General features: G+C 40.6%; 3 protein-coding genes and 1 non-coding gene across 9 annotated transcripts; 2 read left to right on the top strand and 2 right to left on the bottom strand.

The window, feature by feature from the left end:
- Positions 1-62,249: 62,249 nt before the first annotated feature.
- On the top strand, positions 62,250-215,463 carry Ppp2r3a (protein phosphatase 2 regulatory subunit B''alpha). Of its 6 annotated transcripts, none has more exons than XM_041677106.1 (15): positions 62,250-62,404; positions 100,818-103,250; positions 124,837-125,103; positions 137,161-137,264; positions 146,822-146,924; positions 156,439-156,513; positions 165,277-165,363; positions 176,873-177,029; positions 179,557-179,605; positions 180,497-180,586; positions 184,480-184,655; positions 185,334-185,452; positions 186,712-186,818; positions 201,382-201,440; positions 214,724-215,463. In XM_041677106.1, exons 2-15 carry the CDS (start codon positions 101,259-101,261, stop codon positions 214,810-214,812), a joined length of 3,474 nt encoding a protein of 1,157 aa, XP_041533040.1. In that variant the 5' UTR covers positions 62,250-62,404; positions 100,818-101,258; the 3' UTR covers positions 214,813-215,463. The 6 variants fall into 6 exon arrangements, with proteins under 6 accessions (XP_041533040.1, XP_041533043.1, XP_041533042.1 ...); XM_041677109.1 differs by having other exon boundaries at positions 201,382-201,533; positions 214,724-214,827; XM_041677108.1 differs by lacking the exon at positions 214,724-215,463 and adding an exon at positions 202,293-204,020 and having other exon boundaries at positions 201,382-201,533.
- LOC121464595 lies at positions 94,204-94,339 on the bottom strand. The gene has a single exon (XR_005976538.1). It is a non-coding gene; the product is annotated as a small nucleolar RNA SNORA24 (small nucleolar RNA).
- Positions 123,532-123,810, top strand: LOC121464276 (prothymosin alpha-like). Its single transcript, XM_041677113.1, has one exon. It carries the CDS (start codon positions 123,532-123,534, stop codon positions 123,808-123,810), a length of 279 nt encoding a protein of 92 aa, XP_041533047.1.
- Msl2 (MSL complex subunit 2) lies at positions 204,707-233,000 on the bottom strand. The gene is made up of 2 exons (XM_041677112.1): positions 231,696-233,000; positions 204,707-208,543 (listed from the first exon to the last, which is right to left on the bottom strand). The coding sequence occupies exons 1-2, from the start codon at positions 231,835-231,837 to the stop codon at positions 206,952-206,954; spliced, it is 1,734 nt and encodes a 577-aa protein (XP_041533046.1). The 5' UTR covers positions 231,838-233,000; the 3' UTR covers positions 204,707-206,951.
- Between the last annotated feature and the right edge of the window lie 38,774 nt (positions 233,001-271,774).

Consider the following 271,774-nt stretch of genomic DNA (forward strand, 5'->3'; position numbering starts at 1 on the left):
ACACAGTGTGAATGTGTTGACCCTAAGGAAACATTTCCCAGACAATTACACCTAAATGATGCTGGCCTTTCCTTAATCAGTCCATTCTTTAGCTCCAGCTGGCCATACACCACAGTCTTCACACAATGGCCCAGTAGAGTCTTTGCTTCCCTCTGAAACTTCATAAGCCAGGCATCCATCATCTGCATTGCTTTCAACACTCTTATCTTCTACACTTTTGTATAATAGCCCACTGAGCTCTCAACATTCAAGGGATGGCTTTTCTAGACCAAAGTTCAAAGTCCTTCCACAGTCCTCCAAAAAACAACATGTCATGTCTGTCCCAGCAATACTTCACTATCCTGGTACCAACTTGTGTCTTAGTTTGGGTTGTTATTGCTATGATGAACCACCATGACCGAAAGCAAATTGAGGAGGAGCAGGTTTACACTTTCACATCCATAGTCCATCATGGAAGGAAGTCAGGACAGGAACTCAAACAGGGAAGGGACCTGAAGACGAGAACTAATACAGAGACCATGGAGGGGTGCTGCTTACTGGCTTGCTCAGCCTGTTTTCTTATAGAACCTAGGACCACCAGATCAGAGATGGCCCCACCCAAAATGGGCTGGGCCCACTCACATCTGCTACTAATTAAGAAAATGCTCCACAGGCTTGCCTACAACCCAATCTCATGGAGGCATTTTCTCAGTTGAGGTTCCCTCCTCCCAGATGACTCTAGCCTATGTCAAGTTGACATAAAATTGGGTGGTACAGTAAGTTATTGAGTGGTGGAATATGGCAAGTGAAACTAAAGGATCAGAATTTTTAATTTTATTTCATTTTTAATTAATTTTAATTGGCTACATGTGGCAGCTGGGCAGCCCAGGTCTGGGGAGACAGACAATCCCAGTACAAGCAGGATCTTTAGCAAGGCCCTTGTTTCTCTCTGCCTTTAGATCCACCCTCTAACATCTCCACATTCCGGCTCCACATCTGAGTTCCTCTTGTCTCCCACATGCCAGGTGTCACACGATTGAAACCCTAATGAAGTCAAAGACCAGATTCAGTGTCACACCCTAAAAACATGCCACCCAGCATCCAAAAAGATGATTTCAAAAGAGCCTCTGAGTTCCTTCTTACACATGTCAAAACACCTCCGGGCTGCCTTGGGTCATGCATCCTGAGGGCCATGGCACTCAAATAAGAAATTCTCTTTCTTCTCCCATCACTTTCCTTCTACCCCACAGCCTCTCTGACACCTCTCATCCAAGCAGCCTGGAAAACTTTTCACATCACCGGATGCTGAGTCTCTCGTCCTTCCTCCTTCTCCCTCCCCTTTCACTTCCCCATCTTTCTAACACCCTCAGCCTCTGGTTTCTGAGCCTCGCTGTGTAGAGAAGAATCAGAAACAAAGTCCAAACAGTCTCTAGATGGTGGAAAGTGACAGCTGTGATTTGTATAGACTTACTCACCTCTTACCCCAAAATATATAAGGGTTCCCACTGTTCATTGTCTCCTCTCCCAGCCTCTGCTTCTCCTTCATTTCTTTCTACAATAATTTCATAGTGAGGACCTTGGATCAGTACTGTACCACCAAGGAGCTCATCCCAAATGCAAATCTATACTCTCTGGGCAAAAGGCCCAGGAAAGGGTTGCAATGGACACTCCTAGATGGATGCTTATTAAATTAAATGTTAGGGATCACTGATCTAACAGAGCTACTGCTGTCTTGTGCTTCTGGGGGTGCTGTGCTGCCAACTTGATTGGACCCATCTACATCTTCTAGGAGGTCAGGAAGTTGGGATTGAGTAACAGGAGATGTTCTAGACAACGAGAAGTCAACATTCACACTTTGTTCTAAGAACATTGGCTGGGCCAGTGTTTCACAAACTCCATGTCAGTCGTGACTTCTAAGGAAAACCAGAGTTCGGGACACCAGGCTGACTTCACCAGAGACACTGGGTGCTCTAGACTAAGGGAAGAGAGTATGCTTGGGAACCAGTAGCCACAAGATTCCCCTTTTCATCATAGAAAAAGGAAGTGAGATCTTTCCATACTAGCGAACATTGGGTCTGTCTTACTCGCACTTCCACTTTGAAAGGCCAGAGTCACTGGTTAAATTTCGGCCACAACCTCCTGACAGTCTTGTCTGCCGCCCTACAAACATAGTAGAGGGCTACAGTTTCTAGTTCACACTGTAAACTGCCTAAGGGCTTTCTCCCCTGCCGCTGTGAACTCAGAAGAGGAAGAATTTTGGTGTTGTGACAGAAAGCCACACCCAAACCGTTTTTCAGCTTCCAAACTCCAAGATCTCAGGTCTATCTATATTCCATTACTTCATCCTGCTCCATGTTAGTGCTAGTCTGGCCTTCCCTTCTCTTAGCAAAAGACTTGCTGACCAGGACAATTAGAGTGAGATTTCAAAATAACACGAAGTCCAATATCCTGAAATCGCCCTGTATTGCTCTGTTCCTTTGCTCTCTAGCAGACTGACTGTTGGACTACTCATCCCAGTAAAACACAGACAAGAGCGCACTTCCTGCCCAATGCACCCAGCCTGGAAACTGCATCTGTGATCCGCATTATGACATGGCCATTCCAGGGATTCAAGGCAGCCTTGCCCAGAAAAAGTTCACCCTAACTACAATCAGTATTGAAGATTCTCAAGTGGAAGCGACCCCCTTTGTGTCTTCCAGGCAGCCCGTCCTTAAATCATTTACAACACATTGTGTTTATATTACTATTCAGATCCAGTGGTTCTGTCTTCCGTATGATTTCTTCCATCATTCATGAGCATGCACAAGTATGCTTCTTACATCCTCAAATATGCAAAAGCTTTTGCACACATCATTATAGAAGAACCTTTTAGTTTGAGTACTTAGGAGTTACAAGCTTATAAAGTTAGTTTTTATGTAGGTTAGATTAAGTTTATTAGTTCTATTGTTAAAAGGTGCTACATTATTTACTAAAGCACAGTGTACTTCATCAATGACATACCATTAAATTCTATAGTGTATGTAGTGATCAAATTCTAACAATTCTGTGTGTTATTTATATCATTTGAAGTTATGTTATTAGATGCTTTTAAGTTTAGAAACAATTTCTTACCAAGGAAATTTTTTATCATTACAGTGTCCCTGTATTGGTATGTTTTTCTCAAGTCTACTTTGGTTAGAATGTTTTCTAGCATGCTTTTAATTTCTCAACTATTTCTTTTATTTTTGAGATTATAATTACTTCAGTTCCCCTTTCCCTTTCCTCCTTCCAAACCCTCCCATATAACCATCCTTGCTCTTTAAAATCAATGATCTCTTTTTTCATTAATTATTGTTACACTCATACTCATACAAGTATATATTCCTAAATATAAGCTGTTCACTCTGTATAATGTTACTTGTATATATGTTTTCAGTGCTAACCATTCTGTATTGGATAACCAACTGGTGTACTCTTCCCTACGGAAGAGTATTTCTCCCACTGTTGGTGTTCTTTACTTCTTTGTATGGAGTTGAGATCTCAAGGACTTTCCCTTGTCCATGAAGCATGTCTATGGTTGTTATTGCTCACTCATGTGTGGGTAGTCATGTTGGTGAGACTTTATGAGTATAGCTTCTAACACTCCTAGGAGACACAGTCTCACAACAAACTCCATGATCCTCTGACTTAGTCTTTCCATTCCTTCTTCCAAAATGTTCCCTGAGCCTTGGATACAAGAGTTTTTATAGATTTATCCATTGGGACTGGACTCTACAGCACTACATTTTGATTGATTTTGGTCTTCATTTGCTGCAAAGAGAAGTCCCTTGATGAAGGGTGGAGACTACACTTATCTGTAAGTATAAGGACAAATATTTAGAATGTAGTTAGGGATTATGCTGGCTTAGTAAACTTGTGAGTTTTCACCCACGACTTTACTAGCCTTGGATAGTTGGCTAGGTTTCCAGCACCAGGTATGATTTCCCTCCTGTTGAGAGTCGTAAGTTCAGAGAGCTGTCGGTTATTGGCAAGGAACGCAAGCCACTATTGCACCCTTACGACTATCATGCCACACTGGTTATTGTTGTGGTTCATAGGCATCATAGCTGGGTAGGACTGTTGCTTCCCTCCCTCCTTCGGAAGCTTGCGTGGTAATTTCTGATACCTGGATCTCTGGAGCCTTTGTCTGAAGTGCATGGTATCTTCAGCAAGAGAAACTTACCTTCCACCTCTGGGGAAGAGCCAAGGACAATAGCAATAGTTTGTAACATTTGGGGAGTCTCTTGGGCAACCCTGGCCAACAACTCAAAAGAGGGCTTCTCAATGGAGAGTTGGGGTTTCTCTTAGGTGATCTTTAGCTCTTGGAAAGATCACTGTCAGCCCAGAGGGGAAACCTTCATTTAAACTGCACATGTATATTTATACACTGACTTATGTGGGTTTGAGATATTTTTAGGTTGACAATAAATAGTATGGATCCTTATTAATTTTTTAGACACTCTTACTGTTATTTTACCCTCCTCTTTCCTATTTCTCTATCTCTCTCCCCGACAAATTAGAGCCTCCTCCATTTTTCCCACTTCCCCCTTGAGATCACTCCCTACCATTCCCTTTTAAAAAATACTTCCTTGAGCTCTCCTATTTGCATTTTCATTTATCTATTAATGATAACTCATCCAACATTCTTTTGCCTACAAGTATTTTTATTTTCCCTCATTATTTATTTTTAATTCACCTGGACCAAGAATTCAAAATTACTATTTGTAGACAAAAGTTTCTGTCCCACCTAATCACACAGCCATTCAATCCCAAATAAACACATGGAGGCTTATATGAATTATAAACTCCTTGGCCTATTACTCAGTCACATTACTAACTAGCTCTTCTGACTTAAATTCACCCATAATTCTTGTCTATGCTTAACTTGGTACCTTTTCTCAGTAAGGCATTTTCATCTTGCTTCCTCTGTATCTGGCTGGTGACTGACTCTCTGCCTTTTCTCTTCCCAGAATTTTCCTAGTCTGGTTCCCCCGCCAGTACTTCCTGCCTGGCTACTGACTAGTCGGCATTTTATTAAGCCAATATGAGTGACAAATCTTTACAGTGTACAAGAATATTATCCTACAGCATTACCCCCTTTTTCTTTTCAAAACAAAAACCCTGAATCTAATATTCTTTGTTTAGTTTTTTCTGACCATTATACATAACAACTTGTAACCTACACTCTAAACAAAGACAAACATCCATAATCCATTATTTTGAAAATGTGGGCATAGTTTTCTATGCTGCTTCCTGATGATTAGGGCTGCTGGAAATCTTATGGGGACCCAAAAAAAATTTTAGGATATGGTCAAGTCCTGACCGTGAGCTTGATCATCTCAGCCAATAGTCTTGAAACTGTTCTGGATGTAGAACTCAGAGGAAACTACAACAAATTTTTAGTGTATTTTCAGCATTCCTATTATGATAAAATATACATAAGATAAAATTTGTCATTTAGGCCATTCTTAATGCACAATTCAACAGCACTAAATGCATTTGAAACATTATATACCTCTCTGTCTGTTTCCAAAATTTTTCACTATTACAAACAGAAATTCTGTATCTATTGAATAACTACCCCAACTTATCCCTATTTGCTGATCATCTGCATTCTACCATCTGCCTCTATAAGTTGGCTTAATCTTGGAATCTCGTGTAGATGGAACTGTATGTAAGATAGGTAGATAGATAGATAGATAGATAGAAGATAGATAGATAGATAGATAGATAGATAGATAGATAGATAGAGTATGTTCTCCATGGCTGCTGTGGTAGTTTAAAAGAAAATGGCCCCCAAAGGGAGTGACACTATTAGGAGGTATGGCCTTGTTGGAGTACGTATGAGATTATTGGAGGAATGAGATTATGGGGGAAGTGTGTCACTGTAGAAGCAGGCTTTGAGGTCTCATATATGCTCAAGCCATGCCCAGTAAGTCAGACCACTTCCTGTTGCCTATGAGTCAAGATGAAAAAAATCTCAGTTCCTTCTGTAGCACCATGTCTGCCTGAATGCTGCTTTGCTTCCTGCCATGATGATAATGGACTAAATCTCTGAACTATAAGCGAGCCACCACAATTAAATGTTTTCCTTTATAAGAGTTGTTATGGTCATGGTGTCTCTTCACAGCCATAAAAGCCCTACAAGAGTTTCTTTTATGATACTGTTTTCTCTTTAGCATTTTGCATTGTTGTGTGTCTAGGAATAAATTTTCCTTTTTCTTTATTCTGCTCACCTTGTGCTTCCTAAATCAAAGGGCTTCTTTCTTTCAACACCAGAAAATTCTCAGCCATTACATCTTCAAATATTGTTTTTTTACAAACTATTTTCCATTTTAGCCTTTGGATATCTCTTTTTTTCTCCTACCATCATCTATCACTCTCTGTGTGAATCTTAAGTTCTTTTTCATGTTTCCTCTGTTTTCTCCGTGGCAGTGTTGAGTTTATTGATTTTTCTCTTATCTGCTGACTAATTTGATGTTTAGATCATCCATTAGATTGCTAGTTTCATTAACTACACTTGTTGTGATTCCTATAAAATATACGTGTTTCTGTTTTCTGCGTCTATCTTCCTAATAGTGTTTCATAAATTTCTCACATTCTTACTGGTTTTTTATATAGTTGCTGGAAATGATTCAACAGATACTGCAGGAGCCTAGAGTATATCAGTAAATGTAGGTAAGATACAACTTCTATGTCAGGAAGAATGAGGAAATGAGGAAAAAAACATAGTATGTAAAATAGAACACAACAGGTATAGAATAGATAGTTGGTTGATGTAGTGTGGGACGACTTAGAGGGGAATCTGACTAAGCACAAGTAGGTCATACTAAGTTTTCAAGTGTTTATGGAGACTGGACTGGGTCTTAATCAGGAAGTCTTAGCCAGGTGGGCAGACAATGGGCAGACAGGATGAACACAGACTGGGGGAAATGCATGTATAGAAATTAGCAGAAATCAATTGGGTTCCTGTGGCTGAAGCTTGATGTTCTAAGCTGGATTGGGGGATACAGAGAGTCAGTGGGCAGCAGTGTGAGACCCAGGAAGCCCCGGGGAAACCCAGATAGTGTCAGGCATACAGTAAGGAACTAGCATAAGAGAGGGGACACAGAAGATCGTGTGTCCCACTGACACTGAAAAAAGCACCACTGATGCTTCTTGCTGAGCCAAGTCATCTGTAACAGAGGCATCTCTGTGCTCCAGCAAGAAACACAAATGCCGGCCAGACTCAGAGCATTCAGAGAAAGACAGAGAATGCAAATGTCAGCTCTGGTCTGGACATTAAGAAAATATTGAACCCTGGCTGTCAACTTTTCCAGGACCTGGCCTTTGGGATGCTCATAGTAGTTGAAACTCCAAATCTCTGCCCATTACCCTATTAAAATTGATACCAATGAGCCGGGCGGTGGTGGCGCATGCCTTTAATCCCAGCACTCGGGAAGCAGAGGCAGGCGGATCTCTGTGAGTTCGAGGCCAGCCTGGTCTACAAGAGCTAGTTCCAGGACAGGAACCAAAAGCTACGGAGAAACCCTGTCTCGAAAAATAAAAAAAAAAAAAAATTGATACCAATGCACAGTGAGGAAAGAGAATGTCAGAGGACCACTGCAACCTGACTGAGGTAGGGGTAGTAGAATCCTAAAGAGTTAGCTGTCAGTGGATCCTAAAGAAACCATTTACTTTCCCAAAGACTGACCAAGAGCAGGGCACTCTGAGGTACGACCTAGACTTTGTGACACTTTCTAGAGTCTAAGCGTCTACAACAGTTGGTCTTGATTGTCAACTTGACTAGATTAAGAGACATCTAGGACTGGTGAAATGGACCTGTGTGTCTGTAGGGAATTTCCAGTGAGGACTGATATGCAGTATATGGGATAAGAGTAACATCCTAAGTATTTATGGTCCCTACCAATAGACCGTTGCAAAATATTCCTTCACACTGTGTGAAGATATGTTACTACTATTGGTTTAATAAAGATCTGGATGACCAATAGATAAATAGGAAGAGGCTTGGCAGGACTTCTGAGGACAGAGAGGTCTCACGGGAAGAAAAAAAAAGGGGGAGGAATTGCCAGCAGGATGCAGAGGGAGCAAGACACGCAGAAGGAGAGGTAAAAGCATGAGTCACATAGCAACATGCAGATGAACAGAAACGGGACAAGCCTAAGCTATAGGCCGGGCTTTCATAATTAATAATAATTCTCCATGTTATTTTTTGTGACCTGGCGGCCCAAAGAAAAATCTGCATACAGGCTGCCCTAGTAGAAAAATAAGTAGGAGGAAGGCACTCAGCTCATGCCTGCATCCGTTACTGATGCCCTCCGCTGGCAGAGTCCAGTTTCTTCATGCTTTCAATCCGGACTCCATACAAGTGACTTTCCAGAGAACTTCCAGGCTTACAGTGCTAGACTTGGGTTGCTGAGGCACCCTGCTTGCTTGAGAGAGAGCCTGGCCCTCTGAGCACGGGCATCACCCAGCTTCTAGTGTGTAAGCCAGTCCAGTGAGATCCCTCTACACACATTCTGTTGGTTCTGTTTCTCCAAAGAACAACACAACAAGCTGAGGGAATTGTAGGGGGGAAATTGGTTCCATACCCATTGCTTAAGAGATAAAACTACATGATCTTCCATGCCTGGATCTCAAAGGTAATCTTAACCCAGTTACCTTGCTGGACTCCATTCTGGGAGCTTTTACATGCCTTAGGCACTATAGCTGCACATATTCCAATGAGGAGGTTATTTTTCCTAGTCCTACTTAACAAATGAGGAAACAAGATCACAGACAGGTTAAGTAACTTCCCTCACGCCCTTACAGGAAATGACTGACAGAATTCCAGGCAAGGCAGTCACCTTAACAACTTGCACTTTGTGTGTGTGTATGTGTGTGTGTGAGTGCCCACACACAATATTAAACTGAGGACCTCACACATACTAGGCAATCACTTTACCACTGGACTGCAAACCCAGCTCCCCTTTTACAATATAGTTAAAGACAGAGTCTCACTAAGTTGTCCACACTACCCTTCAGCTCATTCCATAGCTCAGGTAAGTCTTGACTCTACCACCTTTCTGCCTCTGCCTCTGCCTCCCAAGCAGCTGAGATTACAAGCCTGCACACCAGGCTCAGCTCTCAGTCTATACTCAACCTCTATGCTCTGCTGCCTCCCAACAGTTCAGAAATGCTACTATAGACACATATGTTCCAGAAGGCACCTCTCCCTGTCTACAGAACTCCACCCAACCCCCTACACACACACACACACACACACACACACACACACACACAATCTTATGCTGTACAAAGCCAAGAGGAGCCAACCCAATCCTGCCCATGGATTCTCTGGAAAACTGTTCCTCCTGCTGCCACCCAATATGTCCAAACCTATAGCAACCTAGTCATTCATTCACCTAAGAAGATAGAAAACTACACTGGAGGGAGAACTATTGGATTCCAGTGCTCGTTATATACTTGCAGCAGTTCATAAACGAAGCCTGATTTGCTAGGCTTGGCGATATGGTGAAAGGCCACATCCTAAATGGATGTGTGCCTGTTTACCTTCTCTTCACCAAGACGTCAACTTCAGACTGCTTCCCTCTGCTCTGTCCATCTCTGTGACCTACTTCCTCTTCCTTCTGTCCTCTCTCCTCCTCCCCGTTTCTCCCCTTTTCCATTGTCCTTCCACTTGTAGATTTTTCTCATGAGAGAAGACCACTACATTGCCTCACATGTAGTGAGAAGGGGGAGGCATCAAATCTGGAATCCAACTCCCCAGATTGAAATGTCAACTCTTTAAGCTTCACTACCTCTCCTGGAAGATGGAGATAATATGATGCTTTGTCTTCCGAGTTCATAAATATTTACTGACTAGCTAGGGTGTGCTGAGCACAGTGCTAGTGAACACTAATGACTATATGCCAACAATTGCACGGCGCTGTCTCTGCATATGGTGTGAGCATCTGCCCTTTCCCAGAGGGGGCTGTGAGCCCTGCAATGAAATAGCGAGCACAGGAGTATAGAGCGAGCATATTGCTTGTACTTTCACCTCGTTGTCTCTTCTCTTTCTCTCACTCCATCTCCTTCCCTTCTTTGTTTTCATTTATTTGTTTGTTCATTTGTTTGAGTTTATTTTGGTTGGTTTTTGTGCCCCGAATTCTGGATTTTATTCAAGATACTTACATAACCAGAAAATGTTCCAGTAAATATTAAGGAGGGTAGGATCAACTTGGAAAATATGGAATAGATGAAACTTTAAGAAATTTTTAAAATAAATATTTAGGGCCTGCAGAATGGCTCAGTGGGTAAAGGCACTTGCTGCCAGGCTTGGCAACTAGTGTTTGAACCCATATGGTACAGGAACAGAACTGATTCTGACCTCCATGTGAGACTCATATTAACATCTACACACACAAACACACACAAATAAATAAACATTTATTTGACATCTGTTGAGCATCCATCACTAACAAATGCTACTCTAGGCACCGGGGATAATGTGACAAAAAGACACATCCCTACCTTCCAGGAGCTCACATCAGAAGAGGAGACAGCTTCCAGCACAGTGTGGAGCCGTAAAGCCTTGACGGGGAAGGACTATGTCAGGAGCAGCAGATAGGAGAAGCTCTGAAGTCAACCTCAGGAGTCAGAGCAAGCTTTGAAGAAAGGACAAGGTCTGGGACAAATAGAAGTCACCCCACAGACACCTACCCATCCTCCACCCCCATTGTAGTGGAGAAGAATCCATATCACCTGTAGTGGTTTGAGTGTGAAATGCCCCTATCTGGCCCCCAGCTGGGAGGTGGTTCTGGAAGGTTGTGGAAACTTTAGGAAGTAGAGGCCTTACTGGAAGCAGGTCACTCAGGGCAGGCCTGGAGATTTGGGAGCCTAGCTCCACTTCCTATCTGCTCTCCACTTCTTGGCCAGCTCCTACCCCTGCTGCCGTGCCTTCTCCACCACGGCGGTCTGTACACTTTCTTAAGCCGTTTTGGTTTTGGTTTTTGTCAGAGAATGAGAAACACTTTTAAAAGTCCCTCATAGCAACAGCATAAGATCAGCCACGAGGCACTAAAAGACTTTAGAGAAATATAGAGACATTATTTTAAACAGCCCAAATGCTGGTGTTCTGAAGATGGGGGTGGCAGGCGGAGAGCCAGGGAGGAAGAATACAAGATGCACCGGATGGCGACGGTGTGATGAGAATGCACAAAGCAAGGAAGAGGTCTTGAAGCATCAGAGAGAGAGACTGAAGATCATTATAGGAGTTGATAAGAAATAGTCACTCAGTCGCCCGCTGGGAGCGTGGGGAAGACCCAGCAATACGAATCAAAAGCCTTAAAAATGCATGTCTCCTTTGGATGCTCACCTTACTAGACCTGGATGGAGGTGGGTGGTCCTTGGACTTCCCACTGGGCAGGGAACCCTGATAGCTCTATGGGCTGACAAGGGAGGGGAACTTGATTGGGAGAAGGGGAGGGAAATGGGAGGAGGTGGCGGGGAAGAGACAGAAATCTTTAATAAATAAATAAGCAAGAAAAAAAATGCATGTCTCCTTAACCTCATAACTCGACCTTTGGAAATTGAGCCTACGTGGAGACTTTTCATCCAAGGGTATCTACAAGACATTATTTTCAAGCGGCAAAAGCTGGAAAGAAGTCAAATTCCAACGGTGAGATCATAGCTAAATGCAACAGACTAAAGAGTGCAGAGCCAATTAGGGACATTCCTTCAAACGGCATTTAATGGTGGGGAAAGGTCCCTGATAGAATTTGGAGTGTAAAGGATAGAGCACAAATGCATTTCCGGTGGGATTCACTTTATAGTACAAATGCGTCTGTGCATATGAATGTGCGTATGTGCGCCCAGAAGAAAGACTGGAAGGGAAAAACCACCAAAATCTCAGTGGTGGCAGAATTATAAGCAGTTGTTTTACTCCTGAAGCTCCTCTCCACAGTCTAAATTTATAATAAACAGTCTGCTCCAAATCTATAGTAAACATTGTCAAAGAAAACGTTGACAGGCTGTTTCTAAGAAATTGGGTCAAAGTTGGCTTTTTATTAATTATTATTATTATTATTCATGCTTTCCAAAATACTTCACCAAATTCTGTTCTCTGACTAGGTGTTTCAAAAAAACAAAAAAAAAAATTAAAAGCCTGTTTTACTAGCAACCCAAAATGTCTCAGGAGCAAACTGTGTTTTTAATGCATTAGTGACAGTCAGCTGCAGAGAACAGGTGTCAAGTAGACAGAGCATGGCCTGGCTTCCCCTCCCCCCCAATCCCAGGAGCAGTTGAGCTCCTGCCACCTTTGCTCTTTGCCCTTCCACCTTTGCTCTTACCTGCATCTACCTCTGAGAATGAGAAGTCAGTATGACTGCCCATCTCATTCTGCAATCTTCCATTTGACTCTCTTATGCACTTTCTCTGTACCCTAGCACTAGAGAGTTTGGGGCTAGCACAGGCAAGGCCAGTCCATTACACTTACCAAAACACTCCTGGAGTGCTGGGAGAGAAGAGCCCCCAAGGAGGCATCTGCTAGGCCAGTGAAATGCTGGACAACTAACAGAGGTGCTTGACACCAAGCCTGACAACTTGAGTTCAAATCCCAGCACCCCAAGGTGGAAGGAGAGGACTGACAGCTGCAAAATGCCCTCTGACCTTCGTGTGCACACCTTGGCACATGTGTACAAAGATACAGGAGAGAGAGAAGAAGAGAGAGACAGAGAGGGTGGGAGGAGGGCAGGAGGCAGGAAGAGGGGAATTCTTTCTAAAATAAGGGTTCAAACCCCCACGTGTAAAGGTCTTTTACCTCCTCACTGTTCTGTGGGGTTGTTTCAGAGCCTTCTCTTCTCTATGTTGGGATCTATGAAGTCTGAAAAGCATTCTTGTGCAGAGAGACCGAAGCAACACAAAGACAGCGTTTATCATTTGCAAATATCACACTGACTTTGCCACACTGCAGGCACACACCTTCCATCTCTCCTTGTTCCAAGAAGAAAAAAAAAACCCACACTTTTGCTTGTCTTTAGCCTTTGGTGTTCCACAAGCTCCAGCTTGTTCCGAGCTTCAGCCTTACTGACACTTCTTGCGTTGTCTCAGGCCCCAAGCAGCCATTCGTCCTGGTGTTTTTCTCGCTGTTAAGTAGGTCTTGTTTGCTACCGGGATTCTGCACCACACTGTATAGAGCCGAAAAGCCGCACACCCTTTCTAACCCAGTTCCTGACGGCTTCCATAAGGACATCCCTGTTTCCATATTTCTCCTATGCCCTCCTTGATACCTGACTTGATTGTTTTGTTAGATCAATTTCTCCCCAACTCTTCACATTTTGGGGTGGAATCTTTCAGTTAGGTAGGCGGTTTCCTGCCAAACAGGTCTTCCCAGATTGACTGCAAAGCCCAGGCAAATCGCTGCCAGAAGTGCTGGTATCAATTGCCACAATCTAGAATCTTTGCTACCTAACAGCAGGTGGAGCCAGCACTTCCATTTTCATTCCTCATTATTCTTTACAAATGGCAGCCCTGAAAATGGAGTGTGGCTTGTTGGTGGCCCCCTGCCCATCTCGTCTCTTAACCTTTCTGGTCTTTCATTTGGGCCTCCAGAGCCAGTGAAGATTTTCTCTGGGGGTTCTGCTGCCCCTAGCTAGCTCTGCCTTTTTCATATGCAAATCTAAAGGGTGAGCATTGATCAAAAGTCCTGACACATTCTGGTAGAAGCGAGCCACATCTTGCTTGCCTGCTTGTTCCTGCGATGCTACAGTCCTGTTCTCTGCATCAGGCTACTGGAGTTCTCCAGAAGGGAGTTGGTCACCAGCCTCAGTGACTCACCTCTGCCTCACTGGGTGGGACAGCCTTGCTGGCTCCTGCCAGGGCTGACAGCAACTGGCCAAGCTTCAGGAAAGTGGCTTAGTGTAGAGTGTCATGGCAGATGCAGGTCGTCCTACCAGGCCCATGGGAGAGATGACTCTCCTCTCCTAGCTATCCTTTGGTTGGGAGTCACTACTTTCCTCTCCGGACTCTTAAGGTGCTAGGGATGTGTTCACCTACTCTGCTCACCTGTCTCTGTTCCTTGGTTTCTTCCCTATACTGGAAGCAACACACTTAGATGTCCTGGCCTTATATCTGTGTGTGCCTGTAGCTTTAGGAGTAGAAAGTCAGTTACTGCTTGCTCTTTTAAATTTAAGTCCCTCCCATGGAGAAGTTGCACCAACCCTCCCTTCACATATCATCGGGTTTCTTGAGTCACATGACCATCCAGTATCCAACCCATGACAAGGGGAATCAGCATCTCCTTGGACTTATCAGGCTCAACCCTGGACAGAGGTTCTCAGTTCCTTGAAGAAGTAGGCTGTGGGCAAGAGATGGTGAGATGAATGCCCACATAAAAGTGGCACATTTGAGAAAGAGCAAGGCAGCAAACCAGATGCACTAGGAAAACAATCCATTGTGTGAGGCTAGAGTAAAGCAAACTTTCTAGCACTTACTCTGATGTTCAGTGAAGAAGGACAAAGGAATGGAGAAAAGCCAGGAGGCAGACACCAAATATTCTTTAATATAAGTCCTCTGGTGAGAACACACACACACACACACACACACACACACCATTTTTGAATAAATTCAACTCAACCCATTAGTGGAACTCTGTGTGACTGACTCCTCAATGTACCGGGCGCTGGGCCCTACTCATTGTATCCCACCCTTACCCCCAGACATGTCTATCAGAGATCTCAGGTCACCCCTAAGGGACACTGCCTGTAGAGAGGTGCCTTCTGTGTCCTCAAGTAAAAATGCTTATTAGGCTAATGTGGCAGATAAAGAACGTACTTTTCAAGTATAATAGCATTGGTGTAATTATTAATAGATTGGTTGGGCTCACTAAGCATTTGGAGGGTTGCGTGAGACAAAATTCCACAGGTTTGAGATTTAAAATGAATGTTGGGAATCAAGATGTTATGACCCAGTAACACTCTTAAGAAACAATAAAATAAACTGAATGCTGAAAGCAAAATTTGGTCCTTCAAGTCTGGAGGTGTACAAGGCAATAATTTTTTATGACTGAAAAGTTCCACTATGTATATTATTGCATTTTATTTAGCCATTCCTCTAATGACAGATACTCAAGTTGGATCCAAAACTGTTCTGTGGTGGTGGTAGTTGGTTGGTTGGTTGTTTTGGGTTTTTTTTTTTTAATTGATTAGATTTTTAAAAATACCAATCCAAATTCCCCCTCCCTCCCCTCCTCCCAGTCCCTCCACAATTCTCCCACCCCACTCCCCTCCAATCCTCAGAGAGGGTAAGACACATTGCTTTGTGGAAGGTCCAAGGCCCTCCCTACTATATCTAGACTGAGCAAGGTACACATCCAAAGAGAATAGGATCCCAAAAAGCCAGTACATGCAGTAGGGATAAATTCTGGTGCCACTGCCAAGGCAATAATTTTTATAAAAACTCCTGAAAAAATAGTAAAATGTACACGTGCATCCAATGCGACAGACCTTCTTTCTAAAAATAAGACGGGATGACTATGACATCCCTGGGAGCAGGACGGGACCCTTTGGTCATATTTGAGATTTAAATTCCCAGGTGCAGAAGCTGAAGAACATAACAACAGAGACGGTTAGCATTGCCAGGCAGTGCAGCAGACAAGCAGATGCGTGAAATGACTTTGCACGCTGCCCCTTCCCATAAATACACTCTATACAGCATTTGGAAAGGCTTCCCTAATATTTAAAATACTGTAGTTTCTAAAGAGTGTATCTGTGTTTGATGACGTATGTTAACCATTTAACAAACATTTCCTAAGTATCTACTTTGTCCCAGGACCTGCCTTGGTATCTGCTTAAATCTCCTATATAAATATGAATCAATAAATATTTGAGAACCATCTGAGGCAAGAATGTGTTTTTCTTCCCACACACACTCTCTAAATAATGTTCATACCAGGGTCTTATGATTAGCTTTGTCTGTTTCTTTGCTTGTTTAAAAAAAATGGATATCAGTAGGTTTCTAAATTTTGAATTTTCAGAAAAATTATAGCTTTTACAGACCTTAAGACAACCATCAGGGCTTCTGCAAAATGGTCAAATAAATTTAACTAGAAAAAGAAAATGGCTATTTTAATCAAATATCCTTAGTTATTATAAAGAGAAAATATAATATAAAATTATCTGTCACTTTTACTTATAAAAATGATTATGACAATGTTCGGTTATCTCTTGATTGATATGATAAACTGGTGTTTTATTAACATATTACATGTGTTAAGAATTTCTCTGCAAACAATGTAAGCCTGTTCCCACATGCTATCTGATCTATGCTTACAAATAAGCTTTGCTAAATTTCACTCTGCTTGGAAGCCTTTAATAAACTGTATTTTTTATCTTAAAGTTTAATCAGTTTGAATTATTTGCAGTTATAACTGTGTTGAGTGATTTGGTGGCCATAAATTGAGCAAGGTTAGCTCTGAGTGAAACTGTTCTATGACGGATCTCATTGTTCAGTCACGTGAATAAGACAGGCGGAGATTATACACAGTGAGCAGAACTGTTTATCTTTGCCAGTACACAATGACCACTTCTCTCTGAACACAGAAAACCTATAAAAAAATGTCATTCTCTGAATGACTGTGGGTGCAGCTGTACAATCTTTTGCTATGTCAATCTAAGTAAATTAACGTGGATTATTTAACAGTGGGATTTAAAGAGATCCAATCAGAATAAAATTGTGCTTTGGGGTGAACTAACAGATTCCATTGCAGTGGCTATGCCTTTAATTGTAGCTCTGGGAGTAACCGTAGCTCTGGGAGTGCACAGTTGTTGTCTGGGAATGCAGTGTAGCAGAATCTGAAAACCTGGTGGAATAGTCTTCCTGCGACACCTTTGGAGAAGGGGAAATTGCAGTCTGCTGGAGGGTGTGTTTGGATTACTCATGGAAGTAAGGGGATCCAAGAAAATAGATTGGATATAAAGGTCTGTGGACTTCCTGCCACATACTGTCTTGGCTTTGTGTGGCCAAGCATTCAGCCCAGGTTCCAGGAAATATACATAGGTAATCAATCCATCCAACACACCCATTCCCAGTGACCGTAGACCAGTGATTCTCAACCTTCCTAATGCGGAGACCCTTTAATACAGTTCCTCAGGTTGTGGTGAACCCCTAACCATAAAATTATTTCATTGCTATTTTATAACTGTAATTTTGTTACTGTTATGAATCATAATGCAAATATCTGGTATGCAGGATATCTGATATGCAACCCCAAATGGGTTGCAACCCATAAGTTGATAACTGCTGCCCTAGACTCAACTGAACGATACATTAAGGTAGCTTTTAGATTGCAGATAACTTTCATTTTGCTCTTTCCTCCTTAGCTTGTGTGTTTCCTTCCCTCCACAGTAGTGGTTCTCAACCTTCCTAATGCTGCTGCAACCCTTTAATACAGTTCCTTGTTGGGGGAGAGGGGGACTGCTTGTTGGTTCCCAACTGCTCATCCCCGAAATAGACACACAGAAACTATATTATTTAAAACACTGCTTTGCCTATTAGCTCTAACTTTTTACATTTTAATTTAACCCATTTCTAGTAATCTGTATAATGCCACATGACTGTGGCTTACCGGATAAAGTTCCATCTGGCTCCAGCAGGGCCACATGGCTTCTCTCTCATCTCTGCTTCATTTCTCCCTGCATTCAGTTTAGTTTTCCCCGCCTACCTAAGTTCTGTCCTGCTATAGGTCCAAAGCAGTTTCAATGGTAACCACAGCATACAGAAGGGCATCCCCTTTTCTGTTTAAATAAAAAAGGAAGATTTTTAACTTTAACATAGTAAAATTACATATAACAAAACAGTTAACAAGTAAGAATTATAGTTACAGTATTTATATCTACTTTATCTTTTATCATAAATAAGGAAAACTATAACTAACCATTCTTCAATTCCATCAAAGACTCCAGAAAGATATAATATTACCTAAGTAAACAGGAAGTGCATTATAAACAACTTCCAAAACTCTAGAATTGACAGAGACATCTTGCTGCCTGGATAGTCACCCAAAATTCTTCTGTATCATTGGGGCATCCATCTTCAGCCTACTGGCCCATAGTATCCAACAGACTTTTCCATGAAGCAGGAAATTTCAAAGACAGTGCCAGGTAAGAGCAGTTTCTTGCCCAAATGTCTAACAAACTTCATGAGGAGCCTTTTCAATACCCATCATCTTCTTGAAGTAATTGGTGCTGCCAGGAGCAGATGTGTCTCATTGTCATGAAAAGTCCTAAGTTCTTAAAACATTTCGAATGCCATATTCTGTAGTCTTTAAAAGGTTTGAAGAATGCCTATCTAACTGAAATATATCTAGAAAACCTAACATGACTACACACTTGACTATTATAGTTGATTATCTATTAACCTATATTTTTAAATTATGCATAACATTTTCAAATGAGCTGGACAAACACAATACCTTAATCAAGAACAGAAATATACATATAACAAAACTGACCTTAAATTTGTATAATAAACCAAAATCCATAACAATGCAAATCTCTATAGCATATCCCCCTTTAAATATAAACAAATATTTATAAACAACATTTCAGAATTTAGGTGTAGTTCTCTAGACTACTTCCTGATGGTTGGGGCACTGTTAATCAGATCTTTCATGGTGTATCCTGTGTGCTAGGTTCATCTCAGTCAGTAGTTGGGCGAAGTAATTTTTTGAGGGGTATTCAAGGGGCATCCCACATCAGTTCCTCATGTTGTAGGGACCCCCAATCATGAAATTATTTTTGTTACTACTTCATAACTGTAATTTTGCTACTGTTACAAATTGTAATATATCTGTGTTTTCTGATGGTCTTAGGTCAGCCCTGTGAAAGTGTCATTCCACCCCAAAGGGGTCATGACCCATAGGTTGAGAACCACTGTTCCACGTCCTTCAAAACATGATATGTAATGTCCCATTCCTCTGATCCTTTATAATTCATTTGAAAAGATAACCTTTCTTATCCATGTTCTGTCTGGTTGTTGAGTATAACAGAACAAAGTAAAGATTCTGACTTTGGATTTGAATTCCAGTACATCTCACTTAATCTTGAGCAAATTGCCTTCTGAATTGCCCTACTGGCAATGTGATGATGATGATGATGATGATGATGATGATGATGATGATGATGATGATGATATTCAGCAATAATATTGTTGTAAGGGAGCTCCATCCTCCAACAACCCTGCTTCACACTCCTATCCCAGCATCATGTCCCTCTGGCCCAGTGCTCAGCAAAGACTCCCAGTTGGTGCTCATCTCTGATATTTGTTGATGCTCATACTTTCCTGCATAGGGTTTTCTATGTAAAAAAAAAAACAAACAAACAAAACTAAATAAATGTGTGATAGACTCCATAGTGAGAAAGTTTTGTCAAAGCATAAAAGAATTGTAAGAAACAAAAAGGAATTACCATATAAATATAGACTCTAATAATATTCATATTCTAGCTGTCTTTATTGCTTGCCTATGAACCTGGCTGCTGTCCTCTCCTAGAATTCACAGGACTGTGCTAAACTTAGATGGAAAGGCAATCCTAGACGATGTCGATACCTTTATTAGGAAAATGAATTTCTTCTCAGACGTTCCAGCAAATTTCTGCCCACTTGGCATTGCCCAAAATTTTCACAAACACAACTGTCCTTCACTGCAATACAGAGTAAGATGCACAAGGAGGAAGGGGAGAGGAAGTGCGTCAACGGGAATGAAAGATGACCGGTAACTTCCCAGCCTCTAAAATGGAAGTGGTGGGAAGAAGGTAAGAACAGATGTTGAGAGAGAGAGCCTACGGTAGAATCTGCCACAAAGTCTCCATTTGTGAGCAGCAAGACTAGTTACCAATGTTGCTGTGGGGTCCAGGCAACAGTGAGTTTCACTAAGAAAGCCACTGCCTGCCCTGACTTGCAGGTAGCCAAGCAGCTTTACTATCTAAGGACTCCAAACAACTGCTGAGGGGGAAAAATTGAGGGTTAAGGTTAATTGCCAATTTAGCAAAATATAGAAAACACAGGGAGACAGGTCCCTGGGTATGTCTATGGACGGTTATAGTGATTAGGTTCTCTGAGATGGGAAGACATGCCTACTATAGGTAATACCTCTTTTTAGGCTGTGATTCTGGACTGTATCAAAAAGGGGATGTGAACTGAACAGAAGATTCATGCTCTCTGCTGTCTTGTTGTTGATGTCATGTGACTAGCTGCTTTAGGCTCCTGTCACCTTCACCTTCCTGCCATGATGGACCCTCTTGAACTATGAACCAGAGGAACCCTTTCTCCCTCAGGTTGCTTTAGCCATGGTACTCTGTCACGGCAACAGAATCAGCGAAGCCAGAGAAGGCCTGTGCCTTGCAGGTCAGAGGAGAGCCACCATAGCCGTGGTCCTGAGGAGGGCTTCTCTCAGTGCCCATACGTTTTATATATCTTTGTGCAGATGCTCTTGGTTGCCAGGTCCCTTTCTTCATAGCTAACAAAAACCGTAGTTTAATTCTGGCAGCCACATTCCCATGGGTGCATCGCCTTTGGGCAAAGCTCTCTGGACAAGGGATTAGTCTAGAGGAGGGAGACGTGATTCAGCCTTGGTGAGTAAGATGCACAAGGAGGAAGGGGAGAGGAAGTGCGTCAACGGGAATGAAAAGGCTTCTGCTGGATAAAAGCAGCCTTGTGAGAAGAAAGCGTTTTTGTTCTGGACCCACTTTCTTACCTTGGACGCCGGTAGGTGTGGATGCTGTGGTTGGAGTTATGGTTCTTTGGACTTGAATCAAGGTGATATAGCCCAAGGGCAAAAAGCAATTTCTTCCCAAGTGATTGGCGCCTCTGATGCCATGGCAGAGTGGAAATAGAAGGAGATTAAGCCCTTGATGATTATGTCGAGTGAGTCAAAGCGTCACACCTGGGACTGCCTCCCTCTGGACTACGGCTGTGAGATGATCAGTTGCCCTGACTTTTTAAACACGGTGGGTGGAGTTGTTTGATACTTGCTACCGAAAGCATTTCTAACTGCTAGTCCATAAAAATCAGGCCAGAGGTCGGGGGTGGTGGCACATACCTATAACTCCAGCCAAGAAATGTGGGAAAGGGGAGGATCTGGAGTTCAAGAGCAGCCTTGGCTACAGAATGAGTTTGAAGACAGCATGGACTACCGTGACATTGTTTCATAGATGAAGGAGGAAGAGAAAGAAAACAGAAAAGGATGGGGAAACAGATCAGGTGTTGAAACATTTGCCTTTGCAAACATGAAGACCTGAGTATGAGCCTAGACTAGAACCCAGGAAGAATGTCAGGCATGACAGCACATTTTCTTTCTCTCTCTCTTTCTTTCTTTCTCTCTCTCTCTCTTTCTCTCTCTCTCTCTCTCTTTCTCCCTCCCTCCCTCCCTCCCTCTTTTCCTCTCTCCCTCCCTTCCTTCCTTTCTTTCTTTTTTTTCTTAGACAGGGTTTCTCTGTCTAGTCCTGGCTGCTCTGGAACTCGCTTAGTAGACCAGACTGACCTCAAAGCCACAGAGATCTGCCTGCCTCTGCCTCTGCACGGATTAAAGGTATATGCCATCACAGCACGTTCTTGTAACCCCAATGCTAGGAGACGAGACAAAAAGACCCCTGGGGCTTGATGGCAGGACAGTCTTACCCGGTTGATAGACTTGGTGAGCTCTGGATCTATGAGAGAGTCTGTGTAAAAGGATGTGGATAGCAATTCTGACGTCCTCTGGCCTTCACACACAAGTATGCATGCAAACTCACATATATGTAGACTCACACAAACACACACATTATTTTTAATATCAGAGCAGAGCAATGTTAGCTGGCTTATTCTTGAATAAAAACCTGGAAGGTAGATGTCAATAAAATGAATGAACTAGCAAAGCTTGCATATTAGTAGAAAGGCAACCACTTCGACACCACCAGGCAGAGACTTGGAGACAAAGTTATACAAAGTAATTTGAGACGTTACATTTATATCATACATTCTTCCTTCGTAGGAAGATGATGTATTTCTCTGTTATTTAAATATTTTTCGTCCCTAAATTACTATTTATGAAGACTTATTCACATGTATGAGTGTTTTTGCCTACATATGTGTCTGTACGTTGTGCGCATACCCAGCACCTGCAGAGACCCGAAGAAGGTCATAGATCTCCTGGAGCTGGAGTTATGGGTAATTGTGGATCACAGTGCGGTGCTGGGAACAAACCTGGTTCTTCTTCAAGAGCAGCAAGTGCTGTTAACCTCTGTGCCCTCTCCGGCCCCACTTACTATTCAAACAACAATATAAGCTCTATTTAGTTCTTGTTAAATTTGTTCTTCAGTATTTCATGCTTGGCGCTATTGTCTCTTTCAAGATGGCAGGGTCCCAACAGATCTGTCTTCTTTTCATTCCACGATATCCTAAAAAATACACTTCAACCCTCCTGCCCCCAACTCCAATTTCAAACTGCTCCTTCTCCACTCTGGGCCAACAGCAACCACACTTAACCTCCCAGGTTCACAGGCCTTTGCTTGGACTGGTTTTTGGAGGTCACCCAACCTTTCTGAACAAAAAAAAAAAGGTAACATTTGGAAGCTAGCAAGCTTGAGGTTAAAACATGTCATGTCAGCAATCGCTAAACAACAGTACATCAGATTAGGTCAAGAATTTGTGAGATGTTTGTGCCAAGTGAAATGTCAAAGCATAAAGTGTGTGAACGGGGGGGGGGGGGACGCCTCTGTGTCAGTCAAAATGTCATTCTGTCCTGCAGCAAGTAATTTATTCCTTTCTGTCTTTATCGTTCTTCTTGTTTCACGTGTACTAATGTTGCCTCTGAATAATTGAAATTAATAGTGGCATTATCGGTGGCTTAGGGTAAAAACCAAAGAGCTAATTTAAAATCACTCAGTCAATTTGAACTCATTTTGAAAATGGAAATTGTTAACCCAGCCTTAAAAATAAGCCATTACCTGATTGTCCAAGGCGTTTTCTACCACTGCAATTATTCGTCTGTTCATTTTTGTAATATGTATAGAAAAGACGGGAAGGAATGGACACATTTTTCAAATGCTGTACCCAAGGAAATTAGAAACATTATGGAAGAGTCAAGCCTAGGCTTGATGGATCCAGACAGCCCTCAATAAGCGGCATTCCAATGGCTCTTGGAGTTAATTATGAAGCAAAGCTCCATAATGGTCATTCCCCCCTTTCCCACTGGTTTTTATTTCAAAGCTGACAGCACTTTCCAGAAAAATGGCTCCTCTCCACACCACGTGCTTTCTCTGACAACAGCTTTCTGTTGCATAGGCACAGCTTAAAATGGGGGAACGGGTCCTGTTCTTGATGCTACAGTTGCCTGGTTAATAAACTGAAAACTTTCTTTATAGACATCAGGGCAATGGCTGGGGTAAGGCTAGCTGGACCCCAGAGCACAACATTTAAGGAAGTACTTGCGCTGGGGGGTGGCCCAGAAGCTGCACAAACCCTAAAGGTTGGTGTTTCCATAAACGCTGCATGTCCAGCATCTCACTGGCTCCATTCTTGTCCTTGCCAGTCATTCCTGATACCAGTAGAATTGGAATTGGAAAGTAGGAACACCTCTATGAATCTGCCCCTAAACTGGCTTCCTAGCCAATTATACTAATACCAATATCAGAACTTTTACAATAAAGATTTCTCTATTTGCTATGATAAATTCTAATGGCTCAGAATGGGGTCGACAGGGTAAAAGAATCACATGGGAAACCCTGTTCTGGTTTGGGATTCAATTTTTCATTTGAAACTTCACTTCATCAATACAGAGAGGGCTGGACTGAGGAAAATTGAACAAGAGAATCACAATAATCTAGAATCCTAACTTACTAAAACTATTATAGCTATTTTCCAGTGGTGATGTCTTTCTCATCAGGCTTAAGGATATTCTTCTCAGTGTCAGAACACATATGACAGAGTCCAAACCAGACTATTCCTGTGTATCCACCACTTAACAATATAAACTGTGCTCCTACTGTGTTCTCAGCAAAGCCTGTGGGATCCTTCAAGAGAATTCTAGGGGTCAGGACATGGCTTGGCGTGCAAAACGCTTGTAGCACAAGCCTGCACTAGTTGGGTCCCTAGACCCATTTAAGAGCAGTGGACATCTGTAGTCCTCCCACTGGGGTACAGATGTAAGTTTCTGTCCTGCCCGGTTCCACAGTCGTTCAATCCCCCCCCCCCCCCAAAAAAAAAAACCACACAAAGGTTTATATTAGTTATAAACTGTTTGGCCTATTAGCTCAGTTTTATTATTAACTAGCTTTTCAAACTTAAATTAATCCATAATTCTTGTCTATGTTTAGCCACACAGCTTGGTATCTTTTATCAGTAAGGCATTCTCATTCGGCTTCCTCTACATCTGACTGGTGACTACGTCTCTACCTTTCCTCTTCCCAGAATTCTCCTGGTTTGGTTGCTCCACCTATATTTCCTGCCTGGCTACTGGCCAATCAGCATTTTATTAAACAAATCTTTACAGTGTACAAGAGCATTATCCCACAATGTAGGGGTCGGGGGTAAAAACAGGTAGATCCTAGGGGCTTGATGGCTAGCCGGTCTAGAATGAACTCCAGATTCAGTGAGAGATCCTGTAACATAAATCATATAAGGTAGAGGACAGGCAAGAAGACTTTGTGGGTAAAGATTCATGCTGCCAAGACCGACAGCCTGAGTTCAATCCCCGGGACCCACAAGGAGAGAATCAGCTTCTCTTGAAGTTGTCCTCTGATTTCCACATACCTGCACACAAACATGTGCATGCATTCCTTATACATGCATACACATACAGTAATAATAAAAGTAAATAAATGCTTAACTTAAATTTTTTAAAAATAAAGCAAGTCATAGAGAAAGACAACCAGTATTGACCTCTGCCTGATGATATGTGGCATATATGTGCACATGAACCACCCCTCAGCCTCACAGAGGTGAGAACACCCGCACACACACATATATCCAAAAAATAAAATAAAAAAGAAAGAAAAGAAAAAGGATTCTAATGTCAACACTTTACATCACTTGTGCAGCAACCATCCAGCTCAGGCCACTTTTTCATACCTGTATAAATGAAACTTGTCTCTCTGCTTCTGCTCTTGACTCCCTGAAGTAGGTTCTTCAGCCAGCTGTCAGACTGACTTTCCTGAGATATAAAGTCAGGACATGGTGTGCCTCTGCTCAAAACCCACTTCTGATTTCCTACATGTCAGAAAAAACAATCTCAAACCCATCCTTTGGGTGCTAAGGCTATGTGAGCACACCCCCACACCTCATTTACAGTATTTCTTCCTTCTCTTTCCTCCCTCCCCACCCTCCTCTAAATGTATGGTCTCTTTTTTTTTCCCGCCAATTGTAGACACAGGAGCTGGGGAACAGAGCACATCCTGAGGCTGAGCTAAGATGGCCTTACAGTTCACCCACCACAGTGTGTCCACCAGTGAGGGAAGGTGGGTGGACAGGGGAGGAGAGCTTTGGGGGAATTCCCTGCTGGTTACTTCTATTTTCTTCAGCAACATATTGGACCAAAAGTCTTGGTGGAAATCTTAAGGGACACCTAGGGAACCCGGTGTTCTGGGGATGGTTTGGGTAAAGGTGAGATGTCTTGCAGGTGGTCAAGGGTGTTCAAGAGAAGAGTAATGTCAAGCATTCTTATTGAAATGACTACATTAGAGGCTCAACAGTAGGAATGGTGAGTGTGTGAGAATGGAGACAAAACTACACAAGAGGCCAGGAAGGGTTAGGCTTAGATGGTCTTTTTCAATGTAATATAGTTGTGGTTAATGGCTTTAATTAATGGTTACTGAGTGCCTCCTGGATATCACAAAGCCTCTATAGTAACTTCAAGGATTGGGCTCAGCACTTAAGAGCACTTGCTGAGTTTCATTTCAAGAACCTACTTCAGGTAGCCTCACCTATAAACTATAACTCCAGCTCCAGGAAGATCCAGGAAGCTTCCTAAGATACCCTCTGTCTCTGTCTCTCTCTCTCCCTCCCTCCCTCCCCACATTCATAATTAAAAATAAAATAAATCTTTAAAAAAAAAATAACCTCACTAGGAGGTGATGGGGCATGCCTTTAATCCCAGCACTTGAGAGGCAAAGGTAGGCAGAGCCCTATGAGTTCGAGGCCAGCTTAGTCTACAGAGTGAGTTCCAGGGAAGGCTCCAAAGCCACACAGAGAAACCCTGTCTCAAAAACAAACAAAAAAATCAAAATCAATCAATCAATAATCATCTCAACAATTGGAGACTGTCTTATTTCATCTCCATCACATATGACAAAAGGGTGGGTCTCAGAGCTGAAGGTTAGTAATCCATCAGTAATGGATGCAGGATTCAAACTCAAGTCTCATGGTCCCACAACTAGGCTCTTTCCCTGGGCCTGTAACCATTCTTTTCAGCTGACTCACCTTCAAGTTTTCACCCATGACAGAGTTTGTGTGGCTTACCCAGGAATTCTTAAGTTTCAATTTTCATTGTTTGAGCCTGAGACAGAGTCTCATTCTGTGGCCAAAGGCTACACTCCCCTGGGGAATAGGCCTCTTCTGGGCTAATGTCCCTTTGCAGGACGAGATCAACACAACGTGGCAATTCCAGCAGCCTCTGTTGGCTTTGTACGCTCCAGGGGGTAACCTTACTGACCTGCTCTAGCAGCTAGCTTTGCCTTGCTATTGCAGATTTCCTTGAGAAATCCTATAGTCCAGACTAGAGAACTTATTGGTCATTCACCATGTTGTAACTCTTTTTCCATTTAGTAAAAAAGCAAGACCTAATACCAGCGCCTTGTTTTTCCCAGCATGCTCTACTCTAAGACCAGAGCTTTCTATCTCCAAGAGATGATTTATACAAGTGCCACAAGAAGAAAATAGAGACATAAACTTTTCCGTAGGACTAGTGGGATGGCTCAGCAAGTGAAAACTCTGTCCACCAATGCTGACAAACCTCAGTTCAATCCTCAAGAATCACATGACAGAATGGGAGATCTGGGCAGTCTCCTGACCTTCACATGCATGGTGTACTAGAGCGCACATACTCATACATGTGCGCACACACATACATAAGCACGTTCACACATCAATCATTTCCACCAAAAGTCAAAAGCCATGCATGTCTCTTTGGACCTGGAAGAATTTGCATGCTTTCTGCTTTGTAATGACTACTAGAGAGGAAAGGAATCTTCGATGCCCCAGTTGAGGAAAGAACAATGCAAGTGGGTATCATCACCGGCTCTTATTCTAGGCCGAGGTCATCACTGGCTCTTATCCTAGGCCGAGGTCATCACTGGCTCTTATCCTAGGCCAAGGTCATCACTGACTCTCATCCTAGGCCGAGGTCATCACTGACTATATCATCCTAGGCCAATTTTCTCCATCAGAACATTCTGCCATAAGTTCTAAACCTGTGCCTCCCGATTCAGTAGCCACTAGCCAATATGAATATTAAGCAACTAAAATGTAGCTAACACAACTAAAGGACAAAATTTCAAATGTATTCATTTTCATTTTAAGCCAGACGTGGCTACTGGCTATCACATTAGACTGTGCAGACCTAAATGGTAAAACAGAAGCCTGCATCACTCATCTCTTTGACTAGAGTTACCAAATGTGCCCACAAGTCATTATCATAAAGACCCTTGCCTGGTCAGCTCTTCTTTGTGTGTGCGTGGAGACCAGAGATTGACCCTGTCTTCCTCTAAGACTTCTCCACCTGTTTGTTTGAGACAGGATCTCTCACTGAACCTGGAGCTCACCAATTCAGCTAGGCCAGCTTGTCAGAAAGCCCCAGAAATCCTTCTGCCCCCTCCACCCCACCCCTGCACTGGGGTCACCAGCACTCACAGCACACCACATAAATGGTGTTTGGAAACGCTACAGTCAGGACCTTGGGCCTGCACTAAGTCATCTCCCCAGTCCTGTCAGGCCCTCTTAAGGAAGAAGGAAAGGAAACAGTGAAGGCTTGGAATGTAGCTCAGTTGGTAGAATGTTTGCCTAGCTGGCAGGAAGCCCTTGGATTGGGGGGAGTGTCCAGACGTGGAGGCACTTCCTGTAATCCTAGTACTTGGGAGGTAAAGGCAGGAGGATCAGGAGTTCAACCTCAACCTTGGTCATATGCCAGCCTGGATTGCATGAAACCCTGTCCCAGAAGAGAAAGAGGAGGTCTCCACTGTCTTTAGATAAAAGATAGAACGTCTTTGGAGTCATGTCCGATAATTTTGACACACTCTCACCGACTATGAAGACTACACCAGCTCATATTTACCATCTTACCGTTTCTGTAAATCAGAAGTCTAAATACAGTGTAGCTCACCTGACTTCTCTACTTACAGTCTCACGAGGCCCAGGCCAAACTGTCCACTGGGCTGTGTTTCCTGGAGACTCTGAGGTAGGATTTACTTCCCAGTTCCTTGCTATTGCAATCTTTCTCTGGTCCTCACAGCCTCGGAGCTCACGACTTTGCATGTGCCCTTCTCGTCTCTGATGTCCTCCGCAGCTAGAAAAATACTCTGCTTTAAGGGCTCAAGTAATTACATCGGACCCACTCAGAATCCATTTTAAGGTCAATTGATTAGTAACCTTAATTACATTTGCAAAGTCTCTTTCGCCCATTAGCATAATATAATTACCGGAGTAAAAGTCATGAGCCAAAATTCTGTCTATCATAACCCTTAGTCAAGAAGGAGAAGCAAGGCTGTAACCAGTAATTTTTGTGGCCTGACAAGAAAATAAAATGACTGTATTTGAAAGTAATTTTCAGAACTCTGTTTTCCATGTTCCAAAGTCCTGAGTCATGTGTCTCACTTCAACAAGAAATGGGTCTCTAAAAGGATGCTCAGGTTTCAGGCTGCTCTCCTTGGACCTTACTCTTCACAAGGGTTCTCAGCAAAAGGCTTCCCCCCCCACCCCCACCCCCTTGGAGAGCCTTTGCCATCACAGGGGACCCAACTAGCAAATCTGGCACTGTTCTGGTTTAGCCAGCACTGGGTTAGATATTAAGTCCTGATAAGGCAACCTAGCCTGGAGGCCATTAATTAATGAACAAACCTTGTGTGCAAACGGAACTACTCAGCTCCAGTTAGCAAATTCCAAGAAGAAAATGAAGTGGATGGAAAAATACTTCCTTCTAATGAGGTGAAAAGAAAAACCGAGTTTTCAAGGCCTAAACAAAGGGCTGCCTGTGTCTGCCGTCCTCCTATGAGAAACGAGGACGATAATGTTGAGGCGTGTGTTCCAAGAAAGACTGGAGAGAGGACCCGTTGTTACCTGAAAGAGATTAAAAGAAGCTGATTCACTTTCCAGGAATAAGCGGTACGGGTGGTCTGGGAATTTGTCGTGAGAAGAGTCGTCTCACAAGGACATGGTGTTTTAAGGACCCTGTTTTTTCTTTCTTTTTTTTTTTAAAAAAAAGTGTTTTCTTTCTCTCTCCTCTAGCTGAACTTTGTGCCTAAAGGGAAGAAGGTCAAGGGGAAGAAGGGGCCCCAGTCCCAACTCTGCTTCCCTGCCGTCTTGAAAAAACAGGAGGCCAAAAAGGCAGTGAATCCTTTGAGAAAAGGTCTAAGAACGTTGACGTTGGGCAGGAAATCCAGTCCAAAAGAAATCTCACACACTTTGTCAAATGGCCTGGTTACATTAGCAGCGGCAAAGGGCCTTCCCCTGTAAGCGGCTCAAAGTACCTCCTGCCATTAATCAGTTCACTCAGGCCCCGGACCGGGAAACTGGACCCGGCTGCTAAGCCTGCCCGCAAGTACAGGCCAGAGATGAAGCAGAAAAAGCAAAGGCTGCCTGGCACACGCTGAGGAAACCGGAGCCAATACAATCAACACCTTGGTGGGGAACAAGAAGGCTCAGCTGGTGGTGATTGCCCACGGTGTAGACCACATTGAGTTGGTGGTCTTCCTGCCTACCCTGTGTCGGAAGATGGGGGAAGGCCAGGCTGGGGCGGCTGGTCCGCAGAAAGACGTGCCCCACTGCTGCCTTCAGGCAGGTTGACTGGGAAGACAAGGGTGCCCTGGCTGCGCTGGTCGAAGCTGTTTGGACCAATTACGACAGATAAGAAGAGATCCTCAGCCTCTAGGGAGACAGTGTTCTGGGTCCTAAATTTGTGGCTCTCATTGCCAGGCTGAGAAAGACAAAGGCGGAAGAACTTGCCCCTAAACTGGGTTAAATGTGCACACTGCTAAGTTTTCTGTGCATAAATATAAATTACAAAATTGAGAAGTAAAGAAAACTTTCTTCTACTCAGCTCACTTGGGGCGGGGGGGGGGGGGGAACTACCTTGTTTAGGAAAATATCTTAAAAAGTTAGGTAAGGAAGAGGTTAAGTTCTGAGACAAGTAACTAAACTACTTTGAAAAATGGGGCGGGGAGCGGGGGAGGTCCTAGAGAGATGGTTCAGTGCTTCGGACCATTTGCTGTTCTTCCAGAGGATCCCAGTTCTGTTTCCAGCACCCATATCATACAGCTCACAGCCACCTGTAATGCCAGTTCCAGGTGATCCAACGTCCTCCCCGGCTTCTGGGAGCCCCTGCACGTACAGAGAGACACACACAGAGATATACATAAATTAAAATAAATTTTAAAGAAGCAAGATAAGTAGGTGAACATGCTGATACATGGATGTCCAGAGTTCAGGCAAATTCAAGAATAGTCTGAGCTAGTGAGTCCATACATTTAAAAAAAAAGGGGGGGGGGTGGGAGGAACATCAGCAGTCAGTGATCTACAACATGTCGCTAACTGTTATGAGCAGCAATTTAGGAAGAAACCAAAAAGGAACCAAGTTCCATGGGTGCACATGGGGTGGAAGAGAAGTCATGGAAAGCTGAAGATCAGAGCAGGGGTAACCAGGAAGACCGGCATCTCATAGTACTGTGCATAAACCTGGGGACGGCACCGTATTTCCTCCAGGGTGGGGCTTACGCCAACCTTGGCATTTGCTATGGCGGCCAGGCAACCGCTGCCTTCTGCTGAGTGCCCCACTCGCTGATCCAGCATCGCAGCAACCGTGCTGCTTTTCACAGCGTAATCTTTGTCACAGTTTATGTGACTTAATTTGTCCCAATTTTTTCCAGAATGCATTCATAATTTTTCCCACTGTGGACCGAGTTCGAAGATTGGGTGATGGGCCTCTCACCCAGCACAGCCTTGGGTGAGGTGTACTCATCTTGGCAGTCCACAGCAGGTATCTTAGAGAAGCTTTATCAGCAGTCACGAGCCTTGTGGTTTGGAGCTGATGTACACACCCCCAAATACTCGTAAGCTGAAAGCCTGGCCTTCCGCTAGCAGAACCAATCAATGCAGTTCACAAAAGGCCTGAGGTGTGTGCGTTTCTCTTCTCCTTAATTCAGGTTTAATGATTCTAGTTTCCTTATTTGAAGCTGGCTCATGGTAAAGCACACTAAGCAACCTGATAGCTGTGTCCTGAGCAGAGGCCTCTTGTTGCTGACCAGATCATAACGTGGGCAGCACCTAGCTTCGGGCACTACCCAGCACTCTCTCTGTATCCCTTATGCCAGCAGCCCAGAATCCTAAACTACTTAATATCTCTTTACCTACCTCTCTGCCTCGGCATTCTTTGCCTCCTCCCTAAGTGCTGGTCCCTCTGGAAGCCTGCCTTTTTCTCTAACCCACCCCTGTCTCCCCTTAACACATCTTCCTATTCTTATAACCCTCTGCTGGCACTCTGAAGTCCTCAACCTTTGTAAACTCCCTTCCTTTTATACCATAAAACTCTTCCATGGGTTCCTTTCTGCTCTGCCTTAAGCTCAACAGCATCTCAATGAAGAAAACTGCCTTTCCAGGGATGCACTTCATGCATCCTCAAGCATCATGGGAATATCTAGGGCATATTTACATTCTGATTCCCATCCTCAGTGTCCAAAGTCGTATTCTTCATTCATTCCAAGACTTTCTACTGTTCCAGCTGCTGTTTTAGCCAAGGCTCCCACCACCCTCTCTCCGCCCCTCCTCCAGTCATTCCTGTGGTTTAATCCTGAATGTGACCATTACCCAGAACTGTGTCACCACTGCCAACTTAAACTCTAAAAGTCTACCAACAACTGCTACCAGTTCTTTCTCTCTCTCTCTCTCTCTCTCTCTCTCTCTCTCTCTCTCTTTTAAAGAAATCAAACAAAGTTATGATTGGTGGTGAAAACCCAGGATCCACCTACTTGAGAGACTGAGACAGGATGCTCATACATAGTTCAAGACAGACTGAGTTCTATCGTAAGTTCTAGGCCAGTCTGAGTAATTTAATGAGACCTTATCTTTGTGGGAGCCTAGGCAGTTTGGATGCTCACCTTACTAGACCTGGATGGAGGTGGGTGGTCCTTGGACTTTCCACAGGGCAGGGAACCCTGATTGCTCTTTGGGCTGATGAGGGAGGGGGACTTGATTGAAGGAGGGGGAGGGAAATGGGAGGCGGTGGCGGGGAAGAGACAGAAATCTTTAATAAATAAATAAATTAATAAAAAAATCTTTAATGTTTTTAAAGAGCTGAGAATGTTACCCAGTGGCAGAACACTTGCCTAGACTACATAAATTTAATCCGTACTAACAAAAAGAAAAGAAGGAAGAGAAGTGGAGGAGAAAGAAAGAAAAGAAGCTGGAGCGATAACTTAATTGGTACAGTGCTTGTCATGCAAGTGTGAGTAACTAAGCTTAATCCCGATGCCCACACAAAGTCTGGGTGTGGTGACAGAAGAGTAGCACGTACACACAATCTCAGTGCCTGGGAAAGGAGGACACGAGAATCCCGGGACCTCACTGGCCAGTTGGCCTAGCCAAGTCAGTGAGAGACTGAAGGAGTAACACCCAAGATTGGCTTCTGGCTTGCGCATACACATGGTGGAGGGGAAGTGCAAACACACAGACACAAAAGAAAGCAAACAAACTCTGACCTAGTTCTGAGCGCTAATCTATGAGTATTCAATTTGCATCCACCTCTCATTACCTTCCCCGCCTCGCCTACTTAGACCTTACTTATTAAGTCAGTATGTTAACACTAATGTCTATCAATCCAGTTAAAGACAGCAACACTTGAGAATATGAAAGTTCATCTATAAGTGAAATACTAAAAACAGCAAATATTGTCCTACAAAAAGGAAACAGTAAGAGCACTATTACTGATATTGATATTATCCATATAATCTTAAGATTTTTCTACCAAACTCTGACTAATATTTAATGACAACTAAGTCTGAACAAAAGTATGCCGACTGCCTATAGATCAACTCTGCTTTTATTTAAAGAGCTAAAGATGTCTATTACCTTCTAGTTGGATTTGGACCACTGGAATATATATCTTAGTGCCAAACTATCCAAAGCCACTTCCATCCAATATTCTCACCAAACTACATGTCCTCATCTGCTTTCTATTATTGGGATGATAACACTGAGCAAAAGCAGCTTGGGGAGGAAAGGGTTTATTTCATCTTACAGACTACAGTCCACCATGAGGGAAGTCAGGCCAGAAACTAGAGGCAGGAACTGAAGCAGAGGCCACAGAGGAAGGATACTTACTGGTTTGCTTCCAGGCTCATGGTCAGCTACCTTTCTTCGACAACTCATGCACAAAGATGTCACTGTCCACAGTGAGCTGGGCTTTCCTACATCAATTAGAGATTTAAAAAAAAATGCCCACATGCAAACGGGCTAATCTGATGGAAGCAGTTTCTTAACTGAGGTTTCCTCTTCCTAAGCACGTCAAGTTGACAGCTAAGATTAGCCATTGCACGGTACCCAATACTTCAGCTCTCCATAGGAAACTCTGGCCACCGTCAAGTGCGCTTTGCTCTTGGGATAGCAGCCACCATTCTCTCCTTCCTTCTTCTTTTCCTCTTCCTCCTCCCCATAAACCATGACTCTTCGAAGTTGAGGTCCAGAATCTTATAAAAGATAAAATTCTTACTCGTGATGGTGATGCACTCCTGCAGTCCCTGAAGCAGGGAGATAATAAATTCGGGGCCATCCTGGACTACATTGTGAGTAACAGGCTAGCTCGGACTACACTGTGAGTAACAGGCTAGCTCGGACTACATAGAAAAACTCCCCTACTCCTCCCCCCAAAAAGAAAAAAAAAGACAACTGTCAGAAGTTTTCATTCAGCAAGAGTTAAGGAAATGGTTGCTAGGAAACTGTAAAACAAAACAAAACAGTAATGTAGGGTTAAAAATATTCCAGATAAGAAATGGTGAATCCAGAAGGGGATCAACATTAGAAGACAGAGATCTGAGGCAAATGCAACATCCTCAGCCCAGTTTTGAGGACCACAGTTAAAGCCCACTTACAGAAATGGGTCAGAAGAGGGAGGGAGTGTGAGACAGAAGACATTCACTAAGGTACAGCAATAGAGGAGCTTAAGTCAAGACTCAGGAAGCAAGACTGGTAGCATAGCAATGTGTAAGGCAGGCCCCTCCGCAAGGCTTTCCTCACCTCATCCACCAGGCCATCTGGGATGTCTGAGAGCTGGGCAACTGGCATGAGAAGCCGGGAGAGGGATTTGCTTACTCTCCGTTGGAGGGTGGCCATGGTGAACCTGGCACCTCGACTGGCAGTCAGAAAACAGTCAGGAATTTGTACCTAAATCCCACGGGTTTGTGGAACCGAAACCATAGATCTGCCGATCTTTCCTGGAAGAGGGTGTCACTAATGGGATCAGCTTTGACGGCATGTTCTGGCTAAAGCCACAAGTATATGTTTCACTAGTTGATAATTTAATGGAAACTTGGTATATGCTACATTCAGGGTTAGGTCCAGAGGAGTCAACAACATATATGAGCAAGATGAAAATATTAACACATAGATATCTATGGCCTCTGCCCCCCTTTGTAAACACCCCCAAACTCTGAAGGAAGTTTCTGCCTGTATATTCCACATCCGGAGCTTTGCTATGCTGATGAGGAAAATGAACTAAACAGAGCACTGTAAGAAATGGAAGAGGATCATCTAATAAAGACGGGAGCCAGAGAGGAGAGGGGAGGAGGGAGAGATGATGGACGACGAGCAAGAGAGTAAATGAAGCTGGCGTAGGGATGTGAGGAAATTAGGAGCGGATGGGTCGATAAAGGACCTCAGCAGACAGAGAGAGAAAGATGGCTCAGCGGTTAAGAGCATGGGCTGCTCTTCCAGAGGACCAATGTTCAGTTCCCAGCACCCACATGGCAACTCACAACTGTCTTTAATTCCATTTCCAAGGGTCATCTGGTCACTACGGACACTAGGGCATGCAGGGCATGCATGTGGTACACACACAACATGCACACAAAGCGTCCATGCACTTTAAAAAAAATAGTAAATTTAGCATTCTCTCTCTCTCTCTCTCTCTCTCTCTCTCTCTCTCTCTGTCTCTGTGTGTGTGTGTGTGTGTGTGTGTGTGTGTGTGTGTGTGCGAGAGAGAGAGAGAGAGAGAGAGAGAGAGAGAGAGAGAGAAATCATAATTTCTGCCCATGGTCTCCTGGAGAGACTTTGCAACTGGGATCATGTGTCACTCTTGGATGCCACATAATAAAGCTGGCCACAAGGTGGCCCAACGTTTGAGGGATTATAAAATAAGACATGATCCCTCCAGATGCCCAGAGTCAGATAGAGTAAATAGACTTTTGACATGAAATAACATCATAAAATGCTTTAAGCGCTGTGGGGTGTAGAGGACACGGGTGGCAAATGAGAGATCACGCCCTGATTTGTCCCTAGTCAGGCAAAAGCCAGGTGCTCTCAACAACGAGGTCAGAGGAGGTTAGGAGGGGGCTATTTAACCCCTGAGCTAATTTACAGGGAGCCCTGAACAGGAAGAAGCAGAAAACCCAGTTTCTCTTCTCCAAAGAGTCAAATTTTTACCACCTCTAATTCCCACCTGGACGTCAGGCAACAGTCCACCAGGCCTACCGGAGCTTCCTGATCATTTGGTGAGGGAACATTAACTAACTGTGTAGGGCGTCACTGCCTTTCTACCCCAACATTGCCTAAACAAAGGAAAATGTGTGTAGACTGAGCGTGTCAGTGTAAGAGAACACCGCGCTGGATCGTGTAAGCACAGAAAGAGAAAACGATGAATGCTAAATGAAGCCTGAAATTATATAAGTGAAATGCTAAGTCAGCCCCAGAGCCCTGCAAGATTACAGCTGCGGTTTGCGTTGAGTTTGCTACCCCCAGGCACAGGGAGGACCTAGAGTTTCCAAGCCCGGCTGAAGCAATCGCTTTGCTAGTGTGTGCCAGCCAAGTGACTCACTCCCAAACCTGTTTAATATGAAACAGCATTAGGAGACTGGATATAGCCTCAGGGAGATCAGCTGGTAACCAGCTCAGATTATAGCTGCAATCCCTCAAATGTAGCCACTTACAACGCTTCTCTCCACATGTCTTCAGAAACGAACCGCACTGCGTCCAGGAAAGGGACTGTCCTTGAAGTCCACAGAACAGACTGTGGGCTCCCATTCGACAGCAATTTTTATAGAACTTAGATCTCAGCTTTGCCAGGAAATTGAGACAGTCACTTTGCTCATAAAGTAGGGCAACACCTCCCCTCCCTAGCCCTTGAGGTAGTGTTGGGGACTGAGTGAAAGGGATGAGAAAAATGAGAGAGTGTTGCATGCTAGGTATCCTATTACCCATCAGCGCTGTAAATCTCTGTTTACACTTTATTGGGTTTAGAGGGGATTTCTTTACATGCAGGAATGAGGAAATCAACACAACAACATTTTGCTTCATACTTTAATAACAGCATGGGAAGAGCCAATTCAGCGGCTTATTGCAGACCTTAGTCATCCCAAGCAATAAACTGCAGTCCTCTCAACGAGGCGACATCTCCCTCCTCTGTGTTTTCTGGATCTATTAATTAGACCATGGCTGTTGTTTCCAGCCAGTGCTTTGAAGACAGTGCTGTTTGGGAAGCGTATGCAGGGCTATTCCTCCCAGATGCAGTTGTAAACAAAAACAAACCGGAGGATTCTTCTTCTTCCTTCCACTTTTCTTTCTTCTGTTTATTCCTCCCTCCCTTCTGGGTGTATGTATCTATTTATTCTCTATATCCCAGAGGAGTTAGAGTGAAGTAAGGGTGACTTTTGCTTCAAGTAAAATAATCTTAGCAGACCACAAAAAAAAAAAAAAAAAGAAAAGAGAATCCTCAGACACCAACAAAAATATTTTTAAATGGCTGCAAAATCTCATGATGAACAAAATATCAACAGTCCACCTAATAGTGATGTCATGCAGAAACATATTAAAGATCAAAGCAAAAGGAAAAGTTGGCAATCCTACTCCTGCCTGTATTTAAAATGGCGGTGTTTTGTTCACCATGGACTTTTGGGTTCACTTTGTATATCATAAGTAGCATCTTTTTTCTTTCTTATCATCTGATATTATAGCTTGCTGTGGTATTGGCGGTGCCTTGAACTTGGTTAAGTGCTGTGCGTGGGGTGTGAGCCAAGCATGGCTCCCAGGAGCAAACCATCAACTTGACACTGAAGAAAGAAACTGAAGACACTAGAAGATGGAAACACCTCCCGTGATTATGAATTGACGGAATTAATAGTGTGAAAATGGTTACATTGTGGAAATTATAGAATCGATGTAATCACTATCAAATTTCCAATAGCATTCTTCATAGGCGTAGTAGAAAGGCAGCCCAAAAATCCCCATGGAAGTACAAAAGATCCCAAATAGCCAAAATACTCTTAAGAAGAAAGATGATGGAAGAATGAAAAAAAAATTTGATTATACTTCTAATTATACTATCAGGATATAGTAACTATACTACAGAAGCATAATAACAAAAACTGTATGGTGCTGGCCCAAATGCACATGAAGGCCAATGGAATAGAATAGGAGCTGAAAAGAGGCCCTAATAGTTGAAAGCACCTACTGCTCTTGCAGAGGACACAAGTTCAGCTCCCAGCACTCACATCCAACAGCTCACAAGTGCCTGGAACTCCAGCTACAGGGGACCTGATGCCTTCCTGCCCCATCGGTCACCTACATTCAGGTGCACATGACCCACATGTACACACAGAGAGAAAACAAATAATTGGAAAATAAATCTTTAAAAAAAACAAAAATAAACTCACACAACTACAATCACCTAATTTTGACTCCCTCTCTCTTTCTCTCTCCTTCTTTTTTTTAGACAAGGTCTCCTGAAGTTCTTGATGTCAAACTTGTAGCCAATAATGACCTTGAATTTTTCATCCCTCTACTCCCAAGTGTTGAGATTATAGACTTGCACTACCATACCTGGCTTTTATGGGTGCAGGGAATAGAACCCAGGACTTCACACATGCCAGACAAAAACACTACCAACTGAGCTCCAAACCTAACACTTTGTTCATCCTTTAGGTTATTTTGAGTCACAGTCTTGGTCTATCAACGCATAATCCCCCAAAGCACTTTTACAATTTTACATCTTCATTTAGTGGGAAATCTGCCCTTCATCATCTCAGGCTTGGAGTCCTTCACAAGAAAGGGAGTGTAAGCCTCTGCTCTCTGTTCCCCCTTAGGGTCTTCCCTTTCCACTCATTACCTGCTGTTTTGATAACTATCAAAAAGTGAGGGGTTAGCAGGGAAAGGGCAAAGGGAGAGTCCAGTTCTTACCAGGCTTGGCGACATCATTTTCCTGTGCCAAGAAGATGATTAACAGAGAACCTTCATTTGTGGACACTGATGATGGCTCATCAGAGCTTCCCTGGGAAGATGTTTGTCCCCATGGGATGGTGAGTTTGTGGCTGTTAATTATATAATAAAACATACTTTTATAAGCTATATGTACTCTAAAAATCTCCAGTTTGTTTTATTTTACACAAGGTCTCATGTAGCCCAGGCTAGCCTTGAACTGGTTCTATAGCCAAGAATTGTGATCATCCTGCTTCCATCTCCTGAATGCTGGGATATAGGCAGGTGCCACTATGCCAGGTTTTTGTGGTGTTTGTGTAACTGAGCTTCAAACCTAGCCCTCTTCTAAACTTTTTAACTTGAGAAACAACTGTAAGAGAAAGCAAGGTTGAAAAATCTTTATTGCACGTAAACAAATCCACACACACTGTCTCATTTTCTCCCTGTGTCTTTTTTACAACCAACCATTTCTGCTTTGCCCATCATGTTTTAAATCTCCATATATCAATAAAGATAAAAGTTTATCTGGATTGAGATCAGCTTCCTTGCCCTGTCACACGCTGTTTTATTTCTTACTTTCTGAATAAGCAGAGCAATAGCTCCGCCAGCTTCTAATTTCTGTGAGCACAAATGACCCTGGCCAGAGTCCAGTCCACTCCTAGCCCCGAGAGACCTCGTTGAAAGAACTAGACCATCTCTGCGCTTGACCTCCAGGAGAGAAATCAACAAGAGTCCCACAGCGCGAGGCCTTGTGAGAACAGCAGTGACTCTCAAGGCAGAAAGCGGGTCTTGTTCTCACCACTGTTTGTGCTGCTGCACCGCCTGTCTCTGAGCTTGGCAACGGAGGGACAGAACACCCAACAGTTGTTTCCATGCTAATAAAATAATCACCTTCACTGTTTAGTTTCACGGTGCCAAAGACACATGCCTTGTAATTTTGAACATTCTTTTTTTTGCAACACAGTTTTCGCTACTCAACATTATGGGTAGAATTTATATGTGTGGCTCTGTTTTGGTAGAAATAGAAGACAAATTGCATTTTCATACAGTCAGATTCGGGATGCCTGAGGGAGACACTTTCCCAACATGAAAGCTTCAGGATCCTAAGGAGGACAGAACAGTTAGTGAGAGATGATAGTCTTGTGACCACTGAGAAAAGCAGCTTATGGGAGGAATGATTCATTGTCGTCACATGGTTCAGTTCAAGGTTGAGTAGCTCCATTGCTCTAAGCCTGAGGTGAAACAAATTATCTCAGCAGTAGAGGCAAAAGTGTGGCAAAGGCAACTCACCTCATGACTCTGAGAAACAGAAAGAAGGAGATGGAGCTAGGGCAAGAAAGACTCTTGAAATACACAGCTTCGTAACCTACTGTCCCCTAACGAAGCCCCACCACCTCTTGACAGTCCATGGGGGAAGATAGCACCATGTGCTGGTATCCAGAGTGCTACCTTTTGGAGATCACGACTTCAACACATAAGCCTTTGGAACAGCGGTCCTCAACCTTCCTTCATGCTGCGACCCTTTAATACAGTTTCTCGTGTTGCAGTGACACCCCAACCATAAAATTATTTTCATTGCTACTTGATAACTATAATTTTGCGACTATTATTAATTGTAATGCAAATATCTGTTTTTTCCTGTGGTGCTAGATGATCCCTCTGAAGAGGTTCTGACCCACGGGTTGAGAGCCACTGCTTTGAAGGGATCAGTTTTGTTGTTGTTGTTGTTTTCCAAGACAGGATTTCTCTGTGTAACAGCCCTGGCTGTCCTGGAACTCTCTTTGTAAACTAGGCTGGCCTTAAATTCCACCTGCCTCTGCCTTCCAAGTGCTGGGATTAAAGGTGTGCACCACCACCAGGTAGCTTGAAGGGACCTTTTTAATCTAAACCACAGCACAACAAAACACAGGGAAAAAAGGCAATTGCAAAGTCAAGGACAGACTTCATATTGAGCATATAACTTAAATTTTAAAGATGGTTAATCTCTATTTGTTGTGTATGGGTGCTTTGTTTTCATGCGTGTTTGTGCACCACATGCACGAAGCACTCATAGAATCCAGAAGATGGTGTCTGATCCCCTGGGACTGTTACAGCAGGTTGTGAGCTGTCTTGTCTGTGTGTGCTGGGAATTGAATGCGGGTTCTCCGGAAGAGCGGCTTAACTACTGAGCCATCTCTTCAGGCTCAACTCAACTTTTTAAAATATGGATCCTAACAGGACTTTTAAAACTAATCTCCATGTAGTTCAAGCACTAAATTAGTCACCGTTCTTGTTTCCTTCTGTGAAACACACTAACTGGTGCCCAAGACACTCGGGGTCATGTTTATAGGTCATAGCTCCTTCTCTAGTTGGTATTTTCTGTGGCCTCCAGTTGAGTATAACCACATAGCAAGAATCAGTTTGTCTGAGACAAAACCTTCAGGTAGTAGGTGAGTTTGTTACGGCAGCTACCTGATTTAATCAAATATGTCATTGCCCATGAAATATGAGTATGGAAAATAGTTAAGGTTTCTAAGAAAATCAAAGTGCTTTAAAAAAAAAGTCTTAAACTAAAAGAGGATTGATAGGAGAAACTGGTTCTGTTTTTCTATAGCACTGAAAAGTAACTATTGTTTACAACTATCTATGATATATCCCAAAATAACCAGGAGATCGTGAAAAGTTCAACACGGAAATGATTAATGGTTGAGGAGCTAGAAGGGCCTGTTACCTTGATTTGGTCGCAGCACATGGTGTACATTTATTAAATGATCATACTGTACCCCATTAAGATGAACAAATACCTCAATTTTTAAAAAAACAAGTGAACAAAATTTAGAAGCTGGCAGTTAGTATACCTTAGTGGGAAAACATACTTGTTTAGCTTATGTGAGATTCCAGGTTACATCCCCAGAAACACATACATGAGGTGTGCTTGCATCCAAACACAAACACACACACACACACACACACACACACACACACCAACTATGAAAGATTGCAAGGAGCAATGAAAATATATAATTAATCTACATTTATATGGCTTTGCAGGGGTTTAACGTTTCCGCTCCATTTTGACATAACACACACTGGAAATTGTGTAGCACACAGCATGAAAATGACTTAGGCAGCACAGATAGCTTGGAGTTCTAATTAACAGCCTCATACCCAGAGAAAGAGTATGGCAGGGAAATGAATGCATATTTATGATTTCCAATCCTCTAACTTACAATGTTAAACTGTGTATGAGGTTCTCCACTCGAGCTTCTCTATCGGCCAATCTGATGCAGGTGCTGAATAAGAGTGAAGGACTAACTCAAACCTAAAATTGAACATTTTCATGTTGAGATTAAGAACAAGTTATGTTTTAATCATCTTGGCAATTTGCAGGTATTTTGTTTGACAGATGGGGCATCTCAAATGTTGAATTTAGACTTGTGATTTTGACTTGAAATATTTAAATAAATTTAATTGATGGTAGATTTGGGATTTAAATTTGAGCTATGTAAAAGTTGGATTGGTGCTGTTTATAAGCTGTGTTTGAATTTTCCAGAATTCTGAGGTACTGAATCTATAACTTTTGAGTTATTACGTTTGTAAATAGAGTGCAAGTACCTAGGAATATTGGCTTATTAGATTTGTAAATGTGCTTGATGAGTACATGAAAAGATAAATTGCATTTTAGTTATAGTTTGAGATCTAAAAATTCCATTAAGTTAGTAAATGTTTAGAGAATTTTTCATACTCATAAACTATTAGTTCTATTAGAATGTTCTACTTATAAAAAACAACAATTAAAAGTTAAGTTTAGAAGCCTAATAAAATAGATTTTAAAGCTAGAGATCTTAAATAAAATTTGACATTGACATCAAATCAGCAAAAATGACTTTTTGTTTCTTTTCTTTCTTGTATAAAACCCCTATCTCATACATTGGAAAACTCAAATGATGAAAGACTGCCTTGTCTCAAGTGAGGTTCTCATTCACAAAATACATCCCCTAAGCCTTTAAAGAAAAACAAGCACTGTATTTAAAAAAAAAAATTATAGAGCCGGGTTGATGGTTCAGAGTAAAGGCATTTGCTGCCAAACCTGATGGCCTGAACTGGATCCCTAGGACCCTCATGTAGGACAACTCCTACAGGTTGTCCTCTGACCATCACATGTATGCTGTTGTAAACATGTATGTGTGCATACATGTACACACAGACACACACACAAATAGATGTAAAGCAAAAAAAAATATGAGGCAGAAGCAGGCAGATCTCTGTGAGTTCAAGGCCAGCCTCATCTACAAGAGCTAGTTCCAGGACAGGCTCCAAAGCTACAGAGAAACCCTGTCTCGAAAAAAAAAAATTATTTTTTGAGACAGAACCTCTCTACACACCCCTGGCTGTCCTGGAACTTGTTCTATAGACCAGACTTTGAACTCACAGAGATCCATCTGCCTCTGCCTCTCAAGTGCTGGGATTAAAGATGTGCACCACTATGCCTGGCTAACAAAAAGTAAGACTATTTATTTGTGGGTGTGTGCCTGTGTAAAATGTCCCTGTGCGTGTGCAGGTCCAGCGGTTACTGTGTGAAGGCAAGGGGATGACAATCTTGGGTGCTGGTGCTCATTTTCCACCTCACTTAAGGCAGGTCATGACTAGCTTGCTACTACACTATGTACTCCAGGATGGCTGACCTGCAAGCTTCTGGAACATTCTACTCTCTGCTTCCCATCTCACTTTGGGAATTATAGGATTATAAGTGAACAGCACCATATCTGGCTTTTCCCACATAAGCTTTAGGAATTAGACTCAAGTTTTAAGGCTTAAGCAAAAAGCACTTTCCCCCACTGAGCTATCTCCCTGGCCCACAGACATCTTAAATATGCATTTACCACATGACCACTGCTAAATACATACTCAGGAGAGAGGAAAGCAGGTGCCCGCACAAAGAGTGGACATGGATGTTCATAGAAACCTTATTTGTAAACTAATCAAGCACTTGAAGCAACCCAAATATCCATTGGCAGGGGATAAATAAATTCTAGTATAGCCATCTAGTAGAATATTATTCAGCAATAAAAACATATGAAGGCCTGGTACATGGATCAAAACGGAATAGACGATCCTTGAAAACATGCTACGGATATGAAAGAAACTAGACACAAAACATCTATTATATTGCTGCACTTATATGAGACGTCAGGACTGTTTAACAATGCCCAAGGTAAACGAGAGATTGCTTACAAGTAGGAAGGGGCATGGGTAGCGATGAAAAACAAGTCAGTCAATAGGGAAATTTTTTCAAAGTGAAGAAATATCCTAGAAATAGTTTTGACGATGATGTTATAGTTCTGAATAAACCAAAACCATTACATTTTAAATGGGAAAATTATATGGTATGTGGATTATATTCAGTGAAGCCACAATGAAAAGCAGGCAAGGAAGGGAGGATGGAGGGAAATGAGGAGGGATGTTTTCATCAAGGAAACAGCAGGTCTAGGAAGTTCTTGCACATGTATATACCAACTGTACCCTGCTGCGATGCCTGGCTTCTTCACACGGTGCACTTCTGATTGACCCTAGAGCAGAGGGCATCCTCCAGTCTCAAAGGAGATAGAGAAGGGTAACCCAGCTTCCGTCTTGAGGGTTCACCCTAATCATAAGAAACATAGTCAACAGGAAAGGGAATTTAAGAGGAAAGATATGGGAATTAGAGGGAGCAGTTGGGGTGTTGCCGTTGGCCCAGGAAGAGAGATGAGACAGGCCTGAACTGAAGCTGTAGTAGGAGAAGCAGTGAGAAGGGAAGAAATTTAGGAAACAATTTGAATAAAAACTGAGCAGAATGTGAAGACTTTTGCACAGTGGAGATGAAGGAGCAGAAGGAATTAAGAATTTCTGGCTTAAATACCGAACAGAAAGCAGTAAGAATAGAGCTACCATATGATCAGTAATCCCTCTGCTGGGTCCACATCCAAATGAAATGAAATCAGTACGTTAGAGAAATATATGAACGCGGGTGTTTATTGTAGTGCTAGTCACAAAAGCCAAAGAACTATGCATTAGGAACAAACCTAAGTACCCACCGACAGATGAATATATATATATATATATATATATATATATATATATATATATGAAATGGTACTCTATCATAAAAAGACTGAAATAAAAAGACTGAAACATTGTTATTTTGAACAACATGGGTAGAACTTGGAAATAATATGTTAAATTAAATAAGCCAGGCACAGAAAGACAAACCCCACATGATCTCACCCATCTGTGGAATCTAACAAAGTTGATCTCATAGAAGTTGAAGAGTATAATAGTTATTACTAGAGGCTGAGGAGAATGGAGGGTAGGGAAGTACAGAGAGAGCTTTTTCCATGGGTACAAGTTGAGAGGAGAAACAAATCCTGTTTTTGCAAGGCACAGTAGGGCAACTATCGTTAATGAGAGTAGGCTACATATTTTAAGGATGCTAGTGAAAAGGATTTTGAATGATTTCACCATAAAGACATGAGAAAAATTAAGGGTACAGATACATTTAGCCTGAATGTACTGCTATATGTACATTGGAAGCATGTATCAAAGCACTACATGTAGCTAGCTGTGATGGCACACACCAGGGATGCCAGTAATGGTTGTCCAGAGGTGGGAGCAGAACGAATGGGAGCTGCAGACCTTCACTGCATGGTGAGTGTGCCTCCGGGACTGTGTGAGTACCTGTTTGAAACGCCAAACCGAGCAACAAAACCCAGCTCTTCCAAATGTAATCTGTTGTTGTTGTTGTTGTTGTTGTTTTGGGTTTTTTTTAATAAAAGTGTTCTGACTTAAGTCACGGAGTAGCTGATACCTTAGCCCAAAATGAGGAAGGAATTTACTGTACAGAAAATAATCTATAAAAGCTATATTTTCAGTTTGAATCTAGTGAACGCATTATGCACCTTGCAAACAAAAGTAAAAAACAAAGAGCAAGTAACAGATAGATACCGTAATTCAACTAATAGTGTACAGCAGAATCTCCTGGGGAAACTGCCAAAGCCGTTGTTCTCTATTTTCCAGTTGAGAGATTTTCAGGCAGGGCGGAGAGCTCCTCCCAGTTCAGAGCTCCCAGCCTCTCAGTCCGCCACAGCCATTTCTATAGCTTGGAATGAATAATATCTTTATATTCAGTAGGCTTTTTCTTTTAGGGCCACCAATCAGCTCCTAAATCATGACACGGAGAATTTTTATTAGTTATGAATGCTTGACAAGCTTAGGCTCATATCTGGTTAGCTCTTTTATCTTAAATTAACCTGTTTCTCTTTTTTGGGGGGTGGGGGGTGAATCCAAATCTTATTGCATTCTAATCATATTGCCTTCTAGAATTTCCCCTATAGGATTTTTTTTTATTTATTTATTAAAGATTTCTGCCTACTCCCATTTCCCTCCCCCTCAAGTCCCCCCTCCCTCATCAGCCCGAAGGCTTTGGGGGAGCCTAGGCAGTTTGGATGCTCTCCTTACTAGACCTGGATGGAGGTGGGTGGTCCTTGGACTAACCTGTTTCTCTTTACCTACCTTTTGCCTCCGGCCTTTTTGTCTTTCCTTCTGATTGTCTGACTTTCCTGCTTCCTCCAGCTTCTGACCAGCACTTGCCCTCGCCCGGTTTCTGGCCCTGAGCACGTCCCTCTGATTCTCCCTCATACTGTTCTCTCCTCTTTTTTCTCCTTGTTCGTCTCAAGCCTAGATTTCTCCTCATTCTCACCGCCTGCCAGCTCCGCCTATTCCTCTTGTGCCTAGCTATTGAACATTCAGCTATTTATTAGATAAATCAGGTGATTTAGGCAGGCAAGGTGAAACAGCACCATATTTTTTTCATAAGTAAACAAATTCAGCAGAAACAAACTAACACACGTTTACACAGTTAAAGGAATAGTCCACAACATAAACAAGTTGAGTACCGTTCTTTCGAGATCTGTGAAGAATTTTGCTGGGATTTTGATGAGCATTGCATTGAATCTGTAGATTGCTTTTGGTAAGATTGCCACTTTTACTATGTTAATTCTACCTACCCAAGAGCATGGAAGGTCTTTCCACTTTCTGGTGTCTTCTTCAATTTCTTTCTTCAAAGATTTAAAGTTCTTGTCATAAAAGTCTTTAAAGTTCTTGTCATAAAAGTCTTCCACTTGTTTGGTTAGAGTTATTACGAGACATTTTATGCTATTTGGGGTTATTGTGAAGGGTGATGTTTCTCTGATTTCTTTCTCAGCTCATTTAGCATTTGTGTACAGGAGAACTACTGAATCTTTTTAATTAATCTTGTATCCTGCTACATTACTGAAAGTGTTTATGAGTTGTAGAAGTTCCCTGGTAGAATTTTTGGGGTAGCTTATGTAAACTGTCATATCATCAGCAAACAATGACACTTTGACTTCTTCTTTTCTGTTTGTATCCCCTTGATCTCCTTTTGTTTTCTTAGTGCTCTAGGTAGGACCTCAAGTACTGTATTGAATAGATATGGAGAGAGTTGACAACCTTGTCTTGTTCCTGATTTCAGTGAGATCGCTGTGAGTTTCCATTTAGTTTGATGCTGGCTGTTGCCTTTATTATGTTTAGGTATGTTCCCTGTATCTCCAAGACCTTTATCATGAAGAGATGTTGTATTTTGTCAAAAGCTTTTTATGAGGTGATCATATAGTTTTTATTTTTCAGTTTGTTTATATGGTGGATTACTTTAACAGATTTTTTTATGTTGAACCATCCCAGCATCTCTGGAATGAAGCAGACTTGATCATGGTGGATGATTTTTCTGATGTGTTCTTGGATTTGATTTGCCAGTATTTTATTGAGTATTTTTGCATCAATGTTCATGAGTGAGATTGGTATGTAATTCTCTTTCTTAGTAATGTCTTTATGTGGTTTGTATATCAGGATAATTGTAGCCTCATAAAAAGAGTTTAGCAATGTTTCTTCTGTTTTTATTCTATGGAATAATTTGAAGAGTATTGGTATTAATTCTTCTTTGAAAATCTTGTACAATTCTGAGCTAAAACCATCTGATCCTAGGCTTGTATTTGGGACATAGATGTTCAGTATTGAGATTTCATCTTCATGGATTTTTTTCCTGTGACAAATAAGAAATGTCCTTCTTTGTCTCTTTTGATTGATTTTAGTTTGAAGTCTATTTTGTTAGATATTAGGATAGCTACACCAGCTTGTTTCTTAGGTCCATTTGACTGGAATTTTTTTCCCAACCCTTTACTCTGAGGCAATGTCTGTCTTTGAGGTTCAGATGTATTTCTTGTATGCAACAGAAAGATGGATTCTGCTTAGTATCAAACTGTTAGCCTGTGTCTTTTTTTTTTTGCTGTTACAAGTACGTGTGTTTATTTTTAAAGTATTTTTCTTTTTTTCTTTTTTTTATTGAGAAAAGGAAAAAAAAACAAGTTTCCGCCTCCTCCCAGCCTCCCATTTCCCTCCCCCTCCTCCCACCCTTCTCCCGTCCTACCACCCTTCTCCCCCTCCCTCTACTCCTTTCCCCCTCCCTCTCCAGTCCAAAGAGCAGTCAGGGTTCCCTGCCCTGTGGTAAGTCCAAGGTCCTCCCCCCTCCGTCCATATCTAGGAAGGTGAACATCCAAACTGGCTAGGCTCCCACAAAGCCAGCACATTACGTAGGTTCAAAACCCCGTGCCATTGTCCTTGGCTTCTCATCAGCCCTCATTGTTCGCCATGTTCAGAGAGTCCGGCCCTATCCCAAGCTTTTTCAGTCACAGTCCAGCTGGCCTTGGTGAGCTCCCAATAGATCAGCTCCACTGTTTCAGTGGGTGGGTGCACCCCTCGCGGTCCTGACTTCTCTGCTCATGTTCTCCCTCCTTCTGCTCCTCATTGGGACCTAGGGAGCTCAGTCCAGTGCTCCAGTGTGGGTCTCTGTCTCTATCTCCATCCATCACCAGATGAAGGTTCTATGGTGATATGCAAGATATTCGTCAGTATTGCTCTAGGATAGGGTCATTTCAGGTTCCCTATCCTCAGCTGCCCAAGGAACTAACTGGGGACATCGCCTTGGGCTCCTGGGAGCCACTCTAGGTTCAAGTCTCTTGCCAACCCCAGGGTGGCTCCCTTAACTAAGAATTGTGCTTCCGTGCTCCCCTATCCAACCTTCCTTTATCCCAATCATCCTTTTTCCCCAAGATCCCCGCCATCCTCCCCTTCTCCCTTTTCTCTCCCCTTCTCCCCTTACCCCCATCCCACCCCACCCCCAAGATCCCAATTTTCTCCCCAGCAATTTTGTCTACTTCCCCATAGCCAAGAGGATAACTATATGTTTTTCCTTGGGTTCACCTTCTTACTCAGCTTTTTTAGGTTCACCAATTGTAGACTCCGTGACCCTTATTTATGTCTAGAAACAAATTATGAGTGAGTACATCCCATGTTCATCTTTTTGGGTCTAGGTTACCTCACTCAGTATAATGTTTTCTATTTCCATCTATTTGCATGCAAAATTCGAGAAGTCATTGTTTTTTTACTGCCGCGTAGTACTCTAATGTGTATATATTCCACACTTTCTTCATCCATTCTTCCATTGAAGGGCATCTAGGTTGTTTCCAGGTTTTGGCTATTACAAATAATACTGCTATGAACATAGTTGAACAAATGCTCTTGTCATATGATAGGGCATCTCTTGGGTATATTCCCAGGAGTGGTATTGCTGGGTCCAGGGGTAGGTTGATCCCGAATTTCCTGAGAAACCGAAACACTGATTTCCAAAGTGGTTGCACAAGATTGCATTCCCACCAGCAATGGATAAGGGTACCCCTTCCTCCACAGCCTCTCCAGCAAAGGCTATCATTGGTGTTTTTTATTTTAGCCATTCTGACAGGTGTAAGATGATTATCTCAAAGTTGTTTTGATTTGCATTTCCCTGAGAGCTAAGGAGGTTGAGCATGACCTTAAGTGTCTTTTAGCCATTTGTACTTCTTCTGTTGAGAATTCTCTGTTCAGTTCAGTGCCCCATTTTTTAATTGGGTTAATTAGCATTTTAAAGTCTAGTTTCCTGAGTTCTCTATATATTTTGGAGATCAGACCTTTGTCTGTTGTGGGGTTGGTGAAGATCTTCTCCCAGTCAGTAGGTTGCCTTTTTGTCTTAGTGACAGTGTCCTTTGCTTTACAGAAGCTTCTCAGTTTTTGAAGGTCCCATTTATTCAATGTTGCCCTTAATGTCTGTGCTGCTGGGGTTACACATAGGAAGCGATCTCCTGTGCCCATCTGTTGTAGGGTACTTCCCACTTTCTCTTCTATCAGGTTCAATGTGTTCTGACTGATATTGAGGTCTTTAATCCATTTGGACTTGAGTTTTGTGCATGGTGATAGATATGGGTCTATTTTCATTCTTCTACAGGTTGACATCCAGTTATGCCAGCACCATTTGTTGAAGATGCTTTCTTTCTTCCATTGTATACTTTTAGCTCCTTTATCGAAAATGAGGTGTTCATAGGTTTGTGGATTAAAATTCGGGTCTTCTATACGATTCCATTGGTCGACTTCTCTGTTTTTATGCCAGTACCACACTGTTTTCATTACTGTAGCTCTGTAATAGAGTTTGAAGTCAGGGATGGTAATGCCTCCAGACAATCCTTTATTGTATAGGATTGTTTTGGCTATCCTGGGTTTTTTGTTTTTCCACATAAAGTTGATTATTGTCCTCTCAAGATCTGTGAAGAATCTTGATGGGACCTTGATGGGGATTGCATTGAATCTATAAATTGCCTTTGGTAGAATTGCCATTTTTACTATGTTGATCCTCCCAATCCAAGAGCAAGGGAGGTCCTTCCATTTTCTGGTATCCTCCTCAATTTCTTTCTTCAATGCCTTAAAGTTCTTGTCAAATAGATCTTTCACTTCCTTGGTTAGAGTTACCCCAAGATATTTTATGCTGTTTGTGGCTATCATGAAAGGTGAAGCTTCTCTGATTTCCCTCTCTGCTTCCATATCCGTTGTGTATAAGAGGGCGACTGATTTTTTGGAGTTGATCTTGTATCCTGCCACATTACTAAAGCTGTTTATCAGCTGTAAAAGTTCTTTGGTGGAGTTTTGGGGGTCGCATATGTACACTATCATATCATCTGCAAATAACGAAAGTTTAACTTCTTCCTTTCCAATTCAAATCCCCTTGATCCCCTTATGTTGTCTTATTGCTATTGCTAGAACTTCAAGCACTATATTGAAGAGGTATGGCGAGAGTGGAAAGCCTTGTCGTGTTCCTGAGTTTAGTGGGATGGCTTTGAGTTTCTCTCTGTTTAATTTGATGTTAGCTGTCGGCTTGCTGTATATAGCTTTTATTATATTTAGGTATGACCCTTGTATCCCTAATCTCTCCAATACTTTTATCATAAAGGGATGTTGAATTTTGTCAAATGCTTTTTCAGCACCTAATGAAATGATCATATGGTTTTTTTCTTTCAGTTTATTTATATGATGGATTACATTGATAGATTTTCGTATGTTGAACCAGCCCTGCATCTCTGGGATGAAGCCTACTTGATCATAATGGATAATTTTTCTAATGTGTTCCTGGATTCAGTTTGCCAGTATTTTGTTGAGGATTTTTGCGTCGATGTTCATGAGTGAGATTGGCCTATAATTCTCTTTCTTGGTTGAGTCTTTGTGCGGTTTTGGTATCAGAGTAACTATAGCTTCATAAAAGGAATTTGGCAATGCCTCTTCTGTTTCTATATTGTGAAATACATTAAGGAGTATAGGTATTAGGTCTTCTTGGAAGTTCTGGTAGAATTCCGCATTGAAACCATCTGGTCCTGGGCTTTTTTTGGTAGGGAGGTTTTTGATAACCGCTTCTAATTCTTCGCGACTAACAGGTCTATTTAGATTGTTCACCTGGTCCTGGTTTAACTTTGGTATATGGTATTTATCAAAAAAAAGTGTCCATTTCCTTTACATTTTCCAATTTTGTGGCATATAGGCTTTTGTAGTACGATCTAATGATTCTCTGAATTTCCTCTGTGTCTGTGGTTATGTCCCCCTTTTCATTTCTGATCTCATTAATTCGCAAATTCTCTCTCTGCCGTTTGATTAGTTTAGACAGGGGTTTGTCAATCTTGTTGATTTTCTCCAGGAACCAGCTTTTTGTTTCATTGATTCTTTGGATTGTTTTCTGTGTTTCTATTTTATTGATTTCAGCCCTCAGTTTGATTATTTCCAGTCTTCTACTCCTCCTAGGTGAGTCTGCTTCTTTTTTTTCTAGAGCTTTCAGGTGGGCTGTTAAGTCTCCAATGTGAGCTTTCTCTGTTTTCTTTAAGTGGGCACTTAGTGCTATGAACTTTCCTCTTAGGACTGCTTTCATAGTGTCCCATAAGTTTGAATAGGTTGTTTCTTTATTTTCATTGAATTCCAGGAAGACTTTAATTTCTTTCTTTATTTCTTCCTTAATCCAGGTATGGTTCAGTAGTTGACTGTTCAGTTTCCATGAGTTTGTAGGCTTTTTGGGGGTAGCATTGTTGTTGAATTCTAACTTTAATCCATGGTGATCTGATAAGACACAGGTGGTTACTAATATTTTTTTGTAACTGTGGATGTTTGCTTTGTTACCGACTATGTGGTCGATTTTTGAGAAGGTTCCATGAGCTGCAGAGAAGAAGGTATATTCTTTCCTATTTGGGTGGAATGTTCTATAGATGTCTGTTAAGTTCATTTGCTTCATTACCTCCATTAATTCTCTTATTTCTCTGTTAGGTTTCTGTCTGATTGACTTGTCCATTGGTGAGAGAGGAGTGTTGAAGTCTCCTACTATTAGTGTGTGCGGTTTGATGGCTGCCTTGAGTTTTAGCAATGTTTCTTTTATGTACGTGGGTGCTTTTATATTAGGGGCATAGATGTTCAGGATTGAGACTTCATCCTGATGAACTGTTCCTGTTATGAGTATAAAATGCCCCCTCTCCATCTCTTCTGATTGATTTAAGTTTGATGTCAACTTTGTTAGAAATTAGTATGGCCACACCTGCTTGTCTCTTAGGTCCATTTGCTTGATAAGCCTTTTCCCAGCCCTTTACTCTGAGTAGATGCCTGTCTTTTTGGTTGAGGTGTGTTTCTTGTAAACAGCAGAATGTTGGATCCTGTTTTCTTATCCAATCTCTTAGCCTGTGCCTTTTTATAGGTGAGTTGAGTCCATTGACATTAAGTGATATTAATGACCAGAGGTTGTTAACTCCGGTCACTTTTTCAGTTGTAGAGTTTGTGTGTTTCCCTTCTTTGAGTTGTGTTGGTGAAGGGTCTCTAGATGTCTGAGTTATTGTGGTCATTGTTGGACTCCTTGGTTAGTGATTTTCCTTCTATTACTTTCTGTAAGGCTGGATTTGTGGCTGCGTATTGTTTAAATTTGTTTTTATCCTGGAAAATTTTATTTTCTCCATTTATAGTGAACGAAAGCTTGGTTGGGTATAGTAGTCTGGGCTTGCATCCATGGTCTCTCAGTTTCTGCAGTACATCTATCCAGAACCTTCTGGCTTTCATGGTTTCCATGGAGAAGTCAGGTGTAAGTCTGATAGGTTTACCTTTATAAGTGACTTGGCCTTTTTCCTTTGCAGCTCTTAAAATTCTTTCCTTATTCTGTATGCTTTGTGTTTTGATTATTATATGGCAAGGGGATGTTTTTTTTTTTTTGATCCAGCCTATTCGGTGTTCTGTATGCTTCTTGAACCTTCATAGGTATATCTTTCTTTAGGTTGGAAAAGTTTTCTTCTATAATTTTATTAAATATATTTTCTGGACCATTGAGCTGTACTTCTTCTCCTTCTTCTACTCCAATTATTCTTAGGTTTGGTCTTTTTATTGTGTCCCATATTTCCTGAATGTTTTGTGATGAGAGTTTGTTGGACTTGCTGTTTTCTTTGATCAGTGTGTTTATTTTCTCTATGGTATCTTCAGTATCTGAGATTCTTTCTTCTAACTCTTGTAGTCTGTTGGTTATGCTTGTTTCTGTAGACTCTGTTTGTTTACTTAAATTTTCCATGTCCAGCCCGCCCTCTGTTTGTGTTTTCTTCTTTGCCTCCATTTCAGTTTTCAGGTCTTGAACTTTTTCCATTATCTGTTTGATTGTTTTTCCTTGGTTTTCTAGGGTATCATTCACTGATTTATTCAATTCTTCAAACTTTCTGTTATATTTCTCATCCATTTCTATAAGGGCGTTTTTTACATGCTGTTTAAGGGCGTCAATCACTTTCATGAAGTCAATCTTTTCTACTTCTTCTTGATTAAGGTGGTCATGTCCTCCTGTTGTGAGGTCGCTGGTTTCTGGTGGCTTCATGTTGCTTTTCAGCTTGTTGGGTGAATTCTTGCATTGGCGTCTGCCCATCTCTTCTTCCAAATGCTCCCTTATGGATCTTCTTTTACTGGATCAGGTCTCCTTGCCTACTGATGTACCTTCCCAGTGCTGACTCTCCTGGTGCCGAGATCAGATCTCCGTGCCCAATGATGGTTCTCCCCAATGCTGGCTCTCCTGGCACGCAGCTCAGATCTCCATGTTGGCTGGGTAGCTCGTAAACAAAGCACCTACCTTGCTTGGTGCAGGCAGGCTATAGAAACAAAGGAACTCCCGCCCGCTTGGGTGCCCTGAGGATTCCGACACAGTGCCCAGACAGGCTGGGCTAAGTGATATTATGTGTCGAAAGAGGACAGTTAGCCTGTGTCTTTTTATAGGTGAGTTGAGTCCATTTATATTAATGACCAGTGATTGCTATCTCCTGTTAATTTAGTTTTCGTTGTTGGTGATGTTAATTTGTGTGTTTTTTCCCTTCTTTGAGATTTGCTGCTGTGAGATTGTCTGTGTTTTTGTTGATGAAGCCAACTTTCTTGGGTTGGAGTTTTCCTTCTAGAACTTTGTGTAGGAGGCTTGTGGCTAGATGTTGGTTAAATCTGGTTTTGTCGTGGAATATCTTGTTTTGTCCTTCTATGGTGATTGAAAGTTTTGCTGGCTATAGTAGTCTGGGATGGCATCCTTAGTCTATTAATGTCTGCATAATGCTTGACCATGACCTTCTGGCTTTCACTGTCTCCACTGAGAAGTCAGGTGTAATTCTGATAGATCTGCCTTTATATGTTACTTGATCTTTTCCCTTTGCAGCTCTTAATATTCTTTCTTTATTCTGAATGTTTAGTGATTTAATTATTATATGGCGAGGGGACTTTTTTATCTAGTCTATTTGGTGTTCTGTATGCTTCTTACATCTTCATCAGCATATCTTTCTTTAGGATGGAAAAGTTTTCTTCTAAGATTTTATTAAATATATTCTCTGTGCTTTTGAGTTGAACTTCTCCTTCTTCTATACCTATTATTCTTAGGTTTGGTCTTTTCATAGTGTCCCATGTTTCCTGGATATTTTGTGTTAAGCTTTAATTAAGATTTAATGTTTTCTTTGACTGATGAGACTATTTCCTGTGTTGTATCTTCAGTGCTTAAGATTCTCTCTTCCATCTCTTGTATTCTGCTGTTTATGTTTGCATTTGTGGTTCCTGATCATTTTCTCATGATTTCTGTTTCTGTAATTCCCTCTGCTTGTGTTTTATTTATTGTCTCTATTTTAGTTTTCAAGTCTTGAATAGTTTATTTCATATGTTTGATTGCTTTTTCTTGGTTTTCTTTAAGGGATTTGCTGATGTCTTTCAATTTCTTGTTTGTCTTTTCCTCCATTTCTTTGAGGGAATTTCTCATTTCCTCTCTAAGAGTCTCAAACATTCTCCTAAAGTTATTTTTTTAGGTCATTTTCTTCTGCTTCATCTATATTTGGTTGTTCAAGTTTTGCTGTTTTAGGGTCTTCTCTAGATTTTGCTGGTGTCGTGTTGCTCTTTGTGATTTTGTGTGTGTTCTTACCTTGTCTACTCATCTTTTCCTCTAATTGATGTGGTTGGGGCTGTCTGTGACTCTGGTGATTAATCTTCTAGATGCCAGTGGATCCAAGGCTCAGATGGTTGTTTTTCATGGTACAGTCAGTGCCACAGTTCTAGTTATCCTGTTGGTCACTCCATGCTCCTGGAGATTGCTCAGCATTCTACTCCCCTCCACTCCCGTGGAGTTGGCTATCTCAGGCCTGCTCTGGTCTAGGTTGCCTGCTCAGACCTGTTTCTGTAAATGTGCCTAGTCTGGATCTTCCCCTGTGGAGATCCCTGGTTTGGGGTAGGTCCTGTAAAGGTCTCTGGCTCTGATCTTCTCCCTTGAAGGTCCCAGACTCTGCTGCACCCAGACCCACACAAGACCTGGCTCAGACCTGTTCCCTCTGAGGTCCCAGACTCATTCCCGGACCTGCAGAGTTTTCTGGTCTCTGCCTACTCCATTGGAGATCCCAGACCAACACCCAGATCCACAGAGTTCCTGCCTCAGGCCTTGTTCCTTGAAGGTCCCAGACTCATGCCCAGACTTGCAGGGATCCTGGCTCAGGTCTACTCCCTTGAAGGTCCCAGATTCATGCCCAGACTCACAAGGGTCTCTGGCTCTGGCCCACTAGCTCAGCATTTGCTCCCCTGTATCTGCCCCTTTGGAGTTCACTGTCTCAGGTCTGCTTCAGCCTAAGTTGCTGACTCAGTCCTGCTTCAGCAAATGTCCCTGGTCTGGATCTGCTCCTGCTCCCATGGAGTTCACCATCCCAGGCCCGCTCTGGCCCAGGTTGCTGGCTCAGTCCTCCTCCTGTGGAGTTCCCTGCCTCAGGCCTGTTCTGGCGTAGGTCACTCATATAACACGTCTTTACATAGTTAAATATTCCACAACACACGGCAGATAGAAAATATTTGGGAAAACAGTTTTTTTGCTGAGTGTAGTAGGTTTTCAAAGAATGGCCTCCACACACAGACTCGAATATTTTCATGCTTGGTCTCCAGTTGATAAACGGTTTAGAGTTACTACCGCTATGACAAGACACCATGACCAAAAGCAAGTTTGGGAAGAAAGGGCTTATTTGGTTTACACGTTCATATTACATAGTCCATCACTGAAGGAAGTCAGGACAGGAACTCAAATGGGGCAGGAAACAGGCAGCAGGAACTGATGCAGAGGCCATGGAGGAGGGCTGCTTCCTGGCTTGCTTCCCATGGTTTGCTCAACCTGCTTTCTTATTAGCCCAGGGATGGCACCACCCACAATGGTTGGGCCCTCCCCCATCAGTCACTAATTATGAAAATGTCATACAGGTTTGCCTACAGCCATATCTTATGGAGGCATTTTCTTAATTGAAGTTCCCTCCTCTCAGATAACTTTTTCTTTTGTCAAGCTGACATAATGATATCCAGCACACCAAGGCAACTCTTAATAAAGCATTTAATTGAGGGTTTGCTTACAGATTTAGAAGGTTAATCCATGACCATCATAGCTGGAAGCAGACAAATATGGTACTGCAGCTGTAGTTTTACATCCTATCTGGAGGCAGGAGGGAGGGAGGGAGGGAGGGAGGGAGAGAGAGAGAGAACGAGAGAGAGAGAGAGACTGACTAGACCTGGTGGCACGGGCTTTTGAAACATCAAAGCCTACCCCCAGTGACACACCTCCTCCAACAATGCCACACACCTAATCCAACAAGGCCATACCTAGTAATTCTTTCCAAACAGTTCATCAACTGGAGACCAAGCATGAAAATATTCGAGTCTGTGTGTTGAGGCCATTCTCATTCAAACCCACTACACTCAGCAAAGAAGCTGTTTTCCCAAATATTTTCTATCTGCCGTGTCCTGTGGAATATTTAACTAGGTAAAGTTGTGTTACATGAGCGACCTAGGCCAGAACAGGTCTTGGACATGGTGTCTCTTCACAGCAATAGAAGAGTAACTAAGATACTGACTATAATCACACTTCCCCATTATCTATTTGCTAAATAATATAGTATAACAACTATTTATATAGTGACTACATTAAAATAGCTATTATAACTAACTAGGTATGATTTAAAGGATACCAAAGACTGTCCACAGTTATAGGAAAGTATTATAACTGCTTGTTCTTCTGCTTTTGTGAGTGGTGTACTCTCTTTGCCAAGAGAGAGGTTTTGTCTTGCTGAGACATTCCTAAAAAACTGCTATGGCACTTATTAAATACGATTTGAACATGAATAAATTTTAGAGATGGATCTTGAAACAAAACCCCAGAAGATACCAAGTTTTTGTACACGTGTGGGAGAAGGCCACTTGTTGGTTCCCAGCTGCTCTCTGCTTGTTCATCCTGGCAGCCCAGAACTAAAATAATCACACAGGAACTGTATTAATTAAATCGCTGTTTGGCCCATTAGCTCTAGCTTCTTATTGGCTAACTCTTATATCTTAATTTAGCCCATCTCCATTAATCTGTGTATCGCCACATGGCAGTAGCTTACTAGCTAAAGTTCCAGCATCCATCTCTGGTGGAGGTTCCATGGCTTCCCTCTCTCCACCCTCCTTCTCCCAACATTCAGTCCAGTTTTCCCTGCCCACCTAAGTTCTGCCCTATCAACAGGCCAAGGTAGTTTCTTTATTCATTAATGGTAATCTCAGCACACATAGGGGACTCCCCCATCATACATGTACATGATTTTCATCCTATTTTGGAAGCCATGACTATTATCTATTCTAACATATTTTTGTTCTCGTACCCCTCCCCTTAAGGACTCCTCTATCTAGACATGACCAGTGATTTATAGTTGTCTCACATATTATTAATCTTCTTTTCATTTTCTTTGAATGTTTCATTTTAGACAATTTCTAGTGATATGACTTGAAGTTCACAAATCTTTTTTGTTTAACAATATTTAATTTTCCATTAGTCCAACTCAATTATTTTAAAGTAGGGTCTTACCATGTAGCTTAGACTGGCCTAGAGCTTACTATGTACCCCAGAATGGCCTTGAACTCACAGTAATTGTCCACCTCTGCCTCCTGATTGCTGGGATAGATAGCAGGGATTCATCACCATGCCCAACTTTTTCTTTTTGTGACCTTTTGCTATGTAGCCCATCCTAGCCTAGAACTCACAATACTCCAGTTTCTATCTGGGAGGCAATTAAAATTACAGGTGTGCACTGGTACATCCAGTGATGTCAGCATATTTTTATCTAAAACATTATAGTCTGCATCTATAAAAGTACATTTTGGGTCTTTGTTATGTGTCCTCTGACTCCAACTTTTTGAACATTTTGAATATAAAGCAATTGATTTCATGCCTTTGTCTGCTAATTCTGATATCTATGACAGTTTTGTATATGCTTTGATTTTCTCATTATAGATTATGTTTTCCTGTAACATCAAGCCTCTTGTTCTAGCAGTGCATGGAAAACAAAGGGGATAAAGGCATATGGTAAACATTCCAGTGATATTTTGTTTGTGTTTAAAAAAAAAATAAAGCTTGCCTGAAAATCAGAGTACAGAGGCAAGCCACTACAGGCTAGAGAGTGGTAGGACTCATGCTTGATCTCAGCACTAGGGAGACAGAGGCAGAGGGATCTCTGTGAGTTCAAAGCTATCCTGGGCTACAGGAGAGTGAATCTGTCTAAAACAGAAACAGAACTCACACAAGGGTGATTCCAGCACTTGGGATCCTGCTCCTTTAATCCCAGCATTGGGGAGGTAGAGATAGGAGTGATATGGCTGGGCAGAGAGAGGAACATAAGGCAGGAGGAGAGAGGAGCTCAGGGCAGTCTAAGGTTTGATGGCGACAGAGACAGTCTGGAGATACAGTCAGAGGACAGGATCGCCCCTTTGGTCTGAGCATTGGTAGAGGTAAGAACTCTCCAGTGGCTGGCCACTGTGCTTCTCTGATCTTCAGCATTAACCCCTATATCTGACTGTGGGTTTTTATTATGAAGACCAATTAGAAATTCGTGTTACAAAACACCACATTACACAAATGTGGAACATGGAAAACTCCACAAAGTACCCATCTCTTTAACAGCATGTAAAGTGCAAAGAGAAGAGCTGGGGCATGGCAAAAAGATTAAGAGTGGATACTGCTTTTGTAAAGTACCTGAGTTTGGTCCCTAGGGCCCTCATTGGATGCTCACAACTGCCTGGAACTCCTCTTTAGGGGAATTTGATTCCCTCTTCTGAACTCTTTGGGCTCTTGCATCCACATGCCCATTCTCACAACCGGACATAAACATCTACACATACTTTTCAAATAATTAAAATAAATCATAACATGCAAGGAATGAAAAAGATTTAAGAGACTAGCCAAATTCTGGGGCTGAGAATTTGGTCCCATGCAAGAGTGCTTGCTCAGCAAGCACAAGGCCCTAGGTTCAATACCCAGCACTGATAAGTCAGCACATAACTAAAAATTTTTTAATGTAGAGAAAGAGATAGTAAAGCCAAATGCACTGTGAGGACTTTGCTTGGGTCCTGCATTTTAAAATAACTCATAAGACATTCATGGAAAATTTGAATGCTATGTCATATACCGTAATAATTTTATAATATTCTTTTTAAATGGGTCTTATTACTTAATGATCATAGTGAAATATTTACAGGCCAAATAATACTCTGATTTTCTTCCAAATAACCCAGGAAAGCAAAGAGGAATGTAAAGATGGAAAAAATTAGCCGTGGAATAGTAATTGTTAATCTGAGTAGGAGGTGCACAATGTTTCTTGTTCTTTCTGCGTCAGAATTTTTTATTTTATATATTTGCAGGAAAAATATTTGATATTTATCATTATTCCTCCTGGACATTTTTCATCATAAAATTGTTCAGATGTCCTCTTGCATGAGAAAATGTTTACTGCTCTCTCTCTCTCTCTCTCTCTCTCTCTCTCTACCCCAATGGAATTATGTTCAAGACAATTCCTCTAATATCATAACAAATTACTCATTTGTTCTCAAATTTCTTCATTTCTTGACCATAAGCAAAAACTGTATGTTCTTTCTTATCCAGACACCTTCCAAAGAGTCTGGGGCCCAGTAATTTGTGGGGAGTTGACAATTCACCGAGCTACCCATGGCAGAGGAACTAGTTCCATTGTATGGAACCAAATTTCCAGGCATGAATTGGGTCCTTTTCTGGAATGGGAGTTTTATTTATCTACTTTCCTATTTATTGAGACAGATTCACAGGTAGCCCAGGCTGGCCTCCAACGCGCTAGGAACCATGGCCAGATATGAACTCCTTCCTGTTCCTACGCCTCTGACCCAGAATCGCAGGCCTGTGCCTCTAGGCCCAGGAGGAACTGTGTCCTTCACGTTCCACTGAGACCAGGTAGAGAGGTGAATGCCCTGCCGGAGTCCTAAGGTAGAAGCTGGGAGGGAGGTGTTGAAGTCCTTTTGTGAGTCACGGTGTACTTTCTGTCCTTACTATCAGGACTGTTCTGTGACCTTTGCCACCTCTGTGTCTTGCTCTGCCTTCCTCACAGGACTGCTCTGACTCAGAGGAGAGACATTCTGTGTGAAAGGCCTTTTCAAATGGGAAGGCATAAAGTTGGGTGTGTAATGAATGATTTGTATTCTTTTTCTTCCAAGGCACCACAGACCATATTTTAGCTACTGGAAAGACTAACCTGGTGAAATGGTTCAGGAAATAAAGCCTGTTTGGGGAAATTTTACATACATTTTTCTTTTAAAAATAAAAAATACTTCTTGTAATCAAGCTTACACACAGCTACAGAAGGTGAAACGCTATTCATGCTGTTCACCTGCACCATACATAAATGTATAATGGATGTATTCACGTGTACACATAAGACACTTACTGGTGCCATGCTAAGAGCCGTCGACAGAAACAAAGGGACAAGCCATGTACCCAGAGCCTGTCCTCACAGCTGTCCTGTTCTTGGCTCTTCCTACATCTGTCTCTTCATCTCTCCCTGCATGTCACTCACACTGCTCATTCTCTTGACTGACCAACTTGTTTTTGTTATCTATATTCTTCTATAATGATTGACTTTCCAATTCAGAATTGAACGTGCATTATTTTTGTCATTGAGCTGCGATACTCATGTAGACCAAGTTGGCTTCAAACTAGCAATATAGCAAAGGATGACTTTGAACTTCTGGTTCTCTTGCCTCCTCTACCTCTGTAGAGTTGGAATTACAGGCTTGTGTCAACTCTCTCAGTTTATGTGATTTTATGTGGTGGTAGGCACTATACAAACTGAGCTATGTCCCTAGTCCAGCCATCCATTTATTTCCCAGTTTTAGCAAAGGCGAACCTTGTTTATTATTTTAGCTAGGGTCAAAGGTTCAGGCAGCAAGACTGCAAATGTTTCGGAACAATCCCATTAAGTTGTGCATTTGTTTTATGTAGTTTTGTTTATTTTAGCAATTTTAAAATTCTATTTAACAATACGTTTAAAAAAATAAATACAAATTCTTTTTTTCAAAACTCACACAGTTTGGGCTGAGCGAAAAAGAACGTGCAGGTGCGAGCTACCGCGAGGAGTGTAGACGGTAGTCTGGCTCACATAAACTCCCAGAAGGGTAGACAGTTAACGAAGAGGACAGTAAAAAGGGCAATAAAAACAATGATGGCCATCATAAAACGCATACTTTTAGCATGAAACTCCTTCGCCAAACAGGACGACTCGCCGTCTCCGTTATACAAAGCAGTGCACAGCGGCGGCTGCCGCCGCCGCGGCTCTCCTGGCGCCCCTCAGGGTCCCCTTTCTCAGGGGGACCAGGCGCGGCCAGGTGGGCGGGGCCGCCAGGTGGGCGGGGCCGGAGGGCGGGGCCGAGGCGCTGGCGGGTGGCTGGGCGGCTGGGCGGGGCGCACTCAGGCCTGGGCTCCTCACGCGCGGCGAAAGCGGCCCAGACCCCGCGCTGCGGGAAGCCGGGGCGGTGTGTGGCGCGTCGCTTGAGAGGCGAGGCAGCCGCGGAAGGAGGAGCGGCGGGCACTAAGGTAGGTGCACGGACGCAGGGCAGTAGGCCAGCTCTCTGTCTGCGCCCCCGGCCCGCGGCGGGCTGGCGAGGCCGAGGGGCGGCGCGCGGAGGCCGGGGCGGGCGGGGCCGGGGGCGGGGACTGGCCTGGCCGCAGGGGCCGCGCGCGGTGCGGGGACTCCGGGTGGAGCGCAGGCTCGCCGGAGGACTCCCGGGACCGGCGGCGGAGGAGAGCGCTGGCCCGAGTGTCCCGCCGAGAAGGCCGGGGGACAGGGTGACCGGCGCCTCCCACCTCGCGGGACGCCCGGCCCGGGAACTCGTTAACAGGAAAGCTTGGCAAGGCAGCAAATACCAGGGTTCTGGAAGAACTGAGAGTCACGTCGTTCTGCGCTGAGGCTTTATTTTCCTTCCCCGCCCCCTGCCCGACCTCGGCCAGACTTGGCCAAAGAAGGATGTGTCACCCGTTCGGGGCTGCGGGCGGGATCTCAGCCACTCGGGGAACAGGGGCACCTGAAACAAAGGTAGAGGGCGGCCGAGTGGCTGAGCTGCGAGGGCCTCGGAAGCTCCCACGGTCGCGCCGGCCCGGCCGCCGCCTTGGAGGGGCGTTCTCCTTGGGGACCGCTCGATGGAAACCAGCTGGCCGGGCTTGGAGTTGATGTTGCCTCGGAACTGTGTAGTGCTCACATTATTTCCATTCCTCCCACTCTGATAAAGCCTAAAGAAATTTTATCCTTCTCGATGCTCTGCAAATGAGGAGGGGTGGTGGTGGGGAGACGGATTACTGTTTGTAAATTATAAGACATTTTCTTTGTAGAAAATAGTTTGCAAACACAGAATAAACGCGTTAACACCCTAGCGAAGGGAATGCTTTGTAGTGCCTTTCAAAATCTAAGAAGAGTTCCTCCTCGGATCTTCATTTATGTACAAAACGTCCCCCGCCTCTTTGGTGCCAGGCATTTTTCTTTGTTCTTCTTTAGTGTCTGGCCTCAGTTTCTTGTAAACAGAGCATCAAGTCCAGGGACCCTAAAAATTGCCATACTAGGTCAGAGCATGGGTGTCCAGCTAAGCAGGCAGCAGACTCGTGTTGTAGTAAAACACAGGGCTTTTTCCTTGGCATCGTTAAAAATTATCTCAATTTCCTTCACTGGTCTCCATTGCTGAAAGCTTTTTTTTTTTTTAATAAAAAAAATCTACAGATGGCTTCTGATTTGCACGCGATTTATTTACGTTTATTGCATTCAAAAGGCTCTCTGGTCATTTCTGACAGACTTATGTCATGAAATACTGGGGGAGAGGGGACCTTGGATCTTTTATGCAATCTGGAAGCTCAGATCAGGAATACGAAGTTTTGGTGCGTTTTGTTTGTTTGTTTTAATAGAAAGCCTTTGGAGAAGTCTTTACCAGGACCAGTGTTGTTATTGGATTCAGTGATAGCTTTATACACTGACAGCCTGAAGAGTAAACAGTTACTGCTTTACTTCCATGCATAAGATTTGCACATTGTAACTGTCACTGTGCTTAGCATTCTACATAGCGAAGGGGCTGTCTGACTTTATCTTGGTCTGGCTGTGAGGTTCAGCGAAACCAAGTATCCTGAGAGAAAGGAAGTTTTGCCTGAGCAGGAAGAGAATAAAGGGGTTGGGCGATTATGGAGTACAGGATATTTGAAGGTGATAAACTCAGCGACTCAGTTCTGATCAGGATAGTTCCAAGTGATCTGGCCTTTGTCAGCTTTCAACAAGTAACTCAAGCTTTTCAACTCTTCTTGACAGTCCTTTCAGTCACCACCCCCACCACCCCCAACAATAGTAACAACAACAAACACCACACACACACACACACACACACACACACACCGCCAGAGCAAGGAGTAGGATTGACTTTTAAGTATTGCCTATCAGGGTTTCTCATCCATGGTACTATTGACATTTTACATCAGATAATACTTTGTTATGGAGGGCTAGCCTGTGCAATAGAGGATGGTTAGCCACGTTCCTGACTTAGAATCCTAGCTACACATATACTTAATGACAATCAGAAGCGCTTCTAGACCAGTGGTTCTCAACCTTCCCAATGCTTCGTCAGTTAAATATGGTTCCTCATGCTTTGGTGACCCCATAAAATTATTTCATTGCGGCTTCATAACTGTAATTTTGCAACTGTTGTGAATCGTAATATCTGTGTTTTCTGGTGTTCTTAGGTAACCCTTTGAAAGGGTCATTCGGCCCCCAAGTTGTATCCCCCAGAAAGGGTCACGTTTTCCATAGTTGAAAACTACTATTGTAAACTGACTGTTTAATCACAGTAAAATGACTGTCCTTAATCCCAGGACTGCATTGCCCTTGTTTGCTGATGTGTTGACTTTGTCTGCTTTCCTAACCTTAGGGCAAGAGAAGTCGCTCATTTTATATGTGGCAGCCTACTTTGTTAACTGGATGGCAGGTTAGGTCTAGGAAGACAAAGATAAAAGCAACTGGTATGATATCTGCATTTCTGGTCTGTGTAGTCTAAAAAGGTAACTGGTGTAAACGTGTAATTATACAGTTATCTCATTACAGCTGTGTTAAATTCTGAAAGGCGAAGTACAGGTTTCCCTGAGTACCTAAAATGTTCATCTTGACCTAGTCTGGAAACTGAGGAATGTTTCTTTGGGGGAAGTAACATTTGCGATGGACTCAGAGGATAAGTACGGACTTGCTAAGTAAAGCTTGGGGGACAGTATTCTACACAGAAGGAAGAACTGTGAATCCTAAAAGAATAGTTTTTTCTTGGGAACCCAGAAGCTAGTATGGCTGGAACTTGAAGAGTTAGGGGCAGAATGATATAAAACGAGTAGGGAAGTAGGTGGAAGCTCTCTGCTACTGATTGATTTCTCAGTCCAGCCGACCTCTAGACTCATGCAGGGACTTAAACCAACAGTGTTGGGCCTTCCTCCAGGTCCATTATATCACAATATCTTCTGTTCAGCCACTATTTCCTCTATGCCTCTGAATAGATAGACAGTGGTAATAGTTTTGTTTACCATTCTGAACTTTTTTTTTTGAATAGGCATCCTGTTTACACAAATGGTAACACACTGTGCTCTGTTATTTTAACAGTCCCTTGGGAATTTATCCATTTTGATGTATATGTTCTCCTATTGATGAGCATGTAAATGTTTTTAATTTATTATAAAGAGCACTGTAAATATGCCAGTTCATATGTGTATGAGTATACTTGTGGGGTAAATTGATAGAAATAAGATTACTGGACCAAATATGTTTGTGAAAGATCATCATATGGAAAAAATGATTTGAACAAGGTAGCTAAAACATTAAAAGATGACAACTGGGACTGGGATGATAGCAATAGAGCTAGAAAGAAATACATGTATGTATGAAATGTATTTAAGAGTCATGGTTGATAGGATTTAGAACAACAGTTCTCAACCTGTAGGTCAAGACCCCCTGGGTCTTCATATCAGATATTCTGCATAGCAGATATTTAGGTTACTATTAATAATAGTAGCAAAATTACACTATGAAATAGCAATGGAATAATTTTGTGATTGGGAGTCACCACAACATGAGGAACTGCATTTAAAGGGTCACAGCATTAGGACATTGAGAACCACTCATTTAGAAGATAATGGCACAAATGTTAAGGGTTAAAAAAGAACCATCCTAGGATGAATTCCAGAGCACTAGTTTGCCCAAAACTGTGAATAGTGGAGTTGTTACCTGAAATAGAGGCCATCAAAAGGGATAGTTTTGAGGTGGACATAAGTCATCGTTCTCATTGGGATGCTAAACTTTCATTTAAACATGTCATGTATGCACTTGACAGTTCAGAACACATGGGGGGAAAAGCATAGAACTGGAGACATACATTTTTAGGTTTAAGTTGAAGTGTATGGGTGAAATTAGTCATTGTAGAGGTTTCAAACCAACAGGCCAGTGTCGAATCTTCCCACCGATGATTTACTTTGTACATGAGGTGGTTTCATCATTAATTTTGCTCTAGTTGCCAATATGTTTAAATCAAGATTTTTGAAGAGAGAGAAAATGAATGACATGTTAAGCTCTTTCTTGTAAAGCAGCAGTGATCAGAGGTTAAGTCCCAACTGGCCCCAGTCAGCCACACCCTAAAACTTCTGCCTGCCCTGCTTTGCCTCTGCCTCTGTATTTGCAAGTGAGTGTGTGTGCACATGTGGAAGTCAAAAGATGACTTTCAGAAGTTGGATATCCTTGTTGATGGAGGGTCTTTGTTGATGTAGGGTCTTTCAGGAGTTGGATATCCTTGTTGATGGAGGGTCTTTGCTGTTTTTCCTGTGCTGCCACCTCTAGGCTTGGTGGCCCATGAGCTTTCTGGTGGTTTTCTCTGTCTCCATCTCCCATCTGACAGTAGGAGTGCTGGCACTGAAGATGCATGGAGATGTTCCACACAGTTCTGAGGATCAAACTCAGGCTTGAGTACAAGTGCTTTACCAGCTGAACCAACTTGCTGACCTAATGCTGTGTGATTTTGAATGTATGTATAATCCCTGGTCAAGGGAGAGTGTGATTTTCTTCTTGGATTTACATTGGAAACACTGAATAATTTTAAAAAAAAAAATACTAATGCTGGGGTTGAGGAGATAACTGCACAAGTATGAGGACCTGAATTGGAATCTCCAGTGTCCATGTCAAAATCTATGCATGACAGTACAGTCATCAGTAACTCCAGTGCTGTGACAGAGACAGGAGGGTCACTGGAGTGTGCTGGCCACTAGCATGGCTCCCAGTTTAGTGAGGGACCCTGTTGACCTTTTCTGGCTTCTCTGTATAAACATGGACACCACACCAGCATGCATATGTGCATATGTACCACATATACTCCCCTGAACACATTTTTACACACACACATACACACTTTAAAAAAAAAACTAATGCTGAGGTTCATCTGAGCAATTTGTTTGTATTTCGTCTTAATTGCAGTGTTGGGTTTGTTTGTTTTGTGTGCTTGTGTTGTGTGGTGGTAGTGGTGGTATTTTGGTTTTGTAGTCAGTGTCTAGCCAGGTAGCTCTGGATGGCCAGGTACTTGCTGTTGAAGTACTAGATGGCTTCTAAGTAGCAGTCTTTTTAGTGCTGGCAGCCTTGTCTAAATGCTCCTCAGATGATTCCACTGACTAGTGGAAAGAGAGCCACTGACCCAAGATTAGCAACAGAATGGAAATGGGCTCAGAATTTTGGTGTCTTGTTGTTGTTGTTGTTGTTGTTGTTTTAGAATAAGATAATGAAAAGTAAATAGGAAGATACGATGAGGTGGCACCTTGCTTGATATTAGGTATGTGACAACTGAATACATACTATGGAGTTTCTGATTCAATTAGGCAGAAAAAGTTGGTTTGCATGTAGGCAATTGCACTGTACTTAAATGAGATTTTTAAAAGTAAACTATACTTGCAGCTGGAGAGATGAGTCAACACCCAGATGCCAGTTCACTATGACTCTAGTTCCAAGGGGTCCAATGCCCTCTTCTGGCCTCCACAGGCACCAGCACACACATGATTACATGTACATTCAGGCAAAATACCCATACACATATAACAATAAATGAATAAAATATTTTATAATAGTAACACATATTTGATCTTTGTTTTATATGTTTTCTTTAAAAGTTTAATTGTAGTAGCCAAGCAGTGGTGGTACACATCTGTAATTCCAGCACTTGGGAGGACTGAAACAAATCCAGGACTACCAGAGTTGTTACACAGAGTAACCTTGTCTCAAAAAAAAAAAAAATCTAATTGTAGTTTAGGGTATGCCATAAAGGCAAAAAAAGATAGTGCTTCCCTAAAGAAAAAGTAGTTAACTGCACTGAAAATGATCTGTTGAACTTTGGAAGATGGACGTCTTTGTCCTCAGCAAGAGCCATTCTGGAATGGAATAGGTAGAAACCAGACTGAAATAAGTATACCCTAAGAAAATAATGAATGTTCAAAATCATCTTTGTCTCCGTGCAGTGTGGATTGAACTCAGGGCTTTGCACATGCTCAGTGCTCTACCTCTGTGCTTTATTTCCAGCCTAGATCAACAAAGATTTCAAAAAGTTTATCTGAGAAGATGTGGTAAGGGAGGGGCTGGTATCTATGGCTATGTAGCAGATACTCAGTATGTTGAGTACCCAAACACTACTGACTTCTCAGAGAAGTAGCTAGACAGTCCCGGATCACTTGTCTCCCCGTTGTAGAGGGGGTTTTCTTTGCATTTTGTTTTGAAGACTGCTTTTCACTGATGAGGTATTTTTCTAGGACCTGAAGACTCCTGAAGGACTTGTTTTAGATGTTAGTAATTTGGCTGTAAGTCTCTTGCTTATCTAGAAAGGCAAGAGTTTCTAAAGGCCAGTAGTGATCTGGGCTCCAGTAACCCTGACATCATCCTTCCATTCAAGTGATGAACAAAAACCAGATTGTTTGCATATTAAAAATGGAGTATTTGGCTGTGCTAGGAAATGTGTGTTTGTCAGATTCCCAGGAGCAGTTTTGCAGTATTTTTTTCCAGTTAACTTGATATTAGAACTTGATTTTTCCAGTTACATACATGTAAATATTTTCATTCTTTGAAATCATTATCATTGATGGGGTGGCTGTAAATTGGAGGTGCATGCCCTCGTTGAGATCAGAGAGAAAGAGAACTGAACACACTTTGGTATCAAAAAGACTTGTGAAAACTGAGCATGATGGTGCAGGCTTTTGATCCCAGCACTTGGAAGAGGGAAGCAGGTAGATCTTTGTGATTTCAAGGTCTGCCTTAGTCTACACCAGTTCCAAGCCAGACAGGGTGGAAGAGTGAGACTCTGTCCAGAAAGAAAGAATGGGAGGTGGGAGAGAATGTATAAATGTTGTACTGCTAGTATTCAGAGTCACTGTTTAAGACCTAGTAATGCCACTTTTGGGTATATATCCAAAGGATGCTCAATCGTGCCATAAGGACATGTGCTCAACTATGCTCATAGCAGCATTGGTTGTCATAGCCAGAACCTGGAAACAGCCTAAATGCCCCTCGACCAAAGAAGGGATAAGGAAAATGTGGTACATTTACACAGTGGAGTACTACACAGCAGAAAAAAATAACAACAGCTTGAATTTTGCTGGAAAATGGATGGAGCTAGAAAACATCATTTATAGTGAGGTAACCTAGACACAGAAAGACAGTTATCATATGTACTCATTCATAAGTTGTTTTTAAACATAAAGCAAAGAAAACCAGCCCGCAAATCACAATCCCAGCGAACTTTGACAATAATGAGGATACTAAGAGAGACTTACATAGATCTAATCTACATGGGAAGTAGAAAAAGACAAGATCTCATGAGTAAATTAGGAGCATGGGGACCTGGGGGGGGGGGGTTGAAGGGGAGGGGAGAGGTAGGGAGAGGAGCAGAGAAAAATGTAGAGCTCAATAAAAATCAATAAGAAAAAAAGACTGGTTGTCATGCAAATGAATATATCCATTCTATTTCTTCTTTATTGGCGATCTTAGTCTGGCACGGGAGGTTTTAAAGGTCAGTTTTAATTGAGTGTGTCTAAGAGTTGCAGTCTTCACAAAAACATAACAAAATAAGCAAACAAAAGGCACAGAAAGCATAGAAAGTGGGAAATGCCAAAGATTATTAGTGAAAAATGGTGTTTATTCATTGAAAGCATAAACTTTATTACTGTACTCTTTTGCACATAGAAATAGTATCTTGTAGGGATGAGACCCACAGCTATCACTGATATATCAGTTAGATGGATAGTATAGATGTGGGGGGTTTTGTGTGTGTATACCATACAGTATATATAAATACTACACACACACACACATATATATATATATAGGATGGCAACATATATATGAAGCAAACATAGCTTCAATAAGATTTGTACCAAGAATCTATTATTAGAAAATAATTTTATTTAGAAATTTGTATGTACGTTTGCAGCAGTGAGAATTCTCACATAAAAACAGTGGTTAGGTACCATACCTGAAGGGTGAATAGCCATTGCTGATGCAGTTCTCCTGTGGTGTGTGGAGGAGCATGGGATGAGCTGAGTCCTTAGACTAAGTTCTTAGATGCAAGGCCTGAGTTCGTAATTTTTTTAAATTGAGGTGAAATTAATTATTTTAACTGGTGGTTTTCGATAAATTTACAGAATTTGCAAATACCATATCTAATTCTCAGATATTTTCATCACCCACAAAAGAAACTCTGTATCCCACTAGGCAGTCATTCTCCATTCCTTTCTTTCCAAATTCCTGGCAACAACCATTTTTGCTTTCTATCCTAAACATTTCATAGAAACTGTGTGTGTGTGTGTGTGTGTGTGTGTGTGTGTGTGTGTGTATGTATGTGTGCGTGTGTGTGTGTGCATGTTCTTTCATTCAGTGCAATGTTTACAAGACTCATTGCATGCCATAGTGTATGTTAATACTTCATTTCTTTCTCTGGTTGAATTATGAATTTGCCACACTTTGTTTTCATCAGTTGGTGGCATTTGGGTCATTTGTACTTTCTGGATCTTCTAAACTGCTGTTAAGAGGATTTGTTTACAGGTTTTGTTTAATACCTATTTTCAGTTCATTGGTATGTAAAGGTAGATAGAATTGCTGGACTATATGGTAATTCTTTTGTTTAAGGTGTTTGATTTGTGGTATTAAGGATTATTTTGAGGAGCTGGTGCACGCTAGGTAATAACTCTGTTTGGTTAAATTGTCAGCCTTTGAGTTTTTTAAGGAACCACCAAACTGTTTTCCACACCAGTATCTGAAAATTCCCTGAATCCTCTCTAACACTCGTTATTTTGTGTGTGTTTCTTTGTTGTTGGCAGTGGTAGTCCTGTTGTTTTCATTGTTTTAAGTTGTAGACATCTGCCCTACTGGATTCAAGTAGTTTCTCAGTATGGCTTTGATTTGCAGTTACATAATGACTTGATGGTATAGAACAGCTTTCATATATTTCTTGGCTATTTGGTATTTTCTTTTTAGAAATTTTTATTGAAGAAAAATTTCTTTTGCTTATTTTTAAATTGTGTTGCCTTTTTGTTGTTGAATTATAAGAATTGATTATAGGGGCCTGAAGAGATAGCTCAGTGGTTAAAACACTTGGGGTGCAAGTACCCTAGTACTCATATAAGTTATAATTACAACCTTAGAGTGGAGACAGGATCCCCAGGACAAGCTGGTTATGAAGACTGACTACATTGATGAGCTCTGAGTTTGAGTAAGAGATCCTACCTAAAAACAATGAGGTGGGGAGCTGGAGAGATGGCTCAGTGGTTAAGAGTTCTTACTGCTCTTGCAGAGGACCCAGGTTCAGTTCCCAGCATCTACATCATAGCCCACAATCAACTGTAATTCTAGCCCTCTTTGCATGCTTGCGCTGCATATAAACTCATTCAGACAAGCACACATATACATAAATAAATTTATTTATTCATAAATGAAAATAAATGAAAGATAAATTAAGGAAAATTCCCAGAAATAGCTTGAGGCCTTTGTATGCACACAGACACCTGTGTAAATGTGCTCACACACACAAGTAAAAGGACAAGAAAAAGGACAAAAGAGTTGATTATACATTCTAGATATTAGACTTTATCACATATGTGATTTGAAAATCTCCCGTTTTGTGAGCTGCCCTTTCACTGTCTTGATAGTTGCCTTTGCGGAAAAGAACTTAGTTCTTTTCTATTGTCATTGCCTTTATGCTCTTGTCACCATCAAGATCACATTAATTTACCCCTATAGTTTTTTCTACAAGTATGTAATTTTAGTCTTTACATTTCAGTCTAACCATTTTGGCTTACTTTTGTATAGGAAGTGAGGCCCCTCTTCATTCTTTTGCAAATGGATATCCTGGTGTCTGGTACTGTTTGTGGGAAGAGGCTGTGTGATGGTATGCACGTCTCATGCTGGCTTCATAGTCATTAAACAGGGGCCTCAGATATAGGAAGTTGTTGGAGAGATGATATTATATATCTAGAACTGAACATATATACTTAAAAGGGATTTGTCAAATCCTGTCTTTGTTCTCAAATTATGGGATGTAGTTGGACTTTCCTTTGGATTGGCAGCTCACAAAAAATGACACCAAGACTTATTATTAATTATGGAAGTTCGGCCTATAGCTTAGGCTTGTCCCACTAGCTCATAACTTAAATAAGGTGTAGCCCATTTATATTAGTCTACATTTTGCCTTATGGCTTTTTAGCTCTCTTTCATCTTTCACCTCCTGTTTCCTCTCCATGTCCTCTGGTGTCTCTATCACACCAAGATTCATCACCTCCCTCTCTCTCTTCCCAGAAGTCCCATCTAACCCCTTCCTGCCTAGCTACTGATCATTCAACTCTTTATTAAACCAATCAGAAGGCATCTTGGCAAAGACACATCTTCACAGTACAAAAAGATTGTTCCACAACATTGGGACATCTATTTTAGGTGTAAGGGTCTAGGAAGTTTTCAGTCATAGCAGTAAAGTAAAAGGCCAGATTTCCGTATTGAACCAAGAACCCTAATATTTTACTGTATTTTCTAGAAGCTGCTTCTTGATAAAATATCTGATGACTTCAGTCAATCAACAAATATTCACTTAGTAACTTGTATATGCCAGGTACTGTGTTTTTGTTTTTGTTTTGTTTTTGGTATTGGAAATGCAGTACCTTGTGATACAAGGTGCTGTATTCGCCAGAGTTTCTTGGCTCTATCGAAATCTTTCTAACTCTTATCCCTTCCACAGTTATCCAATCAGTGACTCTTTTTTTTTCTTTTCTTACTAATTAGGCCTTGAATCTATACTAATTAGGACTCTTCTCCACTGATGTCCCCTTGCCAAACTAGTTCAACACTAACGTTCACATTGCTAACCAGTGAATGAATCAGTTCTCTGTCTTCCTTCAACAGCATCTTACACTGTTAGTTTTTTTGTTAATGCTTTCTTCACTAAACGTATAACACACTTCATCTTTACTTCGTCTTACCTTACTAAGGCTTTTTTCCACTTCAGCTTTCCCCCATAGTTTCTCATTATCTTTCTAACCTCTGAAAAGTTGAAGGCTACAGAGCTTTATTTCAAAGCTACATTTCCAATAACCTATCCCATCTCAGTAAAAAGTAGCTTCATTATTCTAGAAGCCCAGGGCAAGAACCCTAAGTCACCTTTGATTCTCTTACATTTTATGTTCAATCTGTCATCTGTCTTGTTGAATCTACCTTCAAAGTGTTGAGTCATTAGATTAAGTCACTTTCTACTATCTTCATTGTTTCTGCCTTGCTCAGACCAGTGATTCTCAACCTGTGGGTTGTGACACTTTGAGGTCACCTAAGACCATCAGAAAACATAGATATTTGTATTATTGGTGCAAGGAGTGGGCCCATTTGTTCTTCCTGGCCGCACGGCTAGCTTAGCCCCAAAATAACCACACAGAAATTGTATTAATTAAATCACTGTTTGACCTTTTAGTTCTAGCCTCTCATTGGCTAACTCTCACATCTTGATTTAACCCATTTCTATTAATCTTTATATCGCCACACAGCAGTAGCTTACGGGGAAAGATTCGGCATGTCAGATTCTGGCAGCTCCAAGGTGTCTCTCCTACTCCGCCTTTCTTCCTCCCAGCATTCAGTTCTGTCTCCCCCACCTGCCTATCAACTAGGCCAAGGCAGTTTCTTTATTAACCAATAAAAGCAACACAAAGACAGAAGGACCTCCTACACCATATTATGATTCATGACAGTAGCAAAATTACAGTTATGAAGTAGCAATGAAAAATAATTTTATGGTTGGGGATCACCACATGATGAAGTGTTTTTTTTTTAAAGATTTATTTATTTATTATGTATACATTATTCTCAGTGCTCTGCCTGCAGGCCAGAAGAGGGCACCAGATCTCAATACAGATGGTTGTGAGCCACCATGTGGTTGCTAGGAATTGAACTCAGGACCTTTGGAAGAGCAGGAGGTGCTCTTAACCACTGAGCCATCTCTCCAGCCCCTGATGAAGTGTTTTTATTAAAGAGTGGTAGCATCTAGAAGGCTGAGAACATTGCTCTGCACTATTCCAATACCCTCTTTTTCTTGATGTGTCCCTTCTCTTCTACAAACTGTTACTAACTCAGGAACAATAATTTTCAGTGCTCTGTGGAAAGTTAAATCCTCTCCTCCTAGGCTTTAGGCTAACCTTTAAGGACCACTAAGCCCCATCCCCTCCACCCCGATCACACACGCCTGTATTATTCTGACTTCATCTTCTATTCTCCTTTGTGGTTGTTTTTGACTGAGTCACAACACCCTTTTCCCAACATGCCTACCTCAGACCTTTGCATTCTCCCTAATAGAGCTTTCTCTCTCGTTTCCCTGGGATCTTTGTCCAAGTCCTCTCTTTTCCTAGAAGTTCCTCTCTTCTTCTTCAGATTGCCTCTCAGCACTCTAAGGACTCTGATGGTTATTCTCTCTGCCCCACATCTGAGATGAGTGCCTGAGGTTATCCCTCTTCTTGTTGTTTGTTTATTATATTTTGATTTGGGGTTTTGTTTTTCCTCCAATAACAGGGTCTCACTATGTAGCCCAGACTGGCCTGAAACTCAGTTACCTAAGTGCTAGGATAATAGGTGTGTGAATTCTCCTTATTTATTTACCTATCTTTAACTGTCATTTAACTGGATTTAAAAAATTAAAAACTTCCTATCTATGAGATCAAAACCTAAAAACCAAGATTAGTGGCTATGAGTGGAATATGCCATTAAAACTGTAGATAGCATAGCAGGGCACAGTTCTTTTTATTTGTAGTTCACAGGTGTATTCCCTATTTTACAGTTGTGAGGACTGAGGCCCTGAATGCCATTGAGAGTAGTACTGATGTATTATTGCCATACTATGTCCTCCTATAAGCTCTATGGCTCGGGGGTTAGCATTTTGTCTCCTCTGAACTTGGTGCGTCTTAACAACCTTAGTGCTTTTCTGGCAGATCTGGTTGGAACCCTTTGGTGAGTACTCCTAAAGTAAATAGAGGCCCACACCACCTGGATGTGAGTATTAAAGGTAGGAGAGGGTCTGACATAATAGGAAAATAATGTGTTGAGCAAGTTCAGAAACATCATCTGAGCCAGCATTTGTCCAAACCTGCAGGCTTCTATATGTGCCTTCTGGTATGTTATAAGAGGTTGTAGTATTTTCTCTTGATTTATTATATTTAAAAATAATTCATTATTTATTTAATTTTTCAATTTTTAATACATTTCCTTTTTGTGTGTGAGAGTGGATAGGTAGATTTGACTGTGTGCCTGTTAGGGGTCGTGGTATGTGCACATACAGCATCCAGTATATTATTGTTAATTCTGTAGTTACCCTCCCATGTGATAAAACACTGGTTGGATATGCTTTCAAAACATCCTATTTGTGTGCAGCATAAAAATATTTATTTATTTGTATTTTATATACTCATTCTTTATTATAAAAATGGCAAACAGTTTTTTTCTATTCTGTTGGACTTCTACCCCTTTGTGGTATTTTTAAGTTGTTAGTTTTGATATCAGATTTGCTTGTAGCACCAATTCTAATTGGTCGTTGTAATAAAAACCTGGAGTCAGATATTAGGGGGTGAAAACTGAAGGATCAGAAAAACAGCAATCAGCCACTAGTTCTTACCTCTAATAATGCTCAGACTAAAGGGACAATCCTGTCTCTGTGAATCCTCAGACTGCTTCTGAGCTCACTCCTGTCTCCACCTCCCTGGAGCTGGGATTAAAGGAGTGGGATCCCAAGTGTTGGGATCACCTTTATGTGAACTCTGTTTCTCTTTTAGACAGATTCAATCTCGTGTAGCCCAGGTGGTCTTGAACTCACAGAGATTTGTCTACCTCTGTCTCCTGAGTGCTGGGATTAAAGGCAAGTGCCACCACTGCCTGTCCTCTATGTCTAATAGTAAGTGGCTTAGCTCTGCACACTGATCTTCAGGCAAGCTTTATTTGTTAGACTACAAACAGAATATCACTACATTTGCTTATTTTGCTTTTATGAAACATTTTTATTGATCATATAATTCTTTTTCATTAGTTTATTAATTATACATGATAATGGTTTGGGGTTTTTTGTTTTTTGAGTTTTGGGTTTTATTTTGCTTTTTCAAGACAGGGTTTCTCTCTGTAACAGCCCTTGCTGTCCTGAAACTAGCTCTTTAGACCAGGGTGGCCTTGAACTCACAGAGATTCGCCAGTCTCTGCCTCCTGAGTGCTGGGATTAAAGATGTGTGCCACCACCACCTGGCTTGGATTTTTTTATATTTACCTCTATACATATAAACTATATTTCCATATTCATCCTCCCATTACCTTCTCATTATCCTCCCACACTCCCTGGCCCCCTTCCTCTCCTCAACTTACAATGTGTCACCTACTTTCATGTCTTTATTTGTTTGTGTCCTAATTAGTTAATGAGGGTTACATACATGAATATAAGACAGTTATTTACAGGAACATGGACATCTTAGCTGTGTCTACAACACTGAAGAAAATGTATCCTCTTAGCCTAGCAGACAGTAATTGCTAGTAACTCATTAGGGAGGCTTGGGAACCTTGTGATTCCTCTCCCCATTTCTCCCTCTTGATGGGCCCCATCTTGTACTGGTTGGTCTCTTGCGGGAAATTGCAGTTGCGGTGAGTTCATGTCATGCCAAAAAATAATATTCTACAATACTCTACTCCTTACTCCAGGTCTTACATTCTTTTTCCTCACTCTTATAGTGTTCCTTGAGCCTTGGAAGGACTGATACAGAGATTTCTCATTCAGCAATCACTAATGTTCAACACATTGACTAGTTAATCAATCTATATAATAACTGCCACCCATTGCAAGAAAAAAAAGGCTTTTCTGACCAAAATTGAAAACAGCATTAATCATTAGGCATAAACCTGTTTAAAAACCAGGTAGTTTGATAAATGCATGCCCATTTAGTAAAGTAGCAATAGTATCTTCCCACTGGGTTCTGTGACATCCCTGACCAAGAGTTTTTGACCAGGTTTATTGTACCAGCTATTGTTGATTCCTTCCAATAGAGCAGGCCTCTAATCTAATCAGAAAGTGATTAGTGATCCCAATAGCAGCCATGCCACTAGTACACTAATGGGCTTATCTTGTCAGCTAGATTGATAATGCAGCACAAAGGGCTTATTTAGTAAGACAGTTGATGACTTTCCTCCCATAACAATCTGCATGACACTTTCTATCACCATAAAAGCTAGCCAGGAGAGAAGAAGTTTCTAGCTCAGTTTCAGCTTCACTTTTCTATGTTCTGTGACCAAAGTGCAGTCTTACCATACTAGTAGTGGAATCTTTCCATCTTGCTCCAGTAGCAATGAAAACTAGTAGCAATAGCCTGTATTGTTTTAGGTGCAAAACTTTTTAAAGTGACTTTTTAATTAGTTAGTTTTATGCTATTAACATTAAAAAGATACTATTAAATTTCATTTTCATGCTGTGTATTAGTTGCATGTTGGGGATAAACTAGACCCTTTTTTATATACTTTTATATATTTTCCAGACTGATGTCTTTAACTCATTTGGAATTTATTTTTATGGATAGTGTGAATTTTGTGAATTCCCCAAATATTTATTTGGCTGTGTATTTTGAATAACTTCATAGTAGATAGTGTATCAATTACCAGTTACTAATTCCTCAAATATATGCATTGACTCTGATAGTAATGGACTCTGATTAGTCCCATTTATTATTGTTTCTTTGCCATTGATATTTACTTGGTTTTAATTCCATGCTAGCTTATATATATTATATAACATATATTATATAATTAATGGTTTAAATTATTGTGCATGCTTGCTTATATATATAAAACACAACTCTTGTTTATTCTCAACTTTCTTGCTCTATAATTATTGACTATATTCTCTGTCTTCATGCCTCTTCCAGAATTTTGGGATGGGCTACATCATTGTCTCCTCTTTGACTTTTCCTGAAGTTGAACTTTGTTCTTCTTTCTCCTTCCAATATGATCTTACTTACTATCATGTTTTCTCCAAATTGGATTCCATTGAATTTCAAAGTAAATTAAATATTTCTTGTTGGAATTACTGCTAGAGATGGTAATTCAAATGTTTTCTTTGAATGATTTTGTTTAATTTGGTGCTAACTACTCATTTTTCATTATATTTTATTTTATTAGAGACAGAGCCTCATGTAGTCTAGACTAACCTTTAACTTGTGTAGTGGAAGATGACCTTGAACTTCTGGTCCTCCTGCCTCCAACCTCCTAACTTCTGGTATTACAGATGTGTGCCACCACACCAAGTTTTCAACTCTTTCATTGGACTGGACCACAGGGGCCTCATGCATGCTACGTAGTGGTTTCTTGCTTCATCTGCTTCTGCTTCCCTGACCCATCACATTGCCTCCTGAATCCCATCACCCCCTCACAGAGAAACTACAGTAGTGCTGCAAATACTTAATAAATACTTTATGAATAAATGGAAAATATTTCTAAGTTTTTTTTTCTGTTCAGTAACTTTTGACACTGAATCTTCATCCTTGAATTTGTTTTCTCCAAATTGAATTTCATATTTTACTCTTCCATTAAGTTTCTTTAAATTGTATTTTCTTACCCTGACATTTGCATTTTTCCACATTTAAAGCCTTGTGCCTTTTTCATTTCCCTCCTGTCGACTTAATCTCACAGGTCACTTGTTTTTATTTTTTTAAATTAAGCTTTATGCTTGGCCTTATGGCATGTTTTACATGGTGTTCTATTTCTGGATATGATTCTGCTTTTTCATGTGCCTTTAATTATGTCCTAGTCAGTTTTATTGTTGTACAAGCTCTTTGTTTTAATTATAATTATAAAGTTTGATAATATAGTGTGACATTCAAAGAGCATTGAACATTATTCATCCTCTTAAAAGTCATAAGTTTTACCCCATTGATTTGTTATGATTTTATTTTATATAGCTGTTTTGTGTCATAACTTTACTTCTTAAAGACTTCATTTCAGACGCTGTGAAAAATTAGAGTTTAAAAAGTTTGATCTAAGTTCTATCCATTGAAGTGCTCCATTCCTGTGCATGGCTCTCCTCCTTCCTTCTTCCTATTAAGAGACATCAAGAAACCTGGAACTATAGCAGAGACTGATTCTCCATATTCATTTAGACTTAACACAGTGGTGGTGAAGGAGGAAAGGGTTGTAGGCATTAGAAAGCTTTAGGTTCAAGTCAAAATTCTTAAATTTTTTCGATAATATGACCAAGTGTTGGATTTAAGGTTTTGGTTGTTTTGTTATTTTTATCTTGGCCTCAGTATCCTTGTCTATTAGGTAACACTGGCTTTATTGTTGGCATAAGAATTTAATTAGATGTTACATTTCTATTCTCAACCTAGTCCTAATATATTTGAGAACATTCATGTACCACATAATGATATTTTGGCCAACAGTAGACCACCACATACCCAATGTGGTCCTAAAAGATTATACTGGAGCTAAAAATAAAAAATCCTATTACCTCATACACCATAGCTTTGGAAGAAAAAGAAGGAAAGGAAACTATATGTGAAGAAAAAAAGAACTGCTAAGGAAATTCACAGTGAGGGGTTTATTTAGACCTCAACATAATCCTTAAAAAGTTTGAAAATGGAACTGGAGAAATGAGTTGCAGCAGAAAACCCAAGTTTAGTTCTCAGAACCCACATTAGGTGGCTCATAACCCCAGCTCCAGGGCATTTGACACATCTGCCTTCTGTGGACACATAATCTACCAGAAAACACATGGACACACATTTTAAAATAAAAATATAATCTCTCTCTCTCTTTTTTTTTTTTGAGTTTGAAAACAGCCAGACATTAGTGGCAAAGACCTTTGATCCAAACACTCTGGAGGCAGAGGCAGGCAGATCTCTGTGAGTTCAAGGCCAGCTTGGTCTACAGAGCAAGTTCCAGGACAGCCAGGGACACAGAGAAACCCTGTCTCAAAAAACCAAAATAATAATAAATAAAATAAGATAAAGTTTGAAAAAATGGATGTCCCCCCCCCCAACACTGATAGATTTTTGTTACTAGGAGAATTCCTGAGGCATAGTCTACTTGCAAGAAAATCTGCTGTGGAAGGGGAAACTGCCACTCATGTTTGAATGCTTAGTCCCCATGGGTGGAACTGTTTGGGAAGGATTAGAAGGTATGGCCTTGTTGGAGCAAGTGTGGCACTTGGGACTGGCTTTAATGTTGCAAAAGACTCATACCATTTTCAGTATGCTTTCTACCTCCTGCTTCTGGATAGAGATGTGAGCTCCTCCATTTTCTCTCCCTCACTTTCTCTCTCCTGTTTTGTAATAGTTCTCTTTTACTTTCATACTATCTTTGTTTTTGTCTAGATTCCCTTTATAATAAACAGGAAGAACTTACCTTTCCAAGTCTAGCTTATTTTATTTGCCATTTCATTTCCATTCATTTTCCTTAAAAAGATATGATTTTGCTCATCTTTCTAGATTGAGATGGCCATGTGCTTTTATATATTATTCTGTTTATGTGGTATTATATTCATTAATCTGTATTTGTTGAACCTCTTTGTGTCTCTGGAATAAAACCAGTTTGATCATGATGAATGATCTTTTTAATGAATTGTTGAATTTGATTTTTGAATATTGTGTCTATGTTCATCCAGGAAAATTAACTAAAGCTTTCCTTTTTATTAGGGTAGAGGATTCATAGGATGAGTTTTGGATGGTCACCCCTGTGTTTTATGGAACAATTTGAAGCTCATTAGTGGTCTTTGAAGATCTTTGAAAATAAACAGTGAATCTGTTTAGATTTAAGCTAAGAAAATATTTTTATACAACTGTGCAGTGTGTCTGTAAGTTGAGGCTAATTATGAAAATCAAAAGTTCAAAAGGTAAATATGCTATAGAAGTTAAGGTTAATTTTTAATCGTTTTTTAAATATAAATTTACTGTAGTCTAATTATAGTCCTTATAAAGCCCTGAGGCTTCACATTCACTGACAGTTCTCTCACGACCACTGAGAGAAACTCTAGTCCTGTAAATTCCATGTGTGATAAGTGCCTCAGAGAATATGTCTTTTTTGTTTGGATGTACATGTACTCACCATTATGTTATATGTTACTTTTCTTACTGCTGTGACCAAATACTTGACAAGAAGCAACTTATAAGAAGAATTTATTTGGGCTTACAGTTTGTGATGATGTAGTCCATCATAGCAGGATGGATTACTATGAAAGGAAGGCATTATGGCAGGAACATGAGGAAGTTTTTACCATTGGGAAGTAGGGAGACATGAATGCTGGTACTCAGCTGGCTTTCTCCTCTTTATTTAGTTCGTAACCCCAGCCTATGGAATAGTGCCACCTACATTCAGGGTGGGTCTTAACCTTTCTGGAAACACCCTGATAGGCATCCCTAGAGGTATGTGTATCAGGAGGAGCAGGCTGCTTGTTGTCCTGGTCACCCGGCTATCTTAAACCCGAAATAATCGCGTAGAAACTGTATTCATTTAAACACTGCCTGGCCCATTAGCTCTAACTTTTTATTGGCTAATTCTCATATCTTAATTTAACCCATTTCTATTAATCTGTGTATCACCACATGACTGTGACTTACCGACAAGATTCTAACCAGCATCCGTCTCTGGCAGGAGATCCATGGCGTCTGCCACTCTGCCCTTCTTCCCAGAATGCAGTTCTGTCTACTCTGCCTACCTAAGTTCTGTCCTGTCAACTAGGCCAAGTCAGTTTCTTTATTCATTACCCAATGAAAGCAACACACAAACAGAAGGAACTCCTACACCAGATATGTTTCCATGTGATTCTAAGTTCCATCAAGTTGACAGCAAAGATTAGCTATCACATATTATAACTCCCAGCAATATTCAATACAGTAACAAAGTCTATAGACTTATAGCCTTGTAGCCAGACTATATCATATAACCTGAATATGTAGGTAAATCTACCGTATAAATTAATACTATGACATCTTTCTAGCCTCACTGGAAAGTTAAAAAAAAAAAGCCAGGTATGGTGGTGCATATCTTTAATCCCAGTACTCAGAAGGCAGAGACAGGCAGACTGAGCTGGCCTGTACGTTTGAGGCCAGCCAGTCTATGTAGTGCAATCCTGTCTTAAAAACCAAGCAGCAGGCTGGAGAGATAACTCAGATTAAGAGAACTGGCTGCTCTTTCAGAAGTCCTGGGTTCAATTCCCAGCAATAACATGGTAGCTCACAGCCATCTGTAATGAGATCTGGTGCCATCTTCTGACATGCAGGCTTGCATGCAGGCAGAACTGTATACATAATAAATACATAAATCTTATTTAAAAATAAATAAATAAAAGTCAAAGCAACAAGAACAATAAAGATGTAACTTCAGATGTAATAATTAAACTTTACTCTTAGATGGCTGATTGGGGTGTGACCATGAGGAAAGAAGGCTCAGATAGGAAAGAGAGCAGCATCAGTGTTACTGGGTAGAAATAGTCAAGAAATGAAGAGGCCAGGATATCGGGTGAATTTTCTTTTTGGATGTTGAAATCAATAAGAATTATGACAGAAATAGTATTGGAGTGACAGTGAGCCAGAAGCTAAAATTACCAAGGAATTAAAAGGGTGACCTTGTAGAGCCATAAATGGCTACAGTAGGAAAGGTAGTAGGGCAATGGAGCCTGATGATATGTGACTCAGAGCAGGGGATTTTTGTACAGGACAAAGGGAGAGTATTCTGTAATTAGCAGTATGGAATAAGAATGGCACTTGCCAGTCCTCCCTTACATTTGAGGAGTGTGGAAAGAAAAGAGTCCTCCTCTAAAAGGGCTAAAAAAGCTGCATCCTTACGGGGATGTCCAGGAAGGTGGAGGACATTGAAAGTTTCTGAGATGTGGTCAAGGATATGAAGATTTTGGTGCTAGCTGCCTATGAGTTCCATAGGCTCAGAAGAAGGATTAGAGTTTCAGGAGATATGAAAAGTACGTTTAGAATCCATGTTCACTCATTACCACCTCTCCTTTGTATGGTATGCATTCTCATTTGTATTCTGTGCTTTCTCATTTTAGGTATCTTTGAGTTCAGCTGCCCTGCATGGCTTAAATCATAGGGCCAATTAAATCCAGTTCTTTGCCTGGTCCATGCCTATAAAACCGTGTGTGTGTGTGTGTGTGTGTGTGTGGTGTGTGTGTATGTAATATATATATATATATATATATTATACACACACATATGTGTATATATATGGTACATGCACATATTTATATCATACTTTAAATCTGTGATTATGACCTTAAGTTGACCTTTAATGTTGCCTGGCAGTCATACATTTCCTTCGTCACTTGCTGTTGGTTTCACTTCCTCCAGGGTGACTGTTTATATCTTCACTCACTTATGGTCACTGTCTCCTTCCCACTTTTTACTTTGAATAGAAGTCCTTGTTTTTATTCCACTGAGTCAGAAAAGGCCTTTTCAGATCATAGCTACCATTACCCACTTGTGGTGCCATCCATGTACTCTGCCTTTTCTCCTGTTACCGTGAAAGAACTAGTAGCTGGTCAGCAGCTTCCTCTTCTCCTGAGTCATTCCCTTCTGCATGAAAATATCCATTTTTCTCTCCCAGCTTAAAAATCAATACTTCTTACATTCACTTTCCCTTCTAAGTTTTGCTTTATTTTATATAAATGTCACAGAAAACATTTGAAGCAATTTTCTATATTTTAATGGTAATTTTTTTCTTTTCTTTCTCTCTCTCTCTTTTTTAAACTTATACCACCATATTTCTGTCCCCATAATCCCAGGAGTAGGGACAGAGTCTGACTTACCACTTAACAGCACTGATGTCTATCTACCTCTGCCATTTCTCAGAACTTATCTAATGTTCTCACGAGTTCACTGGTTTCTCTTTGAAAGACCGTCTTCGTTTGCCTTTTAGGATACTCATCAGTAATTTAGAAGGATGAAAGAGTTTGCCTGATTTGTGTGCTGGTGCTTTCATTCTCGCTAAACATTTAAGTTAACCTACCATGGATTCATGGATATTAGAAGATATGAGATGTCTGAATCAGATAGGAACTAGGTTTATTACAATTTTTCTCTGCCTCGCCACTGTTCAGTCTCTTCTGCTGATTCCTCTTTCCCAAACTTTGTTGTTTTTTTTTTTTAAGAGACAGGGTCTCACTGTATAGTGCTGGTTGGTCTGGAATTCACTATACATAGATAAAATTGGCCTTGAGCTCACAGAGATCCACCTGCCAGATCTCCAGCCCATAGTCCTCCCTTAATCTACAGTCTCAGTTCTGTTTGGAGTTGGACACCCTTACTTAATATCTAATAGGCATCCTAAAACTGACATCCAGCATGGAACCTTATATGCCACCACCATACCTCCTCCCACCAACAAATCTGTCCTTTCTGATGTTTTCCTAGCTTAATTAACATCTGTTCACATCTTCTAGTTGTTTAGCAAAACAAAACATAGCATTTGAATTTTTTATTTTATCTGTATTAGTATTTTGCCTGCATGTATATCTGTGTACCACCTGCATGCCTGATATACAGAGGCCATAGGATGTTGGATCCTCTAGAACTGGAATTATAAACAATTATGATCTTCCTTGTGGGTGCTGGAAATTTGCACACAGGTCCTCAGAAAAATCAGCCAGTGTGCTCTTAACTGCTGAGTCGCCTCTCCAGCCCTCAAAGCACATTTTTTAAAAAGGAGAGAGAGAGAAAACCTAAAGATTTATTCTTGACCTCATTTCCCACAAAACCTGCACATCTGTCTCATTGCCTCTACTTTCAAAATACATCTAGAGTCTTGGCCTTCCTTTCACCCTTTGTCTTCCGCTACCTGGTCCAGACCAACATCATTCTTGCCTAGATTGTTCAAGAAACCCCTTTCTGGTCTCCTTTTTTTTTTCTTTTACTGTTGTTCTTTGTCATTTGTTGTCATCATGATACCCAGATTGTCTTGTTTAAAAAGTGAGTGAAGTTGTGTTCTTTCCCAGCACAGAGCTCTTCAGAAGCTTCCATCTCAGGGAGGAGTCATTCTCTGAACACACTGCTCTATTACTCTTGTTAAAATAGTCACAACATGCACTTGGCTTATAAATCCTTTTCATCTGATGTTCTTTCTGCTTCCTTCCTCTTTAGTCTGCCCCTGACACACACATAACAGTTTTGTGATTCTGGGCTTACTGAAGAGAACTAGGCTGTGTTTTGTTCAGTCTTTATTGTATCTGTGTCCTTATAGTACTAGTTTCTTTCCTTAGGTTCTATATTTACCATCACTGGACGTTAGATCTAAAAGACGAAGTATTTTTATAAGAAAATTCCATAGAAGATACTATAATCAACATATTACACTGTATGGGCCAGTACTTGTTGCCTGATTACCATTCTGTTAGTAAATGCCAAAATTAATTATGTTAAGTGGTAACTTTCAGATCTCTCTGTTATAAATAGGTTTTCCAATTTTGATTAACAAATGAACCAAAGGGTAAATGTGTTAGCACTTTTGCCACAGAATTACTTTTTTCAAGTGAAACATTTTTCTGAAGCTCTCCTATTTACAAAGGTCAAAGCAGGAACTCTGATGAGCACAGTTCATAACCACAGAGCCCCCCAAATTCTTGAGGAAGCGGAGCCCCAAGAAGGACACATATGGTTTTTAGTTACCTAGTCACTTAAGAAGGACTCGTTGAGCTTGTGTTAGGTGAGTCTGTCCAGTACTTCCTTGGTAAGTAGTGATTGTGAGTGATCATTGAAACTTGTTTTTCCTGAAAGTCTATCCCTGAGTTTCATTGTCTAAGTTACATTCTGTGTATTCTGTAGATGAAAGTATTTTTTATTGTTTGTTTCTTTTGTAAGTTCTTCCTCATCTATAATACAAGATTTGAACATTATTCATGTATATCTAAAAGATTAAAATCTCCTGAGCTTCCTTATTTTAATTCTTTTCTCCTTCAGAATATTTTGAAAGCCGCCACAGCAGAAGTTAGTTTGATTGTTTCCTTGCTGCTTTCTTCCTTTATTAAAATTATCTTTCTATCTACCTATTTATTTATTGTGTGTACGCACACGCATATGGGTGGGTACAATCAGGCATGTGTGATCAGGACAACTCCTTGAAGAGTTCTTCTGTCTTGTGTGACCTAGAGCTCAAACTCAAGATGTCAGGTCTACATGCAAGCACCTTTACTGCCAGGCTTCTGCCAGTTCTTCATCTTATCCTACAGCTTATAGCATTCCTTAGCAGAGAATTTAATAAATTTAGCATGGCATATCCATATAATGTGTATTAACTATATGTATAATATACTGGAGTTTCTATTGTGATAAAACTCCATAAACAAAAGCAACTTGGAAGAAAGGGTTTATTTCAGCTTATAACTCTCAAGTCGCTTTACATCTCTAAGGGAGGGAGGAGCTTGAGGCAGGAGCTGGAGCAGAGGCCATAGAGGAGTATTACTTTACTTACTGGCTTGCTCCCATGACTTGCTAAGCCTCCTTTCTTACACAACTCAGAACCACCTGTCTAGGGTAGGTCTGCCCACAGTGAGCTGGGCCCTACCACATGAGTCACCCAGACAGTACCCCTCAGACTTGTCTGCAGGCTAATTTTATGAATTTTCTCAGTTAAATTCCCTCCTCCCAGATAAGTCTAGGATTGTGTCAAACCAACAAACAAAAAAGCACATGTGACCTTTGATCTTAGTTTTCATGTGAAGTAGTATTTTTATTAAATTGAAAAAAGGTAATCAGTTGTAATATCACTTTTATTTATAAATATGCACAAAACTCTTTATGTCTATTTATATGTATACATAACCAGGATATTTGCAAGACAGGTGTGGTGGCACATGCCTGTAATCTCAACACTCCCAATATTTGGGAGCAAAAGAAAACTTTTGAGTTTTGAGGACAGCATGGGCTACATAATAAGCCCTTGTCACAAAGAAAAAAAAACTTGTTTGTGAGACAGGGTCTCAATACCCATTGTTTAAAACAAAACCAGAAACAGAGCAGAACTTTGGTGTTTCATCTCCAACCCATATTTAAGGTAGTCTGAGGTTCCTCCCATACCATACTTCAGAATTACTTTATCATTCCACTCAAACAAAATTTCCTGATTTTTGCCTGTCTATTTCATTTCCTCTAGACTTGCCCACTTGGCTTTGAATACCTTCACTCTTCATTTGTACCAAAATGAACTTGTCAGGAAAGAAAAGGAAGCTATAAAAATTATTCCCTACTTGGTGGCCTGTAATCCAACACTCTAGAAGCTGAGTGCTGAGCAGGAGGATAAGGTTGAGGCAGCCTGGTACATACAAAACTCCATTTCAAAAAAAAAAAAAGAATAGTGCTGGCAAGGTGACCCCCTCTATAAAAAGTGGTTGCTGAGCAAGCCTGATGACATGAGTTTGGTCTATAGATACTACGGTGGAAGGAGAGAATCGATTCCATATGCTTTCCTTGACACTCCCTAGTTCTCTCTCTCTCTCTCTCTTTATCTCTCTCTCTCTCTCTCTCCCTCTCTCTCTCACACACACACACACACACACACACTTTAATAATAATAATAATAACATTTAAAGAGAAATATTCCCCAAAAGGAACCATCATCAAGGTCCATTTAATATTTATTATATATATTAAATGATTTGACATCTAGTCTTTTTTGTCTCATTTCCTTCATCACATAAATTCCTACAAATGGAGAAAAGCTGGTTTTTTTCTACAGTACTCTGAACATTATATATACTGATGTAAATTAATATTTTTAAATCTACTTAATAAGTTCTTAGTGGCTGAGGGTATAATTCAGGAAAAATAAATCCCTTTTTACCTTATGACCAGAATTTGTGGTTGTAGAGGGATATTGAAAGGCAGGATTTAAAGATAAAATAATTTTGTTCCAATCTTGCTAATGAGTTTGTCGCTTACTCCCTGTTATATGGTTTTTCCTAGGAAGATGTGAACAATGTCTGTTCACCTCAGGTAGGACACCAACTGCAAACCAAAGACACAGTTTCACACAAGTTTAGTGAACCAGTGAATGTATTGGGATTCCTTAAAAGAGCATAGTGATGGAGTACTTCGAGGAGTCCTTGGAGTATGGCCAAGCTCAGCGTGGACACTGACTCAAAAGTTGCATTGTTGGAATTCATTGTGGAACTCCTAGACAGCTTGATAGGTTGTGAGTCTGCCTGACAAGTTGCAGTCTCTTCTCTGGAGCAATTATCACTTTGGGGAGGGAGCTTGTGAATCCTCTAAGTTTAAAGAGTTTCCTGAGATTTGAAAGCTTTATTTTTGAGCCTTTTAAGTTTCATTCAAGTCCCAATCTTAAGAAGCCATCCTCTGGGAGGGGATGTTTCAGTTTGGAAGAAATAACAGCACTCTGAGCTACCATCATTTATAACCTCATTTGTTTGCCTCTCTGGAGCTTACAGAGATCCTAACCCTGCTTGCTTAGCTCTGCTTCCCAAATTTTACTCTCCATAGTAGTTTATATAAAGTGATAGACCTTCTCTATAAACTGAATTCCCTGTCCTCAATCTAAAACTTGCAACAAGACTTTCGTGATGCCTGCCTAATCCAGCTTTACTCTGTGTCCAGACGGTGTTCAGAGGCACCTTCTGCTTTGTTCCCTGTCCTGCAGCCAGGTGCGTCTATTCTGCTCCAGGAATAGGCATGGCAGTCCCCATTTGGGGATGGCTTCCTTGAACTACAGGTTAGGAATTCTTTTCTTCCAGATCCCACTGTGATAGGTGTGAGACAGTTCCTTGGAGTCTGTAGTTGTGCATCTTGATAAGTATTTGATCTGTAACTGTGCTTGTCACTTTAGAGCATAGTCATTCCTCTGAACTATTCAAATACCGTCAATTCTTGTATAATGTCCAAGGCAACTGCTTTTACTATTTTACAATGTGGAATAATGATTTTTTAAAATAATAGTGATTCTCTGTGGTGTGATTGGAGTTCAATCCAGGGTCTCACACATGCCAAGCAAATCCTCTACCACTGAGTTAGCTGTATCCCTAACTTTAATGTTTCTGTGTTTAAAATTGTAACAATTTAACTCCAATTTTTCTTTAAAAATATGTATATGGATATGCACTAGGCATACACACAAACTACATACATATATATATTAAAATTAAAATACAATTACATTATTTTCCCTCCTACTCCTTCAGATAGATAGATAGATAGATGATAGATGATAGATAGATAGATAGATAGATAGATAGATAGTCAGTCTGTGTGCATGCCTATATGTTGCCCACAAGGACCAGAAGAGGGCATCAGATCACCTGGAATTGCAGTTAAAGATCAACAATTGTGAGCCACTATATAAATGCTGGAAATTGAACCCAGGTCCACTGGAAGAGCAACCAGTGCTCTTAACCACAGAGTTATATCTTTCTAACCCCTCAAATTTTCTTTTTGGAACAATTAGCTTTACAAATGGCATGCAATAAAAATGAATCACCAGTTCATTATGCTTCCACATCAAAAAATATCTGTTAAACAGTTTTTCCTAATTCAAACTAAAAAAATAAAATTCTGCTTTTCTCTTATTCTCTGGACCCCAGAGCCATCTTATACATTGTTTTCCCGAAAGAGGTGAAATCTCAATGAAGGAAATGGCCTGACCAGGTTATCAGATTGAGTTGGTAGAGAAGCAGAAACTGGGCAAGGAGCCCTAGTACTACTCACTTGGTGATTTTTATTCAGCCACACTCCTTCTCCAGTTTAATGCAGATAAGAGGGGTTATTTGCAATTTTTAAAATTAAAATATAATTATGTTATTTTCCCTCCTATTCTATCAAGTACTCCCATATCCTGTCCTTACTCCCTCTCAAGTTCATGGCCTCTTTCTCTTGAGAGAGGAAGGGAAAAAGGGAGGGAGGAAGAGAGAGAGAAAGGGAGGGAAGGAGAGAGAGAGAAAATGCAAAACAGCCTTCTACGTTGGTTTAGTGTTTCTTATATGTATACATATATGCTTTCAGGACTGACCACTTGGTATTGGATAACCAATTCAGGGCTCATCCTTGGGGAAGACTAATTCTTCTCTCAGCAATCACCAATTGCCTGTGGTTCTTTGTCTAGAGGTGTGGCCCTACAAGAACTCCTCCTTCCAGGTTAGCATGCCTACTGGTGATAAGTGTAAGTTTCTGGTGGCATATACCTTTAATCCCAGCACCAGGGAGGCAGAGGCAGACTGATCTTTTTGAGTTTGAGGCCAGCCTGGTCTACAAAACATGTTCCAGGACAGCCAGGGCTACATGAAGAGACCCTGTCTCAAAACAATAACAAAAAGATAATAAATAGAACAGGAGAAAGTTTTTAAGCACTTCCTACCTCATATATGCTCAAGTTAGGTCATTTGTTAAAATATTTTTATAATATTCTTTATATTTCTTTCATTGAAACATTATTTCTAAAGTCAAAATATTCTTTTATACTTCCATATACATTTCCTTAGAACATAAGAAAATCTCATGAAAATATTTTTCTTTTTCTATTTATTTTCTCAACTATTTAGAACTGAGTACAATGAATACCAGGTTCCTTCTCCTGTTTCACCAAGTAGGTCTATGGTACCTATTTTGTATTCTTCCAAACTGTCCTCTTGGAAGCAGTTTCTATACTGAGTCATCAACCAAAATTCCCTTTATTTTCCAGGCAAAGCAATGGTTTTATTATTTTGAAATGACTCATTACTTCTGAGTCATCATACCTTCTGGATTTTAAAGGGTTTTAAAGGAAAATTTCTACAGTTCTCTTCAGATCCTTCAGATGATCTATTTGAGTGACTTGTAAATTCAACCAATTCCAATGTTTACAATTATGTTGTTCATTTTTTTCTTGAACCCTTTCATTGACCAAGATAAACAGTGGAATTTCTTTACCTCATATTCCAGATGTTTCCTGAAGTGGAACAATATGTGTAATGCCTTTCTCTATTTTTCCATCATAATGTTTATGGCTCTTAAGGTTTTATTAACATCCCGTCTTTCTCTATGAAATAAAGCAGAAACATCCATAAAAGTTAAGTTTAGCTCTGTGGTCATTGGTACACACAATCTTTGTGATTAAATATATTGCAAGAATAAATAGTCTCTATTCTTTAATTTTGTAACATAGTTGGCTAGTTCTTTACCTGCCCTTTGATAATTCATTCTTTCATCCATCTCGTTTTTTGTTTCATCTTTAATGACAAAATTTCTCTGTGGAAACAGCCCTGGCTGTCCTGGAACTCACTCCATCGACTGTAGGCCACAAACTCAGAGATCCGCATGCCTCTGCCTCCTGAGTGCTATAGGATTAAGGCGTGAACCCCACTCCTAGCTCTTTCTCCTTTCTTTAGTCCCTTTCCCTGCATTCAGTGTCCCAGCATTCCTTAGAGTTTTTCTCATCCTGTGTATACGCAATTTCATCTACTTTTGAGGCTTTAAAACTTTTATCCAGTAATTTCTCCAAAATCTTTATTTTCAACTCCTATCTCTTTGTTACATCATGAATATCTCCTGAATATCCACACCTAGACCCAGGGGTCAGTCTTTTGAACAAATGATATTTGCTGATTTTTAAACTCAGCCTTATTAAAAATTAATTATATAAAAGTTCATTCAAAATGTTTCACTTATCTAAACACAAAAGCTAAAACTATAAAACTACAACAAAAAGCTCAAAGAAGGGGCTACAGAAATGGTTCAGCAGTTAGAGTACTTGCTTCTCTTGCAGAAAACGTGGGTTCAGTTCCCAACACCCACATGGCAGCTCATAACCAGCTGTAATTCCAGATCTAGAGGATCTTATGCCCTTTTCTAGCCACTGCTAGTACTGCATACATATACATGCAAGCAAACTACTTGCACACATATAATAAAATAGTTTTTTTAAAGCTACAAGAAAGACTTTTACGAACATAGGAGTGGTAAATAACCTTAAGATACAGACTGATAAACTGTTAAAGAAAAATAGAATAATTGGACTGATAAAAATTAGTGATATACCATATTCTCACCTGTAGGATCACTGCTAAACTTCTCAGTGTAGTCTAAGAATCCCTACCAGTAATTAATATGATCCTAACAACAAAATCTTTCTCATCGCTACTTTATTAAAATGTATTTATATTCAAGCCTCACTGTTGCAGATTACAATGAAATAGTCCCACACTATTTTATTGTTCCGACAGCACCTTACTTTTTAAACCTTATCTTTTTTGTAAAAATGTATACAGTCTTCTTCTTTCTGCTTTGAGGTTTTCTTATCTTTGCTTATTTTGCTTAAAGTTGGGGAGCAGTTTTATTTTTGTTAGATTTTAAAAGAAATCTGTGAGATCCAGCAAGATAGCTCAGTGGCTAAGGTTACATACGCCATAAACCTGACAATCTGAGTTCACTCTCCAGAACTTCTGTAAAGATGAAAGGAGAGAATCAACTCTGTAAATTGATCTGACTGCCCAGACAGCACACCCACACATCACATACACAGAGGACAACTTCTAGGAGTTAGTTGTCTGTCTTTCCACCATTTAAGTCCCAAGGATTGAATTCAGGCCCTTGGACTTAGTGGCAAACACCTTTACCTGAGAAGCCACCTTGCAAGCCTTAGGTTTGTTTTTAGAGCAGTATCATGTAATCCAGGCTAGTCTCAACTTTACTGTGTAGTAAAAGCTAGTCTTGAACTCCTGAACTCCTGCTTCTACTTCCCAAGTATTAAAATTGCAGACATGAACCACTATGCCCAACTTCTCCTTGTTCCATTACTTTTCTATCTTTTTCTTTTCTGACCTCAAAACTCTGGGTTCCTCTGTTTAACCCAAAATTGTGAATGGTCCCTGTGTCCTCAGACCAGAGCTGTCCTCAGTTACATACTTACCCCCAGTAACTTCTCAGAGCTGTATCTCCACCCACAATCTTTCTTTTGACTGTGTTCACATTTTATTCAGTAATCACCTTTAGGTATTCAGTAGGTACCTCCCCATATACCACAGTAACAGTGAAACCAATTTTTATCTTTTCTACTCCCGCCCTTGTGTTAGAGCTCATGTTCTTCCTGTTATCTGCTGTGCTTCTCTCCCCTTGCCTCTTTAACAGTGAATTTCTAAGAGTCATTATCATGACTTATTCAGCACCGTTCAGCACCATTCTCCTAATGCCTGGTATCAAAAAGAAAGTGTTTTATGAATAAATTAGAGCAATAACATTTATTAAGCATTTCCTTTGTCCTAGGTGTTATAGCCTAACATATGTGAGATACCCTAATTATAATCCCTAGCACTGAAAAGATGGGAAATCACATGAATTTATTATAATAAATGAATAGGTAAACAAAAAGTAGTATGATACTAACTCAGCAGTAATAAGGGATATTTGTCATATATGGTAATATGAGATATTGAGAGAAATTGATCTACATAGTTGTCCAGTTGTTTCTTACACTGTGATCCAAATAGTAAATTGCTGAGTTAAAATATGTATGTGTGTACACATGTACTTTTTTAAAGGTTTTAAGATTCATAGGGCCAAGATCTTTTTCAGAAAAATGACCAAATTATACTTCTGCTATTAGAGTAAGATAGATACATTGCTTTCCTGGAAAGATACATTCCATATGTTGATTTGATAGATAAAAATATAGACATGTTAACCTGCACTTCCTTGATGACTGGTGAGCCTCAACATCCCTTCATTTACTTCTGAGAAATTTTGTTATTGTTCATTAGTAAAGAATCATGTTTTTCCTAGAAACAGTTGAATAATAGTTTAGGAAAGTATTCCAATAACACAGCATCACACATGTTTTTAATAGTGAAGAATGTTACCTGTGCATGTCAGAATCTAATACCAATTGAATGATGGTAGTTTTATCAGTAAAGAAGAAGGTGATCTTCTGTGACTAGGAAAGTAAATTTTTTTTAAATTACAAAATTGTAGCTTTGGAAAACAGATCTTCATTTGTTAGGATTTCTGGTTGAGGTGTGTGGCTTTAGAAAGTAGTATGAGATGCTTCTGGGCAGGTGGGATAGCACAATTATGTATCTTGAATGTATTGGTAGATACACAAGAAACTCCAAAAGGAGTGGCTGTATAGGAAACTGATAAAATCTAAATAGAGTTTCATAGTTCATAGTACTAGTATCACTTTCCTGGTTTTGACCATTGAACTGTAGTGATATAGTGAAGTGCACTGTTATTTGTAGTTAAACATTTCTCTCCCACCTGCCTGTTCACAAGTAACTCATTCAGAGGCCTACTAGTATAAATGCTAGGCCAATAGCTCAGGCTTGTTACTAGCTAACTCTTAAATTAAATTAACCCATATTTCTTATCTATGTTTTACCACATGGCTTATGGTTTATTACTTCCTGTTGTTCTTTTTTAAAAACTGCTCCAAGATCCCCACGGCAGTAAGCAGCAGAAATGCTATAGGTCCCAAATGGTGGCAGTGGGCCATGTGGTAGCAGGCAGCGGGCTCTGGGAGCAGCCAGTCCCAGGCAGAAATGGCTGCCGGTCCCAGAGTGGTGGCCTGAGCAGTGGCGGCGGGCCATGTGGCGGCAGACAGCAGGCCCTGGAGCAGCCAGTCCCAGGCAGAGACAGCTGCTGGTCCCAGAGTGGCGGCCTGAGCAGTGGTGGCCGGCCATGTGGCGGCAGACAGCGGGCCCTGGGAGCAGCCAGTCCCAGGCAGAGATAGCTGCTGGTCCAAGCGGCGGCCCGAGCGGTGGCGGCGGGCCATGTGGCCGCAGATAGCGGGCCCTGGGATCAGCCAGTCCCAGGCAGAGACAGCTGCCGGCCCCAGAGCAGTGGTGACAGGCCATGTGGCAGCAGGCAGTGGGCCCCAGGCAGAGTAGGCTGCTGGTCCCTGAGCAATGGCTGGTTCCAGGCAGAGAGACACATGGCAGGCAGGCAGAAGACAGAAACATGGATAGACACGACATGCAGGGTGAGGTTGAATGTTTATTCAGGGGGTTATGGAGGAGGAAGGGTGAAGGGGGGGACAGAGAGAGAGGGAGAGAGAGAGAGAGAGAGAGAGAGAGAAGAGGAGAAAGAGACAGAGAAGGGGGGAAGAGAGAAGTGGGGAGAGAGGCAGAAGCAAAGCTGCCTCTCCGAGAGGAAGATGGAAAAGAGAGTGAGCTCAGGCAGGAAGCTGAAGACCAGCCTCCCTCTGCGGATGGGGAGGGGAATGGGTGTGGCTTGTCTCTTAAAGGGACCAAAACCATAACATTCCCAGGTCTTCCTTATAATAAAAAGCACGTACAGCAAAGGAAGCAGAAAAGGAAGGGCCCAAGATGGCAGCGGGCAGGTCAGAGGTAATGAAAGTGGGTGTGGCTTGTCCCTTAAAGCGACAGGAAAGCACAACACTTCCTTTTTCCTATGTCCTGCTTCCTCGGCAGCTGGCTAGTCTCTCCTCTAGACTCTGCCCTTCTCCTCTCTGTATTTAAGTTTGGCTTTCCTGCCTGACTTTATTCTGCCTTGCTATAGGCCAAGGCAGCTTCTTTATTAGCCAAAAAGAAGAATACATATTCACAGTGTGCAGAACGTTATCACACCACAATTATTACTGGAGAGACCTGGGCAGCGGAATTCACAGGCACTCCATGTACTATTTTTTTCAACTCCTATATGTCCAAAATATTTCACAATTTAAAAAAAAATTAAATACAATTCAGATCCTTTGTTACCTTTTGGAGACCAGTCTCAACAAAAATACCTCTTGCCAGGGTAGAGGCATGGGGATTTAGGAAATATTAGTAATGAATATGAAGACACGAATGAAAATAATAAAACGGAGAAACATATAGAATAGTATTGGGACGGAGTTTCAGTGAGGAATTCAGCCATGTTTAATTTCCAATTTTTTAAAATACCCCTGGCCTCAAGAGGTAGGAGTAAGACAAAAAAAAAAAACTGCATTAACGTGATACAAGGAAATGAACAGACCTGTTGAAGGTCACTGGCTACATCCACAGTTAAACATTGTATAGCTAGAACAAAACAAGTTAGGCTCTCACCCTAGGCCAAAACATTCTGTAAGCAAACCACTCCCTGAGTGGAATCCAGTGTTATCTCCTTAAGGGAACTGGAACTTAGTTGGATCTGTAGACTTTTGTTTGAGGTAGAAACATATCTACTTCTCTATCCCTGAAATACAAGGTCTGGCTATTAGCCACACCTGTTGACAATAACCTTAAGAGAGCAGAACTCTCTGTTCTAAATCTAGGTAGGAACTTTGAGGTAGAAATACAATAATCTTGAAGGACTAGAGGTAAGTTCCAACTCTCTGACCTTTGATCATATGGAAATAGGCTCACATTTTTAAGCCTCTACAGTTTACCCTAACCACATTTGAAGTATCTCCACGTGGCAAACTATAGGCATATCAGATAGTGTTAACTATTTCTATCAACTTGTTAAGTTTTATTGAATAGCATATGTTTTTTATTTATTTCAAATTCTAGTATAACATAAATTCCTCCATGCTGCTTTATTAACCAATTGTTTAGTTACAATTCAGGCCTAAGGAAAATATTTTGTCTATTTCCTGAAATTTCTCAAAAAAAAAAACTTCGGTGTTTTTGTTGTTGTTATTGTTAGTTTAAGAACTAATCTGACATGTGTTTTAATAAATATTAGGCATTTAAACTTTCTAGTACTCATTTTTTGCTTTATTTATTTATTTATTTAAGATTTCTGTCTCTTCCCCACCACCGCCTCCCATTTCCCTCTTCCTCCCCCAATCAAGTCCCTCTCCTTCATCAGCCCTAAGAGCAATCAGGGTTCCCTGCCCTGTGGGAAGTCCAAGGACCACCCACCTCCATCCAGGTCTAGTAAGGTGAACATCCAAACTGCCTAGGCTTCCACAAAGCCAGTACGTGCAGTACGATCAAAAACCCATTGCCATTGTTCTTGAGTTCTCAGTAGTCCTCATTGTCCGCTATGTTCAGCGAGTCCGGTTTTATCCCAGGTTTTTTCAGACCCAGGCCAGCTGGCCTTGGTGAGTTCCCGATAGAACATCCCCATTGTCTCAGTGTGTGGGTGCATCCCTCGCGGTCCTGAGTTCCTTGCTCGTGCTCTCTCTCCTTCTGCTCCTGATTTGGACCTTGAGATTTCTGTCCGGTGCTCCAATGTGGGTCTCTGTCTCTGTCTCTTTCTCCTTTCATCATTTTTATTTTTATTAATACAGATTCATTAATTTTATTAGAAAATAGTCCTGATATATCCCATATAGTTATGCTATGGCTTCGCAGCATTATTAATTTACTTCCCCTTGTACCCTTATTCAACATTTTTTAAAAGTCATAGATTTATAGCTGGGTTATTTACCTTGAGTAGGACAACTGTATGAGTTTGAAGCTAACTTGGGCTACATAGTACCAGGCCAGTCAGGGCTATATAGCAAGACCCTGTCTCAGTGCCCCTCAAAAAAAATTTAGGTTTCTAAAAAGGTATATCCATTCTTAATGCTTGACATTATTTCTTTTTTAATTTTGTTTTTATTTATGTGCATTGTGTGTCTGTGTAAGTATATGCCATGTGTGTACAGGTGCCCTCAAAGGCCAATAGATGGCATCATATTCCCTGGAACTGGAGACAGCTCACAGCTGTCTGATGTGGTTGCAGGGAACTGAACTCGGGTTCTCTGGAAGGACAGCAAGTGCTCTTAACAATTGAGTCATCTATCTTAGCCCAACTTGATGCTATTTCTATGCTCTGTGTTTGGGTTGTTTGGGTTGTATGTTTTTTGAAAACGTTATTCCTTCCACTGCTGTGTTTAACTTTTGTACCATGATACTTTTATGGTTGGGCTACTTTGTAGTTTTCCTTAGTTATGGGACACCTGTTACCTCTGTTAATGTGAAGCTTCTTTCTATACCAGCTCCATCCCATCTGAATACATCTAGTTTTATATACGCCACTGGGAATGGTGAAGACAAACAAGCTGAGGATGAGGCAATGGTTGTTCAAACTCCATTCACGTAGCAACTAAATTAAAACAGAGGGGCAGGGTATGATGGCAAACTCCTATAATCCCAGCACTTGAGAACGGAGGTCGGAGAATTGTTGCAAGTTGGAAAGTAGCCAGGGTTACGTAGTGAGACTCGTTCAGATCCATTGGAAGAAAACCTTGAAGAAAAAGGTGATAGACTTTTAAAATTAACGTTTATATCTTCCAGGTGGAAATCCAAAAGTTATGATGAAAGCAGTGTTTCTTCCAAATCATAAATTTGCTATATTTGTATTCAAATCATAGGAAAATTTATCTTGAAATTGACAGTTCAGCAGTTTACCTAGAATAAAATTAAAGAATATTTAGAAGATAAAGAATAAGAAATTAGGGATGTGAGTTGTATCTCCACTTTAATATTAATTATAATGTTATAGTACTGGTACAAAAACAGTGACCTTATATCCAAAGAACCAGCAGTTAATACTGTAACCACTATGAAATTTCAAAGCAGAAAAAATTTCTTTGAGGACATGGTAATAAATGTCTGTAATCCCAGCACCCAGGAGGCAAAGACTGGGGAGTTTGAGGCCAGCATATACTACATAGTAAGACCCTGTCTCAGAACAATTATTCTTTTACATCATTTCTGTAGTCACTAAGTTTCTAATACCTAAGTAAGTAAAGGGTAATAATAGATAGCTTGCCCAAAGTAAATGAATAAGTACAATAATTGTATAGGATTAAAGAAATAAAATATGAACACATTTTTTAAATGGGTAAAGATTTTTATTATTGAAATTCTGATAGTACTGGACATAATAGAACATGCCTTTAATGTCAACACTAAGAAGGCAGAGCAGGTATATTTCTGTGAGTTCAGTACCAGCCTGGTCTACATATCATGTTCCATGTTAGCCATGGCTACATAGTGACACCCTGTCTTAAAACAATCACCAATGATCCAGTGAAATTTATATTCTCCTTCACTGCTATATTTATCTTTCCTATCAATGCCTTAATGCACTGTTCTTGATTCATCCATATTACACATTCTGTGGTTCAGCAAATCGTGTTGGCTATACCTTTGAAATAGATACATCTAAACATCTGTTGCACTGTTACTATCTTGGTCCTAGATTCCCAGCATTCCTGCCTGGCCACTTGTGATCCTGTTTATTTTCGTTTCTTTCCTTGTCTTCTATGTGCCTGAAAACAACATCTAAAATCATCAGTTTAAAATGTAACTCTCATTGCGTCATTTCTCCATTCACTATTTATCAGTTGTGCCCTGTGCTCTCAGAGTTAAACAATTCCGTTAGAGAGAGCTATAGGTCATGCATGATTAGGCTCCACCTGTCCTTTCAGACCTTACCTCATACTATTCTTACTTTCTCTTCTTCGGCCACATTCATCTCCGTATTCTTGTAGTAAATCAAATATGATCCCACCTCAGGACCTTTGCACTTAAGATTTAACTGCCATATGATTTACCTGGTAATACCTTTTTGGCCTGCTCCCTCCCCTTTTATAGGTCTTTGTTCAGATGTCATTAAGGTTGCCTCTGGTTTCTCTGGTTTCTTTTTTAAAACACCTTTATATTTCTTCTGAATCCTTATCCTGCTTGATTTTCCCCATAATGCATGTCTAATGAATTATATGTTTATTTACATGTTACTCTTTTTCCAACTAGATTTTTCACCTCAGTAAGGGCAAGGCCATTATGTCATTCACTACCGTAACCCCCAGCACTTAAATTAGAAACAGCCAAGGACATAATAGGCGTTTTATATCTTGTGATTAAATGGTATTGGCAGAACATTTTTGGAAAGCTACTTCTATAGATTTTTTCCAAGCTGTTTTTTAAGTAAGAATAATTAAGGAAACCTTATGCACATGGTAAAAAGAGAAAAGGAAATGCACATGAAGCAGGGTCTCAGAATACCGAACCAAGAGCAATAATAAAGGTTGCTTTTCTGTATGTTAGAACAGAGATTATAGGAGAATAATTACAAACTGTAGAAGAACTTATAAAATTAGGAATAGGTCCCAAGTGTTGACAGTCTTTGAAAAGAAACTAGGCTGATACAAGCAGAGAGTTGGTGCAGGAGAGCAGTAGAAAATATGGGGATAGGTGGCTTAGAAACATTTCAAGGGGCTTGAACATGTCAAGGGGCTTGAAAGTGGATCAAAAGACTAGTCTTGATCTGTGAAGAGAACAATAGTGTTCATTCTTGAGCCATGAGGTTGAGACAACTGTCTGTATATGAACTTGTTACTGCCATATAAAAAAGCAAGAAGGGTAATATAGGAATTATCAGCTAGGCATATGCAAGAAGGCAGACTTGAGGTACTACTTCTAGTACTGAGTATGGAATGTGAGAAAGCAAAGTCCTGTATTAATATCAGTAGCAAGTTCTGTGATAGAGTGTAGAGATCATTGATTTATTGCATGTGTTTAATTATTTTCTCCTTTTATTCTAGGTTTCTCTGTCATTCACAGAAAAATGGATCACTTAAGACTTTGGGATACTCAGTTATCACAATACTCCTGTAACACCAACTAAGATTTATATGACAGTTTATGGCAATAAATTTTCATAATATAGAACCACTGAAGAATTAAAAGAAGATATTCCTTCATAAAATAATACTATAGTATCAAGTTACCAAATAAAACTAAAATGTATAATATTTAAATTATTAGACTTGCTAATATAAGCATACATGTGCAGCAGCTACTGTATACTGATAGTTACCAAACCTCAAATTTAAAGATTTCCCTTCATGGAAAAGTTGGTATATTTTGCAAGACGCCACTGAACATTATCATTAAATTTTTTCAGCAAAGTATTATTTCAGGAATAATTTCTTAAAACAGAGTGTATAAAGTTCCACATCCTACCACTAAGTGAATTTGATATTATGGCAGCAACTTACAGACTTGTAGTTAGCACCGTGAACCATTACAGCAGTGTGCTGATAGACCGGCGTTTTGAGCGAGCCATACATTATTGCACTGGAACCTGCCACACCTTCACACATGGCGTAGACTGCATTGTGGTGCATCATAGTGTTTGTGCAGACCTCTTGCATATCCCTGTGTCTCAGTTCAAAGATGTGGATCTGAACTCTGTGTTTTTGCCCCATGACAATGGGCTTTCCTCAGCTGAAGACTATCACCATCAGGCCCTCACAGGCATACCCAGGGCCAAGAGAGCATCTACGTTTCAGAATACCTGTAACTTAAAGGACATTGCTGGAGAAGCAATCAGCTTTGCCAGTGGGAAAATAAAAGAATTTTCTCTTGAAAGACTCAGAAACTCAAACCATGCAGCTTATAAAAAAGGAAGGAAAGTTAAATCTGACTCATTTAATAGGAGGTCAGTTGATTTTGACTTACTCTGTGGCCATTATAATAATGATGGTACCTCTCCATCCTTTGGCTTACTCCGGAGTTCCTCAGTTGAGGAAAAATCTTTATCTCAAAGAAATTCGTTTGATACAAACCTGACTTCCATGCTTCTTCAGAACTTTTCTGAAGAAGACCTAGTTACTCAGATTTTGGAAAAACATAAAATAGATCATTTTTCTTCTGGGACAGACATAAAAATGTGCTTGGACATCTTACTGAAATGCTCTGAAGATTTGAAAAAATGTACAGACATCATAAAACAATGTATAAAGAAAAAGTCGGGAAATAGTATCAATGAAGGAAGTAGCAATGATGCAATTTCTAACTCTGAAACTGTCTATATGAATGTAATGACAAGGCTAGCATGCTACCTAAGAAAGTTACCATTCGAATTTATGCAGTCTGGGAATAATGAAGCTGTAGATTTAACGGAACTTGTCAGCAGTATACCTAACTTACAATTGACTCCATTCTCCCCAATATATGGGACTGAACAGCCCCCTAAATATGAGGATGTTGTCCACCTCTCAGCCCTTGACTCCAGACAGTTTCATACTGTTGAATTGCAAGATAACAAGCATAATTTTAAACAAACAGACATTGAAAAAGCCACTCCAAACAACACAAATTCCTTGTGTAGCTTGGAAGTAAACACTTCTGGAACTCTAAAACCTGTGCAAGTTCAATCATCATCATTAACCATGAATCCTTTAGAGAATGTCTCTTCTAGTAATTTAATGGAAACTCTTTATATTGAAGAAGAATCAGATGGAAAGAAGTCATTATTAGGAAAAGAACAGAAAACAGAGAATGGACAAGGTCAGAGTCCGCTAAAGGTAAATGAACATAAAGAATTTTCAGACCATGATACTCATCTTAAGAAACGTCCTACTTCAGTGCAAAATGAAATTGGTAAGGTATTTGAAAAGCCAACGATGGTTCATCCACCTAAGGAAGAATCTAAATTAGAAGTTCCTACCATAGAACTAAAAGACCAGAGACACTTTATGAACCCTAATAGTCAAGAAGAGATAGACAAACTGTTAATGGATTTGGAATCATTTTCACAGAAGATGGAAACCTCTCTTGGAGAACCACTTGCCAAGGGTGAAAGCGTTAGTTCATTAAATAGTCATAGTCGTTTGACAGGTCAGATCCATGAAGATCTTGAGTCTAAACCTATAGACTCTTCACCTGCAGAAAAGGTCTCACCTTCCTGTCTAACAAGGATTATTGAAAACAATGGACACAAAATTGAGGAAGAAGACCGAGCCCTCTTACTTCGAATTCTGGAAAGCATTGAAGACTTTGCTCAAGAACTAGTTGATTGCAAGTCAGGCAGAGGGAGCCTATCACAAGAAAAGGAAATGATGCAGATTCTACAGGAAACCTTGACAACTTCCTCCCAGGCCAGTCCATCAGTCTGTAGGAGCTCTGTTGGTGAGAAAACCAAAGATAATGCTTCGGTTGTTCTGATTCAGCAGACGCCAGAGGTGATCAAGGTAAGATCCAAAAGTCATGAGTCCTTAGAATTCTCCAAATGCACGTTTTGTTTGTAAAATGTATGAACAGAAACTAATTTTGTTAGCCATTTCAAGTTCTGTGCTAGGATGATCTCAGTTCAGTCAAAAAGAAGCAAAGGATTTGAATTAAGCAGATTGTTTTCATCTGTCCTGTCCATGCACTTCAGCTTCCTTCTAGATTCTGTGACTGAAAGAAAGTCACTTAGCCTTAGTATCTATCCATATATATAAAGAATTAATATGCTCATGTAAAACGTGAGCAGTGAAATATGACACTTATACAGAGTAGATAATTTAATATTAATCCTCATCTTTCCCAGGTAAGCAAGAAACCATTTCTTCACATATGTGCATTTTTCTGTAAGGAGAAAAATAGGGTACAAAAGGCAAGAGAGCATGATTTTGCTTTTCTTTGGTTTGGTTTGGTTTTCTAGACAGGGTTTCTCTGTGTAGCCCTGGCTGTCCTGGAACTCTCTCTAAACCAGGCTAGCCTCAAACTTACAGAGATTCTCCTGCCTCTGCCTCCCAAGTGCTAGGATAAAGATGTGTGCCTTCACTGCCCAGCTAGAGTCTGATTCTTAAAGAGCTGAATATCTAGCTGATGAGACAAAACTAATGTTTCTGAACAGTATTTAAGCATGCAAACAAAATACTGTCCATGCAGCAGGCCTTTGAAGAAAGCATGTGTGTGTGAGACTTGTTTTGCTGTGCTAGTAAGAAAAATTAAGAATCTCAAATCAAAGAGGTTTTGTCCAAAGATTTTTCACTTTTCCCCTACTTACTATACTGATTGTGAATACTAAGAGGAAGACAGTAACCTAACCATTTAAGTAGATGCATTTGTCAGTGAAGCAGGATTACTCTTTCTCAGAATGTCCAGGGGTTAGTAAGGGACACTTTGTCACCCATTTAAAGATTCTGTTTGATGAAGTCTTCATGTTCTTGATGTCCTGTCCTATTGCACAACCTAGAATATGCAGAATATGTAACCTCTGAGTTCATTAAGAAGAAAAAAAGAATGGTGTTCTTATCTGTCTGTCCCAAATATGACAGACTTCAATTTGACTCATAAACTACTGCTACTGACCAAAAGGTCATGACAGTAAAAAAGTACATCAGTTGTTTGCTAAACTGATATCTACCATTCAGTTTATAAATATCAGCGTGTATTCGTTCACAGATATAAAGCTAAATCAATAAAAATAAGTTATAAAATGCATGGGTTATTTTGAAATGCACAGAATCATACTAAAAATAGGAAGTGCAGGGATACAACAAATACAATGTTCAGAAAAAGAGCTTTGGAGAAGGGGGAAATGTCCAGCCAGGGAAAATGGGCAGAAGGCCTCAGTAGTTTCCATAATGTCATCTTTCTGCTCCGGGTGATAAACATCTAGTAAGTAATTTCTCAAGTTATTGATGCCATTTGTATATTCCTAAACATTAAGCAATTTTTAAAAGTTGAATTTTAGAGGTAGCACTTATATGGCTAAATCAAAAAATAAAGGCATAGTGGCTCATCCCTTTAATCCCAGCACTTGGGAGGCAGAGTCTGGTGAAGTCTATGAGTTCAGGACCAGCCTGATCTACATAATGAGTTCCAGAGATACATAGTGAGACCCTGTCCTGAAATGAATAAATAAGTAAGTAAGTAAACAAATAAATAGTTTAAGATTAGCCTCGTTAAAATTTTTATTTGAGGGCAAGATGGGTCAGAGAGTCAAGGTACTTTCCATGCAAGGCTTAGTTCAATCCCTGGGACCCAGGGGAAGAAGAGAACTAACTCCACAAGTTGTCCTCTGACACCTGCACACACGTGTCCACACGGACACATCATGCACACACATATGCAATAATAATATATATTTTTAAAGTATTAATTTTTCTTTTGTTTCTGAGACAAGGTCTCATTATTTAGCCTTGGCTGACATGGAACTCAGTTTGTAAACCGTACTGGCCTTGAACTCATAGATTCTACAAGCCTAAGACTCCTGAGTGCTGGGATTACAGACCACACCCAGCAAGATTTTAATTTTAAATGTAAATGTATGTACACGTGAGTACAGTGCCTGCAGAAGCCAGAAGAGACTGTTGGCTCCCTTGGAGTTAAAGTTACAGGCAGTTGTAATCTGCCCAGTGTCAATGCTGGGCACCAAACGAGTCCTTTGGGACAGTGTATGCATTCTTAATTACTGAGCCATCTATCCATCCCAATATATAATTTTTAAAACTTCGTTTGTTCTGGGCATTGTAGTTCAATTCCATAGTCTCAGAACTAAGGAGGTAGAAGCAGGAGAACCTTGAGTTCAAGGCCAATGTGAAACATAATAAGTTGAAGACTAACCTGAACTACCTAAAAGACCCTGTCTCAAGAAGGCAAGGGTTCTGGATACAGCTCAGTAATAGAGAACACTTGCCTATCATGGAATTCCCAACAGCAGTGTGGCATGGGGGAGATTATTTGACAGAACAAAATCGGTGAATTGTGATCAGGTGAATAATTTCTACCTGGTACACATTTATGGCCATTATTCTGTGCACATTTTTAGTTGCCAGAAACATTAAATTTTAAAGTTTAATAGTACATACTCAGTTATTAGATGATGGTTTTTCTCAGGTGTTCACTGAGTATGGAAACTCTGGATCTCATTTATTGATTCACAAATGTTGATAATGTTAATTTTAGAGAAAAAGTCCAACTCAAAGTCCCAAGGGACCTGGTCTGTCTACTGTTTTCAGAATACAGTCCAAGAGATAACAATGGTGAAGGTAGAAAAGAAGTTTTATAAAAGTCCTGTGGCCATTCCAGGAAAAAAAGGGCAGTGACCTAAGACCTGTCTTCAGCAAGTTGACAGAGCTTTTACATTTCTAGAAAAGGGAACAGAGGCAAAGGTTAAAGGCTCTGTATAGCTGAGCAAATAAAGCAGTCTTGGGAAATCCCTGGTCAGATTGATCATTATCTCTAGGTGGTAACCTTTGCTTTTTAGTCCAGAGGAAGTTGCTGTTGTTTGTGGGGGTAGTTCCAGTTCTTCTCATAGGATATTTATCTATCAGATCATTTCCTCCTGGCATACAAGGTGATTGCAGGGAAGAAAAGCAAGGTAGAATTACTTCTTTTGTATTTAGAGCAAAGACTGGAGATGTCCAGATACTACATCCAGTCTTAGTTACTCTTATTGGGTGTATTGGGGGTAGGAGAGGATTAGCAGATTCAGACAGACATTCTTTAAATGGCTTACACATCTGTGTGCAGAGATGAACAAGAATTTGACCCAACGGACTGGGAAGGAACAAGCATAGGACAAACTAGTCCCTCTGAATGTGGTTGGCAGTTGCATGGCTGGGGCAGACTGAGGGGCCACTGGCAGTGGCACCATGATTTTTCCCTACTGCATGTACTGGCTTTTTGGGATCCTATTCTCTTTGGCTGTATACCTTACTTGGGAGGGCCTTGGACCTTCCACAAGGCAATGTGCCTTACCCTCTCTGAGAATTGGATGGGGGTGGGGTGGGAGGGTGTGTAGAGGGGATGGGAGGAGGGGAGGGAGTGGAAACTTGGATTGGTATTTTTTTAAAATATAATAAATTTAAAAAATTGACCCAAATTTTAGGGTAGCAAAAGAAATAGGTGCAAAATAACACCAAGTTTTTTTTTTTAATCATCTTTCTTTGTGCCATTCACTCCCAAATGAAGAGTCATTGACTTTAGCAAGTACAGCCTCTAAGCTCCTATTATAATCTCTTTAGTTAAATTCGGCCATCACTGGGAGAGAAACTGAATAAATTAATTATAAAAATTAAAAAATATGTCTTCATATTCAAGACAGTACTGATATGCTTAACATGTTATAAAGGATAAAATATATCTATGTAGTAACCTCAGAATGCTAATGATATACTAAGAGCTACAGTTATTGTAAGCTAAGCCTGCTAAGACATTTGGGTATATTTTCTCAATAATCTACCTACTGAGTGGAAAATGCCCACCTTTTCTGATGACCTATTATAATTTCTCACAACCATTATAACCAGAAACATTTACTGTGTTACCACATTTTGAATGTTTATTAAGCTCTCATCCTATATTATTTCCTATGGAAAAAAAGCAGACAGTTAGGGAATGGATCCCTGATAATACTCTTAATCTTGTCAGTAGCTCCCTGGTGACATTCTCAATCTCACTCAGCAGCTAACAATTTCACACCAAGCATTGAATGAGCTTCCTAGGGTTTTGTTTACAAATGTGAACTGAAATCAGAATGTGATTTAAAATATAATCTCCCAACATTCTTTTAAATAAGTTCCTATATCAAAAATAGAATAAAATTTGATGATATTTCTACTTGTTAAAAGTTGAAAAACATTAATGAAAGTTAATTTAAAGAGACAAATAATTTGAGATGTTTTATATAGGAAGATTGCTCTGTGCAAGAGGCCATATCTCCTTGCTTTAGTGATTTGTCCTTTCTTATTTAATCTTTTCTTCCTATGAATTGTTTTAAGACAAGAATTGACTTCCTTTTTCTATGAAAAATGTCAGATAGTAATGATGGAGGAAGGTCATTGGCTAATAAAGGCACTGCCCTGGCCCATTTTATTGGTTAGAGGATAGGTGGGAGGAGTAAACAGAACAAAATGCTGGGAGGAAGAGGAAGTGAGCTCGGAGACTCGACCGCTTTCCTCGCGGGAGCAGACGCCTGAGAGAGACGCCATGCCCTGCTCCCGGGATGAAGCTCGGACCCAGGATGGACTAGGCTAGAATCTCCCCGGTAAGCGCACCTTGGGGTGCTACACACAGATGATTAGGAATGGGCTAAATTAATATGTGAGAATTAGCCTAGAAGAGAATGGGCCAAGCAGTGATTAAAAGAATACAGTTTGTGTGTTGTTATTTCGGAGCATAAGCTAGCCATGTGGGCGGCCGGGTGTGGGGGACGCAGCCCTGCCGCCCCATATTACTACATTTGGCGCCCCACGTGATAAACTAAACCCACTTAAAAAACCTGAGAAGGCTTAAAAATAAGGGAGAGAGAGTTTAACACAGATTTTTGCTGTTTGTTGGTGGCGTGCTGTAGAGAGATTTCCTGATTCGGCAACAGTAGCAGAAAAAACGCTGTGTCATTTTAAAGCGCGACTTCCTGGGGCTGTGCCGCCATTGCGATCTCTGTCTGGCTCCTGCGGGAGACAGAGCTTTTGAATAGAGCATAAATGGAGTAAAGTGCTACGATTAGTTTGATGGCAACTAGACTCGCTGTGTTCTCGGGTCTGCTCTGCTTGCCAGAGGCAAGCAAGCACCTCATCTAAGAGAGGCTTCCTGACTCAGCTTTAGCTGCAAAGCCTGCAGCTCATTAAGAGGTCCTGCCACGAAACACTTAAATGATGTTGACGAAAAGCTGAACGCATGCTTTTCGGTTTTCAGCCGTAGCAGGAAAAAAGCTGCGCCGTTTAAAAATGCCGGCTTTCTGGGCTGTCCTGCCATGGCAAACTCTGACTGTTTGAGGCAGGAGGGCCGGCTACCGAGAGAGGACTTGAGTGTTGTCTGTTGTAGCTTGCTGGCTGGCAGGGACCTTGAAACGCCATAGAGGCTATAAACATGGCTACAGCCAGTACCTCAGCCATGAGGCTGGAAAGCTAAGGAATGGACTGGATCTAGCTGGCAAAGCCACGCCTTTAGTCCTACTGAGATCGCTTGGTAAATTAAAGACTCATGTGGTCAGAAAAAGAGAGATATACAGTAAAGAGATATTCAAAGACAGAGAAAATTTCTGAATGGTTTAAAGTGTGTTAAAAATATATGCAGACTAAAAGTTGAAGTTTTTAAAGTAAAAAACAAAAAAAAAGGAAGAGAGGTGCTGTGTGTGGTAGCACACGCCTTTAATCCCAGTGCCTAGAAGGCAGAGGCAAACAGATCTCTGTGAGTTCAAGGTGTAGTAGTTTACACCTTTAATCCCAATGCCTGGGAGGCAGAGACAGGCGGATCTCTGAGAGTTCAAAGACAGCCTGGTCTACAGAGTTACTTCAGGTCAAAGATACAGAGAACCTATCTCAAAAAGCAAAAAGTTAAAAGTAAAAATAAACAAAATAGAGGTTAAAATAAAACGAACAAAGATGGAAAATACACAAAGAATCTTGATACTGTATGCTATTATGCTCTCTTTGAATCGTTTGAATGCTGAGGAAGGAGCAACAGCTGCTAAAAGATATTTATTTATAAATACTGCTGAACTAATCCAACATAGATATTATGAATTTGGATCTAAGGATATGATACTTTGGAAAGGAGTTTCTTATTTTGTTTTCACAGAGGATGAGATGCTGTTCATTTCTTCTATTCTGATTTGGTATGATGGACCACGCCCTCCTGAAGGGTTGCAGTGAACATCTTCAGAAAATTGCTTCGCTCAACTGCCAACTGAGATGAAACTAGCACACTGGTTATACCATGAAAGACCTAATTAACGACGCCCCCATTCAGCAGGAAGCAGTTTGGAGAGAAATAACTGCGCCCATATTCCCAAAAAATGTTTATAAATGTTCTTTTACATTTAAAGGGGGATATGATATAGGTATGAATAATTTGCATTAGTATAGATTTTGCTTTATTGATAGAGATTTACGGTCAATTTTGTTATATGTATATGTGTTTCTGATCTTGATTAAGGAACTGTGATTGTGTAGTTCATTTAAAAATGTAATGTATATAGGTAGTTAATAGATAATCATAATAGTCAAGTTTGTAGTCATGTTAGTTAATATTTTCTAGATGTGCGTAGATATATTTTAGATAGGCATTCTTCATATTTTTTAAAGATTATAGAATATGGCATTTTAAATGTTTTAATAACTGAGGACGTTTCATGACAATGAGACACTCTGCTCCTGGCAGCACCAATGTACTTCAAGAGGAAGATGGGCATCGAAGAGGCACCTTATGGAGTTTGATAGCCATTTGGGCAAGAAACTGCTCTTGCCTGGACTGTTGCATACACTGGACACAGAGAACCCACAGAGAGAGGACTACTGAACTTGCCTAAGGTGAGATGATCTTTCGGGGTTCCTGATTCATGAAAGAGTCTGCGAGACATTCTGCAGGACACAATAGATAGTGACTGAACTGACTTTGAATTTTCCTGCTTTATGGAAATGTCTGCTGGATACCATGGGCCTGAAGGCTGAAGATGGATGCCCCAACGGTACAGAGGAACTTTGGGTGACTGTCCAGGCAGCGAGATGTCTCTGTCATTTCTAGAGTTTTAAAAGTTTCTTAGTTCTTGTTTACTTAGGTAATATTATATCTTTCTGGAGTCTTTGATGGAGTTAAGAATAGTTAGTTATAGTTATAGTTTTCCTTAGTTATGATAAAGATTATTGTAACTTTTACTTGATAACTGTTTTGTTATATGTAATTTTGCTATGTTAAATCCTTTTTTTTTTGTTTAAACCGAAAAAGGGGAAATGATGGAGGAAGGTCATTGGCTAATAAAGGCACTGCCCTGGCCCATTTTATTGGTTAGAGGATAGGTGGGAGGAGTAAACAGAACAAAATGCTGGGAGGAAGAGGAAGTGAGCTCGGAGACTCGACCGCTTTCCTCGCGGGAGCAGACGCCTGAGAGAGACGCCATGCCCTGCTCCCGGGATGAAGCTCGGACCCAGGATGGACTAGGCTAGAATCTCCCCGGTAAGCGCACCTTGGGGTGCTACACACAGATGATTAGGAATGGGCTAAATTAATATGTGAGAATTAGCCTAGAAGAGAATGGGCCAAGCAGTGATTAAAAGAATACAGTTTGTGTGTTGTTATTTCGGAGCATAAGCTAGCCATGTGGGCGGCCGGGTGTGGGGGACGCAGCCCTGCCGCCCCATATTACTACATAGTAATGATTTAGGCTTTGTATGTCATAGAATTAGTGCTATCTTTTTCTTTGTGTGTGTGTGTGTGTGTCTTTAAACCTTTAAAAATGTTAAACTAGGGTCTAGGGAGATGGTTCAGTTGGTAAGAGTGTTTTCTGTGCAAGCATGAGGACCTCAATTCAAATCTCTAGCAGCTGCCTAAAAAGTCTGGCATGACAGTATATGTCTATAATCACAGTGTTGTGGAGCAGAGACTAGCACTAACCTGCCAGCCTCATCAAAATGGTAGACTTAAGGTCTGTGAGGCACCCTGTCTCACGAGAATAAAGAGGGAGAGTAATAGAGGAAGACACTTGTCATCCTCCTGTGGCCTCTACATATGCTCACATGGAAACATGCCTCTGCATCCATGTGTACACCCAAGCAAACAGCATATATATATATATATATATATATATATATATATATATATACACACACACACACACACACACACACACCACACACAGAAAATGTTAGACAAGTCTTAGATGCTTAAAAAAGCAGGCATTAAACCAGATTAGCCCATGGACCACAGTTTGCCAGCTCTTGTTTTCAGCAAATAGAAAAGTGACTTAGGTTTGTCCATTATCAGTTTTTACAGTATGTGTTTCAGATTTTTACATTAGTGGTTTTGGTGTGTAATGGGTTTTTCTGCCCACTTTTCCCCAAGAATAAGTTTCTCAACCACCACAGTAAGCCAGATCAAGCCAAACTGGAAAAATATAACAAAAGGTTTATTTGAGCAAAGCAACTTCCAGGCAAGTTCTCCAGTCCCAGAGCTCAAGGCTGGAGAAGCTGTGCCCACAAATGAAAGCAAGGAAACTTTATAGGTTATAGGCGAGGGATGATAATTGCCACAAGCTGGGTTTGTGCCCAAGTATGGTCAAAAACTGAGTGCTTTAGGTAGGGACTTAGGCATAGACAACTTCAGGAGAGGAAGTCATAGTAGGCACCAAGAATGGCTTTTTTGGCACCTTTTCTTTGGAGACTCTGCATGAGCAGTGTTTGGAGAGAAGCAGGAATGGGGCAGTCTGGAGGTTCCAACTGAACAGTTTGGTTTGCTTTGGCTATTCATTTTTGTTATTGTTTGTTCACTTTAAGACATGATCTGTCTTAAATGCCTTCTGTTGCCCACAGAGGCCTTGAACTTGCAGTCCCCTGTCACTGCTTCCTAGATAGTGGCAGCTATAGGTCTGTTGTGAGGCTTGGCTGCTTTAGTGCTTTCATTAGCATCTTGATCTTTCAGAAATTATTTTAGAGACAGTGAAACCTGGTGTGGGAGGTCCTTCTGTCTATGTGTTGCTTTTATTGGTTAATGAATAAAGAACTGGCTTGGCCTATAGCATGGGAGGAGGAAGGTGGAGTTAGAGGGACGTCATGGATCCATGGCCAGAGATAAACGTGCTGAAACTTTGCTGGCAAGCCACAACTTTGTGGTGACATACAGATTACTAGAAATGGGATAAACTAAGATGAAAGAGTTAGCCAATAAGAAGTTAGAGCTAATGGGCCAAGCAGTGATTTAATTAATACAGTTTCTGTGTGATTATTTCAGGGCTAAGTGGCCAGGAACTAACTGGTGGCCCCTCCTGCAACAGAAACCCATAGGATACTCCTCCTCACTATTTTCTTGTTTTTCCAGAAGTTTCTACTATTCTGAGATTGTTTATCTACTGTGTAAGCTTTTTTTCTGTGTTGTTTTGTTTTGTTGGCCTGTTTATTTATTTTCTTGCACAAGCTAGGCAGACTCTACTGATAAGCTATGTTCTGCGCCCTTGTTTTGTTTCAAGACAGTCTTGCTTTGTTTCTCAGTCTGGTTTGGAACTTGCCATGCTCATGGCTTAGTCTCATAAGTATTAAGATTATAGATATATGCTGCCACAGCTGGCCTTTGATTTCTTTTAAGAACTATTTTTAAATTATGTCCTTTTTGTTGTTCTTTTTGTTGTTTTAGACAGCTGAAAAACTACCAGTTACTGGAAACATTTTAATTAATGGGCATGTAGGCAGTATTTTTAAATGACACTAATGATGATACATGAAAAGAGACTTGACAGTATTGCATATCATTAATATTTTAATATGGATTCAAAATACTTTCCCAAGAGTATGTGTTGACTAGATAAAAATAAAATCCAAGCTGCTGTGGTGAGAGGAAGCCAAAAAGAAAATACTAAGAGGATATTCAGAAACTGAATATTGACCTAAACCAAGGTCAACAATTTAAAGCCCTTGGCGAAATCTACCCTGCTGCTGCCAGGACCATACGCACACCTGCTCATTAAGTGATCTATGGCTGCTTTTGTAATAATCTGAGTAGTTGTGATAGAGATCCTAAAGCCTAAAGCATTTTTTTTATACTACATGGGCATTTGTAGAAACAGTTTTCTGACTCCTATCTAGGTAGAATTTCGTACTAACTCAACAAAGCAGAGTTTGATAAGGCTCAGTGTCCTGTTTTGTTGAATTCACTGGAAGTCCTGGAAACATTATTAAAGATCAATAACAAAAACTACCTATGGATTATGATATCCAGCCAGCGTAGCATTGGACAGTTACAAAGCGAGTAACACTGGTGTGGTGATGTTCTACCGCATCCCAGCAACCTTAGACGCTGAGACAGGAGAACCACTTTGAAAAAGGAAGTTTTGACCAGAATAATAACAGATAGCTGTTTTCCCTAATCATCTTTATCATGACTTATCTCTGAAAACTAGCTTTTTTTCTTTGTTTTGTTGTTGTTGTTCCATCCATCAACTTTACCTTTTCTTGTTTTTTAGGGAAACTTTCTCACGTAGTCATTGACTAACACATGACACTTGAGGATATGCTTTTCTATAAAGCCTGTATATGACAGGAAGTAACTGTAAGATCAAGAATAACTGATATATGCAGATTCAAATAAGTCAAATACAACTAAGAACAGCCTGTAGAATAGGGAAAGAGTGATCCAGCTAAGGTCCCCCAAAATTCCATAATTATGAATGAATGAATTACTGTGCTGAGGCCATATTTTAATATGGGGAATAGTGGAATGCTTTTATAAAAATAAACACTAGAAAACTATATCACTTAGGTAATTCTCTCTCTCTCTATGTGTGTGGGGGGGGAGGGAGGGGTGTACATGTGCGTGTGGAGGTCAGAGGCCAGCATCTGGTATTTTCTTTTTAATCTCTTTCCTCCTTATTTTTGAGATGAGATTTCACTGAACCAGAAGCTCACTGATTAACTAGACTGGCTGGCTAATGAGTTTTAGGATCCACCTGTCTCCGTCCCTACCTCTCCCCGCACCTAGCACTAGTATAGCAGACACACCACCTTGTCCAATGTCCAGCTTTTATGTGAGTGCCGGAGATCTGAGCTCAGGTCCTCATGCTTTCACTAAGGTACTTCACTGGTAGAACTATCTTCCCAATGTCAGTAAATCATATTTTATTTTTTCCTTTTTTTTTTTTTTTTTTTTTTTTTTTCTGCAGTTGTTCAAAGGAAAGTAAATCATATTTTAATACTATCTGATTCCTACCAGCACATGACATTATAGTCATTTTAGGCCCCTTTAGTTTAAATGGGGTAATAGCATATTAATCATAACTCAAAAGTTAAGAAATAAAGCCTACCCTCTTTTTATAAACATTTAATTTAAATTTAGTAAAAGTTTCAAAACTGTAAGTCTGACAACTTAACATGCCTAGATTAGAAAAGTAAATTGGGCTAGGGAGGTTTCTCAGTGGTTGTCTAGTGTGCCCATTCCTAGCACCAAAAGGAAAAATGGAGAGGGAAAGTACAAGCTAAAATCTTAACATTTTTTTAATAATGAGTTTTAAGATTTGAAACTATTGTCAACATGTTGCCAAGCACAGATTTCAGTAATGTGGTAAAGATGATTACTAGCTAGCACAGTAGTGTTGTTCCGTCACCCACTGTATGCCCACACCTAGATCAGTAGCAGACTCTTAGGGGGCACTCGTGTGCTTGTTTGGTTTCTGCTGCTGTAGTAAACTCGTGAGTGAAACCAACCAGGAAGGAAAGGTATTTTTACATCTCGCATGTTAGCATACATCATCCAGGGAAGGAGCTCAAGCAGGAACCTGGAGCAGGAACTGAAGCAGAGGCCACAGGGGAATGCTGCCTACTGACATACTTTCCAGGGCTTGCTCAAACCACTTTCAGTATACAACCCAGGAACACTGTCCAAGGATGGCATTACCCACAGAGGGCCGTTAATCAAGAAAAAAGCAGTTCTCAGCTGAGGGTCCCTCTTACCAAGTGACTCTAGTTTGTGTGAACTTGGCAAAATCTAACCTGCCCAGCTCAATAGATATTTCCGGCATTTATTGACAGTGTTCAACTTTTTTTTAGAGACTTTCTCTAAATATATATATATATATATATATATATATATATATATATATATATTCTTGTAGTATTTTAATTTTTTTCTTAGAATCCTTTTAGAAAGGATTATCCCAAATGGCCTTCCTGACTAGAAGTCCTTGGCTGGTGTTATCTTGGCCTCCATAACTACAGTCAGCTGTGGCTAGTGAGTGATTGTAATTACCATGTGAACAGAATAAGGACTTGACGTATTTTGGCATAACACATTGTTGATAAACAACAAACACCATTTTGGTGGGGGGGGGTTCTTTTGATATGTGTATGTGTGTGTTTTCTTTTTCCAGTCCCAGGCCTTGTGCCTTCTAAGTAAATATTCTACCTCTAAACCACAACTGCAGCTCCTAGCATAGCACATTGTATATACAATACTGCTTGGCATTATTACATAAATCAAAATAAGTGATTTAGTTTTTCAGTCAATCTTCAATTTTTTTTAAGCAACCCATTCTTAAAACATTGCCCAGAGCTGACTCGTTCCAGAGATAATTAAGGTTATATATCACTGTCTTCCTTTTCAAAGGGAGAAGGTCAGAGAATTCTAAGATTTAGAAATTGTTTTTAAAACAATTCCGAGTTTCAGACTAAGCCTTACAGAAAGAATTCTGTAAGAGGGAATGTGCTGGGCTTCACATACAATTTTATTCTATTTTTCCTTACAAGTCACACCTTCCTTTGATGCACATCTCCTTCCTCCAAACTTAGAACTGCTCTCCTGGGTTCATAGATCCTTTGATGACATAGGAAGGGAGCATTTTTTCTTAGTTTAGATAGTGGAAGCTATTTCAGAAGAAATGCTATATTTTTAGGGTCTTGGCAATAAAACCATCCTCTCTCTTATATGCCTCTGCCAGGGAACCCACAAAGTTCCCACTCCAGAGCTTGTCCTTCCGTGTATCTTCCTCTAGTGGTTCTCAACCTTCCTAATGCCACAACCCTTTAATACAGTTGCTCATGTTGTGGTGGCCCCAACCATAAAGTTATTTTCATTGATACTTCATAACTGTAATTTTACTACTGTTATGGATTGTAATGTAAATATCTGTGTTTTCTTGTGAAAGGGTCATACAATCCCCAAAGGTGTCGTGACCCACAGTTTGAGAACCACTGCATCTAGAACAAGCATTTTGGGACCAGAGAAATAATCTCTCTGAACTTGAGATCATCTGTCTTGCTACATGAATGTTTACTACCACATTATTTATAGTAGCCCAAAAGTAGAAATGACCTAAATGTCTAAACAATTGGCTGTTGTTTAACCATAAAAAGCAACAAAGTTCTGATACATGCTACTACCTGGAAGGCCTTAGAAAGATGTAAAGTGAAAGAAACCGTCACAGAATAGTCTCCCTTACCCAAGAATGCTTATTCGGGGGGAATGGTTCACAGGAAAGGAACTCCAGCCTTGGCAGCCAGATCTCAAAATAACAGCTGAAAAATCCCAGTCATGCTCACAACAGACAGCACTAGTCTCTTGTATCCTGTAGTCAAGATCACTTACGATTGTTGTCCTGGAGACTCACAGTAAGCACATAGGACAGCTAGGACTGCCTGTATCTTCAGACAGGATCCTCATGATGAGAAAAGATCTGAAGTGAAGACTGCTTATACTTCTTGATCATTCCCAGTAAAGAAGAGGCTCTCTAACAACAGTGTTCTTAGGTGCTGTCCAGGTGCACTCCTTGTAAGACAGATTCTCAAATCCTTACTAAGACCAAGCAGCCAAATTCCATGCAAACACAAATAAGTAAAAAGCAAATAACTTCATGCTAGTCTGTCTCTGTCAATAACTTATTGACCAGGTTTTTTCTGTACTCTTAAGGGACTGTGACCTGTGCTCTCTGATTTTTTTGTTATAAAACAGTTTTATAAATGAAAACTTGGAGCTTATTTCATCATCAGAGAACATACAGAAATGTTTCCTTAAGAACAAAGAGTAACTTTTCCTTGGGAGCTTTAAGCAGCATTTGCCTTCATTTTCAGTGGGGGTATTAGATAGGGCCTCATCATGTAGCCCTGGCTAACCCAGAACTCACAGAAGCATGCATATGCCTCACCAAGTGCTGAGTTTAAAGGCACTTGGCACCACACTCCACCAGCAATTGGACTTTAAACATTGCTCTAACCTTCAGAAACTTCAGAAACATACAAGAAGTAAATGAAATATGTAAATATTTCTTGTCATTTATACTAATTCACCATTGTCCTAGGAAATAAAGTAAGAGGCCTAAGAAGTGCCTTCACATTATCTCTGTATTTATGTCTAAGTCAGCATCTGGTACATATGTCATAAAAATATTTGAATGAATGAAAAACTTAAAATTGAACTTGCCCTGGAGAATTTATACACCACTGGATTATTATTAGTTCATAAAATTTTACAAATATTAACTCTTTCACCTGAATGTGATTAAGTATGATAATCAGTAGAGAAGCATAAACCACCTTTGCATATATAAATGTATACCTTAAATATTTTAATTTTTTATATTTATCATATATATATGCACTCACATTTTTAGTTTTGTTCTTTATAGTGTTTTATATTTTCTGAAAGTAAAAAACTGGTGAGATTAATTAAAAATAAATAGTGAAATATAAATGAGCAAAATAAAATGTTTTGATAACTATAAATATTAAAATGAGGATAATATTTAATATATAGTGAAATGCTGAGGTGTTTCTATTTCTTTAAAGCTACTCTGAGGAAAAAGTCTCCTAACCTAAGGGTGTACTGTTACTGCTCTCTGATCATCTTCTGTGGCCCGTTTGGTTAAATTTCATTCATTCATATGTATCTGATATTTCTGTGTTAGGATGTTAAGTTGTTCCACTTTCTTAAAAACACTTTTGATAATAAATGTTCAAACTATATCCATAATCACTTCAAAAATTATGTTTAATAGCTAAAATAGTCTGCTTTTAAAAACGAACAAATATTTCTGTAATTTATCATTTGAGAATGACCATTTCTGTCATATTTTGCTTGGAAAGATGTAGGGGTATGAAATATTTACTTCCTCTTTAGATAATAAATAAAAAACTATTCTTGAAATAATACTTTTAAATTTGAAGTTCAATTTGTTTTGTTTTTTAAAACAATATCAAGCAGCAAAAGACAAAAATGCTCCACATAATCTTTTTCACCCTGGTTTGAGGGTAAAGTTTGAATATCAGCGCCCCTGTGCTGAGTTTCAGAAGCTGGCATTATCTGAGAAGTTGCTATTTTTATGTCCAGTTGTAATGTTTCTAATTGTGGTGCTGGGAGGAGTGGGCACTTTCTCTCCCAGAAGGCTCTGCATTCTAAACATGTTCAGGTCAGTTTCACATAACGCTACCAACAAGAAGCAGTAGGCCCTTTGCAGGCTGTGTTTCTAACCGGAATATTATGAGAAGGCACTGGGAGTCACAGGCTGTATTTGGGAACCAGCTGCATGTCAGGACAAGCATGGATTGTGGTCCCAGGAGGCTGAGAGAACACAATGATTAAATTTATTTTATTTGGAAGATAAGAAGAAAAAGTATCTACTGACAAGATTGACATTGTCTTCGGAAGTGAGCTGACTGCTTGGAAAGTAAACATTCACTTTTCAAAGATGATGATCAAGGAAACATCTTTGCGAAGGGACCCGGATTTAAGGGGAGAATTAGCTTTCCTAGCAAGGGGCTGTGACTTTGTTCTCCCATCACGGTTTAAGAAGCGGCTGAAGTCATTTCAGCAGTCACAGGTTTGAAATTTGGGTGTTTCTTTTAAATATTTTAATTACTAATAAAATCACCCAGTAAACTAACACACAAATAATTTTATTACTCACTTGTAGTTGGTATTAGGTCAAGGAATTAATCTGTGTTCTCTGTTCAGCTATTTGCAGAAAGCTATTTGTAGAGGATTCCAGCAGGTTTAAAAATAGAGCTTCTGGGGCTGGAGTACAGTACTCACATTTTTACCCGGTAGGGAGGGAAACCTGTTTTGCAGACAATAAATACAACTTAACAATTATTTACGAAGCATACTAGAAAATTGTAATTCCTTTAGAAACACAATTTGTAAGTTTAAGTAAGTAGATTGTATTACAATATAGTTATAATGAATGTTTATCTAAAAGAATATGGATCCTGATAATATTTATAAAAGCAGAGTATCTTTTACTTTATTTATTAGTGTGTGTGAATGATATATGTAAACACACAGACCACAGCACATATGTAGAGATCAGAGAACAACTTTTTAAAGTCAGTTCTTGCTCCCACCTTTATGTAGGCCCTGGAGATTCAACTCTGGTTATCAGGCTTGTAAGGCAAGTGCCTTTATCCACTGAACTATCTTGCCAGCTCCCAGAGGTATTTTTAGATAAAGACAACAGTAGATGTCTACAGTAACTGTGGACATGTAGATAATGAAACATAACAATTTCTTCTAAATTTTAAACAAATGCCTTCCCCTAGCAAGCTGAGACTGATTGTTGGCTGAACGACTACAGAGTCTGTGCTTCATTGCTTATAATCTCAGGGCCAGTGTCTGTGTCATCACACAAGTTGCCTAAAATGGAATACAATACAAGTCAAGGACTGTACAAGTGCTAGCAATCCAAATTCCAGCAAGGAACCATAATTTCGTAGTGATTCTGACCCAGAAAAACTTCAGATTTAGGGGTGAGGCTTGTGATTTGTTTTTCATGTGTCAAAATGTCAAATGTGTCAAATATTGGAACTATTATAGTGACAATATCAGTGACTGTTCAGAATCACTAAGTAATGTAATGGTGCTGAAAACCTGAATAGAGAATTGAGACACTTCTCCAATGTACTCTTTTTTATTACCAATCCTATATTAGATCAAAACAGCTTTATTTGAAGTGAGGCTATATCAAACTTGCCAGCAAGTCAGGAAACAATTGCAAGTTTTTTATGTATGTTTGCAAAGTCAGTTTTATTATACTACTTTAAGGTTTAAAGTATGTGTCTCCCAATTACGCAATTGCAGGTAAATTGTTAGAGCTGAAAGTTCAGAATAAATGCATATTTTATATTATTTTTCTTTATTAATCAATTAATTAATAAATACTTGTTTATTAGTAATTTGCTTTGTATTAAGAAGTACACACACACAAAAGATAATAGTAGGTCATCAAATGTTTTCCCATTCAGTTAATTTTAGCAGTCAGTGTTTGTTCTGAATGTTGTGCTCATCTGTCGGTACAAATGCACAGTTAACACTGAAGGTCGTGCTCTAGACCTCAGCATGTGTCCATACTTACTGGCAGCAGTGGCCTTAATTCTAATGCCATAACTGCCCTGAAATTAAACCTCATGTCACTGGATATCATACTGTTGAAAACACTTTCAAGAAACAGAATTTTGATGATTGAATTTTCTGCACAAAATAACAGAATAGACGTGGCACTGATACACAGATCTAGGTAGAGCCTCTGAAGATCTGCCCTATTTCAGAATTTCAAGAAAACTTTCTAGTGCTGCTGACTCATATTTGCAGATTTAGCATTAAAAGCAAAGAAATGTTTGTTCAGACTAGATTGTCACTTTGCTAAATCAAGAGAAGTTTATAAACTTTGGATTGCTTTACAAGTGGACATGACTGTTTATTATTAAAATCTAAAGGACTGTGCCAAATTCTGCTTCATTTATAATCTTTTGAGAACCCCACTGTTTAGCTTTGTCACTTATTGCCTTTCACGAGGACAAATATGTGCTCAGCACTGTTTGGAACCATTTATATATGTTGCATTCTGTTATTTATTTAAGTCCCCACAATCTTGCAAAAAATGGGAAATGTGATTTCTGTTTATTACCATAATTCTAAAAGATTAGGTAACACTCCTGAGGTCACAGACTTGTAAGTCATCACTGTTTACTGTTGTGTTTTTTTATGTTCATTGGCCTCATTTCTTTCTGTGCTGCTCCTTCTTTGACTGTGGATTATATAGGATCACTGTCCAAACATTAGGAATAGCAAGGTCATTGAATACTACCTTGTGTTCACAGTAAATTTAAAAAAACAAAAACAAAAAAACTTAGGTCTGGGGAGGTAACTCAGTGGCAGAGAACCTGCCTATCAGTACTATCTCAAAACCTAGCTACTCAATAACTATGTCTATCTTTCATACTTTATGTAGCATCTACTACGTTGCCTTGCTCGGACTCTTGTTAATTTAGAACCCTATAAGCCTTCATGAAATCTTTTTTTTTTTTTAATTTATTTTGGTTTTTCGAGACAGGCTTTCTCAGTGTAGCCCTGGCTGTCCTGGAACTTTATCTGTAGACCAGGTTGGCCTAGAACTCAGATATCTGTCTACCTCTGCCTCTCGAGTGCTAGAATTAAAGGCACGCACAAACAATGCCAGGCACCTTTTTTATTTTTTTCTGCTAGGAATCTTAGAGTTGAATTTAGTCTTCATTGCTAAAAATAAACTCCTAAAAAGCGGTACATGTGGGTTTGGCGAGATGGCTCAGCAGTAGGAGCCCTTGCTGCTCTTATCGAGGACATGGGTTAGATTCCTAATATCCACAATGCAGCTCACAACCATCTATAACTTCACTCCCTGTGGGTCTGAAGCCCTCTTCCAACCTCCACAGCACCAAGCATGTACATGGTGCACAGAAATACATTCAGGCAAATACTCATACACATTAAAAATAAATCTTTAAAAAAAAAACTGCACATGATAGCATACTGCTGTAATCCCAACACTTGAGTGATGGGGGCAGGAGAATATTGAGAACAAGGTCAACCTTGACTTTGTAGTTTATATAGTTAAGAGTTCAAGCCCAGCTTAGTCTACATTGAAACCCTATCTCAAAAAAAAAAATTGAAAGAAGGAAAAAACAAAAAACCCAAAAGCCAAAAAAACAAACCCTCCTATCTGAATGATGGTACACCTCCCTTGACCTTTTCCTCTATCCTGAGTACCAAGTTCTCTGATGCCTTACCACGCCTCTTTTCCCTTTCCCTTCTAATGTCCCATGGAGCACACTACAACAGGTACTTTTGGGGAAAAGGAAAGATATAAACTATAAATTAACATTTAATTAACAATAAAGACTGGTAATGATGAAACTATCAACCATGGTTCTCGCCTATTAGAGGATACCAAATGAGTTAAATTTTTATCTTAGGGAAAATAGCCCATTATATCAGGGTCAGTGGCAAACAAATCAGCCAGGAGTTTTCTGAAGTGCTTGTCAAATACTGTCAGTAATTCTACTTTGGTAAAGTCAAACTAGAAAAGGCATTTAAAATATCCCATATCCCAGATACATTTCAATATGTTTATTTTCTTTTTTAAGAAAGAGTCTCTTGAAGCCCAGGCTGGCCTCCACATTGCTCTAGAGCAGACGATGGCCTTTAGCTGCTTCTAAGTGCCAGAACGACAAGCTTGTACCACCACACCTGGTTTTATAAAGTACTGGGTATTGAATCCAGTGCTTCGTGTATGGGAGATAGTCAAGAACTCTATATACCCAGCCCCAATTCTATACATTTTAGAAGGCAGTATGGTCACCACTATACCACCAATGCAGATATTAGATGTATATTTTTAAAGAAATTATCATTTCTTCCATTTGGTGGAGGGCTGGAAATTCACACAAAGACCAAGAACAGTTTTTTTTTTCTCTCTGTAGCTTTGGAGCCTCTCCTAAAACTAGCTCTTGTAGACCAGGCTGGCCTCGAACTCACAGAGATCTGCCTGCCTCTGCCTTCTGGGTGCTAGGATTAAAAGCCACCACCAGCTGGCCCAAGAACAGTTTTCTAAAAGAGCCTAACTAGTAAAGTTCCAGCAGATTAAGAATACACCTTGACCGCACTGACTGTTCCAAAAAGCCATCTTTGTACTGTCCCTGGGTCTGCTCTGTGCTCACTGAAGCCACCTTCTCTGCCTGCTGGACTTAGCTGGCAGCTACCACAGCTTCCCACCAAAGCCTTTCCCACTATGTTGTATCACCGCCGTGCCCCACCATGTCATATGTGTCCGTGGACACCAGCTCTGAGTCCACAGACAAAGACTTGAAGGAAATGAAGGAAGTTGTGGAGGAAGCAGTGAATGGAAGAGGTGCACCTGCCAATGGGAATGCTAGTGAGGAAAGTATAGATGAAGAAGAGGAAGAAGGTGATGGCAAGGCAGAGGATGGAAATAAAGATGAGGAAACTGAGGCTCCTATGAGCAAGCAGGTAGCTGAAGATAAAGGGGATAATGATGTTGACACCAAGAAGCAGAAAGTCATTGAGGATGACTAGACAGCAGAAAGGGAAAGCTAAGCTTAAGGCTACCTGTCGGTTAAAATGTGGTCACCTTTGAGTAGAACAGGCTCTCCTGCCTATTGGGCAGTGCCACCTACAGATGACATGTACTTTTTACCTTCCCACCAAAACCACAGCATGAATTTACAACAGAGGAGGAACAAAAAAGAACCAAAACTTCCAAGGCCTTGTTTTTTTTTTTTCTTAAAGATATTTCAAAGGGAAAATTTATATTTTTGACATATGCTCTCTATTTTTTGTACATATTGTTGGGGGTCAGCCACTTTTAATGATTATGGGTGGCCAAACCAGCCTTCAGAGTGTTATTTGTGCTGTGACAATATTCACTATATATTTTTTTTCTGAAAGGAAAAAAAAAGTTTGTAGCGGAATTAAGGGTTGGTGGCAGGGGTGGCACACACCTTTAATTTCAGCACTTGAGAGGCAGAGAGGCAGGTAGATCTCTGAGCTCCAGAACAGTCTGGTCTACAGAATAAGTTCCAGGACAGTAAGGGCTACACAGTGAAACCCTGTCTCAAAAAACAAAAGCAAAATCTTTTTCCAAGCATTCCAGTAACTTTTTTGCATGTATTTACTTAGCTGTACTATAAGTAGTTGGTTTTTATGAAATGGTTTTAAAAGCCCAAAGATAAAAGGGTTTATTTTACTTAGTTGTTCTAACAACAACAAGAAGAATACACTTAAAGATCTTGATCAGCTGATACTGTTCTAGCTGATATTGCTCTTTGATTATCTTAAAATACTTGGTAACTGATAGATGGAAAAATTAACTGTAGGATTTTTAAACCATAAATCTAGAATAACAAGTATTGACAAACAATATGTTAATTTTTAGTATGTAAAACATTCCCTAGAAGCATGCTTACTGTCCTCTAGAATACTCTAAAGCGTGTCTATTTGCACATTCTTGTATTTATATACAACTTTTTATTGCTAATGACGACTCTTGAAAAATATATACTGCTTAGAATTTTGTATCTTATAATCACATTTTTCTTCCAGATTCAAAATAAACCAGAAAAGAAGCCTGCATCACCACTTCCATCTGCAGCTGCCCTTCCAAGTAGTCCCCAGCCTGCCTCCCCTGCTCCTCGTGTGAATGATGCTGTGACTGCACCGTTGTCCATAAACATTCCACAGTTCTACTTCCCTGATGGACTCCCAGACACCTGCAGTAACTATGAACAGATCCTAAGCAGAGTTGAAACTGCTTTCATGGATATTGAAGATCAGAAAGCAGATATTTATGAAATGGGAAAAATTGCAAAGGTAATATAATTGTTGAGTGAATGATTCCCTTTTGCTAGCAGTGCCAACAGTGCCCTCTTACCTGCCTCTTTGCTCTGATTTTAAAGACAGGTTTTGGTTTTGGTCTTCTTATGAGGAAAAATTACTTAATCCTAATACATCTGTGGTCCTACTTCATAGAATTTTTTTAACCTTGACTGACCTTGAACCCATTTTGTAGACTAAACTAACCTGAGAATTTGATTTAGCACTTTTACCAGGCTGTACTTTAAAAGGCTAAAGGTTATAGTGGCCTGAGAGGCACATAGAAGCAAGAAGGAGATCAAGGAATGCCTGAAAATCCATTTATACTTTCATGTAGAAGGAATAATTTTTTTAAATTTGCAAACTTTTATTCTTTGAGATAAAGCCCTGCCTTCTCCCCTTTGAATTTCATTGCCTCCAGAGTCAGATACCAGGGATACTTTCTAAAATTGTCTAATGCCTGTTTGGTACATGAGCCAGGTTCTCTTGCCTGCTCACGAGTGTAGGTAGATTATACTGTCCTCTCTCTCCTTCATGATGGATTTCTTCTCCTACCAGTTTATCCAGCATCTACTTTAAAGACCTTCTTCTCATCCTGTTTGCAAAAGTGTACATTCTAATCATGTTCCACCCACTTCCCTAACTGACCTTACTGAGCTGTGTTGCTGTTAAATGGATCACAACTAGAGAGATTTTTTTTAAAAAAACTGAAAAATAATTTTTCTTATTTCTTCACCCTCTCCCCATGTCAGAAATTACTTGATGAGATGTTTCTAATAAAAATTTCTATTGCAGAAATAAGAACTTACCTATTTACACTGTTTTATCTATGAGGAAAGTAGTCCAACAAGAACTTAGCAGAAGTCATAGAACAAGTTCATGTGAGGAAACAGTTCCTCTCATTTCTAGCATGGTGTTGTTTCTATTTACATTATCTAGATGAGCATGCTCCAAATAAGGCAACATCAGATAAATGGCCATCTAAATTAGAAGTTCTCTTTCTAGGGCATTGGGTTTCCTTCTTTCCTGAGAGATAGCTGTTGTGTTAGATGATAGACTGAAGATGCTAAATTCCCTGAATAGGCTAAAGCTACAGATCTAAATATGAAACATAAAATTTAGCAAGAATGAGTGAAATATTCATTTGGAAGCAATTTGTTAAACCAAAACTCTAGAGACCAGGGTATCTGTAAAGAAAGGGTTTTGAAGCATTACAGATGCTAACCAGAAAAATAAAAAAATACAACCAGGTCCTGAGACGACGTTCAGCAACTACCATAAGACAGGTTAGAAGCAGTTAGAAAGTGTCTACCAGATTAAAACTAAAAGCATTTTTATAGACATTCCGGGAAATGATGTACACTTGTTGGCAGAGGCTACTTGTTCGTTTCCTGACCACCCAGACCCAAAATAATCACACTGAAACTAAATTAACTATAACACTGCTTGGCCTATTAGCTTATGCATATTTCTAGATAACTCTTACATTGTAAATTAACCCATTTCTATTAATCTGTGTATCACCATGTGGCTATGGCTTCCCGGGTAAAGTTCCAGCATCTGTCTCCTCTGGCAGCTACATGGCATCTCACTGACTCTGCCTACTCTCTCTATATCTTTTCCAACCTGGCTATATTCTGTTAAGCCATTGACCGAAAGCTGCTTCTTTATTAACCAATGGTATTCACAGCATACAGAGAGGAATCTCACATCACCTCCCCTTTTCTGTCTAAATAAAAAGGAAGGTTTTAACTTTAACATAGTAAAATTACATATAACAAAACAGTTATCAAGCAAGAATTACAGTTACAATATTTATATCTACTTTATCTTATAACTAAGGAAAACTATAACTATAGCTGTCTATTCTTCAACTCCATCAAAGACTCCAGAAGGATATAATATTACCTAAGTAAACAAGAAGTGCATTGTAAGCAACTTCCAAAACTCTTAGAGTTGACAGAGACATCTTGCTACCTGGACAGTCACCCAAAGTTCTTCTGTAATGTGGCATCCAATCCTCAGCACACAGGCCCATAGTATCTGGCAGGCTTTTCCATGAAGCAGGAAATTTCAAAGACAGTTCTACCTATATTAGAAGTTTGTCAATCACTTTCTTCTGTGTCCTGCAGAATGTCTGGCAGACTCTTTCATGAAGCAGGAACCCAGAAGGACCATCTCACCTTTAGGCAAGTTCATCAGTCACTTTTCTATGGGTCCATCATGTCCAGTTCATGCAGCATAACATCAAGCAGTCCAGGCAAGAGCAGTTTCTTGCCCAGATGGCTAGCAAACTCCATAAGGAGCCTCTTTGATGCCCATCATCCTCTTGAAGTAGATTGGTGCTGGTAGAAGCAGATGTATCTCATTGTTATGAAAAGTCCTAAGTTCTTAAAACATTTTAAATGCCATATTCTGAAGGTCTCTGAAAGATCTAAAGACTATCTATCTGAAATATATCCCTGTACGTCTAGAAAACCTAACATAACTACAAGCTTGACTATTATAGATGACTAAGCTTGACTATTATAGATGACTCTCTATTAACCTATATTTCTTAATTATACATTATATTTTTAAATGAGTTGCACAAACACAATATGTTAATCAAGAGCAGAAATATATAACATAATTGATCTTAAATTTGTATCAATAAACCAAGATTCATGCCAATGCAAAGTATCCATCTCTATAGCATACCCTTTAAATGTAAATAAACATTTGTAAACAATATTTGGGAATTTGGGCATAGTTCTCTCCAAACTACTTCACATTAGCCTGGAAGGAATCCACAGGTTTCCATCTTCTGTGGAAAAAAAAGCAGAACCTCTTTTCCAAAACAACATATCCTTAGACTCAAATTTTGAAGTCAAGATACCTTTAAAATATATATATATTGGTTTAGCTTAGCAGCCTGTACAATGAAATGTCTCTCTGTACTTAGTTCATTCACTGTCAAAAAATTCAAAGAGCCGGGCAGTGGTGGCGCTCGCCTTTAATCCCAGCACTTGGGAGGCAGAGGCAGGTGGATCTCTGTGAGTTCGAGACCAGCCTGGTCTACAAGAGCTAGTTCCAAGACAGGCTCCAAAACCACAGAGAAACCCTGTCTCAAAAAAAAAAAAATCAAAGAAAACATAATATATATAATCCAGATTCTCTGTGTATTTTTCATCTTGATGTGACTTATTACTATTATCTCCTTTAATCTATGACTGTCTGTACTCTGTCTCTTTAAAAACTTTGTTTTATTTTTTTCTATACTCTTTTTCCCGCTCTCTCATAAGCCTTAAAGTACATTTTTTTAAACACAATGTGACTCATTCAGAGGTTTGTTTCTGTCTGAATCTGTCTTTATTGCATATCTGTAATTATTTCTGACCAGGAGTGCTTTAAAATGGTAAGCAGTGTGGTTGCGGCAACCCTGGGTGCTGGCTCCACCTCTTTCCATCTTTCAGTATGGCAGAGGTACAATTACTGCCAGCTCTGAGACCATCAAGTAGGAACCACACTCACCACTTAACTCTGAGAAGTGTGCAACACATAAGCCCTTTTTATCTGAGTAAATGCTAAATCTGCTATGCAGTGCACTGCGTGGCCTGGAAGTATCTCTGTGTATGGCGATGGGAATCCGCCATGGTCTCCTGCCTGTGCACTCCTAGCAGACCTGATTCTGCTGCCTGCCCAGGCAGGGAGCAGTGAGCTGCGGGCATGATCTCAGCTATTTACCTCCCAACTCTGAGTGGGCACAAAAGCATCCAGACCCAAAGTAGGTGGCAGGCATCAGCCCCAAACATTTCAAACCATGTTGGCATGCCATTCTGTTCATAGAGGCTGCTTGTTTATTTCCTGGCTGCCCAGACCCAAACTAAGCACACAGAAACTGTATTAATTAAAACATTGCTTGGCCTATTAGCTTATTCATATTTCTAGGTAGCCCTTATCTCTTAAATTATTCCATTTCTATTAATCTGTGTGTCACCATGTGGCTGTGGCTTACCCAGCAAGGTTCTGGTGTCTGTCTCCTTTAGTGGCTACATGGTGTCTCACTGACTCCACCTATTCTCTCTCTATATCTTTTCCAGCCTGGCTGTATTCTGTTAAGCTATTGGCCAAAAGCCGCTTCTTTCTTCACAGCATACAGAGGTGAATCCCACATCACACACTGGCTGTAGATAAGGACAGGAGAGTGCAAAGCAGAGATAGGTTTGGGGAGGAGGGTCATCTGGATTAGCTCAGTTAACAGTCAAAGCAGGGATAGGTTTGGGGAGGAGGGTCATCTGGATTAGCTCAGCTAACAAGTCAAAAAGGTTTTAAATAAACAGAAACACACACTGGTCTTCATAATTAAATTTATTAGAATCTCTCAGAATTTTTTTATCAGATGTTCACTGCATAAGTGCCAAATGGTTGTTTCTTAAGTAGGAACAATTTATAAGAGAGTTAATTTTCCTGGAATGCTTCAGATGGGCAGATAAGGAGAAACTATCTCTTATGGGGCTAGGGGATCCATGTCTAGAGAACTATGGTTGTTTGAATAAGATGTCCCCCATAGTCTTGGGCATTTGAATATACTTAGTCTCCAATTGATGAAGCTATTTAGAAGGTTTAGAGATGTGATCTTGTTGGAGGAAGTATGTCATTGGAGGTGAGCCTCAAGAGTATAAACCCTTGCATCATTCCTAGTTCACTCTCTCTACTTCTTGCTTGAGGTTCAAAATATGTATTCTCCACTTCCTACCCTAGCCACCATGCATCCACTCTACCATCATGGACCCTTATTCCTCTGGAACCATAAGCCTAAATAAATTTTACCTGTGAGTTTTCATGCCCATGGTGTTTTATATCACAGCAATAAAAAAGTAACTAATACAAAAACCTATCCCAGCAATGAGTACCTCACAGCCACAGGCCTGCAGCTTATCCTGTTCTAAACAAAGATTCCTGGGATTTCCCTGTTCTTCTGAATATTCCCAACCCCTTAAGCCTGTTACCCTGTTCCTCACAGCCTACTGATCTGGCCCTCGTACCCTGGTACTTCAGTAGCACTGTCCTGCTCCATAACTAACTGCCCTGCTATCCCTCCACAGATGCAATGAGAGGAAAGTAGAATGCCTATTGAGCCCATATTAGTCAAAGAACATGAAGACAGATTATAGTGAAAGCAGGGAAGGATCCTTTGGTGGTAGTAACCTAAGGAAGGACTTTACCAGCTATACAAAGTGAAGATCAATCCATACGTGGTATCATGGAGAGTTGTCTGTGTTGAAGCCAACACTGGAGGAATTATAAAAACAAGACTATTCTTTTCCTAAGCATTTAGTGAACTATTTACTGTTTATATGGCATAGTAGCCATTTTACGTATGTGTGTGTATAGAGAGAGATTAATTTGATGATAACCCAAAATTTTGTTCTTAGAAGCCAAATCTTAGTGTTAATTGTTCCTAGACATTAACTGTCAGCTTGGATAGCAAGATATCCTGTCCATTCTGTTAAAGAGTTAAAACTACAATTGCATATAAAATGAGGGTATATGTATATTTTTACTTCAAAAATTATTTTGAGCAAGACATGATAGCACATGCCCTGTGATCCCACCATTCAGGAAGCTTGAGTGAGACAATCTTGACTTCAAATTTAATGTGAGCTACAAAGCAAAATCTTGTCTCAAAATGAAGGTTATGATTATTTTCATTTGTTTTGCTTATATATTTTTTGTTCATTGAGATAGCTATAGGCCAAGCTGTATTTGAACTTGTTTTATTTTTTATGCTTTATCAGCTAATTTTATTTAATTTTGCCTCTTCATTCTTTAGTATTTATTTTATTTATTTGTTTGGTGTGTGTGTGTGTGTGCGCGCGCATGCACGTGCACCCACAAAAACTGGAAGAAGTGGGGCAGCAGTCTACCAGAGCTGAAGTTACAGGGGGTTTTAAGCAGCTGATGTGGGCGCTGGGAACCAAACAGGTCCTATGAAAGAGCAGTTTGTTTGCTTAGCCACAGAGCCAGCTCTCCAGCCCTGCCTCTTTATTCTCAAACCACTCATTTTAAAAAATTTGTTTGTATCTTCCAGCTACCTAATTTTACTTAACTTAGCTTTTACGTGGCTCTAGTTTCTTAGCACTTAACTAAATTATCTTTATTTCAACATTCTTTACTAAGTGTCTTCTTTTGCCATGAGGCAGTCAACTCTGTCTCTAGCACTTACTGCCCATTGTCTTGAATCAGGGTAATGTAGAAAAGGGAGAAGAGAGGCTGCCACTAAGGAACAGGGAGGGAGAAGAGTGTTGAGCAGTAAACGAATGTTTATGAACTCTTGAAGTTTATAAAAAACATTTGGAAGACCAGCTTGTGCTTGTAAGCCCCTCTTGGTGCGCTCAAGTGTAGCTATAAAGACAGGAGTCAGTTTTTTAAGTGCATAAAAAAACATTTTTATAAAATCAGCATCTGTTGGTATAGTTTAACCCACTCATCTTAGACCTCACACAGCCACAGAGAAGTTAATGTCTACTAATGTCTGGTTAAATTTTTAGTGTGTACTTTATAATTTTTTCACATACCTTCAAGTGACGATGGGGAAAAGGTGAATAGAAAATAAAGCTAACAGAGTAGTGTAGGCATGGAAACTGAGCAACAGGAAGAAGCGTTTGTCAGAGACAAGGCACCATAACATTGAAGAAAAGAATAAAACTCTGATCTGAATCATGCAGAGCCCTCCAGCGTCTCTCTTCTGGAGAGTATAGCACCATATGGACTAATTATGTCTGTGACTTAATAGGGGAGCACCTGTGTACTTACATCTCTCTTCTACAAAGTAGCATAAAAATAAAGACACCTACTCTCTTATGCATGGGAAATCATGTGAATGCCCAATGAAATAATAGCCTTGAAACCACTTTAAAATACTGAAAGAGCATGAAAAATATCAAATAATCCCTGTGTATATCAGAACTACCTTGCTTTTTGTTTTGGGACCATTCTTAGATTAAACTATAGGTGTTAGTCGAGTTTTCTTTACTCAGATGACTTTAATTACCACATTATTACTCTTGCTTCTTCTAAAGCTGTCTCCCAAATATATTTTCTATATCACCCATTTTCTTGTCACCCATTTTCTTCCTTAAAAAAATGAGTCTTCATACTGGTTAATTCTCTCCTGTGTTACTAAAAACCCCACTAGGTGCTCTCAGATTTATGTCACTTACTTTCCAGGTTCTTACTAATCAACTGGCTCCCTTTACTCTAATTCATTTACTTTCAACAAATGCAGCCAACCATGTGTTTCCTTAAAATACCATAGTATAGGTGCAGAGCCTGGCCATCATTACATTATCCATTTTTTCCCTTTGACAGTTGTCTGCTAGGACCTGATACCTTCCTGCCACTAACACTTGGGTACTCAGGTACTATGAGAAAAGGATGACCTTTTCTAATCTATTTCAAAGCATTTTCATTGTTAAATTTTATCTTTGGGGTTTTACCTTTGAATCATAATGAGTTCATGTTTTAATGTCTTGGTAACTTATACTTTTCCTTATGAACTGACATATCTGCACTTTAACAGCAGTTACAGGGAGGAAAACTCTTTCCTTTCTCTCCTCGATTTGCTGACCTGTGCTCTAACAGCAGTCATCTGGAGAAGATATTTTCTTTCTCCCATTATTCACAGACAGGACTGTTTGATGTCTTTCTGTCTCATTATTTTCAGCTAGTAAATTGGTTTTTTTTTCTACTCTGCATTTTTTACTTAAAATTATTTTTCATGCAATATATTTTAATGTTTTCCCTCCTCCAACTCCTCCCAAATACCACCCCCAACATTATATGTGTGCACTCTCTCTCTTTGAAATAAATACATGCATATACACATACACAACAAAAACCAAAACAAACAACCAAAAGACCAATAAGACCGAAAAATTATAAAAAGAAACAAAAATCCCACCACAAAAACAATGGCGTTCATTTTGTGTTGACCAACTACTCCTGGGTATAGGGCTTGCCATGAAGTATGGTTGATATACCCAGTGACATTGGAGAAAACTGGTTTTCATTGCAGCAGGTATCAGTTGCAAATAGTTTCTTAGTTAGGTGTGGGATCCTGTGTCTACTTCCCCTCTCATTGCTGGGACCCCATCTGGCTTGATCGTGTACAGGTCTTGTGTGTGCTGACACAATTTCTGTGAGTTCAGATGTGCATCAGTTCTGTTGTGTCTAGAGACCCTGTTCCCTTGAAGTCATCTATCACCTCTATCTCTTAAAATCTTTCTGTTCTCTTCCCTACATAGATCCCTGAGCCTTGAGGAGTGCTTTGATGAAGACATCCCCTTTAGAACTGAATGCTCCAAAGTCTCTCACTCTCTGCACATTGTCTGCTAGTATTAATTCCCATCTACTGCAAGAAACTTCCTTGATTAGGGTTGAGTGATACACTGATCTGTGGGTACAGCAATATATCATTAGGAATCATTTTATTGATATGTTACTTTACCAGAATAGCAGTAGTTGGTTTGGGAGAAAAGATCTTAACCCAAGGGAATGAAAGTTGTTTAGTAATAGAGTTGCCCTACAATACTGTTGATTACACAACTATGTAGTATCTATAACTGTATTAGTTCTTCCAAGGCTCAAGGAACATTAAGGAAAAAGGGCAGAAAGAATGTAAGAGTTGGGTGATGGGGGAGGACAATAAACACTATCTTCTAGGCATGACATGGCCCTTGCACTGGAGATGGGAAGGGTTCATGGTGCCTGTGTAACCCTAGAGAACTCTAGGCTTTTGACAGATGCTAGAGGCAGGGGACGCATTTCTCTTATATGCTGCATTGGATATACCTTTCATCTAAAAGTGTAGTTTAAGTAAAGTTTCTGTTTATTTTTAGTTTGTATGTCTTACATATATGTCAAATAATTCACTATTATTATGCCAAGACTTATGTGACATTTTATATCCATTAATATTTGTTTACAAAATGGTGAGCACCAACCTTTGGTGCATATATATTTAGAACTGTTGTATCTTACTATTTTTTTCTTTTTAGTAATATGTACTGGACATCTTTATCTCTTCTAACTTGGTTTGAAGTTGATGATGCACCAAATAACTGCATGTTATATATACACACTTATACAATATATAAATCTTTATTGTATATATATGAGACCAAATGCACACTGTTCACGTAAGGAAAAAAAGGTTGCCCTGGAAAAGGTGATAAGCATGCATCTCCTGGGAGGGCTTCAGCTGAAGTTTGTGATTCTCCTGATTCTTGAGCTCTTCTAATTCTGAAAAATTCATGATTGATTCCCATGGTTAGAGTTTCAAACTCTTTGGCAAGCCCCTTGTGTTTGACTTTTCTTTATATCCTGTTGCTGTAACAAAATGCTCTGACCAGAAACAACTTGGGTAAGGAAGGGTTTATTTGGCTTAAACTTCCAAGTCACAGTTCATCATTGAACTATTCAGGGCAGGAATAAGCAAGCACTTAGAGGCAAGAACCATGAAGAATACTACTTGCTGTCTCCTTGTGTGGTCAGTGTTCATCTAGCTTCCTTAAACTATCCAAGATCACTTGCCTAAGGATAGTGCCACCCTCAGTAGGCTGGACCTTCCTTCATCAATTAATAATCAAGATACTCTCCCACAGACATGCCCACTGACCAATATGATTTAAGCAATTCTTTAATCAAGGCATATTTCTCACATGACTCCAGACTGTGTCAGGTTAACAATTAAACCTAACTTTGTATTTGTGGCTCCCCTACAGCCAATAACCTGCCACTAAGGCTATCTAGGAGCATTTCCTTAGAACCCATTGTACATGAAAAGAGGGACTTGGACTGGGTGAGGTGGATTTGTCAATTTGCCTACCCAAAGTATCTTAATTTTTAAGCTATGTACCATAATAATCATAATTTCTATAATAGACAAGAATCTCGTGGCTGCTAAGCTATACTATTTTTCATTCTTGACCTCTGTAGAAGCTTTCATCTTCCGGACTTAAGCAGTCTTAAATTCTGGTTGTAAGATGCTCTAGCCTGCAACATATCACTGAATTTCTTGGTAGGGTTGATTCTGCTGATCAGGCTAGCTAGTTATGTATCACTGCCCTTACTCTCTGTTCAGTGTTTGTCTCTCCTGGTTTCATTCTCAGTCAAAGGGGATGACCTTCCCAGTATAGAAGGACTATTCAAGTAGCCATTGCTTTATTAGAACCACCACACTAGTTCTCAAGAAACCCTAAGTTCTATTCGCTTGTAGAATGAACTTCATTGTTCCTACAGGCAACAGTTTCTTGTTTCTGCCTGTTCTGTTTTTACCACCATTGGCTTGAACCCTGCTTTCCACATCTTCATCTCTAACATGAACTAGCAGCAGTCTTGGGATCTCCCAGGACAGACAGTGTCCGGCTAGGTATTCTTAAGGCTCCTGTGCAGAATTTCATACCAGAAACACTTCCCCTAAGCCCAAGGTAGATAGTCAACCTCCAAAGGAAAATCTTCCTTTTGCAGAGCAATGCTGTGCAGTGAAAGTATCTTTATCTTTTAACAAGGTGTGATCCCCCCCCCCATCCTTCACAAAAGCCTAGACTGGAAACAAGCTTTCTCTGTGTGTACAAAAATAGGAAGATTTGAAGTCTTTCTCTACTAATATTTATGTGTTCTTGATTATTGGAAATAAATTTTCCTTTTAAGAAAAAATTGGCAATTTAGTAAGAACTCTTTCTTAAAAGAGTAAATGGATAGTATTGAAGGATACTTTTTAATTAAAAAGCAGAACATTTTATTAGGAGAAATAAACTGGTGCTTTTAGGGTCTTGAAGTTTTATTCTAAGTTCTTACTAAGATTTTTATAATGCATAGTTACTTGCATTATAGTTACCTTCGAACATAAATGAATGATAGCATTCTGTTTCTTACCTTTCATCTTTTACTTGAATTATAATCACTTAAATAGATTTGATAGCTGTTTCTTACACAGCCTAGAATTTTCAGAAGAGGAAACTATCAAATCGTGTGTGTGTGTGTGTGTGTGTGTGTGTGTGTGTGTGTGTGTGACACATGCATTTAGGTACAAGTGCCCTCAGAAGTCAGAGGTATTAGATAACCTTAGAGCTTGAGTTATAGACAGTTGTGAGCCACCTTTAAAGGTGCTGGGAGTTGCTCTCTAGCCCCATGCTAGAGCATTGTACTTCCTTAGCCAGTTAGCCATCTCTACAGTTGCTTTTCTCGTTTAGTTTTTTGTTTGTTGTTTTGTAAACCTGGCGTTTCATAACAATATGCAAGGAGAAATAAGGAAGTTGGTACTAGAGTGTTTTTTTGTTTGTTTGTTTTTTTGATTTTTCGAGACAGGGTTTCTCCGTAGCTTTTGGTTCCTGTCCTGGAACTAGCTCTTGTAGACCAGGCTGGCCTCGAACTCACAGAGATCCACCTGCCTCTGCCTCCCGAGTGCTGGGATTAAAGGCGTGCGCCACCACCGCCCGGCTGGTACTAGAGTGTTTTAATAGCAAATGACCTGGTAATAAAAGTGACTACATTTTCTGTTCAAGAAATGAAGGGCAGCCGGGCGGTGGTGGCGCACGCCTTTAATCCCAGCACTCGGGAGGCAGAGGCAGGCGGGTCTCTGTGAGTTTGAGGCCAGCCTGGTCTACAAGAGCTAGTGTCAGGACAGGCTCCAAAAAGCTACAGAGAAACCCTGTCTCGAAAAACTTAAAAAAAAAAAAAAGAAAGAAAGAAATGAAGGGCATATATAACCAGAAGTTTAGTCATTTCTTTCTAAAAGGTAGAAAAATATATTATGTAAAAGTGGCAGGGAGAGATGCTGGTTTTCTTCAGCTACTGTTCAGAGGGGTAATTGATTGGGAAAAAGATAAACAGCTTTCCACTTTCTTCACTGAACATGCAACCCTCTATTGTTCTTCTGTTCTCCCTCCCCTCCCTTCCCTCTCTCATTGACCCCAATAGCCCTTCTATCCATGACAGGTAAAAGTCCATGTCTCTTCTCTTGGCTTGTCATCCCTTCTCTTAGCTTACTCTGTATGTTTTTGTTTGCAGGTCTGTGGCTGTCCACTCTATTGGAAAGCCCCCATGTTCAGGGCTGCAGGAGGAGAGAAGACTGGATTTGTGACAGCACAGTCATTCATTGCCATGTGGAAAAAGTAAGTATGTGAGCAGTCATTCTGAGACTAGCAAAGAATTGTGTGGTCCTTATAAAAGGTATTTATCTTAATATCTTATTCATTTTCCTTGTGTCTTATAGTTCAAAAAGGAAAATTCTATGATTCATTACTAATTATACCCACAAACCTTTGTCTTTTTTGCCTTTAAATAATGACATGTGTGGTGACAAATTCCTTTAATATCAGCACTGTGGAGGCAGAGGCAAACAGATCTGTGAGTTTGAAGCCAGCCTAGTCTGCATAGCTAGTTCTAAGCTAGCCAGGGCTACCTAGTAAGAACCTATCTCAAGGGTAGGGGGGTAAGAGGGCTAGAGAGATGACGCAGCAATGGCCGCTTCTTTCGATGACCTTGGTTTGATTTCCAGCACTTGGTGACTCGCAGTCACAGCAGTCTGTATTCTAGTTCCTGGGTATCCAGAGCCCTTTTCTGGCCTCCTCAGGTACCAGGCATGCATGTGGTACATACAGACAAAAACCCCATGCACATAATTTTTAAAAAATGCATCTTTAAACAGTAAATCAAATCTGCAGAGATACTTTTTAAGTAGCTACTAATTTGACAGTTTCTTTCTTGGTTTTACCTATAAAAGTAGAGACTTGGGATTTAAATCCAATAGCAATAAGTAAATAAAGACTCTCCTTTATGGGCAGAACTATGTGTGTCACAAGAAAAGCACATCTGCAGGCTGGAGAGGTGGTTCTGTGGATAAGAGTGCGAATAGAAGGACTTGAGTTCAAATTCTAGAACCCACATAAAAGGACAGGCATGGCTGTGTGAACCTGTAACCCAAACATTATGAGATACAGAAACAGGAAGATCCGAGGACTCATTGGCCATCCAGCCTTGCAGAAACTTAAAGCTTGAGGTTCAATGACAGGCCCTATTAAAAAAAAAAAATAAAGTGAAGAGGTAAAGAGGTAGAAAATGAATGTCCTTTAGACACCACAGCACACATGCACATGTACCTGCACATCCCTGTGAATGCACCATTCACACGCATACACACACACCAGAATAAATGTAAAAAAGAAAAATATAGTTACAGTCTTAAATAATCCAATGGAAAATTATATCTGGTTGATTTATCAAAATTTAATCTCCTTTGTTAAGCTTTTGTCTGACTATTATCTACAAAAACTTGTAATCAACACTCTACACAAAGACAAATATCCATCATCTACGTTTGGGGAGTGTGGGCATAGTTTTCTAAGCTACTTCCTACTAGTTGGGGCACTGATAATCTTATGGGGACCAAAAGAAAATTTAGGATTATGGTTAAGTCCTGACTGGAGTATTCTGTGGGCTGGATCATCTCAGTCAGCAGTCTTGAGGCTGTTCTGGATGTAGATCTCAGAGGAAACTACCACAGAGGTGCTCTGAAACGTTGGATTATCTGGGCCATGCATTCCCATTGAAGACTTTTCAGGGGGTTTCCTTGATCAAACCTTATTTTTCTTAATCCAGAATAAATCCACAGCCTCTCACTTCCTATGGAAACAAAAGCAAAACCTCTTCTCCAAAGTAACATATCTTTTGACATAAATTTTGAAGTCAAGGCATTTTCAAAATATATAGCTTGGAATAATCCAGCAACTTTTATAATCAAATAAACTTTTGATTTGATTATAGTAGCTTTTAGTAGCTGTTGCTCCATCCTCAGCAGTCAAACAATTCAAAGACAATACAGTAACATACAGGATCCAGATTCTCTGTGTATTTTCCATCTTTATGTGGCTTTTTTTTTTACTCTATTTCTTTTATTTTTAATTTTTGGTTCTTTGAGACAGGATTTCTCTGTGTATCTTTGACTGCCCTGGATCTTGCTCTGCAGATCAGGCTGGCCTCAAACTCACAGAGATTCACCTGCTTCTGCCTCTCAAGTGCTGGGATTAAAGGCATGCACCCCCATCCCCAGATACTCTATTTCTTTTTTTAAGGGCTTTCTCCATCATTTTTCTTTCTCTCCCAAGCCTACATATATTTTTAAAGACACCGTAAACCATTTTAGAAGGTTTTTTTCCCGTCTGAATCTGTCTTTACTGTTTATCTCTATATTTTTCTGAGCATAGAGTCTTTAGTCTGCTCAGCAGCCTGGTTAGGATTAAAATTGCAGCTTTGGTGACTAGCTCCACCCCATTCTTTGGCCTCCTGAGAGTCTAGCTTCATGGTGTAAATATTGGCAGGAACCGTGTTTATTGTCACAACTCTGCGGAGTTTCTAGGTCAATACCACCACCAAGAAGCATGCTGCTGGCTGCTCATAAACACCATTTGTTTGGTGGCCTGGCCTCTTAAAAGAGCCATGTGGTGTTTGCTGCTAAGGCTGAGTCAGGAAGCCTCTCTTAAAGGAGCCGTGCCTGTCTACTCACCACCAGCAAACAGAACCTACTAGAGTAAAGACGGTTACCGAGAAGTTGCACTTGACTCTGTTCTTATCTGTCTAGTATCCTTTTTTATAAAGCTTTCTCAGGCTGTATGTGGAAATTCTTGCCCTACGTTTGGGCGCCAGCTATTAGATATTGTTTTGTTTTGTGGCAACATCTCATGTAGCCCAGACTGGGCTCACTATGTAACAGTGATGACTTAGACCTCCTGACCTTCCTGCTTCCATTTTCCAAATTCTGGGATTATGCACTGGGTGTATGCAGTGCTGGGGACTGAACCCAAGGCTTTGTGCTTGCTAGGCAAACACTGTAATCTACGTTTAAACCCCAGGTGTCATTCCTTAAATCACTAACATTTAGGACAGTGCTTCTCCTAATGCTTCTCCAGCCTTCCTAATGCTGTAACCCTTTAATATGGTTCCTCGTGTTGTAGTGACCCCAACCATGGAATTATTTCATTACTACTTCATAACTGTAATTTTACTACTGTTAAATTTGCAACCATTAAATCACACGTTGAGAATCACTAATTTAGGATATCAGGGCCAATGTCTAAGTTAGGGCTGTTGCAATGAAACACCATGACCAAAAAGCAATTAGGGGAGGAAAGGGTTTATTTGACTTACACTTCCATATTCCTGTTCATCATTAAAGTAAGTCAGGACAAGAAGTCAAACAGAGCAGGAACCTGGAGGCAGGAGCTGATACAGATAACATGGAGGAGTGCTGCTTACTGGCTTGCTTCCCAGAGCTTGCTCAGCTTGATTTCTTATAGAACCCAAGACCACCAGCCCCAAGGGTGACACCACCGCCATGGACTGGGCCTTCACCTACTGATCACTAATTGAGAAAATTAGTGATCTTTACAGCTATATCTTCTAGAGGCATGTTCTCCATTGACATTCCCTCCTACTAGATAACTCTAGTTTGTGTGTGAAGTTGACATAATGTAGCACAAATAATAAAAACCCAGAGACAGATACTGGAATTCAACATGAAGATCAGAGAAGCAAAGCAGCCAAGCTCTTACCTCTCAGCAATCCTAAGACTGAAATCGAGCGAGTTCCTGTCTCATCCTGCCTTATATTCCTCTCTAGTCCTGGGATTAAAGGCATGTAACTCACTAGTACTGGGATTAAAGGTATGAGTCACCACCACCTGGATCTGTTTCTGCATTGATCTTGTGTAGCTTAGGGTGGCCTTGAACTCAGAGAGATCCACCTGCCTCTGTCTCTCAAATTCTGAGATTAAAGATGTGTGACACCACTGGCTGGCCTATAGTGACTTAGTTTGACTTTCTGGTCTTCAGGCAAGCTTTATTTATTAAACATAAATAAAATATCACTATAACATAAGACTAGCCAGCACAGCCAGTCTTTCCTTTTTACTGATAACCCTTCTTTATACAAGTCCTCACCCTTTCTGGCCTAAATACCCTTCCTCCTAGTAAAATGGATCTGCTGTCCTCTTACTATTTAAAATTCATACATAATATGAGCAGAATTAAACATAGAGGTTCCTTCTAATCCCTTCATACTATCTGTGGTGGTTTGAAAGAAAATGGCCCCCAAAGGGAGTGGCACTATTAAGAGGTGTGGCCTTATTGGAATAGGTGTAGTCTTGTTGAAGGAAGTGTGTCATTGTGGAGTCAGGCTTTGAGGTCTCATATATGCTAAAGCCACGTCCAGTATCTCAGTTCACTTCCTGTTTTCTGCGGGATCAAAATGTAGTTCCTTCTCTACTCTCAGTTCCTTCTCCAACACCATGTCTGCCTGCATATCATCATATCCCACCATGAGGATAATGGACTAAATCTTTAAAATTGTAAGCTACCCAATTAAATGTTTTTTCCTTTATAAGAGTTGCCATGGTCTTGGTGTCTGTTCACAACAATAGAAACCCTTACTAACTCACTACACAAAGACTCTTAGTTGTATGATGTTTGAAAACAAAATGAGTGATTAGTAAATGCATTATGCATTCCTAGTCTTAAAAATCTAACAGTAAATCACATCTTTCTTCATTATATTAGGACTGAAGTGATAAGGGTAAGACACTTCCAGTTAGTAAATTTCTTCAAAAAAGTACACCCAAGCCAAAGGATACAGTTGCTTCCTGTTGTCCCAGTGGGGATTAGCATTGTTTTCTTGGATTGATTGAGTTGTCCAAATACCAAGGAATATAAGAGCCCTAACAATCTATACCATCTGGATGACACTACAAAGTCACCCCACCTCTCCTATAGCAGAAAAAAATAGACTGATAAAATGTAAGGAATATCCCTTTTTAAATGGGTTTAAGTAGAGGTAAAAGTAAGAGACTTCCTTGTAAACTAGAAATAGCACAAAGAAAGAAGGGAAAAAAAAGTACTAATGAGCAAACATAAACTAACAGAAAAATCATTTGTCCTTGGGTGTTTCATTATCTCCTATTTATTTTCATCCCCCAGCTTGTCCACAGCTTTCTCTTAATAACGCTCACACCTTGCTGTTTTCCTAGACTGCTAGGTGATCTTTTAGCCAACAATAATTAGTTCAGTGACTAAAGATGCCTTTGGCAAGGGCTGTATCAATTATTTACTCTTTTAACTCCCAGTTCATGTTCCAGATGAGGACTTTTCAGGGCCAGGTAGAGAAAGCTGTGGACAAGCTGGGGGATGAAAATAAATAGGAGATAGTCTAGTAAAAGAGACATTAGACCTAAACACAGGAAATAGATCTGCTGATATTTTTAATATTCTAGGACAGTGTGAGAAGCTAAGAATGACTGTAGCAAAGGACAGCTTGTGTCCAGTTTGATTTGCATGCTTACTGTGAGAATCACAGCCAGTTTTTAGTTAAGACTGTGTCAGAGAGAGTGGACAGTTGTTCCATCGGGTAGAGCAGCACTGCGGCATGGCCACCGCAGCCATATCTCTTTATCGAAATGAGTTGCCGACTCTGGGGAAAAAACAACTTCTGCAAAAAGTCACGATGGGCAAGTCTGCAGAAAACTGCTCAGAGTTCCATCTCTGCTGTGGTTACCAAATGGTTTGGGTGCCCTCTAGTGGGAGTTCCTCTTAAAATGCCATTGAAAAGCCAGATTCTGTGAGAGAATGTAAGGAGACTAAGTGATTGATGGTTTGAGTCTCATCCCTAGGAAAGGAGCTTTAGTTTTTAACTTTTTTGCAAAATTCACCCTTCATATAAAGCAATTTGAGTTGCAAATACAGTATATTAAAATGTTTAAGCCATAATGGCTCATGCCTATAATCACAGCACTTTGGAGAAAGACTGCTATAAGTTCCTGTCTAGCCTGGGCTACAGTGTAAGATACTATTTCTTTAAAGTCCATAAATATTCAAGCACAAAGAATAATTGGCAGATGATAATATAAAATTCAAACATTTTGGCATATACATATGCTTCCTGACTTGCTCCAATAATAAGCTCTGTATGGAATTTTTAGAACTAAAATTAAATACAGAAGTCATGAACATAAGGAAATCATTTCCCTCCTGTCAGAATGCCTGTGACTGGTTTTAGAATGAGCACCTTAAAATTTTCCCCTCCTTCTCTTCCCCTCTTATCCCTAGCCATTTTATATCTACACTCAGATATCTCTTGCCCTTAGAGCCAGGACAATTTTTAGGAGGAAGCCATAGCTCACATCCTTTTTTATGTCCTAGAACTCCAGCTTTGGGGCAGAACTCCTCTGGAATCAAACCAATATGGTTCTAGCTTTACTCTACTCTCTCTTAGGGTTCATATCAGGGTGTCATTTGTCACTGACAAAACACTGGCCCCTAACGCATTATAGTCAGTGTAGAATAGCTGTGCTATTCTTCAGCTTATATGGCTTTTTTAAAAGTCTCATTTTTAAAATCTAGTGCCTTATGGAGTTTATCGGCCTAGAACATTAACAAAAAATTGTAAATCACCTTTTCTGTTTCACACTTTTGATTTTAAAAATGAAAGAATCCTGATGTGACTTTGGTCTTTTTAGACTTTTCTTCATCTGGTGCATTGCTTCCGTGTTTATTCAGTCACGCAGTCCTTTTCTTAAAATACATAAAAATGTTCCTCTTTAAAAACCTCACCACTTTTTCTTTCTATTATTCCATCAATTTTCTAATCCTATGAGGTGATTTTTTTTTTTTTTTTGGTTTTTCGAGACAGGGTTTCTCTGTAGCTTTGGTGCCTGTCCTGGAACTAGCTCTTGTAGACCAGGCTGGTCTCAAACTCACAGAGATCTGCCTGCCTCTGCCTCCCGAGTGCTGGGATTAAAGGCGTGCGCCACCACTGCCCGGCTATGAGGTGATTTTTATTAGCACCCAGTGTTCTAATCTTCCCTTGTTATGTGTGTTTATTTAACTTCAGGAGCCGTAAATACAGTCAGTAATGATAAGGACAGTAAATAAATAAATACAAATGTCTGACTTAGCTCAAAACAAACAAAATCAGTATGGTATTTGTTAGCTCACTAACATTTTGGGAGTCTTCTGGGTATAAGTCACTGAACCATGCTCTTTCTATATATAAAAAGACTATAACTACCCTCACTTTAGTTGTCAAAGAAAAACTTTAAAGCCAAAACACAGCAGCATATTTAAGTATAGTGAATAGAGAGATCAGAAAGGAGTTCAGTTGTAAAGAGATTTTTAAAAGAGGTAGTTATTTAGCTATGTCTTAAAGAAGAACAGAACAGCATGAGTGACGTAAAGGCCAGACTGCATATGACTCAGGCCAGCTGCCTGGAGTGGAAGTTGGATTTAGCACAGTAGTAAGGTCAGTGATTAGGCATCCTCTAGAATAGTGAGGGCCTTAAATGCCCTGTGTAGACATTTGAGCTCGCACATTTAAATGGTAGAGTACTGTACATTTTTTAGTAAGGTACTTGTATAATCAGATTGGTTTAGAATTGTTGCACTGAAAGGTTAGATGAACACTGAAGCCTATTGGAACCCTCCCTAGCAGTCTCACCCTGAGTCTGTAATGCCAGAGCTTATAGAGCACAGTGGAAACAGGAAGAAGCAGTTGTCCAGAACATTTCCAGGAAAATTTCTTCAGGACTCCAGTCTTCCTGGGATTCTGTATTCCAGACACCTAGCAGTCTCAGCTAGAACCTTGGCGAGCATGATGAACTGATGGAGGAAGGTCATTGGTTAAATAAAAAGAAACTGCTTGGCTCTCATTGGTTAAAAGATAGGAGGGAGGAGTAAACAGAACAGAACGCTGGGAGGAAGAGGAAGTGAGCTCAGACTCCACAGCTCTCCTCTCGGAAGCAGATGCTTCAGAGAGACGCCATGCTCCCAGCTCCCAGGCAGACGCACACGATGAAGCTCCGACCCAGGATGGACATAGGCTAGAATCTTCCCGGTAAGCGCACCTAGGGGCGCAACACAGATGAGATGATTAGAAATGGGCTAAAATAATATGTGAGAATTAGCCTAGAAGAGGCTAGATAGAAATGGGCCAAGCAGTGATTAAATGAATACAGTTTGTGTGTTGTTATTTCGGGCATAAGCTAGCCAGGCAGCCGGGGTGCTGGGGACGCAGCCCCGCCACCCATATTACTACAATGAACTTCACCTTTCTTCTTACCCATGTGCTACAGAGCACCACAACTTCTCATTTCTACCAGATGTGCCCCTTTCTGTCTCCCATTTCCACTGTCCATGCTCAGACCCCTACAGCCTCACACTTGCTCTTTTTGAAAAACACATCTGACTATCTCACTGTCCGAGCTAAAATTCCTCTATTGTGCAAATTCTTGACCTAATACCAACGAGGCCTTCTTAGATTTTATTTGCACTTATCCCCTCCTCTTACTAACTTTGTGTTGAACTTTGTGTTGCCCAATGCTGTATGAATCTCACACCAGGCATCTGTGTGTGTTGCCCTCCTTATTGTAACCCCCTTCTTTCCTGCTTCACTCTGCAGGAAATCTCATAGACCTCCTCTGTCCTTTCATGATACCTTGTACTCATTACTTAATACCATGACTGTTCCACAGCAGTATGATTCCACTGGTTACCAAAAATTGGACTGTACACTTCTCATAGGGAATAAAATTCTGTCTTATTTCCTTTTACCCAAACTCATTCAAGGCCAGATGCAATACCTGACATATACTCGCCATTCAATAAATGACTAATGAAGGAAAATAAGAAAATTTGGAGTTAATTATTGGATATAGAGAATTAGGAATAGAAAAAATTAAATTACTTTAAGTTTTAAAATCCAAATAACTAAGACTGGTACCATAATACACACAAACACACACACACACACACACACACACACACACACACTCAGGAAAAGGACTAATAGTTTAGAAAGCTTTTAGACTTTGCTTTTTCAGTGTTTTGACTTTTCTGTCAGAGTATAGGGACATACCCAGCAAATGGTTGGAGGGGAAGAATTCTAGAAACTTAGAAGACTTAACAGAGGACTGATTTTCTAAAGCTATTCTTTTAAGTTGAAGTTTAAAAGCCCCCCATGGGGCTGGCCATGGATATGTCAGCCTAACAAGAATTTCCTGTTTCTATAGTGCATAGTAGTCTGCCTGCAATATTTCTTTCTTTCTAGCTCAGAAATTCTTGTTCTAGATGTCCTGTGCTAAACCGAATGGGCTTTCCCCACTAAGTATACTTAGTAACATATTTTATCTATATTAGTTCATTTTACGCTGTGGTCTCAACTCAAAAACATTGTAGAAAGTTAGTTTATCATCCTGTAACTGAGATTTATTAAGATACTACTTTGACAAAAATTAGAAGCATGAAAGTCATTGAAAAGGGAACATTTGGGTAGAGGATAATTTATAGAAGAGGACATGCACAAAGCTTATCTTTTAATTTCAGCACTGAAAATAAAAAGACAGAGAGTAGTTGATTCTGTTTGTTTGTTTGTTTGTTTGTTTTCAAGACAAGGTTTCTCTTGGAGGCTTGGCTGTTCTAGAACTTCCTCTGTAGACCAGGTTGGCCTTGAATTCAGAGATTGACCTGCCTCTGCCTCCTGAATGCTAGGATTGAAGGTGTGTGCACACTCAGCCAAGCATTTGACTCTTAATCTAAGTACACTCAAGTCAAACTAAAATTACCAGCTCGTCAATGTGTAGGCATTGTATGTTCTGTGTAACAGACCTTCCTAACTAGTGCTTCTTTTGTAGGTTGCTAAATAACCATCATGATGATGCCTCTAAGTTCATCTGGCTCCTAGCAAAACCCAGCTGCAGCTATCTGGAACAGGAGGATTTTATCCCTTTACTTCAGGTGATATATATAGATATATATTTTGGAGTTTGAAAGTGGGGAGTTGTTTGTTTGTCCGCTTGTTAGTGACAGGATCTTACCATATAGTCCAGGCTAACATCAAACTTTTAATCTCAAAAGCTAGGATTAAGGTACACATCACCATGACTGGTAAGACATTTTTTCTTTTTTATTTTAAGATGCAAGTATAATACTATGTCAATAGAGCTACATATATCTAGAGGCCAGATTACTAAGAATGGTTTTTATAGTTGTTCTAGTAGTGAAATCTTTTGTTAGACAAAATCTAAAACAGAACCCATAGTATAAAATAGACAAAACAGGGCTGCTTACACTGCATTTGGCCTTCTCCTTAGTCATTCACAGAAACCAGTGAAACATCTTATGAAACCTTAGAAATGGAAAAGATAGCTTGGAAGGGACTGCACTGATGGCTCAGAGGTTAAGAGCACTACTGGCTGCTCTTCCAGAGGTCCTAAGTTCAATGCCCAACACCCACATGGTGGTTCAAAGTTATTTATAATGAGATCTGGTGCCCTCTTCTGGCATACGGGTAGAACACTATACATAATAGATAAATAAATCTTTAAAAAAGAAAGATAGCTTTGAAAATACTAATAGCAACCATTGTTAAGAACCTATGAGGAACTGATAGCTGCTGGAAGAGAGAAAATCAGTTTTCTTAATAGCATGACACTGAGTTTATCAACCATACTCCAGGGCAAGCCTCATGCTCAGAAATAGTTGGCCAACATAAAATGAACTCCATAGTGGTAGTGGTGGTAGTGATAGGGTGTATCTGTGTGTGTGTTCTGGTTTTTTGTTTGTTTGGTTGGTTTTTGGTTTTTGGAGACAGGATTTCTCTGTGTAATGGCCCTAGCTGTCCTGGAACTAGCTCTTGTAGACCATGCTAGCCTCAAACTCACAGAGATCCGCCTGCCTCTGCCTCCCAAGTGCTGCCATGTGGGGTTAAAGGCGTGCACCACCACCACCTGACTTGGTTTTGTTGTTGTTGTTGTAAGAGTGAGAAAAACATAAAGTTGGTCATCTAGGAGGAGCTAAAGGAGGGAAAGGTTATGATCATAAAATTAAAAATAAAGAATCTAATGAGAAGCAAGAAATCAAAACAACTATAATGAACTCTGGAGTCTTCACTCAGGGTGTCTTGACTCTTCGATTAGAGCACATCCAAAATGGTGCTCTAGTTTCTCCACTAGATCTGTTTGTACATAAGATTAGAATAGGAAGAAGCTGTGCATGGTGGCGAATGCCAGTGCCTTCCTGTAATCCTGGCTCTAGGAGCCTGAGCGAGAGAATGTAACCTATGCTACATAACTTACCCAGATCTGTCTCAAGAAACCATTGAATGTGGGGGCTGGAGAGATGGCTCAGTGGTTAAGAGCATTGCCTGCTCTTCCAGAGGTCCTGAGTTCAATTCCCGGCAACCACATGGTGGCTCACAACCATCTGGAATGAGGTCTGGTGCCCTCTTCTGGCCTACAGACATACACACAGACAGAATATTGTATACATAATAAATAAATAAATAAATAAATATTTAAAAAAAAAGAAACCATTGAATGAGTGAATAATGGAATAAAAGAATGGAAACTTGAATCAAGCATGCTGAGGTCTGCAAAGACAGTTCCCACCAGCCCATAAAGGTAGGCAGGAACAGAGTGGGGGGAGATGTACTTGTAGGGGAGAAAAAAAACAAAGCCTGCCTGTGAGAGCACAGCAGCCTAGGAATAATGTAGGTTAAGGGCAATGGGCCCTACTACTATCATCAGATTTCAGGAAGATTAGTAATTTATATTATTTGCATAGGCTCTGTATTACTCTTCCAAAGTACTCACTCATGTGAAACAATTTTCACTAATGGAGCCAAATAAATGAAACAATAGTACACTTCTCGTTTTTTTCTTTTCTGTTTCTAAGATGTTAAAATCTGTTATTTACAAATGTGTTTTCTACATGTAGAAAGGATATAGCTCAGATCTTTAAGAATAAATCTCAGAACTATAAGTATCTTTGGGATGGAGCATTGGCCCAATGGTTAAGAGCACTGTTGCTCTTGAAGAGGACCTGGGTTTGATTCTCAGCATCCACATAATAGCTTCAACATCCTCTTCTGGCCTCCATGAGCACCGGGCATGTGGTGCACAGACACAACACTCATAACACATAAAATAATAAAGAAATCTAAAAAAAATTTTTTTAAAGTTTTTCTTTTCTTTCACTTTTTGAAGTTTTTTAACATCAGCCCTTATATACCAGTCTGGAAGAAAATGTTAACTGAGGTTCCTTCAGCGTGGAGCTGTACCACAGGTTGAATTTGAGGGTTATTATTGAAGTAGCAGTGATCCATGACCATATCCTTCAAATCCAGAAATTCTTTGCTTCTTTTTTACAATAAATCACTCCCAGAATCTAAAAGAGAGAAAGTGTGTGTGTGTGTGTGTGTGTGTGTGTGTGTGTGTTGCGCGCGCATTCTAAGGGTACACTCTGTACTCATGGAAGCCAGAGGGTGATACCCTGCTCTTCACTCTCCACCTGATTCCTCTGAGACAGATTTCTCACTGAACCTGGAACTCAGTATCAGTGACCCTCCTGTCTTTGTCACCCATAGTGCTGGGGAAGATATTCAGCAAGGATCCAAATTTTTAGATAGAAGTATGTTCATGAGATTATTGTGCAATTCACTGAATATAATCAATAACAATGTGTATTCTTTTTGTTTTGTTTTGTTTTGTTTTGAGATAAGATCTGACTGTATAGTCCTAATTGTTCTGAAATTCACTCTGTAGACCAGACTGACCTTGAACTCAGAAATCCTCCTGCCTATGCCTCCCAAGTACTTGGATTTGGTGTGTGCCACAATACCTGACTATAATGTATATTCTTGAAAATTCCCGAGAATAGGTTTTCAATGCTCTCACCACACATGAAAAAATGAGTATTATAACTGCTCAGGATTCTGAGAAAAAGTGATCACCGGGTGCTCAGCTCTAAATAGGACACTTATACCATACTATGTGAAGCCCAGAAAACATCACGGGTAAGGGAGCAGAAAAAATTAAGAGCTGGAAGACTGGGAGAAGGACTGTGAAGGGCTGTCATTTCATGACACAGCCCTTGCAAATATGGTCTAACTGCAGCTAGCATTGTTTGCAGTGGGCATACACAAGACTGGGCCTGTCATCAGCAATGGTTCAGGGAGGGGGCTCATGGGACTATAACCTCTGCCCTAGTTTGCTTCTCATTGATAAAACTCTAACCAAAAGCAACTTGAAAAGGAAAGGGTTTATTGGGACTTATATGTCCCAATCACAGTCCATCACTGAGGAAAGTCAAGGAAGGAATTATGGAGGAAAGCTGCTTATTGGCTTGCTCTCCATGGCTTCTTCATCTTGCTATCTTATGCCACTCAAGATCACCTGACCAGCGGTGCTACCTCTTACAGTGAGTTGGGCCCTCACACATTAATCATTAACCAAGAAAATGCTCCATAATCATGCCTACAGGCCAATCTGATGGAGGCAGTTTCTCAGTTGAAATCCCTTTTCCCACAAATGTCTAGATTTGTATCGACAGAAACTAACCTGCATACTTTACCTGCTGAATTACTGGCTGCTCATAGATTCTAAAGAAGGGACAGTCATTTCATTTGGTAGTTGGTAGGCTTTGATGAGCCTACCAGACTCTTGCCGATAGTTCCAAACCTGTGATCACTCACAGAACCATAGTTGAAATAAGTGGATAACAAAACAAAAAGATATGAAAGTGAGAAAGGGACTTGGAGGGAGGAACAAAGATGACGGGTAGAATGACCTTGAACTCTTGATTCTTCTGCTGTCTTCCCAAGTACTGGGATTATAGACAAGCACCACTACAGATGGGCTATGAGATGCTAGACATTGAACCAAGGATTTCATACATCCTAGGCACTCTACAAACTAAGCTATATAACCCACCCAATTCTTCAAAGTTTTTAACTATGAAAAGTGTTTTATTGTTTTGGTTGTTTTGTTTTGTTTTTGAGGCAGGGTCTCCTTAAGTATCTCTGGCTGGTCTGAAACTTGCTATATAGGCCTCAAACTCAAAGAGATCTGCTAGTCTCTGCATCCTGAGTGCTATTAATTAATCCATGATGTTCCATCATGCCCAGCTGCAACGTGTTTTTTGAGAAATGATTTTACAGTCTTATACCTAAAACTGACTTCAAACTCACCATGGAGCTTAAACTATTTTGAACTCACAGTCCTTCTGCTGAAACTCCTGAGTGCTAGTATTAGAGGTATGTGTCATGCTTCCTAGTCTTATTATGGAGATTTTGCACATACACAAATTGAGGGGGGGGGGAATCTACTTACTTGTCAACCTAGCCCCAATATTGATCAAGAGCTAAAGAGACAGAGAATAGAAAATCAGTAGCATTTTTGCTAAATCAAAATCTTTTTTTGTTTTGTTTTGTTTTTGTCTTTATTTTGAGACATTGTTTGACTATGTAGCCCTGGCTGGCCTGGAACTCCCCATGTAGACCAGAATGCCTTCAAATTCACAGAGATCTGCCTTCCCCTGACTCTGGAGTGATAGGATTAAAGCTTACATTGAAATCTTAGTGCTTGACAATATTAACAAAACAGACCAACAACTAATTTAATCAAAGGAAAATGGGGTTGTACGTATACACAACAGAATATTTTTTACCTGTAAAAGAAATTATATCATGACATTTGCAGAAAACATAAAAGGACTTGAGGTCATGAAGTGAAATAAGCTAGACTCAGACAAATCTTGTATGTTTTTTCTCATGTGGTTCTAGGTTTAAATTTGTGTGTGTGTGTGTGTGTGTGTGTGTGTGTGTGCATGCACACAAACGCATGCATCACATAACATAAAGGAGTGTCATGAAAGTAGAAAGGAGGCTAGGAAAGAACTTACAGGATTCAGAGAAAGAAAGGATAACAAAATATATGTGATAGAAGGGAAGGATTTTTTTGAGAGAAAGGAACCAGCAACAGTGGTATACTTGTAGTTCTGCTTCTTCCTTGGGGTGGTCAGCCATCAGTCCATGAGGGTAGAAGGAGCAGATGCAGGGCTCAGGGTTCAGATGGTTGCAAATATGATAGAGATAGCCATCTGGGATGTGACCTCAGTGAATCAGCTCAACTTGATTCCAGAGTATAAGAAATATATAACAATGGGAAGCCACAAAACAAACCTGAATTTGTAGGGATAAGTCCGGCCCCTTAGGGGGCGTGTTTGCCTCAGGCTAATGTTTACCTATAAATCTGGCCAGCATGCTAGCAGCACTTGCTTCTGCTTTCCTGGTCTCTGCTGGAACGGTGGTTCTGAAGTCTATTACGCCATTAAAGCTGTATATATTTTTATAATCTGTCTGCATTCATTTACGCCGTTACATGAATTTGCATTAAGTGGCAGACTACTTATCATGTAATAGCTGGATTAGTAGAAGCACAGCCCTACCAAAAAGGCTAGAGCATTTGCCTGATTACCATGTGGTCAGTAGGGGAAGAGCGTTTGCAGGGAACTGTGTAAAGGGTCATCCCTGAGATAAGTCAGGCATCCAGGCCTAGAGACAGCCTTCAGTTAATGCTAGGTAAAGAGCAGGATGCTTCACTGAGGGAAGAGGGGAGTCTTCCATGTTGCCAAGCTTAAAGAAAGCTGCCAGACTATGGCAGACTGTAACCTCTGACCAACATATACTCCCAACATATACTAACTTTAAAAATTAATTTTAAAAGAAGTAAGTACACTTTAAAATTTTGTTTACTTGGGGCTGGAGAGATGGCTCGGTGGTTAAGAGCATTGCCTACTCTTCCAAAGGTCCTGAGTTCAATTCCCAGCAACCACATGGTGGCTCACAACCATCTGTAATGAGGTCTGGTGCCCTCTTCTGGCCTGCAGATGTACACACAGACAGAACATTGTATACATAATAAATAAATAAATATTTTAAAGAAGAAAAAGTTTTAAAAAAAATTTTGTTTACTTATTTTATGTGTATGAGTGCTTTGTCTGTATGTCTGTCCACCACATGTGTGCCTGGTGCCCATGGAGGCCAGAGGAGGGTGTTAGGTCCCCTGGGACTGTAGTTACAAATGGTTGTGAGTCACCATGTGGGTGTTGGGAATTGAACTCAGGTCATCTAGAAGATCAGCCAATGCTCTTAGATAATCTCTCTGTCCCCAAATACATTTTCAAAAGACAAAACTAATAAAATGCTAATATTATTAAATAGCAAATGCCTACATTGAAACAGAAGAAAACTTAAAGTCACAAAAGACTCTTTTATAGTCGTGTGTGTCATTGTGGTAGTGGGCTTGGAACAGAGTAGCTGATGGTCTGCAGAGCAACATGCCCAAGTTCTGTCCTAATTACTGGAACACATGCCTCACCCATGACTTCATCTGTGAGAAAGACACACTGGGTGGTAGGTAGAACACAGAATGGTAAGTGCAACTGTCTGACATGTAAGACCAAACTCAGAGTTGGACTGATACCAGTGACTACGATCCAACAAGGAAAGATACCTGCCACGTATTCTTCCTTCTCCCTGCAGGGACATGATCCCACCTCTCTCCAGTTTCTCCATTTTATCTTCACATTGGTATGATGCCAGCACTCCACATGAGAAGCCTTCAGATGATGTCAGTGATAGGCCCTTCTCTTGGTAATAAACTACTTCTCTAAAAGGAACCAATGCTAAGTGCTTCATAGGGGAAATTGATCAAATCTTCAGACTAGGTAGTCTAATATTTTCTAAATCATTGCAGTATTAAAATGGATACTCTATAGGTTATTTCTGAAATGAACATCACTGATACCTAAGTCAGGTAACCACAGTACAAAGAAAACTACAAATAAATGCAATTTCATGATTAGTGATAAAAATGCTACCAAATAGAATATGTTATGACCCAGTGACATTTATCCCAGAAGATTTGGGGTTAGAGAGATGGCTCAGTGATGAAAAGCACTTGCTGAGGACCTAGATTCTGCTTTTTTCTGCAGTAGATGGCAATTATACAAAGATCCACAGCTGGTCAGTGTGCAGAGCATAAAAGACCGTGGAATTCTTAGCTCTAAGTGGGACAAGGATCATTACAGAAGAGGAGCACAATGATTGTAAGAGCCAAAGAAAACAGAGTTTGCCAGATATGACAGGGACATTGCATGTGTGTGTTTATAGCAGCGGTGACTGGATGCTCAAGACCTGCACAAAATCAAATGGAAAAAATCTCAGCATGGGTCAGGGAGGAGCTCATGAGGTTCTTACTGAGGAGCTATTGGCAATTGATGGCTGCTAAAGGAGGGGAAGTCAGTTTTCTTCAGGAATGTGGCCCTTGAGAAACTACCCATGCTCCAATAAATGGTCCTACACTCATGCACATGCATGCAGCACTAAGTGGACCTGGTGAGTTTTAAAAATGAAGACATGAAATGAAGAATGATGAGTAATAAGGGAAGAATTGGAGGGAAGGGAATGGGAGGGTCCATTTGATCAAAGCCCACTGTAGATATGTGTAAAATTCACAAACAAAAAAATTATTTTAAAAGACCAAAGGAACTGTATACAAATAATATATTGAGTATGTTTATTTCTCACTGGTGTTAGTGGTTCTCTTGGTATAGTAGAATTGAACAAATAAGTAGCTACATTTTAGATGAGAGCCAGGTTTCTCACTTTTATAGTTACAAAGGAAAGAAGGAAGGTTTAAGTAAACTTTGTGGTATTGGATTGGAATCAGAGTTACTTGTTAATACACAGTATTTGATATATATTCATAAAGTTTCACAAAGGCACATACATGTTTTTTTTAGTTATGTTTGCTAATAGAGTCTGAGAGCAACAATACTGAGTAATAGTAGACACACATAGTACCTAGGCTCCATTTCTAAAATTCATCCCCAGTAAAATGGACTACAGATTCTTGGGGAGAAGGTAGATACATGGGAAAAGGAAAATACAAGATGAACTTGAAGTGCAAAAGGACAGGGCAGTCAGACGGACACAGGCTCCTAAATGAAAAAGCTCCAGATAGCCAAAGCTAGATCAATTTGAGCCATAAAACTAATCATATATTGCATGTGTGGTGCACTGAAAAGGGACACAGCATGGCTTCTATAGTATTTCTGATGAAAATGTGTGAAGAAAACTTGAAGAAGCTTCTACTTGAAGAAAACTTAAGACAAAACCAAACCAAGAGGTGTAATTTACCAGAATTCATTAAAAACACTGCACTCATGAAATACAGAAGGGCCAAACAGAACAGAGACCAGAGAAACCTTAAAGACTACATGCAGTAGACTAGAGGAACAGAATTGGGAAATGTTGAAATTTGAATAAGGTCTGTAGTTCAGTGCTATATAGATGTTTATTTCCTAGTTTTGATAATTGTTCTGTGATTTGTTACTGTCTCTGGAATCTGGAAGAAAGGCATAGAGAATTTCTCTGCAATATTTTACACAATTCATCTGAAAATTTAAAATTATTTCCAAATAACCATAAGCAGTAAAATATAGATATGTCTGTAACCAGAGACTGCTCTTAATTTTTTCCGGCTGCCCAGACACAAATAATCACACAAAAACTATATTAATTACAACACAGTTTGGCCAATGGCTCAAGAGTATTTCTAGCTAGCTCTTACTTCTTAAGTTAGCCCATTTCTATTAATCTGTGTATCTCTATGAGGCTGTGGCTTACCAGTAAGGGTCCATCTAGTCCCTCTCCTTTAGTAGCTACATGGTGTCTCTTTGACTCTGCCTACTCTTTCTCTATCTCTGTTCTGATTTCCTGCCTGACTTTATGCTGCTAAGCCATTGGCCCCAAAATCTTTATTCCTCAACCAATAAAAGCAACATATATACAGCAGGACATCACACATCATATGCCTGCTTTGGTAGGTATTGAAGTTGCCTCTGGCTATTAATTTAGGAGGAACATAGAGACTCTCTTTACAGTCTCTAAGGGCAAGGGTTCTTTAAAATTCCAGCTAGACAATAAAAAAAAGTTTTATCTCATAATCTTCCATGAGAACAAGATAATGGATTTTAGGTAAACAAAATCTTAAATTGAAAACAATTTTTTTCTGAATAATCTCTTTTTTCCCAAAAATTTGATGCCTATAGATTAAGAAAGAAAATAATTTTCATTGGCTTGTCTCTGTCATTATTCTTAGTATACTCTACCAAGATCTGTAGGATAACTTTTCCAAACAACCCTTAATGTATTAGAATTACAATACATACCTCTAAAACATTTGATTCACACATCACCAAATATAGCTAATTTAAAATTTTGTATTTAAACATATTATGTGTGTAGAAAATCATGTATTATAAACATGCTTAAATTTTCAGTGTACTGTACAGTATTCCAGAATAGAATATTTGCTCAACTATCTGCTTTTTCCACAAGAAGAAAAGGTTTCTGAAGAATTTTTTTAATGTTTATTAACTTTGTTTTGATTTCAATCTTTTTAAGGATGTGGTAGATACACACCCTGGCCTCACCTTCCTGAAAGATGCTCCGGAATTCCATTCCCGCTATATCACCACGGTAAGATGAGTACTGATTTGTCATAATAAAACTGCTTAAGTCATCTCTTTGTTGTTATCTACCATCCAGACTTTCACATTGTTGTACAGAAGGTAATTTGGGCTATAATGATTATTTTAAATGGAAAGAAGGTAAAAAGTAAAAATAAATGGGTTAATGTTTTATTTATATTCATATCCTTTCATATGTGGGTCAATACTTAACAGAGGTCTGTGGTATAAAATTGCACTGATATTCTGTCTGGTATTATGAAACATCTAATTACTCTTTTCTGAGACTTATTTTTATTTGTGTGGGTGTTTCACTTCCATGAGGGTCTGTACTCATGTGCATGTGGTTCCTGAGGAAGCCAAGAGGGGATCAGATTCCCACTGGAGCTTCAAGAATGCTGTGAGCTGCCATGTGGGTGGTAGGAACTGAACCTGGATCCTCTGGAAGAGTAGCCAGTGCTCTTAACCTCTAATCCACCTTTCTATCCAGTGTCTTTGCTCTTAGAAATGTTCATATTTGGTTGAGCTTTAGCAAACTCTCTGCCCTCTGCCTCTCCTCACTGTGACTAGGAGCCCCATTTCTGCTTCGGGTGCTTTGCTTTTCCTCCTCCCTGACATAGAATGCTCTCCTACAGGTTTTCATTCACATTACACTGATTCACCCTCACTTCCAGATTCTTGCTTAGATAGCCCCAGATCACTTTCTGCTTCATTTTTCTTAACTCTTTTCTGACATTTAATTTTTTTTATTGTCTATCTATAATATAAACTACATGAGAAAATGAACTTTATTTACATATTTTATTTATCTGGCTCAGTACTCAAATATGATGCCACTTAACAGCCACACATCTAATATTTTATTAAGTAAGTAAAATAATTCTTTTTTTTTAATTTTTCTTTTTTGAGACTAGACAGGTATTCTACAACTGAGCTACATACCTAATACTGTGAAATTATTCTTGCTTAAGGAGTCTACATTCGTGAGATGGCTCAACAGGTAAAGGTACTTACCACTAAGTGGTAAGTGGGCTTGAGTTCAGTCCCCGAGAAACCACACGGTAAAAGGACAGAACTCCTACAGGTTGTTCTCATCCTACGTACATGTGTGGGCACATAAGCATACATACACACCAAGTTTTTTAAATAATTCTACAGATCCAAAGGGAATTATTCAGTCTTGGTTATTAGCTAGTCTGTAAACTCAGGGCACATTAACAGCATAACTGAAGTTTTTCAGTGTGTGAATATAGTTTCAGCTATTTCAGAGGCTGAGGCAGAAGGATCTCAAGTTTGGGAGACCAGCCTGGGCCAAGAAGTAAGGTCCTCTCTCCAAAAAGAAAGAAAGAGAGAGAGAGAGAGAGAGAGAGAGGAAAGAAAGATCTTGAAAAGTGTTTTATTTTGAATTCATTATCAGAAAAGAACTTAATGAACAGAAAAGTGAAGAGATAAATATTCTTCATTCTTTCTAGTTTGCTATTTTTTGACATCCCTGAACCTATAGTAGTCAATGGTATTCCAGCAACTAGGACCCAAGAAGTTTATGATATTAAAGAAAAAAAGCTACAAAATCCCATTTTTTTAAGAAATCAGCTCAATAATTGTTGAACAAAAAAAAAAACATTAGTCACTCATAGGATACAGTTAGTTATCTTTACTGTTACCATTTTCATGGTGTTTGCATATGATTACTTACATGTTTATAATTTATTTATATTTTGGTGTTAATATTATGCTACTTCGTCTCCAATTTATAAGAATGAATCTATTGTTCGGAAATAGGCATTAAACTGCAAAGTACTTATAACAATAATAGAGCAGTTTGAGACAGCAGCATGAACTGGAGTATGAAGGCTCATTTGGAAGTACAGAATGTGACTCTACCATAGAGATACGGAATGACTGCTACTGTAGTAAGCTTATACCAACCCCCCAAAAGAAGTGCAGAGAAGTACAATAATAAAGGGCTGGGAATGTGTGTGGCGCAGCGGTAAAGCACTTGTCTGGCATGCAGTGCCCCAGTGCCAGAAATAGGTCAAAACAAAAATATAACAGTGAGTATCTAAAAGCAGAACTTTTCATTGCTTATCTGTTCTTTCGAGTGCTCTTTCCATTATGAAATCTAGTCAAATAATGTCATGAAGTAGCTGGAACTTGGATACTTTTTTAAAGTACAGTGAGTTTTTTCTAGAACAAATGCAACATAAGGTCTAGTATAAATTGTTTAATTGTATTCTTGGGCATGAAAGTGACCAAGCTAAAGAGAGGCTGCTCATAGCAAAAAAAGTGAAGATCATAATTACATAAATCATGAAAGTCTGTGATACAGGAATATATATTTTATTTTGGTAACTGTTTTGTCAGTTGTTTTTAGACCAGAAAGAACATCAACTAAGTAAAAAACTACTCTATAAATAAGCCTATATTCTTTATTTCCTGAACATTACCAATGGAAAAAAGCCTTTTGATAGTGAGTGAAAGTGAAAATATGAAATACTAGTAAATTACAGCCTTTGGATTGCAGTTTTGTGTGTTGGTGAATAAATGCTCTGCTTATGCATGCCAACATATGCCAGCTTTTGAAAAAGCAGGCAGCCCGTTTAAGTTTTTGAAGTGAGCAATAAGCCTTCAAAAACTTCCTCATGGCACTGGCATCAGCAGTGGAGTTATTCTGAGGCTCACGCAGATGGTGTCTCTCTTGGCCTGCATCTATCACTTAGGCTGGAGTGGCTAAGTTGTGCCGTTGCTACTTCTCACCACCAAGAACTTTTAAACCCGTTCCCCTTTTCTCTTGACAGAGAAAGAAATCACATTTTTAGAAAATTTTTAGTTTTCCAAGTTATTTAGAAAGACATTGAAGAAATTGCATAGCCATAACAATGAAAGAATGAATTAGTGATCCATTCACTATGCCTTTCCAGGTAGAAGAGCCAGGCTCCTATTGTTTGAGTGTGTCTATCTGCACTCATCACCTATAGTTAGAATTCTTTGTTAATTTCTGTCTGTATTTAATCTGCTTTCAAAACTAGCATGTAATAGAGTCAAACATTTCCTTTTGGTCTATATTGTGAATTAGTTTCCATATATATATATATATATATATATATATATATATATATATATGGGAAACTGACATATGATTCAACTTGTCTATCAGATTGACTAGATCTGGTGAGAGATTGTTTCATTCCTCTCACTGGCAGTAAATAATGATTCTTGTTATTTTCTTATATTTTAAAATGTTAAATAGCAAGCATGATGGAGAGCTGCTATATGCTTTCACCACTAGATGGTAGCCCTACTTCAATGATGAAAAATGCAGACTCCATAATGGGGAAACAAATAAATGTGCTATGAAGTTGAGCCTCAGAATGTGGAGACTGGGAAATGGAAGATACAAATGCAATATTTTACTTTGCTAAAGAAGCCACTTAGCAAAAGCTCACAACAGAACACACCTAACAAACATATGGTTTCTTTTATTTTACATGTATGAGTATTTTGCTTGCATGTATGTATGTTTATCACATGCCTGCCTGGTGCCACAGAGGTCAGAAAAGGGCATCAGATCCCCTGGATCAGATGGTTGGGAGCCACCATGTGGGTGCTGGGAACCAAACTTAGGTCTTCTACAAGAGCAACAAGTGCTCTTAATCACTGATCTATCTCTTCATCACATAAAACATGAAAGTTTTAAATTCTGCCAAAATGTAAAAAAGAGGCTGGAAAAAAATGGTTCCACAGACTAAAAACTCTTCTAGAGAACCAGAGTTTGGCCCTAGCACCCACATGGACAATTCAAAACTACATGTAACTCCCAACCTGGTCTACAAGAGCTAGTTCCAGGAGAGGCTCCAAAGCTACAAAGAAACCCTGCATCGAAAAACCAAAGGAAAAAAAAACTACATGTAACTCCAGCTCCAGGGGAATGTGATGCCCTCTTCTGGACTCCATGGACACCCACTTACATATAGGTGCTTCTGATCACATTTAACATAAATATACATATTTTACAGAAATTTTAAAAAGTAGGAGAAAAAATAATGCAAAGTTTTATAATATTATATCTTGCTTTCATAAATGATATATTTGAGTAGAGTACATACTTTAAATTAATAATAATAAAAATAATCTAAACCAAGAAATAAATTTACATTGGGTAGTAGCAGTGCACGCCTTTAATTCCAGCACTCTGGAGGCAGAGGCAGGCGGATCTCTGTAAATTTGCAACTAGCCTAGTAGTCTACAAGAGCTAGTTCCAGGGCAGGCGCCAAAGCTACAGAGGAACCCTGTCTCAAAAAAAAAAAGGAAGGGAAGGAAAGAAGGAGGGATGGAATGGAAATTTACACAAAACTACTCTAATGCTACTGAACAAGAAAATTTTGATGTGTATATTGAAATTGACTTTGAGGGACAGCAAGATAGTTCAGCAGGTAAAGGCAACTGCCACCAAGCCTCATGACCTGAATTCAGTTCCTAAAATGACAAAGTGGAAAGGACCAAATTCCAAAAGCTGTCCTCTGGCCTCCATACTTATGCCATGGCACACATACATGCACAAACACACACACATACACACGATGGATGGATAGGTGGCTGGCTGGGTGGCTGGGTGGATGGATGGATGGATGGATGGATAGATAGATGGATAGATAGATAGATTTAATTTTTTTTAGGAATTGCCAGAAGTAGTAATACACACCTTTAATCCCAGCACTCAGGAGGCAAAAGCAAGTGGATCTCTGAGTTTGAGGCTAGCCTGGTCTACATATTGAGTTCTTGGCTAGCTAGGGATACATAGTGAGAACCTGGTGAGGGGGGTGGTAGTTGTTTCTTTTATTTATTTATTTTTTTAAGAAATTGACTATGAAAGAGAGTGTGGTGTTTTATAAATGCTTTTTTTCTTTGTTTTATTGGAGACAGGGTCTTACTGTATAACCCAGGCTAGCCTAGAATTTACTATGTAGGTCAGAGGCCTCTAATTTGTGATCCTTCTGCCTCTGCTGGGATTACAGACATGTATCACCATGCCAAGTAAAATGAGATTCTTAGGGTTCATTTCCACATCAAATTTCTGTTCTGTACTGAGAGTCCTTTTTTTTTTCTTTTTAAATGACTTGACTTTTAATGTCAGGCTTATGGAGAGGATACTACACTGAATAAGACACATCTTTTGGGACTAGAGAGATTGTACAGTGGTTAAAAGAACTTACTACTCTTGCAAATAGCTAAGTTTGGTTCCCAGTACCTTTGTAATGCCTGACAAGAACCTGTAACTCCAGTTCCAGGGAATCTGAAGCACTCTTCTGGCCTCTAAGAGCACTTTATGCATGCAGTGCATATAAACTCATAACAACAAATAAATAACATGTATCCTCATTCATCAAGAACCTCTGAATCTGAATGCTTAGGAACAATGGAGAAATTAAGCACCAGCTACTTCTGGCTTCTACCTAATGCATCAGTCCTGTCCACTTCAGCCTAAGAACTTGACAAAAAGTCATGACTTCATACAAACCCATTTCTTTATATAGTGTTAATTTTGGAAAGTCTCCCTTATATTGTAGCATTTGATGAGTATAAGCGCACTTCTTAGTGGTTCTAATTCTGTCCTCTATTCCAACTGCTGCTTCTACCCAGTAGTTAGCCGTTCAGATTGTGATGACATCTTCACTCCAGTCTTGTTTTCCTTAGATTCAGCTTTTGCTACATAAGTAATACCTCTATTGTTCACTTTTATATTTTCTACATATTTATGTATCACAGACAAAAATACTGATTTGCAGGAATATTAAAGGTCATTTTATTGCTATATTTTTTTAGCAGAATAATAGTAGTAGGTTTTCCCCTATGCCCATGGACGATCTAGGCTCAGGTTCGTGACTGCTTTAGCAGTGTCAGGTCTGGGTTTCATCTCACAGTGTGGACTTTTAAAGCCCAATTAAAAGGTGGTTGGTTGCCAGGCAGTGGTGGTGCATGCCTTTAATCCCAGCACTTGGGAGGCAGAAGTGGGTGGATCTCTATGAGTAAGAGGCAAGGCATATCTACAGAGTGATTTCCAAGACAACCAGAGCCGGGCGGTGGTGGCGCACGCCTTTAATCCCAGCACTTGGGAGGCCGAGGTAGGCGGATCTCTGTGAGTTTGAGACCAGCCTGGTCTACAGAGCTAGTTCCAGGACAGGCTCCAAAGCCACAGAGAAACCCTGTCTCGGAAAAAAAAAAAAACCAAGACAACCAGAGCTGTTATAAGAGAAACCGTTTCAAATTAAAAAAAAAAAAAAGAATAAAAGAACAGTGGTTGGTTACTTTCGTAACATTTGTGCCACTATTGCTAAATCTTCCAGGCAAGTCACTGTTACAGGTAACCAGGGTTTGTAGCTAGAAAATATTGATGATTACCTTTTCCCTCTGGTAGCAGCAGAGTACATTCCCATACCATGAATTCCAGTAGGAGTGAAGCTTCTAGTTCGCACCAGCTTTACCTCTCTGTATTCAATGACATACATAAATATGTCTTCAGCAATGGGGCTTACTTACTATTAGGTTGCAGAGAGTAGCCAATACCTTTGACAATAATCTATAATATTTGGGGTTTCCATGGGACCAAGGTCTCAACAAGATGTAACTCAATTCTGGCACTGAAGGTTTATTTAACTTGGTAACATAAGATGTCTAGTTGGGGCAGGCATTGTCTCCACTATTATTTGGTGACTCCATTTAGATTTATTTCATATATGTATATATTTTAGAACATTTCTACAGTAATAAGTTCCCATATGGAATTTGATTATTTCTTGCATTCTGCTCTTTTAGGGTATTATTTCTTCTTGTTTCAGGGCTTTCATGAGTGTCACTGAGTTACTGAGATTTCTCCAGTTCACATAGATACTTAATGCTGTGAACATGCCTCTTAAAACTGCCCTCATTGTGTCTGATAGGTTTGAGTACATCGTGCTTGCATTTTCATTCAATCCTTAAAAGTTTTTAATTTCCTTCTTGAGTTCTGTCTTGACCCATTTTTTCATTCAGTAGTGAGTTGTTCAGTTTTCATACATTTGTACATTCTGTGTTGTTTTTGTGGTCAGGAAGAAGGCTGGATGTTACTTCAATTTTCTTATATCTGTTGAGACTTGTTTCATGTCCAAGTATGTCAGTTTTAGAGAACGCTCCATCAGCTGCTGAGAATAAAGTATATTCTTCTGTATTTGGATGAAATAGTCTATAAATGTCTACTGTGTCCCATTGATTTATGACATTATTTAGCCCCAGCATTTCTCTGTTTCATTTGTGTCTGGATGATCTGCATGACATTTTTAATGGAAAGAGCTGGGTATTAAAGTTACCCACTATCACTATGTAAAGGTCTATATGTGATTTCTAGCTGTAGTAGTGCTTCTTTTATGAACTTGAGTACCCTTGTGTTTGATGTATAAATGTTTAGAATTGCAATGTCATCTTGATATCCCCTCCCTTTAATGAGTATGTAGTGTCCTTTCCTATCTCTTTTGATTAGTTTTGGCTAGAAGTCTATTTTGTTAGATATTAAAATGGTCATACCTGTTTGCTTCTTGTACTGGGAGCTAGTCATCTGGAGTATGATGTCTGAAGAGTTTCTTGATGTCGATATGTGGTCTTGTCTTTGTTGGGTAAGTGTTATATTCTTTGGTTGATGTTGCCCTCTCTGGATCCAAGGCAAGTGTGGTGGCTGTGGGTCCCTGGTAGAGAATTTCTGAGAACACCAGGTGACAGAAGGTATAGAGATGAGCTAGGAGGAAAGGCTGAGAGGGTTTGGGTGAAAAAACTAATCTGGTCAATTTCAAACTACATATGTAGAGTTAGAATACACAGTTCTATTTTTTACTCAGAATTGCAATTGGTATCAAAAGTTGTTACTTAAATTAGTGTAACACAAATAATAAGAACCCAGAGACAGATATTGGGGTTCAACCTGAAGATCAGAGAAGCAGAGCAGCCAACTACTAGCGAGCGAGCTCTTACCTCTATGAAATCTTCAGACTGAAAGAGAGCAAGTTCCTGTCTCATCCCACCTTATATTCCTCTCCAGTGCTGGGATTAAAGGCATGCACTACCACCGCCCAGCCTCTATGGCTAACTAGTATGGCTGCTGGGATTAAAGGTATGTGCCACCACTGCCTGGCATGTATGGCTGACTAGAATGGTTGCTTTGCACTGACCTTCAAGCAAACTTTATTTATTAAAACACAAATGATATACCACTATAAATTAATTTTATATATTCATAATCTTGCCTTAGATAGGGTAATAGGTTTTCTATCCCCCAATAATAGGTTTCTCCACCAGTGCAGTAAGCCAGATCAAGGAGAACTAAAAAAGTATAGCAGGTTTATTTGAACAAAGCAACTCCCAGGTGGCTTCTCCAGTCCCAGAGACTGAGGCCAGAGAAGTCACATGCCCAAACTAAAGCAGGGAGATTATACAGACTGTAGACAAAGGGTGATGATGTGCCTACCACAAGCTGGGTTTGTGCCCAAGTGTGCTCAAAAGCTTGGGCTGCTGGCAGCAATAGGGGAGGAAGTTGTCATAGTCACCAGGAATGAGGAACTGGACTTTTTGGCACCTTTTTTTAATGCTGTAGATTTCTCTGAGAAGGTGCAGTTTGGAAAATAAAAGAAAGGAATGGGGCTTTCCATATCATGCAGGGGCGAGCTGGAGCTTCCAGCCAAACACAGATTAATAGACATCTGAACTGTTTTTAATGTCCTTTCTGTTTTTGTTTTCCTTTTGGAACCAGGTTGTTCAGAGGATATTCTACACAGTCAACAGATCTTGGAGTGGAAAAATTACTTCAACAGAGATAAGGAAAAGCAACTTTTTACAAGTATGTCTGTCATAAAGATACATAAAGAACAATTTTATAATTTTACTTTACTTAAATTTATTTTTTCTTATTCTATTGCAAAACACCGACTATCACTGTTTCCAGGATGTAAGCACTTATCAATTACCCGTGTGGTGGGGAGGGGCTGCTAAGGTAAAATAATATGGGATTTCTGCCTGAAGGCATACAATATGAAACAAAAACACAAATGCGCTTCCACACCTGAATTGATAGATATGCCTAGAAGGTGCAGAGGAAGCCTCAGAAGGATCAGCATGTGATCTTCATCTTGGTGAATATCAGAAGTTTACCAGTTTAGCAATGGAAAGGGGTTTCCAATAGCAGCAGCAACACAAGCCAAAGCCAGAGACAGAAAGTGTCCTTGTGTTCAAGAACTTCTCACCAGTGGAGGTGTCAACAAGGTGGGAAAACTGGGCTTACCAAAGAAATGAACATTCATGGACTTGATTCCTCGGTAATGACTCTATCTTGTTGCTGCTGGAAGTACTACATCTTATTCAGTTATTTTATCAAAAAAAAAATGACTGACCACTAGTGGGAGCCTTTTACTGCGGTAATCTTGATACCTCATTGTTTATGCTTCTATAAATGTAAAGAAAATGGAATGGTCCACACATTTGAAAGAAAAATATATATATTTTAAATGGATCATACTAAATGAAGCTTATACTGATAACAGTCCCTTATTACTCTATATTTGCCCTATCTTCATCTCCATATGAAAAGACTGGAGACCTAGAAAAATAGCAATCCATAACGGATAGAAAAAATAATTTTATTATTCTAAAATAGTAGTTCTTAACCTTAGAAACTGAACAACCCTTTCATGAGAGTTGCATATCAGATATTATGATTCATAACAATTGCAAAATTAGTTATGAAGCAACAACAAAAATAGTTTTATGGTTGGGAGTAATCACAACATGAAGAACTACATTAAAGAGTCACAGCATTAGGAAGGTTGTGAATCACTGTTTAAAATGAACAGTCATCGCTGGGCGATGGTGGCACACACCTTTAATCCCAGCACTCGGGAGGCAGAGGCAAGCAGATCTCTGTGAGTTCGAGACCAGCCTGGTCTACAGAGCTAGTTCCAGGACAGGCTCCAAAGCCAAAGAGAAACCCTGTCTCGCCAGACCCAAAAAGAGGAACATGGGATGTACTCACTCATATTTGGTTTCTAGCCATAAACAAAGGACATTGAGCCTCTAATTAGTGATCCTAGAGAAGCTAAATAAGGAGAACCCAAAGAAAAACATATAGGCATCCTCCTGAATATTAACCTTCATCGGGGGATGAAAGGAGACAGAGACAGAGACCCAATTTTGAGCACCGGACAGAAATCTCAAGGTCCAAATCAGGAGCAGAAGGAGAGAGAGTACGAGCATAGAACTCAGGACCGCGAGGGGTACACCCACACACTGAGACAATGGGGATGTTCTATCGGGAACTCACCAAGGCCAGCTGGCCTGGGTCTGAAAAAACCTGGGATAAAACCAGACTCGCTGAACATAGCGGACAATGAGGACTACTGAGAACTCAAGAACAATGGCAATGGGTTTTTAATCCTACTGCACGTACTGGCTTTGTGGGAGCCTAGGCAGTTTGGATGCTCACCTTACTAGACCTGGATGGAGGTGGGTGGTCCTTGGACTTCCCACTGGGCAGGGAACCCTGATAGCTCTATGGGCTGACAAGGGAGGGGAACTTGATTGGGGGAGGGGGAGGGAAATGGGGGGAGGTGGCGGGGAAGAGACAGAAATCTTTAATAAATAAATAAACGAGGGAAAAAAAGAAAAACCAAAAAAAAAAAAAGAACATTATCCGAGGAGGGGAAAAAATAAAATAAAATAAAATGAACAGTCATCATCACAATCATTGTTGATATTTATTGAAAATCTGGTACCTGCCTGGGCTATTAGTAGGTATTATAAAATGGATTAAGAAGGTAGAAATTTTCTTAAAAACTCAAAATGGTTTTTTCCTTTTTTATTTTATGGGTATTGGTATTTTGTCTGCATGTATGTCTGTGTGAAGATGCTGGATCCCCTGGGAACTGGAGTTACAGACAGTTGTGAGCTGCTATATGGGTGCTGGGAATTAATTGAACCAGGTTCTCTCGAAGAGCAGCCATGACTCTTAATCACTGAGCCATCTCTCAAGCCTATCCCTCTTTGGTTTTTCAAGACAGGATTTCTCTGTGTAACACTTGCTGTCCTGGAACGCACTCTGTAGACCAGGCTGGTCTCCAACTCAGAGATCCACCTGCCTCTGCTTCCCAAGTACCAAAGTAAAGGTGTGCATCACCACCACCCAGCAATTTCTCACATTCTTTTTTTTCTTTTTTTTAATAAATTATGTTTATTGTTAGCATTCTATTTATTCATCTTTGCTTTTGAGTCAGAATATTTTTTGTGGTTAGTTTTCTTTTTTTGTTTTTGTTTTTATTTATTTATTTATTAAAGATTTCTGCCTCCTCCCCGCCACCGCCTCCCATTTCCCTCCCCCTCCCCCAATGAAGTCCCCCTCCCTCGTCAGCCCAAAGAGCAATCAGGGTTCCCTGCCCTGTGGGAAGTCCAAGGACCACCCACCTCCATCCAGGTCTATTTTTATTTTATGATCATTAGCGTTTTGCCTACATATATTTCTTTGAGGGTGTCACAAGCCCTGAAACTGGAGTTACAGACAGTTGTTAGCTGCCATGTGGGTGCTGGGAATTGAACCTGGATCCTCTCAAAGAGCAGCTAGTGCTCTTAACAGCTGAGCCATCTCTCCAGCCCCAATTTCTCACATTCTTAATGCATATATGGATATACAGTGCATACATACCTGTTACCAAGGAGATCAGAAGAAGGTGTTGGATCCCATGGAACTGGGTCATGAATCATTGTGAGCTACCATGTGGGACTGAGAACTGAACCAGATCCTCTCTGCAAGAGCAGTAAGTGCTCTTAATCCCTGAGCCAACTTTGCAGCCTTCAAATCGTTGTCATTTTAATAAATTCATTCTGTAATAATATAACTGGAGACAAGCATAGTTGAATAACTTGCATAGAAGCACCCAGCTAGCTAGTAGTTGCAGAACTGAGAGCAGAATTCAGATGTTCTTCTTCTGCAGAGTAACTTATTCCCCTCTTCCTTTATTTCCTGATCCATCTCCTTATTCTTCCACTGAGTCCATGAACAAATGCTCAAAACATTCTAACTTATGAATATATTTAGAGTAAAAAATAAGCAAAAATTGGTTTATCTCTTTACACAACATTTCATGGACTTTCCCATAGAGAGAACTCATACATCTGTATTCTTAAATTTTATTCATTTATCTTTTTATGTGTATAAATGTTTTGTCTGCATGCATGTATGTGCATCACATGTGTGCCCTCAGAAGCCAGAAGAGGGTGTCAGGTCCCCTAGGGATGGAATTATAGAGGGTTGTGAGCCGTCATGTGAGTGCTGGAAATTGAACCCAGGTCCTCTGGAAGAACAGTCAGTGCACTTAACCACTGAGTCATCTCTCCAGCCCCTGTAATCTTATTTTATTTATGTAGTATATAGTTTAGTGTTCTGAGACTCCTATATAGAGATGTTTAAATTAGTTAATTTATTTATTGGGAGTGCGGGTCACATACAAATGTTGTTGTTAGGAAGCTTGCCAGAGTTGATTCTCTCCTCCCACCATGTGGTCTCAGGTCAAAGTCAGGTCATCATTCTTGGCAACAGTGCCTTTTCCCTCTAAGCCATTCTTCTGGCCCTTCATATTCCTTTTTAAAGTATGAGGGGGAAAGATACTTACTACCCTATAAATTTGGTTTGGTGTTCTTTTTTCTTTTTTTTCTCATTATCTTTACATGATCAATTTTTTAATATTTTATTTTTAAAAAAACTATCTTTTCTTATTTTACATGCCAAATTCATTTCCCGCTCTCTCCCCTCCTCCTACTCCATCCTTCCCCCTTCTCACCTCCTTACCTCACCCCACCCCTGTCTACTCCTCAGAAAGGATAAGGCTTCCCATGGGGAATCAACAAAATCCAGCACATTGCTTTGAGGCAAGACCAAGGCTCTCCCCACTATATCTAGGCTGAGCAAGGTATCCATCCAGAGATAATGGGTTCCAAAAAGCCAGAACAAGCAGTGGTCTTACTGCCAGTGACTCCACAGTCTGCCCCAGCCATACAACTGTCACCCACATTCAGAGGGCCTAGTTTGATCCTATACTGGTTCCCTCGCTGTCAGGTGGGAGTTGGAAGACTTCCATTAGTGCGGTGAGCTGTTTCAGCGGTATCCCTCCCCATCATGGCCTTGACCTTTTTGCTTATATTCTCCCTCCTCTCTCTCTTCAATTGGACTTTGGGAGCTCAGCCCAATGCTCCACTGTGGTTCTCTGCATCTGTTTCCATCAGTTGCTGGATGAAGATTCTATGGTGACATTAAGATAGTCATCAATCTGACTACAGGGTAAGGCCAGTTCAGGCACCCTATCTACTATTGCTTAAGGTCCTAGCTGGGATCATCCTTGTGGATTCCTGGGAATTTCTCTAGTGCTAGGCTTCTTGCTAGTCCCATAATGGCTCCTTCAATAAAGATATCTCTTCCCTTGTTCTCTGTTTGTCCTCCCCACATCTTGACCACCCCATTCCCTCTGGTTCCCCTTTCCCCTTCTCCCCTCCTCCTCTTCTCTTCCCCTTCTGCCTTCCCTTCTCTCCCCATCCCTACACTCCCAATTTTCTCAGAAGATCTTGTCTATTTCCACTTCCCAGGGGGATCTATGTATGTTTCTCTTAGGATTCTCATTGTTACTTAGCTTCTCTGGGGTTGTGGACTAGGCTCTTTATCCTTTGCTTTACAGCTAGTAATCACCTATGAGTGGGTGCATCTTTCTTGGTCTGGGTTACCTCACTCAGTATGGTTTTTTCTAGTTCCAACCATTTGCATGCAAATTTCAATATATCATTGTTTTTTACTGCTGAGTAGTACTCCATTGTGTAAATAAATTTTCTTTATCCATTCTTCAGTTTAGGGGTATCTAGGTCGTTTCCAGGTTCTGGCTATTAAGAATAATGCTGCTATGAGCATAGCTAAACAAATGTCCTTGTAGTATGGTTGAGCATCCTTTGGGTATATGCCCAAGAGTAGTATTGATGGGTCTTGCAATTGATTCCCAACTTCTGAAAAACCACCATACTGATTTCCAGAATGGTTGTACAAGTTTGCATTCCCACCAGCAATGGATGAGTGTTCCCCTTACTCCACATCCTCGTCAGCATAAGCTATTATTGGTGTTTTGTATCTTAGCCATTCTGACAGGTATAAAATGGTATCTCAGAGTTGTTTTGATTTGCATTTCCCTGATGGCTAAGAATGTTAAACATTTTCTTAAGTGTCTTTTGGTCATATGAAATTCTTCTGTTGAGAATTCTCTGTTTTGTTCTATACCCCATTTTTTGACTGGATTATTTGATATTTTGATGTCTAATTTCTTGAGTTCTTTATATATTTTGAAGACCAGTCCTCTGTCTGATGTGGGGTTGGTGAAGATCTTTTCTCACTTGAGTAGGCTGTGCTTTTGTCTTACTGACTGTGTCCTTTGCTTTACAGAAGCTTTTTAGTTTCAGGAGGTCCCATTTATTTATTGTTACTCTCAGTGTCTGTACTACTGGGATTATATTTAGGAAGTGGTCTCCTGTGCCCATGCATTGGAGGCTGCTTCCCACTTTCACTTATGTCAGGTTCTGAGTGGTTGGATTTATATTGAGGTCTTTGAGCCATTTGGACTTGAGTTTTGTGCATAGGAATAGGTATGACTCTATTTGCATTCTTCTACATGCTGACATCCAGTTATGCCAGCACCGTTTGTTGAAGACACTTTCTTTTTTTAACTGTATAATTTTAGCTTCTATGTCAAAAATCAGGTATTCATAGGTGTGTGGATTAATATTTGAGTCTTCGATTTGACTATTGGTCAACCTGTTTTTATGACAATACCAAGCTGTTTTCATTCCTGTAGCTCTATAGTAGAGCTTGATGTCAGGGATGGTGATGCCTCCAGAAGTTCCTTTATTGTACGGGATTGTTTTGACTATTCTGGGTTTTTTGTTTTTCCACATGAAATTGAGTATTATTCTTTTGAGGTCTGTGAAGTATTGTGTTTGGATTTTGATGGGGATTGCACTGAATCTGTAGATTGCTTCTGGTAGAATTGCCATTTTTATTATGTTGGTCCTATCTATCCAAGAGCATAGGAGATCTTTCGATTTTCTGATGTCTTCTTCAGTTTCTTTCTTCAAAGACTTAAAGTTCTTGTCAAACAGGTCTTTCACTTGTTTGGTTAGTGTTACTCCAATATATTGTATGTTATTTGTAGCTATTGTGAATGGTGATGTTTCTCTGATTTCTTTCTCAGCTTCTTTATCATTTGTATATAGGAGGGCTGCTGATTTTTTTGAGTTGATCTTGTATCTTGCCACATCACTGAAGGTATTTATCAGCTATAGAAGTTCCCTGGTAGAATTTTGGGGGTAACTTATATATAAAATCATCATCTGTGAACAGCGAAAGTTTGACTTCTTCCTTTGCAATTGTATCTCCTTGATCTCCTTTTGTTGTCTTACTGCTCTAGCTAGAACTTCAAGAACTATGTTGAATAGATATTGAGAGAGTGAACAGCCTTGTCTTGTTCCTGATTTTAGTGGAATCACTTTGAGTTTCCATTTAATTTGATGTTGGCTGTTGGCTTGCTGTATATAGCTTTTATTATATTTAGATATGTTCCTTTTTATCATGAAGGGATGTTGAATTTTGTCAAATGCTTTTTCAGCATCTAATGAAATAATCATATGGGGTTTTTTTTCTTTCAGTTTATTTATAGTGGATTAGATAATAGATTTTCGTATGTTGAACCACCCCTGCTTGTCTGGAATGACGCCAACTATATCATGGTGGATGATTTTTTTTTATATATTCTTGGGTTCGATTTGCCAGTATTTTATTGAGTATATTTGCATCAGTGTTCATGAGGGAGATTGGTTTGTAATTCTCTTTCCTGGTTGAGACTTTATGTGGTTTCGGTATCAGGGTAACTGTAGCCTCATAAAAAGAGTGGCAATTTTCCTTTGGTTTCTATTATGTGGGACAATTTGAGGAGTATAAATATTAGCTCTTCTTTGCAGTTCTGGTAGAATTCTGTGCAAAAACCATGGGGCACTGGGCTTTTTTGGTTGGAAGGCTTTTGATGATCCTTCTATTTCTTTGTAGGTTATGGGTCTATATAAATTATTCACCTGGTCTTGATTTAATTTTGGTATGTGGTACCTATCCAGAAAATTATGCATTTCTTTCGCATTTTCCAATTTTGTGGAGTACCGATTTTTGTAGTATGACCTAGTGATTCTCTGGATTTCCTCAGTGTCTGTTGCTATGTCCCCCTTTTCATTTCTGATTTTGTTAATTTGGATGTTCTCTCTCTGCTTTTTGGTTAGTTTAGATAAGGGTTTGTCTATCTTGTTGATTTTTTTTTCAAAGAACCAGCTCTTTGGTTCATTAAAAATATCTTGAGATTCCTTCCTTTTCTGTCCATCGATATACTGCATGATTGATTACATGGCTATGCTGTAATTGATTATATATTCCTCTATTGAGGCTTAGGGCATTTTTATATTTTCTCTATTACAAGGATGTAGTGAACATCCTTGTATCTTACTCTTCTGTGCATATGAATAAGAATTTCTCTAGAATAGACTACTAAAGGAAAAATTTCTGGATCTTTGCTAAATCTTATTAACTCTTAAAAATGCTACTCATCATTTTCATTACATGTTTACTAACTAGGAAGCAGAGGAAGACCTGAGCGAGTGAGCTTCTGAGTGGATGACAGCCTGTGGAGGACTCCAAGACCAGTTAGCCCATGGGAAATTGGCAAAGGCTTTAACCATGTGAATTAGGCTCAAGAGAAATGGCAAAGCTTTTCTTGAGGCCAAGTATGTGTGTTTATGGATGGTTAATCAGTGTGTGCCAAGACTAGCAACTGTGACTTCCAACTCCTGGATATTTACAGCCTGATACTGCTCACCTACAGAGACTTCCCACTAAGAATAGCTAAACCTCAACCACCTGCCTATGTTGTACCTACTAAACATGTTAGGTTTCAGGCTAGTGCTAGAGAACCCCACCTGATCCCAGCTTTACTATATGTGTGTGCCTGTTTTGTTTCTCTGTCCAGTCTTCATTTCCTTGTTTGGGAACCCATGCAGAGCAGGATGGCAACCAACAACAGGAGTTAATTTACACTTAATACCATATCGTGGTTTTCTTTTATGTTTATGAAGGCTATAAATTTAATTTTTGCTTACTTCATAATTTTTCAATAAACAGATTTATATAACTTAATGGTTTTTCAATTTATAAAATTGTTTCCTATTGTATACATTTAAAAAATAATTTATCAGAGTAGTATTCTTTTATTTTTCTTAAAAATTTCCACCTCCTCCCATTTCCCTCCCTCTCCCCCCTTCCCCTCCCTCTCCAGTCCAAAGAGCAGTCAGGGTTCCCTGGCCTGTGGGAAGTCCAAGGTCCTCCCACTTCCATCCAGGTCTAGGAAGGTGAGCATCCCACAAAGACTAGGCTCCCATAAAGCCAGTACATGCAGTAGGATCAAAACCCAGTGCCATTGTCCTTGGCTTCTCAGTCAGCCCTCCTTGTCCGACACATTCAGAGAGTCCGGTTTGATCACATGCTCCATCAGTCCTAGTCCAGCTTGCTTTGGTGGTAATCCTCTTCGTCCTTTATGTTTTCTGCCTTGAATTCTACTTTATTTCCAATTAGTATTGGTGGCTATTTTTCTTTTTATTAACAGTTAGCTACTATGTTTGTCTGTTTTTTATAAGCCTCTTTTATTTTGAACATTTTTTTAACTTTTTATTACATTTGTGTGTGGTGTGTGAGGGCAGGTGGAGGTCAGAAGTCAGGAATCTGTTCTCTCTTTGCACAGTGTAGGCTCTGGTATCAAAGTCAATTTATCAGGCTTAGTATTAGTAGCAAGTACCCCTGCTGAGCCGTCTCATCAGCCCTATTAGACATATCTCTTATTGGGCAATATATATATTATTGCCCAATATATAATATTATATATATATATTAGTTTGAGAGATGTTTTTATAATATTTTAATAAGGAAATTTGGTCCATTTATATTTATTTTTTACCAAAACAAAAATCCGGGTGGTGATAACACATGCCTGTAGTCACAGCACTCAGGAGGTAGAGGCAGGTAGGATCTCTGCAAGTTTGAGGCCAGCCTGGTCTATAAAGAGAGTCCCAGAAGAGCCAGGGCTACACAGAGAAACCTAGTGTCAAAAAAAAAAAAATGAAATCAATCCTTTGTCAGATGTGGAATTGGTGAAGATCTTTTTCCCATTCTGTAGGCTGCCATTTTGTTTGTTGACCATGTCCTTTGCCTTACAGAAGCTTCTCGGTTTCAGGAGGTCCCATTTATCAATTGTTGCTCTCAGTGTCTGTGATACTGGAAGTATATTTAGGAAGTGGTTTCCTGTGCCCATGCATTGAAGGCTGCTTCTCACTTTCTCTTCTATGAGCTTCAATGTAGTTTGTTTTATATTGAGGTCTTTGATCCATTTGGACTCAAGTTTTGTGCATAGATAATGGATCTATTTGCATTTTTCTACATGTTGACATCTAGTTATGCCAGTATCATCTGTTAAAGATACTTTTTTTTCCACTTTATAGTTTTAGCTTCTTTGTCAAAAATCAGGTGTTCATTGGTGCGTGGATTTATATCAGGGCCTTCAATTTGATTCCATTGTTTCACCTGTCTGTTTTTGTGCCAATTCCAAGTTGTTTTCATTACTATAGCTCTATATTAGAGCTTGAAATCAGGAATGGTGATGCCTCCAGAAGTTCTTTTGTTGTACAGGATTGTTTTGGCTATCCTGGATTTTTTGTTTTTCCATATGAAGTTGAGTATTGTCCTTTTGGGGTCTTTGAAGACTTGTGCTGGGATTTTGATGGGGATTGCATTGAATCTGTAGATTGCTTTTGGTAAGATTGCCATTTTTACTATGTTAATCCTACCTATTCAAGAGCATAGGAGATCTTTAGATTCTGATGTCTTCTTCAATTTCTTTCTTCAAAGACTTAAAGTTCTTGTCGAACAGGTTTTTCACTTGTTTGGTTAGTGTTACCCCAAGATATCTTATGTTATTTGTGGCTATTGTAAAGGGTGGTATTTCTCTGATTTCTTTCTCAGCCCATTTATCATTTGTATATAGGAAGGCTACTAATTTTTTTTTTAGTCAATCTTGTATCCTGCTACATTGTTGAAGGTGTTTATCAATTATAGTAGTTCCCTGGTAGAATTTTTAGGGTCACTATTATGCTATCTTCTCAGCAGCAAATAATGAAAGATTATTCAAAGAACTCAAGAAATTAGACATCAAAAGACCAAATAATCCAATTTAAAAATGGAGTACATCTAAACAGAAAACTCTCAATAGAAGAAAATCAAATGGCTGAAAGACACTTTAGGAAATGCTCAACATACTTACTCATCAGAGAAATGCAAATCAAAACTCTGAGATACCATCTTTACACCTATCAGAATGGCCAAGATCAAAAATTCTGATGACAGCTTATGCTGGAGAAGATGTGGAACAAAAGGAACACTCCTCCATTGCTGGTGGGAGTGCAATCTTGTACAGCTGCTTCGGAAATCAGTATAACAGTTTCCCAGAAAATTAGGATTCAGTCTACCTCAAGACCAGCAAAACCACTCTTGGGCATATAACCAAAGGATGCTCACTCACACCACAAGGACATTTGCTCAACTATGTTCATAGCAGCATTAGCCGTAATAGTCAGAACCTGAAAACAACCTAGATGCCCCACAACCAAAGAATGGAAAATGTGATACATTTACACAACACAGTGATCAAAAACAATGGCATCTTGAAATTTGCATGCAAATGGATGGAAGTAGAAAAAAACATCCTGAGTGAGGTAACCCAGACCCAGAAAGACAAATATAATATATACTCACTCATAAGTGGATAATAGACATTAAGCAAAGGACAACCAGCCTGCAGGCTACAACCCCAGAGAACCTAGGTAACAAAGAGGACCCTAAGAGACATATATGGATCCACCTAGAAAGGGGAAGAAACACAAGATCTCATGAGTAAATTTGGAGCATGGAGGGTAGAAGGCGAGGGAGGAGGGTGAAGGGGAATGGGGGAAAATATATAGCACATTCCTGTCCAAACAATTAAAATGAAAAGGATTTTTTAAAAAGGAAAGAGGGAAGGAAGGAGGGAGGGAGGAAGAAGGAAAGAAAGAAGAAAGAAAACACATACAAAATGTTCCTGGTTTGGTACCAAAAGCAAAATTCTAATTAATGAACAGATGTTTTCTAGACTCTAAAATAGCCACAGGTAGTTGTGCATCATTTAAAATTTGTTTTATTCATACCATTTCAGACCCTGGCCCTTTTGGAGGAAGAAGAAGATATAAACCAAATCACAGATTACTTCTCTTATGAACATTTCTATGTCATTTATTGTAAATTCTGGGAACTAGATGGTGATCATGACCTGTACATCAGCCAGGCTGATCTATCTCGATACAATGACCAGGGTGAGTGACTGATTCTAAAGATGCTAAAACTAACCCTTTTGTCAATGTTGTATAAATTGTCTCCCCTCATTATGAGAAATTCCCTTTCTTAAATTCTATTAGTAAGTCTCTGTATAGGGCCCATAATTTTTAAATGAGAATGGACAAAGATAAATTTTTTATGTGTTCACTCTGTAGACCAGGCCGGCCTTGAAATAACAGAGCGCAGCCTACCTGTGCCCCTCCGGTGCTGGGGTTAAAGGTGTGCACCACCAACCCTAGCCAAAGGTCAGTTTTCAACCTTAAGAGGCCAGAGTTTTAAGACTACAGTTTTAAAGGTGGAAAGTCTTTGTACTAATTTGTATCATTATGATGACGAGTCTCAGGTCAGCCTTGGCTATGCACCTTCCTGTTAACCATGTTTGTGAGCCAGCCTGCAGAGATCACACAACCCATGGGCTCTGAAGCCCTCTCCTGGACTTAATGCCATTGTTTCCAGATACTGTATGAACTCACTGGATTGATGTTAATGATATGGTGAAGGGGACATTAAAACACCACATTTTTGTCCACTCACCAAATTTTGCTCTAGAACATGGTCTTTAGTTTTAGAATAATAAACCTTCCAAAGCTAAAAGAATCTTTTTTAAAAGGTGGTAAGGAGCAGGAGTGTTGGCTCAGCAATTAAGAGCACTTTACTACTCTTGCAGAGAACCTTGAGCTCCATCCCCACCACTTACATCGCAGCTCACAAATGTCTGTAGCTCCAGTGCCAGGAGATTTGTTCTCCATGGGCACCAGGCACTCATGTGATGCATGTACATACATATATATACATACATGCAGACAAAACACTCATACATAGAAAGTAAAAATAAATTGGCTTTAAAGATGTTAGTGTTAGAATTTAATATTTTTTGCAGTTTCTATATAGCCTTCTTATTTGTCTCTAGTATAAAATATTTATTCATTAGTCAAAGTTCAACTGTAGAGGCTTCTGTTGGCTTATCCTGACACACATATTTCTAATTTTCCTAGCCAAATTGACTCATCTTTATGTTGACTATACCTTACTCTAAAAAGAATAGATGCTGGGAGGTGCTAACCCTCTATTGAAATCCCTGGTAGTCCTTAAATTTTAGAGTGCATTCCATTGTCTGGGGTACTTGTTAAAAGAACAGGTCTAGAGATCTCTGGCCTTACCTTGCCTCTTCTCTCCTCTCCCCTCCCTTCTTCTTCATTCCTCTTCCCTCCCCCCCCCCCCTTTTTTGGCTATTTGAATATAGAAAGAGATAGTGCTAATACATTTTCTAAGGTCTATCATCAAAGACAAAACATACTATCTGAAGATACAATTGTTACTGAGAAGGTAGCTCAGTGGAAGGTTGCTTGACTAGCATGTGCAAAGCCCTGGGTTCAGTGCCCCAGTAGAAGCAATAACAATAGCCAAAGGCCATTAACTGTCTCTGTAAATAAAGCCTATTGACGGTATTTCTTTTAAATATTGTATCTGAGCCTCTGTAGAATGGGAATGTAAGAAAAGCATGTTTATGGTGTGTCTTGGTAACTTTTATAAAGCTGCTCTGGAGTACTCGCCATCATCTTACATTGGTTCAGGAGCTGCACAATCTGTTTCCCTTGAACTGAATGCTAGGATAAAATTTGTCTTGTTTTAGAAAATTAGTTTTGTTTTATTGGATACCAAGATCAATACAAATTCTGTGTATTTTTGTCTTAGCTGTCAGGATGTTCAGAATTAACTTAGAACTCAACTAGATAAATAACTAAATAGATGTCAGGTACATTCACTTGCCTGATCTTTTTTTTAAATTAGTGACTGATAATTTAAACCTACCTTATTTTTCTAAAAAGTATAAATTATGCATAAGTAAGAATTTATTCCTGCACAAGTGGGGGTGGGGCCTTCAAGGTTCCACCCTTGACAGAGGAGATTTTGATTGTTGAGCAGTACTGAGGGAGGAAGATTTACTCTCCTTTGGGTATTTTGCCCATACACACACCTGCATATGAGAAGATACAGACTCATGGGTTTAATGACCTAAAAATGGAGGCCATGGAATAGGGAGAGAGACAGACTAAGAGACACTGGAATTATAGAGAGGTAACTTATGGTGAATGGATAGGTTCGAAATACACTGTATAATTATATGAAATTTTCAATGAATAAATTTTTTTTTTAGAGAATTTAGGGGTTGGGAGTGTCACTGAGTTGACAGAGTGCTTGGCTAGCATATACAGGCCTGGGTTTGATTTCCAGTACCATGTAAACTGTGTACAGTGGTGCACACCTATACTCCCAGCTCTCAGTGGTAGAAGCAGGAAGATCAAAAGTTCAAGGTCATCCTCAGTTATATAGCAAAATAGTGTTCACCCTGGGATATATAAAATCCTGTCTCAAAAAAGAAAAGAATTTAACTGTTGATATTCTCACTGTGGAAGATTGTTAAATGGCTCAGGGTTAACTTTAGCAAATAAAAACAAATTTGTCAGGAATATTTCTAACTAACTAATTTTTATTTACATTTAGCTTCATCAAGTAGAATTATTGAAAGAATATTTTCGGGAGCAGTAACAAGGTATGAAAATTTTTTAAATTTGAATTTTATTTAGTGGGCTAACAATAAGTAATAGAAAGTGAAATAAAACAATTTGAGTTTTAAAATGAAATATACCATTGCAGCAGTCTCTCACTTTAGCAAAGCTTTCTGCATAATTTAGCGGGGCTTTTAATCAAATTATATCTAAAAAGCATAAAATCATGGCCTAATAAAAAATATTAATTCCTTAATATTATTGCAATGGCAAAATATAAGTAACAATATCTGATTCCATTGATTATCAAATTAGAAACCTGGGCTAAACCTACTGGCATGGGCCTATAATCCCCAGATACTTAGTAGGCTGAGGCAGGAGGTTCACAAACTGAAGCCTTCTTGGACCACACAGTCAGTTCAAAGTCTGCCTAGGCAATTTAATAAGACCTTTCAATAACAGTAAGCTGGACATGGTGGCAGATGCCTTTAATCTCAACACTTTGGAGACATAAGCAAATGGATCTCTGTCGGTTCACAACCATTCTGGCCTGTATATTGAGTTCCAGCCACTAAAGGCTACATACTGAGACCCTGTCTCATAAAAATTATTTAATTAATTAATTAATTAAATAACAAATTAAAAGTAAAAAGAAGGATAAGGATGTAACTCGGAGGTAGAGTACTTGCTTGCCTTGTATTAGGCTTTAAGTTCAAACTCTAACACCACAAAAGCAGCATAATTTTTTTCCGTTTAGGCAAATACCTTCTAGTTGGACCTTGTAGGCCTTAGAAAATAAGACAGGCTTCAAAGGGGTTGCACTTTCTAAACTATCCAGCTTTATGAGTTTTTTTTTTAATTTAGTACATTTCTAAACAGTGGTGTTATTTTATTTCTTAATTGCTCAGGAAATTTCATAACTATGTTTTTTTCAGAGGAAAGACAGTACAAAAAGAGGGAAGGATGAGCTATGCAGATTTTGTTTGGTTTTTGATTTCTGAGGAAGACAAACGGAACCCTACCAGGTAAGTTTTTGTTGTGTAAACACATGCACAAAGCTTAGAAAGAGCATGGTGTCTGCCTAGTAAAGTGACCAGGCCTAGCCATAGCTCAGCATATAAAAATGCAGAGAATCTTACCTTCAGCCCCAGCACCCTTGTGGTGGCTCAGGACCATTCTTAGTTACAGTTCCAGAGGGTACCAAACACACACTGCTGCACACACATGTGTGCAGGCAAAACGCTCATACACATAAAGTAAAAATAAAATCTTTTTAAGATAACAGGGGCTAGAGAGATGACTTTGTGGTTTAAGAGCACCTCTTTCTCTTCTAGAGGCCTGAGTTCAATCCAACACTTAAGTCAGGTGGTTCACAACTGCCTATAACTCCAGAGGAGACCCACTTCTGCTTCTAGCCTCTGCCATTATCTACACACACAGGCATGAAAATAATAACTATTTTAAATTCATACATAGATAGAACAAATACTACTAGATGGAGTTAAATGACATCATAAATAATTGTTCTTAAACATTTACAAAACATTTCATCCATGCATTATAGAATATACATTCTTCTCAACAGCGTATAGTACTTTGTCTAAAATAAATTATATATTACTACATAAAGCAAGTCTGCATAAATATTGGAAAATTCAATTAACTTTTTGTATTCTATCTGACCACATAAAATATAGCTAGTAATTAATAGCAAGAGAAACTTAAAAAAAAACTCTTAAATTTGTGGAGATTAAACAATATTGGATGATGAGTGCGTCACTAAAGAAACAAAGAAGCCACAACATATAAAACCTATTGGATGGAAAAGGTCGTCCCTAAGGGATGATTATGGTTCCACGGGCCTTAAAAAAAAACTAGATCTTAAGACCTTGGAAAGGCAAAAGCAGTAGATGGAAATAAACCATCAAGAGCAGGGCAAAATTAATGACAGATGAAAAATACAAAAGATGGATGAAAGAATTGTCTCTTTGAAAATAAAATTAATATTGATTGAGAAAACCAAAACAAAATTAGAAATTAAAAGAAACACATTACAATAGATACCACTGAATTTAGAAAATTATAATGGCATAACTTAAAAAACTTAACAATTTTTTACTCCATTAAATAGAAAAGTCTAAAATTTAAGTGTATAGATTATATATATGTATATATATAAACTACCTATGTAAAGCCAAGATACTATAATATAAAAACATCTATGATAAATAATCAGATCAATTAAAAATGATAATAAAATCCTCAACAAAAAGTAGTCTAGTTCTGGGGCAGGAGAGATGGCTCAGAGGTTAAGAACACATACTGCAGAGGACCAGAGTTCAGTTCCCAGCACCATGTCAGGTGGTTCACACCACCTGTTCCTCCAGCTCCAGGGAACAATGCTTCTCATCTCCATGGACTCCTGCACTTGCATGCACATACGCCTACACAGACACACATAAAACTGAGCACTTAGTTTTTGAAAATACACACCTAAAAATAATTATCTAAAAATCAAGTAGCTCAGGTATAGATGGATTTGCTGCAGAATTCTACCAGACCTTTAAAGAACTAATACTCATCCTCAAATTATTCCATAAAGTGGAAAAAGAAAATACACTTCCTAGCTCTTTTTGTGAAATCACCATGCCCAGCCAAGACTATAAATTGTGCCTTTACAAATCTGAAGAATGCTGGGCAGTGGTGGTTCACGCCTTTAATCCCAGCATTTTGGTGGCAAAGGCAGGTGGATCTCGTGAGTTGAAGGCCAGCCTGGTCTACAAAGCGAGTTCTAGAACAACGAGAGCTGTTACACAGAAAAACCCTGTTTAAAAAAAAAAAAACTGCAAGAAGGCAGGGTGTGGTGAGCACACCTTTAGTCCCAGCTCTTGGGAGGCAGGCTGATCTCTCTGATTTCCAGGTCTGTCTGATCTACATGATTCCATATTAACCAGGACTATACAATGTGAGACACCCTCAAAATAAGGTAAAACAAAGGTTAAAAAAATCTGAATGAAAAGCACTAATAATCTTTAATTCTAGAATTAGCCAAAATACCAAAGTAGAAGTTAGAAAAAGGAACCTTTTCCATATCCAAGATCTGAGTCAGGAGAGCCATGTCCTTGCTGTCCAGTTATTCAAGCAACAGCAGAATCATGTGAGCCTAGGAGTTAAAGGCCACCTTAGATTACATATTAATAACTTACTTAAAATAAGTAATTTTTTTTTGTTTTTTCGAGACAGGTTTTCTCTGTAGTTTTGGAGCCTGTCCTGGAACTAGCTCTTGTAGACCAGGCTGGCCTCGAACTCACAGAGATCCACCTGCCTCTGCCTCCCGAGTGCTGGGATTAAAGGTGTGCGCCACCATCACCCGGCCTAAAATAAGTAATTTTAAAGGAAAAAATAAATGCAAGATCAAAAAACATTATGGGCTGGAGAGATGGTTCACTTGGTAAATTGCTTGCCATGCCAGAATGAACTAACCTCTAGGGTTAGACTAAGGTTAGGATTAGAGTTAGAGATTGGGGTTAAGGTTAGATCTTCATTTGATCGTCAGAATTCATGTTTTGTTTGTTTGTTTTAAAATAAAAGGCAGGCATGGCACACATTTGTGGTCCCAGTGCTGAGGAGATGGAGACAGGTAGACAGACCCCTGGGGCTCACTAGACAGCTACCATAGCCCATTTGGCTAGTGAGAGGCCCTGTTGAGAAGCAGGTGAGGAAGATCCCAGTGCTGACCTTAGCCTCCACATACACACACACAGATACACAGAAAAACTTGCCTGATTGACTCCTTTGTAGGATATTTCTAGATAAGGTGCCATGTCAAAGGATGGGGAAATGTGAGGTCCAAGAGACACAGCAGTGAAAGGAACTTCAAGATGAAATTGTGAACCAGGCATAGAGACCAAACAGAACCATAGGAGAATCAGTCAGAGGAAACTACTTAAAGAAAATGCAGTTGTTAGAATAGCTGATGTGACTGGATGTGGATCTAAACACCTGGTAGAGATTTGATACAATAACAAGTTAGAAGGAATGCACTATTTTAACTCTGAATAATAAACAAGCTCACTCACTGCATTAAGTGAATGGAAGTGATACAGGCCAAAATCTCATTTCTTGTATAAAATCAATACACAGTTCTGAAACAGAAAAATGGAGAGGAATGTGGGCTAGTGCTCTGAAAATACAAGATAAAAAGCAAAATGATTGGCCTTTGGAAATGACCAACTCTGGAATTTAAAAATAGGAGGAAGGGACTGGAGAGATGGCTCAACTGTTAAAGGCTAGGCTCACAACCAAAAATATAAAAATAGAAGGGAGAAGAGACCTTCCTTTTTTTTCCTTATATTTCTGATTGTGAATCCTACCCTTTAGTAGCTGAGCCATCTCTACACCCCTCCATTGTTTCTTCTAACAAACCTTTATAACTAGGTATTGTAGACAGAAACTGCGCATTCATTTCCCAGCCGTGTGGACACGAATAATCACACAGAAACTATATTAATAACAACACTGTTTGGCCAATAGTTTATGAATATTTCTAGCTAACTCTTACATCTTAAATTAGCCCATTTCTATTAATCTATAAATCACCACAAGGCTGTGGCTTGGTTCTGGCTGGTGGCTGGCATCTTTCTCCTTCGACAGCTACATGGCATCTCCCTGACTCCACCTACTTTCTATATCTCTATTTAGATTTGCCACCAGGCTTTACTCTACTAAGCCATTGGCCGAAACAGTTTCTTTGATAATCAATGGTAATAAAAACATATTCATAGCATACAGAGGGGAACCCCACATCAAGGTATATTTGTAACAAACATGTAAATTTACTTTTAAAACATGCACTAGTACTTGAATAAATAAAGAACCTCTATTAGGTCCATGTTAATTTTCTTCTTTTACCTTCTAGCATTGAGTATTGGTTCCGCTGCATGGATGTGGATGGAGACGGTATACTTTCCATGTATGAGCTGGAGTACTTCTACGAAGAGCAGTGCGAACGAATGGAAGCCATGGGCATTGAGCCTTTGCCATTCCATGATCTGTTGTGCCAGATGCTTGACTTGGTGAAGCCAGCTAGTGATGGTAAGACTGAATGAACAACACTTTGCTCTGTTCATCCTTTAACAAAATGGAACACAGAGTTCTGTATTATCCTTGATGTATTTAGCTTTCCAGAGTTGCCCTTACTGGCTTCCCAAGTAAAGAATTTAAAGTTTCTCTCTCCTTGACTTTAAGTATCAAATCCAGTATTTAAGAATTAGAACTTTCTAATACAGGCAGTGGTGGCACATACCTTTAATCTCAGTACTCAGGAGGCAGAGGCAGGCTGATCACTGAATTCGAGGACAGCCTGGTCTACAGAGTTGAGGTTCAGGACAGCCAAGGCTAGATAGTGAAACCCTATCTCAAAAAAAAAAATGGGGGTGGGTGGGGAGGAGAAGGAAGGAAGGAAAGAAAAGAAAAAAGAAAAATAGTATTTTCCATACAGAGGGGAAGCGCTGTGACTTGGAGTATGGATGTGAAGAGACTGTGGGGAGAAGGGGCATCATGTCACAGTGTTGACGGTTGCACACCACCATGAGTGTGCTTAAAAGTCACTGGTGTATACAAGTTAAAAATGACTCACCTTGATTTTTTTAATGTGATTTTTAATAAATGAACATACCCATGTACTTTTCAACATCAGTGAGGTTTTTATGGTTTTTTTGTTTGTCAAAAGAGCTGTCAGTAAAATGTACAGGGCATATTGTTTTTCCAAAGGCAAAATAACTCTACGAGACCTGAAGAGGTGCAGAATGGCTCATATCTTCTATGACACTTTCTTTAACCTGGAGAAATACTTGGACCATGAACAAAGAGATCCTTTTGCAGTCCAGAAGGTAATAGTATACACTGAAATTGAACTTTCAGAGCTTGAATACCAAAGGCTGTATGCTGTGTATTAAATACTCTGTGCATGTAGGGATCTCTGTACTTAAAAAGATAACATCTAAAATGTTTCCTCAAAGAGATAATAAATTCTGTAAAACAGAAGGAGGGGAAGGGGAAAAGGGATGGAGAGAGAGAAAGAATATAAACAAAAGAATGAGAATTAATATAAAGATCTAAGAGCTGGGAGACAGATGGGCATCTGTGAGTTCAAGCCCAGCATGATCTACCTAGCAAGTTCCAGGATGGCCAGAGCTACACAGAGAGACCTTGTCTCAAAGTAAATTCACAAATAAATACTACAAGCACATCTCACCCACAACCGATAAGCACGTCAGGTAATTTCTAACTCTAAGTCCTTGCTATCTATTAGATTATATTGCTGCATGTAATTGCGTTCACATTAGAAAGATGTCCCAAACAGTAGTTTTGAAAAATTACATCAGTAACACATCTTAACAAGCTATACTGACCTTGATTTAATTGTGCTGTGCACTTTGAAGATAGTGTGGTAAATAGCTTTACCCTTCTAAGTGACACCAGAACTTCTCCGTAATAGACAACTTCAAATAATTTAATACCTTTTCAAGTACTAATGATTCCTGTGTGAAGCTATCCATTTTAAATCTTGTTCTGCATGAGAATAGAGACAAGTTCCTTTGCCATGAGCAAACATCTGTTAGACCATCAGTAAACCCTGAGAGGAAGGAGACAATAAACTCCATAAAGGTCCTCTGACCTCCACACATGCACCATGACACACACACCTACTCAGGTAATAGACACACACACACAATAACCACAAATGGATTTTTTTTTTTTTTAAGAATCATGAAGTTGAGGAGATGGCTTAGAGTTACCCTGCTGCTCTTGCAGAGGACCCTGTGGCAACTCACAACTGTCTTAACTTCAGCTTCAGAGGATCCAGTACCCCCTTCTTACCTTTACAGACACTGCATACACATGGTGCACATATGTACATGCAGGCAAAACAGTTATTTTTTTTTAAGATAGAGAATCATGACCAAAATAATGTAAGCTTCTTAGTACACATAATTTTGTAATTTCAGGTGCAGATCACTGTGGGAGTGTTACCTTAGCCCCTCTTTTAATATGTTGGAACACTTTCAGATGGGTTTTTCAGCAATACACATTTATGATGCCCTACATCCAATTTTTGTCTTTATTCTAATTTCCTCCTTTAAATCAGGATGTTGAAAATGATGGCCCTGAGCCCTCCGACTGGGACAGATTTGCAGCTGAGGAGTATGAGGCTCTTGTCACAGAGGAGTCCGCCCAGGTGCAGCTCCAGGAAGGGTGAGTGCATCTCCTGATGGTTAAGGACTTTAACTGCCCATGCAGAATACTAAAACTGCCTCAAAAATCCTTCTGTAGTTTTTCCACTTTTGACTAACATAAAAGAAATATATCTGGTTTAGCTAGCTATCTTAACTTGGATGAACACACTCCTGCAGTTTTCTCTTGCATTCCTCACTGATTTCCTGGTGTCCCTTTTCCTTTAATAAGTCACACCTTCCATGGAATCCAAGATCACTGAACACAACTCTGTTAACAGTCAGTTTGGTTAAAAGGGGGCTATAGAACTGAACCTCCCCTAAATAATAAATGAACCATGTGTTAAATGAACCTTTATCAGAAATAGTCAAAGGAAAATTCCATACATGGATCATGCTAAGAGAAAAGCTGTCCAAAAATTTGGAACATTTTATCAGTTGTAACATTTTCTGGTTTTTCCATTATTTTCTATGACTTCAGAAATTCTAATTTTTCCTTGTCTTTGTTTGGAATACAGGCATGCTATACTACATCTAATGAACTCAGGTCTGCATAGTTGCAGGGAAAATGCCATCTTCTCAGTTTTTACAGTTTTCTAATATTCTACTGTATAGTTGGACCATTACTTTACAGTCGTCTATTGATGTTTTACTTTTAACATTCCACTGTTACAGATTATAGTGTTTGACAAATCATCCAATATAAATGTTGTTTAATATATAAGATGAATTCCTAGAACATACCAAGCAGATAAACATATCCAAACTAGGTTGTAGAGAGTCTACAAAGACATAAAAGGGTTTTATAAGAACCAAGCAATGATGGGTGCAGAGCCTCATGCTGAGCAGCAGTGGGGCAGCATTTCCGTGTCGTGGCCTAAAGGGACAAGGACATGAAACACCAGAGCCAAAAAAAGTAGCTGTGTGGAAAGGGAACCTGAGAAGATTTAGAATTTTGCAATCCTAGGCAACTCACCTGAAAGCAAGCTACTAGAAGCACACATCCAGCCCTCTTCATACCCTCAGCAGCCTGGTGATGACACATTTTGACCTCCAGAAGACCAGGGAGTGCCCTGATGTAGCCTATCAGGTTAGCTTCCTGGAGCACAGAAAGGAAGGGTACACAGGAAATGTCCAGTCCAGGAGGTGATGTGAACTAGTCCTCCAGAGTGGCACCATTTCCTATCTTTCCATGATTCCCTTTGGGGGGACAGGGAGGCAGAGGTTGACTTTGAATTTGTTGATCATCCTTGAACCTCTTCAATACTGGAGACCCTGTACCTAGCCCATGGTGTCTTCAGTATCTTTTTTGAAGGTGTAGAGTATACCATCACCAACACCCATTTTTAAATATGTAGATTATTTTTCTTTCTTTAGTCATAAAACTAAGGTTTCATATTTGAAGTTCTTTTGTAATAAAAATGTCCCAAGTGGGGTAGGGTCAGAAGCCAAATATATCCAGGGAATATTAATAATAACTGATTGCAGTTGTGCCTTATGAATTTACTGGGATGCAACAATGGTCAAAAGTCTGATTTGCCTCTTCTGTAGGGTAGTTTTGTTTACTTGTTTCTCCACCTTTTAAAATTACAAGTTAGGTAATAACATGGCTGAGCAGTTAAGAGCACTTGCTGCTCTTACAGAAGACCTGGGTTACATCCCCACCACCAACATGGTTGCTCACCACAGTGTGTAGCTCCAGTTTCAGGGACCCAATGCCCTCTTCTAGCCTCCCAAAGGCTCCAAACACACATAGCACACAGACAAATACAAAGATAAAACACCATACACACAAAATAATAAAATAAAAATTTTAATTAAAAAATACAAATCATAACATGGGGGATGACACCCTTGCCTCCAATTGCCTTACAATAATGGAAAAAATAACAAATAATAAGAATTCAATCAATTTAAATACAAAAAAATAAAATAAACCTAACCAAATAGAATAGTGGTTCTCAACCCCCTTTGAGGGGGTCAAACACCCCTTTATAGAGGTCTCCTAAAACATCAAAAAACAGATATTTACATTATGATTCATAACAGTAGCAAAATTACAACTATTAAGTAACGAAAATGATTTTATGGTTGGGGTCAGCACAACATGAGGAACTCTCCTAAAGAGTGCAGCATGAGAAAGGTTGAGAACCACTGAACTAGAGAACTATAAAAGAGAATACAATCTGCTGGGAAATACATGTAAGAAAAATAATTTTTGTGTAAATATTAACAGTAACAATTCAAAGGAGACACAGAAGAAAATACGTGTTTAATTAGCAAGTCTCAGCAGATACCCTAAAAAGCTACTAAGTCAAGCTAGAGGGAGAGTTAGATGTTAATTAAAATAAATACCTAGAACAGTGAAGCCAAATTCAAAACATTTTTATTCAGTCACAAAGCATACACACAAAAGCACAGACCATGTCGTATACACTAATGATAAACTAAACAAGGCAAATGTTTTTAGATCAATAAATGTAAAATGGGTAAAGTTTCTTCTTAAAATGATTCAGTTATAGAATAATGACCACCACCAAAAACAACAGTATTTTAGGGGGCTAGAGAGATGGCTCAGTGGTTAAGAGCATTGCCTGCTCTTCCAAAGGTCCTGAGTTCAATTCCCAGCAACCACATGGTGGCTCACAACCATCTGCAATGAGGTCTAGTGCCCTCTTCTGACCTTCAGGCATACACGCAGAAAGAATATTGTATACATAATAAATAAATAAATATTAAAAAAAACAACAGTATTTTAGTAATAATATAAAAACCCTTTTAAAAAGCTGTCTTGATATTACAAAGCTTAAGAGGCAAAAATAAAAATCAAAGGTGGGGATTGAAACCTATTATTTATAAACATAGTAAAGTAGTTCCTAATTCCTATTCCTAAACTTAAAATCTTTGTGAGCTTTGCCCATAAAGTATTCACAGAATATATATTAGGACATAAAGCATCCAAAAAATAGCAATACAAACTACCTTCTGATTAAAAGAAGGGGGTCTGGCTGTATGCTGCAATTTTCAGCTTCCACACCATGTAAATAAGAGTTACAGATGGTACGGATGGTAGTAGCTCATGCCTGTGACCCTAGCATCCAAGAGAGCTAGATCATGAGTTGGGGACAGACTCTGGCAATGGAGGATGATAATTAAAAAAAAAATCAGAAGCCAACCTAAAATAAGAAAGCTTTAGGAAGAAGAGAGAAAAGGATGAGAGCAAAGGAGCCAACAACTGAGGCTTTGTAACAGAATACACAAGGGCAATAGTTACAGATGGTCAGAGCAGCATTTAGTGATCCCTACCTGAATTTGACTAAAACCTAGAACAAGGAAGACACCAGAAGTCGCATTCACATAGGTCCAGCTCTGTATACCCCATCCTGTCCCTAAAAAAAAGACAAAAGCAAAGAATATGGGAACTTAGAGAAGACAGAAGAGCCACTGAAAGACACTTAGCAGCACAGCAGGCCAAACCATCTTCACAACGCTTTTTGATGAAAACACCAGCGATCCCACTTGCCCCTTCCTAAACTACCAGTAAAACAGAGGCAGCAGTCTGTTCCCAGCTACAAAGACAAATGAACAAATGCCAGACAGTTGAGAAATACCGATACAATCCAAATGGAAGAAGTCAATTCAGAAATAAGAACAAGAAATCAAAATGAGTGCTCAGAGGAATGGCAAATGTGCTCCTAAAGCCTACAGCTAATGTTTTAGAAATGGGGATGTAATTGTAAGGGTTTGTACACTGTGGTACGCATTTGGAGATCAAAGGTCCACTCTCAGACATAGATTCTTGCCACTTGTGGATCTGGGGATCCAACGTAGGTAGAGAGACTTGCAAGTAGGCTCTTTTCCCACTGAGCCACCTCACAGCCCAAGGAAGAATGTTTTAATGAAAGCTGCAGCATGGTGCCAAGTGGAATGGACACATTGGAAATATTGTTATTTTGCTGAAATGCTGGGCATTTTAAACACCTCTAGAAAACAACAGGAATATTTTCTAGAACTTTAGCTATTGAAGCAACAAAAAGATGCATGGAAGCAGGAATTAGCATTTTTTTCTACCCCAGTTACAAATATTTCATATCTTATGGGTTCTGTTACAGTGTGCAGATAATAATATGAGCAAATGTTTGCCACTGTATTCCAGTAGAACTTTAAAAATAAACTAGAAGGTACTCATTGCATAGTGGTTCACATCGCAAACTATCCCTGTGATTTTTCTTTGAAATTTAAAAAGGTAAACGTGTTCTTAGCTCAGTTGTACCAAAACAGGCGTGAAGATAGATCTGGCTCATCATATAGTTTGCCAATCCCTCCATGAGAGTGAATTCACTGTACAAAGAAATAAAGAACTGAAAAATCTTCAGTAAGAACAATAATTACCCACAAAGGAATGCAGAAAGAAATTAAACAACACTGTCTACTTACTATCTGACAGACCAGCTTCAGGAAGGAGAAGTCTGTTCTGGCTCCATCCATCATGGGGGCAGAAACTAGAGGCAGTTGTTACTGAATCCCTGGTCAGGAAGCAGAGATAAATGCTGCTGCTCAACTCCTTTCTTCCTTGTATTCAGCCCATGCAGTGGTGACACCACATTTAGGACTGCTCTCCCTACCTCAATTAGCCTAATGTTAAAAACTCCCCTCACAGGCATGCCTAGAGATGTGTCACTTCAAATTGGCAGTCAAACTTAACATCATAAATATCATTCAAGTACTACTATGAAAACAACTTTAGGGACTAGAGAGAAGGCCCAGTGGTTAAGAACACTAGCTGTTCTTTCAGAGAACCCCAATTCAGTTCCCAGCACCCACATAGCAGCTTACAATTGTGTGTAGTTCCAGGGGATCCAATGTGCTTTTCTGTCCTCCAAGGGTGCACACAGTGGTGCACTTATATGTAAGCAAGACATTCATATAAATCTTTTTTAAAAAGAAAACTTCAGGGCTGGAGAGATGGCTCAGCGGTTAAGAGCACTGCCTACTGTGAGTTCAATTCCCAGCAACCATATGGTGGCTCACGACCATCTGTAGTAAGATCTGGTGTCCTCTTCTGGCCTGCAGAACACTGTATACATAATGAGTAAATAAATATTTAAAAAAAAACTTCGCACAGAATTCCACTATTAAGAATGTGAGGTAAGCCGGGCGGTGGTGGCGCACGCCTTTAATCCCAGCACTTGGGAGGCAGAGGCAGGCGGATCTCTGTGAGTTCGAGGCCAGCCTGGTCTACAAGAGCTAGTTCCAGGACAGGAACCAAAAGCTACAGAGAAACCCTGTCTCGAAAAAAAAAAAAAAAAAGAATGTGAGGTAAGAATGACAGCGCATTTCTGGAATTTCAGAGATAAAAAGTGCTGCTCCTCAAAGAGCGTTTCTAAAAGAAATGCCAGGTGGTACTCATCATGAAAGTCAGGGGCCTTCACATAGGAGCCAGTGAGATGCTCTGAGCTACTGTAGGGTGCGGGTGCAGTTCAGTGCTAGAGCAAGCACTTAACATGTACACAGCCCTAAACTTAGTCCCCAGAAACCTTCTCACCCCACACAAAGGCAATGAAATATTTCAGTTACTTTCTGTTGCTGTGATAGAACACCATGACCAAAACCAACCTATAGAGGAGAAAGGAGTTTATTTTTTCTTATGGTTCCAAAGGTCCATCGTGGCAGGGAAGCATGAGGTCCAAGAGTTCAACATATGAGCTTATGAGAGACAGTTTTTATTTGTTATACACATAAAATAGTCTGTTAACTCCCAGAAAATAAAAGGAGGAACTACAATAGTTGTAACTCAGATGATCTCTCTCTCTCAAAAAAAAAAAATCACTGTAGGAGCTCAGTGATTGAGAGTGCATACTGCTCCTGCATAAACTGGAACTCAGTTCAAAGCATCATGTCATGCAGTTGTGGCTTGCCTGAAACTGGCTGTGTAGGCCAGGCTGACCTTGAACTCAGAGATCTACCTGCTTCTGCTCTTCCAGTGCTGGTATAAAAGGTGTGCACCACCAAGTACTGCTTACATCTTTTTTAAAAGATTTATTTATATGTGTGCATCTGTGTGTTTTTCTTTGTGTGAGTACCCAGAGAGACCAGAAAGTACTGGTGTTAGATTCCTTAGAGTTGAAGTTAACAGGCATATTGAGCCACCCAGTGCAGGTGCTGGGATCCAAACTCTAGCCCTAAATAAAGCAGTAAGTATTCTTAACCTCTGAGCCATCTCTCTAGCCCCTTTTTAATACTCCTCCAATCCTATTTTTGTAATCTCCTTTAAAGAAAAGGAAAAAATGGGTAGCAGGTCTGAATACATAGTATGTTTGATTAAGCACAAGAGAAACTTATTATCAGTTAAAGATAAAATATAATTGGATCAAGCAAAAAAGAATTTCAAGTTGTGGTAGCACTAGGAAAAGTGCCAGTGTGCATGAAGAGAAGGAGGCAGGGGATGCAGGCTAAGGGTCAAGGGAGGAGATGCAGTCACCAGCTGCTGTGAAATTCAACCAGTACATATGAGACGCTCTCATCACGAACCCCTCTTCTCATGTGGTGGGAGATAAGGCTTATAGAGAACACATGTGGGTGCTGAAGTCTCTGGGGAGGAGAAGACAGCAGCCACAGCCTGTACAGGAGTGCTAGAATGTCAGTGAGGACGGGGAAGGCCTGTTCTACACCTTACCAGCTACAGCCCAGGGCTTCACCTCATGAAGTACAGATGTCAGGATGAATAAATGTCACACAGAAATTGTCAGATTCTTATCAGAAAAAGGAAGAATGTTTGAGGCTTAGGAACCACTGAGAGCTGGCCAAGTCACCAGCTGGGCGGGTTACCTGACTCCTCCAGCTCAGTTTCAGAAGATCCCGGTAACTACCTTCCAGAGTCACTGTGAGGCTCAGAGATGGTACGGGCAAACAGTTGGCATCCAGCTACAGGGAATGGTAGCTATGACTATTCTGGGTAGAATTGGAGTCTGTAACATTACACACATGAAAATTTGGAGTTAGGCAATACTAAATTCAAATCTTTGTTCCACCGCTTACTAGTGTGATCCTGGGTCTCCAAGCCTCAGTATCCCCTCCACAACGAAACCCCTGCTACACCAAGGTATTTTAAGATTTAAAGAACAATATGTATATAACTAAATAAAGTCTTTCGGCCTGTTGTTTGTAATAAAAAGCGGTGGCTATTCTACAGCTTCTGTGACCATGGCCACACTTACTCAACCTCTACCAAAGGAGAGTTTTGTCAGCCGTAATCAGCAATCCCAGAGCACAGGGTGGCACCTCTGACACATTAAATACGTGCGATGGTGTATGTAATATTTCCAACAGAACCTGGCATATGATGAAACAGACGGACCTACTTGCTTATCTTAGCACTAGATTGTGGGCTTCTCAAAAGCAGAGAACCTTGTTTCAATCTTGCATGTAACCCCAGCCCAGAACACAGCCTTCCAAAAGGCACTCCAAATTCTTCCCCATTTCAGTCATAGGTTGCCTTTGTATCATGCTCTACCTCCGGCTTCAGTCAGCAGCCAGTAGGGACCCGGGCCTAAGGCTGCACACATGCAGATAAGCATGGCCTGAGGACAGATGCTCAGAACTGAGGACAGCATGGAAATCCAACCATAGTGACCCACAGAGACCACGGTCCACCTGCACAAATGCAGAATGAGGAAAGCAGGCTACACAACTATTTATAGTTAGCATTCTTGCATTCTCTACAACAAAATAAATTAGGATCCCAGCACCCACACAATAAGACAAATGTTCCCAAAAATGCCTGTAACCCCAGCTCCGAACTGGGTTGCTAGCTTTTAGCCAAGGTGAGAAAACTGAGCCCCAGTTTCTGAGAGACTGTCTCACAGAAAGAAGTAGAAAGTAATAGAAGAGGACACTAACAGCCTTTTCTAGTTTTCGCATACACAGGCATAGGCGCTCATAAACACGCACATACACCCAGAGAGCTACACATCCAAATTAAATATTGGGGAAGGGCAGCAAGATGAATCAGCTGGTAAAGGTGCTTGTTAAATCTACAGACCTTATTTGATCCCCCAAACCTACATAAAGGTGAAGAGAACCAACTTCACTAAGCTGTCCTCTGGCCTCCACACGTGACTTCACACACACACATACCCATCATGCACACACAATAAATAATTTTTTTTTTTTGGTTTTTCGAGACAGGGTTTCTCTGTGGTTTTGGAGCCTGTCCTGGAACTAGCTCTTGTAGACCAGGCTGGTCTTGAACTCACAGAGATCCGCCTGCCTCTGCCTCCCAAGTGCTGAGATTAAAAGCTTGCGCCACCACCGCCCGGCTGTACACACAATAAATAATTTTAAAAACACCTTTGGGCCAGGAGGTGATGGCACACGCCTTTAATACAAGCACTCAGGAGGCCAGCCTGGTCTACAGAGTGAGTTCCAGGACAGGCTCCAAAGCTACATAGAGAAACCCTGTCTCAAAAAAACAAAAACAGAAGAAAAAAAGAAAAAGGAAAACCAAAAACACTTCTGGTCAAGCAATCCAGAAAGAACTATTTATGTTTCAGTATACTTAAGTAGCAATGTTACTAGCATTCAAAAACAGGGCTTTACTGCTTCGGAGTATTCCTTAACACAGTAACTTGTCCATTTAGGTCTGCTCTATCCAGACATAGTTGCACACACCTGTAATCCTAAAACTTGGGCATTTGAGGCAGTCAGCCTGGACTATATAAGGAGACCTTATCTTTAAAAACAAAACAGTGTATTTTGTTTTAGATTTAAAGGGCTGGAAGGGTGGCTCAGCACTTGCTGCTCCTGCAGAGGACCCAGATTTGGTTGCCAGCATCTACTTGGACAGCTCACAACCATCTATAACTCCAGTTCCAGGAATCTTTTGGCCTCTGTGGGTACTGGGCACACATAACATGCAGGCAAAGCACACATAAAATAATCTTTATTAAGTTTTCTGTTATCTTGTTTTTTTTGTTGTTGTTGGGGGTTTTTTATGGGTTCTTTTTGTTATTGTTTGAGGGAGGAGGGTTGTTTTGTTTTTCAAGACAGGTTGTCTCTGTGTATCCCTGGCTGTCCTGGAACTTGCTATGTAGACCAAGCTGGCCCAACTGCCTATGCTTTCCAAGTGCTGGGATAAAAAGTGTGTGCCACCACCTCCCAGCTTTATTAAAAGTTCATAATTAAGACGGATCAACCTTCTGAGGCAGAAAGGTAGGTTAGTCGACATTAGGAACTTTCATTGCATTTGTGTGTATGTAGGTGGGCATGTGCATGTCATGATACACATGTGGAGGTCAGAGGCCAGCCTATGAGTTAGTTGCCTCCTACTCTGTGTCATAGGAATGGAACTCAGGTTGGCAGCAAGCACCTCTATCTGCTGAATCATCTCACAGGCCTACATCAGGAAACTTGGCTCAAGTTGGAACAAAAGATTTTCAAAAGAAACTAGATAAAGCTCCATGAATTAAATGTCCAATTTTCAAAATATTTCATTTAATTGAATTTCAATAAAGGTTCAAGGTATGTTTTTAATTTAAAATACAAGATCAAACCCATTAACATTCAGTATGGAGAGAGGAGCTCTGCTTGATTGATGATTGATAGCTTTTTTTCTTTTGCTTTTTTTGTTTTGTTTTTTTGGAGACAGGGTTTCTCTGTAGCTTTGGGGCCTGTTCCGGAACTAGCTCTTGTAGACCAGGCTGGCCTCAAACTAACAGAGATCTGCCTGCTTCTGCCTCCCGGGTGCTGGGATTAAAGGCATGTGCCACTACCGCCCAGCTTGATTGGTGGCTTTTAAGTTAGAGGCATTAAGGGCATGCCTTCTGGTTGACCATGCTCCACCAGGTGGCTCCACACCCATGAGTATAAGGGTAACACAGATTGATTCAAAAAAAAAAAAAAGCTGGAGCGATGGCTCAGCCATTATAGGCTAACATAGAGAGACAGAGACAGAAAGTGTGTGTGTGAACATGGAATGAATGGCATGGAATTAGGAGGTGGGATGGATATGAAAGGAGTTGTGGGAGAATTGGGGCTAAGTATGATCAAAATACGTTGTATGCATATATGAAACTCTCAAAGAATGAAAATATATCAAAAAATAAATAAGCTAAACGTGATGGCACACCTCTTTAATTCCATCACTCTAGAGGATTATGCAGGTGAAGCTCTTGTGAGTCCAAGGCCAGCCCGGTCTACATGACTTTCAGGCTAGCCAGAGCTACATGGCAGGAACCTGTCTCAACAAAGGGGAGGTAGGGTGGGGAGCTAGGGCAGTTGGTAGAGTGCTTGTTTTCACGCACAAAGCTCCCCAGGTTCTAGCCACAGTATTATTGCGTAAACTGGGTGTAGTAGCGCCTGCCTGCCATCCCAGTACTTAGAAGACAGAGGATAAAAGTAGGATCCTGAGTGAGTTTAAAGCTACATGGGCTACATGAGAGACCCTGTCTCAAGAAAGTAAACCTGTAATTCATACTTCTACTTCTGGATTATAAAAGGTTCCACAGTAAAGAACTAGTGGACATTTTAGTCCATACTTGTACCCGCCATGTTTAAGATTTCCCACAGCAAGCCCTGAGTGAAATAGTCTAGCCTTATATTCTATAATCAGAATTTCAGAAATTTGGCTCAAACCACAACTCCTAGTTAACACCTGAAACTACATACACTCCTTTGTATGTGCCAGCACCATCTCTGCTCACTCTAGGTAGTGATTCCATCCCAGGAATTTGCAAAACCAGCATAATACTTCTGCCCCAAAACTTTCTTTTGAGAGGGAAATCTTATTTAGGAAGGCTAGTTTCTAAAATCAGGGGTGTTACTAGAAGCATTGAACTTTATCTGTCTTCATACTTTTGTACTAACAATATCCCTAAAAAGCTCTTTATACTTGTTTCTAGTGAATACTGAACTCTTGAGTACTCCGGCCAGCTTTTATCCTGACTCCACTGCTCATTCAAAAATGGCTTAACGAGGGGAGAGGCAGGGAGGGGAGCAGAGAAAAATGTAGAGCTCAATAAAAATCAATAATAATAATAATAATAATAATAAAAGAACTAGGGGGCTGGAGAGATGGCTCAGCCGTTAAGAGCATTGCCTGCTCTTCCAAAGGTCCTGAGTTCAATCCCAGCAACCACATGGTGGCTCACAACCATCTGTAATGAGGTCTGGTGCCCTCTTCTGGCCTGCAGGCATACACACAGACAGAATATTGTATACATATAGCGGACAATGAGGACTACTGAGAACCCAAGAACAATGGCAATGGGTTTTTGATCCTACTGCACGTACTGGCTTTGTGGGAGCCTAGGCAGTTTGGATGTTCACCTTACTAGACCTGGATGGAGGTGGGTGGTCCTTGGACTTCCCGCAGGGCAGGGAACCCTGATAACTCTTTGGGCTGCTGAGGGAGGGAGACTTGATTGGGGGAAGGGGAGGGAAGTGGGAGGCGGTGGCGGGGAAGAGACAGAAAACTTTAATAAATAAATTAATTGAAAATAAATATTTTTTAAAAAAGAACTAAAAAAATGGCTTAATGATAACACCTCATAAAGTAAATGGTTTGGTTTTGGTTCTGTCCAAGACAGGGTTACTCTGTGAAACAGCCCTGGCTGTCCTGGCTTGACCACCTGCCTCTGCCTCCTGAGAACTGGGATTAAAGATGAACACTACCACACCTGGCTAAGTAACAGTTTTTGTTTTTTTTTTTTAAATCAAGACAGGGTCTCACTATGTAGCCCTGGCTGGCCTGGACATCACTGTATAGATCAGGCTGGTCTCCAAATCCACCTGCCTCTGCTCTTTTTAAGTTTTGGATCAGACACTGACTCTCTCTGATCACAGATAGGTGCCTGTGGAGTCCAAAGCCCAAAGGTATCAGATCTTCTGTAGGTGGAGTTATAGGTGGCCAGGAGCCACCAAAATGGTTCTGGGAACCAAAGTCAGGTCCTCTGCAGGAGTAGTAAAACCTATAACCAATGAGCTGCCTCTGAAGCCTGGAGAATCTTTTCGGTGATCTCAGATAAACAAAATGACACAATCTACAAAAAGGAAACTGAAAGACACAGTGGCATAAACCCAAGGCTGTAACTCATCCCAAACATGATATCTGGACATAGTAGCAGCAAAGGGTCCATGCAGAAGTGAGACCAGAGAAGTCAGTCACTAGAAAACATTATTCAAACAAGAAAGCAGGGGCCTTGAACCAGTCACTAGCAGGAAAACAACTATGTCCTTAGGTATAGTGTGCTGAGCAACTGGCTGAATTCAAAAAGGGGAGGAAGGAAAAGGACATAATTGAGATATTGGGATTCTGACTTGGTGTGGTACTTGGCTCACTGTTGACAGGGAGAAACAGATCAGCAGGAAAGTAAGTTCAGGCTTAAGTATGTGGTCACCCTCCAGTAGGCAGCCAGATCTATGGAGGCTCAGCAGCACAAGTGAAGTGGTGGGTAAACATGGGAAAGACCACGGTTGCCCAGAAGTTCAAACAGTTTAGTCCACAGCCTGCTTCACAGTGCTGCTGAAGAGGTAAAGAGGTAGTTCAGGCTTCAGCTGCACCAGTTTTAAGTTGGGTGATTCTATGAGATGGCTGGCTTCTTAGTTCTATCCTTGGACTGGACTAACGAGATGGATCCTCCCAGCGGTGAGTCAAAGGTGTTATCTAATGAGGTTTCCACAGCACTAACAAAAACAATTGTTACTGAACCATCCCTTTTGGTTTAGTTTTTTTCATAACCTTACCTGGCTGGCCTGGAACTCAGTGTGCCCCATACCTGGCTTGCATGGTGTTGGGGGGAAGAGGCTGGCTTTTTTCACAAATATTCTTGCCCCCAATAGGGTTTTGTGTCACAATCATACTCTAAGCTCTAGTACTTCTCTATGAAAACAAGAGCTACATTTGGTAGTTTCTGATGTATCAGATTCTGAGCACCCCTACCTGGTAGTCGGAAGCTCATGAGTCAAGAAAAGATGAGGTTTGGTAACATGTCCAAAGTCACACAGTAATCAGATACAGATTAGAATCTGAATTTAGAATCTTGGCTCCATAACCCATGTTTTAATCCTTTACCCACCAAGTGACCTCCATCAGGCCACCATAGCTCATGGAGGCTGCTTCCATTCATTCCATGACATTGTATCCTAGCATTTGGTTCAAGCTCAGCAATGTGAGTTCAACTAACTTACTGAATTGGTGTCACTTCTGACTTTAACTCTGAAAACACATCTTTTGCTCAGACCTATGCTTAAGTATTTTAGACACTAGCAGCTTGCACACAGAAAGTTAGGAACCAAGGAAAGAAAAATGTCTTCCTGTCACTTATCATTGCTAAAATTAACTTTGATACCACTCCATGCCCCATAAAGCAATACTAGTTTCATATTGCTTCCTTACCTAGTACATTCCACTGCCGTGGATGCCAAGGATGGAGAATAGTAGAACAGGAACCAATTGCAGTAACCAAGCTTGAGCATCACAAGCTAGAATCACAGGGAAGTTTTCCAAACATTTGGTAGGCTTTTTTTTTTTACCCTCTATCCTCTACTCAAAACGTTTTGGATGGGGGGGAAGGGACGTGCTAGAGGTGGCTCAGTGGTTATGTGTTCTTGTTGCCCTTGCAGGGAACCCAAGTTTAGTACCTGGCACCCACATGACAGCTCACAACCATTTGTAATCCAGTTCCAGGGGATCCAATACCCTCTTCTCCATGGGCACACATACATTACATAATGCAGGTCACACTTATACACATAAATAAATGTAAAAAAACAATTTAGGGGGCTGGATATATGGCTCAAGGATAAAACAATTCTCTAGTATGTACAAGGTCCAAATAACAAGGCTATACCAATGAAGTTAAGTATTGTTAACATAAAACGTAATGCAGTCATTGGGTGGTGCACAGCTTTCATCCCAGTACTTGGGAGGTGGAGGCAGATGGATCTCAGTGAGTTCGAGGCCAGCCTGGTCTACAAAGTGAGTTCCAGGATAGCCAGGACTGTTAAACAAAGAAACCCTGTCTCAAAATAAGGGGGGGGGGGCATAATTCAATCAATGATCACATTTTTCTAGGCTCAAATTAGTATCAGGATACTTCACTACCTTGGGGCAACCATCATTCACAGGAGATAGATATTGAATCTGGGAGTCATGGCATTTCAAAGCTTAAAGGGAACAATGAGAATTAGAATAAGAGGAAAATCCACAAGCAGACTTGAAGTCCGTAGCAGATACACTTGCACATTTAAATGTATCAACAGGGCCCAAGGAGGGAGGCTGTAATACAGCAGTCAATGATAAAGTTCCCCTCTGTAGAAATACCAGTGAAAACACTCTTAAAACTCCTAATTCTGCTTTTGACAAATCCTAACATGGACTTGAGCTTTAGGGAGCAGGTAGAGGCTTCTCCAGACTGGGACCTCCTCAGAACAGCTCACTGTGGGTAATCTGCCAGTTAGTTATATGAAAGGTGATTTTTAATCAGGCTGATCTTCCAAATCTTTGTATTGCTATATTGACGTGTATGTATCCAGATGTTTATATTTCAAGAGAAAAAAAATCAACTACATTTGCTTTGTCCTTTCAGTTCCTTTGAAGATTATGAAGCAGATGAACCGGTGTCTCCCTCTGAATTTGGAAACAAGGGTAATAAAATAGTAACGTCAAGCCTTTCAGAGAAATGTGGAAAGCTTCAGTCAGTGGATGAAGAGTAGTTGCCAACATCTACACAGGAGGATGGTGTGTAGAGATGTTCTAGTTTGCACACTGCTTTGTAAAGGCTTTGATTGCTCCAAGTGCACTAGGAACTAAAATGCTCTAAGTAATTCAGCACAGGAGACCCCTCCAGTTTGTCGCAAACCTTGTGCAGAGCTCTTCCTTGGAAGTCCTTACTGTCATCACTTTCCAAAGTCTGCAGTCTGCACTCTACACCCCTCAGTGTATAGAGGCTCTCTTGGAAACAAGTCCAAGTTCTCTGCACAAAAAAGAAGCTGCCTCGGTGATGGCCAGCTTCCCTGGGGTCCCTCAGGCTCCTACCGAACCTAGAAAACTTCACTTGCAGAAAACTTGAGTCACAAGTTCTGGAAGTTGGAAAAGGGCCTCTAAAATTGACTTTGTCCAAGTAACAAAAGCACTGTCAAACATCTCAGAGACTACTTATGTGTACTGGAGTTCAGGGACCTTTAACTTACCTGGTTTAATGTAATTTCACCATGACCTGCCAAACTGCTAGTCACTTTACAGTCTCAGGTATTTTAACCACTAGGCCCTTCCAGCTCTGCTGGCAAGCTCAGCAGCCTCTGCATCTGAGGGTCTTGTACAAAATCTCAAGAAAACTCCTTAAAGTACAGGATCTGGCACTTAAGATAACATCTGTAATTAATCTACAGATTGGTTGATGATCCATCTTCATTTCTAGCAGGCCTACTTGAAGACTTAAGGAATGTGACATACCATGGAAACTTCTCACTATACGTATTTCTTTCCCTTGAACACTAGAGTAAGCCAGAAGTGTGGAAAAGAAACTACTACACCAGATATTTCGTCCTCCTCATTGTCACCAAACTTGGAAGAAAACAATGATTCTCACCTTTTTTACTTAAGTGGTAAATCAAATATGCCACGGTGCAGCCAAATCCTACAGTGCTTATTGTTATCCTACATGCTGGGGGGGGAAATACTAAAAGTAAGATGGACAGCTCTAAAATCACTGCAACTTTTTATTATCCATGTCTGTCAAAGTCATCAACTTTCCCTACCCCTTTTTTTTGTTTTGAAAGTTGTTTAAAGAATCAGAATAACCTCCCTTTTCTCTCTATGCTGGTATAAAAGCCAAGCACTGAAATAATCAAACCTTGGATGATGGTAGGCTAAACGTGGAGGAAAAAAATTAAGAAATGTACATCAACTAAACTAGAAGTTAGCAAGCCTAGCAATCCTGCCTGTCACAAGATCCTCCATATCTCTGGTTATTTTTACCTTCATGACCACAACTAATCTCCCAGATGACCACTACAGAAACTGGTAACTATTGAAACTAATAGCTCACCCAGATAATTAAAGCCCAACAGTGACTAAATTTGGGGGAAAAAAATTTTTTTTGAAGTGTGGTGGCACATGCCTAAAACCTCATGATATTTTGGTAGTTAAGGCAGGAGAGAGAATGCACTATGTACAATAGCCTAAACACACTGATAAATTTTGTTTACTATAATGCTAACACTCAGAGGAGACTGAGGCAAGGAGGATTGACAGCTCAAAGTTTGAGGCCATCCTAGGCTACAGTGAAATCCTGTCTTATAAAGTTATGTGATTTTATCGCCAGTCCCATTCAATCTTTAGCAGGAAAGGAAAACAACTATTTTTAATTTCAGATAAAAATGATAATGCTTGTGTTTTTTAAGGCAATGTAAAGGATTTTGTTAGCTATATGTTCTAAACTATTTGAGACTCACCAAAAAGCACAATATAAAATTCAATTTTATAATATCCCTTAACAGCTGTGAGCATAGGGCTGAGCTAGCTCTCACTAGCTGCACTGAAATGTAACTTGTACTTATCTGTGATGCTGGGAATCAAAACCTAGAACTACCACATGCTAAGAAGACACTCTGCCTTCAGCCTCCTACCTTCTTTCTCCCTTACTGCAACTCTTCTTTCTACTTCCACCAGAGCCATCAACACCACACAATTCAAGACGCATTATTTAATATGGGTTACTTACATGAATTATACTTTCAGGAATTACCTTATTACCAAACTGGAAGTATCAAGTTGTGAGAAAACCCGAGACCTTGGAAGAGATAAATTATCATCCAAATCACTGGTTCTCAACCTTCCTATTGCTGCGACTTTCCCTTATGTTGTGGTGACCCCCAACCATAAAGTTATTTTTGTTGCTTCTTCACAACTGTAATTTTTCTATTATGAATCATAATATAAATATCTGATATGTAGGATACCTGATATGTGACCCTCCCCAAGGGGTTGTGACCCACAGATTAATAAAAGGAGGGTGGTTTCATAGCATAATTACCAAGATAATAAAACTAATAAAATTCTGTATAGTTCCCTGTATCTTGTTACTATATTGTTCAAAATGTTAAAGAAAAAAATACCAAAATTCTAATTCAGCTATTATTTGCTCAGCTTTGAAAGTGTTTGACTAGAGATGGTGCATGACTTGTTTTCCCCTTTTCACCAAACAAAATAAATCTGTCAAATGTATGAACTGTGTTCACTACACATTTTTGGTTTTAGATACAATTCATTTTTATGCCTGTAAGCGAAGTTGAATTTTTGCAAGAATAACTCTCTGAAGCTTTGGGAATACTATTTAAAAAAAGTCTTGAGTACTATCTCACTGAGAAGCATTCTCCTCTGAGATAAAAGGGTTCTCCAGGACCAAACAGAACTTAAGCCTCATCCATATATTAAAAAGCTGTATCACAGCAAGTTACTGGGTATCTAAAACAAAATCAAGATTAGGTTCAGATCCTACAGTCTTGCTTTATATCCTAAAAGCATTGTTACCTATGAGGAAATTCTACTCATTTATTTAACATTTTTACTTTTCAGTAGGGTTATTGTGGACAGACCCTTTACATCCTAGCACTTCATGATAAAAATACATTCAATGAATCTAACCAAAAAGAAAAACTGTAATGACAAGAATAGAGTATTCAAGATATACCAATTTAAATGAAGTCTTGTTTATCCTGATATCCATCATATCCTGATATATAGCCAGTTCCTTCAATAAATCCTTAGTTAAGTCAGCATTTGTCTGCATTACTTTTAAAAACCATGTTATAAAGAAAAACATAAAACCAAGGCACTGTAAGTACGCTTCCCCAAGCTAATACAGACAATTCAAAAACATGCTATCCCAAACTCCTCAGTATTCTACAACATAGAATTAGAAAACTATCATTTATTGATAGACTCAAGGTGTGATACAGGTTTCCAAAAATGTGGCAGTGAGATTACCAGCATAAAAAAGAGAAACTTGTGCTAAAAACAACCTGAATTCATCATTGGCAATATTACACAACACAATCAAGGTCCTCAAATACTCATTTCCACTTCTGTCTATTGCCAACCTCCCATGCATCAAAATACAAAGCTAGATTATCAAATTTGGGGAGTACTGAGGTACTCCATGAATTTTAAGATCATTTTAGGAAAGTTTGGGAGATCTGCAAAATAAAGCCTAATTTTCCATGTGTACAGTCTCATTTCTAGTCATTTTTGCAGTGATCATTAGTGAATAAAAAACAGATTTACATGATTATATAGCAGGGGTTCTGGTCCAACACAAACTGTTACAAACTTTAGGTAAATACATGGTTCATAAGACACTGCTACCACTTAAAGGATTTAAATAAATTCCAAAATTTGGTAAGCAAATAAAGACAAGACAACTAAGAAGCATTTTCCACCATTTACTCTTGTTATCAAAAATAGTTCAACTCTTCTTGCAAAACAAAAACAAAATCGTACATACTGGACACATACATCACATTTTTCTTCCTATGGCTTTAGCCCACCCCCGCCCCACCAAGAGACCAAAAAATTTTTTTTGTTTTTTTTTTGTTTTTTTTTTTTTACAAAAAGCCCAATGACAACAACAAAACGACTACCTGACCACATTCACAGAAAATGACACCAGAATACACTACAAAACAGGAGGTGTCATCTGCTCTGTGTCCAAAGGATTCTCTCCGTTTCTTTATGAGGCGAGGAACCATCATTGAACATGCTGTGTGCCAAATCAAAACAACTCCAACACTCAGATCTCACCAGACGGTGAATGCAGTAGGAACTGGAACTTCCCTAGCAGTATTTCTCTTAAAATAAGCACTGCCAAAGCAGCGACTCTGAAATCACAAGGTTCTCTCTATACCTAGTCAGTCCTTGTTTACCTGGGCTGTGCTCTTTCAAGCAACTGACTAGACTTCCCTTCAACAGAATGTCTGTCTTCCCCATGAAGTTAACAGGAAGAAGTACATTAAAACTCAAACACAGTTGTGCTTTACATGCAAAAGAGCATTCTAAAGAAAATCCTCCGAGTTTTACACCTACCTAAATGCACAGGCTTCATCAAAGGCATCTTTTATTAAGGCCTTGATAAAGAAGCCTTCATTATGAACAGCACCCTTTAAAAGAAAAAAACAAAGGAGTATATTCAAGGTAAAGCCTGTGGCAAATAAACAGAAAATAAAAATCAAAGAAGTCATCAATGGCAATAAGTATAATGCATAAATCTGGGAACATTTAGGGCATTATTCCAAAATTATTTTAAATAAAACCCAATTTTTAAATTCTTTTTATATTTTTAAAAATTATGTCATGAACTATATAAATTCAATTATGTTCAGAATAAAACAGCTCTTCACTTTATCAAATAGAACATTGCTCAAAGTGAAAGGACTTAGGATTTTCTCATAGAAGTGAGTCATAACTAGAAAGGGGGCTGAACTCAAATATTTAAAGCATAAACAGCTTAACATTTGTGGTCTGACAGAATTTATTTGTTCACTTTTTAAAAGACAGATTTCTTAAAACATTCTAATGAGGGGGAAATTTTCTTTCATAATACTGCTGATTTAAGAACTGCTACATACACGCCAGTAGCCAATTTTCATGATCAGAAATGGTATTGTCAGCACAAAGGTTGAGCTGGACACATCAGCTTTTCACCAGGAGAAACATCACTGCAGCATCTGAAGGCAGCACAAGGTCTCCTGATAAACTAATGGCTACTTTTCCACAAAAAAATTAGCACAATCGTTATGGGCCGACTGGATACCACTTCCTTACATTTAATCATCAACTTTGATTATGCACAAAGCATGACCATAAACAATGAGGTTATTGTTATTTTCCTTGCCAAAGTTCATTTTGTATAAATCAGTTGCATCAGCATTTGTTCTCAAACTATGAGGTTCTGTAAGAACTAAGAACATATAGTTGTAGGGTTACTCCTCCATTATCTGCAAACTATTTCCCCGACACTAACACATATAACTTAGCAATGAAAACACTTGATACAAGTGATCTATATGCAGGAGCTCCGGCAAGTTAAACCAACAGAACCATAGCTGCCGTAAAACTGTAGCTATTTCCTACCAGGGGTAGGTTTCAAGACCCACTGATTTAACAGTCGAATCTCATATCTATAGCTTCATCCAAACTTTTATCATCATGTGTACTGGCAGCTAAAAATGTCGTTACTGGGGACCCTGTGACATTAATTACACTGGTGCTGGTACTTGCATTACGCACAGCAATGCTAGTCACGTTAATGCCCAAAGTGAGCCTGGTCTGCTCCAAGGCCTTTTCTGGCACCGCAAATGCCTCCAGCTTCTTCTCCCCATTGGCCATATAGGAGTTTTGGCAGCCACGACATATACAATCTAAGCAGGCTTTCCGGTTAGAGTAGCAAGGGCAGCGTTGGCCGCGGCATGTAAGAACACTTGGATTTTGAGTAGCACGCCCACATTTACATCCTTTCTTTTCCTGGGGCTTTTTGTACACAGTCTTGGTAGGACTTCCTGGCATAAAATGATGACTAGCAATCTTTTCCTTTACTGTTTTGTCTTTTTTAAGAATACCTGGCTTAGATTTAGAGTGGGATTTCTTGGATCCATGTTCGTGACTCTTTTTCATGCTTTTAGTAGATAAAAGTACAGTTTTACTGATCTTGGGTGTCGTGCCTCCATTGGGAACAGTTGCTATAGGCTGAAGAGAGATCTTGCTTTCCCGCTTCACTGTCACCGGAGCAGATGCTCCCAGTGTTGGGCCTCGGATAATGGTAGAAATTGGAAGTGGCTGAACTTTCTCACTGTCGCTTTCAGATCTGGATCTTTTGCGATTCAACTTTGCTACCTTCGGAGTTGCTGCTGTACATGATAACCCATGAAGTGCAGGGCTGGTAGACATGAAAACATTATGGCTAAGAGACTGGGAAGAAAGCTGCAAAAAAGGTCCATTAGATACAGTGGCTTCCAAGTTTGGCTGCAAATTAGGACAGCAAACCTCTGTATTTGAAACAGTTTCTAAACTCCGGAGTACTTCCTCAACACTCAGCAAAAGCGAGTCACCAGGTTTTATGTCTTCACTGAAACTACAGATATCAATACCTGTGGAGCATAAGTCAGTGGCTACTGGGTCACAGACAGGGGGGAGGCTGTCAGACAGATCCTCAGTTTTTATATCAACAGTATTACACACGTCAATTGTATTTGGATGTTCAGGTGAAGGGATATTTATACCAAATCTATCTATTGAAAGCCCATTGTAAGTGGGCAAACCATTGATAACAGAACTGCCGATAGCAATGCTGAGGGTGCTTTCAGACATTGGAGATAAACTAGCTTGAGGATCAGCTGTGGGCTCTGAGGTTGAAGGTAAAGGGGAATGTGTCAAACACAGAGTGAAGGATGAATCGGAAGGTTTCTCTGTCTCCTCACAAAACAATGATCCGTCATTAAGCAAAGCTAAAATATCAGAAGAACAGTCAACTGCTTCTATTATATCCCGCGCCAGTGCTGTCTGGGTTATATATTCACACAGTTTCTTGTAGCAGTTCACGAGGATGCTTAACTGCTTGTTTTCCTCAAACTGCTCATAGTCTTTGCACCAGCTACATGAAGGTTTCATCATCATTTTCTTGCCTTTACAAGTTTTGCAGACATAGTGTTGGCAGGTGGAGTTGGTGGGTGCAATGGGATCTTGTAGCAAATGTCCTAAGAGGGAGGAGGAGGAAAACACAGATTTTAGTAAAACTAATTTACAGTTTCATATAATGGCGTTCAGCAATTATTCTCTTAAAACTGAAATTGGTTAAACTCTCTAGACCGAGAGGGGTGTATATACAGAGATAACTAGAGAATATCAACAGCTCTCTTCATTTCTGTAATACATTCTCCAGTCTGTTATCTCAAACCAGTCTTCCTTGATTCTGGCCTTATCCACAAAATGTCACCACCAACCTTCTTATGGTATTCTCTCAAAGGTTATCAAGAGATAAAGTTTAGTGGCCAAATCATGAGGTGTAGTCTTAAAACCCCTGAGGCCTCAAAGTAATGCAACATAAGACAACTTACTGAATAATCAATACAAATGTAATTTCAACCAGTTATTATATATGTGAACCATAATTTTTTTAAATTGTCTTTATTGAGCTATATTTTCTCCACTCCCCTCTCAACCATAAATTTTTAAAACCAAATGTAACTACAATGGGCGAGGGCCTCATTTATTAAAAGACAAAGGAGTTTTATTCAATTCAAATTCTTCCACAAGGAATCAAAATGAGGGAAAATATAAGTCAGACACAGTGGCACACTCCTTAAATCCCAGCACTAGGGAGGCAGAGACAGGTAGATCTCTGTGACTCCTAGGCCAGTCTGGAACAGTGAGTTACAGGACAGCCAGGATTACATAGAGACCATGACTCAAAAGACAGGGGTGGGGGAGAGAATGGAGGGGTTGCCACCATGCCTGGCTCAATACAAACTCTTTTCCAAGTTAACAACTTACCTCTACACACTCTTGTGGGCTGCTACATTTAAATGGATTACAATAAAGAAAAACGGAAGTAATGCTGCACTCTAATGACAGAATTCAAAAATAACTTTATGTAGTAAACCACAGGCATCCTAAGTGCAGCAACATGAAAGAGAAGTGGGGCTGGGTAGTTGGCTCAACTGGTAAGAACACTGGCTAACTGCCAGGCAGTGGTGGCTTTTAATCCCAGCATTCAGGAGGCAGAGGCAGGTGGATCTCGGTGAGTTCGAGCTCAGCCTGGTCTACAGAGTGAGTCCAGGACAGCCAGAGCTACACAGAGAAACCCTATCTCCAAAATAAATAAAACCTGGCTAACAACACGTGTGATGCAAGCATGTGGACATGCACTCAAATCCCCAGAAACCACACACAAAAACTGGTTGTCATGGCACACACCAGTACACAGCGAGGATATGATAGTGGGGAGGATCATTGGAGCTAACTGACCCTAGCCCCAGGTTCAGTGAGATCTCATTTCAATGCTATAAAAGGCATGGTGATAGAGCGGGACACCTGCTGTCCTCTCCTTTAGCCTCTGCTCTGCACACGCAACCTGCACACGGGTACATACACCACACACACAAGTAGTCTCCCAACTTGAGACAGCTATCAAATTATAAATGACCTATAAATAAGAACAAGGGGTGAGTCAGTAGTGGTGCACACCTTTAATCCCAGCACTCAGAAGGCAGAGCAGGAGGATCTGTGAGTTTGAGGCCAGCCTGATCTACAGAGTGAGTTCCAGGACAGCCAGGACTACACAGAGAAAACCCTGTCTCAAAAACCTAAGCTACCCTCAAAAAAAATAAATAAATAAATAAAAATAAAATAAAATAAAACAAATAAGGGAACAAAGGTAGACTCAGTCCTTATCGTTCATTCCGCCCCTACAGAAGCAATTGTTTTTTAGCTCCCAATTCAAATGGTTCACAGCTGACCCAAAACAATTCATCTTTTAAATCATACAAAATTGAAAATCAAGAAGAAAATGAAATGTTCAAATGTTTTTCATATACCTAAAGTAAACTGTAAGCTAAAACACCATAAAAAAAATTAGAAAGCATTTACTAAATGAAAATAGGAACATAACAGGAGAGACAGTCCAGACAGACTGGAGGGAAGCTGTTCTCTTTACAAGGGTCTGTGAACTGAGGCAGGCATGGCAGCACACACATGTATCTTAGCTACCTAGGACACCAAAGCAGAGGATAAATTAAAGCCTGGGCAACACAGTCTCTCAACCTAAGTCTGCACCAGAAAACTGAGTCAGCCCCAAGCCCTTTCTCCTTTCACTGCACTAGGACAACAAAAGTTTAAGCAGGACAAAACAAAGACCAGAAACGAACGGGGCAAAGAGCTCAATCTATAGTACAAGATTAGTTTCTATTACAGAGCAAGACCTTGTTTCAAAAATAAATTTAACTTTATCAAGGAGGAAAAAAATAACAAAACCAGAAATAAAATTATCTCACCAGTGTCCTAGAGAAATTTAAAGACCTGAAAATACCTTCGACAACTTTTTGCCAACCAGTCAATCACCTTGGGGAATCCCCAGACAATGATAAACTGACACAAAAATTAAAAACCTGAACAGACAAAGCACAAGTAACATTATAAAATAAAAACTGAAAAGCCTAAGAAACGCTAAGGCAAACTGTTCATGGTTTTCAGTGCTGTGTGTCTATCTGTGTGAGGTCCCTCTCCCTCCACCCTACCAGTGCTGGGTTAGACAGGTCTTCCTTGCCTGGCTTCCTACATGGGCACTGAGAATCCACACTTGGGCTCTCATGCTTACACAGAGGCACTTTACCCACTCAGCCATCTCCCTTGACCCCTTCATTTTTAATTTTTAAGTAACACCAAAAATCAGACAACAAAAAGTATTAAGACCCATGGTACTAAGGTCATCACAAAGACGAGATCACAATCACTAACAGACAGAAAAAGAATCTGCCATGCAACCCAAAACCTTTCCATGTCTAATATGTATTTCCAAAAAATTAAAAATAACCTTTTGTTAGGTTTTGTTTTTCAAGACAGGGTTATCTCTTTGTGGCCTCGCTGTCCTGGAACTCACTCTGCAGAGCAGGCTGACACTGAACTCACAGAAATCTGCCTGCCTCTGCCTCCCAAGTACTGGAATTAAGCTTCTTTAACCTACAGCAGACACATTTTTTTTCCACTGAAAGTTATTTGAGGGGAAGGAGAAGGCATTTGGCAGAGCTGAGAGAATCAAGGCACTCAGATTGAAAGAAGATGGAAAACTAAAGATTACGCCCACATCTATACCTAAAATCTATATGTAATCCCAAGAAAGCCACTCACAAGAACTTAGGAACCAATGAGTCTAGGAAGGCCATAACAAAATGCAATATGATAATTGCAAGTTGTGTTTCTACGGATCAACTCTAAGTAATTTATATTTCCCAAAAAATTCTACTTAAAACTAATAAAAATGCATTTTAAATATTTAGAAAGAAAAACACTTAGAAATATTTACATACAGGTGAGATGTAAAAATGGCAAAATCATTTTAGAAAACAAAACAATTCGTTTCTTTTAAAAGTTAAATTAAGGGGCTGGAGAGATGGCTCAGAGGTTAAGAGCATTGCCTGCTCTTCCAAAGGTCCTGAGTTCAATTCCCAGCAACCACATGGTGGCTCACAACCATCTGTAATGGGGTCTGGTGCCCTCTTCTGGCCTGCAGGCATACATTTAGACAGAATATTGTATACATAATAAATAAATAAATATTTAAAAAAAATAAAAGTTAAATTAAGGGGCTGGAAAGATGGCTCAGAGGTTAAGAGCACTGACTGCTCTTCCAGGGGTCCTGAGTTCAATTCCCAGCAACCACATGGTGGCTCACAACCATCTACAATGAGATCTTGTGTCCTCTTCTGGTATGTAGGCATACATGGAAGGAATATTGTATACATAATAAATAAATAAATCTTAAAAAAAATAAATAAAAGTTAAATTAAGGGGCTGGAGAGATTGCTTGGTAGTTAAGGAGTTCTGGCTACTCTTCCAGAAGACCTGAATTTGATTTCCAGTACCCACGTGGCCGCTCACAATCTCTCTTCAAAGTCAAGCCCCAAAGGCTCGGTCTAACACCCTCTTCCAATCTCTGTAGGAACCAAATGTGCATGTGGTGGTGCATATGCAGGCAAAACACACACAAAAAATAATTTAATTTTTTAAATTAAAAAATATTCTTGGCTCAGTCTAAGGATACACAAATAAATCATTTTTCCTCTTTAAGTACATATACAATCCTGAGTAACAGAGACACATTCTGAGAAATTTACCATTAGACTGTATCATTACATAAATACAATGTAAACTACAGCAATAAATTAGTGAATCTCTCAGCATGCCCTCTTGACACAATTCAAGAAATGGTAAAAACACAATATATATAATGTTGCTACTAGTGTCAACACACTACACTGCATTAGAGCAAACTATTTAGTACAAGTACTCTAAGCCAGACATGACAGGGCATCAACGACCGCGCGTGCACGCAAGTGCACACACACACACACACACACACAGACACACCTGTAATCTCAGCATTGAGAGGGCAAAAGTAGGAGTTTAAGAACAACATGAGCTATGTTATATAAAGGGACACTGTCTTAAAAGGTTCTTGCTCACAGGTAGACAGCTTGTCTGGCATGTGCAATCCACAAATCCAAAACCCAGCACTACAGAAAACGGAAACGGCATGTATTAGTAGACACCTATGTGAGTAACACAGGCATTTGTTCACAAAGTACCATCACACCCAGCTGAAGCACTGTCTTTTCAATTATCCATTCTTAACAGTGGGGTAGTTTAACAAAAACTATTTTGATTGGATTACTAGGAAAAACTAAGGTCAGAAGCTGAGAGGGACACAGACACACAATTGACAATCGCTTAAAGCACTTAACAAATGACAATGACGTAAAATTTTTCCAGTGAGCAGTGGGAATATAATGCAATAGCTGTTACAGGAGGGGAACAAATGAGGGTTGGAGTGGGGAAAGAAGGCTTCCTGTGGAGGTCTTATTTGAGTTGAAGGAAAAACAGTGTAGGAAAGGCACACACATGAAGCAAGCATGGCATATTTTCTAATATATGAGCAACCACAGAATCATAAAAATATAAGGCTTGTGATTGACTGACCATGGAAATCAGTTGTTCCTATGGCCTCATTTTAGCCAAAATGGATTTTCATAGATTATACAGCCAGGTAGTATCAATAAAAAAGATGAGTCTACAAACTCCCAACCTAGTGTCTTCATCCATGTCTTCCCCCTATTCTCCAACAGGCTGTCCTCAAACTCATATGGTAACTAAGCAGGAAATTTAAAACTTGTGCCCACTTCTTAGGCACTGGGACTGAAAACACTGCAGCTATGCCTGGCTTGGGAAATCATACCCAAAGCTTCACATATACTAAGAAAGTACTATTTACCAGCTGAGCTGCATTCCCAGCCCCTTACTCTAGTGTTATTTTTCTTATCCAACACCATCTCTATGGCATCCAACAATCTCTATGGCATTTACTGAAACAATCTTATTTCCACATTTATTATAAACAATGATTTGATTACTAAAAGTGAAACACAGACAGAATGAATAATCAACTACTAGATAAGGCCTTTACTAGGAAGGGAGAAACAGACATAGGTGTTACCCATAACTGGAGAGTAATTGTAGAAGGAAGGAAGAATGAAGAAAGAGGATAGTCTCATCAAGACATATAAGAGAGGTAGTTTGGCCTTACGGCTCACAAATTGGGGCTGCAGAGTCCTGCCTAGATTCTCTATGACCCCAATTTCTGAAACTAATCTGAAATGCTTCATATAAGCATATGTGGTGGTTTGAATAAGAATAGCCCCCCACATATTTGAATGCTTAGTCATCAGGGAGTTGCACAACTTGAGAAGGATGAGGAGGTATGGCCTTATTGGGGGAAGTGTAGCACTAGGGTTGGGCTCTGAGGTTTCAAAACCCCAAGCCAGACTGAGTGCCAGTCTCTCTCTGCCTATGGACCAGGATGTAGCTCTCAGCTGTTTCCCCAACACTATGCTTACCAGTTGCCATGCTCCCTGCCACGATCATAACGGAATCATCCTCTGCAAAATGTAAGCAAGCCCAAATTAACTGTTTATTTTTCAAGAGCTACCTTGGTCACTGCAGTGGTGTGAAAGAAAATGGCCCCCACAGGGAGTGACACTATTAGGAGGTGTGGCTTTGTTGGAGTAGGGGTGGCCTTGGAGGAGGTATGTCACTGTGAGGGTGGGCTTTGAGGGAACCTTTGCTCAAGCTACTCAATATGACACAGTTGCTTCTGTTGCCTACAGATCAAGAGATGTGGAACTCTCAGCTCCTTTTCCAGCACCGTGTCTGCTGCGTGCCATCAATGCTACCTGCCATGACAATAGTGTACTAAACTGAACTGGAAGACAGCCCCCAATTAAATGTTTTCCAAGATTTGCTGTGTGGTTAAGGCAGCACATATGCTGGGAAGCAGTGTTATTTTCTCTGCTAAAGAGCCCAACAAGGAAAAGTTCAACCTCCACACCATTTGACAGCATGGGAAACCTCTGCTGAAACTGCTTGAGTATAATGTATTTACCATAAATGATAGTATTTCAGATAGCCTTGATTTTATACAAAATTGATTTATAAAGCATGATCATTTATAAAATGTCCTAGCGGCAGCAATAAATCAAAACTGACAAATCAAAACAGGCCTTAAAGTTAAGCCCCAATACCCAGAGGGCTTCACAAATGTCTGCTAACTCCAGTTCCAGAGACTACAATAGCCTCACATAGACAAGCATTCAGGCCGAACACCAAAGCACATTAAAAAAAATTTTTTTAAATATCTTCTGAACTTTTTACTATCTTTGAATTAAAAACCAAAAGTACACCTCCAAATTAATGATCTAGAAGTTTCAAAACAATAACTAGAATATCTTCCTTCTTTTAAAAATATGTTTGCAGCCAGTTCATGTTGCCACATATGAGAGCCAGGTGAGTCTGCTGGCCTGTACTACAGACAAGGGATTACACAGCACATACTGACTATCTAGAACTGACAAACTCTGGATACATCAATATCATGCCCTCAGTAAAGAATGTGAAGAGTCTGGGGGGCTGGAGAGATGGCTCAGAGGTTAAGAGCACTGCCTGCTCTTCCAAAGGTCCTGAGTTCAATTCCCAGCAACCACATGGTGGCTCACAACCATCTGTAATGAGGTCTGGTGCCCTCTTCTGGCCTGCAGGGATACACACAGACAGAATATTGTATACATAATAAATAAATATTTTTTTAAAAAAAAAAAGAATTGTGAAGAGTCTTCACATGCATGCACACACAGCACAAATTCTGCATAAATGTTTACTCACGAACACACATGCAATCATATTGCATACATAGTTGCCAATAAAATATGAAATTAGAAAGATATCATTAAGCCGCATATGATGATGCACACCTTTGATTCCAGCACTCAGGAGGCAGAGGCAGGTGGATGAATCTCTGTGAGTTTGAGGTCAGCCTGGTCTACAGAGAGAGTTCCAGGATAACCAGGAATATGTAAAGACACGCTGCCTCAAAAAACAAATAAATAGGCGGGCGGTGGTGGCGCACGCCTTTAATCCCAGTACTAGGGAGGCAGAGGCAGGTAGGTCTCTGTGAGTTTGAGGACAGCCTGGTCTACAAGAGCTAGCTCCAGAACAGGCTCCAAAGCTACAGAGAAACCCTGTCTCAAAAAACCAAAAAAAAATAAAATAAGTAGGTGAGTAAGTAAAGAACTCAAAGCAGGTGTGCTAGCACACACACCTTTAATCTCAGCACTCCAGAGGCAGCAGCAAACACATGTGAGTTGAGGCCAGCCTCGTCTACATGGAATGTTCCAGAACAACTCGGGCTACACAAAGAAACCCTATTTTAAAAAATAAGATCAGCTAAGAAAAAAATTAATATGACACCAGAGAATCCACTTAAAATTTTACTCTTGACATTCCAAAAGTCAGGTCTGTTTTAAATTTCTGATTAAGCAGTATTTGGAATCTGTCAAACTCAGATCCATCCAGTTTATTTTAATGGTTTACCACAAGGCAAAGAAATGCCTCAGAACATTAAATAAAAAGTAGTGCTATAACTAAGGTTTTTAGAAATTATTAGATCTCTAATCAAATAATCAAGCAGTGATGCTCAGAATAGTATTAACCTCTTTAGACAACCCTAACCACAACCCTGTAACCAATTTTCTTTATAGATCTAACACAGTCACAGTGTTAACAGAACTGAGTTTTACAATAAGGAAAGAAGGTGACAGATATACAAAAGTCACTAAAATTGGTGACTGAGTATTTTGATCACCAAGTTGGGGAGAGTGATGAACCTGTGATTCTCCTCCAATGGGTGGAGGGATTCTACAAAACCACATTCAAGTAATGTTGCTTGTGGTTTTGTTGTTGTTGATGTTGTTATTTTTTGTTTTTCTCTTGAGAAGGGATATGGTTGCTCTTCAATCTGAAGCGATCCTCAGGTTCCTGCCTCCTGTACGCTACCACATTCAGATACAAGTTATTACTTCTAAGTTCACTATTGCTTTAAACCACTAGGTACTATTAGATGAGAGACTAGGGATGGCTACACATGCCAATCTGACCGGGATTAAGAACTAAGACAAAGAACAGTTCAACACTCCAATTGTGCTTGTTACTGAAGCCAAATTGTTTACTGAACACCAGAATGTCAACTATGACAAAATATTTTCTAATACTCAAGGCAATCGTTTATAAGGTAAACCTCAACAGGCAATTAATGGTATATATTTAAAAACCACTCATCACAGATTAAATGCATGATTTATAACTGCTCAAGCCCTCAACAGATTCATAAACAAGTCATGCTTCATTTCAAATTCTAGCACAAATTAAAGGAGACTGTCAGATATCGTTTATCTTAATAACAAACAGGACTTCTATAGTGTTTGTAGATACTGAGCACTTTTGTAATATTTCATCATTTTCCTGTTTTAGCAAAGCAATAATACTGTTCATTTAATTATTGACAATAAGACAATGCACACTAGTCCATTATGCACAATTAATCTGATCCACAACTGAACAATCACTCATTAAATTTAGAACCATATTTCGCAGGTTTGCTTTACTGCCCTCTCTCTTGGCTGTCTAAGAAAGTGAAGCCACTGTGAAGCCCTGGCTGGCTTGGACGTAGCTGAGGGCCAGGCTGACCTTGAACTCTAAGGTTAAAGGGGTGTATCCTGATTTTACTGCCCTCCCATAAATATATTAGCATCTGTAAAACTTGTGGAGAAATTTGGCTAATAGAATGCTGCTTCAACTTACTGAGCATATACCATTTTTATTTGATTTTTATTTTATTAACCTCATACAAACAGTACTCCAACTGTCATCCATCAGCTAAGCATCTGACTTAGTATCAAGGGACGTGGCCCCTGGACGTGCATTTTTACAAAAGGTTCCCAAATCCTAATAAGCATCAAATTCAGAAACCATTAATGACATAACCTTTTGTTTTTGTTAACATAGAAGTCATCTTTCACAGTAACAAGAATTCCTGGAGATCTTTTTGATCAAGCCATCATAGAAATAGAAAATGTGATTAAATGCTTTTAAAGAAAAAAACTAGTCAGTGTATGCAAGACTATAATATAAAATTCAGTGTCAAAACACACAAATTGTGACTTTCCTCTATCTAACAAGAATATTGTTTTATCTAAATTATGCTTTTAAAAATGCATGGTAAAGGGGGCTGATGGAGAAGGCTCAACAGTTTAATGCACTTGTTGCTCCTGCAGGATCTGGATTCGGATCCCAACAATCAAAAAAAAAAAAAAAACAAAAAAAACCCCAGCTTACAATAGTCTATAACCCAGTTTCACGGCAAATGGTACACTCTTTTGACCTCATGGGCACCAGGAACACAAGCAGTGTACATGTGTACATATACACATGCAGGCAAATATATAAGTCTTTTTTGTTAACATTTTGGGATCGGGAAGATGGCTCAGTAGGAGAGCTTGCCACACAATCATAAGGATTTGAGTCCAGGTCCCCAGCAAACACGTGCAGAAAAAAAAATAAAAATGGGATGTTACAAGGTTAGAAATGAATATTGAAGGACTATAAAATGACTGGGGTTAGGGTGCACAATATAAAATTCACAAAGAATAAAAAAAAATGGGAAGGAGAAAAGTGTGCCACAATAAAGTTCTAACTTCAGCACTAAAGGACAGAGAGAGGCTCACTAGAGCTGGGCCAGCTAGCCTAACCAACAGTGAGCAAACGGGCTGGAGAGATGGCTCAGTGGTTAAGAGCACTGACTGCTCCTCCAGAGGACCTGGGTTCAATTCCCAGCACCCACATGGCAGCACACAGCTGTCTGTAGCTCCAGTTCAAGAGAATCTGACATCGTTACACCAATGTGTATGGAATAAAGTTGTTGGGTTTTGTTTTGTTTTTGTTTTTTTTTTTAAAAAAAAAAAAAGTGAGCAAACTCCCAGTCCAAATAGAAACCTGTCTCAAGAGATTCAAGTTAAGGACAATAAAACAAAATACACAATGCCTTCCAACTTGGGCTACACAGTCTGTCTCTATAAGTTTCTAAAAAATAAGAGCCAAGCATAGTAGCATGCACTTACAATCTCATAAAACACAAGGGATCAGGTAATTTAGAACCAGTTTTAGTTAAATAATGAGTTTGAGACAATTTTTTTTTGGGGGGGGGTGGTTTGAGACAGGATTTCTCTGTGTAGTCCGGGCTGTCCTGGAACTCTCTCTGTAGACCAGGCTGGCCTCGAACTCACAAAGAGCCTCCAACTCCCGAGTGCTGGTATTTAAGGTGTAAACCAACACTGCCAAGTGACAAATCTTGTCTGTAAATTTACAAACTCTTTTATAAACAGACTAAAATACATTTTATTAAAAAATCATGATATTTGGAATTGCTTTTACTAAAACAGTTACCATTTTATTACTACAGGCTTCAGAACTGTAAACACTTCAAATATTTAAATATCACCTGCAATCAGTCTTTATTCTTTTCAAAGTATGAATGTATACTAAGCAGCACTCTTTCCCCTCTTCAAGACATTTTTAAGGTTTTATTACCAAAAGCATCTAGAAATTAATTATAATTCTTATCAAAATTCCAATGACATTTTTCACTAAACCATTTTTTAAAAACCCAGCTACCAGAGGACACTGGAGGAACCACAATACTAAATTTCAAATTATACTGCAGAGCAACGGTAACAAAACAGCACAGTACTGGCACAACAGACGCACAGTCCAATGCGAACCAAAGGGCATCCATCAGTAACGGCACGAGGATCTGAACGCTGTTAACCAACTTTATGAAGCCAAAACAACACAGTGTTGTCTGGCTAACAGATAAGATTGACAAGCAATTATTTTTCTTATCCAAGTAACAAGGTTTCAGAAAATTCAGGTTCCAACGTTAGAAATGTCGAGCGTGTAAGGAGAGCTTTTCTACATTCTTCGCTGTTCTGGATTACAAACCCAACTATTTACAAGATCCGTGGGGTATGGTGCGGGGTGGGGAATTGTGGTATTTTGTTTGTGTTCTGACAAATAAAGCTTGCTTGGAGTCAGAGGGCAGAGCTAGCCATTAGTTAACCAAAGAGGAGACAGGAAGTATGGGTGGGCAACCAAACTAAGGATGATGGGAAGGAGAAGAGCAGAGAGAAGTCCCAGCCAGAGGCAGAGGGAGCAGGAGATGAACATGTCATGCTAATAAACATACTGTGATATGGTGGAGCATAAATAAGGAATATAGGTTAACTGAAAATGTAAGCGTTAGCTAGTAACAAGCCTGAGCTATCAGTCTAGCATTTACAAGTAATATTAAGCCTCCGAGTCAATTATTTGGGAAGCGGTCTCCAAGTATTTAGAAATAGGCAGGAGAGAAACATCCAATTACAGGGTATAGGTATGGTGTGGTAACAATGGCTGAGTGTGGCTAAGTACAAACAAGAGAAGACATACTTCTATTGTCAAGGAGAAGGGGGCCTTCAGACTCCAGCCAGTGATGCTTTATCATGAAGAAATGTTACTGTTGCATGGTCCAGAAGGTCCCGACAATGCTGACTTACATGTGAACTACACATTTTGAAATAATGACAATAAACATTACTTTTTTTGGTTAATAAGAATGTCAAATTCATAATCAAATTTCTGTTCTGTCTTTAAAGACAGAGTTCTCAGTTGCCCAGGCTAGTCCTGAAGTCTTGGATTCAAATGACCTTTCTGTCTTAGCCTCCCCAGCAGCAGCTGGATCTAAAAGCACATACGTATTACCAGACCTCAACAGATTTCTGGTTGGTCTGTCTGTTTTCATAGTGTCTTACTACACAACCAAGATGGTCTCAAATTTGAAATTCCCTGCTTCAGTCTCTGTAGAGCTGGAATTACGCATATGTAAACCCAGAGCAAGCTTCAAATTTCAGTTTCAATAAACTTCATTTTACAATACCAGGGAAAATGTAAATGCTTTATACAGACCACTAGAGCGAATCATCTCATGCAGTCACACACCATAGGACCTTGGACACAAAAGTCCTTACTTAGCCGCTGCAGTAGTAACTCGCTGCAGTAGTAACTCGGAAGATGCTTCCTCTCTCAGAAAAGACAGAAACCTGTCTTCCAAAAGTCAAAGGGTAAATTTAACCAAAGGCTTTCTCTCCAAGAAAAACAATCTGATAATACTTACCTAAATAGCTGTATGGGAATTGGAACTCAGTGATACCATGAAGGTACCCAACAGGGCCCATGCCAACATTAACTATGAAGAAGACTCTGATCCATTCGATGGACTCACCAATCTAGTCTCTTCTAATCTTGGATTTCTGTATTATATATGGCCAGAATCCCAAATTTCTATACCAGGCATGTTTTACTTCAAAGGACATGTTCAGCAAGTTTCCCAGATCCAAAATCTTTGGGGGAGGAGGATGTAAAGAGAAGGTTTAGCAGTTAAGACTGCTTGCTCCTCTCGCAAATGACCATTTTGTTCCTAGCACCCTCTTCACATAGCATACAACGACCTCTGGAGAATCTGACTTCCTTTTCTGGCCTCTTCAGGTACCTACCCATGGACAGCACATATATACACATACACACACCTACAAGCAGAGAGAGACAGACAGAAAGTAAGACTGAGAGAGACAGAAAGGAGGAAAATAAAAATAAATCTTAAAAAAAATAATAAGTTAGATGCGGGCACTCAAGAGGCAGAGGCAGGCAAATCTTGAGCTCGAGGCCAGCCTGGTCTACAGAGCAAGTTCTAGGACAGCCAAGGCTATGCAGGAATGGGGAAGAGGTCTCACTATGTAGACCGGGCTACCTCTGCCTCCTGAGTGCTGGGATTACAGATATATGCCATCATGCAAGGTTCACACTTCAGTCTTAATTCCTAACCTTGGCTCCAATCTCCCCCAAGCCATCAGAGCTCTCTCTCAGCCTTCAGTAACATAATGCTCAAGTCACTATACAACTTGTTTTTGTCTTTCAAGGCAAGAGAGTTCCACATAACCCAAGTTGGCTTTGAATTCTTTATAAACTGAGGATGACCTTGAATGTCATTCTGATTCTCTGGGTGCCTGTACAATTAACTGTGATCCAAAGATCAAATCAGTCTTCTCACATACTACGTAAGCACCCTCCAACTGAGCTACATATATCCCCACTTCATAACTGGTCTTATGAGATATCCCACTATGTGGCCCAAGCTGGTTCCAAGCTCCTGGCCTCATGTGATGACTCCCCTGTCTTTCAGCCTCCCCAGTAGCTGAGACTACAAATGTGCATAACTGCACCTGCATCTCTGAATACTTTTAGTTGAGATGTCTTCATGGATCTAAAACCTAGTCTACCTAATGTCTCCCCAAACTCAAAGACCTTCTTTACTTCATTTCCACTATCAACTAAATTACCTTTGACCGCTTGCATTTTTCCCATGATGCTCTGACAATTCTTCAAGAGAACTCAGTACAACCTTTAAAGTATAGCTAAGGCTATATACAAAGAAACCCTGTCTAGAGGAGACAAAAACAAAATCTCACATCAGGGTATAATTTAGTTGTCCCTTTTCTTAGAGCCTATGTTCCAAGATCCTTAGTAAATGTCAGAAAACAGTACAGTATACTGAATGATTTTTTCTATAAATGCATACCAATAACTGTAATATACCATAATAAAAAGTATATGAATGTGCACTCACACCCTCTCTCCAAGTGTGAGTGTGTTTGTGTTTCTAAACATCTACTACCAGTAAAGGAAGATATAAGCTTAGTATCCTCAAGGCCCTGGTATTTAACTCCAGCATTAGTGCAACAAGGTGGCATATGCTTGTCCCAGCACCTGGGAAGCAAAGGAGCAGATTTCTGTGAATTCCAGGCCAGGGCAGTTTGTACATAGCAACTTCCAAGTCAGTCAGGGCTACACAGTGAGACTCTTGTCTCAAAAACGAATAAGCATGTTTTAAAACACCATTAAAGAACCCTCTTTTTTTTTTCTCTTTTACACTTTAAATTAAAGGCTTTCATCTTTTCACTGAAAGGAAGTATTTTCTAGTGTTTTCTTGGGAAAATCCAAATTGCTAGTATCACTCCTCTTGAGCTCTTGTTAAGAAAAATAAGGGTTACCTGAGCATAAGCACTCACATAATGAGTTTAATCATTAGTACAGGGTGGGTAGCACAGCAGCGCATACTCTGGACAAAGGTCTACCCAGGGTAGGAAAAGAGTGAAGACAGAGGAGCCTGGCAGTGGTGGCGCACGCCTTTAATCCCAGCACTGGGGAGGCAGAGACTGGCAGATCTCTGTGGGTTCAAGGCCAGCCTGGTCTACAGGACAGGCTCCAAAGGAAAACTCAACAAACAAAAGAGAGTGAGACAGCACAAAGACCAATTTAATGCTTAGGGGTTTTTGTTTGTTTGTTGTTTTTCTCAGAATTTTCCTTTGATATTTTTAGGCTGTGGTTGACTACGGGTCACTGAAATTGTGGAAACTACAAACAGGAGAGAACTAATACTTGAGGTATGTATATACCCTTGTTCATAATAATAACACTGTTTGAAATAGCCAAGAGACAGAAGCAACCCAAATGCCCATCTAAGAAAGAATGGATAAACAAAATACACATATACAACAGAATTATTCCTCAGCCTTAAAAGGGAAATAATGTCACATGACAGGAGTTGGAGGACCCTAAAGACATTATGCCAAATTGGGTCTATGTAGCCTTGGCTATTCTCCAACTCTGAATCCTCCTGTTTCCTCTTCCCAAGTATTGGAATTGCAGTCATGTCCTGTGGTGATATTTTGTTTGTGTTTTAACAAATAAAGTTTGCCTGAAGATCAGAGTGCAGATCTAAGCCACTAGAGGCTGGGCAGTGGTGGCACAGAGTTCCTAGCACATGGGATCCCACACCTTTAATCCTAGCACTAGAGAGGTGGAGACAGGAGCTATAAGGCTGAATACAGGCGGGAGGAGACAGTCTGAGGCAATCATCTGAAGATGCAGTCAGTCTGAGGATGTAATCTTGGAAGGTAGTCTTTTTTTTTTTTTTTTTTTGGTTTTTCGAGACGGGGTTTCTCTGTGGCTTTGGAGCCTGTCCTGGAACTAGCTCTGTAGACCAGGCTGGTCTCGAACTCACAGAGATCCGCCTGCCTCTGCCTCCCGAGTGCTGGGATTAAAGGCGTGCGCCACCATCGCCCGGCTGGAAGGTAGTCTTGAGGAGAAGATCGCCCCTTTAGCCTGAGCATTGGTAGAGATAGGAACTCTCTAGTGGCTGGCTGCTCTACTTCTGCATCTGACTCTTCATTTTTATTATTAATGCCAACTAGAATTGGTGATACAATGTGCCACCAAACTCAATAAAAATAGCACATTAATTATCAAAAAAAACTGTTTAAGAAAAAAGATAAAAAGAAAATGATAATACATACACAAATGGCCTTTAGTTTAGCTTCTTTCTAAAAAAATAAATTATAAAATAAGTCACTCATGGTTATATGTTCAAAAATATACATCAAAAGAGACCTGGTATTTATAAATTAATTTGCTCTGGCACAAAGCAAAGTATTTCTGCCCAAAGAGAATCAGAACTCTTGACCGGAAACAGATTTCCATCATCTCTCCTCCACTAAACCCAATGTGAGTCCACCATGGCTTTTACCAATAATGGAAAAACAAGCAAAATAAAAGCAATCCTTCCTAAAGCTACACCTGTTCACTCCTCACAGCTATTTCTCATTCTCAGAGCACATCTGTCTATGTTAATGATGCAGAGAAGGTCTCTTTTCAAAGACACAAGTACTCATCAGTTCAACAAATAATTTTTGATAGCAGTCAAAGACAGAGGTACAATGGTGACTAAATCAGTAGACTCCCACCTACTCCACAGCACTAGGACTAAGAGAAGACAAGTGTTCAGGGCTGCGAGATGGCCCAACAGACACTGACAACCACACACAAGCTTGGTAACTTAAAATTCAATCCTCCAGACCCCCATAAAGAAGAGAGCGCCAACTCCACGGAGCTCCCCTCTGACCCCCATGCACATGCGGCATGCACTCACACTAAGTCCTTAACATAGAAAAACAAAAACCACTGGTCACTATGTCACACTGTCATACGTAACTGGAAAATATTAATCTCCACTCTAGGCCCTTCCTGTAAAGTAAGAATTATGATGCCTAAAAGGTAAGCCCAAACCACTACATTACCAGAACAGTATTTATGTGCCAGAGTAGAAAACTGACCTAATATTTATAGGACTACAAATAACTCCCACAATAATTTCAAGTTCTAACAGTCTAATTTGACTCTGATTATCAAACTTGTACCACTGAAGACTGACAACTTTACAAAAACCTAAAATCCACACAACATACTCAGAACAAAAGAACCCAACTACCTGATAAAGCCAAGCTAACACTTAATATAAGACCTTAAAGCAGACACTTAAAAACAGTAGTCAGTTACTGTTTCAGCCACTTACTGTGATCTGGAAAGAATAGTAATTCTCTTTAAATATACAAAGTAACTTGAAAAGAAACAAGAAATGGTGACATTGCTAATAAACACTTCAAAGAACAATGACATAAAATCTGTAACCCAGTGAATATTTCTCATTTAATAACTGACCAGAGTGCGTAGGCTCTTCCCTTATCATGGGCCATTAAGCACCCTGGGCCTGGAGAGCTAGCTCACTTAAGAGCACTGACTGCTCTTGCAGAGGAATCAGATTTGATTCCCAGCACCCAAAAGGCAGCTCTGTTCCAGAGGCTCTAACGCCCTCTCCTGGCCTCAGCAGACACTGAAAGCACACAGTGCAAATATACATGCTACTGTCAAAACACCCTTACACAAAAAAAAATCCCCAAATTTTATTTTATGTATGTATGTATGTATCTATTTATTTATTTATTGGTTTTGGTTTTTCAAGACAGGGTTTTCTCTGTAGCTTTGGGGCCTGTCCTGGAACTAGCCCTTGTAGACCAGGCTGGCCTTAAACTCACGGAGATCCACCTGCCTCTGCCTTCTGGCTTCAAAGTCACAGAGATCCGCCTGCCTCTGTCTCCTGACTACTGACTGCTGGGATAAAAGGCACGTGCCACCACCACCAAGCCCCACCCCCCAAAAAATGTGGGATATCAAGCACCTAGCAAGGACCAGCCCAAGACTTTCAGTAGATTTGTTCTTGTTCTTAAAACAGTTTCAACACAGGGCCAAAGAGTAGCTAAGCAGATAACAAGTACAGGGCAGCTCAGAACCATCTGTGACTTCAGTGGCGAGAGATCCATCACACATTCTGGGCTCCAAGAGTACATATTAGGTCTACACACAGGAACGCAGGCAAAAACTAACACACATACAATAAAAATTCTTAAAAACTCAGCTAAGCAGAGTGGCACATGCCTTTAATCCCAGCACTCTAGAGGCACAGAAAGACCGACTGTCCTCACCAGGCGGTGGTGGTGCACACCTTTAATTCCAGCACTTGGGAGGCAGAGGCAGGTGGATCTCTGTGAGTTTGAGGCCAGCCTGGTCTACACAGAAATTCCAGGCCAGCTAGGGCTACATAGTGAGATCCTCTCTCTCTCAAAAAAAAAAAAAAAAAAGAAGAAAAGAAGCGGAACATTCACCAGCGTTGGAGAGACAGCTCGCCAGTTAAAAGCACCACCTACCAAATAAAGAAAAGGCACCTCCCAGCACACACTGTTATTATACAGTTCCACAAGATCCAATGCCATCTTCTGATTTCCTAGGGCACCTGCACACCCCTGGCGCATTCAAGCACAAGATAAAATTTAAAAAAAAAAGTCTTAAAAAAAGCGCACACATAACTCGAATTTAAGAAAAAAAAAACAGATAAAGAAAACTAAAGCAAATTTTAAAGCAACTTGTGTACCACAATTCAGTACTGTGGTAGTTTGAATGAAAATGGCCCCCACAGATTTGTAGGGAGTGGCATTATTTGAGAAGATAAGGACTTGCAGCCTTGGCCTGGCCTTTGAAGTTTCAAAAGCTCAAGCCAGGCTCAGTGTTTCTCTTTCTGTTGCCTGCCAATCCAGATGTAGAACACTCAGCTACTTCTCTTGTCTGTCTGTGAGGCCAACAGGCTTCCTACCACAGCAATAATGTACTAAACCTCTGAACCTATAAGCCACCCCCAATTAACGCCCTTTCTAAGACCTGCTGTAGCTGGTGGTGGCAGCACACATCTCTAATCCCAACACTAGAAGGCAGACACAGATGGATCTCATTGAGTTCGAGGCCAGTCTGGTCTACAAAGGAAGTTCCAAGGCAGCCAGGACTGTTACACAGAGAAACCCTGTCTCAAAAAACCAAAATAAATAAATAAATAAACAAACAAACAAACCAGAAACACATAGTTGCTGTGGTCAGAGTCTCTTCACAGCAATACAAACTCAGCCAGGCATGCCTTTAATCCAAGGCAGAGGCAGGCAGGCAGATCTCTTGAGTTCAAGCCCTACAAAGTTCCAGGGCAGCCAGTACTATACACAGAGAAACCCTGTCTTGAAAATCAAAAAAAAAAAAAAAAAGTAGGGTGGTGGTGGCACATACAGTTAATCCTAGCACTCAGGAGGCAGAGGGACGTGGATCTCTGTAAGTTGGAGGCCAGCCTGAACTACAGAACTAGTTTCAAGACAGACTCCATAGCTACAGAGAAACCCTGTCTCGAAAAACGAAAAGGAGAAAGAGAAACAGAAAGACAGACAGAAAAGAAAGAAGAAATTAAATGAAACCCTAAGACAAGAAGAAAAGTCAAGGAAAGAACACGCCAAATACTTAGGGTTTTTACCTTCCCTTCCTTCCCTCCTCACTTCATTTCTCTCTGAGATGTTACATTTTACAGAGCAGGAAAGTGTGAAAGGAGCTACACAACAATGTATAATAATCAGTATTTTCCCTAAGGACTTTCTTATAGACACCAGAAAACTAAGACGATTATAAAAACTGCATTGAAAGGAATGATAAAAATACCATAACTGCTAGAACAAAGGGTTACAGAAGTTCAGAAGACAAGAGAACTTTTTGCTGGCCTGAGAGCAAGGGAAAATTCACCAAAGGAAGTTAATGAGCTCTGGAACCATTACAGAAAATGAGCATTATCTTAAGGCAAAAGGAACTTTAGGAAAGCCAGGTCTTGGTGGTGCAGGACTGTGGTGCCAGGTATTCAAGGCTGAGGAAGCAAGTCACTAGGTCAACAACACATTCTTAGGTTCAAGCCCCATAAGGAGAAGAAAGAGAAGAGAAGAAAAATATAAAAACCATGTTTGTAAAGGTAAAAACATCTATTTGGCTGGAATAGAAACACTGTTTGGGGGCAGAGGCTAACCACAAAATACAGAAAGGAGTACAGCAGACATCAGAGGACCTGGTGAAATTAAACATCCTATTTACAGCACCAAAACAGAATTAAACCTTTTACAAAATGTATTATATTCATGAAATAAAACTGCCATGCATACTATTAATGAGTTTATGCTATTGAGCTAAGGGGGAAAAAAAGTACAGGATTGTACCTCATACAAAGATGCAGTGCTGGAGCTGAAGTCAGGTCATTTCTTTCTCTAGAGAATCATGGGCTTGTGGGTGTTGGGAGAAAAAACCTAGACCTATGTTCCTATTGCTGAAATGTCATTAAAGACAACCCGCAAATCTTTTCCATAAAATGAAAAGGGAAGAAAACTGGGTGGTGGTGGTGCATGCCTTTTAATCCGGTGCATGCCTCTTAATCCGGTGCATGCCTCTTAATCCCAGCACTTGGGAGACAGAGGCAGGCAGATCTCTGTGAGTTCGAGGCCAGCCTGGTCTATAAGAACTATTTCCAGTACAGGCACCAAGGCTACAGAGAAACCCTGTCTCGAAAAACCAGGGGAAGAAAAAAAAAAAGAAAGAAGGCAAGAACCAAAGAGATAATCGCCAAGGCTGAGTGAGTATTAAAATAAATAGACTACAGAGTTAGGCTTTTCTTTGAGGCTGGAGAGATGGCTTAGCAGTTAAGAGCACTGACTGCTCTTCCAGAGGATTGAAGTTTGACTCCCAGCACCTACATGGCAACTCCTAACAGTCAGACCCAGAGGATAGACACTCTCTTCTGGCCTCCCCAGACACAGCATACATGTGGTACATATACATACTTCAGACAAAACATCCATATATGTAAAAGTAATGTTTTTTTTTAAATATTTATTTATTTATTATGTATACAGCATTCCTTCCATGTATGCGTGCAGGCCAGAAGAGGGCACCAGACCCCATTACAGATGGTTGTGAGCCACCATATGGTTGGTTTTGGGAATTGAACTCAGGACCTTTGGAAGAGCAGGCAATGCTCTTAACCTCTGAGCCATCTCTCCAGCCCCCTAAAAGTAATGTTTTAATGTAGTTTTATATTTAATGTTTTTAAGCTTGTGTTTAAATTATTAAGCCCATTTTTAATTAGACCACCACTACTATGAAGCTGCTTTAAATAATTTAAAAGTCCACCCAACTTGGTGGCACACACCAAGAAGCAATCCTTGTACTCAGAAGGCTGAGGCAGGAGGTTTCCAGTTTTGAGGCTAGCCTAGATACATAATGAGATCCTGTCTCAGAAAAATAAAGTAAGATTGTAGTTCATCAGTAGAATGCTTTTGCTTATCTAGCATGCTCAAAGTCCTGGGTTCTACACTTAGCAACGCAAAAAATAGGATTCCAAAGTTCCAAACACCTAAGCACTATCTAAAATCGCCACTTCCTAGCAGATCTTAGGCTCCACCCATCTAGAAAAGGGGGGCTATAGTGCTAGCCGATAATGGCTTCCCTTGTGGCCATGTGGCTAGCTACCCTACTGACCTCTTGCCCCTACTTTACCAAGGCAACAAATTCACCTACACTCCTAAAAAACAAAGCCAGGAGTGTCAGTGGAGAAGTCAATCTTAGAAACACTCTATGAAGTAAACTCAGAAGCAGAGAGTGCTCTTCAATAGGCACCTGAGAGCCAGCACCACCAAAAATTAAAAGTGAGACTCCAAAAGGGAGAATCATTAAACCAAACAAATTCTCCGTATGCTTCCCTTGGTTATCCTTCAACTGAAAGCCAATCAGAATCTAGCCCTAAGCCCTCATTTTACACAGCAAGACAGGAGACCTAAAGCAGTTAGGCGATTTTCCCTAAGTGACCAATAAAAGTATTCGTCATAACAGTGCTAAATCACTTGGTTTCTTAAATGAGATTAAGTACCTGACTACAGAAATCCAACCTTCACCCTTTCCATACCCTTCAGTGACCTGCCCTCAGCGATACACAAAGGCTGGGTCAATCAGTTCTACCCATCAGTCATTACTATCGAGAAATTAACTCTTCCCCATTTAGAGTGTCTCCACCCTTAAATTCGCACTGAACATGCAGATTAACAAACCTCAAATGAGCACATTAACTGGAGTGCACCATCAGTACCTTGCTTGTTGCCCTTTTATTAAACGTTTCCTGCTGTGTGTGCACTTTTGCTTTTTTTTTCCTTTAATAGGTGGAAGATTTATACGACCTCAAGAGAGACCAAGGATAACGGTTCTGGTTTTCAAGTGTCAACTACTTAGTTATTATATATGCCCAGTTAACACAAATGACTGGCCCTTTAAATACTTCCAATTAGACAATGTTATTTTTTTTCTCATCTCTTATAAATAATTCTTAAATGTCGTAACCATCAGGGGTTAATACCATTTGAACAAAAACATCTAAAAATAATCCTCTGAAACCGGACATGATTGTGCATGCCTGAAATACCGACGTTCGAGAAACAGAGACAAGAGAATCACAAGTTCGAAGTCAGCCCTAAGTTACATAGTGAGAACCTGTCTTTCATTAAAAAAAAAAAAACAAAAAAAAAACTCTGCCAACCCACCAGATATTAAAATCATAGAAAAACTAATCTTGAAAAAAAAGCCACCAACTAAAGAGTACCATGGGGACTGGAGAGATGGTATAGTGGTTAAGAGCACTAGCTGCTCTTCCAGAGGACCCAGATTCAATTCCCAGCACCCAGATGGCAGCTAACAACTGTCTTTAACTCTACAATCTGGCAACCTCACACACACAGACATACATGCAGGCGAAACACCAATGTACATAAAATAAAATTTTTAAAAAAAGGAGTATTATCAGCTTCACTAGGTCACTGCTAACCTTCAAGCCTGTTGTAGAGCCAGGGGGCCTGAGGTGTCTGCCTGGAGGTGCAACGAGATTACACCATTTTACAATTATTTAACGGGTGCAGAAACGTTACGTGAATATGTAACAATGTTCGACCACATTTTAATCCCAGCTGTTTTCAATCCGTTTCTGCAGCAAAAGCTTTAGAAAAAAAGAAAAAGGCAGCATGCTGCTGGCATCTCAAGCCCAGTTAAGACATCACCACTGCATGTGTGACGCTGTCAAAGCAATTTTTAAGCTATACTTAAAAAGTAAACCACCACCAGAGAGGATGGGTCAAGACGAACGAATTAAACCGTTTTGAACGTTAAAGCCGCCGTCCAAAGTGGCCGGGAAAGGTTCTCCCCCTTTCTGAAAAGCCGGGCAAAAGTCCCTGGGCGAGTTTCAAAACTAATGACCGTACACTACGGCACAGTGGCACTGCTTAAAGTGAACTACCGAGCCGGCCAACTGTTCGCGCTCCTACTGCCAAAGGGCCTCGAGAAAACAGGCAGGGAAAGGGGAACAATAAAGCGTCTCACCGCAAACACAGCAAGAGAGGGACTGTCGGAAGTAAGGCAAGAGCCTGTTAATCTCTGTAAACGCCTTGGGGTCTCCGGGGTCGTAGTTGAGCACTAGGCGGCTCGCGGAAATGTAGAGAGCAGTAGCATTCACGGGGTTCATTGCAGACACTTCGACACCAATGGCTCCCGGTTGAAAAGAAATTCCGGATCCAAGTTTGTAAGCAGCCGGGGAACAATGGCGAATTTACAACAATTCGGAAGAAATCTGAGCAGAACCGCTGGCCCAAGCAGCAACCAAAATCCTTGCAAGTTTGTGAAGCTGAAGCGATCCTCCCACACATGGGGCCTTGCCGCCCCTCCTCCGTCCCTGAGACTTGCAGCCCGAAGAGAGAGAGGTTAAAAAAAAAAAAAAAAAAAAACAGGGTTCGAGTTCGTCCTAGACAGCCGCGGCTTGGCTGCTCCGGCCGGGATCCGCGCTCGCTCTAGCCCCGCGGCTCGGCGGGCGGCCTGCGCTCGTGCAGCATGTCCGGCCGCGGAGGCCCCTCCGGATGGAGCTGGCGCACACAGGAACGGGCCCGGTGGGGTCCAGGCGGGGCACTCTTCTCTCCGGCCGCTGGGCCCTTACTCCATCGCAGCCGGCGCGGAGGCAGCGGGACGACAAGGACTACCGCGCAGGCGTCGGCTTCCCGGGTTTAGTGCCAGCAGCTGCGGCGGCCGAGGTTGCTGCTGCTGCTGCTGCTGCTGCGGCGGGCGCGCGCCGCTGCCGTTCTCGCCATGCCGGACGCGGGACCCACGCTGCGCCTGGCGCGGCGGGCGGGAGGCCCCCGCCCGAAAGGGAGGCCCGGGAGGAAGTGCGCGCGGGCCCGCGGCGGCAGGAGGGGGCGGGGAACAGGCCCGGCAGGCAGCGGCGGCGCCCCTCGCTCCTCAGCCGCACACACTCGGGGTCACCAGCGCAAGCGCCGCCCCCTCACAGCCCGGCCATCTTTTCAGCCCGGCACTGACGACTCCTCCAAGCGCGACTGCCACCACCGCCGCCGCCGCCGCAGCCTGCCCAGCCGCCGCTCGGGCGAGCTCACCCCGCCAGGCCGCCGCCGCCCAGCGCGCACGACGAGGCCCGCTGCAGGCCCCTCCCTCGCGCCTGGCCGCCCTCACCCTGCCTTCACGCGCCGCTCTAGCTCGGTTGGGCCGGGGCTGCTGCGGCCGTGGCGGATGGTGCGGCGCGTCAGGCCCGCCCGGTAACGACGACCGTTACCCCAACGGGCAAAGACACTGTCATCCCCGAGACTCCCCCGCCGCCGTCGTCGCTAGCCCTCGCACGCATGCGCACAGCGCGCTCTCACCCCCTCCCCCCGCCCTTCCTTTCCCTCCGCTTCCCTTTTCCCCGGCTTCTCCTCTAAAAGCCCCCTCCACGCCCTCCCGGAGCTACCGGCTCGCCCGGCGCATGCGCGGGCCCCCCTTTTCCCCCCCTCCCCCTCGACCCTACCGCCTTTCGCCCTGACGCGTGCGCTTTGACCGCCCACCCAGAAAACCGGATAAACACATTAGCCCGCTCACGCCAGCCCCGCCCTGCCCCGCCGCCAGAGCCCCCCCCCCAGAGCACTGCGCATGCCTGGCTCTCCACTTACGGCTCCTAGAACGGAGCATGCTCGGTGCCAGCCGCTCACTCTCCTCTCCCCTCTCCTCCCCTCCCTTAGGTTGTGTGGGTTGCGATCTTGTCCCTCGCGTGGGCTGTCGTCCCCCCCCCACGTCGCGCCGTGTGCCTTTGGGGTCCCAGCGCGGACTCCCCACGTCTCGCCGACCGCGGGGGCAGGAAGCAGCCTAGCACGGCCGCCAGCCCCGCCTTGCCGCCTTCCTCCCGGAACCTAGCGGCGTGGCCGCCGTGGGCTAGCCGCGGGCCGACAAGTTTTAAAGGCACTCCTTTAGGTCCTCAGCGAGACTTGCGTTGTGCGTGGACACAGCTCATGATGTGTGATCTTGTTCTGTGGAGTCTGAACGTATCCGAATCCTTCGTTGTGCTGCATTTAAAAAAAAAATAAAAAGGTTTTGCCTTTTTTGCAGAAGGGCTGAAGACACGGGTTATAAATAAAAGCTTAACTGAGCATGATTCTCCCCTCTCAAAATACAAATCCTTTTTTGGGTAGCACAATTAGAAATTGCTCTTAGGCACTTTTTGCACATAATAAATGCTGTACACGTTTGCAAAGTGAAAATTATGACGTGCAAATTTTACATGCGTGTACATATGGTATCCCAAAGTGCTAATTTTAGGGCCTGGCCCATAAGTTATCCAGGAAGCCCATACCATTTGAAGACAATTTCTGTTTTTATTTTTGTTTTGTTTTAGCAAAGCCTAACATAGTACCAGTAAGAGCCTAATTTCCTAATTTTATGTAGCAGCAGAGTAAGTAAAGCTGTAGAAAATGTATTTGGTAGTCACACATAGGAAACGATAAGTGTTCTAAAATTAGCTCGTTTTAAAGGCTCCATCTGCCTTTTCTTTTTATGATAGCTCTTTCTAAGGTCACTTTCAACTCAAACCGCTGTACAGTTCTATTTTTACTCCAGACTCTCAGGTCTTCTCCCACAGCACACAGGTTGCCTTCCTCCAAAGGAGAAACCTGAAGGGTAAACTAGCCAGCCCTGCTCACATCAGGCAGCCTACCTAACTGAGCAGTCTAGGTAAGGGATGACCTGCAGGCATTCATTTTTCCCCTAACTGGATTTTAAAAATCCCTTGAGAGGCGCACACCCCAAATTAAGATTAATTCTATTGATGGTGTGTGTGAGTCAGAGCTAAACCCGTTCTTTTTTTAGTTTCTGAAACTGTTTGCAACTGGTAATAGATTCTAGCACTAAAGAGCGAGCCCTCTTGAACCGTACTCCTTTCTTTAATGGTTTCCTTGAGTCTTGCCTGAAAAAGAATCAGATGGATTGTGTATAGACAATAAATTAATTAGACTATTTAGGAAAAATTACATATAATTCAAGTTCATTAAGAATGTCCACTTAAAATCGTTTTTCATAATTTATGTTTTTAACTAATGTATGGGAATAAAAGTATCAAGGTAGTCAAATCCAACAAAAATACAGAATTTGCTAGAAAATGCAGTTTAGGGAAAATCAGGTTAATGTCCTGCAAATGATTACTTGCCTAGGATTACTGCCAATTTTTATACAACCTGGTTGTAAAACAGCCAATTATTTGAGTAAATGATTTATTTTACAATAAATAGTTTTTGATTTACAGAATTATTTCACAGAAGGTTGGGTATTCTACACTCAAGTTCCCCCATCATTAGCATCATATATCTATATGGTATATTTCTCACATGTAATGCATCAATAACTAAAACCCATATCTTTTGCTTGAAGTACTTTCACACAGTACCAGAAAGAAACAAGATTTATTTCTGCTTGTGGTTTCAGAGGCCTTCAGTTCATCTTGGTAGGGAAGGCAGGGTCACCTCATGCCAAGCAGTGCAGATGGCAAGGGCTGTTCATATCATATAAACCAGGAAACGGGGCTGTAGGAACGAGGGGCTGGGTCTAACATCCAAAGATCCGCACTGAGTGACCTGCTCCTATAAACTAGGTCTCAGTTCCTAAATGCTCCCCAAAATGGCCAGCCCAGCTGGGGAACAAGTGTAAAAACGTGAGCCTCTGGGAATGTTTCCAATTCGTGTTCACATTGATATTCGTATTCAAATTTCTTCTAAGACCCTCTTCCTGCTCCAGGATACCACATTCATTTAGACACCCTGCCTCCTTGGTTCCTCTTGGCAGCTGGGTAGATTTTCACCTTCTCCAACAATTTTTAGTATAGGCAGGCTGTTTAGCATTCACTGTTTATCTGAAATTGAGATTTAACAGCTTTCTGCATTTTATCTGGCAACCTAAGGTATGATGGCTATAACCATTTTATGACTGGCTCTAAGTTGGTAACCCAGGCTGGATCCTCTTGCCTCAGGCTCTGAATATTAGTATTACAGGCACTTAGAGCTCAGGGGTCACCATTCTAATAGCCTGCTAATGGGGTTATAAATTGGTAGAATATTTAAGGTCAACTGGCAATATTCAAAACTTATGAAAATGGAAGAACCTCAGAATCAACAGTTCTACTGCTAGTAATTTATTATATATTAGACATTCCTAATGATTCTTAGCTCATGGGAAATTTATTTTGTTTATTTGCTCTTAGCTTAGTAAAGAAAGGTTGGCCTGAAAATCCCACTGTAGCTAAGGATGGCCTTTAGCTCCAGATTCCTCCACCTCCCAAGTGCTAGGATTACAGGCAGCGCCCTAGGTGAAAAGAAACAAAGCATAAAAAATTATTTTTAAAAATGTAGCCAGGTGTGGTGTACCACACCTTTAATCCCAGAACTCTGGAGGCAGAGGCAGGCAGATCTCTTGAGTTCCAGGCCAGCCTGGTCTATGGAGCAAGTTCCAGGACACAGCCAGGGCTACAGGGGAAAAAAATAGCCGGTTTGGTGGTAGCACACGCTTTTAATCCTAGCACTCAAGGGGCAGAGGCAGGCGGATCTCTCTGAGATCCCAGCCTGGTCTACAGAGCAATTTCCAGGACAGGCTCCAAAGCTACAGAAAAACCCTGGGGGGGAGGGGGGACAATTTATTGCATTGTTACGTTCAGTCTAACTTGGTAGCTACATCGTAAAATAGCTCAGATACATTTCAACATTTCATTATTAAATAAATACAATTCTTTATTAATAAGATAGGTATACTTGTATACTTGCTTAGTCTGCACAGAGAACTCCAGTTCAGTTTCTAGCACCCACAGGGCAGATCACAACCATTTGAAACTCCACATCTAGTAGATATGATGCCCTCTTCTGGCCTCCATGGGTACTACATGTACATGGTCCTCAGACATACATGCAGACAAAACATTCATACATGTAAAAATAAATCTTTTTTAAAAAATATTTCAAATATATCACCTCCTTGCTAGGAATGTAATGATCTAAGGTTAAAACTATGACCTATCAGGAGCTACAGTTTACAGCATGCCCAACAAATGTCAAATATTTCTGTGCTTCCTCAAAAAGTTGATAAATAGGCCAGGCATGGTGGTGCATTCTCTTTATTTCGGCACTTGAGAAGCAAAGGACAGTGGATCTCTGCAAGTTCAAGGCCAGCTTGTTCTATAGAATTTGTTCTAGGATAGTCAGGGCTATACAGTGAGACCTTGTCTCAAAACGAAAAAGGGGGATAAATAAACCATGTGCTTTCCTCTGAGCTTTAGTCATTGTAATTGTTTCTATTTTAAAAAGATTAATCGACCTAACCCAAATTTCCAGTTTAAAGCATTATGTACATAGTCATACGTCTCTGTTATAGAGTGCATAGCTATTAGGACTTTCATATGGCTGGAGTGGGGAGCAACTGGTCCCCAATTGATGGCACTGTGGGGGGAGTATGCCATTTGGGACAGGCTTTGAGGTTCCAGAGCCTCACTCTGCTCCCAATGTGCTCTCTCAACTTCATCCTTGCGGTTCACAGTGTGAGCTCTCCGCTGCCGCTTCTGCTGCCTGCTGCCTCTGCTCTAGCCCTAGAATCCTGAGTCCAAGTAAGTTCTTTTATAAGTGACTTGTGTTTTTATCCCAGCAGCAGGAAAGTTACTAATTAAAACTGGGCAAGGTGTCACAGGCCTATAGTTCCAACATTTGGAGAACTGAAGCAGAACCATCACTTTAGCCAGGGAGTGAAGACAGACCAGGGCAACATAGCAAGAACATGTCTCAAAATGAATTAATGAAAATATTAATATGTTTAAATTTCTTTTTTATTGTTTTTAATTATGTGTGTATGTGTGTGTGTGTGTGTACTTAAGTGTATTTGAACACAGGTGCCCACAGAGGCCAAAGGTCTGGCCTCAATCTCCTTGGAGATGGAGTTAAAATGCTCGTGAACTGCAGGTGCCCAATGTGGATGTTGGGAATCGAACTCAGGTCCTGTACAAGTACAAGAGCTAAGCATCTCTCCAGCCCCAGCCCCATGCCTTTCTTTTTTCCTAGACACAGTCTCACTGTTACACAGAGTCTGGGAGGAAGAAGTCAGAAGATCAGTTCAACATCATCCTGAGATGACAAAGAAGTAAAAGGGGAAAAAGAGGACTTTACACACCAAATATCAAAATAGAAATGTTTTTCTGGATGGTGAGTATATTAGTTAGGGTCACTGTTGCTGTGATAAAACACCAGGACCAAAAACAAGTTGGAGAGGCAAGAGTTTATTTATTTTACGTTTCCACATCACTGATCATCGAAGGAAGTCAGGAAAGAAACTCAAACAGACCAGGAACCTGGAGGCAGGAGGAGCTGATGCAGAGGTCAAGCAGGGGTACAGTTTACTGGCTTGCTCAGCCTGCCTCCTTATAGAACCCAGGACCACCAGCCCAAGGATGGCACTGCCCACAGTGGGCTTGTCCCTCCCCCACATCCATCCCTAATTAAGAAAATGCCTTGTAGGCTTGCCAACAACCTGATTTTTTTGTGGGATTATTTTTTTTTCAAGACAGAGTTCTCTATATAGTCCTAGCTGTCCTGGAACTCACTCTGTAGACCAGTGTGGCCTTGAACTCACAGAGATCCGCCTGTATCTGCCTCTCTGTTAGGACTAAAGGCACGCAGCACTCAATCTTATGGAGGCATTTTCTTAATTGAGCATCTCTCCTCTCAGATGACTTTGGCTTGTGTCAAGTTGACATAAAACTAGCCTGCACAGTGAGATTGTGGGAAATACCTTTTGTGGTTACTGTGTGTACCGTCATGGTGAGCAAGGCGTCCCTATCCTGCTCACTCCCCCTGCCAAGCACTTGCCTCTTCTGTTAGACCTGCCGCCCTAAGCTACAGCTAGTTGTTGGTCTCCTTTTTACGCTGTAACTATTACAAAGTCAGCATTTGTGTCCTGTCTTTGTTCTCATTGCCTGGCATGGGATTTGAAGCATGGTGGGAATTAGGTCATTGTTAAATTACTGGTTGCTCGAAATCTGATGTCTGTGAAGTTGCCAGGATAGGAATGGGCAGACGTGCATGTTTTTCCCTAGGGACAGTCATGAAACTAACCATTTTCAGGACACCTCTCACTCCGTCTTCATCAGTGTCAATTCTAAGCTATTTAATAAAGCCCAAGGTATGGATCGATTTGAAACACTCAGAGTATCACACACGAGAAGGTATTGATCGTACGCTAGCATTTTAGACACAGCAAAGTAAATATAGAAGTTGTTGACATTAAGTTTTCCAAAAGACAAAAGCCCAGCTAGCACTATGAGGGACTTTCTGAAGGGTTAGGCCCTTTGAAAATTATGAAATAGCTCTCTGCTTTCATTTCCTCTCCTCTTCTGTTGACTCTTTTTTTAAAAAATCACTTTTTACATTAATTTTTAAAGTAAAGGAAGTTCAGTGGAGCCCTTTGTGGGCCAGGTTGGCCTTGAACCCTTCCAAGGTTTTTCCGTGCGCTGCTGGGATTTGTGCCCTTTGTTTTGTTTCCTCCTCCAAAGTCTGCCTTGCAGTGACGTTCGCTCTTCGACCTTAGCTTTCATTCTCTCTTCCGGCCCAGTGTCCCAGCTCATCACCTTCACCATTATACCTATCCAGCCAAACTTAAAATACATGTCCAACCTGCGGTTACGGTGGATAACTATCGATAACTTCAACTACTATAGCAACCAGGTGTAACCAGGTGAAGTTAGACCAGATCTAGTCCAAACCAGTGCTCCTGTCCTTTGGGAGTTCCTCCTGACCCACCAGAATTTCACCGCAGGCAGGTTAGAGGTCAGGGTCCTCCCAGCGCATCCCAGCACCTCTGGGGAAGCTTCTCACTCCCATTCCTGTGACTGTTTCCCTGTGACCTTAGCTCACAGCTCGCTCCTTTCAGCCAGTTTTAGCAGTTTTAGCGCTCACTTGTTTTACAACTACACCTTTATCCTCCCTGGGTCTAACCTACCTAACAAAGCGCCTTGCTTATTGGCTGTCCTAACGCAGCACATATTAAGGTACCCGCTAAAATGCCCTTATTCCCTAAGATGCTTTCAATACCATCCAAACATCTATTAAATTTGTCCATTCATTTATGCAACCAACATTTATTGCCAGTTATATGCCAGGCATTCAGAATACAAAAATGAATAATTCAACGTTTTCCAGTTCTCAAAGAGTTCCCAGTCTAGTTGGGGTGGTGGCTCTGTACACAGCTTGTTTCTAATTCAGAGCTGCAGGATTTAAGGGTCTTCTTCGAGGCAACCCTGAAATGCCTTAGCAGAGCCTTCTCCAGCACTGTGGGTCGAACTGGCTCACATGCACTTTTCTGCAATTATTCATAGCATTGTTGCTAGGGGAATGTGTTCTGCATTCCAAACAGTCAATTTAAAAATTGACTTTTTGGAACACAGCCCATTTGCCCCTGGAGATGCCTGTTTCTCCCATATCTCAGAATCCCCGTTTGTCTAAGGACAATTTCTCTTTCTCATGACTCCCACCTGTTCCCTGGGGCCTGCGGTACAACCTAAGTATCTTCCAGTCCTGAGTTTCTACACCGGGGCTCAGCATTGAGGTAGTCCTCTGGTCAAGCTGGTACCCAACAGATAGAAATAAAGGAGCCCCAGATCTAAATTCCGATGACTTAACCCTTCACTGTTGAAGGAGTTAGCAAGAAAGAGGCCTTCGAGTGGGTGGAGACAGTTTGGAAATGAGAAGAAACAAGCAGCAGAAGAGCTGATTAGGGACACAAAGGGGATTCCAGGAATGGTTTTTATTCTTTTTTTGAGACAGGGTCTCTCTTTGTAGCCCTGATTGTCCTGCATTTTGCATTTTGCTTTGTAGACCAGGCTACTTCAAACTCGATCTGCCTCTGCCTCTGCCTCTGCCTCTGCCTCTGCCTCAGCCTCTGCCTCTGCCTCTCAAATGCTGGGATTAAAGACTTGGGCCACTGCACCCTGCTTAGGAATAACTTTGAAAAGACGTATCTCTTAGACAAAATGGGACTTATAAAAGATTTCTAAGGGTACCATCCTAAGCCACAAAGTTTTAAAAGTACTCTTTGCAATTCATAAGCAGACTAGGTTAAAAACAAAGATTTCAATTTTTTGTTTTTTGAGACAGGGTTTCTATGTAGCTTTTGGAGCCTGTTCTGGAACTAACTCTTGTAGAGCGTGCCCGGCAGATTTCGATTGTTTAAAAACTGTTAATATTAGTTGGGCGGTGGTGGCACACGCCTTTAATCCTAGCACTTGGGAGGCAATGGCAGGCGGATCTCTGTGAGTTTGAGGCCAGCCTGGTCTACAATAGCTAGTTCCAGGATAGGCTCCAAAGCTACAGAGAAACCCTGTCTTGAAAAAAAAAAAGAATTAACATTTGTGCATGTGTGTTTTTTTCTCCTTCCATCCGGTGGGTTCCTAGGACTCAGGTGGTCAGGCTTGGCAGTAAGCACCGTTGCTCCCTGAGCCTTCTCACTGGCCCTTGATTATTTTTTAAAGTAATTTTGAGGCAGGGCGATTGTTTGAATAAGAGTGACCCTCATAGGCTCATATATTTGAAGGCTTAGTCACCAGAGAGTGGAACCCTTTGATAGCATTAGAAGGAATGGGAGGTGTGATCTTGTCGGAAGAAGAGGGGCTTTCTCAAAAGGCCACTCCCAGCTCAGTGTTTCTGTCTCTCTCCTGGCCATGGATCAGATGTAGCTCTCTTAGTTTCTGCTCCAGGGCTGTGCACTCTGCCATGCTCCCCACCATGGCGATGCTGGACTAACCTAAAACTGTAAGCAAGCCCCCAGTTAAATGCTTTCCCTTTTAAGAGTTTCCCTGGTCTGGTGTCTCCTCACAGCAATAGAAGCAACAGTCACTAAAACAGGCAGCATTTCACTATGTAGATGAGAGTACCCTTAATTTCCTCAGCTTCCCCTTGTGCTGGCGTTACAGGATGCGTGCCACCACGCCTGTCAAGAAAGGCTAATGCTGTCCTGAGGAGTTAACATGGCAGACGATGTCTTCATCAGTCGTGTGCCTAACACAGACCTTGTGGATACACCAGAGAAAACACGAGTCTCAAGGAGCTCTCAGCTCCCAGTTAGGGTAACAATGAGGCGTTTATGTCATGTAACAAGTACTTCAGACAGATGTTACACAAATCTGAGAAAGGACACTTGGCGAGACGTTGGGATTCCAGGAAATAATGCATAAACAGTGACTTGATGGACAAGTAGGAGAGAGGGGAAGGGCAAGAACAGCTTTTCGCTGGAAGCAAGGGTTTCTGGGAAGGCCTGAAGGAAGAATTGGCTGAGGTACACACAATACCGGGTAGGAAATGATGAGAAATGAGAGGGAGGGATACACAGAGATCAGATTACAGTGGACATTACTAACATTATAAAGGTCATCTCGAGGGTAATGAGGCCTCAGAGGAAATAGAAGGGGAAGGAGGGGGCCTTGGAGCTCCCGCAGTTCATTAAAGGTGATCTTGCCAGGGACTGACCAATGACAGTCTGAAAAGCAAGTCGGTACCTGCCTACTTTTTCAAGGCCCAGCAGACAAGAATGTTTTGTTTTGTTATTTGACATTTTTAAATGGTGGATTTGTTTGTCTTGTTTTGTTGATGAGTTAGAAGCTAAACAGAGGGGCCTGGCACAGGCCACAAAGCATCCACCACTGAACTCCACCGTTCAGAAGATCGAAATATTCTTCTGTTTGTTTCTTATTTTAGGCCTAAATATTTTTTCTTGGAACAGGGTATTATGAAGCCCAGGGTGGCCTCTGATTTGTACACAGCTGAGGATGACTTTGAACTGCTAGACATCTTGTCTCCATGTCACACACAAAAAGCCACACACAGCAATAGGTGTCCATAACTCTAGCACTGGGGCAGTGGCAGGGTGCACACGCTCCTGAGAACACACACACAGAACACAAATAAATAACGAAAAAGTTAAGGTCAGAGCCGGGCGGTGGTGGCACACGCCTTTAATCCCAGCACTCGGGAAGCAGGGGCAGGTGGATCTCTGTGAGTTCAAGGACAGCCTGGTCTACAAAGCGAGTTCCAGGACAGGCTCCAAAGCTTCAGAGAAACCCTGCCTCAAAAAACAAAGCAAACAAACAAAAAAAAATTAAGGCCAGTACGACAGGCCGACAGGTAAAAGCACTTCTTGGTAAGCCTGAGACTTGAGTTTTGTTACCGGGACTCATGTGGTAGAAGCTTCCTGTCCCTTGAACAAACTACATTGCTGACAATAAGGTACTAGGGTGACAAATGAAATGCTCTTGGTAGGGTCAGTCTGGGGCCGTGGATCTAAGGAGGAGCTATTTGGGCTGGAAGTCTAGACGTGAATCAGCACCACACAGACGGCAGCAGAAACAGAGGGGGACCAGGTGTGGTGGCTCTTACCTAAGGAGGAGCTATTTGGGCTGGAAGTCTAGGCGTGAATCAGCACCACACAGACGGCAGCAGAAACAGAGGGGGGACCAGGTGTGGTGGCTCTTACCTAAGGAGGAGCTATTTGGGCTGGAAGTCTAGACGTGAATCAGCACCACACAGACGGCAGCAGAAACAGAGGGGGACCAGGTGTGGTGGCTCTTACCTAAGGAGGAGCTATTTGGGCTGGAAGTCTAGGCGTGAATCAGCACCACACAGACGGCAGCAGAAACAGAGGGGGACCAGGTGTGGTGGCTCTTACCTAAGGAGGAGCTATTTGGGCTGGAAGTCTAGACGTGAATCAGCACCACACAGACGGCAGCAGAAACAGAGGGGGGACCAGGTGTGGTGGCTCTTACCTGCAATGCCAACACTTGGGAGGCAAATGTGATGGCTCAAGTTGTGTCAAATTTAAATTACTGTGCTCAAGAGATCTATAAAACAGAAACGCCTCTAACTTGCAAGCCCCGCTTGCCCGAGGAGAGCTAACTTCCTGGAGCGCAGGGGGCTGTTGCTCATGTGAGATAACAAGGAGCGTGTTTTTTTCTTCTGTAGACAAGTTTGGTTGCCCCAACTACACAAAATGTGTTTGATCTCATGTAGGCAGGAGGTACACAGCCAGGAAGCATGTCAGGATGTATGCTTGTCCCCGATTGGACAGAGGCGTGAAGTAATATATAATCCTTAAAAGCCTCTGATTAATGTAATTTGGTGCCATTCTCTGGGAATTCTGGGCATGGACCTGGCCAGTGTCCATCATCCTGACCAGTATTTAATAAAGCTTGGCTCAAAAATTGTGGTAGTGGTCTTATTCTTGACCAGTAGGATTAACACTGAGGCAGGAGAGTTTCTATGATTTTGAAGTGAGTTCCAAGCCAACTTCGGCTATTCTGTCTTAGAAAGGAAAAGGCAGGGAAAAGAAGGGAAAGGAAGGGAAGGGAAGAGAAGAGAGGGGAGGGAGGGGAGGAGAAGGGAGGAGAGGGAAGGAGAAGAGTGGGAAAGAGAGAGGAGGAGAGGGGAGGGAAGAGAAGAGAAGGGGAGGGGTGAGAAGGGGAGGGGAAGAGAAGGGAGGGGAGGGAAGGGAAGGAAACGGGAGAGGAGGAGAAAGGAGGGGAGGGAAGGGGAGGAGAGGAGAGGGAAGGGAACAGTGAGAAGAGAAGGGAAGGGGAGGGAAGGAAAGGGGAGGGTAAAAAAGAGAGGAGAAGAAAGGGGAAGAAGGAAAGTAAAAGGGAGGGAAAGGAATTTTGGAGCGGAGGGAGCAACTACCAGGTCCAGGAAGAAATAGAGAATGAGCGGGGCTGACACTGTAGCTCAGTTTGTAGAGTGTATACTTATCATCCATGAAACCCTGAGTTCAATCCCCAACCCCAATAAACCAAGTGTGGTGGGACACGCCCATAATCTCAGCACTTGGGAGGAGGTTCAGGCCATCCTGGTTAGTATTTGAGGCCAACTAGCCTAAAAAAAGAAGGGGAGGAGAAGGGAAAGAGGGAGGAGAAAGCTGAAGGCACCAACATCTACACAAAAGTGGGAGACAGGGGCAGGAGATGTAGCTCAGTGGTAGAGCATCTACCCAGCATGCATTCAAATCCTGGGTTCAGTCCCCAGTAATTCCCGTCCACACACCCACATCTACTTTTTCTTTATGCCTTTAATCCCAGTACTCAGGAGGCAGACAGGCAGATCTCTTGTGAGTGTGAGTCTAGCCTGACCTACATAGTAAAACCCTGTCTCAAAAACAAAAACTAAAAACTGTTTATTCTTTTGCTTAGTTAAGAAAGAGAAGATGAAACAGAAAACAAGATTGCCTACCAAAGAGATTTCCAGAGAATATTTATCGAATTATTCAGCAGACACCTGCTGTTTGTCTACTGTGGGGCAGCCTGGGTCTGGCGATGGAAACTGAACCCAGGTCTTCTGCAAAAGCAGTAGCTGTTCCCTCTCTCCAGCCCCAGAATGAAGCATCTTGCAGTTCAACCTCTGGCTCTTCTCTGTCACTTTGTGAGATCCTTCCTCTGCTCAAAGCAAAGCAAAACAAAAACCAACCAGACAAAGAAACCCACAACAGGGTCTGCCTGTGCAGCCTAAGCTGTTTCCAAATTCGCAATCACCATATCTCGGTTTCCTTAATGCTGGGTTTAGTTGGGTGCCGCCATTCCTGACGGAATGGAAGCCAGGGAGGTTTCTCCATCAGACAACCTGAGTTCAATCCTCCAAACCCATGCAAAGGTGAAGAGGAGAATGGACCACACAAGGCTGTTCTCTGCCCTGCATGTATGTGCACTGGTGAGTGTGCACACGAACATACACACACACATACAACCACACACACACATACACGACACACACACACAACATACACCACACACACACACACACACACACACATAAGGGGAAAAAAAAGATATGTATGGTAGCTCAGCAGGTAAGGACATGTATTCTTTTGTTTTTCTGCTGTTGATGTGTACCTTGCCCAAAAGCAATTTGGGAAAGAAAGGCTTAGTTTTCCTTAAAGGTTATAGTCCATCATCAAGAGAAGCCAGGACGGGAGCTCAAGGCAATAGCCTAGAGGGAGAAACAGAAGCAAAAACCGTAGAACACTGCTTCCTGCTTCCTGGTTTGCTCAGCTTCCTTCCCTAGAGCACCTAGGACCACCATCCTAGGGGTGGTACCACCAACAACGGACTGAACCCTCCTGCGTCAATCACTAAGAGAATGACCCATGGCACAATATTATTGGGCGTATTCTCTGTTTTGATATTTTTCTTTTTTCTTTTTTTAAAATATTTATTTATGTATTTATTATGTATATAATATTCTGTCTGTGTGTATGTCTGCAGGCCAGAAGAGGGCACCAGACCTCATTCCAGATGGTTGTGAGCCACCATGTGGTTGCCGGGAATTGAACTCAGGACCTTTGGAAGAGCAGGCAATGCTCTTAACCACCGAGCCATCTCTCCAGCCCCCTGTTTTGATATTTTTCTGTTTCTCTGTGTAGTCCTGGCTGTTCTAGAACTCACTCTATAAACCAGGAACATATGGACAAGTCAGCTGGATTGAGACAGGGAGAGAGGGAGATGCCAGGAAAATGCCAGGGGCCAGACAGACAGACACAGCAGAAGCAGAAAAGTAGGACATAGAGAATGAAAGAAAGGTAAAAAGCCCCAAGGTAAAATGTAGATGAATAGAATCAGGTTAAATTAAGTTAGTAGAGCTAGTGGGACAAGCCTAAGCTAAGGCCGAGCAGTCATGATTACTAAGTCTCTGTGTCTTTATTTGGGAACTGGTTGGCGACCCAAAGAAAATTCCAACTATGAATGACATAAGCCAGAGGCCTAAATTTCTACAAAGGGCCTGATAAAGTTGAAAAAATAAATAAATAAAAATATGGTTCCTTTAAGAGGTCCCGCTGTGCAGCAGAGCACTTGAGCCACCAGCAGGCTAAGGAGGAATAGCAAGCTCAGTAAAAATGCCTGCCACAGTGTGGAGGTAGCATTAAATGCAGCTCTTGGTCAAACACTGTTTCCGTTAACCAACAGAGTAACACTGTAGAGAGCCTAGCTGCTGTTTAGCAGTTTAAGGTTTTGGTCGTGAAGTCAGAGGATGCTACAGGTGCACAGGAAAGCAGACCAACAAAAACAAACAAACAAAAAAAAAACCTTTTAATAGGTTACAGTGTGAATAGATAATTAAGAAAGAAAAGGAAATGGCTATAGTTGGTCATTGGAAAAAATAAATAGCAAATTCTAATTCTTAATAATAATAACCCAGAGCCAGATACTGAGGTAAATGCTAAAAGATCAGAGAAACAAAGGAAAAAGCCACAGCCAACTCTTACCTTGCCAACTCCTCGGTAAAGAAGGGGCTAAGGTCCTCTCCCCACCCTGCCTTATCACTTCCTCTTCCTGCCCAGCCATATCATTTCTTGTTTCCACCTGGGAATTAAAAGAGCCACCAGTGCCTGGCCTCTGTGTTTAACTAGTGGTTAGCTACCAATCGCCAGACCAGTTTTAGTTGTTAGAACACAAATAAAATATCACTACAAGTTTAAAAATGTAGACATGGGAAATACACAGGGAGTCTGAATTCTGTGTGGTGCTTTGATGACTTTGAATTTTTTGAATGTCAATGAATGAAGCACAGCTGCTGAGAGACATGGGATTGCAAAAGAGACTGCTGAATTAAACCAGCATAGATACTTTAGGGATGTCTTAACTTTAAAATGGAATTCAAAACATGTATTGCATTGAGGGAGAGGTTGTGTTTTTGTTTCCACAGGAAATGAAAGGCTGTGGATTTCTTCAAAAATAATACAGACCAGATTTGATTGGGGGAGACCCCCTGAAAATCTTATCTACAGACACAAGAAATAAACCTAGAAAACTACTAGACAGGAGATCTATTTGCTGATCCCTTGACGTGGAAACAGCTCTGAGACTGGATGAGATATGACAAGTCTTGGTTACAGAGTCCTCGTGACATATAATCACACGCCATCCTTTCATATGGCATGGTTAGAGGTTTGGGAGGTTTGGGTATACAATCCCAACAAACCTAGAAAGTTGACAGATGTCTTTCACCTACTCAAACATATAACCAAATATCATCTTTGGCTGTCTTGTGCACAATACATAATCCATACTTATGTTAATTCAGGTATGAATGATACCTTTGAAAGTTTGTGCATTTTTGGAGCAAGGGAACCAGACACCAATGACAATGTGTGACCCAGGTGACCCAGCCTTTCAGAATGCCTCTATTGCAGTTTCCTCAGAGTTCTGATTTCAAAACAGTTTCAAGGCTGCTGGCTGACATGGTTCGGCCTCACACACCGTTCTAAACAGGACTTCCGATAAGCCTTTCACTTTCCCATTACACAGAGACTGGACAGAAAAGAGCTTGTTTTCTTAGGACTCGACCACAATCTCAATTTTCTAAGGGTCTTCTCAGGATGCTGTCACTCCTTGACAATAGGAAGTAGTCTAGAGATCACAATGCCCACATTCCTAAGAGGTGGGTATGTGGGTGGTTTTTGGTCATTTATTGGGTTATGAATGTTTGTCATTATTTAGTGGGGATTTAGAAATATGAGATAAAAAGGCAACTATTCATCTAAAATATTTTACATTAGTACAGATTTTTGTATATTGACACAAATTTAAGGTTATTCTTGTTATACTGTATATATGTTTCTACTCTTGTTTAAGATATTATACCTATGCATCTCATTTAAAATGTACTATAAAGTTCTAGTCTTTGAAAGCTACTACTACAAAACATTTAAGATAATTAATAAAATGCAGGTTAGACCGGGCAATGGTGGTGCACACCTTTAATCCCAGCACTTGGGAGGTAGAGGCAGATGGATCTCTGTGAGTTTGAGGCCAGCCTGGTCTACAAGAGCTAGTTCCAGGACAACTAGAGCAGTTACACAGAGAAATCCTGTCTTGAAAACAAATGCAGATTAATACTTAGTCATCTAAAACAATCAAACTTGTAATCATCTTAGGTATGCTTTCAAGGCTAAACATATTTTACGTAGATAAGTGATCTTCAAATCCTTTAGAATCCTATAGAACATAACATTTAAAATGCTTAATAACCTAAGACTTTTCATAACAGTGAGACACATCTGCTCCTGGCAGCACCAATCTACTCCACAAAAGGATGGTGGACATCAAAGAACCTCTATATGGAGTTTGCTCTCATTGTGGCAAAGCTAGCCATTTGGGCAAGAAACTTCCCTTGCCTTAACTGCTGACAGTATACTGTAATAACAGGACAAGCAGGACACAAAGAAAAAAGATGCTGAACTTTGCCAAGACAAGGTGGGACAGTCCTTAAAAATTACAGAGCCACAAAAAGTCTGTCAAATATTCCAGGTCTGTAGGCTGAAGATGGCTGCCCCAATGGTGCAGAGGAGCCTTGGCTGACTGTTCATGCAACCAGCTGCTTCTGTCATTTCTATAGTTTTAGAAGTTGCTTTTTCTGCACATTCTGTTGACTTAGGTAATATTATATCCTTCTCTAGTCTCTGATGAAGTTGAAGATGACACAGTTATATTTACAGTTTTTTTTTTACCAAACTCAGAAAACGAACTAACAAAAGAGGTATAAAGTATATAACATTGAGAGACATAAAACCATAAATTGTTTTTCTAAGAAAATGTTCTGAGGTCTAAGAAGATAGTTTTGGGTTGGTAATACAAGTTAGGCTAGAAAATAAAAGAGGTACACAATTTTGGACTCACCAAGATATGGAGTATTTTTTTCTGAATTTGCCAAATACAAATGAACTGGATATTGTAAATGTAATTCTTACTTCATAATTGTTCTTATTGTTTATAGTCTTACTATGTATGTTAAAGATAAAAGTTTTCTTTTTACTTAGACAAAAGGGGGAAATATTGCCAAATATTTGTTTAACTATGTAAAGATGCGTTGCATTTGTTTATGTTGTAAAATATTACTTCAACTATGTAGAGATGTGTTGTATTTGTTTACTTTGTCTGTCTAAGGCACCTGATTGGTCTAATAAAAAGCTAAATGGTCACTAAGTAGAGGTGGCACATACCTTTACTCAATAGCTAGGCAGGAGGTATTGACAGGACTTCCAGGCATTAAAAGTAAGTAGGAGGAGGAATCTAGGCTCAACAGAGACATAGGCAAACAGAGGGAGAAAGGGAGAAGATGCCAGGGGCTGGCCAGATAGACAGACAGACATGGAGGAAGGAGGAAAGTGGGACATACAGAATGAAAGATAAAAGAGTCCCCAGGCAAAAGATAGATGGATAGAAACAGTTAAAAGAGCTTGTAGGACAAGTCTAAGCCTAAGCTCAGGCTGAGCATTCATAATTCATAAGTTTCCATATCTTTATTTGGGAGCTGGTTGGCAGCCCAAAGAAAGTTCCAACTACAAATATCCTCCTCCTATCTGAGGAAATTTGAGTTAGTAAAGTACACAGTACATTTAAAGGTGTTACACCCCATAGGTATAAGTACATTTTATTTATTATGTGCATGAGTGTTTTGTCAGTATCCATGTCTGTATACACCTGTGCAGTGTCCATGGGGACCAGAAGAGGGCATCAGAGTCCCTGAGTTCCAGATTGTTGTGGGCAGCATGTGTGTGCTGGGAACTGAATTCAGGTCCTCTGGAAGAGCAGCCCGTGCTCTTAACCGTCTCTCCAACTGCAAATGCAAGGAATACTTATTTTTAAACTTTATTGTTCAAGTATGTTCTTAGGTGAAAATTAATCATCAACAACAACAAAGCATAGATGTTCCTTCAGATAGTTACATGGTTTTCTATCATCAAACATCTTTAGTATCATTTTAGTGATTATGAGCATAGTCCATACTTTATTTTAAAATTTACTTTGTTCATTTTGTTTTGTTTTTAGAGCTAGGCATTCACTATGTAGACCAGGTTGGCCTGGAACTTACTATGTAGCCCTGGCTGGCCCAGAATTCACTATTGTAGACCAGATTAATCTTGAACTCTTAGGGATCTTCCTTCCTCTGCCTCTGAGTTCTACTATTAAAGCTATAATCTAGTATGTCCAGCTAAACTATACTTAAGTTAACCATTTTCTACTATAGAAAATTTAAAAAATAACAACAACAGCAACAAATTCAAGATCGCATGTTGTTAGAGGAGGCTGCTCATTCGTTCCCAGCTACCCAGACCTGAAATATCACTCAGAAACCATATTATTTGAACCACTGCTTGGCCAATGACTTAAGCATATTGCTGGATAGCTCTTATATCTTTAGTTAACCCATTTCTATTAATCTGTGTATCACCATGTGGCTGTGGCTTACTGGCAATTTTCCAGTACAACTGTTTCCAGCAGATGGCTACACAGCTTCTCTCTGACTCTGCCTACTCTCTATATCTTTTTCAGCCTGGCTATATTCTTATTAAGCCATTGGCCAAAAGCAGCTTCTTTATCCATTAGTCAATAAAAACAACACATCTGCAGAAGGACTTCCCATACCACCATGTAGCTCTGGCTAGCCTCCAGCCCTTTTTAAAAAAAAAAGATTTATTTATTTATTTATTTAACATACACTGGTGTTTCACCTGTATACACTCTGTGTGAGGGTGTTGGATCCCCTAGAACTAGAATTATAGACAGCTGTAAGCTGCCATGTGGGTGCTGGGAATTGAATCCAGGTCCTCTGGAAGAACAGCCAATGCTCTTAAACCACTGAGCCATCTCTCTAGCCCCCCCTCTAACTCTTAAGTAGTCAAGGATGACCTTGAACTCTTGCTCCTTCCACCTCTACCTCAAAACTGCTGGGGTTACAGCATGATCTACCATCCGTGAGTTGGCTTAATATTTCATTAATTATGTAGACTATGTTTCTTTCATTATTAACAATTTCAGTTTAATATCCTAGAAAATAAAACTTGCATTTATGTTATTACTTTAGAATAAATTTTGGGAGGGTTTTCTATTTTTTATTTTTATACGTTTTGGCTTTGTTTGAGGTTGTTTTACTCATTTATTTTGAGACACTGTCTCATTATAGTAGCTCTGACTGTGAAGCTTCTATATAGAGCAGGCTGGCCTCCAACTCACAGAGATTATCCTGCCTCTGCTTCCTAAGGACTGGGATCAAAAGTGTACATCAACACGTTCCCTATTTCTTATATATTTGCTTTTTTATTAATTCTTTTCAACCTCTATGTTCACACTATGGCACAGGTGTGTGCAAACACACACACACTAAATACATGTAAAAACAAGCTAGATTAAGGATTTTTAGTTAAGTATACAGTCCTAACAAAAACATAATTAATATAAAGGTAAAATATCCTGAATTGCAGCTTTACTAACACCAAGATTACCATTCTTTTATACCAAAAACAATACTAAATATCTTACTCAGATATTAAAATACTTAAGAAACACAAAAAGTGAAAGTTAAAAATGCCAGCAGAATTTTGAGTTGGATAACTCACTGTTGTGGTTGAAAACAAGTGTCTCCAGCCTTCATGGAATCCCCAGGATGTGTTCTCAGAAGTAGCTACAAAATTGAGGTAACAAAAATGAATTTAATAACTTGTATCTGTATAGCATAGGAAATGGTCAGAAACACCATTTAATGAAGCTACTGCTCTCTCTCTGAAAGGATGGGAGTCTTTGGTGTGATAGCCTTTTCTTTTGTGTTTGTTTGTATTTTAGTATTTGGTTTTGTCTTGAGATAGGGTCTCATTATGTAGCTTTGGCTGTCCTGAAACTTGCTAAATTGAGCAGACTGGCCTTGAACTCAAAGAGCTGCATTCTTCTGTCTCTTAAGTGATGGGATTAAAGGCATGCACCACCATGCCAGTCCTCTTTTTATTATTAAAGATTTTATTTTTAATTATGTGTAAATGTGTGTCTGAGTTTGCGTTTGTGGGGGGTGTGGATGCAGTGCTGTCAGAAGCCGGAAGAGGGCATCAGATCTCCAGGAGTTGAATTTACAGGCTGTTGTGAGTGCAGTGACCTGAAGTCTGGTCCCCTAAAAGGAAAGTACATCCTCTTAACCACTAAGCCATTTCTCCTGCTTTTCTGAAGTCCTTTTTTTTTTTTAATGGATGAAATCACCTGGTTTTACTTTGTATTTTTCTGGGTTTTCCTTTTTTGGGGATCTTGCTATGGAGAGATTCCATAACCAGTTCTTAATTTATAGTTATCATGTGTAAAAGTCCATTTTAATAGTACATGTTTCTCTAAAATAAAAATTACTTATATAGTTTTTAAACTCAGTTTCTTAGTAGGATGCTCAGTACTTAATTTACCAGAAGGCAATAGATGGTTTCCAAAAGGGGTGAATCTTAGATTCAGATGACATAATGAAAGTGTCTCAGCCTAAAGACGATGGTTGATTCTGTCAATTTTTTTTCTTATGCTGTCACTCATTCAGTCAACCAATCCAGAGGACTCGGGATGGTGGGCACAAAGAAAGTTTTGTATACTATACCAATGTTTACAAACAGATTGAAAAATTTGTTTGCTAAACCAAGTTTTATGGGCCAAAAGATGCCTCAGTGAATACAGGCAATTGCTGCTAAGCCTGATGATCTAAGAAGGCTCCCTAAGGCCCACCTAGAAGAAGAAGACCAATTCCTTCCAGTTCTCTCGTGACTCCAAACAGGTAGCATGACATACACAGCACCTCCTAAACTAAACTACTACACAGCAAAACAAATGGGTTTTGTGAGTGTTATATTTTCCCTTACTTCAATGGAAAAACACGCACAGCTAGCATTTGGGTAAAATCTAATTATCAAATATAACGGGCTTTATTGAGCAAAAGGATGAAATATAAAATCCTTGTTCTCTGAGTCAGTTTTTGGTAAATGCTGCTATGAACAGACCAAGATTTAAGAAAACCTTACTGTTGTAGACAGAGAATCAGGTATCAGGTCTACCTCGGTATAACTGCATTTTGACCTCAGGAATCCATTCTAGAGTTGTGTTGACCTAGCCTTGATCCAGATAAGGAGCTTGAAAAACCTGTTTTTTATTAGCATATGAACACACACACCTCACATCAGGCATGCCAAGAGTGGGAAGTGTATGAAGTGGCCACAGATTTTGTCCTTCAGTTATTTTTAGGAATTTTATGAAGAGATTACATTTTGTAGCACATAAAATCAATTACATGGTTTTTAATTTTATAGCCTGGGACTTCTTTCAGTGCACAAAAATCCCCTTAAGGACTAAATGCTTCCCATTGTGGAGAACATTAAACTAAGTTATCGTTCATTAGATATTCTTCACGTTTAATAATTGCAAGTTGGATGGACATAACAACTGACCATAAGATCAGCTGTAATACTCAATACCAATTGTTCTCTTTTTGAGTTAGATATGTTGGAGTGGCAGGAGAAAGGCTGAATGCTATCAAGTTGACAAACCCAAACATTCTGAAAACAAACAAAAATATGCAAAATGTTCTGGGATGAAGAAAGGAGGGCTGAACAAATACGATTTTAATAACAAAGTTAGATTAAACCCATGGCCCATCAACCAAGCCAAGGAAGGGAGGCAGGAGTCTTGCTTGGGGACTGTCTCTACCTGTGATACCATATGCTGGTAGGAAACTCAAAGGATTTAAAAAATCCAGAATTCCAACCTAGCCTGTGGGATATTTTATCACACGGTCTGAAGATGTGTTGCTGTTTACCTTGACTGCCTGAAGGCTCCTGATTGGTTTAATAAGGAGCTGAATAGCCAATAGTTAGGCAGGAGAGAATAGGCAGGACTTCCAGGCAGGGATTGGAATTCTATGAGCCATGTAGCAGAACATAGATTAATATAAATGGGTTAATTTAAGTTATAAGAGCTATTAGTGAATAGATTCAACGCAATGCCCAGCAAAATCCCAGCAAAATTCTTCAAAGATCTTGAAAGAATGGTACTCAACTTCATATGGAAAAGCAAAAAATCCAGGACAGCCAAAACAATCCTGTACAATAAAAGAACTTCTGGAGGCATCACGATCCCTGACTTCAAACTCTACCACAGTACTGAAACTATACAGTACTGAAAACAGCCTGGTATTGGCATAAGAACAGACAGGAGGACCAATAGAACTGAATTGAAGACCCGGATATTAATCCATACATCTTCAAGCACCTGATTTTTGACAAAGAAGCAAAAAATATCAAATAAAGAAAAGCATATTTAACAAGTGGTGCTGGCATAACTGGATATCAACATATAGAAGAATGAAAATAGACCCATGTCTATCACCATGCACAAAACTCAAGTCCAAATGGATCAAAGACCTCAACATAAAGCCAGTCACACTGAACCTCATAGAAGAGAAAGTGGGAAGTACACTTGAATGCATTGGCACAGGGAACCACTTCCTAAATATAATCCCAGGAGCACAGACACTGAGAGAAACAATTAATAAATGGGACCTCCTAAAACTGAAAAGCTTCTGTAAAGCAAAGGACACAGTCAACAAGACAAAACGACAGCCTACAAAAAGGGAAAAGAACTTCACTAACCCCACAACAGAGGTCTCATCTCTAAAATATACAAAGAACTCAAGAAATTGGACACCAAAAGAAAACATAATGTAATAAAAAAAATGGAGTACAGACTTAAACAGAGAACTCTCAACAGAGGAATCTAAAATGGCTGAAAGACACTTATGGAAATGTTCAACATCCTTAGTCATCAGAGAAATGCAAATCAAAACAACTCTGAGATTCCATCTTACACCTGTAAGAATGGCAAGATTAAAAACACTGATGACAACTTATGCTGGAGAGGTTGTGGGGGAAAGGGAACAGTTCTGCAATGCTGGTGGGAATGCAAGCTGGTACAACCCCTTTGGATGTCAGTGTGGTGATTTCTCAGAAAATTAGGAAACAACCTTCCTCAAGACCCAGTAATGCCACTTTTGGGCATATATATATCCAAAGGATGCTCAATTGTGCCACAAGGACATGTGCTCAACTATGTTCACAGCAGCATTGTTTGTCATATCCAGAACCTAGAAACAACCTAAATGCCCCTCGGCCGAAGAATGGATAAGGAAAATGTGGTACAATTACACAAATGGAGTACTACACAGCAGAAAAAAATAACATCTTAAATTTTGCAGGAAAATGGATGGAGCTAGAAAACATTATTTTGAGTGAGGTAACCCAGACCCAGAAAGACAATTATCACATGTACTCACTCGTAGGTGGTTTTTAAACATAAAGCAAAGAAAGCCAGCCTACAAACCACAATCCCAGAGAATTTAGACAACAATGAGGACACTAAGGAGACTTACATGGATATAATATACGTGGTAAGTAGAAAGTAGAAAAAGACAAGATCTCCTGAGTAAATTGGGGCATGGGGACCTTGGGGAAGGATTGAAGGGGGAAGGGGAGAGGCAGGGATGGGAGCAGAGAAAAATGTAGAGCTTAATAAATATATTTTAAAAAAGAGCTGGGGGCTGGAGAGATGGCTCAGTGGTTAAGAGCATTGCCTGCTCTTCCAAAGGTCCTGAGTTCAATTCCCAGCAACCACATGGTGGCTCACAACCATCTGTAAAGAGGTCTGGCACCCTCTTCTGGCCTTCAGGCATACAGACAGAATATTGTATACATAATAAATAGATGGATATTTAAAAAAAAAAAGAGCTGTTAGTGAACACACCTAAACTAAGGCCAAGCTTTCTTAATTAATAAAAAGTTTCCATGTCATTATTTGAGCATCAGTGGTCCCCGAAAGAAAGTCCAACCATGGCATGTTGTTTCGAAAACACTTCTGACAAAGTAGGAGGATAACATATATATTACTTAAATGTTTGTCAGTGTGAATTGTAACTTGTAAATATTCCATATGTTATTGGGTCATAATTTGTTCACTTTTCTTGGGTCTGCCAACAAGGAAGGAAGGCGTGCAGTTCTGTCAGTGTGGGTTGTCACTGCTTCTCTGGCCAACATTAACATACAGACGTGCAGAGCAGCAGGACCTAGTGGGGTGGCACTTTTAACACATGGTGTGTTGGACATCCACTCCTCCGTAGTGCCTTGATGTCAGAGGACATCCCAGACTTGGTCACTTGCAGAGAGTTTTAGTTCACTCCCTCACCCCTTTACCACACATTCTCTCATTGCCAGGACCCCCTTGGCCCGGTGAAAGCTCCTCGTAGAACATTACCAAGAAAGTTCATTCCCAGCTATTTTTCTCAGAATCTGTCTAAGCCATGCTCACATCAAGTTTCTTGCCCAAGAATACATTCAGCCAGGAAATCAGCTTGCCTTGCCCACCCTCCACTCTCTTTATACTTAGCATTAAAATGAGCAAGAAAGCAGTTTCCTGGGAAGAGATGAGAAGCCTCTCTAATAAATGTGCAACCATGCTTGGGCGGTGGTGGCACACGTCTTTAATTCCAGCACTCGGGAGGTGGAGACAGGCCGATCTCTGAGTTTGGAGCCAGCCTGGTCTACAGAGTGAGTTCCAGGACAGGGTCCAAAGTTACAGAGTAACTGTGCCTAGAAAAACCAAAACCAACCAACCAACCAAACAAACAACAACTACAAACATACAAGCACAATGCTGGCCTCACATTCTCCACACCCTCCTCTTTCTCCGGGAACTGGAAAGAGAGAGTGGGGTGGGTGGTAGCTGTTTTCACTCCTGGTTCCAAGAAGGTGTCTTCAATGCTTGAGGGTACTTAGATCTTCATTCACGTTCTGTTGTGTGTGTGTGTTTGTTTTGTTTCATTTGTTTTTTGAGTCTCTACATATCCCTGGCTGTCCCAGAACTCAGTATGTAGACCAGGCTGGCCTGGAACGCAGAGGTTTGCCTGTCTCTGCCTCCCAAGTACTGGGACTAAAGTTCTGGAATGGATAAAAGGTAGCATTTTAAAAAAATTGATCTCCTTCATCAAATTATAACCCTATTTATCTGATAACACTTTTTAAATTATAACTTCTTTCCCCAAAACATTCTTCCTCCATCGTTCTGTAATTTTGTTTGTCCATTTTTTATTTTCTCTCCTTTCTCCTTCACTGCTTAGTTCCTTCCATTTCCACTTGAAACACTCCTAAGTTTAAATTTGCTATTTACATCTATGTCTCACTTATTAAAGTTACTTGTTTGTCAGGGGTGGGGAGGCAGGTTGGTTTTTGAGAGAGCGTCTCTCTGTGTAGCCCCTAATGTCCTTGAACAAAGGATCCTCTTGCCACAACCTCAAGTTCTGGGATTAAAGGTATGTTCCTTCATGCCTGGCTAAACTAATTTTGGAAAGGCCTGAAGCTCATTTGTGATAGTGTGAATTCAGGACAGTCTATAGCCTGTGCCTTCTCAGGCTCTTGCTCTGGGACTCACCATAGTGACTCAGATTCTCTGCAGTAATGATTCATAGTCTCTTTTTTTTTCTTTCTTTTTCTAAAACTTATTTTATTATTTTGTGTGTGAATGTGCATGTATTTGTGTATTGCTTTCATAGACATCTGTGTGCCTTGTGTGTGCAGTGTCCTCAGAAGCAAGAATACAGCACTCGATTCCCTGGAACTGCAATTACAGATGGTTGTGAAACACCATGTAGGCTCTGGGAATTGAACTTAGGACCTCTAGAAGAGCAGCCAGTGCTCTTAACTTTTGTGAGGAGGCTGCTCATTCATTTACCAACCGCCCATACTCCTGAAATAATCACACAGAAACTGTATTAATTAAATCAATGCTTGGCCAATTAGCTCTAGCTTCTTTTTTTTTTTTTTTTTTTTTTTTTTTTTTGGTTTTTCGAGACAGGGTTTCTCTGTGGTTTTGGAGCCTGTCCTGGAACTAGCTCTTGTAGACCAGGCTGGTCTCGAACTCACAGAGATCCGCCTGCCTCTGCCTCCCAAGTGCTGGGATTAAAGGCGTGCGCCACCACCGCCCGGCTTAGCTCTAGCTTCTTATGGGCTAGCTCTTACATCTTAATTTAACCCATTTCTATTAATCTGTGTGTCATCACGTGCCTGTGGCTTACCAGCAAGGTTCCATCCAGCATCTGCCTCTGGTGGGGCTACTTGGCTTCTCCCTGACTCTGCCTTCTTTCTCCCAGTTTAGTTTCCCCCACCTAACTCTATTCTATGCTATCACAGGCCAATGCAGATTCTTTATTCATTAACCAATGAAAGCAACACATATTCAGAAGGACTTCCTACATCATCTCCCCTTTTTTGTTTAAATAAAAAGGAAGGTTTTAATTTTAATTGTTTAAAGGAGGAGGTCGCCCCAAGAGACATTCACAACTCGGTTGATGCAATAGCAAGAGGAATTTTTATTCTGCCGCGGCAGAGGTCCCCCAGCCTCGGGAGGAGAAGGACGACTGCTTTGTCTATTACAAGCTCTTTTAAAGGAAAAAAAACACAAAATCAGGGAGGGGGGAGTACAAAATCAAAGGGAAAGCCCAAAAATCATTTGTCTACTATTTTGACTAGTTCATTTAATGGTCAGCTAACTCTACTTAATCAATGTTGTAACAGTTACAAAGAGGAGCCTTGATCAATGTCATGGTTACAAGGAGGAGCCTTGATCAATGTTATGACGGTTACAAGGTCGTCTCACCCCAGTTCCAGGGTCCGGGTCTATACAATGGAGATGGAAAGTACTCAAACTCTCGTGCATGTGTTGTTTGTTACCAGGGCCCTGGTTCCCAGGAAGGGGGGTGCAGTAGTGCTAAGGTGCCTCTAAGTCTTTCATAACATAGTAAAATTACATATAACAAAACAGGTATCAAGTAAGAATTACAGTTACAAAATTTATATCTACTTTATCTTTTATCATAACTAAGAAAAACTATAATTATAACTATCTATTCTTCAACTACATCAAAGACTCCAAAAGGAAATAATATTACCTAAGTTAACAACAAGTGCATTGCAAGCAACTTCCAAAACTCTAGAATTGACAGAGGCATCTCGCAATGTACAGTCACCCAAAGTTCTTCTGTACCATTGGGGCATCCATTTTCAGCCTACAGGCTCATAGTATCCAGCAGACTTTTCCACAAAACAGGAAATTTTAAAGATAGTTCTGCCTATATTGGCAGTTTGTCAGTCACATTTTTTTCTGTGTCCTGCAGAATGTCTTGCAGACTCTTTTTTTTTTTTTTTTTTTTTGGTTTTTTGAGACAGGGTTTCTCTGTGGTTTTGGAGCCTGTCCTGGAACTAGCTCTTGTAGACCAGGCTGGTCTCTAACTCACAGAGATCCGCCTGCCTCTGCCTCCCAAGTGCTGGGATTAAAGGTGTGTGCCACCACCGCACAGCCAGACTCTTTCATGAAGCAGGAACCCCGAAGGATCGTCTCACCTTTAGGCAAGTTCAGCAGTCATTTTTCTGTGGATCTGCAAGTTCAGTCAAGCAGTTCAGGCAAGAGTAGTTTCTTGCCCCAATAACTAACAAACTCCATGAGGAGCCTCTTCAAAACTAATTATCCTCTTAAAGTAGATTCGTGCTGCCAGGAGCAGATGTGTCTCATTGTCATGATAAGTCCTGAATTCTTAAAACATTTTAAATGTCATATTCTGAGGGTCTTTGAAAGATTTGAAGAATGCCTATCTAACTGAAATACACCTCTATATATCTAGAAAACCTAACTAACATGACTACAAGCTTGACTATTATAGATGACTATCTATTAACATATTTCTTAATTATACATTCCATTTTTAAATGAACTGCACAAACACAATACATTAATCAAGAGCAGAAATAGACATATAAGGGCTGGAGAGATGGCTCAGTGATTAAGAGCATTGCCTGCTCTTCCAAAGGTCCTGAGTTCAATTCCCGGCAACCACATGGTGGCTCACAACCATCTGTAATGAGGTCTGGCGCCCTCTTCAGGCATGCAGGCACACAGACAGAACATTGTATAAATAAATAAATAAATATTTAAAAAAAAAAAAGAAATAGACATATAAAATTGACCTTAAATTTGTATCACTAGAACAAGATCCATGCCAATGCAAATCTCTATAGCATATCCCCCTTTAAATGTAGACAAATATTTATAAACAATATTTTGGAATTTGGGCATAGTTCTCTCCAAACTGCTTCCTGCTTTTTGTTGGGCAAAGTAATTTTTGGGGGTGTTCACAGCAACATTTCTGGGGGTCTTGGTCCATCAAATAACATTAGTCTAGAAGGATTCCACAGGTTCTCATCCTCTGTGGAAACAAAAGCAGAACCTCTTTTCTAAAGCAACAAATCCTTATACTCAAAATTTGAAGTCAAGAAACCTTTAAAACATATATGCTAGTTTAACTTAGCATTTCCCAGAATCAAACGTCTCTCTGCAGTCAAAAAATTCAAAGAAAAACAATAATATACATAATCCCAAATCTCTGTATTTTCCATCTTTAAACTGCTTATTTTTCTTTATTCCTTTTAATCTATGACTGTCTATATTCTGTCTCTTTAAAGACTTTGTTTTTTTAAATGATTTATTTCTTTTTAAAATTCTCTATACTCTTTTTCTTCTCTCTCCCAAGCCTATGTACATTTATTCAACACTATGAGCCATTTAGAGGTCTTTTTTCATCTGAATCTGTCTTTATTGTGTGTTTGTAATTATTTTCTGACCAGAAGCACCCTTTTTTAGTGCTAAGTGGCGTGGCGAGGGGCAACATGGCCCTGTCTGCTAGCTCTGCCCAGTCCAACATGGCAGAGGCATGTTCACTGCCTCTGAGAGCCTGTACATTGCCCTATTTTTAGGCAACAGCGGGTCTCTGTTGCCATTAAGCAAGTTGTAGCACTCTGCTCACAAACCCCATTTAAATTCTCTGTAGCTGAACCTCCTGAAATAGTCAGAGCTCTCTTCTATATGATCTTTCCTAGGCTTCAAACACTCTCCAAAGCTGGAGACAATAAGACTATCATCTATTAATCACGAGGTGACTATCCAGCTGTAATGTGGAACTATCCTAACTAAACAGTAGCCATCTTCAGGAATTCTACTGGGTTATTGACTGTTGAGGTTCCCTTGTAGAAGGAGGGGTTGGGTGGGTCATGGGAGAATCTAGCCACCCCTCCTAACCAACTGTATGCTATTCTGCTCTAATTTCATGGCACCTACCACCATGTCTATCTTTGCGGTACTCAGGATTCAATTGAGTACTTTTGTGCACTTACTTTATCCTTCCACCCTTCCTGAGGGTCAGTGGTATTATTATTGCCATTTTACAAACAAGAGAACTCAGAGATGAGAAGATTCACCTGTCATACTGCTGGTGTCATTTGGAATTGATTTTATGGGACCCAGGTACTGTATTGCAAACCCTGGAGTAACTTGAAGTTGTGGTGATTTTCTCTCTAGTCCCCCAGCCTGCGACTGACTCTAGGAATGAGGAATGCATTGATATTTGTAAACCGCTTTGGGGTGGGTTACTCAGTCTAGGGGTTGTAATCCACCCTGCAGTCAGTTATTCCAGGGTCCCGGAGAGGCACTATCTGGAAGATAATGGGCTAGGAGACAAGAAGGAGGCTAAGCTGGGGTTCCTGTCAAAGCCTCCGTTTATTAGAGATGGGGTACAGCTTATATAGGGTAAGGAGTTGGGGGGGTGGGCACAGGGGCCTGGACTCTTGCCGCGTGGTTCACGTTGGTCACATGGTTCTCGTTGGTTGTGTAGGCCAGGAAGTCACGAGTTGACACACCTAGTTCTTTAGATAGTTTGGAATGTGGGGCGGGTTCCGCTAACAGATTGCTCTCCATTAACAGCCAATTTGGGTGTGGGGTAGGCTCTGTCAATAGAATGATTCTTAACACAATTAGGGGTGTGGGGTTCTTTGCAGACTCCCCAGGGTGATGGTTCCTGCAATAATTTTAGGAGGAAATTGGCTCCTGACAGATATTTTCTTAATCCTTTCCAAGTATAAAAGGGTTGTAACGAGGTCCTTCTCTGGCAGCTGTTTCCTGAGTGCCTTTTCCTCCCTCCCCCATCCTGCTTCTGTCTCTCTAAAACAGCTCACCATGTGTCGTGGCGGAGGACCTGGTAGTGACATCAGTTCATTTGGTTCTCCTGCTCACTTTCCTTGGATTGTACTGTAGACTGTGATGTTTCTTCCCAACCTTCCTCTTGCTCATTGGCTCAGAGTTATGCTTGCACTGTCATCTCTAGGCTGAGATTCTAGAGCTGGGAGGATGAACCTTACCCTAGTGACAAGGAATGCTCTTGATTACGTCTGATGCTTCCGGATGAGTACTTCTCAAATGTCAGAAGCTGCCTCTAGTGATGTAGCAGAAGGTCAGCCGATTACACCTTCTCACAGAAGCTGGATTAGCAGGAGGGGGTGCTTCCGGGTACCAGGAACTGCTGGGTACTGGAGACACAGAAATAAAGACAAGAGAACCCTTGCCCTGAATAAACAATGGTGAGTTGAATATGATAGCTAAGGTTTTGAGATTCTAGATGCTAACCTTAATTGCTTTAGAATAATATTATTCATACCAAAGTCGCAAAATCACCCATTATAATAGGAGGAGTGGTTGTGAAATTAACATAATTCCTATAGTCTTTTGGGAATAATCAAAGGAAGAGAAAAGGACAGCTCACAATGAAAAAAAAAATTCAGAGATGGTGGTGCATGCCTTTAATCCCAACACTTCGGAGACAGAGGCAGGTGGATCTCTGTGAACAGAAAGAGAGATGTCTTAATATACTACCATGGCTCCCATTTTAGAATGTTTTACATGGCTGGAAAAGGACTGGGGAAAGAAGTATTTCTTAGCTGGGCGGTGGTGGCACATGCCTTTAATCTCAGGAGGCAGAGGCAGGCCGATCTCTGTGAGTTCAAGACCAGCCTGGTCTACAAGAGCTAGTTCCAGGACAGGCTCTCTAAAGCTACAGAGAAGCCCTGTCTCGAAAAACAAAGCAAAACAAAACAACAACAACAACAACAAAACCCAAAACCCCCAAAAAACAAAAACCACAAAACCAAAAAATAGAGTCTTATATCATGTTACATTTTAGCTTAGATGTAAAACAAAATCTGTATTCAAAAATGGGGAGAATTACTAAGCTAAAACATTCTGGTTGAGATGAGGAAGCCCATCCTCAGGAGTGTTAGCATTGGTGATTAACAGGCAAGGCAGACTGCAATTGTGAGTTAAGAGCTTCTGGAATCCCTATCTCTGTTTATATCTCTGTCATTCCTGCTAGGTGTACCTAGTACATCACAATTCTGAAAATACACCCTCCTGACCTCGGGTAGAACCCACTGAAAATACAACCCACGACTCCATTCCCAGGTAAAAATTCAAGCAGAATTGGACCAGAGAGGAAAAGGTAAGGCCATTACTGAAACCGAAGCAGACATTTTACTGGAAGCCATTGAGTAGGTAGGATCACAGAGACAGACGAAAAACTATAGGAAGCCGAAAGAAGGTGCAGTCATTTTGTGGGATGGAAGATATGTTTGGTGTTGGAAGGAAGGGAACTAAAGACACGAGGAAAAGCAAGTTGAAAGGAGTGTTCTTGGAAAAGGGTAAGGGTACCTAGGAGGTTTGGATGACATCACCCGGTAGGAGATGCCTCAAGCAAAGGACTAAATTGCAAACAGAATAGTTGGGTACCCCATAACCCAAGGGGCTGATGTACACAGGGCAGAGCTGTGCTCCATGACCACTGAGCTGGGTGGGAAGTGGAAGGAGGTAGGGCTGCGTAGAAGATTGGGGAAAGGAGAAGCTAAGACATAGGAATACAGGAAGTGGTTGGGGAGGGAAAGAGCAGGTTAGACACTTAGTGGGAGAGGTCAGGGCTACAAGCTCAGTGACACCAGAAGCAGCAAGAACAATAGTACCCAGACAAATTAGAGGTACTTCCTGCAACCCAAGCAACCAAAGCCTCAAATTCTCTTACATGGAAACAAGCACTGTGCACGAGAACTTCTAATATCTGTTAAAGAGGAACAGAAAGCAGAGGAAGAAGAGATGGGTTAACTGGGAAGTCATGGGAATGCTCTGTGATGGCATTTGGAACTGGGTGCATGGAATTGGACTAAGAGAACCCCAGGAACAGCAGGAACCTGCTATAGAGGGTTGAGTTCAGGTTCTCCAGCACCTGTGAATGTGACCTCATTATGAAACAAGGTGTAAGTAATTCTGGTAAAGATCCTCACTTTTATTTTGTTGTTTTTGAGATAAAGTCTCCTACTGTAGTCCAGACAATTATGGATCTCTCTATATAGCCCTTCTTTATTCAAGCTAGTCTTGAATTCATGGCAATCATCCTGTCTCAACCTCTAGAGTTCTGGGATTACAGGCGTACGCCACCATGCCCTGCAGATAAAAGATCTTTGACATGGCTCATTGGATAAAGGTGCTTGCTCTTAAATCACGGGCACTGAGACACAGGAAGAAGTCTGTTGGGATGGAGGTGGAGACTGGTGTTGTGTTACCAAAAACAAGGGACATTCAAACTGTTAGATCATAGAAGAGGCAAGCAAGATTTCCCCTAGCACCTTTGGAAGGAGCTCCCCCCTGTAGACACCTTGATTTTGGGCTTCAACCCCCCAGAACTGCCAGAGGGTGCATTTTTTGTTGCCTCTTGCTGGCTTTGTGTTGATCTGTTTGGCAGTCCTAAGACACCAAACCACCTGCTGTGATTTCAGCACCTACAGACAGCAATTGTGGGCAAAGGTGAGACAGTCCGAGGGTGATACAAGGTGGGGTCTGACCATGGTGGTCCAGATGGAAAGTCAAGAGCCAGAATGCTAGAGTTAGAAGAGTTTAGCCCACCCCACCCGCCCTTTATGAGTGTCGGTGCCAGTGGAGGCCAGAAGAGAGAGACTGTTGGATTCCCTGCGTCAGGGTTACAGGTCGTTTATGAGATACCTATAGGTCCTCTGGAAGATCAGCAAGTGCTCTTAACTGTTGAGCCGTCCCACCAGTCTGGAGTCTAAACACTCACATTGAGAGCCCCAGGGAGAGGATGGCCAGGGTCAGCACTAGGGGTGAAGAAAGGGGGCAGGAAAAGGGGCCGTGGAGGAAACTGACACGGGCTAGGTCCTGGCAATGGTGCAACCCTGAAGTGGTTCCAGGCCCAGTGTGGGCATGGAGACCGGGAGCAGAGTTGAAGGCCCTTCATATCGAGACTGGGAAGCTCAGAGGCCAGAGTCAGAGGCTCAGAGTGTCTGAAGATTGTGGCGGAAGGATCCAGAAGGGAAAGCCAGTCTGATGAGGGGCCCTCAGAAAAGAGGCCGTGCTGGGGAGGTCAGAGGAGTGGTGGAAGGGGGCTCCCAACATGTGACAAAATCTCGAAGAGCAGATTGACAAGAATGGAAGAATGTTCTAGGACTGACTTTGGAAAAGGGGGAAGACCGGTTCTCATCTTTCCCAGGAGCCCCAAAAGTCAGAAAAGGTGATGGCTCAGAAAACATATGTGGTCTGTATAAAGCCAGGCTCTGAGTTTTTAAAGGAAATTTTTTTTTTTTTTTTAAACAGGGCTTCTCTGTGCAGCCCTGAATGTCCTTGTTCTGTAGATCAGGCTGGCCTCGAACTCAGAGATCCACTTGCCTCTGCCTCCAGAGTGCTGGGATTAAAAGTGTGCACCAACAAGGCCAGTAAACCAGAGCTTTTGAAACCCAATCCCAGCAGTCGAGAAAACAGTCAGCAAAAATTCGAAATACTTCTTTCTTCAGTTAAAAAACAAAACAACAAAACACCAAGGGGAGACGTGCATTATTAATGCGCGACAAAAATCTTTAAAATGTTCTCGCTCCACGAGGACAGCTGCTCGCTATAATTAACCTGCTCACACACACCCTTGCTCCTCGGCACCCACGGCGCTTCTGGGTGAGAAACACCTGGACTGCGTTGAGCACAGCTGACGAGAGCCCAGCTGCCGCCCCGGAATTTACTGTGAATTCCTCCTGCTGCTCTCAGCTGAACCCGAGCAGGAATTCTCCGGTTCCCGAACTCCCCCACAACCTTGCTAAACTCCCCTTAAAACGGCAAGGGATGGGGGGAAGGTGTCATTCACTTTCCCCGCCTTAACCTGCAATTCAAGCTTGCACTGCAACCGGAAAGCTCTCCTGTCCTGCTCCCTCTCAGCCTTGGTTCTCCGCATGATTGCCTTTTGTGTGCCTAATCCTCCTCTGAAGAAACAGGCTATATATGCATCTTCCACTTAGCTACTTCGTCCCATTGCACTCAGTCTTGCTCAAGGCAGTCACCAAGCAAGCAGGAATGGTCAGAAAACATTGATATATCATCCTTTATTATTCAAGAAGTTAGGGCAGAAACAAAATATGCAGGTTCCGAGGCAGGGTAGATTGGGGTTCTCTTTTTGGGGTTCTCAGTCTCACTGATAAATTAACTTATGAACAGACTCAAATGGAAGCTACAGGACAATTTTATTCCTGTAAAAGCCCCACCCCACCCCAAGCAGACCAGCTGTAAGTCTCAGCAGCTGCCTGAAGGAGGGGGAGGTAAGAAACTCTGTGGATAAACATGAATGGGTGCAGAGCTGCTTCAGAGAAAGAGCAAGGAGGTCCAAACTGCTGGGGAGACCCAAAGACTAAGGGGAAACATACTCGGAGAAGAGACAGATGGAAGAAAAGAGAAAGTTATGCTTTCCTGAGTAATTTAGAAAAGCGGGCGGACTTGCATGGCTTCAGCCTAGTAAGCTGCTGGGCTAGCAGCGGGACTAGTTGGCCTGCCTGTCTTTTTGTAAGGGAACCCACCTTCCTAAGTGTGGTCCCTTGGCCAGGAGACTGACTTGCCCCACTTGACTGTCGGTAAGCCACCCTAGCCAGAGACATCTCTGGCCCGGAAGTTCTCTCAAATGTCTTTGACAGTTCTTGTCCACCCCTTGTGGTAGGGTGCAAACAAATCCCACCGAGTTACTCTCCTTACACCTTGAGGCATTCTAGGGAAAATTCTGAATAAATAAGACTGTCTACTTAAGTCAGGCATGTTGGTTCATATCTTTAATCCCAGCACACAGCATGGTGAGATCATGTCTTTAAAAAAAGACTGTCTACTTTAGGAAACTATGAGTGATCTATTAGTCAACAATTTAGCAAACACTTCACATTCGCCAACCCTCATGTTTAGTTTTATGGATTTTCTCACAATCCATGTAATTCTATGACACAAAATTACCCCCTCTATGTTTTTACCAGGAGATTAGGGAGGAGCAAAGTCTACATATGGACATTCTCTGGATTTTTTTTTTTTTTTTGAGACGTGGTTTTTTCCCTGTAGCTTTGAAGCCTGTCCTGGAACTTGCTCTATAGACCAGGCTGACCTTGAACTCACAGAGATCTGCCTGCCTCCGCCTTCCGAGTGCCTGGATTAAAGGCCTGTGCCACGACCGCCGGGATGTCCTCTGGATTTTTATGTCTCGAAAAACAAGAGAACTAATGACAGAGCTGGGTGGCTCCTGTCTCTTGATGGAGAAATCACTCAATCCCATGAAAGGGACAAAGGACAGAGAGCCTAGAGCATGGGGTGTTCAGAAGGAAGAGCTTGGACAGTTCAGCCCTCTTCCTGCCCCACCCTGCAACATTTGCAGCAGATGGTATCAGAATAGGACAGATATGTAGGACAGAGAGGAAGAGGAGGAGCTCACGGTGCTGAGCCTAGGTGATCTTCTCCAGACTCAGGTTTAGCCCCAAAGTCACGTGCTAAAAGTATCAAGAGAGTAGACAATTAATTTGACCACAGTGGTAGGAACACAGTCTTTTGAAAGTAACTAAGTAACTAAATAACGGAGACCCATGATTGGATCCTGGAAGCTTCCTAACGGGGAGACCATGCTCATGCAGACACAGGGCAGACTGGGTAGACAGGGGGTAGATATGCCTGAGGGAAACTGGACCTCGGCAGCTGTGTTTTCTCTCCCTCATAGTTAAACCCACTGAAGCTGCAGCTGTGTTCTGGCTCTATCAGAAATCAAGGCTCCAGGACAATTCCGCACAGATGTCTCATTGATGGAGACATGAACCCACTAGTTTATCACTTGATTTTGGGGTTTGATTCCCAGCACCGCCACAGGGTAGGGGTGGGGAGACACACAACACCCATTACCCCTGCACTCCTCCCCTCCTCCACCAAACCAGACTAATAAAAGCAAATGGAGAAGGGCAAGGAGGAAAGACCAGCTGTATTTGACTTCCACCTAAGCACTGACTATTTAAAGTTGAGAAAACCATTTCTTGCTTCCCTGCTTACCCAGACCAGGCAGAAGGAGGAGGTAAGTAGATTGTCTGGAGGAGCCCACGATGGAGCAGAACTCGAAGGCATGTATAGGAATTGAAAATCTGCTGACTCTTGCAGTTTTGGAGTGTGAGCCAGCCAGCTGCAATCCCTGTTTTCTATCTGCAAAGATAGTTAAAGAATCACAGCATAGTACGGCATGTGCTTCAGGAGTCAAACCTCCAAGAAACTCTAGAACAAGGGAGTACCATTGCCCTCACCTCCGAATGAAGAAATGAACAAAAAGGAGGGGGTTGTGACTGCTCCTAAAGTGTGGAGAAATATTTTATTGTAGATAGAAGGGATAGCAGGCAGAGGGAAGAGTCCAGGCTGAACATGGAGAGCAGACTACACTGGACCATGAGAGGAGAGACAGGGAGGTGGCGTGAGAGGGGAGCCAAAGACGAAGAGGGAGCCTGGGCCAAGAGGCCAAGAGACTGGAGTAGCCAAAACTGCTGAGTTACATAGCGATCAGGCTAGAGGAAAGGAAACAGAAGCCTAGACCCTGGAAGGGGAGGTTTAGGGTAGGGGGCAGGATGAGACATGCTGGGAGGAGCTGCAGGCTCTGAGTGATGCTGGGAGAACTGGCCATTGTCCACTTTGATAGTTAATAAGGATCTTAGCTAGCCATTTTCCAGGCTTTCTGAGGCATAACAACCTTCAAAGTCCCCATTGTGGACATGTCCAATCTTCGTAATTTGCATTTGATTATTGGTGTCCAGTCTCATTTGCCACCATTTCTCCAAAATTTGGTGACATAACCAAGTTTAAGAACATGTTATGAATATATATATATATATATATATATATACACACAAGGAGTCTTAGGGTTTCTATTGCTGTGAAGAGATACTATGAGCACAGCAATTCATAATTGTGGTGACTCGCTTACAGTTTAAGGGGTTCAGTCCATTATCTTGACTGGGAGTATGGTGACTTTCAGGCAAACAATAGCTAAGATCCTACATCTTGCAGGCAACAGGAAGTTGACTGAGACCCTGGACAGTATCCTTAGCATAGGAAACCTCAAACCTCGCCCCCACAGTGACATACTTCCTCCAACATAGCCATACCCACTTCAACAAAGCCACACCTCCTATTAGTGCCACTTTCTATGAGATTATAGGGGCTGATTGCATTCAGAATACCACATAGGATCTGACTATGTACCCCTGATTGCTCTAGAACTTGCTATGTTGACAGGTTGGCCTTGAACACACAGATATCCTCACTCCTGCTTTCGCTTCCTGAGTGCTGGGATCAAAGGTGTGTGCTACCAGGCCAGGCCTCTTTTCCTTACATTACTGCTTGTTGCCTTCTCACATATACTTAAACACACAGCAGATTCTCCCAGAGCTAGCCCCTTGTTTACCTCTTTAGGTTGTTAAGGTTCTTAAAACAGAGTTCTAAGTATAGGGCTAAGAGCTCTCTCCACCGGTGTTGGACAGATGTAGGTGATCTTTGCTCCATCAGGAGACTTCAGGCCTTGGACACTGAACTTCTGTGTATGTTAAGGAGAATAATCCTTGATCTAAGAAACACATGCTATGCTCATAATTCAGTTCTTGGCCCACAGATGGCTCAAAAAATGGTTATTTCGCAGTGTGTGGGGGTGCATACCTTTAAACCCAGTACTTGAAAGGCTGGGTAAGGTGGATCCCTGTGAGTTTCAGGTCGGCCTGTCTACATCATGGGTTCTAGGCCAGCTGAGGGCTATATAAGTCAGACCACACCTCAATAAGTAAATGAAAAAGAAATGACATTAACATTAGAGTTTCAGGCTAGAATTTGAACTTTATGAAGTCCTGGCTGTGAGGTGGACCTAGGAGGGGTTAATAATCAACTTTGGCAGGATCTTTTTTTTTCTTTTCTTTTTTTTTTTTTTGTGGCTAAGAATGAGAAATATGCACCTTGTACTTTGCCTTAAAGACCTGCCGGTTACCTGGGTAAACAAATGGAAAAGCATTAATAGTTCACTTTCACAAGCATTGGAGCAGGGGTTTTTGGATTTTAGCATCTGAGCTAACTGGAGGTCACTTTCTAAGGAAGGTCAGCAGCCCCACCCCCATTTCTGATTCAGTAGGTCTGGGGCAGAGTCCCAACGTTTGCAGTTTACTTTTTCTGCTTGCTCCCCAGTAATGTCACAGGCGCTGTGTTGACAAGAGTCTCTCCTTGACCAAACTTTGGTCAGGCTCTACTGAGCTCCCCTTGGAGAGAGCTGACCTTGGCTCCCAGCTCCTCTCCTATAGAGTGTAGTTTTACCAAGAATCCTGCTGTCGGCTAAGCCAGAATCCTCAACCCTTGATAAGTGATCACCCCCAATATCTGAAGGTTCGTTCTCCACTGCCCCCACGTGACATCTGAGCACCTGGCTTGCCTTCAACAAAGCACACCTTAAGTTTGTTCCATACCCTTATTGCTTCCTCTTAATTTTCCATTCATTGAACCCCCAACCCAGTAAATTCTGCTTTTGTTGTATTCAGAGTTGAGGCCAACCTCTCTCCCCACTGCAAACCCCTTTTGGGCAGTGGTCCTCACACCTAAAGCAATGGTCCCTGAAAAGGTATACATCTCTGTTCTGTGTCAAGTGTCGCGAACTTAAAAACAACAACAACAAAAAAACCTTTGTGTGTGTCAGAGTTTGGGTGTGCACATGAGGAAGTCATAGAACAACCAGGATTGTTGTTCCTTGTGTGAGTCTTATTTGCTACTGTATTTCCCAGGTTGATTGGTTTGTGAGATTCCCGTGATTCTGTCATCTCTATCTCTCATCTCACCTAGGCAACCTCATTACAGACACTCGTTACTCTGGCTGTACCGGGTTTTGGGACCCATCTCTAGTTCTCATACTCGTGTTGGCAATGGCTTTAACCACTGAGCTGAGCAGCTCCTCAGCTCCCCTTCCTTTTAAGAGACTCTTTCAAAAGGCTCTGGCGTCCAGTACCTAGCTCACAAAAAAATTTCAATCTTGGCT

Source organism: Microtus oregoni, unplaced genomic scaffold, assembly GCF_018167655.1.
Source record: "Microtus oregoni isolate MIOR12 unplaced genomic scaffold, Mior012 000028F_ref0000031, whole genome shotgun sequence".
Lineage (NCBI taxonomy): Eukaryota > Metazoa > Chordata > Mammalia > Rodentia > Cricetidae > Microtus > Microtus oregoni.

Excerpts from the sequence above, each read along its gene's own strand:
- Ppp2r3a (XM_041677106.1), top strand. The coding sequence starts at position 101,259 with ATGGCAGCAACTTACAGACTTGTAGTTAGCACCGTGAACCATTACAGC. Across the intron at positions 125,104-137,160 it reads AAATGGGAAAAATTGCAAAG|GTCTGTGGCTGTCCACTCTA; the intron begins GTAATATAATTG and ends TTTTGTTTGCAG. Across the intron at positions 180,587-184,479 it reads GACAAACGGAACCCTACCAG|CATTGAGTATTGGTTCCGCT; the intron begins GTAAGTTTTTGT and ends TTTACCTTCTAG.
- Msl2 (XM_041677112.1), bottom strand. The coding sequence starts at position 231,837 with ATGAACCCCGTGAATGCTACTGCTCTCTACATTTCCGCGAGCCGCCTA. Across the intron at positions 208,544-231,695 it reads CCTCTCTTGCTGTGTTTGCG|GACATTTGCTACAAGATCCC; the intron begins GTGAGACGCTTT and ends CCTCCCTCTTAG.
- LOC121464276 (XM_041677113.1), top strand. The coding sequence starts at position 123,532 with ATGTCATATGTGTCCGTGGACACCAGCTCTGAGTCCACAGACAAAGAC.